We start from the raw sequence: 288,358 nt of genomic DNA on the forward strand, positions 1-288,358 counted from the left end.
AGTAACACTGCTCCTTAGAAGGCGTTCACCAGTGAGCTAACCACATTTGCTGTGGTGGAACTGCAGCAAGTACACCCCTGCGTAAGGGTTAGACAGGGTCTGGCACAGGTAGACAGCATGTGCAGAACACAGCAGTGAGGGTGCAGTGAGCAGTGAGCAGGGCAATGGCAGCACAGGGTACACAGCAATTGCTGCAATTTTGTTTGCTCAGTGGGCAAAGTCTACCTGTACCACACAGCTTTCCAGCAAAAAACTTTGGAAAATAGACTTTCCAAGCTTGTAGCATACAGGATTCATTTCTGTGCAGCTCTCACTTTAAATTCTTACATTCAAAAACAAACAAAACAAAATCATCCTTTGAGTCTCAGACTTCTATAGGTTTCAACCTTTTTTTTTTTTTTTTTAATCTATTTACACTTACAAGCTATGATTACTGTAATCATCATAAATGTTTTCTGGAAATAAGATTTAACGGATTTGTTGTTCATGACACTATGACATAATCACAAAAAAAAAAAATCTGTAAATTCCAAACAACCAGAACTTTGATAAGCTCCCCAGAATCATATGAGATGGTGAAAGGATTCAGAGGAATTATTGGGTACAGCTAATAGAAAGACATATGTACCAACACCCTGAAATAGTTCCAGAAACAACCTTGAGGTTCCAGAGAGGAAGGAGAAAACAGCAGGATTTTCAAGTTTTTCATTTGGAGGAACAGCAGAGCCAAGTCAGAGAGAGAGCACTTGGAGCATTTTCTCTGAAGCAACCATTGGCAGAACTGGTCTGATGGATATCCAAAGGATTAGATTCCATTTGATGTGAAAAGCCACACCACAGAGCAGTGTAACCATCTAGCACTCTCACCACAAGAATAAGAACAAGCTTCCTTAAAACCTGCACAGAACTATTGATGCAGAATTAATCGGTGTACTTGAAAGTAATCTTGAAAGGACCTAAAAAATAAACTTCTATAAAGGAAATTTCTGCTAGTGTTCTTTATTTATTTATTTTACTTCCATATGGACACTAGTCTCACATAGTGAGAAATGCTGAATACATTTGAGGAGTTCCAGTCCTTTTCCTCAAACATGCATCAGCAGCTTTAAATTCCAATTCCAAAGAAGAACACCACCACCAAAAACCCAACAGAATTTAGAAAATTCAGTTTGCCAGTAGTGTTTCAAGTATCTTAAATTCTACTGCAAATGACCGAAGTGATGAGGATGAAAAGGGCAGCCTGTTTATTCCTCTCACAGGAATACCTGAAAATGAATAAGATGATTTATCTTGGATAGAGCTGTTGGAATTCACAACCACATTTAAATCTCTAGAAGGACTTAGATTTCTAGATATACAACTTCAAACAATGAGGTATAGAAGAGCACCCTCATTCGCAGTTCAACTAAAATTAATTCAATTTACATGCATAAAGGCAAATTTCAGAATACTTGCTGGGAGATGTTTTTTTTGCAATACAACAGAATTTAGAAGCCTGTCTCAAAAACAGTGAAGATTTTCATAAATGCATACACAAACAATACTAAGAAAGATAGTCTTACGTAACAAACAATACCAAATCTTTGCGCATCTCAATCATCATTATTCTTGTGTCTTAGAAAATACATTCACTCACTTCCCACTGGGAGAAATTTGAGCCTGGAGCAGAATTTTGGACTGACTGTGGAACACAAGGTAGTAGAAGTGGGATTTTAGCTCAGATTTAATTAAATATAAACAACAAGACAAAGACTGAAAATTTCTGGAAGTTACCAAATTAAAGTTAATGGCCCTTAATAGAAAAATAGGGAGAAACAGAAGCAGAGATGCACTTTTAACTCTACAGCTTATACATGAAAAAGTGGGGAGTTCATCATTTTTCAAGAAGAAGAAAAGGATTACCATTATTATTTCAGAAGATAATGATGTACAAAAGAAATAGGAAATATATTTTCTCCGAAAATCATTTTTAGTGTATTCTTATGCAGTGTGTTTTACCTGCAGTAAACAAATCTTTGTATTTCCAAAATTAAATTTCACAGTGGAACGCACTTATGAGACAACTCATAATATACAGAATAATTCCCATTACCCAATCTTCTTTTTCTGTAGAGGAAAAAAAAGTTGTAGATATTGGGCCGACTTGGCAATATAGATTTGAATTAAGAGATGAAGCATCAAATATACCATACCAAGTAGCACAAAAATTGAAATACTGAAATGAACTCCACAGTAAAGACATGTGATGTGTGTATCTGAGTTTTCAAACTAATTCAGCATCGATCTTAGATCATTTTTCATTCTGTTCTCTCAGATACAATACTAGTCCTCCAGACTACAAAACTGGCTGGATCAAAAGCCATTATTGTAGATCCTCCTTATATCTACAGTAGTTGTACGACAATTCTATCTCCAGGCAAGAACCTAGAAAACAGCCTGCTGTGGTTCACCAATTATCTCCAAGACACACAATTCATCACAACCTAAAAGTGCTCTCTTGTAATCAACCATAAATGTTCTGTCGTATCATTTTTGCACCCCAGGTGGTTATGCTGCTTCCCAGCACACATCAAGACTCTCTAGCTCCTTTGCAGAGATGATCATAACAAACCAGGCCATGCCTTACTTTAGATTTTTATCTCTCACTTTCAGATCATTGAAAATCCACTTAATGTGACAAATGGAATGCAGTCACAGTAAGAGTTTCAAGTGTTCAAATCATGGACCTTGTCAAAAGAAAATATATGGGCAACATAACATACAGAAATAGCAATACCAAAGCATTACTGAGCTTGTTAGATGCTACAGTGAAAGCCAGAAGAATTAAATGAACATTAATTCAGGTTTTGCTGAACACAAACACAGCAGTATCAGCACTTACAACTGAAGGTGATAGATGGTTCTTCAAAGCCTGTAAATATCAACAAGGCCAAATTCTATAATATCTGAGTTGTTAATTTCTAACATAGTCAGTTAGTGCTCTCTGCAGTAGAAACTAGTTTATAGCTACAGTTTAAAGAAACTGCTCAGTGACAATATGGGTGACAGAACTACGTCTTGAGAAATTAAAAAGACTGCATAGGAAATGTACTTATAATTAGATAATAAATAGGATGCAGCATAAAATACATGACAAGCAATACAATTAGGCATTGCTGCAGTAGTTTTTCCTGTTTATATGTTTTATTCCTAGATCCTGTATTACACACTGTCATTCAGACTATTCTGTTGCTGTGTTAACTATCTGTGTTCACACAAACACATAAGCTCTATACGAACTGTAGTGAACTAGGGATCAATAGTCAGTGAAAATGAAAGGAGTATGGAGGAAGAAAGAGTGAGGACCTCTGAACAGCTAATGTACCTGGAAAGCACTTGCTCAAGAAATCAAAGAGAAATCAAGATCTTGATTTTACAAACCATAAAAGATAGTAATAAAGATGTTACCACACTCGTGAAGACAGAACATTCATTCTGAAAAAAACGTTTTAAAGGGGAAAACAGTACCATGCTTGCATCCTTACCACATCTCTACATTACAATAAATCCAACTATATTTCCATACAGATTTATGCAAATTCTCAAAACAACCAATACCACAAAGATGCACGTAAAGGTAGCTGTGTGACTCTAAAGCACAGAGTTTGGAATGCATTTGAAAACCTGCAGGAAAACGAGGAGGAAGATCTGGACAGCTGGCCTGAGCTAAACTTTTTCTTTAACTAATGCTTTCTCCAGGCTACAGTAGAACCATGGATATAATTTCAGGCTACTCTAGTCCTCCTTCATAAATGAGATAATGTTAATAAAGAGGAACTTTGGAAAAAAAATTGGCATTTATTCCCCAGATTATGCAAAATCTGAAAAAGGCAAGTATTTCTGTCACTCCTCCATGTTAATACAATAGCGCTTGACAATTAATTCTAATTGAATTTTATGTCTTTAACAAAGATCATTGATTGCTGGTAAGTTTATTTTCACATCCTTTGTCTTGACCTCTTTCTCTTGGTTGCATAACCTGTCAGAGAATTACTAATAAACATACTGTTTTTGCATGCAAAATATATATTTGATATGAGAGGTACCATCAAAAGGAAGAGATATTTTAAAATCCAAGGCAGTATTTCAGAAACATTTGGAGGAGAAAAATCCACTTTAAAATGTCTTGTCTAGAGTAGGAATTTTAGTACCCATTTTTGCTTAAGGTAACTCCTTTTCACATCTGAATGACTAAGTTCTGAAGATCCACAAAAATCAGTAGATCCAATGCAGACCAGCTACATGAATGGATTTTTCTAACTTGACACACAAAGCTAGTTCTACTGTCTCTGTACAGTTTTGTTCAATCCCATTTTGTCGGTGGATATTTTTGAATGCTACTTGACCACAGGTAGATATACTTTCTTCTAGAAAAGTTAAAGTGTGCCCCAGTTATTGAAACTCAGCATGGCAACATTAAGTTTTAGAACAAAAATATTCCATTGGTACTGAACATATTGTATGACTATCTTCAAAACTTCTGGCTAGTTAGAATGGGAGTAGTGGTTTGTCTTCTAAAATCAAACTTGAATAATCTTAAGTTCTGTTCTTAACTACAAGGCAGAAATTTTAAATTTTAATTCTGCACAGACAGAAAAAGGAATGGAAAAGGGCAGACACCTGAATTTTGACTGCAGAGCACTTAAATGTCACATACAGATTAAAGTGAAAGGCAATAAGTACACAGCCCCTACCAGCATCCAGACCAATGGAGTCATTTACACTCTGTACGCACCCATACAGTATACCTCCCCCTCCTTTGTCCCTCCTCTCTCACAGCTATTACATGCACCAGGTCCTGGTCCAAGTTTTTCCTCTTACCTTTAGCTTCTTCTTGCTATAGATAAACTATGGGAAGTGCTATTGCTATCATGAAGATCCATAATAAGTAACTTCTCAATGCTGTTTCATATTTCAAATAAAAGAGGAAAACACTGCACAGTGCTCCTTAATAGTAGATCTGATCCCAGATACTCAGTGCAAGTCAAATGAATATTTTGAATGCAACTTCCTCTGATCACAACTCTGACCTCCCATGTTAATTCATACATATATCAAACATATATGAGCAAAAAGACACAGCACCAGTGGTGACGCAGCATAGAGCACAAAAAAATAAGGTTAGCTACACCACTAGCACATGATGACAAACAGATAAACATCCTCAAGCACAAAAAGATGAGTAAGAGTCACTAGAGTTTGGAACAAGAGGAAAGAACATAGATTTGTATCTTTTATGAATATACAGATTTTCTGAAAGACAGGTAGCAATTTACTTGTCAAGAGATATGTAAAGTACTCTCGATCTAATTCATTTCATTCATTGTGGACTGGAAAAGAAAAGGTAGTTAACAGCAATGCTGTCATAACTATCACTCCGCTGTTGTTCTCTGGTTTAAAAGCAGAGTGAGGCAGAGATTAGTCAAGAAGTGTGCATTAGTGATCTATCATTTACCACTTGATTCAAAAATGCAGTGATTAGGCATGAGAATTAAACAAAAGTAATTACTAATGTATTTAGAAGCAATGCTCAGGCTCTTAGGTTTTTGCATTGCTAAGCTGAAGACTGATGACTAAAGAAGGGAGATTAATTAAGCGCTAGGATTAAACCCAAGGAAAAAAAAATGCTACTGAGCTGATTCTAACCAGTTGAAATTTCAGCATAACAAGGCAAAAAAAATAATATTATAAACAAAGTGTTACAAGGTAACAACAATAAAATCACATGAAACTCTACCTCCATTTCCATGAATTCCCAACGGACCCTGATCTCTACATATTGAGGCAGAAAAGAGAACACATTTTGGAAGTCACCTTCATCCCAAAGCTTCAGCTAAATTCTTCCCCCTGCTCTGTTCCATTGCAGTCTTAGAACATTTTCAATATATACTTGCACAAAGACTTGGAAGATAAAAAGATATTTTTCTAATAAACATTACAGGTATCCGAAAATCAACAAGTACAAATGCTTCAATTCACCTGCACTTTGCAGAGGCACTGACAGTGACATGACCTAATAAACTGGAGCGCAGAAGCAATACCCTGTCCTTTGGCAATTTATATTAGAAAGCAGCTCATAAAGAAACTATTTTGCAGGTGCAAAATATTTCTGATTAGTCATCTATACACAGAAGAGAAAGTCCAGCAATAAAATATTGAGATTTTCCTCAAATTTACGGGAAAGCAAAGGACCTAAATGGTTCATTTAGTAAACTAAATGGAAACGTATGTTATGACTCCAAGAAAACAGACAAAACAGTAATCTATGGGGAGGAGCATGACAGGTCACAATCCTTACTCCCACTAGATGGCAATATTGGTTTTTTGCAAGCATAGAATATGCTCTCATTGAATGGAAATTGCAGTATTTTTCATGTTTTCTGAAAGCTGCATTTCCTGCAAAAAAATAAAAAAAAAAAAAAAAAATGCAAGCCAGGCTTTATTGATCAGAAGAGTGGGGGGAAAAAAAAAGACTTCATAACACATAGAAGTAAACCAAGATATGCAGTAAGCCATAAATAGAGATTACAGTACTTATGAAATACACTAAATGAATAGTAAATGTAATACGTTTTAAGGCTGGTAGGCTTATAATTAGGCCCATCTCAAATTAAACCTTTAACCCTTTACCACATTATCAGCAGGATACAGCAATTGAAACAGCACATTTAAGTTCTGTGGGAAAGAGCATCTCAGTTTACCCTCAAACCACCTCCTGTGACATTAAACAGGAGCTTAGAGCAGTGTTAAAAGATGCTACAAATCAAAGAGTGCTCCAATTCCACCTCTCACAATGAGAGAATGGGTCACTATGACAATAGGCCCAGAAAGAGCATCCTAATTACTAAAACCAAACCAAACAAACAAAAAAAAAAGCCCACCACACCAGTCCATTGAAACCATCACTCCAACAAAAACAGGCTCTTTCAATAAATAATGAATCCTAAAGCTTAAAAAGGAAAAGGAGTTTTCCATTGCAAACAGGTAAAAAGAGCTAGCCAGATGCCAGTCATACCATTAACATGTATTTTTAACATTGCCCTCTAAAATTTGCAGCAGGAGCAGGGTGCCGACACCGAATACTGATACAAATGTGCAAAGAATGACAGAAGGGCTCCAGCAATAAAGATGGAGGACGCTGTCTAGGGGTTACAAACCCAGGACTTGGCCAAATCAAGTTCAAGGTCAAGTGGACTTGACTTAGTGCTTGAACCTAGGCTAATCAATTGCCATTATGCACAAACTGGAAGTCAAGGATCAACCTGGATTAAGTCTGGAGACAAAGGCCCAGTACAGCAGGAAGTATACGACAGTACTACTGCCAGTTCTGCAGCATCTCATTCAAGAGATCCCTTTCTGCTATGATATGATGCTGACATGTTTTACAGTACAGAAGGCTTACACTCTTACTTCAAGTAAGATACTTGCTTGCAATAACAGATCAATTCTGACTCACAAAAATCAAGCTGTTTTAGAACATGAAGCAAACTTTCATTTCAGTCCTGTTCATAGTTGATTACTATGCTTTACAGGTAATCTCATTTAAGTATTTTGACTCATTCAAACGAAGGCATGATACAAAACCCTTCCTCCAATAGCTGATATTATAAGTACAGTTCTCAGGTACAATATTCCCATTCTTGAATGAGGACTTGAAATAAAGTAAAAGCCTGACAGATCCTTTTAACAGTGCTGGAGAATGAAGTGTTCAGCAACAGTTCTCTTAATTGCTTAATCGCTTTGTTTCTGGAAAATATTTTGTATGTAATCAAAATACTTTAGACTAACAGGTTAACGTGCTCGCATTGATACACAGACTCCTACAAAGGGTAAATGTATAACCAAAATTTTGTTTTATGAATGAGTTTTCCCCATTCCCCTTCTTCAGTTTCTCTCTCCTTACCATATGAGATACACAACACACAAGCAACAAGAAATGATTCTACGGCACCCTAAGAGGGATATAGACAAGGAGCAAAAGTTGCATGCCTCCAACCACATCCATGCTTCCAATCCAGTGTCTGTCCACAAAAACCCACATGCATACACACACAGGTATTTTACAGTGTTAGAAATAAAATTTTAAAAATATCATACACACACCAGCATGTTCCCAAGTATTCTTATAAAACATATAAATTTTCCTGAAGGTAAGGTGTATTTAGGTGAATGAGAAGTGTTTATATCATAGGAAGTCTTCACTTACTATCTTAAATTCCCCATCATCCTCAGAAGATCCCTAAATCCTACATGGATGATTCCCAAGTTATTAAAATACTAATGCCAGAAGACAGCTCCTGAATCTACAGCTGACAGCCCTAGCCAGATACATAACAACAGCGCTGGTATCATCTGCATCACTTCCCATTTTAATACCTCCTTCAGTGGAAGGAAAAATCAGCCCCTTCATTGGGCATCAAATATCTTAAAACAGACACAACTCGAAGACCATATTTATAGCCACACCCAAAAAGTGAATAGCTGTGTCTCCTACTCTGAGTTTTCCATGCTGACACTGCATAAGGAGATCACCCTCCAGTGAAGCACAGAAGCAACAAAGACCATGCTTTGTTAATGCCCTTGAAGTTGAGAATTATCAACACGACCACTGAACCACAGCATGCAACCTGAAACACCAATACTATTCTGGACCGCAATCAGACAGGGTGTGAGATATTCAGAAGTGAGCAAAGGTGACTTGGATGTATTTGTGCAGATAAAAAAAAAAAAAACAACACAAACATTCCCCTGTAATTTCTGAATTTCCTCATTTCCCAAGGAGAAGATTCTGCAGGAGCTGTCAGCACTTCACACAATGAAGCTGTAAGTGATATTGCTTATGCTGCTGCCAAACAGCACTGACCACCAGATGCTGTCCTTTACACATATTTATAATCAGTGCATCTCCAATTAAGCAATCAATACTCTTCTGCTGTTTTCCAGTTGAAAAAAAAAAATAAAATCTATTTTCTTCTCTCCTGAGACTCAACAATAACAACAGACCAAGAGACATTTGAACATTCTGGATTATAACAAACACTAGCCGCAGCCAGATAGTTGCAGAATTTTTAAGTTTTGAGTCAAAATTAATTGTTTGGGCATGCTTGATCCAGACACACCACTCAGACCACTCCAATTTGAGCACATTAATCGTTCTATACTGCCCTAGACTTGTGACCTGTCCTCTTTTCAAACACATGGCAACCATGTAGAACACCCAGTGTCAGCTCACACAGTCATAGCTACTGCATCTTCGTAATACGTTAATAATACACTGCTCTCTTCGTTTGGTGATAAAGGCTTAGAATCAAAACCCAGGCACTTGGTTGTTGTGCCAAATATGTGATAATTCTGTTTTAAAGGCTGAGAACACCCACTATGAATTGACTGAATTTGCCAAAATTAATATTTTATTCTCACAATAGCCATATGCTATTCATTTGTACCTTAGCCTAGAAACAGCCATTATAAATATCAAAATCTCAGTGAAAACATTTTACAGCAAATTAGAACAATTTACTACATCAACACAAAAGGGCAGACAGAATCTCGGAGGCCAGAGAGTCATGAAGCTCAAATTCAGAGAACTCATCAGAAATAAATTATCTGATGCACTCCAAGCCCAGAACAGGCAAAGAGCTTTCAAACACATCAGAAGGAATGTAGGTAAGTCACTTGGATCAACTTGGTCGCAAAGAAAACATTGTTATCGTACAGACTAAGACAGACTGGTCAGGGCACAGATGGAATGCTGCACATCAGGGTCAAGTTTAAAAATCTCTGTGTTGGGCTTTATTGTATTGATACAGAGAAAATGCAAATATTGTCCAGACTCTTAAAAGATCAAGCAAATCCAAACAGTCTTCCTTCCTTCCTTCAGTAAAAGTAAACATTTAAAGTAGAACTTGCCTGAGCTCATAACCAGCAACCTACCCTCCCAGGTTTTCCTTCCCCACTCTTTACGGAAAATTCCAAAGACAGAGTGAGAGACAGCATGCATAGGGTTGGAGGAAGAGTTAAGGAAGCAGAGGGTGAGGAAATAAAGTTTATTCTCTCCAGATGACCCAATTCTGTAAATTCTAACATGCAGTCACTTTTCGAGCTGTGAGAAGTCTAATCCCCTCCATCTGCACCCCTGCAATTAAACCACGCTTCAGCCATGGAGAAGTAGAGAGAATGGTAAAAGCAAGAACTCAAGTGTTACTACTGCTGTACTCAGCAGTAGAACACTTACTAACAACAGCAAGGTCAGGATTTTGTCAGATTCACAAACAAGTAATTAATAAAATTCCAAATCAGGTCCTAAATTATTTGTCAAGAAAAAGTGAGAAACTGATCAGACATTATCCCCCAAGTCTGCTCTTTCTGTAAGAAGGTTTGTTTTATTTGGCTCTAGCTGTAATGAATTGCTAAATGTCATTGTAAAACAAAAAAAAGAATTCATTCATAAATATTCAGTAACATAGTGAACTTACAGTGAACTACACTGGCTGCTGCAGCAAATTTAACTCACGGCACACAGAATTTGAGAAGTCATATAATTAGATCTAATTTATCTGGCTGCTGTTGCATGACAGTACAGCGGATCCTTGCTTTTAGCACTGCATAGCACGTATTCATACCACAGAATGATTGCACAACTCTGAGGAAGGCAGTCCATTAACCTTCAGGACCTGAAGCTGTTACCATAAACAATACTTTTTCTTTTACAGATGGTCTCCAACAGATGCCCCCACTACCTTCACAGTCCCTCACTGCACATCTCACCTATTGTAAAAGGTTAAAGAAAGACTGGTTATGAAGGAGTGCATCTCATTAAGGCAGAGAGCTCCCCTGTAGTGACGTAGCAACTTCCATTCTGTAGGCAACTGCAACCACACGTTACATTCTCCTTTCTAGAGCCCTGACTGCATGTACAGGATTCAGTTTGAATGCAGCACAAAAAAGGACTTTGGGTGTGAAACTTCAGCTGCCTAGGAACACAGAACTAAACTCTGAAGCAGGAAGTGAATCACATCATATACAACTGAAATTAAAGTTTGTTACTTGGTGACTTCCTTCTGGGGCAAGATGATCTTTTAGTCCACAATGCTATGGACTGCCTGGATGTTTGCAGGAAAGAGAGATATACCATTGCAAGATGTGGAGATTCAAACTCCAAAAGCTACACATTTTATGTTTCTACCACATAAGATAAGGCCTGGGTGCCGTAAGTAAGATCTTTTTCCAACAGCAAAACAAAATGGCATAGTAATCACTACTATAAATGAAACACTTCCCATTATTTCAAAAAAAAAAAAAAAAGTATTTCCAACAACCAACTCTCTTAGGCTGTTGCTGAAAAACTGGTTCTGGAAATAACAGGGATGTGCTGCCCACAGGAATGCTAACAACATCTGTTTCAATTACAGGATACTTCACGTCTGCAGCCTGTCAATTTGAGATAGATGCACTGGCTGCTTTTAAAGTAGTTACAGAATGGTTTCAGGGATATCATGCAGCATCTGATGCATGGACTCAGATGTGAATGATCCAAATCATTTATTACAAGTTCTCATATCACTTAATACCTTCACAAATTTTCTTTTTCTAGCTTTCCCATCCATCCCTACAACTTTCCCATCCACCTTTACATGTCAACAGAGCATTCTACAAAACACTCTTCAACCATTACCACAGGCACTTATCCAATCAGAGCCAAGATGTTCTTTCTTCCAGAGGTGTCCTTGGTTCTCATGCTGTTTATCTTGCTCCACAGCTTCTGCTCTGAACAGTTTTTCCTTGTATTCCCACATATTACACCAGAAACTATTGAATAAGATGTTTTTAATCAGTGTTTTTGTTTTGATAGTCTTGAAAGTATTCTTCCTTTTTTAAGTGATGATAAAAACTGAAGTTAGTGATAACAGTGACCCACTACTTACCAGGAATCAAAAGATCATTGTTTCTTCTCACTTAATGACTTTTAACTTTGCATTTCTGTTGCACCAGTAATATTTTGGAAAGACAAGATTCACACTAGGTATAAATCAGTGCAGCCCTAGCAAATTCCAATGGAATTGCACCAGGCTCCACATACCATAAGCCATTCTGCATTGTTGCCAAAAAGAAGGGAGAGGGATTGGCCTACAGCACAGTTTGGCTCATGCTCTCTCTCAAAAAAAGAAAACGTCCATCTACACTCCTTTTCAAACTCAGGCTAAAAAGGCAGTATACAGAACGTTTTAAAAGGCTGAGCCCAGTTTATTCAGCCATGTCTATTAAGGGGTTTCTGAAACTGTAAAAAGAACATTTGATTTATAATTGTAAATGTCAAGAATGGAAATATTTCTTTAACAGTAACAGAGTCTACCTGGAAATAAACTCAAAGCACATGGAAATAGCAGCAATCATGATAAAAATCACTAATGGAAGCAGATTAATGCTTCCTTTTCAGCAGTTACCATTTGAAAGCAGAGCATCTTTAGCAACAATTTTTCCTAGAACAAATTTTCAGCTGTCTTACCCTATTTCATACATTGCCAAAATCCTGGCCCCTATTGAGAGTGCAGATGGCAAGCCTGCGGACTTAGGAAGAGAAAGAGTGGGAAATAAAGAAATGGCTGAGACACAGCTCAGACTTTACATCAGTTTGTTTGTTGATTTTTTTTTTTTTTTAAACACCCTGCCAGAAGAACAGTCGGTTGCACTTCAACAAGAATTTTTATATATATTACTTTTCTTTGTAAATAAAAGTAAATAGAGAAATCATAAAAATAGATAGAGAGATCATTAGATTTAACTAGCAATTTAGTTTAGTTTTCGTTAGGAAAAAACTGAATTCTCCTTCATACATGTAGATTCTGCAAATTGGGTGTAAGTGTGAGGTTAACAACAGGGGTCAGTCAGGCAGAGAGAGGAAGTGTGCAACCACAAACTTAACAAGGCTGAAGGAGTGCTCGCTGTGTGCAGCAACAGTAAAAGAGAATTAGAAAGAGGAGAAAATTTCTCCTTCTGTCAGTTGGCACACTCAATTTATTAAAAGAATATGGAATCGCAGAACATTTTCTCGCAGCTTAGCTCAGGCATCACCTCTGCTTTTGAGCAGACTGCTGTTAGGTGTGCTCTCTCCTAAAAATATAACAAGAAGTGTTAGCATAAAAATCAATTCACTTCTAAAGACCACTCCCCACACACACCAAAGAAGTGCTCAAACAATGCACATCTTCCATTTCAAACTTGGTATCTTTTATACTCCTCCAGGCTTGCAGTGCTGTAAGACATGCTGCCCAACTGCAGAAGAGGAACAGCTAGAAAAATACCTGCAGAGAAGAGGTCACCAAAGGCAGAGCAGCTGTCAGAACACACAGCATTCAGCTCACCTTTGCAGGGCCAGCAGGAAGGTCTAAGCTGAAGGCCACATAATCATCACTGGCAACAGCTCTGCAGGCACACAAGCCCATTTATCTAAGTAAGGGAAGGCAAGGATGCCTTTACACTGATAAGTCATCCTTTATTTGTGACCTCTGCTAACTGCAGGTAATTGCATTTCATGTAAAGTGCCTTTTTTTTTTTTTTTAAACTTAATTTTCAAAAAAACCTGGTCTTTCAATCAAGTTAGAAATCCACATTCTTCTTACTGTGGGAAAATAAATATTTCTCTAATATAAACAACTAATTTACCACTCCTCTATGTAAACTGTCACGCTCACTGACAACAAGATCTGTGACTCTCACCATTGGAGTTAACACTTACTTCAGCAACACAAGATTCACTTGAACAACTTGCATGACTTACATATATGTCTGTATAGGTATTATCAAAAATTACTCAAATGACTCCATATAGACTCAATTAGTAGTGCAATTAATTCAGCATCTCAGTGCAGTAATTTAGACTTCCTATCAAGAAACCCAGATACTTCAGTACATTCTCCGCAAGATACCCTTTCTAAAGAAAGAAGCAACTGGAAGGCGATGCTTTAAAGAGGCCATGGGCACAAAAAATATTTTATCACTTAGTTGGCTCCATCTGTTTGGCCAGTTATGAACAGATGCTCCATATCCTTACAAATGCATTTTACCGTTGACCAAAAATGTCAGTTTTTCAGCAGACAAAACATCAGCATCCACAAGTAGAGACAACCACTTTCAGAACTGTTCCTCTTTAATCCGGAACATGTTGTACAAAAGCAGATGTAACGTACAGCAGACAGAAATATGTGCCACTAAAATAAACGGAGGGTACTTTTCCTTAATCTGAGGAAAAAAGAAAGAACGAAGGCACACAAAAGTGAGGAAGAATCAGAAAGCACCTTCAGGAGAAAAGGGGCCAAGCTGTTTGCCATTGAGTTGCATAGCAGAACAAGGCTGTGCCTATCAACAGTTGGCTTTTGGGTCTAGTTCACTTCACTCAGTGTCTATTTAAACAACATTCATCAGGTCACCTCTCTTCTACGCTTAAAAAATAAATAAATAAATGAGGAAAGGAGATCGATTGCATCAATTCAGTAATCAATTCAAAGTGTCAAAGTGCACTACTGCGTTAACACCTCTATCTTACATGCCTTTTCTTAGAGTAAAAGTGAGCCCACACTTTTGCTATTTCCTTCACAAAAAAACTCCACAATTAAGCAATGTATTTTCCAAATTGTGCAAACACCCATAAGATTAAAAAAAAAAAAAAAAGCAATAATCTGTCAGTTCACCAGACCTCTTCTGAGCTAGAGGCCTTTCATTCTGTCAAAACCCTATGATTTCTGTGAGGATCGTGCATGCCTGAAAAGTCCTGAACTTGCTATCTTTGGTTGAGGTGCACCTATGCAGTAGTCTAGGCTGCGCGTGCTGTTTGGACTGGTCTGGCCAGGGAGCAGGGTTGGAAGCAGTCATCACATCAACCCCTGGGTGCACAAAAGCAGAGCCAGCATAGCTGAGGTGTCCCAAAGGAAGGTGACATTAGCCACCACATCTCTGCTGGGCCACCCAACCTGAGCATATGTGAACCCTTGAGGGACTTGAGACAACTTAAGCTCTGAAATCTTGTGTACCAAGCATTCCTGAACAGCATCGAGATTCATGCCATCTGCTGGTGATGCATGCTTTTTAGCAAATATCAGTGACACAAATCTTAATTGTGCCTTAGTGACTCTGGACTGTACAAGGTGCAAAATTGCTATTGTATGGAGTCACAGTGGTATCAAGATAATCTGACACCATACAGCCACCTGTATTAGCCACTCCACTAACTGGCAGATATAAACAGATACTAAATATTTAGATGTCAAAGACAGGTGAATTCTATATTCAGGATCCAGACAGAGATCCTCAGCATTAAACAACAGCAGAAAATTTTCACCAACAGAGAACTCAGTTAAAACCAAGGAGACTATATCTGGATTCTTCTGCCTGAGATTCCCGCTTTTGCAAAGAAATCCTGCCCATGTCCCATTAAAAGGGCTACAAAACAGCTCAAGAAAGAAAACAAAGGTACTGCACAAAGACTGCAGCAATTGAAGAGATTTCTCTTAGACCTCAGAAGGTTAGGAAAGTGACTGAAAAAATTGCTGAAGTCCAGTTCAGCATTATCTCTTAGCAGTGGATGTTGCCTTTTTCAGTGTTGAGTCAGGCCTTCCGTAAAGAGGACACATACACAAGGAAGCAGTGCTCATAGAAAGAAGATTTATGAGTGCAGACTCTCAGAGCCATCATGAACCTGACAGGAACAGGCAGAGAATACTGCAGCCATGACTCTGGCTGCAAAGGTGTTCCTTCAATACACTTTTTCATTACATTACAAAGACAAATAAGTCCCAGCCACACAACATAACCTGCCAGAGTATTGAGGTGTGTTGGTGTTTATTGCTCTGCCCGCCCTTGCAGCATTATCTCTTGTTTGGGAATAGTGGGTTAGCAGTTCTGACAGTTTCTTTAAGTATTGGAAAAGGAGAGACTGAAGATGGTAACAGAGAACATATAGATTAGGTAAACTCCCCATGCTTCCCAATGTTAGTGGAACAGAAAGTAAAGCAAGATTTGAAAGGATGTGTAGAAGTGATGAGGCATATCTGGCTTAACAGAGGGCAATCCTGGGCCTTCAAGCGAAATTTTGTTTAGTCATTCTTCCTGTGTTAATACCTTCCACTGAAAATTTCAATTTGGAGACTTTCCCAGCTCTGGCTCTGAACTACAAGCCAAATTATCCACATTTTCAGGCTACTGCAGTAACTGGAACCCTACAGACTATGAAACTTCAGTTATTCATGATACCTGTTGCTCTAGCCCCATGTGGCCTGAACAAGCAGGCAGCCCCAGTAGCTACTGTATTTTGAAAGCTAAGAAGAAAGTGAGAGCTACAAAAAATAAAAATAAAAAAAAAAAAAAACAAAAAAACCACCAACAGAAAAAAAACAAGAAGCAATGTTAAAGCTATGACCAGTAGAGATGGAACATTGATCAGAGGTTTGAAACAACTTTCTGTGGTTACTGCATATGTAGCCACAGCAGACCTAACAGTGGCTGAGGTTTCCAGTGGTCAAAAGAAAATACAAAGAGTTTTCACATGGGGACTGCGCATAAAATTACCAGTGCTTCATAGCAGCCACATGAAAAAGTTTAAGTTGTTTAAAAAAATAAATCTGCTGTTAAACTGAAAACGCATTTAGTTAAGCTGTAAAACGCATCTTATTTGTTGTACTTTGTTGTTAAAACCATTTAATAACTAAATTTATGAAGCTTCAGAAATACAACACAATTTCATTTATCCTGCATACCCAGTTACAGTAACAGTGCTGATACTGTAAAGTTCAAATAGAATTAAAGAATGAAAGCTGAGTGAGGTGCCTTCAGCCTCCAGTAAGCCCAGTGCATTGTGGTCTGACTTGATACAACAAAGAGAACTAGCATTTTCTTGTCTACGCTCAGCAGTATGGAGCAGCAGAGAAAGTATTTTAAAAAGGTTTCTTCTAATTCCTAAGCCAAAAACATAAGACTGACAAATAGTTATTACCCACTGTTACCTACTTCTCTTTCTCCTCTTCTCTTGATCCTGCTCACTGTTACACTCTGAAAGATGAGATATGAATTCTTTCTGGAGGGTAAAAACCACTCACTGCCCACAGGCAAGCTGCTGAATATTTTAGAGACAGAAAGCTAAAATTCACAAAGGGCACCACTAACTACATTACAAAACACTAGAGTATCATCTCTTCCTGAACCATCTTACTGACAATTGGCTTAACTGGAAACTAAGAAGTTCGCTGATAAGGAATTTAGTCAAATCTGCTAAGAAAATCTGAGCTGTTGCTGTAACACAGCTGTTAGTAATGGACCTTTATATCTTATTTCCAAAGCTCTCTGATTAAACTCTACATAAGCCTACAGTCTACAGGACTAGGCAGCATATGCAGCTGTGATGAGTCCTCTCAGCCTGGCTTGAAGTTTTTAATTCTGAGATACAAACTCATTTAACGAAGATGGAGTACACATCAGATCTTTTAATAAGCTTTCAGAACGTACATGATCACAGCCTGTGAAGCTGGTTGGACAGTGACCTCACTAAGCAACGGAACAATTTGATGTTGATTTAATTCTGCAAACACCACCCGCAATAATTTGACATGGAAAAATTTACAGCCTTACAGAACTCACTAGGAAAGCTGCACTGCAGGGAAGAAAGGCAGTAGGTTCCACTGAGGTGGAGCTGGGAATCGGGGCTGAGATTCCCACCTGACTGGTCAGCAGCTTCAAAGTTAAACAGAGAGAGGCCAGTGTAAGTAAAGTCCCCGAGTTAACTCCATCCAAGTCAATACAATTCCACTGATAAAGATTGGGCCCTAAAATCTCCTATAAAACAACTGTTTGTATGTAGTACAAGAGATGTGGCCACAAAATTCACACAGTGGTTACTTAACATCATACATGGAGACAAGGGGAAATGGCTTTAAACTGGAAGAGGGTAGATTTAGACTAGATACTAGGTAGAAATTCTTTACTGTGAGTGTGGTGCCAATGGAACGGGTTGCCCAGAGAAGTCATGAGCCCCCTTCCTGGAGGTTTTCTCAAGGCCAGGCTCAATGGGGCTTCGAGCAACCTGGTCTAGTAGGAGGTGTTCCTGCCTATAGCAGGGGGGTTGGAACTACATGATACTAAGTTCCCTCTGACCCAAGCCTTTCTGTGATGAAGCAGACCAGTGGTGTATTTCAAAACATAATCTGTTACTAGTAACAGCTGCTTTCTAAAAGATCTATTTTTCTTTTTAAATGAATGTTTCCTCTTAACTCTGGTTTCTTTGCAATAGATTTGTATCAATTAGCATTCCTATTTCACATTTACTCTATGGGCTGGGAGGCAGTTTTCTCTCTTATTAAATAAGAAACATGCAGAGAGGTGGAATATCTGTCATAGAGCAAGAAAAAAAACGCAATGTGACTGCCATAAAACAAAGGTACAGAGGGTATGAGATGTTCCATCGAAAAGGCACATTAGAAGTCTGAATGGTCTTCAAATCACAGTTCTGAGTATCAATGTGGGTGAAATCAAAAGGGAGTTTGCAGGATGTGGAGAGGGCTTTGTACATATTCTGGTTCATTGGCTCTTCTACAGAACAATCTAATCCTATTCTTAAACACAGAAATAATACCCTGATTGGGATGATTATTTTATTTCTCCAGAATCAAAGACTGCAACAGTTATTGAAATCATTACCAGACTGAAACACTTCAAGGGATACAGATTGTCTTCCCTGTGACTATGGCAACATATGCTGCAGGATAGTATTCACACAGTCTTTAGGCATCTAAATTTGGTTGCCTATACTTTAAACCCAGTTTCCCTATGAAACTTGTTTAGAAATACATGCCACTGTTCTGATTTGTTCTGCAAAATCACCTTTTAACTCACTGCCTCCACAGGAAACAATTTCCCAGTTTAGCTCCCAAAATTGGCTCCATAATGAAGTCTGCCTGAATACTCTTTCCTGCACGATTTTGCTTTATCTTGCATTCCTGTTGCTAGAACAAGTGCTCTTATTTTACACCCTGTAATTGATTAAGGCCTACTTAGCAGAAACATAAGCCAGCAATGGTATTTAGAATATTAAATATCTCAAGAATATTAAAATAGAATAGTATCTTAACATTTTAATCTGAATTTTAAAAATATTAAAATATCTCAACATTTTAATCTAAATTAACAATATTGTGCACATCAGTTCATCTCCCCTCACTTTTGACAGCCCATCAGACAGCAGGTTGAGCACCCCAAATACCCACTGAAGTCAATTCTACAGCCAGGTGTGGAGGTTCTGCTTCTACCACTGAAGTTAGCGCTAATGGCATTGAGCTCCTTTCTCTATGCTAACAACCCTGTTTTGTTTGGCTTTATTTGGCTATTTTCTTTGTCAGAAGCCTAGAGTAAGCATCCTCAAAAGCATAACTATGAATTGACTTTTTCAAATGAATATATTCCCTATAGAAATTTTTCTGAGACCTGGGACACTTCCACCAGTCCCTTGTATTCCAGGAGAGCTGGGACTGCCCCTTGCCATCTCTCTCCTCCTTTCCTTTAGCCACCATCAAGACAATTAGAAGCCAAAAGCAGCTATTAGTAAGAAAGAAGCTTCTTTATTCCTATTACTGCTTTTGCTATCTTTCATCAGCTGCTTACAAGGCTAGGAATACCTGAATCCTCAATTGAGAGAACTAGCTTCAGCATTAGAAAGATAGTGTAGTTTACTAAGGACCAAAATGTTTTCGGCAACTGAAACTAGAAAAAAAGATACTCAAGATCACAGAACTTTGCTAAACATACCTCTTCCAGTAGTCCTAAAGATCTTGGTTTGAATCTTTCTCCTTCACAACAAAGAGAGACTTAGGTTGTAGGTAGCGAACAAGTGATAAAACATCTCTTGTCATTCACATTTAACCAATACATTGCCACTTTTTTTTTTTTTTTTAAAGAGTCAGGAGATGCTTTATTTGCCCAGTGTCAGTAACTATGTTTTTCCATTCATTTTATTCACAAGTTATTGCAACTGATTAAGAAGATACAGAAACCTACAGATAAGGCTTACATGAAAGACCTTATCTTTTAGTCAAGGCCCAAGTTCCTTTGATGGTGTAATAGAATATTTTCCAGTAATTTGCACTTCAATTCCATCAGCTCAAAGCATAAGTTCCATGCTTTTGCTTTAGACTAGCAATAAAAAAGGTGATGCAGAACAACACTTGCATTTTTTTTTTTATACAGGAATGCTCAATGCTTCCACATTCCTCTTCTCTTTCCTTTTCATAAAGGTTAATGCCTCTTGTTAATCTGTATGTGTTTGTACATTCATGACCACAGAACCTGAACACAGCATTGAATCAGAAATGTTAAGAGAGAAGCTTCCTTTGCCATAGCTAACGCACGCCTGAGTTGGTGAGAAAAGCCAGTAAATTAAAGCCATGTTATGCTTCAGTCTAATTGCTATTTTGCTCAGCTATGTTTATTATTTTACTGTATTACAGCATGCCTTATGCAGGCTTGCTTAGTGTCATATAACCTCAAACTGCACTTCAACTGGGATGCTCCACTTCAATTCAGAGTTCTCATTTTCACATCATGTTTTGTAGCAAGATGCTACAAACATCCCACATCCCGACCTCTTAGTAAGAGATCCCTGCACAAAAGGGGGATGTGGCACATGCTAGGTACACAGTCACATCTACCTCTCTGCAGTTCCAGCTTCCTGACTTCTTCCCTTTCTCTGCCTTCTACTGCAGTGCAAAAAACCTACATAATATCAAAGGAAAAGCCATAGTTTTCCCACTCACCAGCACCACCTTCTCTCAGAATAAAGACTCAACATGGAAGACAATCATGCAAAAAAATGAGCTTCCTCTGTAAGTCATCCCATCTGATCCAGTTTCACTCACACTGTTGATACTAAAAATCTCATAACAAATCACGACTACAATACAAATCCTCTTTGCTCTAGGGATGAGACTTGCATAAACTGCAATACAGATGAATTTGAAAATGTCCCTAGAGGAAAATAAAACCCAGTTTCCAGAATGCCTTAGAATTTTTCAGCTATCATCTAAATTCACCTCACCATAATGAAGACATCAAAAACAATGTGTTGTCCAAGGTAGAAAACACAGTCCTAGTATATCAATAATGAAATAGAGAACAATAATCTCTGATCAAAGTCCTTGTATGTATGTATATATATATGTAAAGGAATGTATGTATATATATGTATATAGTAATATATGTGTATATATATATATATATATATATATATAAATAAAGGAATCTGCTAAAAGACAATGGTTGCAAATACTAAAGAAGTTCTGAAGCAGGGATTTTTACTGATCTGCAATAAAAGAAAAGGCATAAAGCAGTCTGCCAGTTGGCCATGAAGTTGTTACACTAGTAAACGATGAGAATTTGTTTCTTCCATTCAACATTATTGTAGTTCAGTATGTTTAGACTGCTATTGGGAGAACAAACTCTGGAAGCTAACTGACACTTCTTATGGACACCAGCTCACATTTCCCCTACTTGATTCTTTCTATAATCAGACCAGCCATAGGAAATGTATCTTTTACCCTTCTTCAATCTCTATCTTGTAGTTTGCCGTCCTACTTTGTCTCTCTTTTCCATGAATCACTGCAGTAAAATCATACAACTAGCTAATCCACTAGTCAGCACGCTACAAATTGCGCTGCTCAAAGCAGAAGCTGAGAGTGACAAAGAAATGGAAAAAGAAAATCAGTCTTAGCCAAATTCTGAGAACAAAGTTCTTGCTGAGTTTCATGCATTTTGATGATTACATGATTTTATTTGCAATGTTTACAAGTACAAGAAAAATCAATGAATGAGTCACAGAGATATAGCTTTTCTTGCTCCAACTGCACTTATTTAGAAAAGGGCAAAGGAAACAGAGTGGACCAACATCACATGGAAGATTAGCTTTAAGATGCGTTTCAACCTGTTTCTTTTTGTTAACCAAGAATCTCAACTTGTTTTTTGGATTTAGCAGTCCTCAAAATACTCTAATAAATCAGGACTTCAAGATCTTCTTACGATAGTTGTTCTCTGTAACCACTGTTAAGATTAGGCTGAATAGGACTTTGAACAATCTGGACTAGTGGGAGGTGTCTCTGCCTATAGAAGAGGGGCTGGAACTACATGATCTTAAAAGTCCCCCTCCAACCCAAACCATTCTATGATTTTGTTTCTTCACAAAAATAAGGGGATGGAAAAGATAGGTAGTGATGTCAGGAAACACTGTTGCAAATGGTTAGGCTACAGAAGCTGATCTACTTCTTGCTGAACACAGGGCTGCTCTAAGATTAAAAAAGGAGTTTCAACAGTGAATCTTGATGTGGCTTACACATCTAGTTATTTTCAAGGTCATACTGTGTACCAGTCAGCACTACTCCAAGCTATATTCATTTCTCTAAGCTTCCCAGGCACACAGCATGCCAGTATATCATCTTTTCCAGGAAAAGATAATTCAGAGAAGGATATCATAGATGCTTCCAGCTTATTCATATCTATACTAACTCCGTACTCCAGGTTAACGTATTTACACAAATTTTGCCAAGCCTAGCAAGTGAGAATTCTTAAACAGTACTGAATTATCAAGCAAATGTTTGTTTTTTCTCTATTACTTTATTACACATGGCTTGCTCTTTTTTCAGCCTGCTAAGTTACCATGCGCAATGATGCCATGGTGATGAAAAAAAAGAAAAAAGTATAAAACACTAAAACAGGTAGATTCTGTTCTTTTTAACTGAAATGCAAATTCCTTGTTTCATACAGGAAACTATACTCAGAACTATTGAGCAAATGAAATCCTTGCAAAGGTGACTTTTGTGAATGAATTGTTGACTTAATGAAAGCTGAGCTTTGTATCTCATATGCGTACAGCCTAAGCAAAGAATGAGACACCAGAAAAAGAGAAAATTCATGTAAAAATAAAGTTAGTTGGGATCAAATTATATCAACATGTGAAGGAACAGAAATGTGAAGTGGTCAGAGAATGATGGTTACATAACCATTACAGATTATATTCAATGAATCATGTCTTTCATTTGGAGGTCAGGCCTATCAGTAATTTGCATGAACACGTTACACAACTGGCAAAGCAAGCAACATGCAGTTCCTCCAACTTATGTCTTTAAAGTGACAAAAATACAAAAAGTATCGTGTGGATAAATCATGAGGAAGGAAGTTCACAGATCACCTAAGCATTGCATAATTTGTGGTTTTACTTCAAATGCTTGGGCTTCAAACAGTTACATGGAAATTTTAGCTTTCAATTGTATAGCTTATTATTAAATTTCAATCTTTTGAGACCCTACCAGGAAGGCCAAAGTTTAAAAATATGACATATGGAAGCCTTATAAGCTAGAAGACAAATTCAAATTACCATAATTACTTGAACCTTCTACTCTTTAAGAAGAATCAGAGGTCCATCACCCAATGTTTTGCATGCCAGTTCAAGATCTCTATAACTAGCACCATGCAAAAAAGTACAGTCGTCTCATGTTCTGTAGGTAGCAAATGATTAGAAACTGATGTATATAGTCATGTCTAATACTGATTTACAATCAACATAGCTACACAGCTGTCAGCACACAAACCACTAACTTCGTACCTCTGTTCCTGCAACCATAGCTGTGGCAAGCAGCATCTGCTACCAAGTTTAGCCTCCTTAAGAAGATTTGAGAATATTGTATCATGTATGTTGAATATTTTATAATATGGATTTCTGAGTAATTGTCCTTTTGATTTGCACACAGCTTGAAAACGTCATTTTTTCAACATCCAACAAGTTACAGAAAATGAATTTTATTTCAGGCATTTGGGATTGCTATTGACAACAGAATGCTTTTTCATCCTGCTATTTATGTTTCCAGAAACCCAGATTTAGCTTAATCTCCACACTTTTTTTTTCCTCCAGCAGCTTGTGTAACTTACCAGTGATACATTCCTCAGCATGGGCTGTCAGTTCTGTACCATACTGCAGTGACGTTTTTAAGTCACTAACAAGATGACCTAATCAGCATCTGTTCTTGCTATGCCCATGAGGTGTCATGGTTTTGTTTTTTTTTTTTGTTTTGTTTTTTTAAAAACCATCTTTTCACATGCAAAATAACATTAAAAAGTTTTAATATAATGGGAGAAAACAAAGAGGTTTTTATAAGAGGCACATAAAAAAAATCAGTGATTTCTAAGTTATCAACATAGTTCACTTAAAAAAAAAAAAAAAGCAACCAAACAGGTGCTTTTACTTCTAATCCCCCTATTTTCATTCTTTTTTAGAAGTCTTGCTGTATTGCAAATTACTACATGTGATTTTTCTATCTTATGAGTAAGAATTCTGGACACGTTTCTTGTCTCAGATAATTATTGGGTCAAAATTAATAGCACATTACCTAAAACTTACAGGATTCATTTTTGTTTCCTTAAGGATTAATGTTTGATATGGATTTTATTTCCAGGAAAAACTACATACTGAAGTTAGAAAGCAAAGGAAAAAGTGTTTCCAAGAACCATGAATATGCTGACATGCAAAACGTACAAGGAACAAACTCAGGAAAAAACACTACAAGGGTATGCAAATGATGGTATGCCAGCTTACGCACAGAAGGCATATCTTTCATAGGACTTACAAGAGTCCACTATCATTGCAAACGTAGTGCAAAAAGAGAGCAAACCAGAGCGTGCAACAAGGAGGTGGCAGGAAAAGGTATACTGCATTGCACATCCTTGTAGGCATGGATAGCCTTTAAAAGGTACAGCATGATCTCCACTGTGACATTATGGCCCACTAGCTGGTATCCATAGGGAGGAAGAGGAAGATAACAACCCACCAACCACCTGTCCCTTCAAGCATTTGGTGCCAATATTTGTAAGAGAGAGCCTTGATTTTAAACTCCCAAAGAAAAAGACAGATTGTTGCTTTACTCTCACCCACTCTCACAAAGCTGCCTCTGTCATTGTTTGAATCTTTGAGAACTAACTAGCAGGGACTCAGGTAAGTCACAGTCAGTACATATTTTATTCATCCTGGAGAAGGTATGTACTGTACTACACCATTAGCACACACCCCAATGTGTGCTAGGCATCTCAGTTGTGCCGTGCAAAGAAAGATTAACTTACTCACACAATTGTTAGTGCATTATATACTCATGAGACAGAGAGGAAAAAAGTTACTGTTGAGTATATACAATTCTGCCTCATTAAGCATTTAATGCAAGAGTAAATTCCATAGCCTCAATATTGTAACCATATACTCCTATAACCAGCAGAGCATAGCAATCACCTCCAATCCATGCAATGCAGTTGTAAGATGACATTCGCATTGAATGTCATGTTCCAAATGGGAATTGGCAAGCATCTTTGCCTCACACAACAATGCCATATGGAGTTACATCTGATACTGCTCGAGCAGAACTCCTTTCCCATCCAGAATACATCAAACAGTGGCACAGATATGCTATGGCATTTAAATAGTAATAATGCGGGTGTGAGGGCTAAATTAAAAATGGGTTGCATATTAGAAACAATTTACGCAATAAGATTAAAAAAAAAGATTCACTGGCTTTTGGCAGCAGAGCTCACAGATATTTTAAGAAAAAAATAATTATATGTCAACTTTCATAGTGGAACAATTACACAACATCAAAGTTATTAGCACAGAGAGAAAAGCTTTTATCACAAGCAGATAAAAGAGGAGCTGAGCACTAGAATTTGTGCATCCAGTCAAGGAGCAGGGCTGGGTTTGCTGTGAGAAACAGCAACTCCATTTCAGTTAGAGTTAAAACAGAACAGATGTGAGTTTTCTGCTTGTGCAGTTCAGGTTGATGTTTTCCACTTGCCTAAAGAACAGCTAAGATGCAGGTACTCCCCCATCAATTTATCTCCACTCCCATCAGCCAGGGTCACTCTCAAAAAAGTTCAGAACTCTGACTTCACTATTTCTAAAGAATCCGTAGTTCATACATCTATGGTGTGCTGTCAGTTTGAGCACAATTCAATTGCTCGATATCAAGAAAACAAAAAGATTACTAGTTCTAACCCACTACAGTTATTTTTCATTTTGCTTGCACCAGGCTGCTTGCCCAATAGATGCCACAGGACCACGTAACCATCAGGCAGTATCACTCACTGCAGCCCACAGTAGAACTCGAGAGTTGTTATGCCAGTGGAATCCTGTTACCAATTGAGTGGGCTGCTGCTATCTCTTGGGAGGTCTGTTTTTCCAGTGAGGGTTTGTGCTCAGGTATACAGCCTTGGGCAACAGAAACAAAAAGCAGATTTCTCCCATAACAATACCTTTACTTTCATGAAGAAATAGGCTACTCCAAGAAACCAGACAAATAAGTTTCTATCCCAGAAACATTCAACTTTAAAAAAAAAAAAAACACTACTACTTTTTTTTTCCCCAGATGATTTAGTTTTTGTATGTGGCACAATAAATACATCAAGACTCCTACAGTGACTAAGTAATTGATGGGTCCGAGTCTAGAGACAGACTCACTGATGACCAGGAACATAGGTTGAGGGAAAACAACAGGATTCCCTGAGTATTTTGCATTTCCTGAAGCATACTGCTAACTTACATTTGCAGCCTCCTTTCTAGAGGTCCTCAAAGGTCAGCGTACTTCTAAAACATCCTATTCCATTAACACAGAAACAGGTCTTAGCTCTTGACACAACATAACCATTTGCCTAATTCTATGTCTGTTCTACAGTATGACTGGTCTTCCAGAAGAGCACGTAAAACCTGCTTCCGTTACATGTTTTCAGAGATCTCATGATAATACACCTGCAAGCCAGCTTCGCTCAAATAAGTTTTCCAAAGCTCCAAAGGAAAAAAAAAATCCTTACCCTTCAAGTTATTTCATAATTATCATTATTGGTATAGCTTCAGGTATTCAAGTCATTTAGACCATCCAGAAAACAAAAATATTGTATTTTGCATTACACAGCATGCCCACGCCTGCCAAACACTGAATTCCTTCAGTAAAGCACAGGACTTCTTCACAGAACATTCACAGGGACCAACCAACCCAATCCCTGAGGTACCAAGGCAGGAAAACAGCTACCCAACTACAACAGTCTACTACCCTTTCAGTGACTTTAGCCACATCAAAGCTCCCAAGTATCTGTCACATTGAACATGCTTCTATTTTTGAAGAAACTATGTGATTTGGGTAGTGTGATTTACTCTTCTTCCCCTGCAGTTTTTGTTTTCTTGTTAATTTGGGGACTGAAGAAATACATAGAAAGTTGCAGTTCTCTCAATTTGTGCTGCTTGTTAACAAGAAATTTTTAATAATACACATCCATAGAACAGAAGAATAGTACAAAACAGTAACCTTTTAAGTGTGTTCTTGTCTGTCTGAATAGCAGCAGAGACACATTCTCTGTACGATGACAGCTTATTATGAACTATGGGCATACCCTAGACTTAAAAAGCATTACAGCATTATTTGTGATCTTGTGAAGGATACCAGCAGCTGATAATTTCTTGTGAAGCAAAATAATGGAACAAGAAACTCCAGTTTCCATGGGAATTTGATTCTGGCATTAAAACCAAAGCATGCTGAGTTCAAGAAGATGCCAATGGATGAAATTTATTAGATGATCAATTTCACATATTTAGGAACTAATCACCTCATAAATGATACATAAAATATAACTAACCATTAAATCCACTTGGCATTTGGGTGATTATCAAGAAACATGCCTCCTCACACAAATTTTAGCCCAACTTCACTTACATGTAGTATTTCTATGAGAGTCAATGCAATCCACCAGTTCCTCAGAGCCTTGGAGCATAAAGTCCTTGTTGCTATATTGCTTTAGACTAGACAATTTTGCTGATTGATGCAGTGATCAGATACGTATATTCAAAAGACAAAATTATATTTAAGTATGCTTGTGTAAGTTCTGCTACTTGAAGAGACCAAATCTGAGCTTGCTGGCTATAGACAATCAGGCATTCCCGAACCTTCACCTGGAGGTTGGTCAAAGCTTCAGAACTCCAATGCTAACAGTAACATGTACAAACTGAGAAAAACAGAACAAGGACTAAAAATTCTAGGTTGTAGCTTTATGTGCCATTTAAAACCTTATTATCCTCAGGCAAGTAGAGAGAGCTTTTGAAAAGTGGCTAATGGTTTCGGATGGCTCATATATCAGGAGCCTCCAGGAGAAATCTAGAAGAGGCTCAGTTGTCAGAATATGACTACTTAATGGCCTTAGTGTTGTCTTAATATAGCGGCCAAAATTTGGTCTAGGCAATCACTAGTACACTTGGTCTTAGAAGTGTCCAGGGACAACACCAGTAACTGATGCCTTCCAGTTCAGCTCTCTTTTGCCTCTAATTGAAGAATACACTTTCCAAAATCTACAGTTTTCCTAATATATACAAATAGCAAAAAGTTAATTCACATTGGTTGCCTTCATTCCAAGTAATTCAACATGAACGGCAAGATTTAAAATATTGGAAAATAAAGTCAAACTATTTTGTCTTTGGTAGTCAGCTAATATATGCAAATAAGTTTTATATGTAGATATATATGCAAATAAGTTTTATTTGTAGATATATATGCAGATAAAGTTTTAAATTTCATCCATGTCTTCAGCACATGTAATAAACATCATTAAATTTAAAAGTATTAATTTTCTTCTGCTGTGTTTCTTTACTCTAACTGCTATGCTACCAGTATATTGACCCACTTCCACAAAACAAATAAACTTTTCAAAATTGCTTAAGTAATTTAGATACCTAGGTCCTATTCTCAAAAAGAAAAATTGGAGCAAACAGGACTTCTGTATCCTTGAACAGTGAACTCCCCTTACAGATAAAAATGATTAAGTTGTCCTAAAATTGTTCTAATTATACTAAAAAGATTTTGTTCTCTCAGCCTTGTTGTTTCCATAAACACTAATATTTCATTTTTTCCTCCCCCTCCCCTCCTTCCACTCCTATCAGGTAGGATAGTAGGCTGTACTACTGCTTGACCTAAAGGCTCAAAGCAAACTTGAGAGTTTCACTAGACTGTGGTTGCATAGACTGTCTCTTTCTCACAGAAAGACACAAAGGAAACCATATCCTCCCAATTCAAAACAATGAACCATAGAAAAATCAGTACAAGAAGGCTAAAAAAAATTAAAAAAAAAAAAATCAGTAGGTAGGTGTATTTAAGAATTATAAAAAAAAAAATATATATATATATATATATATATACACTGATATATATATATATCAGTAGAAGTTGCAGAAATCAAACTCTAGTTTCTGGTTTCTCATACTGCCAAAAATAAAATTATTTCCATTCTCTTGTACTATTTTCATTTCAACACAAGTGAATATTTTGTCTTAGAACAAGCTCTTCGCAAGATAGCAGCATGATGTGCTGCTTATGAAGAACAGAGGTGTAGGGGGAAAAATGTCTGTAGAGAGGGCCAACTGTGCACCCTCCTCTACAACCTGCACACCTTTAAAGGGAAAACAATCACACCCTTATCAAACAGCCTTCCCAACTAAAAACTTAATTGAAAATTTAAGAAAAATCACTGCATTTATTCCACATTATTTATTCACTTAATTTATTCCTCTCTAACTAACCAGCACCTGTTCCCCTTTGTTCTAGCTTCACACAAAATAAAATAATCATAAACGCTTTAGTATCAACACTTTCAGTCACAATGTTTTTCTACAGAAGATGGCCAAGGTCCTGATCACTTCCCAAATGTAAAGCACACTTGTTTGAATAGAAGATTCTCAACAAGCAACAGTAACTGTTAATTGCTTATTAAGAAGATAATGACTGACAAGCAGGTAGGATTAAGCTGTACAAAATCTGTGGTTCTATTTTTGGCTTCCACAGCCTCAGGCAGAATGCTGAGGTACTGTGAATTACATGAATTACGTTAACATGCTCCATGGTCGCTTACTAGGCATGCTTCCTATTATCTAGACAGGATAAGAGTCTAAAGAACATCTGTGCAGACTGAATGAGAGCCAAGACCTCAGTGGATGATCCCACTAACATCAACTTTTTTGTTGAAATTATCCAGACTAGACATGCTGTAAGAAAACTAACAATTTGGGGGCTGACACTACCCAAAAGACATTATTTTAAAAGATAGTTTAGAAATGCCAAGAAAACAAACAAATGGCATTATGTTCACTTTTGGCAGGATGCAAAAGATAAATTATCTGATCGTGTAAAAAAGAAGCTGACTTCCAGTATAAATACATATTCTAATCTCTTAGTGTTATAAAAAGAGAAAATGAATAGGATTTTGGTCATATCCTTAACACCAGAGAATGCTCAGAGATAGGGCCCACATCTGAATTCCAATGCAGCCTCCCCGCTACGTGACTGTAAATGAGACCAGTTACATCACTTCACACTGTTTCCAGTCACAGAATACAACTGGAGATGCCATTATTTGTTATCCCATGGCTGCTTTCTAATTTCAGAATTCAAATCACTGCTCATCACCAAGCACCTCTTGTCAGACTGCTCGTTTCATCAAGTTAGGCTGCAGAGTAGGCATTGCAAGCAAAAATCTTTCAGAAAACGGCAAGACTCGTAAAAGCTCTGGCAGAAAAGATGAAATATAATTCAGTGGAATCTAGAGGAGTCCTTGGAAGAATCAGGAGAATGTTTAGAACCCAGAAAGCCAAAGATCCCCTTGTTAGGAGCAAGTACTAAGAGAGCAAGTATCAACTCTACTATACAGGCTTGCAAGAAAAACGCAGAAGAAGAAAGGGCAAACAAAAGAATCTTTCACCATAAATAATAGTCACATTACACATTGGGATAGACAGATCTGGTGAGCTAGATGATGCTAATCAGATTCCCCATGAATTGCCATCTCCATCTGTGTGTGCAGAAAAATCATACCATCCTTTTCTTCCACCGTGTCTTCATAATATATAACTTAACCATATGAAAATGGTAAATGCCATAGGTACTTTCCTGGGGGTTTATTCCTCATGGGAACAAGAAGGTTCCTCTGACCAACTTCATACCCTAAGCCAATACTGAAAATGACACAGTCGATTCAAGAATTACATTTCTAATACTATAAAGCTAATTCTTCACTGAGCTGGATTTGCAATTTATCCCTTACACTCAGTGGTGGGAGTTCAGGACTGACAATATTCTTATAGATTTGAAACTGGGAATCATGTCCATAACATCTATATCCAACGCTTACATTAATACCCATCTGTTCAGATGGCATGGTGCCTACTTGGAAGTCAGCAGAACTTGTGCTGTAGGGCATAGATGCCATGAACTTATACATTACTTTCACAGCAGTGCTGTGCAGACCATACATACTGCAAAATAGTTCCTTTTTCTCTATATTAACATAGAGGCACTGCTGTCAGAGAAACTCAAGTGTTTCTTTAAAAGACAGACAATTTTTCAAAATTGATTGGAAGGTAACAGAAGGACTTTGCAGGCTTTCTGGCTGTATAACCAAGATGTTATAATTGCAATATAATCAAAAGAGTAAGGCAAAGTGTATAACCAAGATGTTATAATTGCAATATAATCAAAAGAGTAAGGCAAAGCAAACAGGGATCACAAAAGAGAATAAGTAGAAGAGCTTACCCTTGGGTTGAGCTCACTAGAAGATATCAAAGAGGAGGATCTCCAGAAGAGATCCTTCCCCTCTGGTAGCCAGCTCTTAAATAGGTCCAGGAGGGGTGGAGCCTGGCTCCACCCCTTCCGGTAGCACAGGTGAATTGCCTTCACCTGTGCTCCTCTGGCTGACTCATGGCTCACCTCAGGTGATCAATCAGAGGTTCAGGCCGTGACTCAGCAGTTGCCATACACTGGCTTTCAGTTAGATTGTGCTGCTGCAGCTACAATAAAATGATTGTGCAAGAGTAAAATAACATCCACTATTCCCCTCATTCCCACATAAGCGTAAGTGAGAAATGAGTTGCAAAAGTAAAGATGATCCATTTATAAACTATTCCAGAAGAAGGTAAGTTAAGCTCTGATTGCATTATGTTCAGAGCTCTGAACAGAAACTACTGCAATGGCTCCAAGGGTATTCAAAAGATTTTGTAGGTTCTTTCACATCTGATATTATCTCTCTTAATCTGTTAAGAAGCATGCTACATGAAAGAACAAATGTACTTGAGCAGTACATGAGGGACTTCAGCAACATAAGAGGGACTGCTTTTCAAGACAAGTTCTCATCTTAAGCACATGACAGATCATTAGCAAAGTAAAATGGGAAGACCACGACCACCACGGTATACATTAACTGATCCAAACTAGAGGTAAGAATCTGAAGTCATGGACATGAAGAATACATAAGTTAGTTAAGCGGCACACAACACAAACAGGCTGAGGAAGCAAAGGGAGGTTCTGGTTGGAAGCAAGTACCATGGCACGGCAACGTTTGAATTCTGTAACACACTGAAGAAAAAAAAAAATAAAGTAGTAAAATCTGCTAAATACTAAGCACATACTTCATGTAGGAAGTTTAACAGTGAGCAGAAGAAAAACATTTCTGTTCCACATGAAATTCACAGCTCTTGTCAGATATGCACAACAACAGCATCTGTGTGGCATCCTGTGAAATCACTCCTAAATGGCGTTCTGCAGATGAAACAATTTTTTGGCAACAGTCTAAGGTACTTTTGAACCAAACTTCATATCCACTCATATTTCCACACATATTAAAGACTAACTAAAGCACCAACTGCATTGAATGCAACGTGCACCAAATTAAAAAATAATAATAATCAGCAGCTGCATCATAAACAACGTAAAACTATTTCTTTTTTTTAATTGAATTCCTATTTTAAGAGTAACTCTGAGAATATCTGTACATCCATAACTTAAAATACTGCTCCGCATAAGCTACTGCAGTAGTTAATTATTTCGATGTTATACATTTAAATTACTCTTCACACAAATTATACAACAGATTTCCTTAAAATATATATCATTGCAGGCTATTACATGTCAAAATTGGACATCTATGTCACCCATAGCTTGGTCTAGCAGAAAAATCCTTCAACCCACTGGTATGAGTCTGGTTTTCCCTTTCCACAGTCCTCTCCAGGGTTTTGACTTAGATAAATACAATTATACCAGCAGCAATTCTTTGGTATCACATACAACCTTCCTACCAGAACTATCACTGTTCTTCTATCTCCACTCTACCACATTTCACAGCCACATCTCTCACCTCAGCACATTATGTCATGCCTCTCTTTGGGAGGAGTACTTCCAGATCCCTCATCTCAAGTTGCCAGCTAGCTAATCAGACCTGGAGAGAACAGGCAATCCCTACACTAATGGGCTATGCCACAGAATGCAGAACACAGCTGATGCCCATCAGTGTGAGCTGCAGCTGTGGAAGAGCTCACAGGTGTGGAGTTGGGTCAGGTGGGGGTTAAGAATTGATTCTATACTAGGGGGTGGTGAGAACAAAATGGGTTGTTCAGGGCAGTGGACATGGTTCTGAGCCACTAGAGTTCAGGGAGCATTTGGATGATAGCTGGTGCCATGTGGAGCCAGGAGTTAGACTTCATTATCATTGTGGGTCCCTTCCAAAACAGGATATTCTGTGATTCTATGAAACTGTGTCATGCTTCTCCAAAATTTAGATGAAAACGCAAAAGAAAGCACTTCAGGATGCCTTCTAATGAGAAGCATGATCACAGCAGCTCACTGCAGCATTGCTGGATTCAAGAACAGAGGAGAGAGGTACTGACATCTGGGAACAGCAGAGATGAAACAGTACAAGTTAAATTGAAATTTCTCTGTTCTTTTTCAGGTAAGGTACATAGTAAACTTTTGCCCACTTTGAACCAACTGGTCTTTCACTTAATAAAGTGTTCCAGAAAAAAAAAAAAAAAAAAGGTATTTTTAGGAACGTGATAGGAAAGACAAATTTTGGAAAACCAATGCCTCTAAGGTGCCATAGAAAGACACAAGAGAGATGAAGAGAATCAGAGAAAACCTAAGTATCTGTGACAAATAAATAAACAAACAAGTAAACAAAAACCTCTTGCATTCTGGATGGTACTGACCCAGACCACATTCTTGCCTCTACAACTAGGGTTATAAATACTTCCTTACCCTAGAAACAGCTCATAAATATGAAACACCTAATACGTCCAAATGAGCGAAGCAATGCCAACATAACCTGAACAGGTAACACAATGGAAATTACAGCAACAACAGCAAAGTAGCAAAGTCCTACACTGCAGCAAGTGAGAACTTGCTCAAACGCAACAGATGGAGAAATGAAAAATAAATCTACTTACCTTTCAAAGGCCACAGGTAAACAGAAACCTCTACTGAGATACTCTTACCTCTACTACCAACCTTTAAATGAGGTTTGGGATGGTGTGGATCCTGGCTCCACCCCTTCTTGTCACTCAGGAACATTGCATGCACCTGAGCTCCCATGGGTTGGCCCTGCCCTCCCACCAGGTGCTCAATCAATGCTTCAGGCCATGACTCAGCAATTTTGCTACAACATGTAATGCTTCTAGGACACTTGTCAAATATGTCAGCAGACCAAAAAAAAAAAAAAAAAAAATCAGAATCAGAAATACGTTTCATAGTTAAATCTTTTTCTGAGGTTCCTGAAATGACCACCAAAGCCCAGGGATGTGAGATTCATATAATTAGGCAAGGAAGAAGCAAACAACAGTATGCCCTTCATTAATGCCACTGAAAGATACCAATATCTAACAATCTAAGGACGCCTATTATAAACTTAATTTTCTATCCCCTTAGGTTTTCCTATTTGCCACGCACAAAACTGTAACACTCTGTTCCAGAAACAATCTTGTCATCATCATCTTGCCACGTCTTGATATGTTCATGTGAAGAATACTGTTTTTAATCATCTCTTCTTAAGTAGTTAAAAGATTCTTCTTTGTAACTTCCAATATTTATTTTACCATTTTGTCCAAATACTACTTCCCTTTCTTGATAACCAAGCTGGGCTTAGAGCTGGCTGTATTTAAGACACAGTGAATACAGTAAGCCAAGGAATTGCTGTGATCACCCTAAATCAGCATCGCTCTCAGAGCTCAATGACAACTACTAAATTGGTTTAGCTGGCAGCACGCTTTGGTGCACGTTCAAAAAAAGCTTGAGCTCATTACTCTGGATTTAATATACTTTTTGGATCCATAAAAACAAGCAAGATTGAAGTCCTGCTCTTTTTACAATTAAAAGCTTCCAACTTTGGCCAGGATCTTACTCATGAATTTGCCACTTAATCCCTTCTTTTGTTTTCAAACTCCCGTATTTATTCAAGTTATGTAAATTTGACTCTTCTGTGAAACTTGTTTAGATGACAATGACAAAGATCTAAAATTTGCAAACTTTCCTATTCTTGCTCCAGCATGATGTTAGAAGTTCTATTCAAGGCTTAATTTCTTCCAATGGTATTTAATACCATCTTATATGATTAATTATAGATAAAGGGCTTCTTATCGTATTCTAATGCTTAATGCTATTTCATCTAATTAATGAAGTACCCTAATCATCAAGATTTGAGACATTCAAAACCCACAGTTCAGGACAGTAGTTTAGTTTTCTTCATTTGAAGAAACTTGATTACTGAATGCTTCAAGAAGTGAAAGCCAAGGGAAACTCATTCAGGTCTGTTAAGTTTTTGGTAAAATCCTTTGAAAAGTTTCAGCCTCAAAGACTCATAAAATCAGTCTCAATGAATACAGACAGTTCATATACCATTTTGGCTAAAGTCTTCCTTTCTAAAATGTATAATTTTTTATGAAAGTTTCCCTCATTAATTATTTTAACTTGCATTTCAGACCTGAAATAAAAATATTTTTATTTCAGGAAGGGTTTTGTGGGTTTTTTTCTAAAATTTGAAAGGTTATGGCATACTAGGATATATAAATGCATGATTGAGTTTGTTTCTTATATTCTGATTAAGACAAAAATAATTGAATAACAATAATTCTAACTTTCTCTCTTTCCTTGATAAAAAAAATATTGCTGCTGTTCCATCGAGTAGCCCTGAATATTTTCCTTCCAGCTATAAGATACGGTTGGAGCACAGCAGACTTGAAAGCACACTTGTATGAGATGAGATGGAATGTACCTAAAAAACTTCATGGTATAGCTGACTGGTACCAAAAGTGTCAACAGGCTGAAAAACTTTTTGTTAAGTAAGATATTAAGCCCACCTCAAATTATTTTAAGTGTGGAGAACAATCTTCCTAAAAGAAGATGGTCAGCATCAGTTTCTTTAAAATGTACTTATTCAGCTTGCATTCTCCTAGTTAAGATCTATCTCAGAAACATCTTTTTTGGATAATACAGTTATCTCTCATAAACACCCCTTGAAAAGATGGCACAGGTAGTAATGGAGCTATTACTGAAATCTTCATAAGCTGTAGCAGGAACTACTTTTGTTACACAGAAGCATTCTATATCTTGCTGTATATTTTTCCATTAATCATTTACTTATATGAGTCTCCTACTAAAACAACCTTTTAAGTGAAATAATTTCTTTTTAGCAAAATTCGCCATATCAGATTTATTATATTACCACTATTGCATAATATTTTTTTCTTACATTCCAGTCCATTTAAGTTTTTTAATTCTGCACCACTGTGCTGAATCTGCATCACTGAAGCCAGAGAACTTGGTATTGGACTTAAAAGCATTTCACATCTCAACATAAACATGTACATTAGAATGATTGCATAGTAAAGCACACAAGTTACAATATAACACACCCATGACTGTGTAATTTTTCTAAAACTACTTTTTCCAAATTGTGTTAAAGAACTAGTATAGTTAGATGCTATTGTAAAGACTGCAATTGAACTCTGTATGTGTTCATGATAGTATATAATTATTCTCACACCATAATTCAACAAGTCATTATAAATCAACAACCAACACAAATACAGATGGATTCCAACTGAACTTGTATATGACATACACTGACATTGCTCAGAAAATCAGGGTATTAATCAACACTTTCTCTTATCTCTATTAGACATATATGTGCCGCGTACATATTTTGGATGAAGGTGCTTGAAATGTTTAAAAGAATGAATAATTCAATTATATTACAGATTGTATTCATTATATTGGAATAAATCCAGAAAAATGTGTCCAGGATCTGCATTGCAGAATAAAAATGTGCCAGTCTAGGACTTCTTTTCAGAGAGTGACAGTTAAGTGATTGTCATGATTTTTTATAGCAAATTACATGCACCATGTACCTAGACTTCAAAAGAAACCAAACAGTTCAATTCAGCTGACTAATATTTACAGCTGCCTGAAAGGACGTTGTGGCGAGGTGAGGTTCAGCCTCTTTTTCCTAGGTAACAGTGACAGAACAAGAAGGAATGGCCTCAAATTGTGCCATAGGAGGTTCAGGTTTGATGTTATGAAAAATTTCTTCTCAGAAGGAGTGGTGAGAATGGTTGGAATGGGCTGGACCTAAGGAGGTGGTAGAGTCACAACCACTAGATGTTTTCAGGAAAAGGTTAGATGTCGCTATGAGGGATGTGGTTTAGTAGGCATGGGTAATGAGTTCATGTTTGGACTAGATGAGTTTTGTGGTCTTTTCCAACCTTAATGATTCTATGATTCTATATCGTTTCATTCAGTTTTCTTTTCCATCCAAAGTTTTCCAGAGAACATAAAAAATTCCCCAAATGCCAGGAAATATTAAATATTCTTACATGTCAATATCTTTTTCATGATCTACTTATTTCACAGCATCAAAAAGAGCATTTGAAGCAGAAATTTTCTCACTTGGTATGTTAGTTTAAAAGAGCTTTTTCAATGTGCATTTAATATTTGGGTAAATATCAAATGTTAATCAAGGAAGCTGCAATACTCGGATTTGTAATAACAAAGAAGGTACAAACTCTGAAGCCTGCAGCTGTCACGGGATGACTCAAGTGAGCTGTAGTTGTCTTTCCCTGTTTTCTTTAACAGCAAAACAGCAGCACCTTCAGTCTCACTTTGTGCTAACCATGCCATGAAGCAATTAGTGGCTTTAACCTCCCACAGTCAGCAAGCACAATGCTGTCTGTATGTGAACAGAATATGTGCTTGCACTGTAGAGGTCTATTTCTGTGAGGTTATAACTGGAACTGGTTGCAATCTGCTGTGTTGATATAAACCCAAAGTCTTCACTGCAAGTAAATGTAAACACTCTGCTATTCCTTGGCACAAAGCTGTGGACTCCTACTCTGATTCCTTTCCATTGCAACTGACACCCTTAAGGTAGTAGATTGGTTTTTTTAGTTTTGTTTTGTTTTTTAATGAGTCAAATTCAGTAAAATTCATTATTAATCTTAACTGTCATGCTTAGTTTCTTGAAGGGTGCATCCTGTATCTCCGCCTTGAAGCCAGTAGGAATACTTGCAAAGGCTAGTTCTACTCCATACAATTCAACATGAAAAATTAATTATTAACTATTGACTATTGAAACCTTTCTTCTTCGAGGAGATCTGGGAGGGAAACTATAAGCAATATGCTTGAAAGAAAGAGTATATAGACATGATTTATTAGCTAAGTGATGCAATGAACACCCACTTCTGCAATTTATCAGCCATAGGTGTGCAAGCAAACCCCATGCTACAAAGCTTTCCTATCTTTCACCTAACACCCAGATCTTCTTGTTTTTAATAAGAAAAACTGGTATGTGAAATGACAGTAACTGTCACAGTCAAATCTGGACACAGACATGAAAAAGCAAAAGTTAACAGAATCAAAAAAGACTGTTATAATCTTTCATCTGATGCATATCTGGAACATTTGCTTCTCACAGAGAAGCCAGTTCAGAATGGAAATAGTAATCCAGCATTTGCTGCACCAGAAGAACAAGTTCCAAATTATTTTGTTCCTGATCTGCTTAATAGCCACATACAGCCAGGATTTTTGCTTCCAGCTTCACGATTCCTTTCATTTTTATACCTCTGGTAGCTTCTCCTCTGAAATCATGTAATTCTTAACAACTCACTGGAAATTACACACCAAATGCTTTGACAAGAGTGCTACTGCAGATGTGACTTTTCAGAAGAATAAAAAGTCTGATACTCATCATAATTGAAGTTCTCGTTTGTGTTGGCAGGATTAGGATGCTTTCTTTGAAGTGAGGGGGAAATAGCTGAAAATCTCTGCTTACAGAATCCCATAGAAGTTTCAAGGCAGGAAATGAAGAATATTTTAAAAGTTGTTCTGTAATACTGATGTGAGCTATTAGATTTTACCTTCCAGCCCAACAAGTATGTATCTCATGAGTATCTGAACATGCATCAAACCTAGTAACAATGAGTCACTGTAGAATTCTTCAATAAGAGCACTAAAAATGGAGAGTGAAATCCCAATGAAATCCTCTGAAGGTAAGGCAAAACTCCCACTAATCAAAAGAAGTCCATGAAGCTTTGCCACTTACTTTGTGGAAAAAAAGGACTTCACTCAATCCTGCTCTTAAAAAAAAAAAAAAAAAAAAAAAAAAAAAAGAAAGAAAGAAAAGAAAAGAAGGGAAATTTCAAATTAATGGAGTGTCCGTGAAGCTGTATTATTATAGGAAGGTCCTGCCAAAATATTTCAGGACACAACATCATTATTTTTCAATTCCTGCCTCACCAGGAATTTAGAACTTGCCTATACAGATTACCATCCTGAAAATTAAACTTTTTCTTTCTCTGTTCACATACACCACCAGTTCTATGAACTAACTCTTGCACTGTACACACTCTTACAAAGAACTGTGTTCCTCGTAGGCTGGCTTCATAAAAGACCATGAAGAAAGTAAAAATATTTTAAGATGGTATGAGATCACAGCAATAGAGTCTTTGCTGGAACATGGTGAAGCAATAGATGAATTCAAACTGAGAAACAGAAACAGCTTGCAAGCACTACGCTTGGTCTGAGCACAGAAGCAAGCAGGAGAAGAGACAAACTTAATCACTGGAACAGGAGCACATGAAATAACAGATGATGTATGTGGGGTGCCTAACAAATAAATAACTTCCCTTTAAAGGAATACTATGGTATCTGGCTGCTGCATTCTTAGAAGTTGCCTTCCATAGACAAGGTAATCATATGATTCAGTTGAATTCATAGCCAGCTATACACTCACAGTGAGGAAGCCTAAGCATATTACTAGCTAATCTCACTAAATTTATTGAATTGGTGTACCTTCTGAAAGTTAATGTGGTAAATTTATGTTCATTATTTTCACTCTGCACTGCTGCTTGGTAACAAAAGCTGTAATGTCTGTGAACAGTGAAGTCATAACCTAGAATTTTATGTGAAACCAGCAAAAAAAAAAAAAAAAGTCACAATCACAAGCTGGACATCAAGAAATACAATTCAGGATCTTAAAGTCAACAGATGGTGTTAATCTTTCATATGTCAGTGATTGTTGGAGAGGAGAGGAGAGGATTAATATATCAAGAAATTTAGTTACAATTATAGAAGATATTACACTGACAGCCTCAATATAATCCAGAATTTAAAGACTTTTAGCATTCAGTAAACTACTAGAGATCACTGTTTTCAAAAATAGTCTATTATTAACATGCAGTTATGGATTTCCAGCAAGATTAGAAGACTCTTTAAAGTAAAAATAGTTACTTCTGGGTTAAATTTGAAATTAGGTAGAGAGCTACATACAGAAGCTTAAATCAGAGGACAAACGGCCTTCTTCTGCATTTCATTACAGGGACTCATCTCTGTTTTCTGTACTACTTTACCAGAAGATTCGATTAGTCCACTGAAACATAAACACAGTGAATTATTTAAAAGGCATCTCTTTTCAGCTGACATGCCTATTATCACTGTCATGTTTCTACTAAAACTTCTCAAATTAAGAACACAGAAAATCCAAAGACTCAGCTAGAATCTCTAAGAAACTTCCAAGTTGTCACAGTTCTCTCCTGTGCTGGTGATGAACTGCTTTCCAATGTATTAGGTCATAAATACAGATATATTCTGATATTCAAAAGAAAAATATAGGCTTTTATAATATCTGACTGTGCCAATAGAAAACTTTCTTGAGACATTCTCTAGTTTTTAGTGTATCTACCCAAGGAAATATCAAACTGCTGTATGAACAACCAGCTACAGCTATATGCATCCAAGAGGTGAAACATCTTCCTTTTTCAATGCATATGGAACTTGGTAATAAGTTCCAAGAACACACCTAGAGTTGGAAGTGTTTAGAAGCAGACTAAATATGCCAAGGTGTGCAGGACTATGCACAGTGATCACGATCACAGTCTTGCAGTGACTAAATTTGAATGTATTAAATTTAGGGAAAATAATAATTGCAACTTCTGCTCTGTGAGTTTATGTATGACAAGAACAATCACCAGGCAAAGAACATTATCAATGTTCTTTCTATCATCAGCCACAGCAAATGAAGAGGCAGCATCAAACAGTACAAATGTCTGCATCAACACATAATCCAGGAAATACAGGTTTGCCTCCAGCCCCTCAAGAAAGACTTGCTAATGACAGTAATATTTGGAAGCCTGTTGTGAGGCTGACCTCTGACTGAGAAAGGAGGTTATCTAGACATTTGAATTGTATGCAAAAACCCAAAGCTGTTTCAAAAATCAGCATAACCTTCTATCCTGGACATCTGCTGAGTCCATCAAGGACAGTGGAATCATTTTGATAAAAACTAATTTTCTTTATTACTTGTATAACATTAAGATAACAGATCTCTTGCCTTCAGATAGTTATATACCATCTATGAATAACAGTAAAAACTGAAATACTAGACAGCTTGAAATACAGAAGCTCCTCCCCTCCTTCCTAAGGATAAGTAGATGTGCACATACCAACTAGAGATTCCAGTTCATAAGACTAAAAGTATCATGTCAGTGACTTTCACAACCCGAAAAGAATATTGATACTTTCATGAGACTTTGTTCTGATGGGAAACAACCAATGTTGTTTCTTTTCCAGGGTCACCTCATTCTTCTTCCTGATTTCTCTCTCCACCTCTTGTATTTTGTGCACCCCAGTTTCAGATAAATTGATGTTATCTCACAACTGAGGGAAAGGTCAGAACAAAAGATCATCTTCTGAGATAATACAGAAGATCAGATCTTTTGCTTTGTTAATCTATGCTTGGAACACACTAGAGTGATCAGGGACATAAGAGAGCTGAGTACTGAATTATGATAAATTCATCCCTTTCAAGTTAAATCAATTAACATTAGAAAAAAAAACTAACACATCATTCACTCTTTGAGACAGCAGTTTAATTTTATGAAATGCTATTTAAAAAGATTCTATTTGTTTACTTACAGCATAACCAAAATGAGAGCCTGAGGAATTACAATAATAAATAGAAATATGAGGTTTTCATCTCCATTTAGAACAAGGCTGTCTCCTCACAAAGTTCTTGCAAAGTTGTATACCTGACACTAACTAAACTAACTAGCAACAGTTTTCTAGTTTCTTCATTTAATTACTACTCTAAAATGCAATTTGTGATACAAAGTCTGCTGGGAAAGGTGTACCAATAGGGTACATCATTTCTCATTTATAAAGAAAGACAATATCACCAATAAAATTAAATACATAGATATAATTATTAGGCAACAGGGTACAAAGAAAAAGGGGACTAAGTTGTTTTCTTCATTTTATATTTTGAAAAATAAATAGCCATGAATAAATGCCACAAATCATGTCCTAAATGCCAGTGAAAGACATAAATCAATGACAGTGATCAAGCCTCCCTTTACAACTGGTCATTTCTCAAGAATTTGTCAATAAACTTTGTGTTATAAATGAAATAGTTATTGAACATGCAGGTACATGAAAACTAACCTTAGTGAATATCTTCACTGTTGGAAATCAACCTGACTGCATCTGTACTGCTTAGATTACCGTTTAAACTGTACACTAAGAAGTCCCAGAATCCACAGCAGGGCGGAGGCTACTATTGTTTTAACTTCCTGGTTGTATAAAGAAGCTTAATCCTTACCACCATCATAAAAGGAGTGGTTGCACCCTTTATTTCACAGAGATTTAAAACAGCTATCAACAAAACTTACAGTGAAAAGAAAGCAAGAAATGAATGAACTTCATTTGACAGTGTGTTGCAGCACAGAATTTCTTCTGTGCTTACATATGTGTGGAAGAGAAAGATATAGTTGTCGAGGTCGCCACAGATCAGGAATTTTTATTTCTCACACTCTCCTATCATAAAGATCATCTCTGAGATTTAAAGACAGACAAAGTATTTCTAACACATCATTAGGACATGCCCACTGTACTACCTATTGCATAGGTCAGAAAATGGCTTTCATGTCCCATGCCATTAAAATGTGAGAATTTCTCTATTATTAACACTCTACTGCATATTAATCCAAATATCTTTAGTGGACTTGAAGTTAAATGAGGGAAGGATAAGAGATTTACCACCAAACAGTAATGCAGGCTACTCATGTGACACCAGAAACTCATACTAAGCAAAGAATCAGGGCCTTGAAAGCACTCTCCTACGTGCCATCAAGCTGTTCTCATCATGAGCTCCTGGCTAGGAGTATTAATTCCTTCCAGGACCTAATAAATATTTCTCCAGTGTAAATTATGTGAAAACTGCTATGCTTTACAGAAAAAAAAAATGCTTGTGACAGATCAGTATTTTCAAAATAAAAATTACTAAAAAAGTCCTGACCAGCTGGAATGAATAGTGTAGACAAGAGGTCTCCAGTTTGCTGATTTGGCTCTGTCATGAGCTTTGGAATGCAGACCATTAGCCTTGCTTTTTGGAACACTTGTACATCTGAAATAACAAAGCAAGCTACCTTTATACTAGCAACCTTTATATTAGTCTCCAGGTAACCCTGACTGCCAAGGAATTTATAGCTTAGCTTCATAGACAATGGAAACTACACAGTAATGATTTATCAAGCTATCATCCAGGCAAAATGCATCTTTGGTACATTCACCAACACCCACAGATGTTTGACCCATTGCACATGATGACATGTGTGGCATTCTGTGAAATGTGACTCAAAGTACGTCAGTAAAAAAAGACAAGAAATCCTGCACCCCTCTAGGCTACTGACAGCAGAAGCATTCTACAAGCTATTTTCTAACCACAAGCCCCTGAAGCACCTAAACTAGAAAAGCTCTCTATCTGGCTACTCTACAACGAAAGATGAAGTGTAAGAGAACTGGTTTCATGCAAATAAACATTCAACTTGCATATACTGCCTGTATATTTCAACAAAAATAGCACACTATACATCATTTCAAATTTTATGGAACTTGGACCCATGTAGAAACATTGTGCAAATTGACACACCCCAACATTGCATTGGCCAGAGTCAGCAAATGGTGATTGCCATGTTAACATTATTCTATAATTTGGTATACAGGCTTTCTAGACACAGTGTTAGGATGGCGACTTTAAAATGAATGCAGACATGAACAAAGTCGTTATCCTTCCTGGAGGGTGTTAATTGTCGTAATATTTTTCAGCACAATCAAACATGAATTAACAACACATGCACATATTTATTAAGAAAAACATAAAATGCATCATTACTTTGATATTTGGGCCTTCGAAGTCCAAAAACAATCTTCCAGTTTTATGTTGCTGGAAGTCTTGAAATGTTAGAACAGTTCTTGGCATAAATGAAGCAATGGAAAGAGAGTACTAGCATTCTTATGAATCAAAACCATATATAAAATTCTATACAGTGTGCTATTTGGTTTTGAAACTTGCTATACAGAAGATACATATTTATGCTCATTTACAGTTCAAAGTTTTTGCATGGAGTTTATTCTTTGAAAATCAGCCTATTGTATCTTTTTCCAAGGTGTGTGACTTTTTATAAACTAATGTAATTTCTGTAAATAAAAATGCAAAAATAACCCCACATTTTCTCAAGTATTACTCAAGTTCTATCTGTAGGTTTTTTTTACATTACTCATATTCTTGTTTGCTGAAGAGACAAGTTAACTGATGTATGTAACTATATAATGCTAATTGTTCAAACACCTTCAATGTTTGAAAGTGCAAGGTGGCCACTGCAAAAAATAGTTCCAGGAATACCTCGAACAAAAGTAGAAATTATACTTAAAATTTATATATTTTGAGAAGGCTCCAGGGAAACCTTACTGCCATCTTCCAGTACTTGAGGAGGAGCTTATAAGCAGTAAAGAGACCCACCTTTTACATGGTTTGATACTGACAGGACAAGAGGGAATGGCTTTAAACTAAAAGGAAGGGAGATTTAGGTTAGATGTTAGGTGAAAGTTCTTTACTCGGAGGGCAGTGAGGCTGCCCTGAGAGGCTGTGGGTGCCTCATCCCTGGAGGTGTCAAGGCCAGGTTGGATGGGGCCCTGGGCAGTTTGAGCTGATGGGGGGCAGCCCTGCCCACAGCAGGGGGGTTGGAACTGTGTGGGCTTTGAGGCCTCTTTCAACCCAAGCCATCCCATGATTCTACGATTCACTAAAAAAGTGAATTAGAAAAGCAAAATTTAATTAGGTTAATTTTTAAGAAATCACACAATCCCACAAACAGGAGCTCCCAGGGAAAACCTGTGAAGGAGTGTGGAGGTAAGTCTTTATAGGCAGCGTTCAACAATTAGCATAAAGTTGGAGCATAATGATAAAACGTATAGCATCAAAAAAACTTCCAGGAAGTTCTGCAGGCTGTATGTTCTCAAGCGGCCTCTCCCTTCCCTGTCTTCACCCACTTCTTTGCCCACAGTCATAACACTGCTTTTCATTATTCTGGTTCAGTATCAAATCCCAATGCCAGAAAATGTCACTGTCCTCACAGCAACCACGATGCAAGCTGGCTGCTTCCTAACTGCATTTGTTCCCACTTGTGACTTGCAGCGACTGTGTTCCTGCCTGCAGCCACCCATGTGCTTCCTCTCAACAGCTTCCTATGGGATGGGCTCAGCATCCCCTACCAGAGCAAGACTTCCACTCAGTTCCTGCAAGTCCTTATAAAGACAGAAAGCCCAGGGCAGTTAGAGGAAGAGCATCTGTTTGGCAGTGCTCTGATTACACCTTTAAAGCCTGAAGTAGCTTTGTTTTGAGATACTGTAACTATTGACCCCATCCTCTTAATGATTATGTAATTACCAATATAGACCAGATGATTTTTTATATTCCATCAGCTAAATCCCCTGTAAAATGCTAAACATATAATAAACAGAAACCTGCCTGCAAGAAAAACACCCTGTTCAATACAGCTGAATTGCAAGTAAGAAATTTTCATATTTTTATGTCCCAGTAAAGAGAAAGTCAGTTGGCAAATTCACCACGGCACTGAAACAATACAAGCAGCACTCAGCTTATTCCTCTTGCTTCTTATTCAGCCCTTCTGTGCTAAAGATTATAATGCAAAATGAAGGTCAGGGGGCACATAGTATTAAATCAAATCCAGATAGGTTTTATTCCCCATAAACCTCTAGCTACGGATGGGCAACGCTGAAACATGCTATATATTTCACTTCTACCTCTGCACACCTGATTTGCTAACCCTAAGGCATGCAGATGGCATAATTTCTAGAGGATTTTTTCTTACTGTTAATTTACAATGGAATTATTTGACTCAGGGAGAGAAAAAAAGGGATAGTCCAGGAAAAGCTGCAGGTAAACTTACTTGTCTGTGCTAAATAATAAAATACTATTTGGCAGATCAAGTCACTGGCATAGTATTCCTCTAGAAGAAAATCCTTAAGATACCATCGAAGCCTTAAGCAGGTTGAAAACTTACCAGCCTTCCCTACCTCTTATTCCCTTCCCTTCACTCACAAAAAAAAGCAATAGGAAAACTATCATGCTAAGCTAAGGATAAAAACTAAATGAGTACTTAATCAGAAGCATTTATTTTAGAGAAAGGCACACTTTGCCCTGCATGTGTCTCAAACAGCCCTTCTCTGATCCAAAAATTCCTCTTACTTTGGTGATAAAAGTGGGAGTTGCTGCCAGTAGCAACCGTGGCAGATCACTTCTTTTTCCATATCTGCCTGCAAAAGCAGCACTTAAGCTCTGATAGCATCCTAAATCAGGAGAGTTCAGCCTCTTTCTGCTTCATACAGCCAAGCCAAATGATGATTCTGGTTTCAAAGTAGCAACTTCAGAGTAGTTCCAGCAGGGTTTAAAAGAGACAGATGGCATGAAATGCTGATCTAGGGAGAACTGACAACACTAAGCATCTTACAGAGCAAGGCCCGTATATGGTTGTTCTTAATATGGCACTTTGTACTTTGCTACTAGAGACACATAAATATTTTATTTTAGGATTACAAGGGTTGCAAACAAGGTATGCCAACTAATGTCAAACAGAATAGCTTTACAAATTCCAGGAAAGTTACGTGCAACGCTTAGACAACACATACCCAACAACAGGCTTATTAGTGGTTACAGTAAGAAGAGACGAGACATATCCTCAAAATAAATGACCCCACTGGAAAATTCAAAGCACATTGCTATCATTAAGCTAGAACACTTTCTGCAAAGTCATATAACGTAGACTTTTTAAAGTGGGGCTTATGTCTGTGCACAACTTTTGGTATTTAGTTGTTACAAATTTTATTTTCCAGCACTTTAAAATAAGATTCAATCTTGCTTCTGAATAATTCTAATTACTTTTAAAAACAGTTTTGCTGTCAGAAGTTCATTAACAGTAATGACACAATGAACTTAAATATGAGCAACTTCTTTGGGCGATGACAAATGAGTGCCATCTGACACTGCTTACATATCTCCTACACGAGGTATAGTGTTGTCTCTCCAAGTATACGATGATACAAGCCCTTTGATTTCTACTTGAATGCCTTAAAAGTTGGCCTATAATCAAAAACCTCTACTGACTAATCTGTCCTGCTTATGCATGGAAGTGTCAGCACCAACTCCGATGCCTATGCTATAATGCCTTCTCAGCATATCTACAAGATGTACAAGATGTTTAGTTCCACTTCATGGCTCATCATATACAATTATTTGGATTCACAGCATTAACCTTTATTTCCTATTTTTTCTTAAGGAAAACAAATCCTTACACGTTTATGATATCCTACAAAAAAAAACAATACAGGCTCCACAGAATTAGCAGCTGCAAAACTTTTATAGGGAATTTGAGTTACAAAACTATTATTTATTCATTTTCTTGCTCAAACAATGGAATGTCACTCAGTGATCTGTCACTGGCAAGCTTTTAAAATTAAGTACCAGAAATAAATTGCCCGAGGTTAAATAAAATAATCCAGCAAGCAAAACAAAACAAAAGCAAAAGCAAAAAGAGAGCAATCTCAACAAGAAATCCCCTCTCCACCATTATCTAGTTCTAGCCAACACCCACTTCCACACCAAACCAGACACAGAAACGCAGGCATTGTAGTGCGTCCTAGAGGCTAGAAAATCTGGGCTGTTAAGCAGCAGGAATTGGCAAATTCTGGAAGTGCGGAGTTTAGAACAGTGTCTGCCAGATACTTCTCTTTCCCACTCCAAAAAAGCTTCAATTCAATGGCCTGCAGAATTTAGATCTCTGGCAAAAAGGCTGAATTTTTGCATGTATTTAACTGCAGTCATAGTCAATATCTGCACACAATTATTACTGCTAATTCAGTCCATGACAGACTGAGAATCGTGTGTTACCTGCTGTGGTTGCAAAAACATTTCTGCACAGTTCTCAGACCTGACACTGGGCAGTGTGTTTAGACCAGAGAGAAAGAGCAAGAGAAAATGAAGTGGGAAAAAAAAAAAAGGAAACAAATATATACAAGAAAGGTCATGCAGAGCCAGATTTGTTCAGAGTGAAGTTTCAAATGCTCACCGCACAAAATTCAAACCAGATTTTCAAAAATAAAAAATAAACCCCATTAATGTCTGTTATGATGCTTGTGATTAGATATTCAAACAGGCTTGTTTGTTGTCTAACAGCTAATAAACCTTACTAAAAAAAAATCTTGTAATCTAAAAGTGCATTTATTTACATGTAAAACAGTCCAGCAAAAATGTGTGATCCGTATTTTGTAAGCCTTTGTTATTTATTTAAGAAAATCAGATCAAAATCTTACCAAGCCCTATTTTTTCCATGATATGTCACTTTTCATGCAGCTGTGAGGGGATGAGTTTTGGCAGTGAAGTTCATGGTAAGGATGAGATTTTGAGTAGAGGAATTCCTGTTCACTGAAGGTCATGCGTCAGAAATACCCTTTTCTGTATATCAGCCTTTAAAAGGACAACACCTCACTTCCTGGTCTGAGCTGAATATGTTGTGAATTTTCAAAATAACACTGCTGTGCTTTTAGCAGTTCAATTTGTAATGGTCAAAGCTGTAGTTAAAAAAAAAAAAAAAAAAGCAACACAAAACATAACAAAGCCCAACAACAACAAAAGCAGTGCTATTATCCTGTAGCTGTTTACACTCAGCCCGACTGCTTGTGGTTTATTTGCAGAAAATTTCAATAATGGAGAGACTGCTTTATTTCCAGGACCAGGGGAAAAAAATATTTTCCCAATATGATCTGTTCCCATTTATTTTCACACAGGCTCTGTAAGGAGGGAATACGAAGCACTTTTGAGTATCATTTTAACATTCAGTTTATTTGCAAGCCTCTTCATTTCAAACTTGAGCACAAAGAGCAGAAAAAAAAAAAACAAACGATCTCAGACAGAAAGGGGAGCAGTAACTGCATTTTCTGCACCTCTTGCCAAAAGCACTGCAAAGAATGGAAAAAAAACTGTCTCACTTTAAGCCCCAGAACTGGTTAATCAAAGCACCCAGTGATCAAACACACCAGCTAGGGGAAAAAAAAAAAAAAAAAAAAAGGAAAAAGAAAAAAGAAAAAGCTATCGGGTAGTCTACTGATGCAGTATTTATAACTGTTGCCTCTGGCAGCCTCAGACAGCAAACAGTAACTGCCATGCTTTTTCCAATGGTCTGAGTGAAGAAACCTCTCAAAACACACTGAGAAAAGGTGCAATAAACCTCCTTGTGGGCAATTATTGAACAACCAGACTTGCAGGGGCATCTTCCTAACCCCAACTACATTTGGCATGCATTCAGAAGCACAACCACCTGAGGATGAGATTTTGATCAGTGTTGCACATATCAGGATAGCTCCCCCCCCACACTCCATTTTGCAGGTAATGTACCATGCCCTTGGTGGCAAAGATAAATAGAATGCATATAAACAAACTGTATAAATCATATGGTATGGAATAATTTAGGTGCAATCCAATAACCTTGCAAAATATCTTATCAGAAAACTGTTTTATCCAGGTTACACAATCACACTAGAGACTATTCAACATATTAAGACCACAGAGTGCTGCAATGCAGCCTGCGATGGTACGTTTCTCATATGCTTTTGAGCAATATCAATATCTGATGCAATACTGTAGTATTTCCAGACGTTCTTTATTTTTTTAAGGTCACTTGTATGACTTCAGTTTTCTTATTACCGTCTCTCCTTAGTCAGACATTGCTACCCAGAAGCTCCAACAGCTTTGATGTCCCTTTCTGATAGAAAACAAGGGGTGAGAGGAGAAGAGGGAGGTCTGAGCTTTACCCTACCCGTGCAAGAGAAGTATTCCATTCTCCTGTCAGATCCCTAGATACATACACTTGATTTCAAAATCTTTCCAAACAACAGTCCATGAACGCAGTACCTTGCACTGTCTGTTACAGCTTCACCTCTGCAGGACATCACCTCCCATGTGAGACCTTCCCACGAGTCCTTCAACTGCACCCTGCAGAATGCAGACTGAACCAACCAAAACTAGCAGAGGCATCATTGATTATCAATTCAGCACAAATGAAGAGTAAGAGTTGGGGGCAGTGCCCGCCTTCACACATCCTTTATTCCACAGATACTAGTGAAACTAAGGAGACAAACACGGCTCTTTTTGTTCCTCAGGACTCAGGGAAACAGTAGGAGCATTTAGCCCTTGCATTCAAAATCAGCACAAGGTATTTTTAAAGCTGCATAGGCTTCTGGCCTGTTTTTCTGAAGCAGACACTCTGTGAGCCAAAAATATCACACAGTTACTTATTGTATCGGTAAACCAACTGCAAACAGTTCTTTCTCAGTTCTCCATCACAGAATCACTGCAGACCTGGCTGCAGGAAAAGTAGTCATAGCTCCCATATAAAAATGGATTCCTAGTATTCAACTACTTTTGATCCTTTCTATATGGTGATAGGTAAGACTTTGTCTGGTTCAGAGTAGGCACAGTTTGAAACACATTTATTTTAATGCTAAGAATTCTGAGATTTAAAGTGACACTCTGCAAATGTTTCAGAGGAACAGTATTTGTCCTTATCAGTACTGTCCAGGGAAGTCCTGTCCCAGACACTTGGGCTCAAAAGGACGTAATGGAAATTCTGTACTCCGATAAGAAAGGGTCTCAGAAATGTAACTGCGTCCCTTTGCCCCACCATGCGTCTCAGTATTATCACCCTTGAGCTACAGGGAGCAACACTGGGATGTCCTACATGACGATGTCACATAACCATGCAGTATTATTCACTCCAGATTAATGTACATTAAGGAATATATCATATTTCCCAGACTTGTCCTTTTTACTATTTTCTGCTATGATGAAAATCATAAAGGATGATTTCAAGACAAGAAGTAAGGCTCCTCAGACTCGAGAGGAAACTTCCCCCCCTCCGAAGAAGTAACTTCCCTTCTTGCTTGCTAAATTCAGTGCAGCTTCCCTGTGGCCTCCCAGAAGGCATCACCATACACCTAGAGGGGAAAAAAAAATAAACATCTGCCCAAGAAAACAACTCAACCCCTCTCTGCCAAATAGCCAAAGTACAGGATCTGAAATTTGGATACTTTCTGGGTGCTGCAGGTCCACAGGCATGGAGACACTGAGGTTTCTGTGGAGCACAAGGAAGGCTAAAACTTCATCATTAAATGAGCATGGTCAGCTTGACTCTCCTCAGGAAGAATGAGGAAATAGAGGTAGAAGAACCTGTTTGATGAATCTCTGAGCACTAAAGCCTGACGCAGGAGTGTCTGCAGAATTAAACACTATTTCTTTTAAAAGCCTGTCTAATTTTTCCTCCCCTTTGCCTCCAAATATTTTATAATCCATACATTGGAAGGGTCAATTAATGCATTAGTTTTATTCAAGCTACAGAACAGAACAACAGAAAAAATGTAATACAATCAAAATTTCTTTTACTCAAGGTTGACCAAAACTTTTACATAATATTAACACAGATTTAATATTTCAGCCAGAATAAAATGAATCATACTTCATTTCTGTCATGTCACTATGAGCTTCAGTACCAATCAGACTGAGTTTTATTCCCATATACTGCAAAACTCATACATAAAAATGTTAACCGCATGCTCATCATAATAGTAATGAGTTATGAAAAGACTGAATTGATCTGAATAGTGTACAGAGTTTTCTCAGCTCATGCTTATAGAGCATACAGATTTCCTTGTGTAACTTCTCAAAACTACAAAATGAAGAAACAATAGTTGTCCCCTTCATCATGACTAGCAGCAAAGTATGACTGTACCCAACCTTGGTACAAATAATGCCAACAATCACTCCATTCAGAATACAGGTAGCAAGTTAACCTCATATGGACAGTAAAGTATGTACTAATGGGAGAGGAGGAGTCTAATTCAAATATCCTGGACAAGTTCTGAACCTCCTTACAGGCCATCTGAGATGCATATGCATCATGAATGGTTCCACTGAAGTCAAGAAAGGTAAACATGAAGGACTTTGCAATTCACCTGAAAGCAATACAAGCTCCTTCACCAAATGGTCTTGATTGCATATTCAATACATTCAAAGTGATACTCATTTAGAAATCTATTGATGAAAAGTACTACTCAGATCAGGAACTATTTGACTGTAGATTATGGAAATGCATGTAGAAATGTTCCCAAATAAAGGGAGTAAAACTGAAGAGGGTTTTTCCTTTTGCAGGTAAGCATCTGGTATTTTGCTTTACCCTGTGATGCCTCATTTTCTTATCAGTGCTCTCAGCAGCACAGCAGACAAACAACTAAAATGTGAAAGTGATATAGTCCCTGTAGATCAGTTTCTGTCTTCCTCAAGCGCTGCGTAAGTCTATATACATACAGAACACTGATGATGTGCACTGCAAGCATTATAGCCCCCCCAAAAAGCTGACAGCAGTAACATGATTTACTTCAGAGAGTCATCGTAATCTTAGGATGCGATCCTGTCAGAAATGAGAACCATAAGCTTACTGGAAATCAAGCAAGCTGAGCACTTCACTGGAGACACTCAGCATCTTGCAGGTTCAAATCCATACTTTCTGAAAGTCACTTCCTATTTGTCCTTTGTTTACCCTGGCTTATCCTGAACAGTGAGGCTTTCCGACATAGAGATAACTTTGGAAATGACTGCTCTCATATTCTTTGATGATTTCAAAAGGCAGGAAAGAATCTCACCCCTTTCTGAGGGCCATCCAGCTGAAGAAAATCACGTTGCTTTTTTCAGGAATGCTAATAAGAGCCAGTAATAACTCATCTGAGTCGCCTTGGCCTTGACATACCTGACAGAACTCGCTTTTGTTCTCTTTGAATAACATATTTTCCTTCTGTAGCTGCTTTCACACAGTTATCATTCAGCCCTAAAAGGGAGGCTGCCCACAGTGCCCCTTTCCAGTCAGTGTAACCTCTTCCTACAACATGCACTCACAGCCTTAATGTATTATGACACTAGAAGTACAAGCACATTTGGATCAGGCCACTGGGAAACATAGTGGAACAAAGTAGGTCTTCAAATTAAGCTTTTTAATGATTAAATATGTTAACTGTAATTAAAGTTGCTACCAGTCTTTCTCCAGGGGAAAAAGAGAGAAGTAGAGAATGGCATCTAGTTTTCTATATTTCTCATAGTAAAGAAAATCAAGAATGGGTCAGATATATGCGCCCAAACAGATGAGAATAAATTATTTAATCCCTCCCTATCCTCATGAATTACAGTTTTACTGAGCCAAAGCCATTTTTTTTTTCTTTCTGTTTTTAATCAGGCACTACACCCCTGATTTTCTTTGGGTATATCCACTTTGTCTGAACCAGAACGCCGCCCAGGAATTCCGATCAATGCAGGCTGTCAGAATGATTTTTAAATTCTGCCAGGAGCAGAAGTGAGGTACTTCTCAGGTGAGAAAATGCAAACAGAAGCCAACAAAACAGTGACAGCAAGTACCAATGGGAGAGCAAGGTATTAGAGGAATGTGCTATTGGAAATGCACAACTCTTTGGACAGTAGGGTTGAAGGAAAATAGCGCTGAGTCGGAGGCATTGAAGACACAAGACCTGGAATGTGGGATCTGAGCTTGCAGGCTTCTGAGACACAGAGGGGCTCACCTGGGGCCTTCAACTGCACCTCTTACTGGCAACAGAATTTTTGAGCAGATATGCTTTCACGACTGATGGGTTTCTATCCCATATGCTCTCTTTTTTTGCTGTTGAAACATGGCAGCCTTGAGATGAGCATTTAAGGTACTACATTCCTAATTTAAGAAGTGAGGACACAGATGCTGACTTCACATGAAAGTGATGATGAGTGATAGGTTCTCATACTGTCCAGCAGGTTTGCCAACAACATTAATAAAAAAAAATACGCATTCATCTAGCATTCATTCAATTCTACTATTCACCCAAAATATTCCTTCTTAACAAAACTCATGCTCTATCAGTTTTTCTGTTCCAGGAAAGTAAATCTGCTACACCAGGAGAATTTGAAGAGAATTTTTTGTATTTAGGCACCAAGTTTTCTCATATTTGCCTAACAGTGAAAGAAAATCATAGCTTCTCAGCAGCCAAAGGTGCCATGCTAGTATAAGCATTTGGTAAGAAATCAGGCTGTTAATTTACCCTGAAGCCACTGTTCTAATTGTATTTCAGGAGTCACATTTATTTGAAATAAAGCAAACCCAAGAGATGACTAGCACTAGGAGTGCTAATTTCTTGTTGTAGATCACTGACCAGTGTATTGCAAAGTCAGTATCAAATTTTGGATGGCCATCCAGGGATGCATAAGCTGTGAGTTTAAAGTTAATTCTCAGGAACAGACAAAAACTTGAAGCAATCGAAACCACAAGTTCACCACCTTTCTACTCCAATGTCTTCAGCACTACATTATACTACAAAAGTGGTACTCCAGTCACTGGATTCTTTTAGATGATGAACTGGATGAACCTTAACAATTCACATTTTGACATTTATTTCTGCAGCATCTGATTAATACCATTCAAATGAAAAGACTGCAAGTAAAAACCTTCATTATGCATACAAGTCCAGCTGTTACATTTATACTGATAAGGAAGCTCAGTAATAAATACATGAGATCAAGCGACCTAATGGAATGCAACTGAGAAACGATTACAGCAGGTATGCTGCGTTCTTTCCTCTCCTGACTTGAGCTCCAACTAATAACCTTGCAAAGCAACTGTGAGTAACCAAACTATCACCTCCATTTGATTCCCACTGTCTCCCTTTCTCTCAAATTCATAAAACTTCTGTTGCTTAAATCTGCACCAACTTTGTCCCACTGAAGCACAGCATGTTAACCCCAAGACATGTTAATATATCCAGTCCACTGATACAGTGGCTTTTTCAAAATCAAGTAAACCACAGATCAGCAGCCAGTCAGGCAGGCACACCACCCTAACCTCACTGTACCTGCTTCATAAACATGCTTAGGTACTGAACTATTAGGCTCTGCTGCCTCGCACAGCTGCTCCTGGGCATAAAGCAAATGCACTCCTCAGTCTGTCTAAAAAACCTATCACATCTACTGCTAGTGTTCAAGGCAAGTCCTTAAAAATGGAAAATCAAATGTTCGGTTTCTTCAAATGAGTGATCCAAATAGAAGTCTCCTTTCTCAATTTTCAAACAACAAACACTATATTTTGTCTGTTCTCGACTTCTACCATGCTAAATTCAACTGCTGGAATATAAAACATTATGAGTTAGTAGAACAACATACAGAGTTGCTAAGAAAAGCAGCATAAGAAGAATGCTGGATAGATGAAGAAGAAGCTGCAAGACAGAAAGAGAGCTCTAACAAGTATTAATCAGGCTCAGGTGGCATTTCAGGAGCCTAGGTCTCAGCCCCAAGCTCCTCTCAGTAAAAATAAGGATATCAATACATCCACTGCAAAGTTCCAATATGAAAAACATAAAAATGCCTTTGCCATATTTCTGGGTGATATGGAAGAATAGTTTCTTCAACCATTACACTTCCTCTTAGGAATGCTATGAAGATGACTATGCTCAAGATTCTCTAGACTTACATATTTGGCTAATGAATTTCATTACTACCTGAGACAGATAAGATCTATGTAACACTATGTGTTAAATTTAAAGCTGAAAAAGATCTCTTCCAGAACCATTAACACAAATGGCTGGACTATTCATTCTATAAGAAGATTTATACCCAATTATGAGTGAGTGACCATCTCTGCATTCCTCATTACTGACGTCCTCATTTCTCTGAAGAATTATGTGAGTGGAAATAAAGTCAAAAATTACAGAAGAGAGAGGAGATAAGGTTATATCACAAGTACAAGCTGGACAATTTAAGTGGGTAAAAACTTGTCTGACCAGTTCACAGCACTCAAGTTTATGATGAAGTTCTTACACATTATCTCACACCCACAAAGACTTCAGACAATAAAGTAATAAGGACCAGGAACAGTGAACTTTGTGCACTCTGAAAATGAACTCACAAACCTCACCTGATTCCACAGATGCTAAGTAAAACCAAATAATATCAACAGCAGCTATTTTTATTTTGTGATATGCTACGACATTTTGAAACTTTTTTAAAATAAAGCCTGCTACAAAGGTGTTCCCTATTTCTGTAATCCAGTTAATAATAATCCAGCTATTAATAATAATCCAGCCATTACTGAATGGCTTCATATTGTTGACTTTTGTACTTTGCCTCTATCTTGATATACAGGTAAAGAACCTTTATCGATCTTATGTTGTACTTTATCATCCAAAAGTGGGATAATAAGTTACCTGATTTTACAGTGTAAGGTTTGCCAGGAAGGAGCTATGAATTTTCTGTTACTGCACCACCTAACATACTGTGAATGTTAACAAAGAGAAAGCAATAACTCGTACATTCAAAACTGTCACCTACCAAATGTATGCATCCACACTTGGAGAAGGCTTCCATGCTTCATTCCTCTTTTACTGGGGATATCCCTGTCATTGAGTAAATTTCCATGGGTGCATAAATGTCTCTGGGACATCATATTATTTGCATCATAAAGTTGACTTAACTGTGCATAAAGGGGTTCTGCAGACTGCACACTGGTGCTGGGGCACAAAATTTACTTGCTAGTCTGCAAACAGGACACAGGACTGATTCACAGTCCTGGAAGAGCTGCAGACTCATTGGCAGTACTACAAAATACTGGGCCTGCAGTTTGTCTTACTGATGATAGCCATGACTACATCCAAGTCCCAAACAGAGCAAGCCTATACTGTTACAGCGGGAGGTGGCTGCAGGGCTGAGAGCTTTCGCCAAAACTGCACCTGTTTCTCACCATACCTGCATTCAATGTCAATAAGAGATGTATATGTTCTTATCTCAGTCACAGAATCACAGTCTCCCAGGAACAGCATAAAAATCTAAAGTGACATTCTCACATCTCATATCTGATCTTAAATCTGATATTAAAAAGATATAAACTTCAGAATACATTAAGGATCTCTAGAGCTTTGCACTATTAGTAGCACTGATAGAGCAAGAACAGTGCTTGGCTGGAGAGCACGCACTTTTTAAATAAGATGTAATAGTTGGAGTAAGTGAGAAAAGGTCAGTCTGATGTCCACCGTACATTCAAAGGAAGCTAGAGATCAGTTTAATTTTCTTTGTTCAAATATCCAGTTATTCACTATTGATTTACTAATGAAGAACCAGTCAGAAACAACTCCCTAAACATTATCCATTGGAAGAACACAAAAAGACATGTACCAGCTGACCGAACAGATAGGAAATCTCATGAAGGGAACCTGACCATTCTGAAGAGTGTGCTCACAAACAGTTCACAAAGCATTTGCACAGTGACTCACTAACAGTTTTGTTTGGAAAGTGAATGACCTTCAAAAAAGAACCAGGACCCCGCAGTCCTACTAAATGATTCCCCCCAGTCAAAGGGTCTTGTCATAAATGGACAAAGCAGACAAAAGAAATGGTGAGAGTGGGCAAGGAAGGAGCATCTAAAGGCTACAGGAACTTGTGTAGGTCATGGTGTCTTGGGCTGCTAATTCAGCAGGGAATAGTTAAAAATCAGTCTAGCTGAATTTGTATTTTAAAAGCTTTTACATTACCTTTTAAAAAATGCTTATGTAAAGCACCTCCTCAATGTGACCACTAAACCAATACTCTTTTCAATGTAATGAACTTGAATGTAGATACATTAAAGTACTGCATAAGGTCATCAGAAAAAGACAAAAGATAAAATTTTGCTTTTTTAGGTGAGAAGTGTTACGATTTCTACAAAACATTTATGGGATGTTAATAAAAGTCGTCCTTCTTTCATTCCTCTCAGGCTTGACATGGCTCTCAGAATTTGCAGACACAAAGAGTGAAGGAGAGAAGCAAAACTTCATACATCTTATCTCAGCCAAGTGGCATTAATACTTATCATTAACCCTATACATTGCATCTGTATTTGATTATTGCACAGGCAGTGCTCTAACCCACTACTGATAAAGATAAAAAACTCAAATGTAATAATACTTTATTAAGTATGTATAATATGTATATTATATGTAATATTATTACATATTATTTATACTCTATATTTATTAATGTAATGCTTTCATGGAATTATACAGAAAAATTCCCTAAAAGTGTATGATCCCAACACACATAAAGTAATATGGGACACTCAGTAGTGCCTAGAAATTTGGGAACTGTAAGCTAGATCTTAAGGGTTGTCAGTTGTCAGCTCCAGAAGGAGGAAACACCACATCATGCAGATCTTCATGTACGTGGGGTAAAATTGCCACTGTTGCCTCTCCCCTTGAGATTCTGAGTTAGGAACACCAAGTCAAAGTCAGTTAATAAGGCTATGGCAACTTTTAATACTTGTGTGTATTTTCTTACTGTTTCTTTTGGCTTCCTCAGCCTGCCTTCTCTTCACTTGAGCATGGTCTGCAAATTTTTGAAGACAAAAAAATCATAATTCTCCTTTATATTAAAGAAAAAAAAAATAAAAGCCAACCAAAAAAAAAAAGAAAATCAAAAAATACAACAATAAAACAAACCAAACCACCAAACAGGACGGGGGATTTTCTGTGAGAAAAAGTCACTGCTAATTCCAGTAGTCAGTACCTACTAAAATTGCAATTGCAACACTGTTTCCATCACTTAGGAAAGCTCAGTTTTCAGTGAGGGATCACCTTCCTTCCATGCCCCACCCACAGCTAAAACCCAAGAATTTTGCTTGGAGCTCAAAGCTACCACATTACATTTCTTTCTTAAACCACTTCAGAAGTATAACTAACTGGAAATCCAGTGCATCACTTCTGATTGAAGATAACTGCTCAGCCAGCCACCGGTCTGTTCAGTCACTTCCCTGCTGCTTGCCGAGAAGCTCAGAGGGGACAAGCTTGAGAGGGGGACAAGCTTGAGAGCTGAACAGCTGGGCAAAGGCCACAGAGCTCTGGGTACCAAAGATGCTTCTAAGTCGTACTGACATGAGCTTACAGAGTGACAAGAGGGAGTGATGGAGCAATGGGAATAAAAGCAATAAGGGATATCTTTGGAAGCATTTACAAAACAAAACAAAACAAAAAACCTGAAATAAAAGGTAGGACACAGGCCTTAAGGATGTGGTGATAACAATCAGTTGAGGAGAAAACAAGCGAGGTATGAGCTCCAATGTTCTAGAGGTGTAATGGCAATACAGGGTAACAGGGAAGGAAAAGGCAAAAAAACTCAGGCAGAAAAAAAAAAAAAAAAGATTCCTCAATAAATCCAACTTGAATCACATAAGAAAGAAAACAAAGTGAATGCAGCATGTGTGATCTCTAGCCTTTCCTTTTCTAACACATTCTTTTTCATTGTTTTCACAGAACATGGATCAACCTAACTTCAAAATAAAGAGAAGCTGACAAATGCCACAAAGTTTTATATAATGAGTAAATACGGTCCCAGCAAGAAAATTATATTTGCAATAGCTTTCTGTAGGATATTTCATTCATGTAGCCTACTAGCATTGCCAACAACAAAATCTTAGGCAATCTTGTGAAGGTCAGTATCGTTTACTGACCGTTTTGAAACCAGAACAGATAAAGGACGGTGGAGAACTGGCAGCATAAAGTCAGAACAGATGATAAAAAGGAAACTGAAAGAAAACAAGGAAGGAGAAAACACTGCTATCATTCTGGCTTATGTTCCACAAAACAAAGCAATGTCATTACAACCATTTCCTTCACACTCTCTTAGAATACGCACCGTCTTCTCTTCAGAATCATAACACTACCATATCTGCTTCATTGCTGCCACTTTACTCCTTGTCTAAACATACTTGAAATTTTCAATATCTGGCAAAGCCATACACTTTTAATCAGGTTAAAAAGGTCAATGTCCTGAAAAAAATGATAAGTTCTTGCCTTAGTTTCTGCTAGGATAGAATTCATCATATCAGATACTCTGAAGAGAACAACTCTGTCCCAAATGAAACTAAGACAATTCTAAAATGTGCTATGAAACCCTGGTTCCCCATAATAAATTGCCTGACACATATTGATACTGTGAAGAGCTGAAGGATACTCAGTTTGAAACCTAATTTAAGTTTGCCTACCCTAAACGAAGATTAAAGACAAAGAGATACCATGTGAGCTGTTCAAACAAGGCAGATATGAAATTTATTCGGTAACACCTGGCCATTATTGATGCTGTTTTGCTCCCAGATGCAATGAAATTGCCCAACAGGATATCAGAAACCACCAGAATGATTCTGTTGTCTGTAACAATTAAATCAACTCAAGTTAGTTGATACAAAGCAAAAAGGGCTGCCTGCTAAACTCTGATGGAATCAACCTTTGCCTTTTATTTATATTCAAAAAACAAAAGTCTTTATTTATTTATTTTTTACTTCTGTTTTTCAACAATTTAAGCCCTACAGAATTATGTGGGGGAGTGGGGGAAATCCTATTAGAACCATGTAGCATCTCTTTAACACTGTTTCCAACAAAACTAATGTTAGAACTCCTATTAGATTTAACATGAACATGACAACATCACTAGATCTTTCTGCTGTGCTGTTCAGACATGAGATTTTGGCTTCTGTAACTTTTATTAAGTCACAGCAATGAAAATTTAAGATTTTTTAATTCATAGAGATGAATTTATATAAGCGAGAGGACACTGAAATCAACTTTACTAGCAATTCAAGATACTGTGACTAATGATAAGAATGGACAGCAATTCTGCAGATGCTCTTAAATTCTACTCATTCGTCTTTTGTCTTGTACAATATGGTATAAAGTACATAACTATCATTAAACTTACTCAATCTCCAAAATTATGTTTTACAGTTTTAGTTTTACAGTTGCAGTTTCATGCTAATATTGCCAAATATACTTCTAAAATCTTCTGTCTGCCAAATAGGAAAGTGGTCACTTAGAAACACAAGGTTGAAACTTTTGTCAGCCTTCTGTAATGACTGCTTTGCCCCCAGATGGCAGAAACTCCTGCTAACTGCTACAATTTGCATGACTTAAAAGGACAAGAGAAACAGCTCTCTTCTTATGATTTTACTAAGTCTAGTTCCTTGCAAGAGACAAAAGGGTTAGTTTGCTTCCCCCTCAAAATGGCTGTTTTCCAAGCTGTCTTTACACTTCTGATCTTATTCCACATCCAGATAGTTCCAGCCCCACCTTTCCATGTGTATGGAGGGAAAGTCTCTCCTCTCTGACTACAGATTTCCCATTACTGGCATACCGTATCATTTCCAAAACCTCTCAGCATGAACTGGATGGAATAGATCTTTTTTCTGCCTTACAGTCTAGTAAATGGAGTGAGGGAAAGGGGATTAAAACAGTACTGGATAAAGCAGAAATGAATTCAACCATTCAATTCCAATCAGAAATATTTTCACCTACATTTTTTTATACAAAGTATTCACATACATCCCTTCAAAATCTGAAACCCCAATCCCAATTTGTTTAAAGTCTAGTTCAGGGAGTGGAAACTAATTGCACTTAGAGGCCAAGTCGTACAGTTCCAACTTAAATCCTCACTTCAGCAGTATTTAAAGAATTCTGGATGGGGAGGGCAGAGATTTAGTTTTGATGGCTGAGGAAAGCAGAAACCAGGCTTGCATACATAAGATTTTCAGAAGAAGAATAAATCAGTAAGGGTAAAATGAAAGTAAAGGATGTTGTTAAATGGTATTTATTCTCATTTTCCCTTGGAACACAGGCCTAAGTTCAGGAAAGAATTTAAACAGTCTGAATAAAATTCAGTGAGCCCAGTGAATCCACTGAACTTGGTGGGTTACTCACAAGCCATGAAGTTCTGCACAGTGCCTATGGAAATGCTTGGGCTACAGTGATGTGCACTGTCTAAACACTGGTTCGAAAGGAAAACATAGGAACAGTTGTCATCAGATTTGGTCATTTCTAGAAGTCCAGCTTCTAGAAGTGTTGTCCTAGTCAGTACCAGCATTGTTCTTAGAAGCAGTAAGAGGAACTTCAGTCAGTCATAGGGTCAAATCTTGACCTACAAATACAATGATTCAGTGCTAAGTGAAAACCACGTTCGACTACACTCTCTGGGACTTTAAAAACTGACAGCCTGAGCAAAGCAGGCAAAAATAAAAATACTAATAATCCCAAAACAACAAGCAAACAAACAATGACCAATAGGTCAGGGAGCACTGGAAGACCATCCACTAACTAGTCAATTTACCTATACCTGCTCATCATTGTCTCCTATACACACAGCTTTCTGCTGCTACTAAAGAGGCAGCTGGAGTACTTGGAGCAGCAGCCACTACTGATAATCCTTCTCCAGGTTTCTCTCCATGCCACATCTCCTTCTTTCCGCACATTGCCCTTTTCCTCTCCCCACAGCAGTGGCTGCAGAGGCAGTTTTTTGCCCTCCATGACTCCTCAGAAGGCTGGGAAGCACTGCAGGTGAGCAGGAGCTGATGGGAGAGAACATTTCTAGCAAGGAGTAGGAGTAGACTTGTGCAGCTGCAGAAAGGGATTGATATGAGGGAGTGGGTGAGCTGCATGATGACTGTACCACATCCACAGCAATGAGAGAAAAGAGGAGGCTCAAATGGAGACAGGATGGGGGAGAAGGCAAAGCACTTGTACTAAGCACTCTCCAACATTCTCCCTCTGCCCTTCACAACTGCTCACCCTCAGAATTGCTTGAAGTCCATGTGAAGCCCTGCTGGCCACTGCTCACACCACAGCCTCACAGACCTTGCCCACTGCCAGCCTTGTAATGCAGAAACCTATCCAACAGGACAGTATTTTCCCCTCCATTTCAACAAATATTCTTCTGATAATAATGCTTTTCAGCAGCTTGTGAACCATAGCTTAGATGAAATGCAAAGCTTTCACAAACAACATGCAAGGCCTTTCAGCACCACCTGTTCAGCTGGTCAATGAAAATAAAAATGAAAATACACTGCAATCACATGCTGCTAGCCCAATGACAACCTTCAACAGTTACCCATTCAATGACCCATGATAAGATGGTTGTGACCCCACTCTCTGCTCACCAGCTATATGAGATCACCTACTGCCTGAATGAGGTGTCATTTCAGCAACAGAAAAGGCAGAAGGCTACTAAATAAATGAACATACTACTCTCCGCCCCAAGAAACCCATGCCCTGATAAGTCCCTGAGCAGTTTTCCCAGTTAGTTTGGATGAGAAGCAGGAAGGAGATGGCTTTACTTCCCAAGTAAATGGACAGCACACAGGATTGAGGACTCAGATGTGTTTTAATTGTTCCTCTGCTATTCCCTTCTCAATTCCTTATTGCCCTTTCTCTGAAGCGCTGCTAGATTTTCTACTGCATTGAAATACTTGTTCTTCTTATTGCTAGCCATGTCAAAGCCAGACCATGTCTATAGTCTGCTTGCATCTGCTCATTACATCAGTCACACCTTATGAGAGGCAAGCATTATGACATTCAGAGTGGCATTGCCCTAACTTTACAGACCACAGCGTGGAGACACAAGACACAGTCTTTCCAGTTGGAAAACTGCATCAGTAGTATGCTATAAGCATGATAGAAAACCATGTAACTCAGTAGCAAAATGAGTACATAAAACAGTGTCCATTTTTCCCCTTCCATCTCCCATTACTCACCATCAAATTGCTGCTGAGATATTGCATTAATTCATAAGAATCTTGCTTTATGCAATGGTGGCACAGCTGCATGACTAACTTCACATTAATAATATGGAAATATTAATAATATGAAAGAATGCTTTTAAAAGTATATTCAAAAAGATCTTAACAAAGCAACAATGAAGAAGAAATAAAGGAAGAATAGAAGATATTTAAGGCTAGCAAGGAGAAGCTCACTGAAATCTGTGTTTTAATTTTCCACTGACAGTGTTAGGGATTATTTAAAACAGCAGAAAATTGAACTTGATTAATTAACCTAAATACAGCTGTGAAATATTCTGAGTGGAAATACAGGCTTTTCTTGCTAAACGTTGTGACGTTCTGACTGATTAAGTTCTGCTACTCAGCCTGCAAAAGGATTTCTTAGGACAACTCAATAGGGTTTCTCATGTACAGTCAAGCTAATGGCTAAGACCCTTAGATGGAGTCTTTGGCATTGGTCCAGCTACGCTGATTTCATCTATTGCCAACTCTGAAAAGTGGACATGAACTCAGAAGCCATACTACCAGTCATCCAAACCCGTAAATACTGATCATTCTAATTCACAAAAGTATAATCACAGGGCTGGATGTTAAGGGAATCTTCCTTTCTGATTTAAAATCTACAGATAAAAGTGTAGCCACAGCATCAACTCAACTGCGCTGCAAACATATGCTGTGTTTACATATTCAATATGTAAGAAAAATAAATGAAGAAATAATTTGTTATTACACAAATCACCTAACTCAAAAAATACAGTTTTTATTTTTCCAATAAGAACTTTCATGTTGTTTATCGTTCTGAATTTTCTATTTATCAAAGCGTAAGTCCCTCAATAACCTTTTGAAAATGCTTTGTGCCATTCTGTATAACGTTTCATTCACTTACAGGAATAAGTCGGCAACTGAAAGCTTGCTTTGAAACTGCAGTGTAGCCAGCGCTTAAAAAAATCTGCAACACGGATATTTTGATTATGCTATGTCTGTATTGATGCACCACTGGAAAAGCAGCCATCTCCTTCATTATCACTAACCAAACTAAATATTTTCTTGTTGACCCTCCTTTAAAGGAAATGTACGTATTTTGTTTAGAAGCTTCCATCTAGTAAAATATGAACTAGCATGTTAGGCCACAACTTATTTTTTCTGCATATGTATGTTCAGAAAATATAAATATCATAAATAGACAGAAAATATAAAAATCATTCATGCAACCACTGAATACTCTGCAGAAAAAAGGAACTAGAATTTTGCACATTTATCTTACCCATTCCAATACAATAGACGCTCTCATGATTTCAAGCTTTGTGCTTGTTTATCATTAGTGTTTCCACTGTAACCATGGCACCAGGATATAGCACAGGTTTAACACTGAGAAAAATACCCAGTATTTTCCTAAAAAACTCATCTTTCACAAAACACACAAGCACATGAAAACAATGGCAAAATAAATAAACAAATAAATAAATGAAAAGAGAAAAGAAAAAAAAAAAAAACCAAGGTAGACAAGGGGGCAAAACAGAGAAATTATTTCTTTTCAGGGAAAAAAAAAAAAGAGCTAAAACATTATTTCTGTGCGAGTCCTTTTTTCATCTTGGACTTCTGACAAGTCTAGAAATATGTAACAGCATAAGTCATAACCTTGGGCCTAGTGCAGATAAAACAAATACTGAAATTTCCTTACAGAAATGCATGCAGTGTTATGCAAAATTCAGTGCATTAAAGCAATTAGTATATTGGCAAGAGCTGCTCTCAAAATATGAGCATTTTCTCAGAGCTATTTCAACAGTGACAGTCCAATCCTGCAAGATCTGTTGCATCATTCTGAAGGTAAAAAGGGGCGGGAATGCAATTAATTGCATCAAACAGACTCAATAAACTCAACAAGTACATGGTACCCATTCCAACTTTTAGGACTCCTTAAAGGGAAACACTCAGAATGGCATAAAAATATTTTATATTCTCCAACAATGTTTATAGCTTGATATTGGTATTTCAAGCATGAAGGAGGAATGGGCTTCTGTGATAGCTGCTTTTAATTTGCTTGCCACAGAGTTGAGGAAGGGTGCTACAAAAACATCTGCCTTGAATGCCAAGAGCTTAATGAAGGAATTAGTCCTATTACTAAACAGAAAGAAAAAAAAAAACAGACAGAAGCATATCAGATCTTAGTCTTACATTGATTTAGGCCATGTGCATTTTCAATGCCCTGCGACAGCCATTCAACTAACTTAGTTCAGAGAAGACTTATTTTTTGCAAGTTTTAATACAGACACCAGACACTGGTGAAGATAACAATAAATCTATGTATATCACTGTACACTCTATAGAGATGTCAGAGCCACTGGTCTTATTTAAGTTAGTGAAATCAGATGAACAAACAGTGTGATTTTGTAAAAGCCAATTCTCTGGGGTTCCTTAACTATTAACAGTGCAATAAACACACCCAGTATTACAATAACAAAGACACCTTTTGTAAAATTGGAGATTTTGGAAAAGTAAAATACAATACTACAAATGCCTGCACACTCTAGTTCCAACAGTGTTTCAGAGGGGGTGGTGTTCTCTGCGTATTATATGCACTGCACAAGCACAATGATGACTTACAGCACAAAAATAAAATAAAAAAGAAGTAAACGATGCTTTTGATACCATATAATACTGAGCTAACCAATTACGATCCAGTGCCACATACTCAACTCTGTACGCAACACACAACAGCAATCCCTCTCTTGTCTCCTCCCACCCAGTGGATGCTGGACAGCAATGAATCCTGGTGCATTAAAATACAGCATTTATCTGATTCAGTTATTTAGTTCCCCCCAGAACGTGTTTATAATGGGCTTATATAGTTAAATTCCACTATTCACTCAGGGTACGGGTTTGGATGTTTGAACTCACGTCAGAAATTAGAGCCAGGATGTACCCTCACATGCCAGCCCAACAAAATTTAAACCTGGCATCAGTAACCTGCAAGGTCCTTCCAGATTTGGCAACACACTCAGAACGTGTACCACGCACAGAAGGAAAATATATTATTATTCCTTCACTAAAAATCCATGATGACATCCTCATTCCATTGGTCTCAATGATAAAATACCCTGATTTCAGAACCACAACACGATTATCATTCAATCCAGGTAAAAGACATCTGCAATACTGCTGCATTTGTCTTTTCCTGATTCGGCTTTTTTTTTCTCTGCCTATCACTGAGTTTTATGATCCAAGCTTACTAATGTGTAGCTTTTATACAGCACCAGAATAAGCTAGATCTTAATTATCACAATGTAACATGTAGAAGTGGACAATATTTTGAAGTTGTAAACGTAGAAGTTGTAACAGTGAAGTTATTTAGGTCTTAATCAGCATAAAGAGCCTCCCCATTGTTCTGATGTCTCTTTATACCACTGCATCAAGTAAAGGAGCTTCAAAGGATATGTGAAGCTCAGAGCTGTTAACTCTTGCTATTTTCACTTTGCCCCGGGTTCTTCACTTGCCAACAAAACATCACCCTAACCATAACAAATAAACATGCAAAGATGAATGTACACACTTCAGATGGATCGCCAGGCAGGGCACATTTAAAATTAGAAGGCAGTTACTATTGTTTTATACATCTTATCTAAAGAATACACCATTTAACCATTTAGCAGCAGAAATGTGTATATTCCTGTTTCCTGTGCTTCTTCTTGTTTTATTTTCAGCACTAAATCACAGTACCTGAGGCAGTCAGACCAAGGATTTTGTGGCTATTTTGTACTCCCACTGAGGCACGTTCGCCTCTGGGTCTTTGAGATGCAGTAGAAGCTGTTCAGCACATTGTGTATACGGGCAGCATCTGCCTGCTTCGGGCCAAAATCCACCAGAATCCTTTTATCAATTTCAAGCATTTGAAGAAGCACTGCATTAGGTCTACGCATAAGGGTCCAGACCATCTAGGGGAAGGAGGAGCATCAGCACTGATGCAGTGAGCTTTCAAGTGACACGATGGCCCTGAAGTGTCTGGTATCAGAGGTCAGACCTGGGATTTTAAGGCTTGTCATGACCTCATCACGGCTTTGTCTCTTCACACCGAACAAGGTCTAAATGCTGGCTCTGGGTTTTGTCATACTGTATGGATGGATTGCTTGAGGGCTTTGAACAGCAAGATAACTGGACCTGTCTTTATGTAACATAATTTCAGAAGTGATAATTATACAACTCTTAGAGACGCCGTATTTTTCTTTCTTCCCATACCTACAGATCACATGCATTAGATAGACAGTAATCACAACTACCTGGGTATAACAAGGTGCGGAAATAACGAAAAGCCTCCTGAGCCACGGCATGCCCTTGCAACCTAGCTCTGCAATACAGATATTGCACCCAGAGCAATGCCACCAATACATGCATCTCTGCATGGGCAGCGTGGGCACTCACCCAGTCCTCGAAGTGGCGGCTCCCGTTCTGCAGCAGGTCCTCGAACTGTATAGTGCAGTTAGCTACAAAATCGTCGTACCCGATGGGGGCATCGTGGAAAACAGCCATCTCTATCTTCCTGCCGTTGCAAACGTCAGTGACAAATTCATCGTTCCACGCGGGACTGTTGGTCTTTTGCTTAGTGGAGGTCTGCCCAATCCTGGAGTCGTCCACATTGAGGGCTATGTAAGGGTCCAGCAGGAAGGTCTGCGGCCTGGGGCCCACCGCATGCCTCAAGGACCACGCCGTGGGCTTCAGATTCACCGCCTCGCAGATCTTGATCTTCAGCAAGCCATTGAAAACCACCATGGCTGGACGGACGGCAGCACTTTCCCGGGATCAGGCACTGGCACGACGCGCTCGCACAGAGCAGAGGGAGGAGGGCTCGCCAATAAATAGGGGCAGGTCTGGGAGAGGGGGAGCGGGACGCCGTGCGGGTCCCCTCGCGTCGCCGCCGCCGTTACCTTGGATTATTTCGCCTTCGCTCTTGCGACACCCAGTGAATGCATTTATTTTCTCGCCCGTGCTTCTAACGGAAAACAAGGGAGGGGGGCCGCAGGGGAGGGGGAGGCTGCAGGAACCCCCGAAGGCGATCCCGATCCGGGCGGCGCGGACCCCGAGCGAAAGCCTCCTCCCCGCACCTACACCATAATCCCGGCCGGGGCTCCTCGAAGGGGGCAGCGCTGCGACCCGAGGCTCCCGCAGCCGCCAGCCCTGCCCGCCGGCAGCACAACAATACCCGCACACGCGAGGCGGAGGCACCGGCCGCCCCACCAGCCCTGCTACTGCGCGCTCCCCGCTCGCCCAGCGGCCGCCCGGGCACCTTCCAGCAGAGGCAGCGGCGGCCGCCGCCCGTCCCGCGCCTCCTCCTCCTCCTCCTCCGCCGCCGAGGCCGAGGAGCCGGCGCGGCGACCCCCGCGCATGGGGCGGGGGGGCGACGGCAGCGGAGCCGAGCGGGCCGCGCGGCTCTCGGCGGGCTCCGGCTGGGCGGCCGCCGCCCTGGCGATGGGCAGAGCCGCCGCCTCCCTCCCGCCGGCCGCCCCCCGCCCGCGTCCCTCCCTCCCGCCCGGCCGCCTCCCTGCCTGCCTCCTGCTCTCCTCCCTCGCTCGCTGCGCGCAGCCCAGCCCGCCTCCCGCCGCCGCTCCGCCGCTCGTGCAGGAAATGCGCAAAAGACGTCAGTGTGCGAGCGTGTGTGCGTGCGTGTGCGGGGAGCGCGGGCAGCGGGAGCAGGAGGGCGTGCGGAAACTTCGGCGGCGGGAGCTGCGTCCCAGCCGCCTTCCTCACCGCTCTCCGGCCCTCCCGGCCGCGTTTCACCGATTCGCGTCGTATTTTATTTCTTATTCCTTATTACTCTTATTATCGCTGTTGTTATTCCCTCCTCCGCCTTCCTCCCGGGATAAGAGTGGCGTGGAAAAAAACATCCCCGATCGCCTTCCTCCCGGGCTTTAAATAGCCCCTCAGGTTCTACTCCTGCATTCCCCAGGTCGCCGCGCGGCGCTACCACCCGGGCGAGGGACGCTCTCCCCTGAACCCAGATCGCTAGCTCCTCCCCACTACAGAGTCGCCCCTCGGAGCCCTCTGGCCGCGCCCCGGCCCCGCGACGAACAGCGGCTGAGGAGCCCGCCGCCGCCTGACAGCGCCGAACCCCGGGCGGCGCCGCCTCCGCCCGCCGGGCCGCGACGGCAGAGGCACCGTTACGTCAGCGGGGGCCGGGCCGGAGGAAGAGTTTCCCCGCGGTGTGCGAGCTCCGGGAAGTGCCGTGCGCCGCCGGGGGAAGCGGCCTCCCGCTGCCCGACTGGGAGGAACGCGGCTGTGTCCCGGCCCGGCCGCGGTGCTGGGCGAACCCATCCCCTCTATGCTGCCCCTGCCACAGCTTGGCCCCGCCGCCCCCGGCGATAAGGGGAAGCGCCACCGGGAGTAACCGTGGCTGTGCTGGAAAGATACTGAAAGGGGAAATAAATCTCCTAAAAGGGCGTGCTTGCTGTATTAGCGATTTGACTTTGTGCATCTTTGTATTGCCGTGGTGCTGACTTCTGTGTTAAACAATCAGGAAACTTTGCGAGAACTTTTCTCCTCCCCAGAATAATTTTGAGTTGATGATTTCACCTGTTTGGTTTTTGTTTGTTTGCTTTTTTAAGAAAGTCATTGGGAAAGGGAACTGCACAAGATTTGAAGTGACTTTACTATCAGAAGAAAAATGTCAGGCTAGCTTCTGTGTTCAGGAGGGCAGCTGGGGGAATTCGAGGCAGCACGAAGGAAGAACCCAACTGCCAGGACACACTCAAGTAAGTCTGTGACAAACGAGCACCGAGGCTTGTCTCTGCACCTGGTATTCTTGATGTGGCAGCAGTGATCAGGTAACAGTGTGTTTCTGCAGGCAGCGGCTCAGAAGCAGGCGCTGTGTGGAGCTGATGAAACAGTTCTGGCATCTGTTTCCAGACTAGTTCCCAGGTAGAAAATGTGGTACTAATGAAGCTTAAGGGTCACGAGAGCATTCACATAATGAAAGAAAGCTCTTTTTTTTTTTTTTGTGCCAGTTGCTGCTTTATCTGCTAGTAAAAGTAACATCTCCATGTTCATTATCCTGACAGTCCCCGAGTGCCATCTTTTGATACAAAGCCATGATGAGGCCCAATTATAGGAGCCTTCCCTCCCAATTCAGCCTTCCCTGTGCTCCCAGCGGCTGTCATACATCTATCACTTGTTTCTGTAAAGGAGTGTGCTCACAGGCCCCACCAGAAATACCAAGATAACCCCTCCTTCCCTCCCAGCCCTACTCACAACCTAGAGTATATCATACTACGTATTCAGCTGCGTACTCTCAATTGTAGTGCGTGAGGAAGAGCTCTGTAATTAAATCTTTCCTCTGGACGTGTTTGTATAGCAATGTAAACAATATGCTCAATTTCCTTAAATATGGGAAAATGCAGAAGCTGAACTGATACAGTGTTTAATTTTCACTGATTTTTTTTTTTCTTTTTCTTTTTTTTTTTTTGTAAGAGACCTGCAACTATGCATAGTCTGAATGCCCCGGTGGGATGTAAGTAAGCACAGTCTCCATGGTGAGTTCAATAACCCCATGTGTCTGCAAGGTCACACCTGCATATGACAACAGCCTGAATCAATATGGGCTATTAATGCACTATACAGAACAATATCAATAAATCTCATATTTCACTAATTATATATTTAACCTACTGGAAATACATGAGTACTTAGGCTCTGGCATCTGATTTGGCCCATCTAATCTTTTCCATTTTCCAGGCACTGAAACAAGCTAAGGTTTGGTTTCACAAATCTTTTTTAAGGAGATTGCCTTGCATGAATAAGCATTTACCAACTGACTTAGTATTAGTCATGTCTATACTTAAAATGGTTAGGAAAGTGCACATTTCATAAACGTTTTAATTTTTGATATATGAGGGCTGCTCTGAAAGTAACACCTCCTATTTTATTATGTTGGCTTGCATCATCAGAGGTCGCTGATGGTGGTATGAGGCTGAACCTCCCCACCAATATTTCATTATATTTTCATGCCATGTGACGGCAGCAGAGGAGCAGTCTGACAATATGGCGACTGACATGGAAGTGTGGATGGAGCAAGGTGTGGAATTGGGCTCCTCCATGAGGAAAAAATTGCACTCATCAAGGCTTGCTGAACGTTTATGGAGACCAAACAGTGGATGTGAGCACAGTGAGGCAGTAGGTGGTGTGTTTCATCAGTGGTGACAACAACAGTGGGTCACGTCCACTGGTGCATGTAGGCACCATAACAGTCATCACAGTACACAGTTCATGGTGGTGACTGTTGAAAAAGAGGATTTTGTAGCTGAGAATGTGCTTTATCAAGTACTGTTCTTACGCTCTTTGTATTTGTTGTAGTTTCTGTGGAAATAAATAGGAGGTATTACTTTCAGAGTGATCTATGTACATATAAAATGAACTTTGGGAAAACTTGCCTATATCTTTTACATGAAGCTGTTACTAACTTGCCAAAGACCCAGAACAATATTCTTAAAATTCAGTAACTGAAGAACAGTGAACAGCATTACAACACTTTCTGCAAATGCCATCAGAAAAACAAACACAGCAATAGTCTGAAAAATTCTAAGTGACAGAAAATATTCCAACTGCATGTGCCATTTTCCACTTGAAAGAGTTTAAAGTATTTGTTTCTTGATTTTAATTCTGTTGTGGGTTTGAGAGGCTTTGGTTCTTTAAGAACTGAAAGGCAAATGCTATTCCTTCTGTGTCCTTCTGTGTTAAGGACAAGATACAGCGCATGCAAGATTTCTGCTACAGAAGGACAATAGAATGCACTCTACTTGTATTTCTGTGTCCTACTGCAAAAGCTACAGCAGATTAGTGAACTGCATGCAGTCATCTGCAAAGAACAGCCTTTCAGCACTTGCTTTTACTCCTCTAAATCCGTCTCTGCTTTCTCTGTCTGGTTTGCAGTGGCAGCGACACGGAGGGAGTGGGCAAGCTGTAGGCAGCTAGTTACCTTGAGTCAGCCCCTGACCTTTCCATGGCCCGTGAATCCTCCGAGCTCTGTGGAGAAACAGCACTATCTGGTGGAGGGAGTGTGTAAAGTCCTGTCAGCCAAGGGCTGTGCTCATTTATTTGAGCCGCAATTGTAACTGCTTTAGTGGTGGTCTTGCCCAAAGCTGATAGTTTTGCCGCGGTTTCCAGAGATCTTTTCTTTTTCCTTTTCACAGTGAGAATGGCAAGTGAGTATATCCAGCTAAGTTTTTATAAAATTGATGCTTTTCTCAGTTTCTATAGCTTACCTGAAGAAATTTTTCACCCTCTGAGGAATGTTGATGTTTTCTGAATTTTATTATATACAGCAATATGAAAGAGAGAAAAAAATGTTTAGGTTTAATTTTAAAAGAAGTATTATTTTTTTAAAAAGTTATATAAAACAGATGCTAATAGAATAAAATCAAACTTGCGTGCAAGGAGAGATTTTCAGAAATATATTCACGTCAACAAATGAAATAAAACCCAGAACCCAAGTTATAAACTTGTGAAACTTTGGCTCTGAATTGACTCTGAACATAAACACATTCATAGAATCACCGAATATCCCGAGTTGGAAGGGACCCATAAGGATCATTGAGTCCAACTCCTGGCTCAACACAGGACCACCTAAAAATCAGACCCTCGGTCTGAAAAGTATGATGTATGTAAAAGCCTGTAGGAAAAGCATCACATTTGTGAAGAAGTTGGCTAGTATCAATATATACACTATATTTCACTAAACTTAACGTATATTCTTAAGCAAGTGAAATAGTAGAGTGTTAGCATGATTGGTCCCTTCAATGGAATCAAAGATAGGTTATGAATACTGAATATCTTTGGAAGTTAAATTACTATCTAGTTATCTAATTTTTTGACATACAGCCCTGGAAAAAAAAAAAAAAAAAAAAAAAAAAAAAAAGTATCCTTAAGAGCATTTTTATTCCTATCATATTGCAATTGACTTTTAGAGTATACCAGTAACTTTTCTAAATAAGCAGGAAAAAAAAAAAAAACAAACAGTCTCACTGAGTTTGCTTCATCTTCCAACTCAACTCCAGCAGTTTTCCTTGCATGTCCCAGCAATTTCCTGTAATTTATTCTTTCTTGCAAAGCTTGTACCTGAAGAAGTTACTGAAGGTATTCCTTATGTTCTTTGTGAAATGTCATAGCAAAAAAGAGCTTTTCAGTGTGTGATTAAAGCTTTTCAACTTTTTCTCATTTAATTATAATTTTGGTAGCATTCCCAACCACTTCTGAAAGAACATGCTTAAACTCTATCTCTATTTGTTATTTTTTCTTGTTAATAAATCTTTCAGATCATGTCACAGAATCACAGAATTGTAGGGCCTGGAAGGGACGTCTAGAGATCATCAAGTCCAGCTCCCTGGCCTAAATAGACTCCCCAGACCAGATTGCACAGCTAGGCATCCAGGTGGGTCTTGAATGTCTCCAGAGAAGGAGACTCCACCACCCCTCTGGGCAGCCTGTTCCAGTGCTCCATCACCCTTGCTATTAAGAAGTTCTTGCTTAGTGCAGAACTTTATAGATATTAATAAGATCCCCTCTCAGTCTTCCTTTCTCATGGCTGAACAGATCCAGGTCACTCAGCCTTTTTTCATAAGAGAGGTGTTCCAGACCCTTCATCGTCTTCACCATATCTGCCTGCAGCTGATACAGGTTTGCAGGATTTGCTGCATTAGGATACCTAGTTCTGGCAGACATATTGACTTCAACGCAGTGGCCACCAGTTAGTCTGACTTTCAGAATGTACCTGGTTTTCTAGCCAAGACTGAAACCCGTGATATCATGCTGTCTGAACAGTTCTTATCTGATTTAGATTAGAGCTGGCTTGAGCATATCTGCATATGTTACAAAAACATTTCTAGGCTTGTAGACCATATGCTTAGGTCACATTTAGACCAGAGACTTCTGACTCACCGAGTCAGGGCTGTAGATCTGGTTATCCCAAAAAAACACAGCTGTGCCAGTGACTCTCATCATTATGTTTTTATTTTAGTTTATTTTTGCTTGTGGATGGTGACTTTTTATACAAGTACAAAAATCTTTACCACTGTAATAGCTACCTGGTAAAATGCAGTGAAATTTCCATACTGGAAATGTATCCCTAGTATAGGCTTCCACTTGGTCTTCTACCTCCATCATCTCAGCCTTTATGCATACAGCTTTCCTTTTCAGTGGCATCTGCTGTGGGTTTGCAGGATTGCTCTATTCTAGAACTGGAGCTTATGAAGAAATTTGCAAAGGGTAAAACCCAGGTGTGGTTTCAATTTATCAGCTTTCATGTAGAGAATTTACAAGTTTGTTGGGTAGGGAAGCTTGCAGGGTACTGACATTTCTCTGAAATATAATATGAGCTTGTTGACATTCAGACACAATAAGATTGTCTTTGCTGGGAATAGTTTTGGGTCAGAGCAACAAGGCTTTGCACCACCTTGCAGAGAATTTTGGAATAGATCAGACTCCAAGAGAGAATCCTGCCCTACATCAGCCCCTCTATGTACATGAGGAGAGCATTGCAAGAAGTGTTTTTCTAAAGGTACAGCTCATTCTCTGTATCAGAAGAAGATAGAAACATGAGCTTCAGTCTTGCCTGTCTGGGTAATTTTTTCTGTTGCTTTCTGAGCAGCACACAGAAAAACAATCAAGTACCGGTGCTGCTTAAAGGAATGATTTTGTATCATGGAAAAACCAAAAATAAACAAACAAAAGAAGCCCACTGAACTAGCAAGTAGGGAAAAGTGGCAGTCTCTGTCTGCCAGTTAATCACTTTCAAGTGAGGAGCAAGAATAGTCCATTGTTACATGCAATTCTTTACTACATAGAACCATAGAATCACCAAAGATGGGAAAAGCCTCCAAGATCATCCAGTCCAACCATCCACCTATCACCAATATTTCTCACTAAGCTGTGTGCATCAGTACGACATCTAAGCATTTCTTGAACACCTACAAGGATGGACACACCACCTCCCTGGGCAACCTGTTTCAGCACCTGACCACTCTTTCAGAGAAGTTTTTCATAATGACCAACTTGAATCTCCACTGGCGCAACTTGAGGCCATTCCCTCTCATCCTATTGCTGTTACGTGGGAGAAGAGGCTCACTTCACCACACCCTCCCTTCAGGTGGTTGTAGAGAGTGATAAGGTCTCCTATGAGCCTTTTCTTCTCCAGACTGAGCAATCCCAGTTCCCACAGCCACTCATCATAGGGCTTGTGCTTCAGACCCCTCACCATCCTCATAGCCCCTCTCTGAAACAAGAAATCCCCACCCCTGAGGCTAGACACCCACTGTGTTTTGGGATTGGTTGTCACTTATCTGCTTTCTACCTTTTTTATTTCTATCTGTAGAGTACAATAGTTCTACAACAGCTCCTGCTAGAAACTGTTCCCTAGTGGAGGTAGACTTGAAAAGAAACTCTGTATTTGCCTCCAGGAAATATGTTTTTCTTTCTGCTTCCTCATACCCCACAGGAGTGCAAACCATAAAACATCCTGCAGGATACAGAAGAATAGGCAGAAAGGCCTATTGTTCTGCTGAAGTAGATAAAGACAAGTTCACGTAAAGTCTAGGTGCAGCTGTCCCATATACCTTGTTAAATGTTAATGTGTTTGAGTTATGGGTGTTTGGGGGAAGATTCTAACTTCAGGTACACAAATGTTGTAATGAAAAAGCTCCATTAACTATGATGGGGAAACTGCAGGTTTACAGCTATGTAACTGAGATCACAATCTGGAATGAGCAGCATGCACTGGAAATTTTAACTTTAGTACCTCTCTGTACCGAGTGGGGCATCTGCACTGTAATCAAAGGTAATGGCCATTTGAAGAATATCTTGAACAAATATTCAGTATGTGCACTCTGAAAGAAATGTAAAAAATAAGGCAAACTGGAAGTCACAGTAGTTGGATATTTGCTCTTGATTTGGACATTTGGACTGAGTGTTCTATGGGTCCTGAGAAAAGTAGCAGGGCAGATGGACTTTACTCAAGCATTGCTGGGATTTGTCTTACTGTCTCTCAGAACTCTACAGGATTTGGAGTATCTGTTGCTATTACATGTGACTCTCCAAGGTAAATTCATTTCACAGTTGATAAGTTATCGCTAAATAGTAAGTGTGCCCAATATGTTGCTATCATTACCAGCTTCCACTGTTTTTTCTTTTATGATTTTAAATGATACATCAATTCAGTAAAAATATATTCAATACAAAAATAACAGACACTTCAAAAGTAAGTATTATCACCATTTCGCAGAGAGAAGGACTGAGAAAGAGTATGATTAAAGGACTACATTTTTGATATTGCACTGCATTTTGAGTGCTTTAATTGCAAAATATCTGATGAAATATATTAGGTATCTGAAGTTAAGCGGACAGTTGTGAGCATTTAGTGCTAATCACCTGCTTAAAATCAAACGTGAAGTCATTAAAGGAGTCATTAATAAAATCCATATCTCACAATTCCCACAGCCTTCCTCCAGCCTTTTCCCACGGTAGTGAAATCAAGAATTCACGCTTTTAAAATTGATAATGCAAGGCATAATAAAGAAGTGATGTAATGATTTATAGTATTTGGAGTATTGCCATTCAGGACATGTAGGACATGCTTAGCTTTGCTTTCTGCCTTGCATCGTTAGCCAGTTACAATTCTGCCCAGAGCCTTAAAAGGCCAGTATGTGTGTGAAGAACACAATTCTATACATCAGAATTCAGGACTCTCCAGAAGACTTATTCTTACACATGTCTTTGGAGAACTGAAACGTAGTATCTAGCTACATAATTACATAATATTCACCTATTTTAAGTTGCTAAAGCCACACTTTGTTTCCCAGCACAGTGTGTGTACACAGTGACAGTGTAAAATCTTTTAAGACTTAGTTCCTGCTCTAACACACTGCTCATGAGGGAAGGAAGGAGGAAATGCTGGGAGAAAATTACAAGGTGTGGACTGACAGAAACGTATTTTCTCACATGCTGATGCCTACTGAGCCTCTACTGGCAAACACAGACTAGAAAACTGCTGACCACTAAATTATATAAATATATTATGCATATATGTGATTTCAGAGTTCACATGCAGCATAAAAACGTAGAGGATAATCTGATCACAATTACTCCCCCACAGTTTATTTTACTTTTGTTTCTTCTTGTTATGATGTGGATTTAATTGGGAACTTTTCATACTCCATTCTTCTGCATTCAGGTGCCCAAAACATGCACCTCATCATCGGTCCATCTTAAAGCTTTGGTCTGTTTGTCTTAGCTTTTTCTAAACTGGGTGGTGGAAGGTCTCAATAATGAAACTATAACAAAGAATTTCATCCTGAAGCATAATTCCTAATGCAGCACAAGATAAGTAGAAAACAAAGGATGTGATGCTATGAAGCAGTACTTTTCTGCAAAGACAACACATGATCCACTCCCACTGAAGAAAAATGCAACAGATCTGCAGATCAATCCTCAGAGCACACTCCTGAATTTTATACATTCAATTAGGATTTGATGGCTGTTCTGTAAAGGCAAAGAACATTTATGTTTGATCTAGTTAGAAAACAGGTTTTCTTCCTTATGAAAAATCAAGGAAAATGAGACTGGAGTTTTGTTTTCTTGTTTGTTTCAGTGATATGTAAACACCCTCAGAAACATGTCAAAACTTCTAGGTGTTTAGCAGATAACTTCTAAGAGACATTCTTTTGCTTCCTACCATAAATCATAAATACTTCAGGCTTAGGATATAACAAGCATCTGGGAGCAAGAAGAAAAAAAGGAATGTCATAGACTACAAATTTTCAGTATCTGAAAACAATCTAGCTCTCAGCTGAAAATAATCCACCGTGAAATTTAAAGTTTTCATACGAAAAGAAAGTGCGTTTTTTGTTTTGTTTTGTTTTTCATTTTTATCTTAAGGAAAGCAGGCAAGCAGAGTCTCTTTAGAGAGACACGTGAGAATTGACTGCTTTCATCTAAATCTCATACAGTTATGTTGGTTACTTCTAGTTACCTGGACTTAAACATATACAGGGATACTTGCCCTAATGTTAAGTCAAGCAGGTAACTAACTGATCTAAATGAATCAAATGTAGGGATACTGACTCTTACCAACTTCAAGGTAGGACAAGTTGTCCAAATGATTATTTCCAGGTAGTCTGAATACTAATTAATGTGTCCAGATTAGATTTCTTACAATGTTTCTTAGGATAAGTAAATAAAGTAAAAGATTAAACATTAATACAAACGTTGTGTACTTTTAAAATTATTATTATTCCTGTACTGTCAAAATATTTGGATGAAAATGTGTGTCAGGATCATAAGAGCACAGCATTTTTCTAAAAGGCTGTTCAACAATCCTGCCTCTAATATTAACACAACTGAAGGAGTCCTTTGGGAGATTCTCAGTGTCTGTGGTACTAAGGTTCTGTCTGATCCCAGGGAATCTGGTGTCCTTCGCTCATCCTTACTGGGAGTGCGAGAAAATTACTCCATCTAGAGGACTGGATGTGATGCATGAAAAAATAGTATAGAGAAAACACTAATATTCCCATTTGTGAATTACTCTACTTTTCTCACAGGTATCACAGTCCTCAAAACATCTCTATAAGACAAAACATCTTTATAAGGCAAAAATAGTTTATATTAATTCAGTTCATTCAGTCAATCATGTTTCGCTTTTGTTTTCCCCCCATTTATTTGTTTTAATCTGTTTATACTACTATTTACAAATTTTTGTAACTTTTTCAAAGTAAGGAGATTTCTGGTTTGTGCTCTTATGATCTGGTTTGTATTTGGCCTTTTAGCACTAGATTTAGCCAATAAACACAGAAATGTTAGTGCTTTATTACAATTACAAGTATTATATTAAAGGAGCACTGTTCTTTTATGTACCCCTTCCTCCAACATTTAGAAGTAGCTTACGCTTGCTCCAAAATACAGAAAGCTGCTATACACGCTAAGGAGTCATAAGGGAGAGAGGATGGAAAGAGTAAGCAATCAGGTTGAAAAATGCAATATGATTTTATATTTAATAAGCATTTGTTATCAAAGAAATGGCTATTACATGGTATGATCAAGGTAGATTCCAAAATATTTTCCAAGTCTGTGCTGATATTCTTATAACTTTACAAAATTCTTCTGAACTGAAACTTTTCTGTCTTTTCTTGATTTTTTTTTTTTCTAATACATATATATAAGTTTGAATAATATAATTCCAAACATTTCTGATTTATGTGTGGATTAACATAACATTTTTCAGATGTTTCAGTAGCATATTTTGTGCCTGAATCGTTCAATTATGGCAGAGGATGGAGACTCATACCTAGTGTTTTGTTGGTTTTGTGTTTTTGGTTTTTTTTAAGTGGGCTGCAGCCCAGGCTGATACAGGGGTATCCTCATCCTTCAGGTCTCCAGAGCAATAGGTACAAATAACTCAGGCAGTTATTTTTCTCCATTATCCACTGCATCTGTTATTACACTGTGCCTCTAAGAGAGAAAAAGAAGGAAGAAATGCAGAATACAGAGTAGTGGAGCCAGGCCACAGGAAAAAGAGCAAAAGAGGACAAATGGGAATGTCCTTTGACAGCATGTGTATTGACAACTGGCATAGTGCTGGGATATGATTGTGACATTGGGTTATCACCCACCAGCAGTATTTATTACTGTTGTTACAGAACCAGCTGAAGTATAGGCTGTTACTTGTTGTCATTTTATTTGACAATAAGTTGAGAACACAAATGTCTTCATTTTTAGGGGAAGCTGATGTTGAATACCCGCAAACTTACTGAAATACAAAGAGGCAAATCAAACAAGTTAATATGATTTGGTTTCCCATAGTGAACTTTCCTTGTAATCTCATTTCTTGTCACACCACTGTCAGATCTAATAACATAGATGTCAACTTCTACTCTGAGTTATCTTCAGGGTTTGTCTTGCTGATTTCTTCAGCAATAAAATCTTCAATCACAGCCTGTACAAGACCAAGATTCTGCTTATTGGGTTGTGACAGATGTATTCCTGCATCACTCCTGTTTATTCATAACTTTTTAAAGGTTTGCATAGGCTTTTCCCTAAATTAAATATGGCTTGCTCTCATTTATTCCTGTTTGAGTAAACTCATGCTGTTCCTTTTCCCCTTCAGGTTACTACACAGTCCATCTCCATTCTGCCTTAATAAGTCTTTTCCTAAAAAGATGTCAACATCCTTTTCTGATCATTGTCTCTAACATGCAGACAAGTCTCCTTTCCTATGCTGCCCTTAAGCCCTGGGGATGCCCATCCACCCATTCAATGTCCCATTCAATTAAACCCTCCTTTATACACTGCATGTAAATGTGTCCAGTACTGCTCTGCTTCTGTTCTGCCATTTGGCAAACAGCTTGGCAGGGTCCTGCTCCACCACAGCAGCTCCTGTTTGCTGTGATAATGTTAATAGTAAGGAGTGAATCAGTATAAGGTATTTCATAGGAATAGACCTGTGTTCTTTCTGACTAGTTGATATACAAAGACAGCTTCATCTCAAAAATCACACATGAGAAAAGAAAGAAACAAGTGACTTTCAAACTCTTCTGTAGGTGCCCCTCTGTATTTTTCACATCCGTACTTCAGTTAAATGCAATAAAGAATGAGCAAGCTTTCTAACTTTGCCTAAGTTAGCAAACAACACTCCCTCCATTTATAGACGAGTCTCTACCCTTCAGTAAAGGATACAGACCACTGTAAATGTATCTGCAAAGATACTTAACCAGTGCTTCTTCCTACCAGCAGCACAGTCCTCAAGTAATTTTCCTTCCCTTTCAAGGATTTCTCATATCTGTATCGATACATCTCTTCTTATCTGATCTGCCAGTAATTTACCTTGCTTTTGCTACCTATCACAGACATTTCAAAGATGCTTTTTTTAAAGAGTGGGAGTTTCAAAATAATATTTCCTAAATAATACATCTGGATTCCCAGTCTCCTAAATCATAGTTAGACATTCATAAATCTTAAGTATGTAGTAATGATAACAAATCCTTGCATTACCACATATTCAGTGAAATGACTGTAAATTTCTTTACAGAAATGAATGCTTAAGTGGCTGGCTAAAATGAGAACTGAGCAGCTGATGGAATAACACTTCATTTAGGAATGTGAGGAAGTATAATATGCCAAGCGTATCCTAAATTAAGTCTCACAGCATTGCAGAATTACGGCTGCAAAGTCATAGTGTGTATGTAATGAGAGTGGGAAAATACTTGTATATGTGATGGAAGCTCAAGATTTCTCTTTAATATTGTAATGTGTTCACTGGTATTTTATTTACAGAAGCAATTGCTTCTGACTATATATAGTTACTGTAATAGTTATTTTGCAAAAATAGCAACCAAGTTTTATGTGTAAACATTATCCATTCACTGGAATTTCTTGTACTTCTTGTCAGAGAATGACTGATCTGCTGTGGTACAGAATAAAAAAAAAAAGACATGAAATCAATGAAACTCCATTTTTCATTTTCAATATTCCTTCTAAAGCAGAGATTGCTGAATTGCTGTTTCTTAACTCTAACAACATTGCTTTAGATTTAGCAGAGATGAGATATTAAAGTAGCTTATGCTACCTCCAAAGTTTTGGTCTGGTTACAAAATACTGTATGCACTTTGGACTGAACAGGTTTTGTGACGAATTCTTCAGTTATTTAAAAAACAAAAACCAAACAAACAAAAAGCAAAACAACAACAACAACAACAACCCACCTGTCACCAGGATTCCCAATAAAATGATCTTCAAAGTATTTTTAATAAAACTGCAGGCTGCTGTACTAGTAAAAAAGGTTTACACACTTTGCAATCAGAAAGCAAGCTCTGACTTCATCAGGGGAAAGCCATGCTGTGAGCTAGTGTGGTTTTCCAACTGTAGCTGATGGCTGCAGTCATCAGTTTCAGAACTGATGGATACAAAGGGCAAAGTTTTGTGGCCTTCTCAGTTCAGCCCTAGGACCAGACTAATCAATCTCCAGACTTGGAATTCCAGGTATGTGAAAAAGGCCTTGAGTAACTTTACTTTGATGCTTACAGTTATGTGGACTTGGAAACATGCATAAAAATCTCTTGAAATCTTTTGACTTGTAAAGCACCATCTTTGTGCTCATGATGAGGAGACAGACAAGGAAAGGAAATGATGACTAAGAAATGAAGTTCGCTAAGTGATCACTTGTGTCACATGCAGTACTAAGGATACATTTTGCCTACATAAAAACATTCTTGTTTCAAAGTTATCCACAGATTGTTTCATAGGAACTGCATAAGTATGTCTGTATAAATTGTTCTGCCAACAAGTAACAGAAAAAAGCAAACAGATACTGGTACTATCTATGTGCTGGAACTGATGATTTTTTTTCCCACAGGAGTTTTCAGTTACTAAAATCTAAGATTCTTCTATGCTAATATTTGAGCATATCATAGTCATTATTTACCCTCACAGAACATTTTGGGAAACATTATTGGCAGGCCATTTTACTGTTGAGGGACTGATGCACAACAGAAAGAGCAACTTACCAAGGTCGCACAGGACGTCTGTAGTAGAGGAGGAAATTGAATCTGAGATTCAGATTAATGTTCCCTAGACCAAAGCCCTTTTCATACCTTGCTGAAAGCATCTGATCAATTTGCAAGCACTTAACTGCTACTCGAACAGATGGGAATAATGCACACTTTCTGAGGCCACTCTTCTTGGCAACATCATCTCCTGCTTTCAGAAGAAATGGATTTAATCTGTCCATAACGAGTCACATGGCCTTGTGGCTGCTGAAGGTCCTGACCTGGGCGCTTCCACAGAGGCAAAAAAGGAAACTGAGACTGATTTGTCTCTGAGACTTCCTAGTCCCACATAGAGAAAACTGCTAGGCAAATGCATATGGAAAAATACATATGATAAAGTAAACAGGATAGAGAATTTTATGTGGATAATATTTTCCCTATTACTGTATTATATGGGTAGTTCAGAAATGCTGGGTTTTGTTGGTTGGATGGACTAACTTTGGGTGAAATACTTTACTTCTGATTCCGCCAAGTGAAACTGTTTAAAAAAAAAAACTGTTGTAGGCCCCAAAGAACTTCAGAATAATCTTAAGCACACTTATTTACAGAAATCAGAACTGATTTCTACAGACATAGAACTGCCCTCTAGAAATCCCTAAGCTACCTCTTACTTCTGATTCTGAAAAGACCATCTTCTTTGAATTAGATGTGTGTGGAAACTCGTGGACAACAGCCTATACTTCAGTCTAAACATTTTTTCATCCTTGACTTTCCTTCCATGATTTCTTTTCTCATCTCCTTACATATACAGTCTTGATGTATTAACACATAACAGAGATTCAGGAGTAATTCTGCAAAAAAAGTTGCCAGGATTGACTAAGAACCATACTATAGTACGCCATGCAGCTGTGCGATTAACAGGTCAGGTATGGAATACCAAAGGATTTTGAAGATGTAGGATATAGTCCTGGATGTGGTGCTGGACTATCAAAGCTGGTTGCAGTGTATTCTTCAAAGTGGATCTGAGCATGGAGGACTCCCATTCTGCAGTTGTGGTGGTCACATTAGTTTTCTGGATAGGCAGGGCATAGGATGAAATTAGGGCCTGACTAAAGCAATAAGATTACTGTAGTGATGAAAGATAGTGACATAGCTTTGATTTACAGGCAGACATTACAACACCAAATAAAAATAGCAGCGCCTTGTCCAACTGGCAAGTAGAAAGTATGAATACAGTGAAAATTATTTTCTGACAGATCTCAGCTTTTGCTGACTGATGTTATCAGTACCAAAACAAGTGGTTATTTAATACAGATCACCTATTTCACTGCTAGACACACGATAGTGGTCAGAAGTCAGAGGCACAGATGAAGATACCATCACACCATATTTTTGTACAGGCACAGGCAGTCAGATGGTCTTCCTCTCAGAGACAATTCAGTATAAATATAAGACAGGAAGGAACAGAAGAAAACAAAAACAGATGGGGATTGCAAAGGCATTTTGAGATTATATTGGCAAGATCGACTATTACTTCACTAGCCATATTCTTCTAGGACTTGAAGACATAGAAAAATTAAGGAAGTTTTAAAGCAGGACATGTTTTTCACAAATGCTCTCATCCCTGCATTGCTTGCAAGAGGCTTTTTCTAATTAATTGGGGAGTTACTACATTTTTCTTCTGCAAGGTTATACAAACAGGTGCAGACAGATACAAGCAAGCTGTACTCATGCTCTGAGTTTCCCAGATATAAGCTAGCATCTTTCTGGAGGATACAAAGTCATGTTAATGTGGCACTGTACCCAAACCAACATACCCTGACTCTCAGCAGTGCTTATCAGCTGAGGCTCAGTTATCTTACTTCTGGACGGGATCCTTCCTGTGTCTGACAAGCTCAGGGCACAGGCAGAATTCTCATGTTTGTCTGGCTTTCCCTGTGTACAGGCATCACAACATTCTGCTACCTTTTGTTGAGAAATAGCCTGTTAAAAAACACCTTCTCCCTCTTCTCCCTGTTACACTCCTAAGGAAATTTTTGTCAGTTTACCAAGATGATAACAAAACACATGAGCACCTCATGGTTCAGCTCAAACTGTCACCAAAGCAGCACTAGTGGCTGCAAAAGAAGCTAACTCATGAGCTGCCACAACGGTGAGGTGGAAAACAGAAGTATGGATGACACATTCGTGTAGCCTGAGTATAGACCATACGAGCTTCAGCATGTTCCTGCATCATAGCCAAGAACCAAGCTGCACTCTCATACCATAAGTAATCCAGCATCTGTCCCCAGTGGTTGATTTTTGGGAACACTGTGAAGGACTGGATTGCTTTCAGTTCTCCAGGAGGAGAGAGAAAGACCCAAACGCATTGCTTTAGTGGTTCACCTGGCACTTCAGGTGACATGATTTTTACAGCTCACGGAAAAAGAGAATCTGCTGTATTTCTTCCCACTGACTGCTGTTAGGATCCATAATCCATTGCTCCTACACTAAGATGGCAAATTCCAGTGGTTTTGTATTGAACTATGGCAACTGGGGAAAAGATACTGGATTCAAACCCCACTGGTAATGCAGTATACGACACAAGTGCACTCAATTTAGTTTTTACATTTCTGTCAAGTTTAAGAAATTCCACTCAGCCATGCAAGAAAGCTACTGAGAATGGAAAATGAAGGACTCAGCATGAGGGATAAGTAAAACTCAAGTTGCTTCTGAGATGGTAATTTCATTTCCTTGTGGTTATTTCACTATGCTATTCTCACATTTTTCTATGGGATGCCTACCTTTATCAGTAAATATTTGCACAGTGGGCAGAATGAAGGTAACATAGGTAGTTCTAAATACGCTTTTTGGTTTGGCTTCGCAGCCTCAATTATATTCTACAAACACAACCTTAAAAAAAATGCATCAAGCATACATATTTGTAAAACAGCATCTACACTAATACATAGATGGAGGATTTTTCTGTGGATATACCTGGAGTGACTTTTGCAAGCAAGTATAAATGTGTTTCATCCATCCTGCAGACCTCTAGGTAGCCACAACTGCACAAAGCTGCAGCTCATATATTCGCATGTTCTAGTTGTTCAGGTTAAGTGATGCACCAGCTACATGGCTTTTGGCCAGTGCAGAGCATAGATTGATCTTTTGCTTGTAAAAGACTGCATACCCTTACCTAATACTGAAATATCTTTAAGCCCAAGTTTGAAAAAGCATTCTATTTGGGGTAATACAGGAATAGATTGACATTTAAGTCCCTCAGAAACAAGATGGTTAATCAATACTTAAACTTAGTTATATGCCTTAATCTGCTTTTTTACCATTTTGCTATCCTGAATAAACATAAATATGTGCTTTCCTCAGTGGAACTCTAAACCCATTAACACACAGCGGTTCAGACAATGTTTATTTTTGGTGTGAAGTCTAAGTCTTATCACAGAACAATAACACAAAAGTAAGCATTGCATCTGGGGCATGAAAAGCTATTTCACTTTGTAACTAAATCACATTGCATTAGAAGGTACATCTTACACATTTGATAAAATAATTAGCTATGGATTTTATTTAGAATGATCCACATTAGGGAGTTTCAAATGTTATATTCCTAACTTGAATTTACAACTGGCCGGTTCTTTTGAACTGTCCTCTGAAATAATGGGGTAAATGCCTTTTTAGAGGCTTAGAGAAAAGTCAATCTTAATCCTTTGCAGCAGGGGTCACTATAAACAAATCTACAAAACTCTGCCAGCATGAAATACATGTATCAGAACAGATAGAAAAATTACTGGATATAAGTAAGAAAGTGTCACTGCATATGAACATGAAAAAAGAACATTTTTATCCATATAATTTCTCTGAAATTAGCTGTAGAGACTTAGCTTTTCCTTATAAGAGTGGTGACCTAATTTCAGAGTATTAATAGAACAGAAATAAAGTTGACTCCTTGATATGTACTCAGGGATAGGAATTTTAATGCAATGCATCAAAGGAGTCAGATGACACAGGCAGTATTTTTATACAATGCAAAGTTTCACTGTAAGTCTTACAAAATGTAATCAGACCAACTACTTAAATGTGATTTCTAAGCTATTTATAATCACAATCTTTTGTCCTTATCTACATAGTGCACTGAGTTCTTGTATTTCAAGGTTACTTCCCTGTTGGTGTAAGAGCAGCATCTGAGCTGAAACATAACAAATCAGAATTTTACCTATTACAAATGAAGATATTTCAGTTGAATAACTGTCTGAAGTTCTAATGTGACTTATTACATATCACATTAGCCAGTAAGATTACAGAAATTTAGTCGTAGCAATGGATATTTCCCCAGTACGAGACTAAACCACTCTTTGTTTGGCTCTTAATAGGACAAAGCTCCAAGTGAAACAGCTCTGCGCCTGCAAACGCATGCACTCAATTGCCTTTAAACATATAAAAAATCCTATCGAGGTCTACAAGTCAGGTCCTCAACTTGTGTAAATCACAGGCCCTATTTGAATCAGCAGGGCTATGACAGTTTATATCAGCTGCAGATTTGGCACCATAGATATAACTACATGCATAGACATACATGTGCATAATTCTGTGTCTGGGCCCCTGAAAGCTATAGAGGTCAGGTAAACTTCATGAAAAGACAGAGAATGCATTGAACATTACTGTGTTTAAAGTAATTCTAGATGTTAAACATAGATTTATTATGAAGTCAAGATGAAAAATTATGAATTATTTAAGTTCATTACACCTTAGTTCTATTTAAGAAGTTACCATTCCAGGACACAAGGACAGCTGGCTGGTAGTTATGACCACAAGTTACAAATATTTATGATACAAAGCAGAAGACCTTTTAGGGTAATGGAAGAATTAAAGGCAGCTTCAGTGTAACAGCTTACTGCTGCACTCCTGGAGCAATGATTTCAGAAAACCAGAACCCATTAACTTTCACATAAGAGACAGGCTTCACAGGATCACTGCTGAAAGCAGATGAACTTACATACAGTGAGAAAGGAATAAATATGGAGATCACAAGAAAGCATAAGTTCATCTGAAACTTCATGCCAGGATCATGATGTTGACAATTTTTCTAATAGAACAGTGCAGATGTTTGTGGTGTAGTTAAAAAAAAAAAAAAAAAAAGAAAAAAAAAAAGAAAAAAAAAAGAAAGAAACACAGGACCTAGTTAGCAGGAGGTAAAGGAACAGCACGATCTATATAGATCTCATGCTACTGCAGTGGGCTGAGAGAAAGAATATGTATTTACTTACATGTCTTCTGTGGCCACCCGTTCTGTGGTATCTCAGCATCACACACATATGGTCTTTGCTTCCCACTATCCCTGTGAAAACAACTAACCTCACTTCAGAGAGAAAGAAATGATGCGCAGTATCGATGGGGTTCTGATCCGAAGGAAGTAAAGACACTTCTAGCAGTTTCTGAACTCCTATCAGTCAGGAGCAGGGAGATAATCATCCCTCTGTACTCAGCACTGGTGGGGCTGCACCTCCAGCACTGTGTTTACCTTGGGGCCCCTCGCTACAAGAAAAACTTAGAGGCCCTGGAGTGTGTCTGTCCAGAGAAGGGCAGTGAAGCTGTGATGGTCTTGAGTCTTATGAGGATCATCTGAAGGAGCTGTGATTGTTCAGCCTGGAGGAGGCAGGGATGAATGACATTATTGCTCCATACAGCAGCCTGAAAGGAAGTTGAGGTGAGGTGGTTGTCAGCCTCTTCTCCCAGCAAACAGCCATAGGGCATGAGGGAATGGCTTTAAGTTACACCAGGGGAGGTTCAGGTTGGATATTAGGAGTAAAAATATTCTCAGTGTTGAGGTGCTGGAACGGACTGCCCAGGGAGTTGGTGGAGTTGCTGTCCCTGAGGGTGTGTAGATGTACCAAGGAACACGGTTTAGTGGGCAATATTGGTGGTAGCTGGGCAGTTGGACTGGATGATCTTAGAGATCTTTTCCAACCTTAACGATGCTGTGATTCAGGCTCACGACTGTCAGCAGCCCGAACGCTCCCAGGCCGATTCCCTACCCCTACCTGGGCCCCAGTCCCATCCCAAGGAACCGGCCACCAGCGCCGCCTCACGGCGGCGAACCCTAAGTGGTCCCGACGGACAGGACCAGCGCGGCCACCACCCCGCCGGCCGCGGGCACCGCGAGGCGGAGTGGAGGGCGGGGCTCGCAGCCTTCCCGCCCCGCTCGCTGCCCGCTTCCTGCAACGCGGCGTGGCTGCCGCTTCCTGCTCCTCCCCGCGCCGCGGCCGGCTCCGCCGCGGAGGCCCTGGCGGCCCTTTCAAACGCGGCAGCAGGGGTAAAGTTTGGGGACACCGCCCTCCCCACGGGGCGCTGGGCCGCGGGCAGGAGCAGGGCAGGGCTGCCGGCGGCAGCGGAGAGCGGCCTGTGGCCCCGGGGGCCTCGCTGGCCCCGGAAGGTTCTCTTTTGTTCCGCTGTTGGGGTCTCCTGGAGGGGAGATGCTCCCGGCCGGCAACGTATCACGGCGCGGGAGGTGGTTCCGGGGTAGAGAGCTGGGCTCCGAGGGCATAGTGGGTGTTTGGAGCCCGGCCGCGTCTCTGGGCCACGAGCAGTGGTGCGGTGCCGGTGGACGACAGCACCGACTCTGCTCTGCTCGCAGCTCGCTGGTGCTTGGCGTACGGTAACGCGGCATGGTCACACGTTCTGCGGTCGTTGCCAAAGGGAAGAGGTGCACGGCTTCGTTGTCCTTAGGAAATAAGGCAGCCCCTTAAACTAAACCGAACGGGAGTGTTGCTTTATGGCTGCTTTGCTGAGTTGGAGGAAGCCGCTAACACGCTGCCGGCTGCTGTCATGAAGCAGAACAGCCCCCCCTAGCCTTGCTTGGGCCGGTGTCACCTGCTTGTGTGTAGTCTGGTAAGCACATGGAGGTGCTCAGGCATTCCTTCCGAGGCGCCTCTCCCAGTTCAGTGACAGCACTATCTTATGTCCCTCATGTCCCCGGGGTTGAGACGGTCTGGGTGAATTGTGTTTCCTTAGGGTGTAGCCTTGATGTGTTGCCACTGTGGTGATACTTTTTTGCATCTCCTGGCAGTCATACACCTTTTGTGATTAGCACTGATGACTGTTCTCTGTATGTGTGTGCCTTATACGTGTCTGTCTCTGGCTTTAACTTTCCAGGTGGTTCTGGAGCCCCCACAGTGCGCATCTGATCCCTCTCCTAGGTAGCCTTGACTGACTTTGTGCAGGAGAAAAAGTCCTTGGAAATCTGCTGCGCCAGCTCTGCTGTGCAGTACCCCTGGCAGTTCTCCAAGGTTTAGGCCTCAGGAGGATCACTGTAAGTTGAGTTTATGTTTGAAGTACAACACAGTTGTTAAAGGTGACAAAAACCTTGTGGAGCATAGAACAATTTCAGTATAATTCCTTACCACTGGTCTGTGCCTCATTTTCTCCTCTTTGTTGCTGGACTGTATGCTCACATTGTATTTTCATCTTAGTTCTAGCATGCAATGGAGGCGTTTTAAAATGATGAGCAAAACCCAACTGTTAAAGCCTCGATAGGGTTATAAGAGAGGGCTGTTCTACTGATGCTGCTAATAATGGTCTGAAATCCGCTTGTCATGTGGGATTTGTAGTGCTTTTTCTGTCCTGCTCCAGATGCTTGGTGTTATAATAAGCTGTTGGTTGGCTAGGACTGCGTGCTTTACGTTAACATATCAAATGTTATTATCCTTGCATTTTCTTCACCTTACGAAATTGGAGGCAGCAGAGCAGTGATTGAGAAGACTTTTTTGAGAAGACAGATTTCCTTTCTGGAAAGAATATGTTATTTTGAATCAAAGCTTTAGAAGTTTCAGTAGTATTCTTTTTGCTGGAGAAGATCTTTTCACAGGTCCTGGAATAAAATTCCAAGTGTATGTTTGGCTTTTAGTAGTTTTGTTTTGTAAATATTGTACCTTCAGGTAGAAAAAACTTTGGGTTTTAAGATGCAGTGCCTTTGTTGTCTTTGATCTCGGTATAGATCTTCTATCATCTATATTTCTCTTTCTCTTTGTGGTGCTTATGTCACTTTGTGTAGTAAGGCTGTGAGATGTAAGCCTACCGTGATGACGTTTGCTTGATCATGCTTCAAAGGTAGAATATTTTCTACAACTCTTTTCTTTAGGAGATAGGGAAGGTATCACTGTAGAAGGTATCACTGTCTGTTAGGATCAGTGGAGCAATTTCTGATTTTGCAAGTTGTAGCTCTAGCAGTTGAGCTACACAGCCTTGTGGTAATGATGGGTTTTGTTGGCTTTTTTTTTTTTAATAGCCTTTTGGTTTTATTTCTTTAGAGAGACTTTTTCATCTGATTCTAATTGTTAGGAGTTTAAATTATTTTACAAGTAGTTGCTTATGCCACCTGGATTCACATTTGATGAAATTTACATTTAATGGGCTGTATCTTTGCATGAATATAGAGACTGGAAATAATGTCATCCTTTTTAAAGTTTCTGAATGAAACCTGGATTGCCCTTTAACAAAAATACTGTTGGTGAAATGGTTGTTAAGAGCTCTTTTTCTCAGGGAAGAGCATTTTTAATTACCACGAAAATTCTGACAAGCACATAAAATAACTAAAAATAATATGCTAACAAATGTCACTTGGAGGTTTGCTGGCTTTGGCTGCTAGGGAGAACTGCTAGAACCAAGTTGTAGGAGTTTAAAACACTGAATGGCAGGCCAGTGAAATGGTGCATAGTGTGGTTAACTAGTTATGTGCCTTGCTGGATAGTTCCAGAATCCAGGCACTGCAAGCGCCTGCCATAAGGTACAGCAACACTCAACAGAGGCTCAGGTAGGGGGGGAAAAAACATTTGTTCTGACTTCTCTGTCTGGCATAAATTCTGTTCTTCATTTTTCAGGAAGTCAGCCATGTAATTGGCTCTCCTGCTTTTTGGATTTGAGCAAGGAATACATTTCTGTATAAGCTATAGTTTCTTTCCTGAGGCAGAAACAGCCTTCACTTAGCTGGAGGCTACAGAGAGGGAAGTCATTAAGGCAGTTTTGCCTCTGAGGTCAGTCTAACCAGAGAATATAATAATAGACAAGAGGCTAACTTTGTGCTGTCTTGATTCCAATGTGCTGTGGGGTGAATGAAGCCCTTCCTAACTCACTCTGCATTTGGGACAGAAATTTTTTTTCACTTGTCTTGGGAAGTCTACTTCATGGGACACAGGGAATCACATCCAAGTAGTAATGGAGAACAAAGCAGGCAATGGCTTGGGAGTGCTTTGTTGTCTAGTCTGTGCAGTGAACATTTTAGGTACCCTTGTGAAGCATATCTGTTTGTTTCTTGAGTCTTCTTGCCTTGCTTCACCTACAAAAAGAAAGCTTAAGCTTAAAAAGAAAATAATAAAATTGTTCATCATCATCAGTGGCATTTAGACTCATTGCTTTCTCGTCTTCCCTGCCTCCCTCTGCAGTGAATCACAGAAGGACAGTTTTTCTTAGTCATTAACTGTGGGTGTTAGCACACTCTAGTGCAGGCAGCTCAGGAGTAAAATTTAGCAGACAGCTGTCTGACAATTTGGAATCACAAGTATGTTTGTGGACTTAAAAAGATGATTCTATGCAAATAAAAAGAATATATGTAGCAAGGACAAGATTATTTTTCTAGGACTATAGCTAGTTTGGTGTATACATTTATTAGAAGAGGAGTTGGTTTTGATTAGACCCCACCTCACCTTGAAGTATCCCAACTTTTTCCTTGGTGATCCCCATGCTTTGATGGTCTAGGGTATTCAGCTTTTACTTTGAGCTGTAGAGTTGTATAATTCCATTTTAGCTTCTGAGCATAGCTTGTCTATTTCACAGAGTTATTTAGAAATGTGTTGTACTTAATATTCACAACTTATGGTAGTCCAAATTAGTTTTAAGTGTATGTACAAACACCTTCAGGAACAAGTTATGGTAGAAAATCTAGTAGATAAACTAAACTTTTACTATTTGATTAAATATTATGAATCTATCTGAGTTCTATCTCAGTACCTGTATTTAAGAACTGGCACGTTACTGATTGGTGGAGCAGAGGACAGGTTCTGTGCTGATCTGATCTGGCCACATGTACTTGATATTTCTCCAGTTTTGTGAAGGACTGCATTAAACGGGGAGAAAACAGTCAAAATACTTTGTGAATGAAAAATTCAGGGGATCAAAGGAAAAGGAAAAATAAACATTGAATTGTTACGTAGAAACTTAGCCGTATTGCGTATCACTTTCTATTCTATTTCATGCTTTCTTATGCCCCCCCTTTTTTTTTTTTATATATTTGCTGTATTTTTTCTGCTTCATTTGGTGTGCTGGATAAAGACTTAAGCATGCAGGAGCAAATACTAATCTGTTTATGAAGAACATGGAAAATGTCTGGCTTTGGGGAAAAAAAAAAAAAAAAAAAAAAAAGGAGCTCATCTCCTATTCTTTTGCTCACACCAAGAGTCAAAGACTTAACTGACAGGAAGTAGAGCTAAAACTTTAGCTTTGCCCTGGTTCTTGCTTAGTATAGAATACAAATATTGAGATGCTTAGACACCCGACTCTTGGACACTTGAGGTGATAAGGAAATACTAGCAGAAAAAAAAAAAAGGTAATCCAAATGAGTTTTTCCTTTTACTGAGGCTTTTGAGCAAGCTCAAAACTGTTAAGGTAATGTGCTGAGTGACCAAAACTTGCAGGGAAGTTAAAAGAGCAGTGTTATCTAAGGGGAATACTCACCTCAGATTTGTTCCTTTTTCCTCCCTGTGGTGAAGGAGTGATCATGAAGAAGCTGTTTTGACTGCTTAGAAGCTGGTTACTACCTTCAAAAATTGCCTGGAACACCACAAAATACTAGTTGGATTAGCTGAAGGAGCTTGACTGATAGTGATATATTTAATGTAGTGTATTCTAGTGAATACCAGTTTGAAAATGGAAAGAACTGTAAAACTTGACCATTCTGAAACGTGTTCTGTGCCTGTAAAATCAGAAATCCATCTGACTAATGTGTTTCTTAATTCTTGAAATCTCAGTTTTGCAAACATCAGTAATGTTTTTGATTCTCCCTTTCACAGATTAAAATACAGTATAGAATGGAAACATTATTTTCATGCCCCTGAGGCAACAGGAAGAAATGTACAATTAATTCAGGCCTGTGATTAATAACTGTTTAGCTGTGAAGAGCAAAGAAAAAGGGAGAGCAGAGTGTCTGGGTGAAGTTGCCAGTTGTTTCAGGACTCCAAGTGAAGAAAAGTCAGCAGAAAGCTAATAAGGTAATAAAGTAATTTTTTGTGCATTCAGAGGAGATTTGTCTTCCTGTGATATACCTGTGTTTTGACCATTCACACAATAGCACTTCAGTCAATGAAACAGCACAGGAGAGTTGACCTGTTGTTGTCTCTGATGTTTACTACGTATTTGTATGTTGCAAGCAAGGTAATTATTAGCTTGTGCTAATTGATACAGGTCTCCAATAGTTCTTCTGCTATGGTGCTGACAACTGTCACTTAAGTAACTTAACTCTGGAACCGCTTTACGAAGAATACAAGGAACTTTTGTTTTTAATATGCACACAAGCAACAGCTAGTCTTTAAAGATGAAATTCAAGATCTAAATGGAAAATGTCCTTGTAATACTGTTCACATCAAAACCATATGCTAGCTTACATTATTGGATCTTATTTTTATTGTTTCTTAGAAGACTGATGGAGGCAGGACTGGCACAGTACATAACACACAGTAATACGTCTGAGAACCAGTATTCATTTTGCTAGGGTAGCTTTGCATGCAGCTGGAATAATTATCTCCAATTGAGAAAAATAATTTAGTGCTGGTTTGTTTATTGGCTTAGTTGAAATCATTGTTGGATGTCTGCTGCGTGGCCTGAATTCTTGGATACTATGAAATGTGAACTTACTCTGGAAGAGATTTTTGATTGGTGAAGATGTTGTAGGGACGCACTTGGCAGGGAATTAAAGGGCTGAATAAGAGGCTAACTTCAACCAAATGTTTGATTTCTCTCTTCTCTGCTCTGTTTCAGATGACATCTCTACCAAGGAGGGTGAAATCTGAAGCCAAAGCCCTTACATCAGAAGTTGATGAACTACCCTCATTTCTTAATTCGTAAGATTACTGCTTTCTTAGATTGGGGGTTTGTTGGTTTTATGTGTGTGTGTGTGTTGTTTATGCACTATCTATATATTTTCTTTGGTATTATTTTTTTGCATATATGTTTACAACAGTTTTCTTCAAAGGTTTGTACTAAGCTTGAGTGGTAGAATAAGAATAACACTCAGTTTCTGGGAGGTTGGATAAAATTAATTCATAAAGTTTCTGTTCAGTTGTAAAACACAAATTACTTTTTCTGTTTTGTGTTTACAGTGATGATAGGGTAAAACTGAATTGAAACTGTTTAGACCAATTGTCCAAACAGAATCAAACGTGTATGCATGCTGGTGACCAGCTTCAGGAAAACCTGATGAACTGTTCCAGCCACTGACTCTGCAACAGAAGCGCAGACCTGTGTTCTTTGAGTCTGCCTCCTTTCTGTTCACTTTTCCTGTTCACTTTCTTTAATGTCAGAAAGCACCCAGGCAGGCTTTCTTATGTACTTTCTATTCATCTAACTAACAGTATTGTTTACTTGTTTATTTTTCCAGGAGCTCTGAATCAGAGGAGGAAGAAGAGGAATGGGAGCCAAAAAGCAAAACTGCCAAGAGAGCTCAGTTGCCAAAGAAAAACGAGGTAAAACCTAAAAGAATTGCTGCTCCACGGTCAGGAGTGGCTGGGAAAAAAGTCAAGAAGATAGCAATAAAAAAGGAAATGGTGAGTGTCTATCTGCACGCAAGAGAAATTTAATGCCTGTGGAGGGCAAATAACATAATCTGAATTTTTTTTCAACTCTGGTTCAGTTGATTGCGGACTGAGTGATTGGATCATCAAATGTGTATGACAAACATGGCTTTCTTACATATTTGTATTCCAAATCTAAAGGCCTGTCCTTTAAAATTTTGGCCACTGGTTATTGACTTGATCTCTATGAAGTTCTCTTTCTACAACAGAAATAAATAAAACCCCCTATTCTTTCTATAACAAAGCCTAAACATTCTAATGTCTCTTTGTCTCTGGTTTCTGTCTTGCACCTTTGATATCTTCTATGTTTTTACCAGCTCAGTGCCACAATAAAAAGAAGGCATGTACTTAAGTTTCTTTGCATGGTTGTTCAACTCAGTAAGAATAGAAGTTATAATAAATATAAGATACGCTGCTATCAGAAATTTGTTTCTATTGTCAAAGTTTAATATGAAGAGTTAGATTAGGTCATCACACAAGCTAGTCCTTCTAGTTTATATTAACGTTACTGAATGTTTTGACGTATGTGGCATATTGAGAAACACGTTCTCGGACCCTAAGAATCTCTCAGGAATTAATGTGTGGCTTGTTTAAGGCAAAATAGTATCTTAGCAGACCAAACCATAGTTCCAGTCCCCTGTTTTGCACCCTGTATTCTGTTGGAAGTTTGCTTCCTTGCCATGCTATTCCCAGTCTTGTTCAGATTAGTGGAAGTAAGCTCTGTAGGTCAATATCTCCTGAAGGAGAGCCCTGAATAAATCTTGCCCAGATAGTTAAATTTGATCTTGCAAATTGAGGCTCTGTTTGGCATGGTTTTCCTTTCATTTCTTTCACACAAGGAATATTTCGTGTCACTTGATGTCTATCTTGGCATTTCCCTACCAGACAGAGACATCACTGGAGAAAATATCTGGTTTCAAATTTTTTGTGATTTTAATTGAAATGTTGTTGAGCTCGCTTACATCAGTCAGTGCTTAATACAGTTTCACATCTTCTTGGTAGGATGTATCGTTTCCTATTGCTCCTGCAGAAGATAACAAGGTACAACTTCAAAAGCCTAAGGAAGAAAATGTAGGCAGTAAATTGAACACTTTAAAGCAAATGCCTGTACTGCCCAAAAAGCCTGAAGTAAGTCCATTCCAAGGAACGAATGTAAAAAGTTCAGAGAGTGATGAAAAACCTTCAACGAGTGCTCCTGTAGTAGAAAATCAAGTGAAACATGAGAAATCTGAGGAGGATTTTGCATTTGATGAACCACCTTTAAAAAAGATGAAATCGGCTACATCTCCTGAAGGAAAGCCAGTAAAGAGTCTAGGAGGCAATAAAGTGAAAGAAGAATTTGAAATGAACTGGGATATTGTACAGGTATAAGATCTTTTCCTTTTTTGAAGTGTCAGTGTTACAATTTCCTACATAATTTGGTTTTGCAATCTAACATACAATTTGAATCCTCTTGGAATCACTTGGAACGAGTCATTGTGCTGTGAAGTACTCACTTAACCTCTGATTAGATTGGCATAATACGTGTATAAATATTGGTAGATAACTTAGAAGTTCAAACTTTAACATTTTTCTAACATCTATGGCTTATGCAGTCCTTAGTACAAAGCTTGCTTGTAATAGGTTCCTGCATATTTTTTCCTTATTTGCACGTGTGGTTTGTTGTGCTGATTTTTTTTTTTTGTTGTTGTTCATTTCTTTTTGGGTAGATGTGGTCAACTGAACCTCCTACAGGAATGCATGCTGAAAGAGTTGGGTTTTCAGAACTTTAGCAGCACTATTGTAAAGGTTCACCTGATTGTGTATATCAATTTGCATTACCACGGAGGAGGAATTAGTAGAATTCATAGACTCCTTAAGGCTGGAAAAGACCTCTAAGATAATCAAGTTGAACTGCCAACCCCTCACCACCATGCCTGCTAAACCATGTCCCTAAGTGCTACATATACATATTTCTTGAACACCTCTAGGGACTGTGACTTGACCACTTTACTGGGCAGCCTGTTCCAATGTCTCAACTCACTTTCTGAGCAGAAGTTTTTCCTAGTATTCAACTCAACTTCCCCTGGTGTAACTTAAGGCCATTACCTCTCATCCTATTAGTAGTTACCTGGGAGAAGAGGCCAGCCCCCACCTTGTTACAACCACCTTTCAGGCAATTGTAGAGAGCAGTAAGGTCTCTCCTGAACCTCCTCTTCTCCAGACTGAAAAATCACAGTTCCCTCAGCTGCTTCCCTTGGAACAACAGTGACATCAAGGGAGATATCATCTTTGCTTTTGTAGGATGCTAACTTTGGAGCCATTCAAATAATGACAGCTCTCATTCTCGGAGACTGGCTATTGCTATGGAATGTTTTAATATGAGCTGCATGGGAATAGATTGGGTTTATCCTATTCATCATACTCAGTACTACCTGCATAAAAAGGTAGAAAATTTGATTCATCTTGAAACCTGTAGTAATATTGTGCTAGTTTCTAACTATTGGCAAAATGGAATCTTTGGATTTCTTTTGCTTTGTTTAACTGTGAGATTGGCTTAAAAGGAACTGTTTCAGAATTTTTGAGTTGGATGGTTTGTTTCTTAATGATTTTTTTTTAATTTATTTATTTTTCTTTTAAATTCTTTAATTTCTTTAAAGAATTCTAAAAATTTGAATTTCTTTAAATTTCCAAGAGAGACTCCTTTTTACTTTTTCCTTCCCTTTTTTTTGTAGTTACAAGGCTTTGGAACCACTGATTGCTACATGTCTGATTTTGACATGGTTGTTGGATGCGTGGGAAACCTGGAAACCCGTTTTAGAGATGACAGTAGATGCTGCTGGTCAACATATTATTCTGGATTAGGCTTAGAACTTGATTAAGAGGCTCTTTAAAGTAACATACTGCCTTTCTGAAATGTTTTTTAATTCATTTTACTTTTTTTTGCTTGTGGCAGGTTTTGTCAGATAGAACAAATGTTGAGCCATGGGTATGTGCAAACTTAATTCGCCTCTTTAAAGAAGAAAATACAATTCCTTTTATTGTTCGGTATCGAAAAGAGCTCATCAGTAACCTGGAGGCTGATGCCTTGCGAGAAGTGCAGCAAACATTAGAAGAGCTGCGGTAAGTAAGCTAATGGAAGGGGGTATCTGGAGAAGGAGGTGAGTAGGAAGCAGCCTGCTGCTGCTTCTGTATCCCCTTCTTTTGACATTTTGTACACGCTGCAATTATGAAGAAATTAGTAAAGAAGAAATTTTAAAGCTGAGTTAACTATGCTTGGTGCCTTGTCTTTTTTTTTTTTTTTTTTCACTCTTAAGTAACAAGAAATTTAACATCATTTATTGTCAAAGAAAAAATAAGATATTAATCTGTCTGGAATTTTAGTAGCGTACAGATCCTGGAAATATGTGGTCCAACTAGATATAAACTGTGCCCCTTGAAAACTGCTAAGAATCCCTCAAGTCCCTGCCTGGAACAGCAAAGCTTCTAGTCATGGGTACTACTTGAGGTTGTAGTATACAGGAGAGTTGGTTAAACCATCCTGGACCATTGCATTTGCATATACTCATACTCTGTGGATATCCTCTGGGAAAAGTTTTTTTCCAAAGAGGGAACGTGGCCTGAGGTAGTCTGAAGAAGTTACTTAAATCATAACAAAATACCTTTACTGTCTGCAGTAAGATAATGTCACAGGTACCTTACAAAACATTTAAGAGCTTAGAATGTGGTACCTTGCACTTCATGCTGCAGAACTATCTTGATACAAACTACAGCTATTAGTGCTCATTGATATTGGATTTATCTTTGAATTTTCCTTTTTTGGCTTTAAAGCCACTAATTTTGGAAAAAAAAAAAAAAAAAAAAATTGATAACATTGATGATTATGACTATTATTTGATTAATTTTCTTAAGGCCACCGCAATATATTTTTGATAATATTTTGAATTAATTAAAGAGAGAGAATAATAGGAACTCTTTTTTTTTTTTTTGAGTTGTCAAGTTTTGAAGATTAGTGTGAGATTCAATCTTGAGTGTTTTCTGAGTGCCTTATCAGTGTGCTAGATAAGAGTCATAATTAAAAGGCACTTTAATCCACTGTGAAGTGTGGCTGATAATATAAATCTCTTGTATTTTAGTACTGTTGCTAAGAAGACACATACAGTGATACAGAAGTTGAAGAAAGAAGGGAAACTATCAGGATGCCTGTTTACATCATTATTAAATTGCAGAACTTTGGAAGAATTGGACCATGTGGTCAGTATGCTAGTCTTTTTTTAGTTTAAATGTATTCTTATACTAAATAGCACATCAAGTAAATGCCAATAGTGTGATTTAAATACTTCTTTGCCTTTTAGTAACTGTGTTAGTTTTGCTTTGTTTTAAGACTACGCCTTATAAAACGGGGAGTAAAGGCACCAAAGCCCAGAGGGCCAAGCAGCTGGGATTAGAACCTGCAGCTCTTTCTCTTCTGCAGAGTCCTATGGAACTCAATCTCTTCTCTTATATTAGACCCAGTACCAAAGGTAAGCTCTTTGCTTCTATGAGCAGCAATATCCTAAACTTTTAGTAGTTTATATGATGAGAATTATGTAATTGTATATAGGTTATTAGTAGTTCTACAACTACTTTAAATTCCAGAGATCTTAGAATCATAGAATGTTGGAAGAAACATTTAAAGGCCATCTAGTACAACTCTCCTGCAGTGAGCAGGGAAGTGCACAGCTGGATCAAGTTGCCCAGGGCTGGATCCAGCCTCACTTTGAAGTCTCCAGGGACGGGGCATCAAACACATCTCTGAGCAGCCTGTCCAAGTGCCTCACTATTCTCACTGTAAAAGACTTTTGTACCTTCTAGCAAGATACAATAGAACTTACATTTACTGCCATAGCTCCCCACCCTTTCCTGTCTTTTTACATTATAAATAGTATTTTCTCTTGTAATGCAAGAGTCAAAAGTCTGGGAGGTGTAATAGTCCAAGTCTGTATTTACTGTTAAGAGAGTGAAAGGTTACTTCATACCTGAGACATCTCTGTGGTTCTGCTTATGTTTGAATGTCAACTGAAGTTTTAACTCTGGTTGTGTAATGAAGAGACTTATGCTCATACTGTTTACTAAATTTAATTTAATCTCTCAGAGTATATTTTAATAACAGCAGATCTTGGTGACTTGGAATGAGCAGGAGAAATGTAGCCGTTGTATGGCATGGCAGTAGGGGTTACAGAAGATTTTTAATCTCTGAAGTTTGAGCAGGAACTCAAACAATGTGCTGCTTACATAGACTGCAGAATTGTTTCCTTGTGAATGCAGTTACAGGTGAATCTGTAGGGGGCAATCTCTGACAATAAAACATGGAAATTGTTACAACCCTCTGTGTGGTGTTAAAGTGAAATTGTTTTTCTTTTCCGTCCTCTGATACTTGCTTTTTGAATTTGAACGTAAAAGTGGTGAACTTCCTTGTGAGGCTGATGCTGACTCTTACGGCTTCAGCTGTTTATTTATAAAATGTTTACAACTTTGCATTGAAAAATCAATTACCAACTATTCTGAGTATTTACTTACTATTTAGTTTTCAAATAAAACATGTCATTATTCCATAAAGTGGTATATTGCAACCACATATTTGGCTATTCTGGACTTCTCAAGAGCCAAAATAAAATCTTCACTTTGAAAGTTCAAATGAATTATTTAGAAGTACTTTAGATGAGAGTGCTGTTCATTGCAGCATTTCAAATTTTTTTTTTTTTTTTTTAAGTCAGTGTACTTATTTTCACTTCTGTGTTAAAAATAGTGTAGTTGGGTTTATATAATCCTTTTGAGCAGTGCATCAGAAACTGTATGTATGTATATACACACAAAAATGGGATCACTTTTATCAACTTGAAAACTAGTTTGACAGCCTATATGCAAGCTTGAGATCAGAGGGAATCTTTGTTAAAGAGATGAGTGCTTTGTTGTGCAGAAAGGTTTTCAGCAAATCTTTTTAAGTTATGTTAAAAAAAAAAAAAAAAGTGGTCTAAAGAAGACAAATATTCAATTTTATCCATCTGCTGTAACCCAACAGCGAAAAGGGTGCCTTCAACTTCCTACTGGTTAAGAATTCAGTAGAAGTATTAGTTATCAGCTATGCAAATTTTTTTTTAAATGACTCAAAAGTATCTCTTTCGAGATACTCTTGGCTACCAGAAAGCAATTACAAACCGTGCTTTGTGGGAGATAGTTAATCCAGCCCCTGCCAAAGTAGGATTTGTGCTTTTTTTTTTTCTGACGCATTTGTTACTGACCACTGTTAGGAATAGGATTATATAGATTGATTTTTTTAATATACAAAATTTTATTTTTTATTCTTTTATTTTGTTCTGGTGAAGAACAATTGCAGTGTGAGGTGGAATAATGTGTTATTTTGGTCTTCAGAAGTGGGGGATGGTTCTGTGTGCTTCAATGATTCTGCTGTTGGGTCCCTGTAATAATTTGTCTGCAGAGACGTTTTGTAACTTCACTCTTTGAACAGTGTTTTGTGGGAGAAAGTGAGGGTACCTGGACCTGAGAACTGTCACTGTACAAGCTCCTGCTATGAACTGAAGGAAGTATAAAACTATTACACAGGGAAAGGACAGAATTACCTGCAAGGATCTGGGGCTATTTGCATATCAAGAGCAAAATGTGTAACCTTCTACGATTGTCTCATCTATTGTCTCATCTCATCTACGAATTGTCTCTTCTATGATTGTCTCATTACAATCACACAAATTATACTTCACTATTCAGTTTTACTAATGGAAATATTTAATCTGTATCCTAAATGTAAAAATCTGTTAGTATCAAACAAAATTATTACTTGTAATGTCATTTCAGTTTGTGAGGCTGCATGAGACTGTTTATATTTATATGCTTTGGCAGGGGGGTTGGACTGGATGATCTCTGGAGGTCCCTTCCAACCCCTACAATTCTGTGATTCTGTGATTCTGTGATTAAAAATATAGCAGTTTCAGATGCCTTGGAAAAGAAGCTCCATTTAAAAAAAAAAAAAATAAAAAAAAATCAGTGAACAAGTATTCTTCATCAAAACCTCTGTAAATCTGATTGATAACTTGCATGAATGTTTTTCAGCTTGTATGTATTTTCCTAGTGCTTCTATGTTTGTGTATTTTTCTTAGTTTTTTTGTTTTTTTTTTTTATAATTGCTGACTGTTTTTTTCCCCTTCGAAGGGCTTGCAAATATTCAGGAAGTAGAGGCTGGAGTTCAGCATATTCTAGCAGATATCTTTGCGAAGGATAAAGATACACTGGATTTTATCAGGAGATTGTAAGTTTAAATTTCACTTTATAAACTTTCTAGGTTACATGGTAAAATTCGGTCTCCTAGCATGCTGATTCAGTTTTTCTAATAACGTAAGGTTACATTATATCTATACAGTATATATCTATATATCTTTTTATATTGTAAATGACTACTGTAACGTTTTTTCAACTTCCCAAAACTTTCTAGAATAAGTTGACCACACTGAAGTGCAGATGGTGGCTTTTGATTGTCTATTCCTTTCATGTGAAGACAGCGTTCAGCTTTTTTGGATGTCTCTTTGAATTTCTTCTCTTAGTGTGTTCCAAGTCAGTATATGTCATGTCAGCCTCAGCATTAAAGTCTGCAAGTGATTACAGAGTTGACGTAGTTTATAATAGTGCAAACTTTGGTTTTTATTTAATACAAACACTAACGACTCTTTACAAGTTTCGTGGTAAAGTAACTTAATGACATTTGTTTCTTTCATTCAGATGCCAGCAAAGATACATTTGTATCCAGTCAGCATTGGCAAAAGTGTCATCCAAAAATAGCAATGAAAAAGATATTGATAAATTTCAAATATACCATGAGTTTTCTTGTAATATAAAGAACATTCAACATCATCAGGTACTCCTACAAACTATTTTCTTCTTATAATTGTAGCTGTAGCATGGGTGACTTTGCTTTCAGATTTTGTTGCTTGAAACTGATTTAAATGATTCTTGATTATTTTTTTTTCCCTTTCCAGTTACCAAAGGCAATAGAGTTTCAAATTCTTCAAACACAGGTCTGAGATGTTAATCTTTTCATTAAGAAACAGGACAGAGGTCCATGTCTTGAGTATGTCTGTTGTCTAACTAATTCTTATTGAATGAATATTTATAATGGCTTAGGTATTGGAATTTCTACACTGGTGTGATTTATTTTCAGCACGCTCACCCTCCCTTCCAGTAGTGATGAGTATGTGGCAAGTGTTATCAGGAGAGGTATAAAGGCGGAGTGATAATTTATCATCTGTAAAATCTGAAAATAGGGTGTTACATGGTATTAGAAGCTGCTTGGTTAAAGCGTAAGTATTTGAAGCAAGCATTTGGTACTAAGCCTATCAGATTAAGCTGGTGAAAAGTGCCAAGGGAGGATCCAGAAAACTGAACTCAGAGGTGATCTACAAAAGCAGTTCTTGTCAACAGCAACATAATGTAAAAGTAAAACAGTCCAAACAGGCTCAGTGGAACAGTGCACTGCCCCTGAAAACAAGTGTGTTCTGCATATCATCAGCATTCTCTCCTCTGATACATCCTTAAGTTATCCTGTGCCCCAAGCCCCAATCTATGTGGCTAGGAAAAGTAATGGGCCACAGAGTAAGCTTACTGGCTGAAGATCAACTGATTTTTTGTAAGGCTGCCCCAGTAACTGCACTTCAAAGGTTGTAGCGGGCTGCACTCAATACAGCTGTCAAGGCCTTTGCTCTAATTCATCATAAATCACAGAGTGATTTGTCTTCTGGTTTGGTCATGGTTGTGTATGTAGCTTTAAAACAACCAAAGAACAATGTCAGCTGCTTCTAACCAGACATATCCTTTGCCTGCCTTATTGCACTGCAGAATATCTATTGTTTAGTCTTTTTTTCTTTCCTTGCCATTTCAAAGCAGTGACATATTTGAATTAATAAAGTATTTTCTTGTGTGTATTGAAATGAATTTATCATGAAAAACATTTCACAACATGTGTGAGCTAACTTCATACACGCTTCCCTGGACATCCCAATATGTATGCTCTTAAGTGAGAAAAAAGTTGCGTCTTGTTTGGTTGTTCTTCTGTTGAATGGATACTTCAGCAACCAAAAACTATATAGTTTTTCCTTCACTGAGAGCTTTAAATGTTCAATCTTTATATGCAGGGTGTACTGGCCATACAAGTGTTTTCTGATACGAATTACTTCTTGGACAAGGCATCCTTTTCTTCCACCAGTGAGGAAAACTGTTGCTCAGATGGAGACAGGACTCAAAACCAGATTTCTCAAACCTGATTGGCACTCTGACCCTGTGGCTGTATTGTTTATCATCCAGGATGTGTACTGATCTTGTGGTTTTGATGTTAAGATTAATTCAGTATGTTTTGGTTTATTTCTCCTTTTGTCTCTCAGTAACCTTAATGCCTCTGTGCCAGTTTCTACTCTCTAGTAAAGAAATAACCACTGTTCTTGCTGCTGCTGCTCCTGGATGATTCTGTAGTCCTACTTGCAGTCTTTTGTTTCCTGCATATTACTGTTATTGCCTATCCTAATGTATTGATTACTTTTCTGGCATGAATCTTTAAGTCAGTTGTTTGCAGTTCACTGAGGCCCTGGGTATCTCAGGGCTTGCTTATGCTAGATAAATAAAAGAAAAAAAGCATGTGTGCACTTTGTGTTTTAAGTAGCTTGTTTTCTGAAAATATTTTGTTCTATTTCTTGTTGATTTTTTGCTTCCTTATTTGTTTTCCAGTTCATTTCTTTAACTTCTATGTTTTGGTGATAAAATAAGGAAAGAAAAACAGAAAAACAGGGGTGGCATTTTTTTCTAATCTGCCATTTCTTCCTTTAGCCTATACTGTAGTATTGCAGTTCTTGAAATCTTTCTCGTAACTTTCAGTTTCTTTATTACCCAGCCTTATTACCTTGCTAATACAAGTGATCGTTTTTTCTTTTTTTCTCTGTTTTGAACCTTCCTTTTTTAATGCCTATATCTTTAGCATCTCCTTCACTGAAGTCTTCTCTGCATTCAGAAAGTTGTGTTAAATGGTGGTTTTTTGAATATACTTTGGGAAATGTGTGGGTTTAATCAACTGAAGAAGTACTCTAGTTTGGTTCAGGACCAAAAAATGAAAGAAAGAAAATGTAGAGAGGCTTGAAACTTGAAGAAGACTTTGTTGTTTGTTTGTTGTTTTTTTTTTAATTTATAAAAAAAAAAAAAAATCCTAATCCTACAGGACTGTGTGTTAAATATCTCTAGAGTTCCTGTGGTAAAAGGCAGTAGACTAGTGTCACCCATAAGAGGATAGACTGTCTTTATGACGAAGTATTCGAAGCCATGAGAATGCCTTTAAAACTATATTAAAAGGTAGAATGGTGTGCAATAAGCTGTACTTGGGTTCTGTGGTTGTACAGCTGTGTGCATCTGTAATTGCATGTGTAGTAGTTTAGTGTTTTCTTTGTTTATTGAAAGGCATAATTCTATGTGTTGAGACATACTGTGAAATAATTGGGAGAGATGGAGCCAAGATTCTGATTGAAAAAGTTAAAATACTGAACCTGAAATAAGAAAACTTGTTTGTATAATGAGTCCAACTCCAGGTTTTGACACAGCTGGATGGCTGTGGGTAATTACAGCTGGAAGGTTTTGCTCTCAGGAAGTTTAGCCATGGTTCCTTCCACTGGCAACAGAGAACCCAAATGGGCTCTTTGAGGATCTGCAAATGCTGCCAGGACTAAGGAAAAAGTTCTTCAGGAGTGTATTTGATTTTGTCAGCTGTTGTGCATGCCTTGAAGTTGCTTTCCTCTATTTGGAAAAGTCTGAATTTGTGGGAGGAAAAGAATTTATTCATGAAGTATAATGTTTGAGGCAAGTGCTCTATTTTCAATCTCATACTCAAAAAGGAATTGGAAATTAATGTCCTTGGCAAAATATACAAAACTTAGTGTGTGTAAGTAAATCTGGGACAGAGGAGAGCTGTGAATAGAAAGGGTTTTGCATTTTTCTGATAAACAAAATTAGATTTGATGCATTTTGCAACTAGATCCACTTTCTGTTCTTGCTTTGAAGTGTGTATTTTTCCACCATTAACTCGTCCTCTGGATCTGTTCCAGTGTGGATTAAAAGCAGTCTGTTTTCCAGAACTGAAAGGTTACTTTTGTCTAGAATAGTTCTTATGAATGTTAATTAAATAACAATAATAAATACCCTTGTTATCTTAAGAGGAGAAATTGACTAATTGCTTTCTGAATTGAGCACTTCCTAGATGATAGTCCTTCTCTGAACACATGACTTCAAAGAGGAGAGTCAGATTAGCTTTTTTATTATGAGATTAAAAATGTAAGAAAGCGTTGGTGCTGTGCAGTTGTTTTAAGTTCAGGTGACTGGCACATTCTACAGACAGTGCCCATAGACAGCATGTGATGCAAATCTTGACCCTGCTAACAGCACGGTGAATGATGACATTATAATTCTATCAGATGCATTCTTTGTCCTGAGCATCACTTTGATTTCGTTTTAGCTTGACATTTAGCTTTCTCGCTTTTTTTAAAATAAAATCAGAATAAACGTGAAAGCATTTGATTTGTTAAAATGTGTCTTTGTAATCTCTACATGAAAACATTTGCTTTGGCAGTCAAGGTACCAGATGCTATAATATTTCACATGCAATCTTTATTATTAGCTTTGTTGTTCAATGATATGTCAGGCCTGGTATGTCACAGGAGCAGTAAGGCTGAGGAATATAAATTGGTACTATGTCCTGGAGTCATTTAAAACCATTGTATTTAACATATGTGACATGTCTGAGTTAGCTAGTGATTGAATTAAAGTTCATGATTGACACGGACTGCTCTGTTGTGACAGTGCTTTGGGCCTCCTACGTACAGCAACATGTGTAGTAATACAGGAATGTCAACTTGTAGCAGATTTCTTATTTTTATTTTTGCACTTTTTAAAGTACTTTAGAAGGGAAAATGAGCTCTAAAAATGTATTTTGTTTGTAGCTGCTTCTGTTAATTTGTTTCTGAAATGGGCAGTGAATTTCCCTGCAAAATGCTAAAAGGTCTGCTTTAGGTGGCTACTCCTCATCTTCAGAACGAGGGTAGACTAGGAGATACCCACTGGGATCCACCACTTGGTTGTCATCCTGGTTTTAAATGGTTACTCCCATTTGAAATAAAAATCTGTATACAGTTACCACTTCTACAGTGAGATTTATGCTTACACCATGAAGATGCAGTTGTGTTACACAAGACTGCCAGAAATATGTGCATATGCTGAAAGGCTGGAGCCTTAATATAGAGAACATACCTACAATATTTTCAGTTGTTCATGAGCAAAGCATGAATAACTGAAATTAATCCTCTATCAAATGAGGCTGAGCCTTTTTTTGTTTCAAGTTTTGATTCATAATTACTTTTAAATTTGTGATGCTCTCGGGAAGTAGAATGAAGCCTGAATCATAGAACTAACTTTTTTCTTCTTATTCTGATTGTAATCGCTTTTTCAACTCAATTTTGAGTTTTAATTTGTCTTATGAATTTATCTGACCAATTCAGTTCATGCTGACTTGTGCTTTTAAGTGTTTAAGATAAAACTGGATCTTGGGATTGCAGACTCAGGGAAAAAGGCATGCTTTGTTATGCCACAGCATGATTTAATCTGTGTTTAAATTGTGGATGTTATCTGTACAACCTAGTACTTGGTGAACTGATTTACTGTACCACCATCATGATTTGCTACAGAATGTCAAGCAAGCGCGTACACAAATGTTGATAAGTTTATCTTTTGGATATTTTGTGTGTCATCTGTCTCTGCCATTTATGTTTGCACTCAGATTCTGGCCATTAACCGAGGGGAAAATCTGAAGATCCTGACAGTGAAGGTCAACATTCCTGACGGGGTGAAGAATGAATTCTGTTGGTGGTGCGTCAATGAAAGGTCTGCATGGATACATATTCTTACAGAATTTTTATTTTTTTTTTTTACTGTAGACGCCTACATGCTGAAATGTACCTCACATGTCTTCTTACATTAAGGGACTGATTTAAACAACTGCTTATTAGATGAAACTAACATATGGATAATTCTTATTCTACATTTCCCACTGCTGTGGCACTACACCAAAAAAAAAAAAAAAAAAAAAAAAAAAAATTGTGCCTTTGGCATTATTTGGGGAATTCTGGCACCATTCTTCAAGCAATTGAATTTTTAAAAAACAAAGACATGATGAAATGTGAATGTATTTTTAATTTGCAATATGCATTACATCCAGTACTCTTTACTGAAAGGAATTTGAAGAATCCACTCTAGAACATACTTCTAACTTCTGAAAAATAACTTCATACGCATGATTATAATGAATAAAGACTGCCTCAAATTTTGAATTAGTAAAGAAAGCAACTGAATTCTGTGTATGTGAGGAACTGCATTCATTGATCTGGTTTAAAAAAATAAGAAAATCTATTGGATTTAACTGACAACCTAAAAGTGGCTGACTTCAATCCGTAGTTCTCACATACTTTGTGACTTGATTCTTGCTTTCTGATCTCTGGCTATTTCAGAAAACCAGGCTCTAAATTCTGGGAGATTGTTTTGTTTTTTTTTTTTCTTGCTTATTTTTTCTGACAAGTACTTTTTTATGTTTGTAGTGAAGCACATTTAGTGGTGTACAATTTTTTAATGAAGTTTTGGTTGAATATGCATAGTTTTAGGCAATATCTCTGATACTCATTTTCTTGGAAACTGCACTTTACCTTGATGCTTTCCACTGAAGAATATTGTTGTCCAAACTCTGCATCTTCCTTGCACGTATGAAATGCAGATTTATCTTTGTTAACTGAGATATGGAGCATTGTTATGAGGATGTTATAGAAACCTTTAAGTTTGCGTCTTAAAATTCAATTACCAAACAGAGGAAACAAGATAGGGGTGGGAGAGGGGAGGTATGAAGGCTTTTTAATATCTAAAAGCAAGTACTTTCATTCTACAGTAAGTCCAAGAAAAGGATGTGGCTAAAAAAAATATATACCCTTCCACTGTGGGGGAAAAAAAAAAAATTGTTCTTCCAACATGGAAACCTCTGAAAGACTTAGTTCCACTTTGCCAGATAACATAATATGATCTAGTACTAACAGGAAGTTATTTTTTGTTAAAGTATGAGGATTAATAAACACACATAAGTATCATTTTAGATTTAATATATTCAATGGAATTCCATATTCCTCACACTGTATGTTCTGTAGGCAGAAGATGACCATCATTCTTGGTTTTACTGCATCTGTGAGCTACAGATAATGGAACAGCTTGTCACTGCCACACAAATTAAAGTGGGATGTAAATTGGGATATTTTTAGTTGGTTACACTTTTGTGAGTCATTCTGAGATAAAAAGAATATTGACCTTGGAAATGGAACTACTTATTAGTACTTAACATTCATGTAGCTATTCATGTAGCTCTTTACTGAAAGGAATTTGAAGAATCCACCCTAGAACATACTTCTAACTTCTGAAAAATAACTTCATATGCATGATTATAATGAATAAAGACTGCCTCAAATTTTAAATTAGTGAAGAAAGCAACTGAATTCTGTGTATGTAGCTATGCATGCTCAAATTTTTTACTATTTAAGGCAGTTTCTCCAGCACTAGAAAACTTTAGAAGGAATGATTTTAGATATTGGTGTGTTAACATCTGTGACAGATTCAACTTTTTCATTAGATTGACAACTGTTACAAAATAGATATTTCCTACTTAATGTGCCTTCTGCTTTACAACATGGAGGTGGCAGTCCAAGATTTGCATTACTTTCAGTGTGTTCACTTATTGGTTAGAGCAGAAGGTCAAGACATTTGTTTGTGATAAAGAGTTCAAAGCTTTACCACGGTACTCACTCATTTTCAGAAGTTCGCCGACATAGTCAGGTGTAGAAGCATGAACACCACCTTTGACCAATGTTTTAGACTGTAGACTGTATCATATATTGTTTTTTGAATTAGTAGTAAATACACTGACCTTTTCTTGTTCTTCTGAGGCTTTTTTAGTATTGAATACCACCAGAACGAAAGATGGTTTTGAAAGACTAAAATTCCTTACCTCTGCATTCAGCTCTGCGCAGACATTTTCTATATAAACTATATTTTCTTCACAAATTTTAGGACATTTAATTTATGCCTGTAGTACCATCTAAGTTTTCTTGAAATTTGAGATTGCACTGAATATTCAGGAGTACCCTTATATCAGACCTTGTGGGATGAACTTCTCCCAGAAAACAGCGTCTCTCAGTTGACAGCGTATGTCAATTAATACTAGAACTGCACTGATCCTGAAGGTTCACATGTGAAGTGGGAGGTGGGTAAATGAGCAATGAGAAGCTGCTTTATCTGGATTTGAGCGTAAAGGTGTGGATTGACCCCTTGGAAATGAAGTTCAGGATCTGGCAATGTTTTTGTTCCATTTCTAGACAGAATTCTCAGATGCTGTGTAAAGCCCATGTTACAGGCTTTACATGAGATCACTGATTTCATACAAGTTTCATATGATATCTTGGAGGAAAACAAAGCTCTGCTTTCTGTGCTTCAGGCTTAAAAGCCTGACTGTGCTCTTCCTAGAATAGTTGCTAATTAACGTTAGTAGTCCTTAACATGCTCTCCATTAATTTTGTTAATGTATAGTTTCACCCTTTGAGGTGTATCAGTAGTCTGAGCCATTTATGTTTATGGTGATCCTTGTTGGAAGCACATGTGCACATAGAGGTGATGAGTTGAGTAAGTTATCATTTATATGGAGCTTTGCTAAATAGGGCTTCATTTAAAGGGCTTTTGTCAGTTCTTGATTAAATAATTGAGGAAAATCTGCAGTTACAGGAAAGCTTAAGTATTATATGCACATGCTTGTACAGTTATGAGAGCGGATTTTCTTCTTCCTTTATGCAGTACTGGAATGATTGAAATACAGTATTTGCTATGAATTGAAATTACTGCTGGGCTATTTTTTAATTTGTAGCAGTTTAGGATTTTAATAGAAATTGCCCATCATTTTTTGTTGTGTATGTAGGTAATGAAAACATCTGCTGTGATAACCTATTTACAGATAAAATACAAGCTGGCTAGCAATAATGCATAGAAGAGAAGGGCTAAAGAACTACCAGTTTCAAAATTGGTGGTTATTTGCTCTGAGGATATCTTTTGGGGGGGAATGTAGTTATGTTTACCACCTGTATGAATTTTATGTTTATTGAAATGGATGGCAATAAAGGAATAAAGCCTTTGACAATTTTACATATGTATGGAAAGAGTTGCTAGTAGCAAAAAAGTTTTTGCAAAAACTATTAGCAAAGTGATAAGGTCATGTGGCTAAACACTCAAAACTCTGAAAGCTGTAAAGCTAAATGGCAAGCCTAATTCTGCTCCTATGGCTGTGTGTTGATACAGTGTTGACTTCATCACACATTTCTCAGCTGTTACATAGACTTAGAAGAGAAAAGCTATCTTGGGAAATTGTGGAATTCCATTAAATAGCTGAAGAACTGCCTGGGTAGGACCAGTCAGTTTAGCAGTCTTAGTATTTCTGAGTGAGTGCAGGTAAACTAAATAGAGTCAAAAGTCAAGTTCAGTCCTGTTTTTTCTTTATAAAATGCATCCAGGCATTTAAAAATGTATTTCTAATCCTTTTGCAGTTAGAGACCCAGGCATGTGAAAAATACAGTAGGGGAAGGAAACTCTGAATGTTAGCTTTGAAGCTGAGGTGTACTTCAGGTCGAAATTTAAAGAAATGGTCATTGTTGTTATGAATACTGTGCAAATTCTCTCTAAAAAACTGTGTACTCTGAAGAGTTTGGTTTAGAAAATGATGGGAAATGATCTTAGTTCTGTTGGATATTTCTTATTGAGAATTCATTTCCTAATTGTTTGGGGTGGTTTTTTATTTGTTTGTTTTTTAAAATGGGACTGCTGCCAAATGGGTAGATTTCATTGGACTTGAATAGAGTACTCAGCACATTCAAAATTGTATTAGAATTGGATTTTATTAATTGATATTATTTTAGCACTTGAATTTCTATCTGGACACAGTTGCCTTGTATCAAGAGCTCTGATGATGTTCAAAAAAGATGTTTCAGCATTTTTTTTATTGTATGAAGGTTCAGTAAGTAACAGTGTTAATTATAATATTAGTTAAAGTTTCTTATTCAATTGAGACAGTTTGGCTTCTCAAAGTGAAGAGTAATTTTTTAATTATTTGTTTAAAATTGTAAAATATTATTGCATTTTAACATAAATAAGAAAAAGACAGGCCTCCTACGTTGTCTGACAGTAGAAAAGAACTAGATATGATTCTAGTCACATTTAAAACTATGACTTCATTGCCTAATTATTGTAGTAATTTTACAGTTTATAGAACACTGCATTTAACCACTCAATTTAATAGACTTTTGAAAATCCCCTTTTTATCTGAGTTTTCATGTGTGTGCTTAAAGCATTTTTTTATTTCTGTTTTTCTATTCTTATACAGATGGAGACCAAAACAATTTTTAAAACCAGAGTTAATGAGGATACTACGAAACTCAGTAGAGGATGCATACAAACGCCTCATATATCCTCTTCTTTGTAGAGAATTCAGGTAATTCCAGAATGAATGCGTATTTTCATACTACTGAATTCTTAACTGTTCTCTTTAACTTGTTATTAGAATCTTTTATACATTTGAAAATATTGGAAAGTTTTTGCTCTCTGTATTTTCAGAACTGTGTAGTCTTGGTTCTGTTGATTAAGTATGTGACCTTTATTGGTTTAGACTAGGATAAGGAAATCATTTCTGTTAAGACATTTTGAATGTTTTGCATGTTTCCATCTTTATTTAATGAAGTATAGTATGGAGTTATATGACCATGGTAGAATTATATAATTATTCTCATATTAACATCTAAGTTTTACATTCCTGAATTTGCACAGGATCCCTTCATATTAAAGCAGTGTCAGTCACACTGTTCAGACACCATTTCTTTTACTTGTTTAAAAGAAATGAAGGAAGTAGTTACTGTGGCTGAAAGCGTTCCTCATGTTTGCCATCTGAAGTTTGTGGTAGATGTACTAGTACGTGTTAGTGCTATTTATTTATTCATTTTAAATTGTAATTGTCTCTAGAGAAGTCAGTGTTATTTCTGGTGATACTGTAGTAATGATGTCATTAGACATCGTCACTTGTAAGACCTATTTTGTTGTTCTAAACCGAAAGGAAGCTCAAAGCTTAGAGTCTAAGTAACTCTAGGTAAGGTATTTTCATGGCGAAGTGTAAGAGTTTACTGCATAATTGAAATGATTGAATATGTCAGAAAGTTTACTTTCCAGAATTGTCTTCAAATGAGATGTTGGACTTGATTTGTATTTGAAGTTTTCCTTACGGCTAGAGATTTGACTGTCAGACCACTTACCAGACTATTCTCATGAGAAGGAGAAAGGTCACGCCTCCTGTGTTTCATAATTAGAGCATGAGATGGGAAGAGTAACAAGGTCTGTTCTTCCTCTGAGGATGTAGCTGGCCAGAAGCACATTCCTGCTACATCTTACCCGTCCATATTACAACTGTTTTTTTTTTTTTCCACCCTTCTGAATTAATCATAGCATGTGAGATGAAATGAACTCTGTTCATTCCTGAGTAAGAATAGGCCTTCTCTTTCCCCAAAATCACCTGACAAGAATATTGTCAGATTGGCTAACAGTACTGATCGTGTGATACTTATTTTTTTTGAATGCAAGAGAAACTGCCCAGGCAGTGTGTTTGATTTGGGAGAGGCTTCCTGATACGTGATCTTTAAGTTTTAAAGTCTGTTTTGAAGCAGTTCAATTGGAGTTTATTAAAGAGACCTTATTTCTGAGATCATAAATGTTGAAACTTGTGTTGGTTATTCAGCATAATAAGTACCTGAAATCCTCAGTCACATTCTGATATGTAGTTCTTCCCTCCCAGCCTGGCTATGCTCTTCTATTTTGGTTCAAATTAGAGCAGTTTTCCTGGCATTTGCTTCTCAGGAGCATTGTTGGATGAATGTTCTATATTCTTCCCAGGACTGTCAGCTAATGTTTTGAACAGCAGACGTTTGTCATGGCTTTTGGATTTTTCACTGCAGTATGCTGTGTTTGGTCTTTTTTTTTTTCTTTCTTTTTTTTTTTTTTTTTGCAAGTGAAATTGCTTCACATCTTTTTGTTTAGTCATTCCATGGTGAGCCTGTGTTTTGTGTAGTGTTTTTTTTCTTGTGTGTGTGAATTTCACAATTTTTTGAAGTGCTGAGTTGACTCGTTTTTGTGACCTTAGTATCTCTAGCTGCTTGAGGGAAGGCACTACCTATTGTTTGGCCAAGGTAAGGAACATCTCATGGCCAGTGTGTGCAAGTATTGGCTTCTGTCAAATGGGTGTGAAAGTATTTGTCATTCCTAGCCTTGTCCACATTCAGACTCTATTAAAGCAAATAAAACCAAACTCACCTGAAAGGTAAGTCTGATATCATAAAATAAATAGTCAAACTGTGACATAATGGTTCTTTTCTCATATTTTGCTTCATGATTCCTATCACAGGATTCTCATGGCTTAACACATTTAACTTTTTATTCAGATCTTAACAAGAGGTATTGTGTGTAACATTATGAGGGCTACTGCAGCAGTAGGTTATTTTGTATTTAAATGAACAGAAAATCTTGTAACAAGAACATCTTATTTCCTACTACTTTCTAGATGAAGTGTATAAGGCATAAATTTAAAGAATACAAATCTTGCTGTTTGTTCCTGAGTGGTTGCCTGTTTATATTTTACTTGCTGTGATAGTTCAGTATGATTGGCAGTGTCTGACTAGAAAAAGCTGAAGCTGCTCCCACAGAGGAGAATGCATGGAACCTGCCAGTAGTATTCCTGGTGCATAACCACTTAACCCTTATCCTTCTTTCATTCCCTTCCCCCACACCGGGAGCTGATTTTTAGGACTCTTGCAAAGGGCTGCTAAAATACTCAATACCTACTTTCAGCATTAATATCTGCAATCCACCCCATACTGTTCTTTCTCTTTTCTTTTTATTGTCATTAAACATTGGAACAGAAAGTTTCCAAGAATGTATTGAAATTTCTAGTGCATGTAGTGATCAGAAGGATAAAACTTGCCAGCAGGAGTTACCTTATTTATTGTTTAATTTCCTTTCTTCCACTCTGTCAGATACCATAATTTCTTATATCTGGTATAATAATGTCCAGTGTTGCTTTTGGCACTTTGAAATACATTTTATTTTGTTGCAGTCCTTCATGGAAGGATTCCATAAGGATTTGATGCAAGTGATGTGGCATGGACATTTCTTAATGGATAATCCTTTCCTAATTTTCCATGCTTTTTTGAAGCGAGTGCTTTCTCTCCTCTGTCTTCAGGGACACAAACATTTCTCTGTATATCTTGTTTCACACCTGAAGCTAGTTTGCAGACATTTTTCCAGGGAAGGGGTAACCTCTTAGACTGTGTATAGAAGTGGGGACTTCTAAATCTCAGTTTAAAGACACACTCATCAGACTTTGAATATAGAAGCAAATAGGTCACAATTAGGTTATTTGCTTTTATTACAGTGTAACTATTAGTGATATACAATCTGAGTGCTTTTTAGAGTTCAAAGAAGGAACTTGAAATTCTGGCTGTCAGTACTTTTTTAGTAAATTAGCAACTGCAGCTTTTAAAAAATATTTTTTTACAGAATTGCTTTTTGATTGTTTGAAGAGGAGGGCTGCTATCCTCTTCTGTGTTATATCTCTGCCTCATTAATGAGAATTGTCACAAATTGGAAAAACATGAGTCTGGGCATCTTGCCATTTGGAAGAAACTAATGGTACAGTGAAAAACAGCAAGATATTACATTGTTTGAGGTAGTTTAATATTTGTTCAAGGATCAAATGACTATTCCAACTTTAAAATGAAGGGCCAATACTTGCAACAGTAGATCATGTCATTGACACAAGTGTTGAGTGAGAGACAGTTAGAGGGAAAAGGAACATCTATATTTGAAATTAAAAAATACAGGATATTATGTAATAGAAAGGACATACATTATGTTCCCCCTACGCACCTGGCACTTTCAGTAACATTTCCTGTTACTATAAAAGTTTTGGTATATCCATTTATCCATGCCAATTTTAAATGCCATTTCCATAAGGTGCACATAACTAATAGCATGTGTTTAGGGGCAATTTTAATTCCGGCACAAGGCTCCCTTCGCAGATAGACTGACGTGAATTTGCAGTGTGGGAGGACTCAGCCTTGTGGGCTGTAGGGAGCCCATATCTGTGGGATAGATGGAGAGATGGAATTCAGCCTGTCTCTGTACAAAGTCTCTAGTTCAAAAGCATCAAATCTTCTGTTGTTTACAGACAAATTTTAACTTTGTTTCTGCACACGTGCAATCTGAACCTTAGTTGTGCATGTATGTAGAAGATCCATGCAGTTTTGAGGGAGGCTTAAGTATTTGCTTTTTTTGTTGCTGGTCTTTCACAAAATACATCAAGTATTTATGGTAATTTTATGGGCAAGAATTCAACTGGCACCTCCACTAATATCCCTGGACTCCCTCTGGAAAAGAGTGGTTCTGTGGTTTGGGCTATTTAACACTTATATATGAGTGGTATGGACTGTATTGCATTACAGAAGGACGCTGCAAGACTGAATGGCAGGAAATGAAATGGCAACTGAAACGACAGTAAAGTGACATTCGAGTAATTCTCTTTTTACATATAAAATGATCAACTCTGAACTGCCCTGACAGTCTTTGGCACTGTGGAAGGTATTTCCATGTAGTTGCTAAGCATTCAAAAGATAAGATTATTTAGTTGCAGGGTAAAGTCAGGACAGAATAATTGGTATAGTTTGCCAATATTTGGAATTCTGATCCCCTCATCTCAGAAAAAATAATGAATAGCTATCTCTTTGTATTTTTATTAGGTCTGGAAATCTCCCAGTGAATGGAAGGTATTGAAGATAGAAAGGTGTAATTTTTTATTTTTTTTCAAGTAATTTTTCAGTATCAAGTAAGTGATGACTCAGCTTAGTAAAGAGAAGACTTACTGAGGTGGAGTGCGAAGAATGGCGCAGAATTTTCAAGGATAACTTTCACTCTTCTGGTATCTAGGCCAACCTTAAAAATTAAACAGACCAAGCCTCCAACAAAAAAGTCAGCTCTTTGCAGTTTGTGATAGACCTGCAGACCTTGCTGCTAAAGCACTTTGAGAACACAAGATGTGTGTGGGTTGATAGAGTAACTGGACAAGAGATTTGTTGTCGGCTGCTAAAGAAACGAGCAATGTCAAGCTCAGAAATACTGAGATGAAAATAGTTGGAGGCTAGAATAAAATTTGGGAGCATTGTGTAACTTTAACCATACTGCTTTGAGTAATATCTATGTTAATTTGGTATAGTCGATATGTAGAGAGTTTGTTTTTTTTTTTTAATAAAAGGGGACGCATTTTGCTATTGCACAGTTCCTTAGCAAATGCTCTCACAGTGATGTGAGAAAGAGAACAGCTGATTAACTTTAACAGGAAGCCATGAAACTGAAGTACCACTTGTCTGTGTGTTCCAAAGCCAGTTCTTGTGTGTTGCAGTCAATATGTTCGCTTATTTTCTCATTTTCTTTTCCATGGTTGCTCTGACTTTCAAAATGGTCACAATGGGCTGGCCATGGCCTGTGTATTGTGAAGTGCTCCCAGGATTGTAGAATTTACTGCTGACAGCAGCATGACTTTCTGAACTCAAATGCAGGAATGAATGAGAGTTGCAGAGAGAGAGCATTACCACAGACTAGCAAGAGGACCTCTAGTCTGCAAGTGACAGCCAGTGCAGAGTTTCCAGATCCATCTCTGCCACTGTGGAGTGGTACAGTGCTGAGCTGTGTGTTTGCTGGATCCTGGGGATGCTTAAATCAGACTCAAGGTTCTCGGCTAGGTTTTCTGTTACTCTGAACAGCTTCATATTGAGTCATGTCAAATGGCCTTTGTGAGTTATTTGGACTCTTTGTAACCTGCTTGTCTGGCATTGGTTGACCTGAACAATTTCAGTCACTTGTTTTTACAGGGTTTGGTTTACTGCAATGCAGGTATTTTCTCTGTAGAAAATGCACTTAGAGCTTACTTTTTTCAGTAATGGGTGGAAAGAAAAGCTTATTAAGGGCCTTGGCAACCCTTAAAGTTCTGTGAAGGCTTTTGCTTGTCTAAATTCTTGTAGTTATTGTCACTGTAATACAGATGAAAATGGTAATGACTGCCTGCAAAATAGGAACAATCTACTACGTAATGAATATTTGTGTCCTTGTTGCTTTTTCAGTTTGGCTTTTTATATTTAAGGTGCCATACAGTGTCAAAAATGCTTGTTCTTAACAGTCATTCTCTCAGTGTCCACTTCTGACGAATATCATGCATCTTAGAATCATAGAATCATAGAATCACCAAGGTTGGAAAAGACCTAAAAGATCACCCAGTCCAACCAAATCCAAGTCCAATCTTCTGTACCTTCATTCAACAAGGCTGTGATTTGTCTCATGTAGTGCTGTGCATGTATTCTTGAAGTCATCAAAATCAAATTGTTGGTGCACCAACTCTTCTTTCTGTTGAAGAACACGGAGAATTAACTCTGTCAACTTCCTGCTTTGGTTTTGAGGAAACAGGATAACCTCACAGACGTGTCAAATCTGCATGATTCTCCAGTACCTGTCAAAGAACTTAATTTGTAGATGAAGCTGTGTGGCTCAAGAATTGTAATGTGTTAGTCCTTCCAGGTTCCCTCTGGTATCTCCTGGACTAAATGATTGTCCTGTTTTTGCTGGGTCATGATTTTTCTCAAGAAGTGGGAAGTTACTCTAAGTTCAGTCCATGCCTTCCTCAAATCTCTGCAAGTAGATATCAGCTCTTCAGGAAGCTATCCTCCAGTCAAAACTGAGGTTTGAATTTTAGTTTGTGTATACACACTTCTAATAGGAATTTCTGTTGTTATTCTTTCTTATTTTCTTATACAGTCCTCTCAATCTGGTTCTAACTGACCCCTATAAAAAAGAAAGTGTAAAAAATATGACTGAAAGTGTAATGTTTAATTAGAGAGCATGAAAGCAGAAGTGGAAAAATTTATGACTTTGGAACTATTGAAAGTGCATAAAGGAAATTTGAAGTAAGAATGACTTCTGCTTTCATCCTTCTAAGATCAAAGTTGACATCTGATGCAGAAAAGGAATCTGTGATGATGTTTGGAAGAAATCTCCGGCAGTTGCTTCTGACCAGCCCTGTGCGAGGTCGTACTTTGATGGGAGTAGATCCTGGATACAAACATGGCTGCAAGTTGGCTATTATTTCACCAACCAGTGAGTTTCAATACAAATTTTTGTTATTATTAGGTTTGGAAGGACTGTTTAAAAAAGCATGTATTCAATTATGGGAAAGCGTAGTTTCAAAAAGCTATGAGTACTGCTCCAAAAGTAATGCCTCCTATTTGTTTATGTTGGCCCATAGCATCAGAGGTGGATGTTGATAACATGACAGCAGAGACTGCACCTTCCTGCCAATATCCCATTCCATTTTGTTGCCATGTGACAGGTGGCAGCAGAGGCAGTCTGACAGAATAGCATCTGTCTTGGTGGTGTGTACGAAGCAAGGAGGTAGAATTGAATTCCTCTATGCAAAAAAAAATATATATATTCATTGACAATTGCTGAATGTTTCTGGAGACTAAGTAGTGGATATGAGTACAGTGAAGCAGTGAGTGGTGCATTTCAGCAGTGGCGACAGTGATGTGAACGATGAGTCACATTCCAGATGGCCATGCAGATTTTCACAAGTGCGGTATATAGACTCTTGTTCATAGCTGCTGCAGATGCATAGCTAATGATGGTGACTGTTTTGAAGAAGTGTTTTGTAGCTGAGAATTTGCTTTATGAAATAGCATTATTGTGCTCTGTTGTAGTTTTTGTAGAAATAAATAGAAGGCATTACTTTCAGAGTAACCTACGTTCATTTTATCAAATGTATGTTTGCTTGTTTCTTAAGCTTTTAGTAATTTCCACACATTCTGTCTTAGAAATTCCTTTCTTCAGATAGAAGGTTAAATTTTTTGCACATACATTCTAGTGTCTCTTGTGATATTATTACTCCTCAATAAAATAGAATTTCAAATTCCCTCAGCCTTCTTGAATATGGATTCAAATAACTGTGCCTCTCAATAGTATGTAAGAGCACCTGGCATTTTTATTGTTAACAAAGAGTTTGGATTTAAGTGCTTGCTATAACTTAGCTTTTTCCTGGGTAGCATCTTGAACATCTGGACATTTCATCAGACTTTTTGATTAGGGTTATGTGTTAACATGAGAAGGCAGAAATGTTTTTTTACTTGCAGAACTTATATTATTCAGTTTCTAGATAGATAAAAATCATAGCCTTTCCAGTGCATCCTAGTCTGATCTGGGGTCCATGCTTTTTTAGATGCTGTGAGGAATCTTTTTTCTTTTGTCTCTGACTTTTGGCTGAGAATATACATACCCAGTGAGGGAATGAGAGAAGATATGCTCTTATTGTGTCTTAAAATGGCAATGAAATGGAGGTAAATAGTTTTTAGCTTGCATTATACCGTTAGCTATCGGTATTGTTTAATACAGGCTTATTTCCAAATTTGTTATGGGAATATGGCAGGAGTGAGCAGTGAGCCTTGAAGTTCTAGAGCTCCTGTATTTCTAGTCCTTAAAATGGATTCCTAATTTTCATCTTTCTTTGGTGGATCTCTTTTAAAACAAGTAAATAAAAATTAGTAGACTATAGCACTACATTTTTTTTGCAGTGAATTTTGTTCTCTTTGATAATATTAAGAGTATAAAGTATTATATAATTTGCTGCTCATTATTTCTTATTTGGATATGTCCTCAGGGAAATACAAAGTGTATCAACTTGTCTAGCTTTGGCAGTCTACCATACTTTTCATCTAATCAGAAACAAAAATAGAAGATGTCATTTTAAAACGCTTTATTTGTAAATCATCAAATTCACTTCAGTAATTGAGGAGGAAATAGCCTTGGAATGTCTTTTTAAAAAAAGTATTCAATAGCTTTTTGTTGTTGTTGTTCTAGGTCAGATACTCCATACCGATATTGTATACTTGCATTCTGGTCAAGGATTTCGTGAAGCTGAGAAGATAAAGAGACTTCTGCTGCAGTTCAGGTATGTTGAGGAAACTTATTATTCTTACTTAATGTAATGAAAAATCTTTGCTGCATCGATACTGGCCTTTGGGTAGAATCAAAATACTATGGATTTTAATGGAATTATCCTTCTCTGTAGGTTAGAGCTTATTTTTTCTTACTGTATTCATGCTTTTTACCCTTTGTGTATGATAGAAGGATATGAAATGAAGCAACAAGTATGACTAAGATTGCATGCTATTAATGTATTTCCATAAAACTCTGTCATTCTATTTATGTTTAGGATTAGAAATTAACATTAAGGAACAAATTTAGACATGCTGTCTTCCCTTCTTCCTGCCCTGAACCCACTCATTGATCCTTTCCTATTCCAAAAGCCAGATACAATTTTTGAAAGAAGTTTGTTAAGCAAAGGAAATCGTACCCAGATCAATCTCCAGATGGAATAGCAAATGGGGAACACAATTAAAAGGTTATTGTATTTACATGCTTTGGGAACCCCAATGGGTAGACATCTTGTCCAGTGAATCAGCTGCTGAACTGCCAGGATATATGAGCCAATTTGTTTTTAAGCATTGGATTGGCTTTAAACATCATGATTTGGTGACTAGTTGGCTGTACTGGGGCATTCCAAGACATAATCTGTAACTAAGATTCTGATTGCTTGGGCACCTACGTTTTCATGATTTATAGTAGATGAAGGAAATATCAAGTGAGTTGATCTGAGGACTGTAAATACGTGACCTTTCTTCTATAAATATCAATATTATTATTTTTTAACTCTTCAATTTCATTACAAATGAGTGACATTTTTGACTCGTCTTTTTAAGTTGTATTGAAAAGCTTTTAAGCAAAATGTGGTATTATTAGGAATGTTTTTATTAAATGCAGTTATTCTATTATGTAAAGTAAGGTGTATAGGTCATTGTACATTGAGCATTGTGTGAAAAAGTCTAAAAGAATAGTTGAAGAAAGTTTTTTTTTCTACTCCATTCAAAGCTGTAGCACTGTTGTGATTGGCAATGGCACGGCTTGCAGAGAAACAGAAGCTTACTTTGCTGATTTAATTATGAAGAAATACTTTGCACCGCTGGATGTTGTTTACTGGTAAGATTACTTTGCTTTTTATGATGTTCAGCTGTTCAACCTCTTTTAACCTAACAGCTGTTTTTAAGTGTAATGTTTGTTAAGTTATTTTTTTGGTTACTTTATCTGCGTTTAAGTCATGCTTGATCCATCCTTTTAGCCAAAGGAAAAGAAGTGTAGCTCTTTGGAGCATGAAGGTAGATTAAGTCTGCAAGAGACTCACTGACTCACAGTTTTTCTCTTTCTGAAGTTCATACTGTTGCTGTTATCACGCTCAAGTCTGTGAGAATTGCTGCTCAAGGATCATATATTTGTTTCTTGATAAATCAAGTTAAACCTTGTGTTGTCTGACTGTTGTATGGAATATTTACTAATCCCCATGATATTAATTTGTCTGTAATTAAGAACCCTATGTACAGCTAGCAGAAAGTAGTGAAGGTATTTATCTTCTTTAATTTTAAAACATCATCCATTAGTTTGTCAAATTCTAACTATTCTACCTTTTATTTGTATGGAACTATATTGCTTTTTTCCATGCAGAATTGCGTCTGCTGCTTAAGAGACAGGGATTTTCTGATGTTGTTAGGCAGTGTTTCTGTTGTCATGGGTTTGGTGGGCTTTTTTTTGGGGGGAAGGGAGGCCAGGGGGGGGGGGCATATGGGTTTTTTTCTGCAAAGGATGGAGACTGTTCAAACTTCTGAGAAATTATGCATCTGCTTCCAACTCTAAAACGGTGAATTTTTATAGTCAGTAGAAAATGAAAAGCACTTCTTACTGTGTGTTTTCTGGCAAATGTTTATGTTAGTTTTGTTCACTTTATGTAGTTTAAACATCAATTATGTTAACATAAGCATTTTGTCTGAAGGCAGTAATGATCTGATATCATATACAAAATGAAAATGACTGTTTAGCCTATACAAGAAAAATATATTTCTGCTATTCTGTGGCAGATCATTTTCACATTCTTTTCTTGGGTTGCTTTAATATTTTTAATATTGTAAAGCAAGATTATAGAATCTGCAAGATAACAAAGTATTGATTGGGGCAGGAGCAATAGCAGAAGTGAATAAAAGCTTTAGGAATCAGTATAAATGCTCTGAGGCAGAAGTCATGCAGGTTACCAAGTTAGTTACTTTTTGTATTAGTATCTGATCATTTTCTATCTTTCATTTTTTCCAAAACTTTTGGTGATATTTGTAGAAAAAAATACAAGGACTGCTGCAAAAGTAATGCCTATTATTTTGTTATGTTGGCCCACAATATCAGAGATGGATGTTAATGGTGTGCGTGGCAGTAGAGGTTGAACTTTCCCACCGATATTTTATTACATATAGTTGCTGTGTGACAAATAGCAGCGAAGAGATGTGTGACAGAATGACATCTGACATAGAAGTGCGTATGGTTGTGTGTAATTGAATTCCGTGTGGAAAAAATGGCATCCGTTGATATTCACTGGCACTTGCAGAATGTTTCTGAAGACCAAACAGTGGATGTGAGCACTGTCAGGTAGTGTGTGGTACATTTCTGCACTGGCAACAGCAGCATGAAAGACAAGCCGTGTTCTGGATGGTCACACCACAAAACGAGGAACATCTTGATCAGTTCATCTGCATGAATTGGCAGATTATGTCCAGGGAGTTGTGTACAGAGCTGAAAGCTGGCTGCAGTGTGTTGGAAACAATGGTGGCAATGTTGAGATCTTGCAAAGTTTGCATCAGGTGGATCCCACAAATGCTCACACAGTAGGAGTAGAAAGAACACTGTATGCAAGTTCATCAGGGCCTATTGAACGAATACAAAGCTGAAGGTGATAGTTACCTGGATCACATCATTACTGGTGATGAGATGTGGTGTTGCCACTGCAAGCTGGAGTCAAAATGGTAGTCTATGTTGTGGTGACCTGTGAATTCCACATTAAAAATAAATAAATAAATACAGCCCTCAGAAGGTAAAGTAATGTGCACACTTCTGGGATAGGAAAGAGATGATCCTTCTAGATTTCCAGACATGTCACCATCTCTGACTGCTACATTACAATGTGGATTCGGCTGAAGGCTCAGACTTCTAGTGTCAGCCTAAAGAAAACCTCTTTTTTCTGCAACCAGGCCCTATACCAGTCTGAGGAATATGGAGCATATTATCATTTTTGGCTTGGCTGTCCTATCACACCAGTTGTGTAGTCTGGATTTAGTGCCTTCTAGCTTTCATGTATTTCGGACGATGAAAAGTAGATAAATCTCTGCTGGAGCAGATTTATATGAGCATGACGTGCAGGTCCTTGTTTATTGCTGGCAAAAATACATATCTAATATTGTTGATTATGTTGAAAAACTTGTTCTATCAAACAGTGTTATTTTACTCTGTATCTGTTGTAGTTTTCATGGAATTAAATAGAAAGCATTACTTCTGGAGCAATCAAAGTATATAAATGCAATCTTCACCTCCAAGATTTCCTGGGAGTGAAAATTAGCAGAATGAAAACAGTTTTTGCTTTTGTTCTGTGTTTATATTTTTATAGTAGTAGTCGTTTCCTTGTTTTGCTCCTTTGTGATGAGAAGCTGGTCCTTATGTCAGGTTCTGTATGTAGAACACTGAGATACTGCTTAGAAAATACAAAGTCAAAAAATGTGAGGTTATTGTTGTTCTGTGGTATACTATATGGGATGCTTGCTTCTGTTGACCTATATGGAGTCATACTGTTTGTGTGTGCCTGTATGTATTTAAGTTTATTGAAGTTGCCTATATTTATTTAAGTTTATTCTATGATTCTACAAAGTAAGCTGGATCTGCAGTCTTAGTGTTTAGTTTAACTGTTTAGACAGTTTATTTCTTGAGGATTGTGATTCCCATGTTGCTATTTCTGCTAAACTAGTTTACATGCATCTCGTTGCCTTACCAGTACCACAGTTGCCCAGAGATGCTTCTGAATCTTGCAAAGTTCCTTTGCTTTCTGGCTCTAGAAAGTCATCTTTTGATTATGTTGTTTCCTCATATGCGTTTTTTCACCATAGGGGAAAAGTAAGAGCATTGTACGTAGCCTGAACATAGTTCAGTTTAATTCAGTGGAAACCCACTGTATGCTTTTGGATCAAGTGAATTTAAGTACATTATAGTTCATTATTAAGGGAGTGCTTAGGCAATTTTAAATGAAAAATGAAATTACAAATCAATTGAGTGTTTGTACAGAAAAATAACACAAACAGGCAAAAAAAAAAAACCAAAAACTCACTGTACTGAAACTTACAGAATGCATCAATTACATCTTACATGATACCTTTGGCAAAGCATTGTACATCTTGGTAAGGCACTGAACTGTGTGAAGGTGGAAATGCTTGCCTGACAAAACTGTACTCTTAGTTGTTCTGTACAAGTTTCAGAGAATTGCCAATGGTATTTACATTTACAGTCCTTTTCTTGAAGAAATCCAAATGTAAAATGACCAGACTTTGTTGTTTTATAGTGTCTTAAAACCAAAGCCCCAGTCAGCTTCATAAGCTATTGCTCAGAAATGACATCCAGAAAAATAGAGTGGTATTGCAGACTTTGGCTTCTCTGGCAAATAACGCCAGTTGAATACTTAGTGACTGCATGTATGTGCATTACATGCAGAAATATGCTGAATTTCTCTCTAGGGGTCAAGCCCTGTGCAATTGTTTCAGAGTTGTGCATGAAGATATCCTTGACTTCAGAATTTAACTCCAATGAGCGTATAACCACAAACCTCAACTAAAACACACAGTTAAAGAGGTGAAGTAGGGGCAATAATTAGGTTAACTGATTCTCACTTTAGAATATTTCAGTTGCATTGATATCAAAGGAGATTTCCCAAACAGTTTTGTTTATAGGACCCAGTTTTTCTCAACTATTTTGTTTGATGACTAGTTTATATTTTTCTAGTGCTAGTAAATAGACAAAATGCAGTCTGTTAGAGTACCAGGTTCTCAGCAATGGCAATTATTAATGAAGTTTTTACTGAAGCTTTCCAGAGAGAACACAAATGAGTTAAGATAATGATAGGAATATAAGGCATGTAGCACACTTTTTCTTGCAGCCTTAAAACCTGTCTGGACTCAGTTTGACAGTTTTTGATTTAAAACAAATATTTTTCACTATTTTTATAACCAACACACTTTCAGTACCTGCATCCAACCTAAATAACTTCAGGATTCTTTTGCAAGTGCAGTTTTCCTTTTAGAGTCAATGTTTATTGACTTAGATTAGAACTGGACTAGAGCCCAGAGACTGTCATATCTAGTCTTCAGGTTTTTTGTTACAAATCAGTTTTCGTTACAAGGTTCAATAAATATTCTTGATTATTTCTGTTAGTTCTATTGTGAGTCTGCCAAAGATACATTGTATTATAACCAAAACAGATGTTCTCTTTTAGACAAGTGTATTTGTTTCAGCAGGACCAGAAATGCAAATGAGACAGCAGTGTGTTCAGCATTTACATTACAGACTATAAACTTTTAGGATTTCATTGACCATTTTGGATTAAATAAAAATCTAGAAAAAAAGTCACCAATCTTATTCCATATTTAGATCACTGCAACTGTTTTTCTTTAATTACTGCCTGTTCTTGGAAATGAAAACTGTTTGAACGACAGGTGAATACCAAAACTGGGTGCCATGAGCAGCTCAGTCATCGTATTTGGAAAAATGAGGTCACAGTTTTTCATTCTGCCTCTGTGGTTGCATTGTCACAATATAAGCACTCCTAGTCCAGCTTTTCCTCCATGCTTGTTTTATTAATGCACACTTAAATTGTATTATTCCATCTCATTTTTGGAAAATAAAGTAAGTTTGTTAGGTATCAGGCACTGCTGCTAGGCAAATGTATTTTTATAGGGTTGTTTTCTAGGTGGCTTGGTGGTGTTCTTTTTCTGTTATGCTTAGATTTAACTTGATTTGAAATCTTTTTCTACTGCTTTCAGCAAAATCTTTTCTTGCTCTTGAGGCTTTATAAGTGGTGTAATTAATAATTTACTGCTGTTTAAGTTCAAACACTTCTGTACTGTGACAAATAGGGGAAAGTCTGTAATGTCTTGTAAAGTTCTCGTTTGGTTTTCTTTAATGTTTAAATTGTCTGCTATAGAATACTTAGTAAAGTTCTGCTAAGGTAGAATAGGACTGTTTAATACCTTTTGAAGTTGGACCTTGGTGGCAAGAAATTGATTTAGAAATGTTTGTTCTATGGGATTTCAGGTCCACTTGTATTTTATAGGTGTCTGCACATGCTTTAAATATCCTTTTCAATTTAAATGTGTGTTTTATGTTGTTGAATATCTACATTATGCTCTCTCAGCTTTAACAAATGCCACTTTCAAGTTCCGTGCCTCTACATTTCTAATGTTACACTAGCTTAATTCCCATTACTTTTCTGCTTCATAGCACTCGCAGTTTGAAAGGGACCTAACATTCGGGTTCACATTATGATAATTAGGTTTCAAAGCAGTGTGGGGGGATTAAGATGTCTGAAGTCTAGTTGCCGAATAAAGTTCAGAACTACTTGTAAAACTTGTTTAAGTGGTTAACAGAAGTGGTTTTATTTATTCAGTGCTCATGCAGCATTAATCCGTATTTCATCGGGTACCCACGGTGCTGTAACTCTAGATATGACCTTGGGACTTAATTTACCCCATCTCAGTTTTCCTTATTAATGTGCCATGAAAGAGGTACATGAAAGATAGACAACATCAAAGCACCTTTTCAAATAAAGTGGTTGATATGAATCCTCTGGTATTTAACACTGTCTGTCAAATGTTTCAGCTGGTTTGCATCCTTTTACAAGCTATTGCTTGCTGCATTAATGCAGTTGTTTCAAGTCTGTCGAGAGTACAAAGGAGGTAGGAATATGGGAAACTTTATTCCTATTTCTTTTTTATTATCTTTTAAGTTGTTTTTGATGACATATGCTTGCACTTACACACCTTAGGTCAGTAGAAACCCAATTCAAAACGTAGAAAACTGTCGGGAGAGATATTGTGAAAGGAATACATATTTCACAGAATCTGCAGACATCTGAAATATGCACTGAAGACCTTTTGTTCTGCTTTCGCTTATTGCAGACTGTAGTGGAGTCCTAAACAACAAAGAAATACTGTGAGGAAGAAATAAGTTTAAAATGTGTGTGAAAACACAATCAGTGAAAATATTTTAAATCACGCTTTCCAACCAAACTGTGCTCTGCCTCTTATCTAAAATTAGTATATTTGTGATTATTTACCACAACAGTTGGACATAACAAATGTGTATGCTTCAAATTAAAATTTTTTTGCGTATCTTTATATTTCAGACTGTTGTAAATAAGATATTCAGTCTACATAGAGACTTTCTCCTCCTGTTATTCTTGATTATCATTATTTTAGCTAGTAATTAGTCTGATATTCAGCATAATGTGAATGGAATAAGTGTCTCCATTCAAATTAGCACTTGATGTTTGTTCATGATCCATCCACAGTCTGGTATCAAAGATGAGTTGAGACTGTAGTATTTAGAGAAGAGATTTTCAGAAGTCATCTTGGATTTGAAAGCAATCCAAAAAAGCAAAGGTTGTCCTGTCTACATTACTTGTTTTAAAAGTTTACTGTAGAAATCATTGCGGTCTGTACTCTTTTCTTCTTTTCTTTTATTTTCCTTATCTCAGAGGAGAAGAAAAAAAAACAAACGCGTAAGCAATAATGAAACATAATGGGACAGGTGAAATAGGAGATGATAATTTGAAGTATGATTTTTGAAGTTGTTTAAATAAACTTTATAAGTTTAAATAAACTTCATAACTATATTTTTATATCACTTGAGAGATAATTATGGAATTCTATCTGCTGAATTCTATTATAGGCAAACAGATTTGCAGTTTTTTAACTTAAAAACAAAGTCTAGTTGGAAGTACGTCTGTGTGATTAAGGAAATTATGAATGCCTTAAGTATAGAAAGAGTAAGATATATAGGGTGACTGGACTTCAACAGTGCGAAGGTGGGGAAGTGGTGGTGGGCAGGAAGTAAATGTAAATAATGGAAGAAATCTAAATCTTGAGGAAAAAGTCAGTTTTTCCAGACCAGTAGATCATGTTGTTTGACTTAGATCTTGAACAGTATGTGGGAAAAGAGTTGGGGGAAGGTAAGAGGAAATTCATATGACTTCCCTTCTTTCTTTTCTCTTTCTGAGAGAAAATCTCACCAACAGTAATGTCATGTTTAAGAAGTTACATATTTTGAATGTGTGAATGTCTTCAGACCTTCTAAAGACACTAAAGAAAAAAGCAGAAAATTAACTTTTATGTAATTAGGGAAGATTTTGAGACAAAAAGCTATTAAGCTTGTGACAAAATGTTTATGAATAGTTTTGTGTGCTATTCAATTGGAAACGTGCTGATCTCAAATCCGCTCTTGCAAATTACATAGCAAGCATTCAAAATACATAGAGACATAGGAAGAAATTGTAAACATAAAAGGTTATTCAGAGAAGATGTGCAAAGGATATGCAATAAGCAAATGCTGCTATTTCTGCCATAAGCAGTTACTGAGGCACGAAGTCTTGTGTTCAAGCCTACTTCCAAGGCCCAGAAATGATAGATTAAAAGAAAAATGAATAACTACATCTTATATGTGCTAGATTGTGACAGTAAAATAAACTAGCTCATTTGCATGTGTGGTATTTTTGAGGTGGTAGTCTATCTAGTGGGTTTCTGTTTCAGACTGAAATGTTTTAGGTTATTGTTTAATATGATTACAGCCTTTGAAAGTCTGTGCTATTTGGTCAATGCCATAAAGTTTGATTTAAAAGATATTTCCTTGAAGGGCTCCTTTGATTCTTGAAAGGGTTGTTGAACCTTGGGGTGGCTCTTGGCTCACCAGCTCCTGAGAGTGTAACCCTACTAACAGGAGACTAGCTTCCTTCCTTCTCCACCGTGGACCTTTTTGGAAGATAGCTGTGAGCCATAGGATGAAAACAACTGGAAGTAATAAAAAATAGAAAGACTCAAAAATTTGGATTTGAAATAGGTGAAATCATGTTTAAGAAATTCTGCCTCTCGTTGGTATTCGGGGGCTATTCTGTTATTCTCTGTCTTAGAAATGCCGGAAATACACGTGTACTTTAAGTCACTGTCATTAAATAGCTGTGACAACTGGTGAATTTTCTACTAGTATAAATGCTAGGAAAACTCATTTAGGCTCTTCACTATGTAAAAAGACTCCAGGAGGAATTACTTGTGGAAACCTGTCAGGAGAGAATTTAAGTACAAGCATCAAAATATAAAGAATGATTAATATTGATAGCGTCCAGATTAAAATGATATAAATACAAGACGTATTCCTTGATTTGTGAGGTACTAAGCCAGAGTATTATGGCACAGTCTGACCTGGTTGCATGTTTGGGTGGTGTTTTGTCTTTAAGCAGAACTTCTGTTGGAACAGAAGGGGAAAGTAAGCATTTTTCCATTTGTGTGAGATTGCCAGTAATGTGTTTTTAGTTAAGTTGAGATTCTGCCAAACTTCATACCTATTCATTTGTGAAACCACGTTTGGTGTTCTGCATTTCAGTTCTTTTGGGGCTTCCTTTATTGTAATATACAGATTTATTTATTTAAGCTTATGTCGTGCTATTATCATTGATGCTGATAGCAGAAGCTTAAGTTAGGTGTTCAGGTTACATTAGGCTGCCTAGTGCTCTACATGATATACCTTAATTTCAGTGGCTTTAAACTGTCAGTTATCTTTGGGATTAAATTCTTCATTCTAGATTTCTGTTAGAGTGTATCTGTGCAGATTTAATATATTTTTTTATAGAACAATTGGGAATCTTGAAGAAAATTGAGTGCGCAGTGCACATATATACAAATACTGTCATTTAATGGGGAAGAGAGTTTCTTTATTTTCTGAAGCATCAGTGGTATTCATCTGTTACATCCCAAGTTTGGAGAAAAAACTCTGTCTCTCCTTCTGACAGTCTGTTTTGAGGTTTGTTTTGAATAGTAAACCTAATGAATCAGACATCTGTACAGCTACTAACAAGCTCCCCCTGGTGCTACAAGATCAGCTATTAAAAGCCTCAATAAAAAAAGAAAATTACTTGAATTTTAAGGACATCTGCAAAATATTCTTCAGTGACTTTTCAGGTCTGATAGACTGAAAATTGTCTGGGAAGAAGAAAAGTAAATACAATGCCTTGGTTAGTAAAGCTAGAGCTCTTTTACTCTGTAGTTATATAAATTCTCATTTTTATCCCTCATTTCAGATTATTTGTTCATGGAGTCTGTTGGCAGTGCAGAGCTGCTTGCTACTACTATGTCACACGTGAAGCTGGTGTACTATTGTTCAGTGCTGAAACGGAGTTGTGCTAGTCTAGGCTCATTTTTCATATCAAGAAAGTGTATGGCAGTCTTAAAAGCTTCATGAATGATGCTGAAAGAAGCCACAGCAACAGGAGATGCTTCAGCACACTTGTGATGTTTTCAGGACTTGAGAGACAAAGAATATAGACGTGCTGTGTCTCAAAGGGCCTTTGAGTAGCTTATTTCAGCTTGAAAAAGGATTAGATTTAGATGACTGCGGTGTCAGACATTTGTAACTGAAGGTGCCTATTGAGAGTAATTCCCTTCTATAACTGGATTCCAGTGGTTATGTCAATGATGAGTAAGTGGAGGAAGTAAGAAGTGATCCATTTGTCATGGTGTGTGATATGAAGACAAGAAATATGTCTGAAAAGAGACATCAAAAACCACAAGCTTCTGTGAAGCACCTCCTTCAGTTTCTCACTGGAGCAACGAGGACAACTGGCACTGGGTAGGGAAAGGGAAGAGGAAGGTTCTTTCTCCTGTTCTTTTCAGTTTTGGTATAAGCATGCTGCTTTGATGGCATCAGGTAGAGATGAAAATTGTGAGCTTCTAAGCCATTGTGTATATTATTTATTTTCCGTTCCTTTAAGAAGTCCTGAAAGCAAGTGTACAACTGAGACAGAAGTAATGGTTTCATTTTAATCCTGCTTGTAATTACAAGTAAGATTACAACTTCCAATTGTGTGGTGTTATATAAAATAACATCAAATGCTATTCAGGCAGCTTAGTTTTCTGTGGAGCTTTCCAAATATAAAACTGGGTGGGAGAGAGAGAGATGTCCATCGAGATGCAGCTAATAGCTATTGCTAATTTTAAATCAGTGTTACATAAAAATTATCTCTCAAACTTATATAATTTTTATATTTCATTGCTCATTTTTGTATTTCATTATGTTGTATCATTTTTATATTTCTTTTTTGGCAGACAAGGCAACATGCCCACTGCCTTTTCAGCCCTTTTATTGGAGTGTGCTGGAAGTATCAGTTGAATAAAATACATTTTGACATTTGAACTTGACATCAGTGTTTCAGAAAAACAATTCAGACATACAGCTTCCCTGGATGATTCTCTTGTCACTACTGTGATTTTGTACTGTAAATATGTTTTGGAAGTGGACATTCAGTAAAAGCAGTGATGTCTTTATTACTTCTTCCTGGCCTATTTCTACCTCATAATGTATAATTGCACCTCAAAGTTTGCTGTGTTTTTATTCAAATTATTTTCTGGAGATTAGTTTGTCATTTTAAAGTAAATCGTAGTGGATATTCCTAAGTTTCCTCTCAGTGATTCTCTCCCTGAAGATTTAACATTTTCTTCCTGTAAAAATAAATAGAAAGAGACATTGTCAATTCAGATGTTGTAAAACAAAATAATTCTGAAATCATGATATAGTATCCTTTTAATATATCCTCTTTCTTCGGGTACCAACAGCACCACTGCTGAGTCCTATGAGCAGGGCAAGTCAGAGGAAATCAGTTTTCCTCTCACTGGATTCTTTTTGGTAAACCTGTTGCTGTGGGTTGGCTTCCAACAGGAACAATGTTTTCTGAGATGAGAATTAAAATAAGAAAAAATAGTTCTTCCATTGCTTAGTAAGAAGAAACTGGTGACATCTAATTTGGAGCACAGTCTTACATTTTATCATGTGTAAGATATTTCTTTTAGCTTTTTGTGAATTAGATTCAAATTAGATGCTGTTCATGACTTGTGTAAGTACATCTAATTTACTATGCAGTGTAATAAGGGCAAAATGGATTAGTTTCTAGCTGAACTGAAATATCAGTATCATAGGCAAAAAAAAGAATGATTTTGCTTAATTCTAGATTGTGATAAAAATATATAATCATTACAGTAAGATTAGGATGAAACAGTTCGTTTACGTACTTTTCTACTCTACAGAGGGTGAAACTCTTAAAAACAGGTCTGAATTTGAAAATTTGGTATGAGTTAAGTTTATGTCTACTTGTTATTTATTTATGAATAACAATGGATTTGTGAGTTAGCTTTGACTGGATTTTGTGACAAAATGTCATTTTGCAGTTTCTCCTTTACTACACCACAGTTGATGTAATTAAACTGCATAAATCACTGTGGTGCTGGTGCGGTTGCAAGCCCTTCTGACTTTCAGGGGAAAGCCCGACTTAGTGCTTGTGAAATGCTGATTCTGGTTCTCTGGGTCTGATGAAACCCAAATCCGGCCCCCTCTGGTGTGAGGTGTTTGTAACTTCAAACTTCTGTTTGTATTGTGCAGGAGAATGTTTCAGCTTGAACAGAATGCTGAACACATCTGCCTTTAGGTAACTTTAGAAACAGATTTCCAAATATGTATTTCAGAGGCATTTGGGATTAGTGGTATTTAGGATTAGGTTGTTCTCAGTTTTTAGGGGGGAGAAATAAATTGAAGGCAGGTGGTAATTGGACCCTTAATATTAAAATCTGCATTTTAACAGAATTAAAAGCTGAATTAGTTGAACTTGTATTTGTGCTCAGACTTGGCAGCATATCCTTCCTCTGGGGGTAGATACTTGATGTTTGTTGCCTTGTGCTTTTCCATCTGGCACTAGTGGTGGAGGAGGAGCTTTTTACACCATCTCTGCAGTGGGTGTAGGAAGTGCTCCCAGTCTTGAAACAGCCTTGCTAGAAAAAGCCTTGGCATGACCCAGCATGGATCGTAGCACATGACTGTGCTTTTGAGTGGTGGCAGCCTCGTGCCCTCTTGGCTGACGGCTGCTGAGGCAGTGATCACCCGGCCTGTGTTGCAGGGGCAGGCCAAGGAGGAGGCTTGGCTCTTCCACCCGCCGCGCTAGCCAGCAGAACGAGCGGGTGCCTGAGGGCATGAGATGATTGGCTGCGTTGCAGGGTGCTGTGCGTTCCATGCTGGCATATTTTCTCTGTAACCCCCTGTAGGAGTTGCCCACTGCAGCCTCTGGCTCTGCACTGCCATTGAGTCTCACGTGAACTCTTGTTCTCATCTGGACGACTACTGTTGTGACATTGTATTCTCTTCTTCTGCACCCATGACATCCATGCTATTGTTGTTTTTAAATAACAGGTCTTGTGACCTGGCGGCCCCTTCGGCCTCGAGGCGCAGCTGACGCTGCAGCTGATGGAGGGCGGCCTGCAGCGCCTCCCGCTGGGCGTGAAGCTGCTCCCGCGCCGCGCGCTCCGCCGCAAAGTCGGCCGCAAAGATGTCCGCCTGCGGGGCAGCAATGGGCTGAGCACAGAGAGCCGCCACAGGGACCACAAAGAAGGGCCACAAAGAACCCCTGACCCCAAAGGACGGCCCTAAAGACCCCAAAGGACGGCCCTAAAGACCCCCTGACCCCAAAGAATGGCCCTAAAGAACCCTGACCCCAAAGAATGGCCCTAAAGACCCCAAAGGACGGCCCTAAAGAACCCTGACCCTAAAGAATGGCCCTAAAGACCCCAAAGAATGGCCCTAAAGACCATAGAAATAGTTAGTCATTATCTACAAGAGTCTTTACACTCAATATTAAGTGGGCTTTTTACTGCAAGGATCAGAAGTACAAATATTTCTATTCATTTCTGAACAATTTCCAAAGAATTATAGGTTTTGTTTCTTGTTTATGGCATCTGAGGAAGCTTGAATTTTTCCAGCGCAGTGCTGTTTACTTTCTAAGGCTCCATTTGTTTGTCAGGCTAAGCCAGCTTTTCTGAAATCTAAAGAATCACTGCAAGGCCCTGTTTCTTCATTGCTTGTTTATCTTGATGGATCCAGACATGAGACTCCAATGACTGAGCCACTGCACTCAGAGTCCGTGTGCATGGCCTACGTGACATAGTACCTGAAATTCTGCTGGTGTTCCTAGGAGTGGGTTCAGATCATGTTCTCTTCCAACAGAATGCTTTCCCAAAGACCCTCCCATGAAGTTGCCGTCTGGCTTTGCCACATGCTCTCCGGATATGAATGGGGAGGAAAGTTTTGAAACAATTTGCTCTCATTTTGAAGTGATGTGTGTGATTCCCCTTCTCCTTCTTACTCTTCTCCCAGGCAACAAACAGGACCCAAGGAAATGGCCGCAAGCTGTACCAGGGGAGGTTTAGATTAGACATAAGAAAAACTATTTCTCTCAGAGAGTGGTTAGGCACTGGAATGGGCTGCCCAGGGAGGTGGTGCAGTCACTGTCCCTGGTAATGTTCAAGAGGCATCTAGATGAGGAGCTACGAGATATGGTTTAGTAGCTTCTGGTAGCAATTAATGGGAGGACGGTTGGACTAGATGATCTTGTAGGTCTTTTCCAACCTTTCTGATTCTGAGCTTTCTGATGTGGACTTTTCTGTTAGAGAAAACAACCTAGTTGTATTTGAAAAAGATTTGATTTTCATTGGTGCATTTGTTTAGAGTTGTGTAATTGTCACCTACAAGTCCTTATGTGTTTCTAAGAAATTTTTTTCCTCTTAAAAAATGGGCCTCAAGAAGGATTAATGTGATTAAAAAGATGTAGTTCCAAGATTTCTTTAAACAAAATATTTATACTTGGACTCATAATAGAGTCACGTTAATGTATTAACATAAATCTACACTGTTTTAAACAGATTTTTACTGCTAGAATTGCAGGTGATTGACTACCTGGATACTGTGGGATATATCTATGAGTAGAAGAACACTTTGCAAATGGTGGTGTAAAAAATAGGACATCAAATAATTATGTTGTGTTCTTATGATTCAGATATAAGACCAGCTCTTCCGCAGTAAGAAATCTGTCTTATCCTATGCTTTCGTATTTGGATAACTAAATAGAAAAAAAAATTTTTACTTGACTTTTTTTCCAGTTTAAAAGTAATTAGTTAGAAATGAAGCATAAGGAATTTCAGTGTAGAAGAGGAAGTTTTTTTAAAGTGTTTGTAAGTGGATGAAAAATGTGTTTTAAATGAAGTGGTCTTTGAGCATATGTTTATGCCAGTTCTAGTGATACTGCTCATGGAAAGTCTCCAGTGTGGATCTGTCACAACCTGAGGGAACAAATTATTCCCTCTTTAAAGGGGGGGGGGGGGGAGGGGGGGAATAAAAGGCACCGTGCGGGGGGGTGGGTGGGAACAAGTGTAGCACTGCCTAACTGAACTTTTATTTTACTGATTTGTTTGTTTGTTTATTTGTTTGTTTTTTAACTGAGTCAGCTTTTTTTCTTTGGTTTGATTCTTATTAAAGGAATTTATGTTTTCATGAATTGCATGCTTATTCAGAATTTGTTTCACAACTGTGGGTGTCTGGGGGTTCTTGTTTTGTTTTTCCACTGATACGTGAGGCTTTGTAAAGAAAAATAAGAAGGTATTACTCTTTTAAATGATTAAGCAGTGGACAACAGGAGCTCACTTTCTTCTGGAGACACACTTGATTCAGATTCACATCACTTACTGTAGGTGCCCAGTGGTTGCATATTTTATCAGTGAAATAACAATATTTAAACCCATGACAATGAGGAGCACTAGAGAAGACATGAAAGAACCCTAGAGGCTCCGAAGGAGAAAAATGTATAGTTTAATAAATAAAGCATCAGATCTACTCATGATGCTCTATAGACACTTAGGTTGTCGTTGTCTTTAAATCTATGGCTGAGGAAAGTGACTGTAAGGAAAGATTAATTTTAAACAGAACATCTTGCTTTTGAAAGAAGGTGAGCTATTAAAAAAAAAAAAGATGCTAAGAAGCTTCTTCTGATTACAGGCAAATTGTATATTTTTTGAACTATCAGAATATGCTAGTTTTTCTGAATTTTACATGAGGAAAGATACTTTCTGAAGAATCAGAGTAACCTCTTTTTGTGTGTATGCATTTCTCTTGACTTTCTTTCTTATCTGCTGTGATATTTTCTTTATTATAATGCTGTTATTGCTGTTATTCCTTTACAGGTGTGTAATAGTAGATTTTGCTGGAAGTACTAAAATAGCACCTTACTTTACAGTCTTTCTTCCAGTAAAGAAAATTATTCCGTTGATGGACAAAGTGGAACACTTTTTTTATCAATGTCAGCTTTGAATTTTCATAAAATAAAAGTGTAAAAGCCAACATTTTTCCCACATTAAAAGAGAAAGAAAGAAAGAAAAATGGGGACTTCAAACATTGTAAGAACATTGTGATGATTAAGTTTGCAGAAATTACTTTTGAGGCAGCAGTATATAATTTTAACAAGGTCTTCTTAAAGCACCATTTACTCTATATAACATTTGTCTCAAGAGTGTTGAGTTAGAGAATAAACATATCTGGCCATATCTGCTGTGAGCTGGAGCAGACAGTTTTCTAGGTGAATTCCAAATAGAAGAAAAGTAAGAAAAAACATCAATGCCAGAAAAGTTATATAGTAATAGTTACACTTTTTCTTTATGATACAATACATCAAAGATGCTTTCTTGCCAGCAATCATTCTTAGTTTATTCCAAGTTTGTGGGAAATCTTGGTACCTCAGAGCTCAGTGTGCTGTGCTGGGGACTGTCTGTAATTTGGAAATATTTAAAATAGTGTTGTCAGATACAGCCTAGTTCTTAATAGGGTTGGGGAGGGGAGCAGTGTGAGAAGAGCGGTTACCTCTCAGCAGTCTGTATGGTATTGCACAGCCTTTGCAGGGGGTGTGCAGTCGTAGCAAACCATACAGCTTCCCATGGTCAGTCTGCACATGGGAGAGGGTAACTTGCTAAGGAGACATACAAGATCAGAGATGTCATAAGGGAAAAGGAATCAGGCCAAAGATACAGGTCAGAATTGTGATTTAGGTTGGATGTCGGGGGAAATTCTTTACAGAGAGAGTGGTGAGGTGCTGGAACAGGCTGCCTAGAGAGGTTGTGGATGCCCCATCCCTGGAGGTGTTCAGGCCCAGACTAGATTGAGCCCTGGTCTAGTATTGAACGTGGAGGTTGGTGGCCCTGCATGTGGCAGAGGGGTTGGAGATTCATGATCCTTGAGGTCCCTTCCAACCCTGGCCATTCTGTGATTCTGTGATCTTCCTTCAGAGATCATCCGTATCTTGAATGACTGGTGTCCCATACTAGAACGATGCTGTGGATAGGACAGTGCATGCATGCAGCAGAGAAACATCTTAGAAATCAGGTAGACATCAATTTTCCCAATTAGAAAACTTGATGACATCACGAAATACAAATAGTACCAAGTTTATAGTTATTTCGTTATTGGCAGAAATCACTTTTTAAATTAAATAATTCAGCCTTTTACTTGTTCCTTTAGACTGCAGTTCTCTGTGAGATTTATAATGCTGTGTGAATGTATAACTGATGCATTCCAGGATTTGCACCGTTTGCTGTTTCTCAGAGCAGCCAGGCTGGCTCCTACATCTGCAGGATCCTGCTCTGCTGCAGACAGACTGCGTGACCCACCAGCTCTCCCCACGTGCTGCTGCAGGGCTTTACGCTCGGCTGAGCCAATCTGGGGCTGCTGGCAGGGCAGTGCTGCCAGTGGGCTCCTTATCGGTGCCTCAAGCTCCCTCTGGGCTGCTGCAGGCTCTGGCCCAGCTGGGCTTGCAGGACCTGATAGGGGAAAGGGTTGAAAAGGCTTGTTGTGCACTTTGGTTTGGGATGATTTTGCTACGCTTTGTGGGGAGCAGTGTAATCTTCTTTTTGGGAACGCATCTAGGCCATATTGTTTTAAAAGTCTGTGAACATATCTAACATGAGCATTTTGCATTGCTAGTGTTTCTCTTCTTTTTGAAGACATACTTACATATATCAGTTGTGTTTTTTACTTCCTTGCTCCCACTTCAACCCCTGAGGGTAGAATGAAATTAGGTAAAATCCTCAATGCTTGTTTTGCTGAGGACATTGGGATAATTCTGTTGTTTAAAACTGACTGAGCTTTGGCAGGAGTGATCTCAAAATTTTTGGGTGTATTCATTAGGAACAACCAGTTCTCACGTCTATTTTGTTTCTTTAATTGGAGTTTCATTTCCCCTATCAATACTGAAACCTTTCCTATTGTCTTTCCTTTGTTCTCATATTGATGTTAATTGGCTATAAAAAGGAAAGATTTTTAAGAGATGTAAAAGTATTTACTGTTACTGATTCTAGATTGACTTAAATGCTGTCATACTGTAATCACATGAAAGGTGTTTTTTTTTAATTCAACTTGTCTTACATTAAGGTAGTGCAGCATTCTATAATACCTACACTGCAGTGATTCCTTTCCATAGCATTGCTGCAACAGGGAGAGGAGCTGCAGTTGATTCTGTCTCTTGTACTACAGTGTCTAAAGGAAAAGTAAATGACCCAACTGCTTTTTAGTTGGATGATTAACTTGGAAGTAGATTTTGAACATGTAGTTCAGATTTTAAAGTTCTCTGCAGGAGCAGAAGGATGCTTCTGCTCCAGCTGTTTTATGAGCAATGACAGAACCTGTTTTCTGAAACTGTCAATAAAAACGGTGGGGGCAGTCGCAGGTAGCTGTCACTTTCAGTCTCAAGATGTGCCACACTAGGTCGCTCACTTTTCACTATGGGCATGGGACATGTATTTCTTCTGGGGATGAATCCGTAGCACCAGTTTTGTTCTGATAACAGCATCTGGCACTAGATTGATTTAACAGGCTATGAGGTTTGCTCTTTTCAGATATGCACTTGTACGGCAGCTTCTGTACAGCTCTGACATGGCCACACGCTGCTGTTGTTTTTTCTGCCTCCTAGCAGCACGTGTGAAGCTAAAGCTCTTTGACACCTGCCATTTGGACCCTTTTCTTACTGAAAAATGTCATCGTTTTCAGACAAGATGAAGACAGATATCTGATCATTCTTCCCTTCACAGAGATGTGCAGAGGGCATGGTTTGTAGACAAACGAATAAAGGGTTTCAGGCCATAACTATACAGTTAGTTTTATTAGTTTAGTACGCTAAGTAGTTTCTGTTTGATTTAGGGGCTTACAGAACAACAGCTAATATGGAAAAAATTAAAGCATGATAACTCATGGTTACATCTTGCAGTGGTTCTACAACCTATTTTATTGCACGGGTAAAGTATAGCAATTGTTCCACTGTTTTAACTCAAGATATTTCTCACCAGTGGATTTTGTGGACAGACAGGAATGATGGTAGATAAAGATTAAAATGAGAACATTTTGAACTCTTCTAGTCAATGAAGTGTTTCATGTAGGACAGTTTCTCTGTGTTCATCTAAGTCAGAAAGCTAACAGAGTGGGACTACATATTCCAAAGTAATTACTATTTTAAAGAAGAAGCTTTTAAATCCTGTGCCACATTTGCTTCCCTCATGTTGTTGAAACCTGCTTTGTGCTCATGAAGAGGCAAGGCAGTCGCATGGTATGTCTCAGTGTAGTCATTCTTTTTTTTTTGAAATAGCCTTTTGTCTTTGAGTACATGCAGAATATATAAAATCAACTTGCTGTCCTCTTCTCCACTCCAAAGAGTGTAAAATTGCACTTGATAGTCCTAATATTTTCCAGCTTACAAGAAAGTAGGTAGTACTTGAAAATAATGATTTCAGTAACTGCATTTTTGAATATAATTCAATCTTTCCAGTATTGGTCACACATTTCACCTGTTCTTTATGATCTGACTGTTGCTCTTCAACCAGACTGCGTAGTTAAACTGGCTTTGATTTCTGGTATTCCTTTTAACTTCTCTATTGTTCTGTTCAATAGGTTCTAAAAATCTGAGCTATCTACTAAGAATGCCATTGACCTGCCTGGTGCAGGTCAGGTAATACACGTAATACCATGTATTAAGAGAAGAAAAATTGGTTTTGTTAACTTTGATGTGGTGATGGCTGCCTTGAAATTCTGGCACTTCAGAAGCTGGTGTATCAGCTGATTATTGCCCCTGCCATAGTTCAGAAAGCTTTTGGAAAAGTAGGGTTAGTGACTGAAAGTCATACCGTTGTCCTGTGTTTGAATTTGCTGCATGACTATCTTGATTTGAAACAGTATAATTTTTATTCCAGGAAGTAGATTGAGTTGGTCAAGTTGAGATTGCTTTCTTCTTTGCATGCTGCAGTTTCTGGTAAACTTGGCAAAAGACTGAGCAAGTTCTTTCTTTTTGGATAGAAACATATATAGACTTTTTTTTTTTTTGTAGTTAATTTGGAAGACTGTGAGCAGTTTCAACTAATATTTTCTATGGGGAATTACAGAACGTGACTGGGTAAAAATGTGGGATCTGTATCACTCATAACCATGTGGGCTGTTTGAGGGCAGCTTGTGCCCTATGGAGCTCCTTGGTGGGACCTCTTCTTTAAAACTTGTCATTCCTCTCCCCAGAGCTGATTGATTGACAGTCCCTGTAAGCTCTTCTGAGACTGCAATACTTCATGCCTAGAGGCATTCAAGGCCAGGCTGGATCTCTGCTCAGACTGATCTAGTAGTTGGTGACCCTGCGCGTAGCAGGGGGGTTGAAACTGGATGATCATTCTGGTCCTTTTCAACCCAGACCATTCTGTGATTCTATGACTGATTATTGCATGGTGGACTTCCATATAAATGTAATGTAGTATTCTTTTCTAGCAGACCTTTCATCATTGGATTTCTTCCTCCCCCGTATAATTCTTATCAGTTATTTGAAGAAGTCACGCAATAATCTTTTATTCCTTCCTTCCTCAAGCAGAACCTTTGGTTTTGTCGACACAGGTTTATGAAGAATAGATTTCTTAGGTAATTTGTTTAAAATTTTGTTAGGTTAGTTAACCACAGTCATAATTAAACTTTGATTGTGAGGGCAGTTGTATTTTGGTGCAGATAATCTTATTATAATCAAACAAGAAAACTTGCACCCGTTTTGAGGTCAGTGTACCCTTTGCTTTTAGGTTGACCACAACATTCTTCCAAATAGTAACACTGGTCAATTCTTTGTGATGTGTCCATTTCTCGAAATGTTATTTTAAAGGCTTTTAGTTGTAAATCAGGGTTTTGGAGATTGTGGAAAATTGTTTAAAGTTACTTTTATGTTTGTTATTAATCTGGCATTGCATTTGATTGTGAGAAATTGACTTCAATTTAATACAGCAGTCCAAAATACTGGTAATGTTAATGAAAATGTCAGGAACTGTATATGTCTTTAACTCAAGAAACCTGTGGACTGGGGTGTGTGTGTGTGTAAGGGTTTGTGTATGTCTTTCCTTAATTGCACCTCAGATTTTTACAGTTTTCAAAAGGCTTTCATTAAAAACTTACCAAAAAACTCCCAAGTTTCTTTAAAAATATTTAAAAAGTACTGTTATACACATGTACATGAAGTTGCAAGATTTAACTTTTAATATATTTGTTAAATATATTCTTTATTATTATGCATTTTTGTAGGTATTTAATATCTTGTCATTTTTTAGTTATTTGATCTTTTAGTTTTCCTGGGGAAAAAAAAAATTAAGAGATTAGAAATGTGCACAATTTGAACGACTCTTCATATCAACTACGTAATGCTTATTTAGGCTCAGTGAGAAGATTATTTGTCCTAGTATCTTAGACATACTTAAAGCATTTGAATACAGCTTGTGTGGTGTGATTTCTGGCGTAAAGCTGAGGGACCACCAGGTGGTGCTAATGGAATACACTTTATGTTGCATTAGTGGTACATGAAATGTCTGAAATAGAGCATAAATGAGACCAGCACGATGTACAAACATTTATTATCTATTTAACAAAACTACTTTACCATGGCTAAATTGAAATATTGCATAGCAGCTTTGTTTTGGACTCTTCTTATTAAAAATAATAATAATGAATTGCATTATAGGTGGAAGAGACCATCTTTTTTCTTTTTTTTTTTTTTTTAATAAAGAGAGCACTACATGAAACTTGCTTATCGATGTATTATGATTATAGCCTGTTATGATCACTTGCTTATTCTTCTACCACACAATGACTTTCAGTAGCAAAACTTTTGTTAATACTGTTTTAACTGCTGTCATTTTACTCAGTACGAGAATTGTCCTTCTAAGGAAAGTACAGAAATTAGGCTCATTTATGTTTTAATTTTCCTTGGAAAGGGGAAATAATTTTTCATTAGATTATTTGGCTTGAAGATTTGGAGAAAAAAATATAGATATATGCTTATTTTTGAATACATGTTTACCTACAGATTTTAGGTGCCATTTTTAACAACTCTTACTGGGGTCCTGAGTACTGCTGGCTCTTGTTAAATTGCATCCTTTAAAAAAGAAAAGAAAAAAAAAGTTGGTGTGTAAAGAACTGCGTGGAGCACAGTAAATTTATGTGGCCCACTAATTTGAGCAGGTTTGGTTTTGGCTTAAAGTGCTCTGACATTAAAAAAAAACATGTTCTTTGAAAGCAGAGCATTTTACAACATTAAATTACTGTAAAATTGTCCTAGATAGCACTGAATTGTTAAATAAAGAAGAATAAAAACAGTCCCCCAGATTATTTCCGCACCAAAGTGTCACTCTCACCCAGTCAAAAAAACAAAATCCAGGAAAACTGCAAACGCGAATCCCCAAACCTGTTTTGCTTGTAATCCTGTACTGTGGCGAAGCTCCATGCTCGAGCGCTGTGTGTGCCAGTGTCACATTAGCAACCACCTCGCTGTAGCTAAAAACAGTGAGTAAAACCTCTCAACAGCCGCTAATATGTCCATAGGATCTTGCTTTGCTACGGTTGCTTGACCCAGAGAATGGTTTCTTTGGCATTTGTGGCCCTGTGCATTTACTGTGGGTAACGACTTCAATGTATTTAACATCTGGATTTCGCTGTCCTTGGGCAGCAGTGCGGGTCTGTTCCCCCTCCTATTTCAAGTCTGCTCCACCAAATAGTTTGTGGAATAGTCGTGTGCATATACAAAGCCATCTCACAGTGGCTGTCAAATATCCTGTGTATGCGTCTTCTGAAAGTGTTTTTTGTATGTTGTTTTCCTGCTTGAGATATGTTTCTTTTCTTTTCTTGGCTTTCCCCCCACCCCTTTGCCCTGTGAATAAGTTTTCTTGCACTTGAGAAAAGGAAATGTGCTCTTTTCGACTGTTTTTTCTCTCTCATCCTGAACTGAATTTTATTTACTGTAGTAAGGAGCTCTAGTTCTACCTACTTTAAAATTTGGCACAGTGATTTCCTTTTACTACTGCAGAATCTGAGTATTACCACATTCCTCATTTCTGAACATTGTCTATGCAGCATTAATGAGAATCAATAAAATGTTAAGTGTCCTGAAGTCCCCCATCCAAATCTTTTGTGTTGTTTTTTTTTTTTTATTGTTAACAGACAAAGTACTGAGGGCTATCAGGCAGTGTTCTGTGCAGCAATACAGTTTATAGTACAGCATTGCTTAGCTAATAGTAATTTAAAAATAGCGTGGAAAATAATGAATGTGAATAGCAATTTTTATTGGAAGGCAGTACCAGTAGAAAAGACGCTACGTTTAGAAGTTGCTCAAGAGGTTAACTTTTGGACCTGTTGGAATAAAAAGATTGAATAGAGGTTAGTTAAAGCTGTTGGAAGTATGTGCTAATGTGTGTGGGTTTTTGGAAGCAATTTCTCTTTTACGAAGAAAGGGAGAACTCGCCAGATGCTGCCTTTATAATGTGTGAACAGGTTAAGAAATACATTCTGTTGCGTTGTTCTTTAAACTACCAGTTTCTCAGGAAAATCAGTTTATGGCTTCTGTCAACATCTTCATTTTTCAGCAGTCGTGTTTTTGTGATCTCAGACTGTGTTCTGCAACTAGTTTTGCTGGTGGCTGTCAGTTCTTTCTGTTGGAGGACATATGCCATTTATATTGTAGTTATGCTTCCAATGCTGAATCTTCTAAGTCTTGGTTCCATTTGCTGTGTCCAGCCTGCTGCCCATTGGGTCCAGGCAGTTTTTTGTTAAACCAGTTGTTCAAGAGGTTCTGAAATTACAGGAATGCCGAAGAGCATGGGATTTTATTCTCTGTGTTTTTGAATGATCCAATCTGTTTGTCATATTGAATAGTTTTTGAGATTCCAGTAACTACAAAGTCAGTGTGTCAGCAAAAAAATCCAGCCTAGATTGAGTAGCAAATAATACAGCGTTACAGTATGCAGCAACCATAAGAAATGTATGTCACTTTTATCTTTGCATTTTATATTATTTAAAGCTTAACATGCTTGTAACACCGATAGGGATGTGTCTTATCTCCCTACTATTCTCCAGCTTTTTCTAAAGGAGGGCGTTTCTAAATTGCAGTTTTTTTATTCCTACATTTGATGTACTAAAAGTTCTTTAAAGAAAAATTTATAGCCTCGTTTAAAGTAAAACACTATAAAGCAAAGTTCTGAATTTATTGAAAGGTCAGCTGCTTAAGGATTGAGGTTTCCCTTCTTACAGCAATGATAAAGTTATTATAATGGGTGAAATAATAAAAGTAAAAGCAGTTCTGAAACTAATAGTAACTCTTTCGGTGTAGATGTTGTACCATGTTTTAATTATCAACCTGAAATTCGAGTTCTGTTGAAGTTTTGTGAAGAAATATGCTGTTTATTCAGTGGTGTCAAAATTTCCCTGCTGCAAATAAACTTAGACCGCGAATATTTGAGTGCAGTTTTCTCTTGAGTGAAACTGAGCACTCCAGGGTTTTTTAATTGCATGCTGCGATTTGAATCGCTGAGTTTATCGTTCCTGAATGAGCTTGAGGTGTGCTGCTGATACACAAACTGTAGCTGAGATTGCTACAGTTAGTAGCAAAAGATATTCCGTCTGCAGTTTTCTTTTGGGATGACATTAAGAGCGTGGAGAAGACAGAATTAAATGCTTACTGAGGAGCAAACTGCAGTTCAGCAGCTCGGTCTGTGCAGAGGTGAGGCTTTGTCCTGAGCATGTCAGGCAGTTAGCATTAGACAGGGTGTGCACGCACATGACTTTCATTCACACAATCAATGAACAGATATTAAACTTCCTATCCTTGGTGTTTTTAATGAAATTATCAGGTAGGTTTTTGTTTGCTTATTTTGTGTCTGGAAGCCTGTTTGTCTGCTGACTTCTGGTTACGCATTTTTTTATGTTATGAAAATGTTACAGAGATTGATATTTGTAATACAAAACTGAAAAATACCGAATGCTGTGGGCTAGGGATGGGTGTTTTGGCTTAGAGATGTTTTCCTTTGCACTATCTTACTTATGTAGGTATTCATTTCATTGAAAAACTGTTAAAGCTGTGAGGCTTTTAAAAAAAATGAACATGTTAAATTAGGTAAACAGTAGGTCTTTCAGGTGCGTTGTTCTCAGTTGTTGTTTGATTGTTCACCATTTTATTTTGCAGCATTGTCAGTGAAGCAGGAGCGTCTATCTACAGCGTGAGTCCAGAAGCATCCAAGGAAATGCCAGACCTCGACCCTAACTTAAGAAGTGCAGGTATTGTGCATTTTTCAGCGTGAAGCTCAATTCTCAGACTGTACTGCTTATAATATAATGTTTAATAACAGTCTAAGTATATTTTAAAAAAAAAAGTATGCTTTCTTTTTGAACTTAAGTTCTTAGATCACTTCACATCTCAGATCCTAGGTGTTCAAATCAGTGACATCATTGTCTAGCAAGGCCTGCAGTGTGAAGGCTCCATTGGACGCAGTCCCATACCAAAATGGTAAAGGAGAGTTTTGAGGGATTAAATATGGCTGATGTATTGTGTAAACTTTCACATGTTCGTGCCCACACGAGCAAGTTCTTCTCTCTTTTTCCTTGTAGGTAAACAAGTATCTGTGATAATTAAACGTTTTATGGCCTAGAAAAACTTGAGAGTAGAGAACAGATTATTTTAAGATTTTGTCATCTTGAAGGATGATCATGTCTCTTTCTTTGCATTTGTTGTGACTACTTTCCAGGACTTCATGCAATGGAATATAGTACTCCAGAAATACTATTTAGTTCTTATATTTTTTATACCATTCAGCATGAATATTACTCAGGTAATGCAGTGTAATTTCTTAGAAATATGCAAGTGTCAGTGTTACCGTTTTCAGATTTTTCTTAAGGAATGGTCTTCAAAGATGAAATTCCTGGCAACTTAAGTGCTGTCTGAACTACTTGTGGAGTTATTGGGAAACATCTGTAAGGACAGGTCTATGGTTATTTTGTATTACTTCACTTGTATATTTTTGCTCATGTGTCTTCTTGTGCTTGTTTTTATTCATTTTTTGCTTTTCCTACAATTTGCTATCATACTCAATCCAGTAAAGCACAGTTAAAATTGCAGTAGAGCTCTTAGATAAATCTCCAAATGATGATGTTCTTAATCTTTTTTAGTAAGCTTTTGGCCAGGAAATTGTTAGGAATGCATCAAAATTGGTCATCAGAAAACAGCTCTGAAGTTATGTGGTATATGAGGGTAAAACTTTCCAGGATTTCCCATGTTCCTCTTTACTCTCATTTCCACAAAAGGAAAAGGGAATTTGTGTTAATTCAATGTTTTAAGAGAAAGCTTTTGCAAGGATTTTGTTTTGAACCTCTGCATCAGCCATTCCCTTCCCAAGACAGACCTCAAGCCTTTTTCTGCTTGACTCATTCCTTCCCGCTTGCAAACTGGTTCCACTCTCATCGTTTTGTCCCTGGGCCAAAGAGATTTTGCTTGTGTCATGGTATGACCTGAGCAAACATTAGGCATGTGACATTTATATGTTTGTGACAGATGCCACTAACTTTCCCGTGGGCTGAAGTTTTTTCTGTTGTTATTTGAGTTGATATAAATGTACAGAGGAACACTCAGAAGGGGAAAGTCTAATTATTAACAGTTTACTTTTCCAAATATAGGCAGTTTTCTTTTTTTACTGAAGTTAGTTTCTGAAATGTTCAGACACTTTTATTTTGTGTTGCCTGACAAAATACAGTAAATGAAAATCAAATTTGTAATACATGATTGATTTCAGTATTAATTATCTAGAATTCATCATTTCTTCGTTATTACTATGAGGTTGCTTCAGGCATAACTTGAACATTATTGCATTTGAAAAGTTTGAAAAGAATCAACTCTTTTAATCTGCCACAGCAGTACCACAGAATGGGTACCAATTAAAATAGGATACTGTAGAAAGAAAACAAAATAATTGCATAGATCAGTGGATGCCAGCTTTTTTGGAAATGACAGTGAGAAATGTATTTTTTACAGCAGAATCTTTCTGGAAGTTTTAGACTTCTGACATTTTTCTAGATGTCTTTTGGTGCCAATTTGTAATTAGCTGAACTGAAGTTGAAGACACTTTTTTTTTTTTTTTTAGCTAAACAGAAAAATGTGACAACATTAGAGGGAAATAGTAACTGCCGTTGTCTTTCTTTGCAAGTGTTTTTAATAGCTTTAACTTTTGTGCTTTTGATTTTTCCTTTGTTTAATTTGCACCAAATGGAAAAGTGACATGGTGTCACAGCTGACTTGTTTTTTATTTTAATTGTTGTGTTACATCATGTCAAGTTCTGTGCTTACATGATAGCATTTAATACACAAAAAGAAGCTGACAGCTGCATGATGAAGTGTGACATTTATAGTTAAAATAAAAGGTACAACTGATGTGAGATATCTTAACACAGTTTGCCACTTTAACATTTCTCTCAATGCAAACTTAAGGGTTTTTTTTAGTTACACAGGTAGGCTTATTTTTGCCAGGTACATGGATATAAAATATTAAACATACAATATTAGAACTTTCAAATCTTGTGAAATCTGACATTTGCAGTTTAGCAACTGTAATTCCATATATTATTTCATATATTTACAGATAGAAATAGAACACATAAATCCTACTTTTGAATAAATAAATCTATTATCCTAATAACTCCTTGGCTAAGTATATAGGGGGGAAAACGCATTTATTGGGAGTGCTAATTGGATATATTAGTTAAGTCAAGAATTCTACTGGTTATTTTTATTCTCTTTGAGCTGCCTTTGAAGATTGTGGAATGAGTGGGTGCCTAAAATAAATAGGAAAGGTAAACTAATTATACATACTTAAACTAGAGTGGAAATTCTTTATAGTCATTCATACAGTGCTTTTTACCACTGTTGTGGTTAGTTAAAAAAAAAAAAAAAAAAAAAAAAAAAAGCTCACTTCATAAACAAAAAAGCTTGTATTCATGTTGCAGTCGATGGAGGAGGATTTGTCCAGTTTTAGAAACGTCATCCACAGGTGGGTACCTCTTTCTGGCCTTAGGCATTATGAGCTGTGACATTAATTCTTTATGTTGAACCAGGTTCTCTTATAGTCTTTATAGCACTAAATGTGAATATTTCATGAAACCGTAGAAGCTTCTGTACTTCAGGTTCATTTCCTGTGAAATTGTGTAGAGGGGGATTCAACTAAGTAGATAGTAAAGAACTTGATGAAATCTAGTTATTTCTATTTTAGTAATGTGAGAAGGTATATATGACCATTTGATAGTCATTCTAGGATTAATGAGCACAACAGCTATTTTTTTTCAGCCCTACAGAAATAGGAGATAAGAGCTTGTAGGACAGAGAAGTAAAAAAAATTTCCTACTTGGTAGGCTGAGGAAGTTCAGCTGCAGCAGTTGAGGAGGTAGCTTGTCTAAAAGCTTGTCTACCTGGGGTGCAATGGCTGGGAGTTTTGGATGAACTGGCAATCGAATTGCCACTTGAGAGTGAAGAGGGTAACAGGCTTCCTTGTATTCTCCATCCCTGAAGCTTTAGAATAGACTGAGAGGCTCTCTGGTTGAGATTTGCTCGAGCTTTTCTTACTGGAAGGCTGAATGCTAGTTTCCTTTTGAAGTATCTGTAGGAACCACATTCGGTGAACTTGTGTAACAGTGTAAATATATCAGTTATTATTCACTCCATCACCATTGGTTCAGAAGACTGTCTTTGCATGAGTGAAAGAAAAAAGCTAAACTCCATGCCACTTTCAGATGTGCTTTGTGGCAGTCAGTATCACCTTGGTTTTGGTTGGTGTCACTGAGCCTGTGAGCGATGGAATTTGGATCTTCCAAAACTTGGTATTTTGTTTTACTTTCATCCTTTTCTGTGTAATTTTGCCCAGGGGTTTATTTTGATGTGCAGAATCTGTAATGCTGAGAAAGTTAGGTTTCTTAGGAAAAGAAATGAAATGAATCCATGTGGCTGTCATTGTGTAGATGCCACCAGACTTTTTAATATACTTTTTTTTTTCTTCCACTTCTGTAATTCCTTTTTATTGCAGAATTTTTGGTTGAATAAGGTTCACTAGACCAAATGGGGATGATGATGGGGATGATGATGGGGAGAGACACTGTAAGTTGTACAGGAGATATATGTACGTGTGGCCCTTCTCAGCATTGAAGGGTTGATGTGCGGAAAGACAGAATTTATGTCCTTCCCAGAGACCTGAAAAATTTCTTGAGCTGTATCTTAAATAGTGTTTTGTTATTGTTCTTGGTGCAAAGTGATGCACCATTGTTTGGCATATATTCAAATCAGAATTTTTGTTTTCTGCTCTATAAAAAGACAGTTGATCCGTTGGAATACTCACCTCTGACCTGATGACCTGATGTTGGAGAATTGCTATGAGGTAATTGTGTATCCCCAATCAGATACACATTCAGTAACATTAAGTGAGGAATTATTTCATTAAATTGATGAATTACCTTTCATTTTTACATGGCCATTCTAACAAGCAAGCAAGCTTCTTTCACTCTTTAAAAAGGAAATTAAAAAATATGTTCACTGCACAGATTCATGAAAGTCATGCATAACAAGCATAAGTACTAGACTTATTTAAATGTGGAATGACGTGGGAATGGGCATGTCTTTTCAGACATTGTATTTGTATTAACTCTTCTTAGAAGTAATCTTGTGTGAAGCCTCATTTACTTCCATAATTGAATATGATCAAATGCATTTGGATTTTAATTTGCCCTTCTCTGCTCAGCTGCTGAAACAAAAGTTACATACTTTGCGTAAGGTAACATTGTGTAGTGCTCATTTTCCCCCAGCCACGTCACCCAGTTAGAAAAATAATGAGTGTAGGTAAAGTGATGCATAAGATTACTTTTTGAAAAGATTTGGTGTAGTGAGAGGGCCAGAATGTGTGTCATGTGGCATGCACAGGTATGATCTCGTACAGAAACTGTGTTGTTTCTAAAGGATGATTTCTGAGGATAAAGAGTCTAGGAGAGCAAAAGGTCACACAGCACAGCTTGCCTTAGCGTTGTCAAATCCCATCTGCTTGTCTTCTCTCCACAGGGCAGAATACATTGGATTATTGTACACTCAAAGTTCAGCAAACCACTTGCACTTTTCTTTGCAAAAGAAAGCCTTACAGGCTTTTGGGGCTTGTTAGGACTTTGAGACTGTCACGCCTACAGGGTTTTATTCCCTTGGGTGCTGTTAAAGATAGAGACATGCAGTTCAGAGCTGTCATCATGGCCAGCAGACAGAAGGTAAAGATCAGAAAAAATATAATTTCTTTTGACTTTATCTTAAGGAAAGTAAAACAGTTTGATGATTAGATGTGTGGGACATCGTGCCTTGTTGTCTTCTTGAGCTAATTTCTTCATCTTCTTAAAAGAGCACTACTCGCCCTTGGCAACCCAAGAGAGAAGGTCATTTCTCAAAAACTTTATTGGACAGAAATCTTATGGTTAAACTGTTCATGCTGCTTTCTGAGTGGAAGCTTACTTCTACAGCTTTCTGTAGATGAAGATCTGCAAGTTTTCAGAAAGAGTTAGAAGAAAGAAAAGTAAGCTCTGAATTTTGTGTGCATTAAAGACATTTTACTTCTGCTACAAAGTCATACCTGTGTAGTTGGGTTGCATGCAATTCCAGGTGAAGAGAAAGAAATTATGTTTTGTATTACATGAGCTGCATTCTACATTTAAAAATGAGTTTATTGTGCTGTTGAAAGTCAGAAGGTGCAATGGTTGGAAACAGGATGGTTGATGAACAGCATCAGGAGGGAGGGAGGGCTTGTTCCTTCTCTCCATCAGGACTGCTCTTACAAGTGAGCAGAAGCTGGTCTGAAAGTGGGAGCTGGATTCTACTGTTTAAGCAACAGTCCATAAATACAGGTTGTCTGAAAATGATGGGGCTTCTTAAAGTTGTTCATGAACACGTGTACAAGCATCAGGGTTCTTTTTGAGAAATAGGGAAATGGATTTGAGTTAAGCAGAACAGTAGTAATATAGTGCTAGTTCTGAATGAATTGTTACACAGCTGTCAGAGATGTTTGTCAGTCTTGTTATTCTTGTTATTCTAGACAGGAATCTAACATGTTTCCAATCTATGCATACTTGATGGCATACATGAGATGTATTTGTATCAACATCCTTCTAATCTGCACTGTTTCATCTGAGGCAGTAGAACGTAGCAGTGGAGTTGGAGGAGTTTGGTCTTCTGAAATCCAGACCCTCTGCAATTCCTCTAGACTCCTGCCATGAAAAAATGGGTGGTTATCCTGAGCTTGATGAAAACTCTCCTATTTCACTGTATTGAATAAGTATTTTCACCAAGCTAAGAAAGGTTTATGCATGTAGCTATTAACTGAGTGCCATTCTCTGAATGGGTTTTAAAGTCTGCAACTGATATGTAATCTTTGCATATTTTGTGGAAAGATGTGACATTCACCTTCCTCTCATGTGCTTATCTGGATCTGAGTTCAGCTGATGGACTTTGTCTTCTTCTATTTGTCTTCTATGTAGAGTATTATTTGCTGCACTTACGATCAATCTGAAAATATGCCACCAGTCCTACCTAAGAACAATCTCCTGAAGTAGAGCATTAGTCCAGGCTCTGGTAGAGGCAGTTGCCATGAGTGTTAGATTTGAAAATAGTTTGTTTCCCTCCCTGTGCATGTAGATCTATGCATATGTATTATGTACATGTATTATATGTACTTTCCTTAAAAGGCCTTGTTACCCCCTTGAAGCATTGAGCCAAGGGAGTGACAAATACAAGGCTGCTCTCTAATTGGAGAAGATTTTTGCTTTGCTTTTAGTGCAGCAGTATAATTCACAAAAACTGCTGCTGTTTTTTAACTATAGGCATAGAAAAGGACATTTTGGTCACTTCAGAAATGTTTATTTTCGTTGCTGGCATAAATAAATAACTCTTGTAAGGTATGGAACTTCAACTAGTTTTCACATTTTGTAGTCACAATAATCAGTGCCACGGTGATGCAGTTAAAATTAGGACCAGAGATCTGAATGTGAAAAGTGTACTGACAGTTTTTACCTCTTAAGCTGAGCAGATGGGAAATAGTTTTCTGAATTCAAACCATCCTGCAAGACTAACTGATTTCTAGGGCAGAACAATCACATCATGCTTCAGTTAAATGGTTATGTATCTCCCACCTAAGATTGAATTTGGAGAAAATATACAAAACAAAGCAAAACTATTAACCCCATGATATAGGCTGAGATATAAAAAGCATTAATACTAAAGAAAAGTGGGTTTTTGGGGTGTTTCTAAGAAGGAAATAGTGACTTAAAAATCTGCATTGCAATACTCACTTACTGAGGGTTTTCTCTTAATTCTCTTATTTCTTCCTTGCTTTTTGTATTTGAGCAGTCTCTTTTAAAGATTTTTGTAGTAAGTAAATAGAACATTGTCATTCATTATTTCATTAATCTTAAGCAAATAACAGATTATCAGTTTTATGGAGTTAAAAGTAAACTAAAATGTAACCTTTTTAAAACAAAAACCTGCTCACTTGCCACAGAAGAATTTTGGATGAAATGCAGCTGTTGAGCAGTTGCTTAAAATAAATTGCATACTTTAAACCCACCAAGAAGATATATGAGGATTCAAAACTGTGTCACAAATCCTGACCTACTGAGAAAGAATGCTTAATGAAAAGACTACTGTACATTTCACTGTATCCTTTGCAAGGAGGGTGAAATTCAGGTCAACAGGATAGAAAGCTTCCAGGACTCAGGAAACCCAAACGATCGATCACTGAGTAAACATTATTGCAGATACTTATGGAGAGTAATTGATCTTGAACACAATAATAAGCTTTTATGAAAGGATTTAAATAAGTCGTAATGTTTCCATATCTACCCTCATATGATATATTGGCAGTAATTACATGTGCATTTATGAGTTAGTCTTTGATTACATTAATACATTATTTTTATTTAATTGACATTTTCTGTTTCACCCAGACTTTTAAGGTGTAAAGGTTAAGTTAAAAATGGGAAGGGGATTTGTTTAGTTTGAAGCACTTGTAGTTGCATGTCTCAATCGAAACAAAATACAGGAATTATAATAATAACACAAAAAAATGTCATTTATGACAAAATTGAAGTTGTAGCTTGTGGCTGCAATCTATTTATTAAAACTAATGATAATGTAACATGACCCATTACCTTCATATCTTCATTGTTTCAAAACACAGATGAGTGTTCCCACTCTTGAGGTAGAAAAATTATCACGGCTGCTGCTGGGGGCACATTCTTTTCTTTATTCTTTAGGTAAAACCTATATGTATGGGTGTTAAAGAGATGCCGCCATAAAACTTGGGACTTGGTGTCCAAAATTATTTTGCTGCTTGTCATAGCAAGCAGCACTTGAATTCCACTGTAACTAAAGAGATTTGAGGTTTTTTTTCTCTTTCCACCCATGGTCATTCCTGGCTCATTTTCACTCCCTGTCCACAGGCATTATGCTTTTGCTTCATGGCATGGCTCTTGCATATAGCACTACTACAATATGTGATTGCCTGGACCACAAAAATTGGCATGCTGCCCCAAAAGTAGGTGCAATACTTAAGATTATTTATAATCTATTTCGTTATGTAATTGACAAGCTTTCTTGCTGCTCTTGAACCTTTATAAGAGTACGCATACAACTTTGGCCATAATTGTTAGTTGACATCTATTCCACTACTCAGGGGAAGCAGGTACCCCAATTTATAAGTCTTATCAGTCTTTGACAGCGAACGCTGCTTTCTAATCTCTGTGAAAAATGATATTGCTGATTGTAAAAACAAAGTTTAAATACGTAATTGTGTTTGTGAGGACAGTGTAGTCTTAATTTTAGATTTTTTTTTAGTTGGGGATGATGAGAGACTTACTGTTTTTAGATAGGGGTATCCAGATAATGAAGTATTTTTGCAAGCTCAGAAGGGCACATCTTCTCATTAGCTATCAGTAAACAAAACATTTTAATATAATCCTGTTTTTTCTGTAAAGATGAGCCTGGGACTTAAATGAGTCATGCAAGTAGCTCTTACTTTTCACCCACCGCACTGTCATCACTGACAGGCAAAAAGACATAACTATCTTTGTGTCTTGTCAAATAACCAAAGGATGGTGTGAACTGAGACCACCAAACAGTTAAATTACCTTTTTTTTTTTTCTCTTTTTTCTTTTTTTTTTTCCCCAAAACAACAGAGAAGGTCCTAATGACATTGCAGGATTTTGGTAAATATGCTTTCTGCAACCTTCTTCTTCTTTCTGTTTGGAGGTGAAGTTCATCTGCATTGAAATCAGAGGACCACCTAGGCAATCTTGTCCCCTCTAGCTTTGAAATTTTATATGAATTTACTGCATGGCAGCACAATATGTTGCTGTCATTCCAAATATTGCAATGCTGTTTTTTTCTTAATTGACAACTTGAAGAAGCTTTGCGTCCATCTGGTATGCAGTTTTTGTGGTTTTCTCCAAGAAGCCTATGTATCCACAATATTAATACCCTTTAATATTGAATAACTTCTTTCTCCATTTTATCATATTTTGCAAATTGTGGTTCACTGATTACTTTGAAAAATCCTGTTTTCTGTTCTTGCCCTACATGCAGTCATGAAGTTTTTGAATTTTTGGAGCAAAATTGAAACATACCTTAATAGTGGAAGTGAGAATGTACCGCCTATTTCATTGTCATTATTCTAAAAATTCATGATTTGTAGCCATTCCTGAAATGTATTTCAAACATACAAAAATGTCTTTAATAAATATTGAAGTGTAATGAATATTAGTGTAATATTTCAGTATGAAAAATGCTCAAAATGTAGTGATGTAAGACCGTCAGGTTTTACTACCTATGATTTTGCAGTCTGGTCTGTAGGGAGCAGACCTTGCATATCTGCAGACCCCTCATGATTTCAGTAAGACTGTGCTTGTATTGCAGGAATCTAGATCATGGATGAAACAGTCAGAGTGGAGCCTTATTGCCACCTGAAAAGATACGCCTATTGAAGCATTCTATTTCTGTAAGAAAAGGTGGCTTTGCCTATACAGGGGACAGCAGATTTTCATCTTAATTCAGTGTAGAAGTGAATTGGTTCCTAGAGATGGCGTACTCTTATTGTTTTCCCTGTTCTGCTTTTTTTCCTTTTGAATTTGAAATGTTCTGGAATAAAATAGTGCAGTGGAAACTGCAGGTCAGCATCTCACTGGCACATGTAGTAACTGCATCCCTTAAACCATACAACTGACTGCTAATCTTCGATGTTGTAACAATTTCCTGTATCATCCAGGCAAGCACTTAACTATCTGTGTGACTTTATACATGTGAAGAGTTTCTCTGGTTTGGGTGGGAATTCTGCCATGCATCTGTGCGGAAGGGCTTGTCTGGGTCAAGACCCACATCTCTGCTGGAAACTTCATTGGGATACAATGACACTGTCAACCTAACTTAAGAAAAGTGGTATCTAAATTTTCCTTTTATCTGAAGGTTCTTTAGAGAAGTTTATATTTGGAAATGTCCTAAAAGATGTAATGAAAGGACATACGGGCAGTGACAGATGTTTGCACTCAGCTTGTCTAAAATGCAATTTTTGAAATGATTTTTGTATGAAGTAAAAAAAAAAAAAAAAATTCTGTAAAAACTTCTGTAAAAACTTATTTGGATATTGATTTTATGACAACTTTTTGGTAAACAAAATGTTTGGTGCATGCATTTGGCTAGGAAAAATCTTTTGAATGTTCTGGATCCACACTGCTTTCAAGGGTGTTGTGCTCCATTTTTGTTTGTTAGGGGACTGGTGATAGGTACCTCTAGTGTTTCAAAGTAATTAATGCAGTACTTACAGGAAAGCATTTCTGTAGTAAGCTATACTTGTGTGAGCTATAATCAGTGTACTTGCACTGGTTGACCTTTTCTGATTTTTGACAAGAAGGCATATGTGATAGCCTTTGAATGCAGAACCTCTCTCTTGGAGGAGCACATGTATCAGATGTCACCAGTATAGTGCTCTCTGAGCTGAGCTAGCAAACTGCCATTGTCAGCATGTTAAAATTGATAATAGAAGGTATGAAAAAGTCTTGCATGACCGAGCAGTGAACTTTGTGCTAACTGTACATTTACCAGTGCAAATCCTTAAAACTGAAATCTCTAATGCTGTACTCAAACGATAAGTTTTGTGGTTATGGTTCGAGGAGCTTGCATAACTAATAAGCATTAGGTATACTGTTTGGGCTTCAAGTATCAAAGTTTAGTCGAGTTCTTTTACAAAATGCTGTCAAGTCTTTAACAATCTGCAGTAGCGGTAGCTGTCATTTAAATTAGGGCCTCCAAGCTGATTAAAGGGTTGAGGCACTTTTCATACAAGGAACAGATGAGAGCTGTGACCCTTCATCCTAGTGAAGAGAAGGCTTGGAGGGATGTCACTGATTTGTGGAAATACCTGTGAGGGAATGAAGAACAAGGCAAACTTTTAATAGTTCCCACTGACAGGACAAAAGGACAGGCATATCGAAACAGAAGATTCCACCTGAACACACACACACACACACACACACACAAAAAAAAGAAAAAGAAAGTTATCAAACTCAGGAAAGAAGTCTATTTATTTACTGTGTGTGAGTGTATAGAGTGGCAAAAGCTGCCCGGAGACTATAGAGCCTCCATCCATGGAGAAGCTCAAAACCCAATTTGACACAGTCTTGGGCAATCTTCTCTAGCTTACTTTGCGTGAAAACAAGAAGTGTGATGAAACAACCTCAAAAGATCCTGTTGAATGTAAACAATTCTATGTAAAGCTTCTCTATCTCTTATATTTACTTTATACCTAGCTGTAGAAAGCCATCTAAAGCTTTATATGTATGAAATATTTTACTTAACAATATGTGTATAATTGTATGTCATTTAATTGTATGCTAATGTATATATGTGTATATAAATGCATAAAATTATCTCCACTTGGTTGTTTTTTTTTTTTTTTTTAATGATTACGTAGGTATTTTTGGCCAAATTACCAATTGCATATATATATTTATTCCTGATTCTTGTCTGTTCTCCCTCTGACCCACTGTTCATTTTCTTAAAAATGAATTTAGAGGTAAAATAAATTTTAGAAATCGCCTCTTGAAGTGCGGGGTTCCTTCTGGAGAGAGTTTTCAAAGCAGTGCAGTCATCTTCTGTCCTATTTTTCTCACTCTTATAAGTACATGTGGAGGGTAAAGCAGTTTTGGCAACAAGACCTGGCCTTTGAAAACTTAGTTAAGAAAAGCTGTGCTCCAGTGAAACTCAGTTTTCCTCTGAGTTTATGAAATTTTTTAGATCTCTGGGCTAGGTTTGCTTTGTGCACTTCATTTTCTGCTTTTTTTTTTTTTTTTTTTTTTTTTTTGTAGTTGTTTAGAGTGTTCTTCTTTGTTTGTTTTTCAGTATTAAGAGTAACTCCAGGTTCTAGTATTGTTTGTTAATGTTTTCTTTGATATAAAAATGAATTTTGGGAGGGGAAGCTTATAAGTGTAATGCTGAACAGTAGAACTTACCTCTTTCAGTGTTTGTAGGAGGGAGCACAGTTGTAAATATGAATGTAGCTCAGTATCAGCAGAATTGGACAAAGGTTGAGAATTTGAAGTTTGAAATTTGTAAATAGGTATTTTCTCTAACATTGTGATAAGTAGTAATCATTAAAGTAGACTTGAAAATTTCAGGTTTGTTTCAAGTATTAGGATGTAGAAAAACAGAAATTTTTCCCCTGTGCTCTTCCATGGCAATAATGTTGGAAATAGCTTTATTTTTTCCTACCTGGTTATGGCAATGACAATCTGTATATTGATGTGTTTTGGTATGCAGATTTGATTAAAAGATAGCAAAGGAGTCAACTACCTGAGAACTTTCTCTGAAGTGGATATTGAATTTTGTGGTTGAATTATATAAAAAGTTTCAACTCTAAATGTGCAGGTTAACTTAGAAAATACAGTGTTTGAGAAATTGTGGATAGCTACTCCATTCATTTTTTTAGTGCATATTTGTTGCTACATATCTTTGATTTAACAATAAAGAGTGTAATTTAAATTGTTAAATGTTTATAAATGTTAGTATTGAGACAAGGGAGAAATTTACTGTACACAGTTCTGTTTAACTTTGTGGCCTGAGTATTGGATATGATGTTGTATTACAGTATGAAATCTTCTTAAGGTCTTTGTTTGAATTATTCAATTAAAAAAGTTTGATTAACACACTCTTTATTTCCTGTGTCTAACAGTGGAAAATAATTTTATTTTATTATTGATAATTTCCAGATTAAAAAAAAATCAAATACATAGAACATGGAAAAAATAGCAAAAACTGTTGTATGCTTGTGATTTTCTGTTTAAACAATTGTTGTTTTCTGATTCTATTTTTCAGTTTCCATAGCTAGACGCGTACAAGACCCACTAGCTGAGCTAGTGAAAATTGAGCCCAAACACATAGGAGTTGGAATGTATCAGGTAAGATAATACATATCATTTAAGTAATCCATCATGATAGAAGGCAAAACCAAAATGCTTTTTTATAATCAAGTGCCAACTAGTTACGTCTCCTTTAAGGGATATTTGTAGAATTCGTGAAGTGGTAATAAAATGCTTTTGAAAAAGTCAAAGAATGCGTCTTCTCTAATCTCCAGTTTTAACGATTGTGATTGAGACTCAGAAACTGCTGTAGCCAGATTTATAGTCTATTAAAAACATCAAATCAGACAGGTAATTTGATATGTAAAACCTTCTTTTTTCCCCATTGTTACAGCAATGGGGTTTTAGCTCTTTGTGTAAAATACAATAGGATATTGATCCCTCATTTAGAAGCCCTTAATTTGTGCTATTTGATACATTTCTCTGAAGTTTATAATAAAAACTTTTGTTTTGAAGTTTTGCATTTACTAAAGTTGATCTGGAAAAAGTTTGGCAACTCATTTATTTTCCTACATCTTTGTAGGTTATTTCTTGGAAGTATCATCTACCTTCAGAGTATATTTACCAAGGGAATATCGTTCAGAAGTGGTACATAGGACATTGTCATTTTCTAGTACATTAGCATCGATGCTGGGAAACATTTATTCACATACTTTATTCCAAGCAAACAGAGAAGTTTAAAAAAAAAATAAAATAGAAACTTTAGTATGTGCTTATCTCTATTTTTGAGAGTAGAGAATGTAAGTAAATTTGAAAGACTGAAATGGGAGTCAAAAAGGAAAGTACTCTAACTTTTTTTGGATCGGTGTGTGAGTGTTAATGGGGTGGGCTACAATTAAGAGACTAGAATCATTTACTGTCACATGACAGGTTTTGAAGAGATGTGTATCATGGATTATTGTACTATTTGGCTTTTTTTAGAGGGAACCAAGGTCAACATTTTGGTTGGTAAAAGTAGTACTCAGTGCTGTTTTTGCAAGCTGTACTTACATTGCCAGAGACTACGTTTCATGTTCTCATGTTCCTTGCTAACTGTGGAACTTAGCAGTAAAATTAGCTTATGTCATAATCTTTCACTATGAAATATACCACAGCTTATGAGGAAGGTTAGATATAAAGGTTGAAATACTGAAGTGTTCTTTGACTTAGGTATCCAGATTTCAGTAAAAGTAGGTTTTAATGGTGGCAGCCAAAATTGGGGTGGTCTTCTGGCAAAAAGAAGATTCAGTCTGAAGCATACTTGTTTTGTTTTTCACTTGTGGAGATAGCTTGCTTTAATTTTTAAAGTAGCAGTATTAACAAATCATACAGATTATCCTTGGTCTTGGTTTTAAGGTAGAATAAAGTTCTTCTTTTAAAACAAAACAAAAAAAAACTTGAAATGTGATGTCCTAATATAAGCCCTTTGAGTAAAAATTCATTATTTTTAACAATTTTTTAAAGTCAATTCAAAAATTAAAAACTGTTATCTTTGAATTATATACTGTGGTTTCCTCAGTGCTCCTAATTTTCATTACTTGGCTAGAAGGCATTGATTTAGACGTACGCTATCTACTGTGACCCATGTGCAACTTGTACAAGCATACACTGAAAAAAAAGGCATAGAGTTGGTGGTAATTGTGTGTTTTGGGGAGCATTATTGCAATAACCATATTGTAGTGGCTCTTTACTGCTGAAGCCTGTGTGATTTACTTGAGACTGATTTACTTGAGACTGTAATGGTACTGGTAAGTGCCATTTTTCTGGCTCTTTCTGGAAGATTCTCGATCCACTGGTGATGTTTTACTAATAAACATCTAACTATGTTATTTTTTCCATGTCCAAAATTGTTATATGAAAAGTTTTGAAGAAATATAAAAGCTTGGTAAGGGTAAAATCCCTGAAGTTGCTCTTCCCCACCTGGCTGCACTTTTAAGTCTTGTCATAGTTTTGTTAAGTCCCCTGAGAAGGACATAACCTCATCAAGATTTTTAAGTGTCACCCCAGAAGCCATAGCATATTTGCTCAAAGGCAGAAAACAAACAAGTAAAAAGAAGGTGTGAGGATAAGAGGAACTGAACTATTATGACTTGCTCTCCTTCAAGAGAACGGTTGATTACATCTCAGAAGCCAGGCATCAAAGAAGTGATTTTATCCTATGGACAATCCCAGATTAACAGCTGATAGACTCCTCCAGATAAAGAGTACATTAGGTACAGAATTTGGTATTATACAAGAGATTTTATTGTACTTTAATTTATAACCTGATTGCTACCTATAATTTTTTATTAATTTTTTTGATGAAATATGAGAAGTGCAGTCTAGATAAAAAATATAACTGGAGTTACTTTATCAGCCCACTGTAACTGTAAATCTAGTATTTGCATATGACATCTCTTTTCTTAAAGATTGTGAAGTTGATAAATCAAAATTGGACAAATTTAGACTTGGCCTTTCTTGTCCTGAAGGATGGACAGTGCGTAGTCCTGTGCTCAGTCAGCTCATTACTCCTCAGAGAGAGGCAACTGAGGTTAACTGCTGTGAAAGCCTTGTAGCAAATCAGAAATGTGATTTCGTGAGAGATGGTTGCACACTTACTGTACATGAACCAAAATGTTGGCTCCCTGAAGTAGTGGTCGTGGTCTTTTTTTTTTTTTTTTTTTTTTTTTTTTTACATACTTCCACCAAATGGATATGACCTTTCTATCAGCTTAACACAGAGGCCCCAAACTACTCTACTGTTTGAAAGATAGTAGCCAAGAGACAAGAATTTTGCCATCTTTTCTGGGAGTTTGTTCTCAAGTAAGAGATAGATTATGAAGAACCTAGCTGACATAGGCTGTAGCTTTTACAGTGAGATATTCACAAACTGTGGCACAGGATAGGTGTGTATGGTCAACTGAGTCACCCTCTTTTGTAAGTGCTGTGTGAAGGAGCCAAGCCTTTTGTAGTCACTGCTTCCATGTCATTTTGGATCCCTCCCACCTCCTGTCCTCTTGGTACTGTTAGTGCCTCTTCACATGCATGTGTGTTCATGGATGTTTTCTTCTCTTGCTAGCAGAAGCTTTCCGAGCAAATTTTCGTGTTTGGGTATGAATACTTCAATCTGAGTTTCCAGGTAGCAGCAGATCTCTGGAAATTGAGCCTGGTTAGCTGTGATTTGTGTTTTCTTCCTTTAGATGTCCAACAAGAATTGAATACATGACCAGCTGATTTTATTCTCCTTTCAAGTTATGAATCTGAGTTTGAAACTGCTGCAAAAGCTTGGTTTGTCAGGAAAAAAATAAACAGACCCCTGATCTCTTAACAAGTACTTTTTTAAACCAAGAGAAGGAATCACCTGATTTATTACAGTTTCTCTCAGTCCAAAATTCCAGTTGCCTAGAGGTCCTTGTCTTCTTTCATCTTTATCTCAATAGGAAAATCGTTCTTTCAGACAGGAACCTAGCCAAAATTAATTTATCACCTTCGGGCCATATTAGTATGATTTCTTCTGTAGTCAAGCACAAGGATGATGCCCAGGCCCTGCCTGATGCAGTATGTGTTTGCCTTGTCACCTCCCAGTTTCAGTTCAAAGCTTAATTCCTATGTGTGAAGCAGGTAGTGGCTCAAGTACTATATTGTACTGCAAGCTGAATTTTGGCTGTTGAATCACCGCAGCAATTTTTATGTGCTTGGATGGTGTAGATAAGAGCTGAGAAGAAAGCTGCTTCACAAAGGCTGTGGTTAGGGATTTCAATTCTAGACAAAAGAAAACGGATTAAAAAGTAGAATCCTAGAGGGAAACAAAACAAAAACAAACTACAGCACCAAAATCCTTCCTCTCAAATTGAAAACTAACTTAAATTTTGGTAGGAGAATAAACCAGCACTGGGATAAGCACAGTGTTCACTGTTCTCTTAAAAACAAAGTAACTCCAGGTAAAGGGGGAATTAAATTAGTAAAGCTTTTAAAAGTCAAAATAAGAATGTGTATGAATGTGTATTACAAGGAAGGGAAAAAGAATGCTAAGAGATTAGGTTAAGTTTGGCTTGTCCTTTGCTTTTGATTTGACATGCAAAATTCTTGGATGCTGGAAAAACAGTAACCTCAACAGGGAAAACAGTCGTGGCAGTGGAGCTCATCTAGGAATACAATATATGGTATGTGTTGAAGGATAAAAGTGTTTGACAAGCTATAATTATTAACAAATGCGTTATATCTCTGATTTTGAATTGCAAAGTCATATTTGGTCTTTATAGTGCAAAACCCTCATCGTGATATATTTTTGACTGTGGTAGCATAATTATTATTTAACGCATTTGGAGAATTAACATTCCAAAAGAATGTAAGGTATAATATATGCAGCTTTCTAACCTCCAAAGTGCATTGAGTCCAGATGTAGCTGGAACATTTTTTGTCAAAGAAATAGAATTTATGACTGATAAATCTTCAGCAGTGGCTCTCAGGAAGGAAAAAAAAAAAAAAGTTGAGCCAATTCTTGCTTTGGTCTCTTTACATTTCTGAAGAGAATTTCATAACGCCTAATTTGAATAAATAATAATACGAGTTAAAACTCTAGAACTCTTTTTTGTACCTCTCATTTTATTCTTTCTTGAAATTCTGCTTGTTATTGAAGTGTATCAGTTTTAGTATTTCATTACCTGTGTGACATTTTATTATTTCAGGTGAAATTTGACAGTCATTGAATTGTGGTGTTTTTTTTTTTTTTTTTTTTTTTTTTTTTTAACCCTAGAGGATGGACGTGTTACATTAAATGGCAATGTGATTTAAGAAATACTTTTAATCAGATATGCATTTTATTTAATAGGCTTGGTTGCATCTTAATTATGGTGTGCTGTAGGTGTAAACACAGCCCATTAGTTAACAGGGAGGTATCCAACTGAAGTAATACCTCAGATTCTGTTGGAAGGAAGAGATTTTGTTCCTTTCTCATATGAGACTGTGTAGAACACTTTCTCTCCCATTGTTATCTTGTTGCAGCGGGACCCTTAGTAATTTAGGATGCAGCTTTTTTGCAGACTGTCCCTGCATCTTTCTTTGCCAGCTCCCACATGATGCAAAACTGGTGGGCAGTGCTGCAAGAACATTACTGGCCTGTCTTGCATGCAGCTTAAACTGAGGCAGCCCTTTCATTTTATTTCATTCTTTAATTTTCTTCTCTCCAAATATGGCATTGCATCTGTCATGTTTTTTTTAACCTGCAGTTGTTGTCTGTGGTGACAGATTAGGTATTAAAAAATTGAAGCGTTAACCTAATTTTTGACAGTGGCATCATTTTAAATTTTATTACTGTTCTGCACGCCTATCATGAAAAATATTTACTTGAGGCAATGTATTTATTAAGTGTAATTAATGTTTAAGGTTTAATAATTTTGGAGATACCTGAGAGACAAACTGTAGCAAAACATTAAAAATGCAGAACTCAAAGAAACTTAAAGGGTATCTCTTAAATCCAGCAGTAAAATCAAATACAATTTGGTCAGCCTGATGCAACTGTGGGGTGAACAACTCTCTGCATTATTTCCATGGGCTGTCTTTTCTGCCGGAAATTCTGGCTTGTCTGCAATGAAAGGGACATTTGTCAGGCTATTCTTACAAAACTCTAGCAAAGATAACTTGTTAGCTTTATTTAAGTTATTTTGAGGCTTAAACAAACTTTATCATTAGATGAATTTCTTTAGTATTGAACTCAATATTTTGGGTAAATTAAGCATTGTTGTATTGTCTCTAAAAGTACAAACTTGGAAATTTCATATTTAAACAAGAAACTGATAGCAAAAAGAAAGCTGTGAAGTATCTGATAAGTACAAACAAGCATCTTCATTGTCTTAATGCTGGCCATCACAAGAAAAAATTGGTGTACAGTTTAAGAAAAACTTCACCGTCATTTTTTGTTAAAATTATACAAAATTTTGATGATGAAAAACAGGAGGCATGCTTACTGATATCTGATTTTGAATATCAATCCTGTGCGTCTTATGCTTTCATGAGGGCTGTTCTGAAAATAACACCTTCTATATGATTATGTTGGCCCACAACATCAGAGGTGGATGTTGGTGGTGTGGTGGCAGAGGCTGAACCTTCCCAACAATATTTTGTTACATCTAGTTGCTGTGCAACAGAGGGGAACAATCTGACAAAATGGCATCTAATGTGGAAGTGCGTATGAAGCAAAGGTGTGTTACTGAGTTTCCTCTATTCAGACATTCATTGACACTTGCAGAACGTTTGTGGAGACCAGACAGTGGATATGAGCATAGTGAAGGGGTGGGTGGTGAATTTCAGCAGTGCAGATTTTTCTAATTGTAGCATGTAGGCTCTTGTTCATTGCTGATGCAGATGCACAGCTAATGGTGGGGACTGTGTTGAAAGCAGTGTTTTATAGCTGGGAATGTCAAATAGCATTATTGTGCTCTTTGTATCTGTTGTAGTTTCCATGGAAATTAATAGGAGGCCTTACTTGTGGAGCAGTCTACATTTTAAATAATGTGGACCAAACTACTGGAGATGGCTGTTCCTTCAATCAGATATGTACATTTTTCATTTCAGTATTTAAGAACTTTATTTCCTTTTTCTATTTTTTGGATTAATTGACCCATAGGGTATATGAATTGTTAGGTGTATTACTTGGATCGCATAGGAGAATCACTTATAAGTGATGTGAGAATATGACGATTTATGACGTGCAAGAGAGCGGACTTCTTAATCTCTGAGGCGTGATTGTCAAAACAACCTTAAAATTGAACTTGCCTTATTAAGCTTATCAAAACAAATTTGTGTTGGTTTGCAACTTAATTTTTTTGTGTTTAAGAAAACAGGGTATCTTATTTATTAGGTGAACAGTGCTTTTTATATTCTGTGATTCACGTAGCTCCTGTGGAAAACTCAGTTCAGCAGGAATGTTATTTGATGATTGGAACTATAGATTTCAGGTTTCAACAGTAAGCTGAACAGCCTGTCTACAAAATGCTTCAGCATTCTTTCTTTATTACTACACTGAATTTAGGCATGCAGCTAGGCACAGAACTGGATCTGCTATGATATATTTTTTTGTAAGTTTGCTTATGATTTTTTGTACTTTAACTGAAATGTCTGCATAAAGAAAACTTTGCTTAAACAGTCGTTGTCTATGTATGCCAGTGTGTTTAGTTCTAGGTATATTACTTATTATTGGCAATCTGATTATTGTGATGTTATTGTTATCACACCTTTTGGGCATCTTGTGTCAACTGGTTAACTGGAAATGTACTTCAAGTTGGAAAACAAACCATGAAATTTGTTGTAGATTGGATTCTGCCTGTAACTGTAGAGTATCGTAGGAGAAAGTGGCTAATTCTGATAAACAGTGTAGACTAGAGGATATGTTGCCATTATTTAAAGAAAAAGAAAAAAAAGCACAGATTTGCCCAGTTAATTCCTCTATTAGGCCTCATCTCTGAACAAATTCATTGTGACTTTAAAGATGGGCAAGTGGGATAGTATTGCACAAGAATGCTCTTAGCTCAACTTTTCACTAAAGGAAAATTTAATCTCTCTCCTGAACCCCTAGGCTCCAGTAAAGAGGACTATTCTCACAATTTCTTATTTTTTTTCTAAAGAATTGCTCTGAAATTTGAGGAAAGGGTGGGGGGTACTCTTCCAATTTTTGAAGTGTACAAAAAACTTTGAGTGCGGTGGTTTTCCTCATAAAATCTCATTAAAGGCAGGCAAAGGAATGTCAGTGGGGAAGAGGTGTGCAAAGTAAATGGATGGGTATACACGTCTGTGCTCAGTTCAGGAATTCTAATGCACAGGAAATTACGGAATCTTTTTGCTAGGATTAGTTATCCAACCTTCAGCTAAGTTTTGCAGACCATCAATTTGCTGGCTGCAAAATCTCTTAATTATAGCGTGGTAGTGGTAAAGTATTAGCTCTGTTAGGAAACTAAGCAAAAATCATACACGTTCTTGCCCAACACCACTTTGAGGGCGAATAATGTGCTTTTCATTTTGAAGAGTAAATTTCTGTGAACTAAGCCATCTAACACCTATGGGAAGAAAATCTCTGAAGACAGCTTTGTCAAAAAAGAGGCGGGCAGTCTTTAATGGTTTTTGGATGTTTCTTCATCTCGGTGAAGTTGGTTCCTCTCTTTTAAAAAAAAAAAAAAAAGAAAGAAAGAAAAGAAAAAAAGAAAAGTTAATACCTGGCAGATTTGCATAACTTAAACCAATTTTCAGAGACTTTTTCTGATGCTTGGGTATGGTTTATACCTCTGATAACTTGGCAGTCTCTTTGCTTGTGGCTACCTGTTCTCTGCCGGGCAAATAGCACAGCAATAATACAGTAATCTTTAGATAATCTGTTGTATCTGGTTATAATGAGGAAAAAAATATATGTAGGAAAAAAAAGATGGCATTTGTTATTAATGATTTTGTAAATACTGGCATCCCCTAGGACACATTCCAGCTCAGCGAGGTGCGATACTGTCCCTTTAAGGAAATGAAGTAAAATTGTGCTTGTGTATTTACAAAGAGTGCAGGAGCACAGCAGTATCATTGCATCTGCACATGTCACTCATGAAGCTGCCAATGGATTGCATCTATTTTTCACTGCTGTCACAAAAATGCGTAGTAGAAAGCATGTGAAAACTGTCAGAGATGTTTCCGTGAAAGCAGGTAAATTTTAGACTTTAATAATACCCATCTTGCATTGCTCCTATTTAATATTATGACTGCATATGTGTATTTTTCATAGCTTTTGAGATTTTAACAAAAGCAGCAGGAAAGTTTTGGAAAAGATGTTGCTATATGGAGGGGGAATAACCTAAGCCTGCTGATAGGAAACAGCTGTTTGACAGGTTTGTCCTCACTTGTCAGTTTCTTTCTGATTGCTTAATTACTGATTCTAGTAGCAGAAGCTTATTAGGAAGTTTTTTGTCACCAAATGAAAACAGACTGGTGAAAAATTTCTCAGATCATTTGCACTCTTGTTATTAAAAGTACACAGCCTATAGTTTCCTGTAAAATAGGTGAGAAAGTTGTTTACTTCCACGAAGGAAGCAGATATGAGCTCCTGTGCAAAATTCCTCAGGTACAGTGTATGCTCTGTGCTAGGCTGTTTAATATTTCAGATGGAATTGCCTTTCCGTAAGTGTACTTGGGCAGAGCTAGTTCAAATACAGGCTAGATCAGTTATGAGCCAACAGGGTAGATTTAGACTCCTGCAAGACTATATTGTGATGCCAGAAGCCAAGTGGAAAGAGGAGCAAAATGTGAATTGCAAGTCTGGGATTCAGAAATTGTCTCACCGTGGCTCATCAGTTTGGAAACAATTATCTAACAGCTGAAACAAAACAGAGCAATAAAGCCTATCTTTTTTTCAAAAGTGTATTGACTGATCAGTTTCCTAAATATGTGAGAAGATACTGTGTTTTTTGTTTACATTTAAAGTGTTTAGTTACCTTGGGTAAAAAACATACAATTTTATCAAAGAAGAATTTTGCAGCTCCTTTCATCTAGGTTTGCTTTAAATTTTCATAATATCTTTACAATTTCTGAAACATTCTTGAAAATACTATAGTAAAATAATAGCTAGTGCACTGGAAATTACTACTGACATTATCTATATCCCTGATGTAATATTTGTCATATACATAGAACTTGCAATTTGACTCCAAACATTAATCTTTTGTGTGAAGTAATTTTATCCTTTAAAAGTTCTAGTCAGATTTGAATTTAAATATTTAAATTATAAAATTTATTAAACTATGACTGTAGTGAAAGCATCTTCCTGTTGCTGAAAGGCAAGTAAAAGTGGCAGTTGATGTGAATCGCTTGCTTTGAATGTGCGTGTGTGGTAAACTTAAACATTTTGAATGTAGCTTTTCTTCGTTAGTGGAATTCCATAGTTACTGTTTGCTGTGAATGGTTGCATTGCATCTGTTGTTTTGGTTGTATGAATTAACAGTATATTCACTTGACGCATGGAAAAATAATAATATTATCATAGTTTGAGTGTTTCGAATGTAGTTCATGGCATAGCAGCTGTTGACTTGATATTAAAAAAAAAAAAAAAAAAAAAAAACACCTGAAATCAGCAATAAATTAATATTTGCTTTCAGAAGGACACCAAAAATGACCTTTGGAATTTTGATGAATTTAAATTTTTAAACTGTTGCTTAATATGTGTGGTTTCTGTGATTAAATATCTAAACTAAGAACTCGTATGTTTCATACTGAAATACATTAAAAAAATCTTTCTTTGATCAAATACGACATTATGGAATGCTGCAAGAACTCTTTCCTAGTTTCATTTAGCTACTGATTTATTTTTTCACATTAACTGATTATTAGAAAAATTCAGTTACTGATAAAAATCCTACATTAGGGTTGAAGTTATAATGTGGTACTAATACATGTATTTGTATGCATATTGGATCTGTGACCAAATTATTCCATTTTGCCTTTAAATTAATATGAATTCAAATTAGTGTAAAATAATTCAGTTTTGGTGTTCCTCAGAATAATCCTGTGACCGTTATTATCATTCAGCTGTTATCACTGAAAATTGTACTTTTCTCTGAGATGTAAAATGCAAGTTGCTCTTTTTTTAAAAAATTTGTTGCTTTTTAGATTTTATCTTGCTAATAACACTTTTTTAACAAACAGTTTTGGAAAAAAAGTCATCGCTTCAGAAACTAAACTCATGTTTTTCTAGACGGTGATTAATATCTGTGACCTTTATTTTTGGATCATGAACATAAATATACACTTTTTTCTATGTCAGTCATTGTCTAAGATTTCATCTTTGTTCTGCTTTCCATTACATACCATGAATTATATGAAATTAATTTAATCACTACTCCAAACAGAAATTAAATGTGTCCTAATCCAGAGTTACGTTGTTTGCTTTTACAACTGTAAGTCATAAGTAATTAATTTTCCTTGGAAAATTAATTCGCTTACCATTCCCAGTAGCATCATATGTTGACACAGGGTTATAGATAGTTTAATATTTTTGTTCAGCATGTTGGCCTCAACTTTGGAAGACCTTAAATCAAAACAAATTCAAATTTACTCAACTGTACATAATTCAGGGTTATTTAAAGTGAATGTTGTCTTTATTGCTGTCAGCCAGCTGATGATGATGATTCTAAAATTATGTTCAGTCTTCCAAAATCTGAAAGTCTATGGACAAATGTGTGTTATTTCCTCAAAAAAAAAAGTAAATAAACAGTTTCACTCCAGAATGTGAATAACATGGCCACTGGAATACCATCAGTAGTTGAATACATGAACTCCTCAGAGGACATAACATCTCAGCAATATGTTATGTTCTGCAAACTAGATGGCTAGAAGGCAGTTTTTTCAAGCATACCTTCTGCTGCTAGAGACTTTAGCAAGGGGATTAATTATTCCAGTTGCACCAGGCAATCTCTACTCTGACTGAATTGGGAGCATGGCTCCATTTTGCCACAAGCCATGGTCCAGCAGCAGGGCAGCCACGTCGTGGTGCAGAGGCAGAATGGGGCTGCTTGAGCTGCTGGGCCTGCCCAAGGGTCTCTGAGTAGCGCAGGCCAGGAGTTTTCCGGAATGAGAGAGGCAGCTTTTAAGTCTGATCTATTAAGTTTGCCAGGAGGAATTCTGTTTGTGTGCGTGCACAACTCCATAAAACATGGTGTTTATTACTTCGGTTTATTTTTATTTATTTATGTCTCCCGGGTGAAACTCCAGTGACAGCAGTGTTGCAGTTCAAACAAGCAAGGCTCATTTTATAAGTGTACCTTTGTGGGTTGGTGGCTGCATTTTACTTGAATGCAGGGGTTCATATGTATGGCATTTAATTTGGAATTTGGGGGGTGAAAAATAAAAATTGGCATTCAATTCCAGTATGGAGTTATTACTAGATCAGGCATAAAAATATTATTGCATTAGCAATCAAAGGAAGTAATAAACTATGAGTAAATTAACAATATACAGTAATGCAGCAGACTTGTGTAAAGTAGAGCAAATGAAAGAAAATATTCTTTCAGGTTCTTTTTTTCACCAAACCATTTTTTTTTTTTTTTTTTTTTAATCAAGGTAGGCAATAGAGGATGTACAGAAAAGATGTATGCTGATAGAATGACGTCCTATTACTAGCGCAAGCAGAGGTGAATTCACCTTTGTGTGTGTGGATACTGTGGTATTACACATCTCTTGTGTATGTGCAAGTTACGCATCATCAGTTGATGTGTTCGCAGAACTCTCCATTAAATTCAGTATCTGTTAATTTGAAATTCAATTATTTTTTAGTTTCTTACTCCTAAATTAGACAACTGGTGCCATTCTATATCTGTTAGTTAACACATCTTAGTAGGTATCGATGCTGGTTGATTATTATAGCTTAAATAGTTTCAAAAGTTTCACAGTGATATTTAAAAACAGAAAATCTCCAGTGAGTGTAGCGCTGTTTGGCCTTGTACTTCTCATGTGTAATGGAAGTTGCATCTTGCTCTCTGCTCTGAGCTGTTCATTACCCAGGCCATCAATTTTAACAAAGTGCAATTTTTACTGAGCCTGCAAGGTATTGTTCATTTCTTCATTTTCACCTTTTCTCTGATACAATGCACCTTTCATTTCAGGAAAAGGAGAAGTAAGCTCTGTCCTTTCCTCATCCTTCCTTGCTGGAGCTTGTGGTGGTCACACACAGCAATAGTCTCAGCATACCTTGACCCAGTTTATCAGCATTCTTACTACACTTACCCTTCTGTGTTTCTATTGTCTATGAAATGAACACAGAAAATGTTTTGGGAGCCAGTCAAAAGATCTTGCTGTTCTTACCAATTTCTTGGCAGTTCCAGTTTGTATTTCTTTCAGAAATATTCCCCTTTATTTCATGGTGACAGTGATTGTCTAAATTTGCAAGAAAAATTAAGTCAAAATAATTATGGTTTAAAAAAAAAAAACTGCAGAAACTATTTCAGGAATAATTTATGTTTTGAGCTTGACTGTAGTTTTGGATTAGATAATTCAGTGCTGGCACTAATTCTGAAACAAATGCTGCTATGAAGTACAATAGGAAAAAACCCAAGAAGCAAGAAAAGTATCTCTTAATGTAAGTGCCTGGCTCTTTGGAGGCCACCAAGAAGTCTACAGTGATTGACATGCATTCTGGCAAAGCTTTTTTTTTCCTGCAGCAGTGCTGAAGTCAGTCAAAGTGTATAGACAAAGCTGAGTGAATACCAGTTTCCCCAGTACAGGGGCTATTTTTTCAGGAAGTCTAACTCAAACCAGATGTTTTGCTTAGACCTAGAGTTTGTTGCTGCCAAGCATCTCATCAGAGGTCAGAGTTCTGGGCTCAGGGCCCTGCTAGAATTCTTTCACAAATTGCTATTCGGTGAGGTTTTAATCCTAATGGAAAGAATAATGTGCTTGTAAAATCTGCAGTTATTACAAACACAGTATACATATTGTGGACTTCAAATGACTACATATTTCATTCCCATAAACAGGGAATGCAGATGAATGCAGTGTGTAATAGTTTTAGACATTCAAACTTAAACCAAGTATATAGTTTATACTGCTGTTAACCATTTGCATTCTTAACACTCCTGTAAAATGAATAGTAATCTTAACTAACAATTGGCAGCTCCTGACAAAATAAAAAAAAAAAAACCCTCCAGGACGTTTTGACTTGTAAGCTGCTTCCTGAAGTAAATAGGAAATCCTTATGCTTTTGAGAATATTCAAAAACTACTCTGCTTACTAAGGCAGTAGGCTTGGCACCGTTTTTCTTTTTCCTCCTTTCCCTTTATTTTCTATCTCAATTTTTAAATAGGCTTGGTAGCAACATTATCTGGCTGAGTTAATCTTACTTTGACTGTTTATTTATACTAATTATTAGTCCCTGAAAACTGGAGTAGACATTATATGCTGCAGCTTATTTGGAAGCAAATGCTGGCAATGCAAACTGATGAGAATGAAAATTCTCCATATATTTCTTGTTTTCTTGCCACAAGCCTTACTGATAAGCTTCTGTTTTGATTCTACTGAAGTGAAGCTGGAGTGTAACAAAAGCCTTCTCGGGTAACTTTTGTGCGGTACTGCAACCTACAGCTAGAGAAATGCAGCTTGATCTAATATAAGGATTAAGGATTTAGATATCACAAGATGTTGGTATGCTATAGAAGACGGTGCTATAGTGTGAGACAAGTTGATGTGACTAATATCTCAGTACACCAAGGTTGCAGTGATGAGTTGTTTGAATGTAATGCTGTGCAACATCTTAGCTTTCTGTGAATGCTGCTGAAGATTCATATCTTTAGTTTTAAACTTTCATTACTCATTCAACTTTTAATTCCTATAGGTTGAATTATTTAATACAGCTGTGCTAATATATCTTGTTACTATTTCTGAATTTAATGTCACTTCATAAGTTTTGTTTTCCTTTTACTGAGAAACATAACCTGAGTGCTGTTGCTCAGAAGAGTTAATGTTATACCATTTGCACAGCAGTCATTGCCAGTGATAGTCACACTGGGAAGGAGGCAAATATATGTGAAGCAGAATGTCTACACTAATACTGTAAACTGTACGACATACTGCGGTGTTCATCTGCTTTGCAGTATATTCACTTATTTATATGTTTATGTTAAGAACTGTGTAATGAATGCTGATTTTATAGTATGGATGTTCTGACCTTTCTTAGGGTAGGAATACCTGATATTCAGGAGGCCTTCCTTATTAGATGAATCTCTTTCCCATGATTGAATGTAGAAGTTTGTGAAATACATCAGTGATTACATCAGTCTATTACATGAGAAAGTGGATGAAGCTGGCATTTAGGTAGCAAATTAATTTTCAGAGTCCATATTTTTCAGAGAATAGGAAAAATAACTTTGTTCCTGCTATGTCCTTTAAAAAAGAGAATGTATCCAAAGTGTTATTACTAAGTTTACGTTCCATTACAGTACATGCTAGTGTAAATAATATTTTGCCCTTGTATATTGAATAAAAACACATATGTGCTTGATGAGAAAACTTGTTCCTTCAGTGGACAGGACATGAATTTTTAACTTCATTCTGTTAGAATTTGTGTTTTGATTAACTGAAAATATTTGTTTAATAAGCACACACAATAGCATAGACATGCTGCTTTTGTTGCAAGTTAGATGTCCATGGTTCAAGCAGCTGCCTCAAGGTGAGAAAGTGAACATTAAATGGATTGAAATAAATACATACATCCTAATCATTCAGATGCAATAAAAAAAAAGTGGAGTCAAGCTATAGCCTAGTAAGAGAAGCTTTTTCATATTAATGAGTTTCCATTTGCCAATAATTCTGTCATTTGTAACTTGAATCATTCATCACCCCTGCAAATGGTTCTTTCAAGACATTATTTGCAATTTTGTCTTGTGTTTTTGTCCTTGATGTTGTGAAAATGACCGTCTACTGTTACAGGAATGAAAAGAGATCTCATTCAAACATCTTTTGTGTTTCCACTTTCAGTGAAAAATGTTTTTTAAACCTGCAGCTGGTTATTTCTGCAGGAGTTCCCACTTATATTCAGGTTTGATTGACATTTTGAAATGGCAGCTTTTCATGAAAAGCTGTTAACTTGTAGAATTTGGTTATGGTACTAAGACAGACTGACTTTGTTCTACTGTTGGGGCCTGTCCAATCTAAACAGAGCCCTGCATCTGAATTTAATAGTGCTACTCAACATAGAGAGTGCAAGGGTTTTTTTCATTTTCTTTTTAACACTGGTGCTTCTGATATGTTTTTGAACCTGACCTGATAGGTACTCATCCTCATATCTTTTCTGTGAGTAATTGCATTAATTGGCATTCCCTTTCTTTTTCTTTCTTGAGCTATCAGGTTTTGTCAGGTTGCACTTCCAGTTCAAGTGTTGGAATATATTTTCATTTGACATGATGAAAATAAATGGAAAATGGATTTTATGAATTTAAAGATCCCACAGCCTGTATGAATTTAGATAAAAGTGGCTATCTGCAGGTTTTGTTACTTCTAATTTTTGAAGTGTTGGGGGTGAGGGCAAACTTATGGTATTAACAAATCTTCTGAACAATGACTACTAATTTAATTTCCAATTGAAAATGAGGAAACAGTGCATAACATAATTATTCTCCCCTTGTCTTTACCAGGTTGGTCTTTATATTATGCCAGAATGTTGACAGTGGAATTAGAGACATTATGCAAGATCAGTTACCCTCTGCATCTATTTCCAAACTTCTGAAGACAGATATAGGAATACCCATATGCATTAGCTGAGAGGAGAAGTATTTTTAACTTCAAAACAGATGACTATTTATTTAAAGGAACTGGGGAAAAAGAATAAGGCCTAGAAATTTGAACATCCTGGTATCCATTGCTTGTGTTTACTGTTTTTTTAATTGAGTGCAAGAAGTAAAACCTTGCAATTATTTGGGTTTTTCCACAGATTAACTGTACAGTCCATAATTTTATGACTTGTAAGAGAGTATTTGAATCTCATAAGTAGGTGAGTAATAGTATCATTCATTTTATAGATGTTTTCAGAAAAAAAATAAAACAAGAACAAACAGCTGTTACAATTTCTGAATTATCTCTACTCATAGCTGACTAATTACTTTTTATAAAATCTCTACAGATTTGCACCTGACATAAATTGATGTCCTTATGCAACCCTATATTAGTGAAGTAATTACTTTTTGAGGAGTGTGTGCATTTTTTTCTTTGGGAGTTCTGCATGTCATCTCATCTTCCTAGTCAAAGAGGTATTTCTCATATGTTGATTTGAACTTCAAATCAGCAGCCAGATATTTTGGTGCTAGGATCATGTCTGTGTGGCATCAGGGTGAAAGTCTCGGAATAAACAAAAAGTTAAATAAAAACAGACAAGTCTTAAGGATCTAAACAGATATTTCCCCATGACTCGTTTGAAGGTTTGTACCTCTTAGGTTGTTAGAGGTATGTTGGAGGTACAATTCTAAAAGTAAATATGAAAGTGTAATTATTGCTGTGAATTGTTAGTTACATTTTATAATCTGTTTAGAATGCTGAGGTTGGGGTCATCTAAAATGTCCTGCCTATGCTGTCTCTGCAAATATCTCCCAAGCCAGTTGCAGTATAGCACTGGGAACAGACACATTTTTGCTAGTATTGAATAACATGTGCCTTCCTGCTGTGAAATAAAATGTGATTTTTGTGGTCCTTTTCTTTAAAGTCATCTGAACTAAATGAAAGTGAATGTTTTCTCAGATGCCTTTACTGTAGTTTCTAGATTTTAGAATAAATTTTTGAGTACCAACTAGAAGCTTACTGTAGGTGAACCAGTACTTAGTTTTATCTCAGAATTTTGAATGAATGCTTTTGAGCTTGATGTGAGCTTTGAAAGTAAAAGCCAGTGTCCTATGATTACCACCCAGACTTTACTCTTAGACATGCTGCTGCTATTCCTCCAAGCAAAAGAAAGATACATGGGTACAAGCTTTTCAGTATACCCGTAAGGTCCCTGTGAAATACTAGACCAATTGAATTAAATGGCAAACTGCCCACTGACTTTAAATGGAGCCAGGATTTTGCCCTTTAACTCTATCAAGCCCTAAGGGCAAGCAGGTTTCATTCTTAAACAGACCAAGCGTGGCAGCATTTCAAGGGAAAGTTGAGCCCTTGCAAACGTAGAATGCAGAGGACAGTGTGGGACCTTGTACTGCACTAGCATATTCAAGAAGTAAATGGCTATTGTACTGTTGAAAACAGTGCAATATAGTTAAAATTTTGATATGCTGTTCCCCATGTTATTTTTTTAATCTGAAAATAGACTTTTTTGTCTTTTTTACTTGTAAATGACCGGTCTTCACTTAAAATGCATAGGAGGATGTAGACAGCAGGAGAGACTGATCAGTGTGCTGCTGCTTCACAGTGTTCAATTTTTCCCATTTCTACTTCAGCAATAGGACTAAACATTTAATATTGCTACTTTGCTTTTATTATATAGTCACTTTTTTTTTTTTTAAAGAATCTGTTGAGACAATGTTCATCAATAAATTAAGGTCTGAAACATTAGAATGGTTTGCAGTCACAGAAATCTTGAGAGTATAAAATGAAACTTTAAAGAAAAGCGTTCATTTTAACCAGGCAAACATGTATTTAGGATCTTCAGACTCACTTGCTTTAGAACAGGTGTTATCCTCATTGACAGTGGTGTACGTAGTGTTTATTATTATTACAGAGCAAAATAAATGTTCTTGGAGACTGGTTATTTCTGTCTAGATATTCTTTTCCGCACTCTTTATTGTTGATGCGTAGTTCTCCTTTATTTTGTTTTAACTGGGTTGATGGATGCAACTATGTATGAAAGAGCTGTAGGGGTGAGAAGTTGAGGACATGGTTTTTATTTTGTCCTCTGAAATTTTTATCTTTTCAGTTACAGATCCCGTTTTCTCCTGAATGATGATGAAATGCAGGCCATGGCCTGTAGTTGCACAGTGGAGATACTGTCCTTCACTTTTCATCCTTTAGTTTCCCTTACACTTCTGCAAGTCTGTAGAGGGAATTATTTTGTGCATATTTTTCCTTGTTCCATCACCCTGTGTATTGTGCCCAAATGCATGCATGGGGAGTAATTTCTGAAGCTGTAGCTCAGTTCTGCCTTTCTGTTCTTCTACAGCTTGTGTTTCCTTGTGCCTGCTTTCATGCTCATACAGCTGCTCACATATTCTTACTCCTTTACAAGAAACAGTTAAGTTTTTGTAATATAGGAAGTCAGAGTGAGTGTTCCTACCAGGTAATGCTTCTCAGGTTTAGCCTTCATTGCCATTCTCCTTCCAGCCGCTGTAAACTGGTGATGTGAGAGATCTTTTTGACAGATCTGTATGAGTACTTTTCAGTTTACCAGTTCTGGCAATGCAATCCAGTTGCTGTTACCCTTTCTCTTTAGTACTCATTGGATTATATCTGCAGAGTGCTGGCTTTGGGCAGGTGTGAGCCTGGTGGGTTACTGCTAGGTCCTTCATCATCTAACTGCCCTGCAGGTTTTTTGCTCAAGATGTCCATTCTAAAGAAGCTGAAGTACTTGATAAACATGATCAGGTCAACATATTTACTTTTACTCTGGTGTAATACTTAGTGCTTTTGTTCTTTTACTGGAAGATTTTTGAAATTTGCTTTGAAGAAGCCATAATTCCTTCTCTACTCAGTCCAGCACTTGGGTGTCCAGAACCTTTGTAACTTTTTACAGACGTGTGTATTAAATTAATAAGTTTCATGTTCAGCAGTAAGCTGAATGCATGTTGCCAGAAGCTTTTGCTACGTAGGTGTTACGTGGCAACCTTTCAAGCATTAGTTATCCCTATTAAACAATACATTGTTCTGTTGTCTCTCTGGCAGTATCTAATGAAAGGAGATCTAGAGAATTGACAGAACGTTAAGAAATTATTGATAAAGAATAATAAAAATATCATTCTTAATACAGTTGCTCAAGTATTTTTCTTCAGTTTTCACGTGTGTTTTAAACTACCTAAGGTTGCTAGGTAATAACCAACAGGATTTTCAGATATTGCTATTGAGTGCTTTCCATAGATGAGAAAAAAAAAATCCACTTTCCATTGATGAAGAGAACAAAGATGATGTGAAGGACCATCAATTCAGTTTTAAGTTTTAAGTGTTATCTTAGTGTATATGTCTGGCTACAATGAGTCTTTTTAGTAATATTTTTCATAGTTTCCTATTTCAAATATTTGCTATCCCCAGTGGTAGAGTACAACAACTGGAGACTTCAAACTGAAGGCAAACCCAGCTTTGGCCTGGCTGCTCTGTAGCAGAGCAGAACTTGCTGGCATACCTTTTGACTGGGTTGTCAAATATCTGTTTCTATGCAGCTTTTGGTGTTTCTTTCCTCTGCATGTTCAGAGAACTGTATCTTGTTTACCACTTATAGGTAATGGAAAAAAGTTATTTTGAACTTATGTCCCTGTAGAATCCTCCTCAGTTCTGATTTGCCTCTTCTGCATCTCTCTGTTTTTCTAATGCACTACAATGATTTTCTGATCACTGTGCTGTAGATAGTCTTTACAGCATAACATGTTGACTGCATCTATATATTAATAATAAATGCATTTTTCCAGGAAAAGCTGTTCTCTTAGCTTTTCAAAGGGCACATTAGTCCTGTCTTCTCAGAAAGTGTAAGGTGGCCAGGTTCCCATCCTTTTGTCTCTGCTAGTGCAACTCTCTACAGTGGTAGTAAAACCATGTTGCATCAATGTTATTTGTATATGCTTTGATGAAGTAATATTATGGAGATCTAAATATTTTAGCCATAGATTTTTCTTGATTACCTGTACTCCTTTGTCTACAAGGGTTGCTCTGAAAATAATGAAATAATTTGATTATGTTGGCCCACAACATCAGAGCTGCATGTTGGTTGTAGAGGTTGAACCTTCCCACCAATATTCCATTATGTTTTGTTGCTGTGTGACAGATGGCAGCAGAGAGGCAGCCTGACAGAATGGCATCTGATGTGGAACTGTGTACAAAGCAAAGGTGCAGAGCTGGTTTCTTCTTGAGGAAAAAATGGCACTTGCTGACATTCACTGATGCTTGCTGAATGTTTATGGAGACTGGACAGTGGATGTGAGCACAGTGAAACAGTGGGTGGTGCGTTTCAGCAGTGGTGACAGCAACAGTAGATTACCTCTGCTGGTGCAGATTTTTACAAATGTGGCATGCAGGCTCTTGTTCACTGTGGGTGAAAATGCACAGCTGATGGTAGTGACTGTGTTGAAAACTAGTGTTACATAGCTGGAAGTGTGCTATATCAAACAGTGTTATTGTACTTTTTGTATCTGTTGTAGTTTCCATGGTAATTAATAGGAGGCATTACGTTCAGTGCGACCTACTTTTAGTATGCTGTTAGAAGTACCTCTGAATAGAACTGTTAAGGAGCACAGATATTCTGCTGAATGTGAATAAGAAGGATAACCGCCCCAGAATTTTCCTGAGGTACATGCAAAATAGGATGTCTGTGCTTTCTTTTCTTAGCATTCCTTCCCTCTGTGCACACATCACTAGACTGTCTTTCTTTTTTATCGCATCCTGATATCTGATCTGTTGTTACTAGGTACTATATAATTTCCCAGCTCTATTTACTCAGCCAGTGTCCTTCGTTCATAATCTTTTCCGAAAAGCCAGTGCCCCAGGTAAATGGCATGTTTTAATGCGTTGTGGAGTTTAATTTTGAGGGCTTTGGGAAGAAGTTAGCTAAGAGCTAAGGTTTCTGTTTTTTTGAAAGTCTGCATCCTGATTTTTAGAAATGTTTTATTTTTTGAGGGGAGAGGATGTGCTGTTATGCCTTTTTTTTTCCCTTCATTTACAAAATATGAGTTCAGTTTTTCACATCTAAAATACTGTGTGCATTTGCTATCTTGAAAGCTCATCATCTGCTGATTTAGCGAAGTGGTGAATAAAATATATCTCAGTTGGTTTGCCTTTGGAGAAAACCTGTGTGCAACTCATGATCTGTACGGTTTGACGGCAAACTATAGTTATTTTATTGTGCCAGATGAAATACAACTCTCAGCTCGGGCATTAGAGGAAACCAGCCTTTTTCACATCTCTCCTGGAGAAAGGAAAGATATAGAGCCACATGTACCGCAGACTACTGACTGGATGTTTGTTTACTGTGACATCTTCTGCTTTTTTTGTTGTTGTTTTTAAGTTTATTAACAAGTTGAGTAAACAAGGACACACATTTTTCTAATAAATATGCCTCAGAGGAAATGGAAACTGTGGTAATTCAACTTTTTTTTTTTGGTGAACTGTTATCAATGTATATTAGAAATGTGAAAGGATATCTTTGAGACTTTGAATGAAGTCATAGGAATGATGATCCCGTAACAACTAGTTGCCTTTCTAATTTGGACAGGATGGAAAGTGCAAAACAAAATTGTGTAAATAATTTTTCAGCCTCTTCCTACCACTTTGAAATAAAAACAGAGGCATGTATGTATTCAGCTATTAACTTTTTTTTCCACTTAATGAAAAGGAATTTATTTTAAGTAAACTGCTGAGCATAAGAAACAGTAATCAGTCTGGGAACCATTTGGATGCTGGTTTCCCTGTTCTCTTTCTGAAGCATACATGCAATAATAAAAATCTCCTCCTTTTAAATCCTCTCTAAATAGCCCAGCATGGGCCATTTTTAACTTTTCTACCTGTTTTACGAAATCAGTATGTTAAGAATAAAATTACCTTGGACAATTTTGGAGGTATTCATCCTGTTTGGTTATGCATGTAAGCTGGTCTCATTGAGGATTTTAGCAGATAGTTGGCATCATCAGGGCTTGGGATCAGCTTTTAGGGTTGTAAATTCACATTCTTAGTATTTAATTAAATTGCTATTAAATAGCAGTTCTCACTGAGATCTTAAATCTTTAGTCTAATGATATAGCCTAATTTCATCTAAGTCTTGATACCTGTCTGGAAACAATTTATAAAACAGAGCAGCCTAATTTTGACCTCTAGGTTGGGCATATAGACCCTTCCCCAGGACCAAAATATAATGGATTCAGTTGCAGCATTTTTCTCTCCAGCTGTAATAACTAAGACAAGTGCTCAATGGGAAATGACTTTTAGGTCCTAAAACTGAGAATTCTTTATTAAAAAAAAAAATAGTTTCCCATCAATGGATGCATACCACAACTCAAAGCAAAGATGAAAAAAACATTTGTAAGCTGCCCCTGAATCATACAATTAGAGAACATAATGCTGAGTGCATGAACATAATAAAATTTGGGGAGTATAGTATGTATGTTACTGGGTAATTATGCTTAGGTTGCAGACAGGAAATGAAGAATTGAATTCTCATTGACTACATTTCATTGACTTTCTGTATGGCTTAAGGGAAATTACTAAGTTTTTATGTCTTTAGTTTTTCATGTGTAAAACTGGGACTATTCTTATGTACCTATATCTTAGTGTGAAGGTGAAAGATTCTGCATTGTTTTTGCATGTATCTGACAGGGGATGTTATTGCTGTTGTGTTTTCATGATATTCTAGCAAAATCAGAACTGTTACTCTAGGTCAAAGCAATCTTTGACCAAAGAACTGGTACGCCAATACCAAAAGTTACTACTTGCTATCTCCATAGTACCAGCTATCTCTTTTGTCTCCCTGAATGTTTGGGAGGATAGATTACTTCTAATGTTTTATGAAAGGACTTTAGTTGTTGAGAATGCATCCTTCTTTTGCGATGGATGATAGAATTTGGGCCATGGCTGGTGACAAGGACTTGCCAGGCTAAGTTGTCTACCTCCTCCCATCATAAGTGTGTTAAATTCACTTCTTTTGCCAGCCTAGCCAGGCACATGCTGCAGACCTCCCTGCAGGACTTTCACTTGAGCTTTTTTGCCAAGCTTTGTGTAGTCCAGAAGTTTGGTCATAGCTGACTGAAGGAGTCTCAGTTGTCTGATTTCTGATCAGAGCAGTTTCTACCTCATGTGATGGAAAGTCAGAAGCTTCATGCTTCTGTTGATTCTTGTTCAGAATAGTGACTGTCTTTTGGTATTCTTAAATACAAATTCTGTACAGAAAGGAATATACAATAAAGTTTTTTTTTCATTTGAAAATTCTGGATTCTTGCACAGTAATAAGGCACACATTGAAGGTACTTTTCTGATTTGCTTGGAGCCATCTAATACCTCATCCCTTAACTGTCAATCCTGCAAATCACAGATAAAACTGATATTGAAGTTGTGCCGTTAATAACCACATCAGTTGATAACTTCAGTGGAACAGGTTTGATTCTGTATTGCTCTCCTCATCATAAAGTAGTGGTGTGCTTTTGGAATACTGGGAGGTGGACACGTGTGATACTAAATCAAAAGTAGTTTTGGTTCTTTTCGATCTTGATGATATTCTGGTCTCTCAGCTTGCAGTTCTAAAAGTTTGTTCAAATAGAGATTTCTATTCTCCCTTCCTTTTACACTTGAGCAAAAAAAAACCTGAGGCAGTCCCGGAATGCAGAACAGTTGCCTCTTTGATAATTTCCTTTCCTTTAATAATTGAAGCTAATACATATGCTTTTAAAATTATAGTTTTTAAGAGTTTCAAAGCCATAACCCTTACATTTTCTAATACCTTTTTTATTTTAATATTTCATGATTACTTTTAACCTTGTGTAAAATTAATTGTTGAACACTAAATAAATTAAATAAATTAATAAAAAAATGAAGAAAGATTTTTTTGAAGGGAAAAAGATGAGTTTTTAAGATGTGATTTTTATCTCTGTTCTCAAATTAAATATATTTAAATATGTTCACAATAAATATATTCATATTCAGACATTAGAGGTTTAAACTTTGTGACCTTTAAGTCAATAATAATAATGCAGCAATGATGTTTATCTTCAAATCTTCCACTAGAGAATACCTATGTTTGATTAATTTGTTACTCTACAGAATTTTATATTATTTTCCACTTTGATAGTTATATTTAAAAACTGTAATTTTATGTTTGCAAAAAGCCTTTTGAAGGAATTTCCAGACCTTGAATTAAAAAAAGAAAAAAGGGGTTATGGTACAAGTCTACAAAGCAATATCTATCTGACAGAAATACTGGAAATCTAATGCTCTTTGATTGTGCTTTTTCCTCATACCTGCTGAAAACTTCTGTTCAAAAAAGAAAAAAAAAAAGCATTACAAAAGGAGTCAATTGTGTTATCTCAACGTACAGTATAATAAATGCTTTTGTTTGCTGTTGTTAATACCATTCATCTAGTTTGATCTCAGTTTTTTATATTATGCTAAGTACTTCATTGGTAATTATCACATGCTATCAACAGCAGTGGTGGGTCTGAAGTGCTGCTTCATTTTGAGAATGGGAAAAACATTGATATTCTCGTTCACTTGTAAAAAGTTGTCACAGCGTAATTTTTGTTGCTGAAAAGTTACTGCAGTTAGTTTATTATTCAGTCCTGTCAACTTTTCAATATGCAAACATTTTTCTTGTGTTATATGCATAATAGGAAAAGAACTGAATACACATTTTAATGCAAAGTTTGTTAATCTTAGTGCAGGGCCGGCACAAGTTTCCTATATCATGGAGGGGGTTTTGTACTTTTGCTTTAAATATAACTTTGCTGTCATACGTAGTAAGTGGTGCTGAAATTGGTTTCAGTTATCAAAGATGTGAATGACACAATGGGTGCTTATGTACTGCGCCTGTTGAATCCATAAACACTGGTGCTGAACAAACTTCTGTTTTTTTCACATTTCCTGATTTTTCTGTCAGCTTTGTCTTTCATGGGTCATTCAATAAACACTGCTCTGGTTGACTCTTTTGTGATGCCATATGTCAATCAAAATCAAGTGCCTGCTTCTTAGCAAGGAGGGAAAATAAGCTTGCTTTATTTAAGTTTGCCTGTGCTTTCTGCAGAACAGTGCCTTGCATTTTGTTTCATTCCTAGTGTATTTTTGCCTTGAGCTATGCAGTGGAAGAGTTTGGAATTGAAGAGAGGAGTGTTCAATGAAAGCAAAGGAGGAGATAAAGAAAATTGAGAGAGAAGTGAAGAACAGGATTTGAAGCTGTTCTTTAAGGATATTTAATTTGAACAGATCTGTTTAAAAAAGAAAAGGGGTTGAGGTGAGAGGGATGAAAGGGTCTCATGAGTGTTTTCACATAAGATAAAAATATTTCTTTTTACTTAATCATGTCATAACTAATCCTGTTGGTATGAGATTAGAAAACCTCTGAAAGTCATTGTTTGGCATACATACTTTTTTTTTTCTAGTGAGAGAATGGATTGCTGATATGAATACCATGTTAATCACCACACAGAGCAGTTGCTAAGTGTGTGTACATTAACACTGGGAAAGCCAGTGAGCATGAGAAGTTCTTTATATTAGAACTGCAGAATGCAATAAAATGTGCATCAACTGTGTATACCCTTAAATGGATTTGTTTGCTTTTTTTTTTTGCTGTAGTTGATAGTGTTGTAAGTATCACATTTCTTATGAGAGTCAAGTAGGAGGAATTGCAGTATGGCTTCTGCGGAGGCCTTCTGTTTGTACAGACTTTTGTCAAGCTCTTAACATCTTCTGGGGTCTCACTTTGCCCTGAATGAGACCGGTTGGAATTTTATATCCTATTGCTGCTGTTCTTCACCCTTTGGGTGCAGAGGGATGGTCACTGGCTTCAGACTAAACAGAATTCGCGTATTCCTCTGGAAAGACACCGTTCCTTCTCCCTCTGAAAAAGGAATAGAAGCTGAGTGTAAATTTTATTTTTATTTTTACTTTTTTCTGTTTTCCTCTTTTATACTTTGCCACTTTCCAGAACAATCCCTGAATGACACTTGCATTTCAGAAGTCTGAAATCACCTGTGAAGCTCCTGATGTTCCCTGCTTTGTCTTCCTCTAGTATTGCTGATAATCTCCATAGGAGCTTCAACCCTAGGATGTTTTGTACAGAAATGGGAATGTACATTTTCTTCCTAGACTTCTGGAATATCACTTTTACTGCATCTGTTAGAGTGCAAGAAGAAGTAAATAGAAGATGAATTTCAGCAGCATGCAAGTGATTTGAAGCACTGATGTGATCAAGTGTGCATTTTTGTTTTCTTTTTCAGTGTTGAATCTTAACAGACATTGTTTTTGTTTTATCATTTTCTTTGAAAACAGAAATCTATTTCTCTCGGGGTATTTCAGTAATAGTAATGTGCCATTAAAATAAACAGAATTCAGATTTTTGAAAACAAGAAATGAATCAGAGTTAAGTACCTAAGATAACAATATATCTTATAACAATATAACATTTGGAGAAGCCACAGTCTTCAAAAGAAATTCTTTAAGTTAGGACCTTTTATCAAACATCAGAGGAGTAAGCTTGTTTTCTTAAGAATCTTAACTGAAAGGGATTTTCCAGAGGATGCTAGAAATTAAAACCCTAGTCTGAATTTTCCAGTATTTCTACCTGACAAAGGTGAAAAAGGTACACTTTTAATTTTCTTCTAATTCTGCCCATGAAAACTACTCATCATTAGACTATTTTCATTGCGTTAGTCCTGCTATACTTAAGAGCTTGTCTTGAACACGTTTTGCTTCTAGCTTTCACAAGCATTTGAAGTGCAACTGATTGTATATTAGCCACAGCACTAGCAGGGAATGTTTTTCCCTTCTAAAAATTTTAAGCAAAACACATTTCTATGGATTGACTCTCTATAACATGATATAGTTCTGAACTTTGCTTAGCATGTGTTGTCTCACCTAATTTCTCATTCAGTAAATGTCATTCAGGCTGCAAGATTATACTTCTTTTTAAAGAAAGTATGTATGTTTTTAAGGGCAATGTTGGCTAGTCTCACATGCCAATATTAAAATTCGTGGGTACAGAAGTTAATGGTAGGTACCAACAAAATAATGTTTTATGAGCTGCTAGAAGTGTTTCAGAACTTAAGGGGGGAAAAAAAAAGCATTTACTTCTTTGCTCATTGAAGGCTGACTTGGATTCAAAGGACAAGTGAGGTATAATTTGATCAGAAATGTTGGCCGTGTTACTGTTCCTCCTGGCCTGAATCCATAACCTGATGCCTGTTACACAGGATCGTGAGCTCTTCCCCTCCCTGCTACTTCGTGGGCAGCAGCATTAGGTCATGTCTGTGCTGAGCCTGTGGGCACTGGGGAGTGGCTGATTCCTTTCCAACTGGGCTGGAAGGTGGCTGGCTTGACTCCGGGGTATTGTAAATTAATAATGAAGTGTGGGCTAGTCTTGTTGATTTCTACTAATTTAATAAATATAAAATATATGTATTTAAAAGTCACTGTGTTTTGCAGTAGAATTTTAAACTATTTCTTTCACACAAAACACAATCCTTATTTATTTCCTGAAAGTATGATTTTTATAACAGCGTTGGAAAAGGTTACCGAGTGCACTGGTTATGTACATTGTTTGTTTGATGCTACTGTCACAAAAAGCTGCAGGTTAGGGTTGTTCTAATCTAGCTATGGTACTCTGAGAGTTTGGTCAGGGTATTTGTCCACCATCCATTCTCATACAGATGCAGCACATCTCCAGACTACATGCGAACAGTATCCCTTCATAAATTTCTGGTGCTGATGACACACATACTTTTATAGGGACTATATTGCTAGAGATCTCTACAACAGGTTTTTGAAAAATGGCACTCAATTGGTGTTGTAGCACCATCTCAAGGTTTTTAGTAGCATTAATTATTTCCAGTGAGTGCACATAGCTCTTCAGAGTGAGCAAGACAGCAATCATTGCTGGGTAATTCCTTAGAAAACAAATACTAAAATACTGTTACAGTGTCTGATATTTCTAAGCACAGATTACTTTCTTTAGTTGAGAGGGTCACAGTTTTTATTTGAAGCAAGTGAGTAGCATGGCTTCTAGTAGTGTCTGAATAATATGATATCACCCTAGTGCATATAAATAGTATACAGAAGTATATAATATCAAACCTCTGATACTGGAGAAGGCTAATAAATTTTCTGGAAGACAGAAAGATGCTTAAACCTTTCTAAGGTATAATCTGTTAGCAGTAGAAAGTCTTTACAAAGATATTAGGATCATAAAGTAATGCTTTTAACTACTTTCAGAAACTGTGCTTATAACGCTACCCTTTGCTTCATATCAACATAAAGAGGGATGTAGAAACTTCTCCATCACAGCAAAAGGAAGCTGTGAAGGTCTTGAAAGGCAAATTTGTTGTCTGGAGAGTTTTCTGTCATTTGCAACTTGATTTCATTCTCTAGCTTGAATATATTTTACATCTGAGAGGTATTGGTAGCTTTGAGACATGTTTACTAAGACAGCTGCACTGTCTTATGTTTATCTTGATCTGTCACACTTACCTTTCAGCTTTTTCCTCATTTGTGCCTTGACGTAGGTGCTGGGATATGCATTCCAAGTGGTATTTCTGTCAGATATTGGTACTAAAGAGTTTGTGCATGCCCTGCTTTGTTGTGCTTATTTGCTCCTTCGATATTTGTCTGTTTTTAGTGTGACTGTCAAGCGCCAATGAAGGTTAAAAGATGCAAATAATCTTTGAGAGACCTGAGAATTCCTTGTTAGGAGCAGGAGTTCTTGGCCAAAGAAATATCGGTTACATTTTTCTTATTTTTTATTTTTGCCGAATTGTTTGCATTCTGTTACTTGAATTTTACACAAAGTACTGTATCCACAGTCTTAAATTTTCTGATAAATGCCACTTTCACTTACGAACCTGAGGAATCACGAGCACTGATCTTTCTTTCATTAGCATAAGTATTTCCAAATGCTTTATTTTGGGTTATAATATACCATTTCCCACTTTATTTGTAGTATAGTTGACCGATTTGTTTCTGAGTTCACTGTTAGCAGAAATGGAAATAATGCTCTTGCTGAATGAAGTCTCTTATGAAGAACTGCTTAGAAAGATTTGGCCAAATCTATATATTTCCTTACCTTCTTTGCTGTACTCCAGTCTACTAAGTATTGCGGAGATGATGATGAATGTCTCAATTTTGATTTGAATGGCTGTATATTTCTGCTACTGAAGAATAATCATCATTTTAAGGAGTGAGACTGAAAGCCATGGAAACAGCATTCTACCCAATTGTTGTCACAGACTTGCTGTTTTTTATTCTAATTAATTTTTAAACAAACAAATTATATATTTTTATATATAATATATTTATATATATATATATATATATATTAAAAGAGTGATCAAGAATTGTGAATTTGTGAATCAGCTTCCAAGTGCCTTGGATTGAGTCAGTGTCCTTTCTCAAAAGCAGAAGGATGTTTTGAGTACTGTGCATTTTTAACTCTTTTTGCCTTCCTCCATCATAAAGAAAAATGTTAAATATATTTACATTACTAAATTTAACTTTGTGCTTCTTCATGGAAAATCAAATTCTGTATATTGCAGCTGTACTTGTCAAAGAACAGAAAATTCAGGTGTTCCTAAACAATTTTGGTATTTTATTCTCATGCCCATCTGTTAGTCTGGTATTACTGTTCTGTTTACGTAAATACATCGGTGTGTGTGAGTGTGTGAGCTGGAATCCTCTAGTTCTAGTACATACCCAACTGATGACAAAAGGAAGGAATATATAGAACGTAATTACTAAGAGAAGCTGCATCTTCAGAAAGACATAAGTATAGAAATATAAGACGATGGGGTTTTTTTTGTTGGTTTTCTTGTGTTTGTTTCAGGACATTTTATGTATGTTGCAATAAAATGTCATAGTAAGTGGTATCATAATAAAACACATTCGCATTTTCTTGGAATGAAGGTCTAAGAGATACACTGGCATAAGTTTTAGGCTCTGTATAGGTATTAACTAATCACTCATTAATGAACTACCAATATTAGTAAATGGAAGTTGATACTGTTGGCATGTTAAATTTAATTACGAAAACTTTAAAAGATCTGAATAGCTTTTAGCAGTTTAAACAAAGTAGTGGATGAAGTGTTTGGTGCCTTGGCTCAATTCCAGTCTGGTGTCCTAAATGAATGCATCACAAAACCACAACAGATCAACTCAGATTTACATGAGTGACGTATAAGAGCCCTGAAGCTAAGCCAACATAGTGATTGAATTAGCTCCTGCATTCAGAGAGGCTTCTCCCTCCAGGTTAGACTTCTAAGCACTGATGGATATGTGTGGGGAGCTAGAAGTTACAGATTGAAGTATGCCTGTGCTGGGAAGGGAAAGAAATCTTAGAGCTTCAGAACTTTTATCTTTTATCTTTGACAAGTGTGATAGATTTTCTTTTTCTTTTTCTTTTTTTTTTTCTTTTTTTTTTTTTTTTCTTTTTGAGGGGGTGGAGCAAAAGAGGAAGCGTTATTAACAGTAATGGAAAAAATTGAAGAATTTCCTTTAGTGGTGCTTCTGTCAAGGGACTGCCAATCTCCCTAGAAATCTGTTTAAAATCTGAAACACATCATTGCTGCGGGGTTGATATGTACCTAATGTATTATCCACACTTAGTTTGTTATTCTAGTGCCTGTACTGTAGTATGATGCTAATATATAGGACAATTTCACAAATGTGTATGTGGGTGAAAAAGAGCAGCATTTATGATCTTTTCTCCAAATACCTTATTTTGAAAACAGTCTTATTTTTAATAACTCAAAGTGAGGTTATACATAAATGTCAGATTAAAGACAGTGAATGAACAGAAAGATTACTCCTTTAAAGAGACCATTATGTGTTTAGTGTATTTTTGCTTTTTATGTAATTTGGATAAATAGTTATTAAACAAGAAAGAAAAGCTGATATGAGGAGAGACTTATTCTAGGGATTGTTATTATGACAGAAGTGTGGCAAGAAAAAACATTAAAGACATTTTAAAAAAAAGGCATTCTACTGTTTGATTTTAACAGGTACCATCACGTAAGTTATTGATAAGTTCCAGCAAGGATTGCATTAACGTTACATAAGTAAGAACTTTAAACAATAGTATGCTTCAATATTTCAGTAACCTGATATCTCCACTTTTGTTTCTCAGCATGATGTATCACAGACCTTGCTCAAAGCAACTCTGGACAGTGTGGTTGAAGAGTGTGTCAGCTTTGTAGGAGTTGATATTAACATCTGCTCAGAAATACTATTAAGGTGAGTCAAACATTTTCCTATTCCAGTAATTACATGGCTCCGGATCACAGAGTCTCTGTTTAGTCTGCCATCTGACTTCAACTCAGCTGAAGCAAATGGGTCTTGTGTTAAATTTCCAATTACAAGAAAATGACACAGTAACACAGTATTTCACTGTCCTTGGAATTCAGTTTTTAAGGGTATGTGTGATTCTCCAAATAAAACTATACCTTGGAGGAGAACAGGTTAAAAAAATTTGAACCAACACTGCAATTTAGAAAAACTTGAATATAACCAATGTGTATTTCTGCAGTAAGAAAGGATTTTTCAACTGTACCTTCTGTCCATTCAAAGGTATTTTTGTATGTATTAAGCAAAGAAGGATATAAAAAATCTAGTGGGCAAAGGAGAAAGGGAAGAATTTAAGGGGAAATTTTCTGCAAGTGGATTCCTTTTTTTAATGTGATTTTTTTTTTTTTAGTAATTTTTCCATAATTATTTGGAAAAATATTCTGAATATTATTTCTCTGGGTTAGAAATCAATCTTGTTCTCTCCTTATTTCTCTCCTAATAATGCTTTCCTACGCATCAAGTGCACTTGTTGCTAGATATTACACTTAGAAAGGGTGACAACATTACAGTACCTGCATGACTTTTGAGTGTTTTACTTGAAAGACTTAAGAACATCAAGTGCTTTGACAGTGAAAATAAGCTGTGTTTCCTAATGTTTCTATGAAATTTTTGGAATAAATTCTATGCCTTTAGAATATTTTGTCTATGGTTAAAGAGGTGTCTCAGTTTTTGCTGACTTTGGATTTCTTTTTGTACTTGTGCTTAAAAATGAGAATAGCAGATTTTTTTTCTTTTATTCTCACTCCCCATTTCAGCTATTTCTGCCAAGTTTGTTTTCTCTAGAATCAGTTTTATTCCACAAACAGGTCTCTTAAAGCAATGATATCTCATATTCGGAGCCATGTGGGCATCTGGGTGACATTTTCTTCTCCAGAAATAAATGCCCAACACAGTTTTTATCTCTTTCTGTGATTGTTGTACTCTGGATATAACTTTGTGTGTATGTACATATAGAAGAGATGCAACAAACACACTGCTTCCTGAAGGAATATGGCTTATTGCAGTTACACTGTACAGGTATGTTCTCTGCCAGATCTAAGTTGCCCTCAGAACAACTCATGAAGTCAGTTCCCAGCTGGTCTTATATTTCAAGAGCAGCTGAGAGAAAAGGAACAAGCTGTGTGGATCTGTGAAATCGTGTAAGGAAGGCAAGCTGCTCTCAGTTACTCTCTTTCTGGGTAGCAGACACCAGTGCCTCATGTTGGGGCAAGGTGTTGCAGTATCACTGGAAGATAATAGCTGAGAGGGGGCTACTCTCACAGGAGTAATTCGTCTGTCCTGAACCTTCCTCCCACGTAGTTTCCTGAAGAGGGCAGCTGGGGGCAGGCCATAAGACATGACAAATCAAATTGGTATTACAGAAATAGCCCACAGATCATAAATTATGAGTTCCTGGCTTACTAGTTAGGCATGTGCAGAACCCTATTGCTGTACGAAGTTTTGTTGACTGCATAGGATTCCTTCCACAGAATTCAGAGAAAAGAACCTTTTTCAGACTGTTCCTTTGCTCTAGGAGTCTCTTTACAACATTCTTAGCTGTGTTTCATTTTTGTAGGTTTTTCAAACCAAATTTTCTGCAGTCATGTGTGTACTTGAAATGGATTAGACTTGTATTAATGACTATTCAATGGTGAAAATGTATTTTGTAAACTTTACTCTCAGACATATTGCAGGATTGAATGCCACCAGAGCTAGAAATATTATTGAATGGCGAGAGAAGAATGGACCATTTATAAATCGAGAACAGCTCAAGGAAGTTAAAGGTTTGGGTCCCAAAACTTTCCAACAGTGTGCTGGCTTCATCAGATTCAATCAAGATTATATAAAGACTTTCTGCAGGTAAAAATGATGTTAGCCATCATGACAACATTTTCCAAAATGTTATGGGAAGACTCCTTTACCTTCTGTTTTGTATTCAGATTTGAAACTTGAGGAATACTGGGTCTTCACACTTTGAAAGAAATAAATTAAATTCTTTAAGTCAGTTGTCGAACATAGCTTTTGCATTGCATCACCATGGTTTATTAGTCTAGTTCTCTAAGTTAGAGTCTCTATAAGAATACAAGTTTAATGGCAAATTCTTCAACTGAATCAACAGAAAAAACTTTACATGTGGCAGTGTCATTATCTATGAGGTATTAAAATCTTACAGCCCAGTGCTTCATATTTAACTTAGAGATTGTTAAATCCATTTCAGTGTGGTGAAGATTGATACTCTGCAGAACACATTGGTAGTAAACTAGAGTGGATTTTTGGAGAGTTTCAATTCCAGTGCCTGGAGAGAGAAAGTTAAATAAGCTGTCTGGGCTAGGCTCTGCTGTGCCTATGAGGCATGATGTGACTTCTTGCTTTCTCAAATATGTAAGAAGCCCATTACTAACTCCAGTTTGTCAACACTGAGTCATACTTTTCCTTTCCGTCTCACTTCCCATTTCTGTATCAAGCCTTTTCCTCCTGCAACCGTTCATTCTGCTTTTTTTCTTCATCCAAAATGCTTCCTTGCCGTAACAGAAAACGCCCATTGTAGGACAGCATCTCTTTTCCTTCTCCTGTCTTTCCCATTTCTCTATCCAATATAAAGAACTAAGAAGGGACAGCGTGATAGCACTATCCCCACCCTTTTGCTGCTTTCTCATCTCCACAGAAATATTTTCCAGGGAAGCACATGTTATTCTTTTTCCAACCCTGTTCTCAGAAGCAATACTGTATTCCCAGTTGCTGCTGGCCAAACTGAACATGTGTAACTTCCAAGCAGGAGGTAGGCACATTAGGACTGGCATACCGCCCGAGTGGAAGGGATACAGATTGGTTGCCCATCTGGCAAGAAAGCGCATGCTGCAGGCCATGCAGGCCATTCTGGCGCACTAATCACCAGAAGACCAAAGAACTTATTTTTGAGGCTGCAAATGATCTATAGGCCTTATGTTGAACAGATCTGTTCTAGTGAATGTGGCAGTACAATAGAGGAAAAGAAGGCTGATGCCATGTTGGTGTTTTTTTTTCTGAAGTTCACTAAGGAAATGTTTAACAACACCATTTTTTTTTCCTTTCTTGAGCACACTTCTGATGTTAGTCTGATTCCATAAAACTTGAAAACACTGTATAACTTGAAAAATCTGGTATAGCTTCAGAGTTTGAGGCCAGAATAAAGCTCTAAAGGCATTGCCTGCGCAACAGTCCATATGGGCCCATATTGCAAGATCAAAAGTTTCTGAAATGGACTTTGGGAGGATTTTATTTTTGTCCTCTCCAGTCATGTTGATGTCTATAGAGTGCTGCATGAGTTAGTTTTTGTACTTTGTACTTGCAAGTTAGCAAATAGAATCACAGAATCCTTGGAGTTGGAAGGGACCTTTAAAGGTCATCTAGTCCACTTCTGCAATAAACAGGGACACCTACAGCTGGATCAGGTTGCTCAGAGCTCCTCCAGCCTGGCCTTGAATGTCTCCAGGAACAGGACTTCCACCACCTCTCTGGGCAACCTGTTCCAGTGCATCACCACCCTCGCTGTAAAAGATTTTTTTTCCTAATATCCAACCTAAATCTACCCTCATCTAAGTTTGAAACCATTTCCCCTTGTTCTGTCACCACAGACCCTGCTAAAGAGAGTCTGTCCCTTCTTTCTTTTGGCTCCCTTTGAGGTATTGAAGGGCCACTATATAGTTAGCAGTTTTTCAATAGTCATTATTTAAAATACTGATATTGAAAGAAAAAGCTATGCCTACATTTCTGCGTATGTTCCATGTTAGAGTGTGAAGTGTGAATGCTATCTGTAACAGGTCTTTTTCTTTCCTCTCCTCTGTTGCAGCATTGCTGTTATATATAGTCCTCCTGCCATTGTGGGCAAATCTGTCCACAGGGCTCCATGAGACTTTGGAACCTTTATTATCCTGCCAGTTAAAGAAAAACAGATCAACTCAAATGTAGCTGAATCTAACCAACTAGGAGTCAAGATTGTAATCACTGTTTTAAGGAAGGCTGTATTAGGACACTTTTGCAAAACCAGAATATAGTAGTTTTGTAGAGAAGGATATTCAACAATCTTGAAGCCTAACTACTTGAGCATTTCAGAGCAAACCAAAAGTTAAAGCATCTTACAGAGAGCATTACCCAGATGTCCGTTAAACACTGATAAGCTTGGGACATCTCTCCAGAAAGTCTGCTCCAGGGTTTGACCACCCTCATAGTAAATAAATGTTTCCTAATGTCTGGTATGAGCCTCCTCTGGCACAGCTTTGTACCATTCCCATCTTGCCATTGGTTCCCAGGAGCAGAGATTCCCTCCTGCTTCCTTTCTCAGGGAACTGTAGAGAATAGCAGTTTAATAGCAGTCTAAGCCTCCTTTCTCCAGACTGGATGGCCCAAGTGTTGTAATTACCTCACAAAACACAACTTCCAACCTTTCTTCTAGCTTTGATAACTTCTTAGGGATGCTTTCACAGACTTTAACATCCTTTTTATGCTGTGGATCCCAGAAGTGCACACAGTACCCAAAGTGAGGCCACACTGGCACTAGGCGTAGAACAACAGGATCACCTCTTTTGACTAGCTGGCAATGCTGTATTTATTGCATCTCAAGACATGGTTTGCCCTCTTGGCTGCCTGGGCATGCTGCAGGCTCATGTTATGCTTACTGTTGACCAGCACCCCAAGATCTCTTTCTGTAGAGCAGCTCTCCAGCCACTTGTTTTCCAGTCTACATATGTGATTGGTGTTATTCCATCCGAAGTACAGAATATAACATTTACCTTTGTGGTACTTATTTCTAAATTCTGAAATAGTGGTAGGTTTGGCCCTTAGGTTTTTACTGGTTTAAGGTTTTCATATTTGAAATTTTTCATGTTTAAACCTGACCCATACTTGAGCATACGTTTTCAGAAGCTTAAATGTAGAGAGTGAAGTAATGTTATTCAAGGACTTTATTTAAACATTGTGACTTTGTTCTGCAGTTCAGTTACCTAAAGACACTGTGAACAAGATATTTTGTTGTAGTTTTTTCTAATTGTATCCCTTTTATTTTAAATGGCAATCTAAGAGCTGACAATTTATCGTGAAAGTTTTCCTCACATGATCTTTATCAAGTAGGTAAATACAATTGTACCTGTTTTACAAACAGAAGATACTATCCAGTTTGCAGACTAAACAGTAGGTTGTATATTGTGGAATTTTACACTATCAGCACTTTCATTTTCTCATTTTCTCATTTGCTTTAATATTACAAATTGTTGGTTTTTTTTTTTACTTCATACGTTACTTTTTTTGTAATCTTGGCATTGCACAGACTTTCTGATGAAACACAGTGTGTTTATTCTATATTAAATTAATTTATGCATAAAACTATATGATGGATTTTTATGCTGTAATGTTGTAAAGATTCATCCACAACGACCATTTAGGAGTGATATACTTTTTGATGAGAATGAACATCAGATAAAAATCTGATTAGCAATTTTAATGCTTAAGAACTGTGCTAGGACCTTGTTCAGCTTGAATGACATGCCCATTTTTTCTATTTCTGACAGTAATAAGAAAACTCAGCTTGGAAGTCATGCACTTTTCACTAAAGCAGGTACACAACTCACCAGTGAGAAGCAAGGTAAAAAGAAGAGCAAGCCGACACCAAGTGCCTCATACCAACCCAATCCTTTGGACCAAACTTGTATCCATCCAGAGTCTTACAGCATTGCAATGAGGTAAGCAGTGGAAAAGTTTTTGAACCATCCATATAAAAAAAATGCAATTACTGTTTTGCTTTTTTTTCTGATAACAGCCTTTTCAGTCTTTTGAGGCAGGAATATTTATCTTTTTAGGTAAAAGATTTGCATGCAAATTTTTAGTTGGTTAGCAGGTTTTTTTTTCTTTTAGTTTTCACACTTGTTTTTCAATATGGAAACCAGTAAGTTTTCTGAGTAAGTTTGCCAGATGTTTCACTCATTACTCTTACTTCGTATCACCATTTTCCGCCTTACTGAGACTACTTTTTTCAATTTCCTTTTGTTTGGCAGCTTTTCTTATGCCAAATATTAGCATTACTACTTTTAATTCACAAAGTGTGGAAACCAATCATTTGTTCCGACTGATTTTAGTCTTTACCCTTGCCCTCAAATCCTATCTAAAGAATTTTGGGGGGATAACTTTTTTCATGTAGGAATACTTCCCATTTTTTCCATGCATTTAAACTTACCCGGCAATACCACTGACTTTATTAGGAAAAAATGTTTCCCTTCAGCAAATGCATGTACAACTAGGTTTGATCACTTCATTGCTGAATTTACACAAATACTGGAGAATGTTTTCTGGTATCTTTGAATGCCCAAGTAGCAAGATATTCTACCGAATCTGATGAAACTTGAAGCATTTAGATGTTTTTGATGCATATGCAGTTTCACTGTTGGCCTCAAGTTTGTTAGTAAGACATCTAATTTCAGAGAAATCAGTGGATTATTTTAAAACATTGTAATATAGTGTACTAGCTCATTTTATGCTCTGAGCAAATTAGTAGAAAGCATCTAATTCATCTTGTGCTGCATTATTGATTGTGCTTCATATATTACTTTGCTCAGGATCTTAAATAAAAAATAATTGTATTTGTTCTTAAAAAATAATCTCATGGAAACACTGTGCAAATTTTCAGGTAGTGGTAGTTTAATACTTCTGTATCGTTAACAACTGCTTTTATTTCATGACTTGAGGTCAGCATGTGCCAAACAAACTTCCTTCTCCATGAATTTTGACCACAATTTGTTTATGCATGATTGTGCACATGAATGCATGGGCATATATAAGCACGCTTCATTATTACGAAGTTCTACAATTAAATTCTGATGTTGCGAGATCTGATTAAGATGTCTATATTAAGTTTCCAAATACATGAATGTCATGGTGGTTTTAGTATGTGACCTTCAGCTAAAAGAAGAGAATGTTTTTTCTGTAGGTCATACAAAGTAATTAGGAACCCATGTGTGCCTCTCTTCAGGGAGGTACTGCAGCTGGTGAATGCTAGTATAAGATTTGATCTTTCCTATCATCAGTCCTGGTTGAAATTAGACTCAGCTTGTCCTCTTGAGAAAACATTATTTCCTACCATAAACCAGCACATATTTATTTTTGTAAGTGATTTGCGGTGAACAGGTTCTTTTCTTAAGGCATGCTGGAGATAATTTCATCAGCAGTTAAATGCTTTCAGAGTTCTCATGATATCTGAGAATATTACTCCTGGAGAAACATCATTCTGCTACCTGTTCATAACAAAACAATCTCTAAGCCCCAATGAGAGATGCTGAGTTTCTGAGTTCATGAAGCTCAAGTTTCTTATCCTTGCTTTTCTAGAATACTTTCAGTACTTTCCCTACAGTGCATGCTTTGTTAGCTCTCTAGAAGAGGTAATTGCATATAAATTTCCTCTACATAGGTGAACATTCTTTCCTTCTGCTGGGCATTTTTGTTCCTGTCCACTCCATGCCACATATCCTTCTCTTTTGGCCATGATTCTTGGGCCAGTGTGAAGCTGACTACCAGTGTCCCTACTCTTTTGACAATGTATAGGTCATTTTGGATTCTTATTTTGCTCCTTCTTTCTCCATTTTTCTAATGCATCACCATTTGTTACTATTTCTCTGTCCTATCCATAGCTGACTAAACAAAATAAAAAAAATTAAAAAACAAGATCCTGATATCAGGGATCCTACAATTAGGATTTAGAGTGTGAGAAACCTTAGTCATCCTTACTTCAGAATTTGATGTAGATAAATAAGCAAACACTAATGCTGATCTACCACATTGTATTTCATTCAATTTAAATGTCAAGTAGTCAGGATTTGTTTCATTTGGCTTTCCAGCTCTAGCACAACAATATAATCGAAAAAAGTGTTCATAGTGTTACCAGCTTCACTTAAGGGTTGGTTGATGTGGAATGACTACTTCAGGGCAGAAAACTGTAGTCAGTTAGTGGTAAAATATTATAGGGTTTTATCTAGTACTATGCCATCACAGAAGCTAAATTAACACAGGTTAATTTATATCTGAAATAGTGAATAGTATTGCTGTATGGGGTAGTTCACATATTCACGTATAACTGAAATTCTGGAGACAGTTTTAGTAGGTGGTTGGAGTTGCAGGCTTATGCGAGGGCTGACACCTATTGTCCTGCCAACATTGCTTAGAGATACATTGGAGTTTCTTAGAATAAGCTCCCTGTCAAACTTAGTGGGCTTTGAGAGCTGCAAAGCCGTTAGAGAAGTATGATGTGGCTACAGACCAATGCTATGTTTCATTTCTCTTTGTCTAGTGCAGTTTCTCAAAAGTAGGATTCCAGCTGTGCCACTGTCTGCTCTTTGTTTCTTACCAAACACTTTGCCTTCCTTGACTGAATTTTCAGGTGAAATATTTAAATCCAAGTGCACGTTGTGTAGGTATTATACCATAAAGTTTCATTACACAAAAAAAGTCAACTGATAACAAAACAAGTATAAAAATATAATAACATTTGTTAATGAAACACCTTAAGTAATAAGCATAGCATCTGTTCCTGTAATAGAATCAGTCTTTTCTATTTCCTTTGGACTTTTTCTGTTATCTTACTTCTTACATTTAAATAAAAACGTCTCAGAGTGTTTTCTATGAATGTAGTCTATGTTCAATGTTATTTTTCTTTCAATAGAAAAATGTTTTTCTTGAAAGTTTATGAAATATGAAGGTGGTAACCTGGCATAGCTTGATCCCCCAAAGTAATGCAGGGAAGGTAGGGGGGAAATATTTCTAATATTTTTATTTTGCAAATAGCCATTTGAAAAGAATAGCTCTGCAGCAAACTGGCAGAGCAAAACAAAACAACAACAACAAAAAAAGCAAACCAAGCAATATAGTATAAAAAATGGACACTGGTGACATAAGGTCTAAATATGAAGCAGATATCATACTATCCTGCCCTCAGTCATCTAACATAACTTAGTAACGATTGTGTTTTAAATGACTTCTCAAAAAAACCCAAGTCTGAAAGAATTCTTAAGATGAGAGTACTAAACTAACTCTTCTATGGTTTAAAACCTAATTTAAATCTACTGTTCATGAGAATCATTGAGACTGTTAGAAGTGGGTTCAAATCAGAGCTCAATACAAATGTTTTTAAACAAAATCCATTTCATTTTACCTGTGTTTTTTTGCTGCTTTTAAAGTGTCATTTTCTCTTCTGCTCTTTGCACAATTTGTCAGTTGCCGTGTCATGATCACAGGTGCATCTGTGCTAACAAAAGGAGAATTTTTCTGATGAATATGCTGGACAGATTTAATTCAAGGCATCAAAATACAGTATCTGTTACCACAGAAATCAAAATGGGTGGAATTGATGTTGCGTAAATTAATCATAAAGGCTTCCTCGAGTAATGTCTACCACATTTTACCATAAGAAAGACTTTCATCAAAATTTTATTGGATTAAAAGTTTTCATGGGAAATTGCACTTATTTTTAAGCAAAATAAGCCATCAATTTTTATACACTGCTTCTGTCCAAATGACCCGGAGGCAGTAGTCCACATTACAGATTTGTGACACGCAAAATTATCAGTTTTTAAAACAATGTTTTTGAGGGGTAGAAGTTCACCAAAATTTGAAACCACTAATTTTCTTTTTCAGAAGTATTTTGTAGCTTGAAAGCCAAAGCCATTAAAAAAAAAATGGTTAAAAGAATTGCTCCCAAGTGGTGAATTTGGTTGCCAAGTTTTAGACTGGAGCCAATTTTAATGGCTGAATTAGAAACCCCTGAAAAAGTTTTTTTTTTGTTTTTTTTTTTTTATATAATGGAAACACTGATGTAATCTTTACTACAGTGGCACAAATAGTGCTGGTATGGTTGATTTATGGCACTTAGACAATTTAACTTAAATTCTGTACAATTTCTATAAAATAACTGGAAAAACATCCTCCTGGTGATTTTACACACTCTATAGATGACCAAAACATTTTTGCTATGGTTTCCACACTGTCAAAGCTTGACTGTGTCACGTGCAGTGATCAAGCTTTATTATGAATCATAATTTCCTGAACATTAAAGAAAAAAAATTCTTTTAAAATACTTTGTATGCAGCATATTTTCCTGCAAAGCAGAGCTGTTTTAAATCTCTGAAAAGTCTATATGTGAAAAACAGTTTGTAGAGGCAGAATCTTCTACACACAATTAATACAACATGTAGAACATATCCAGTTTCTTGGTACAAAATGTAAAAGAACTGCTAGGAAAACTGAGGAAACATTTAGGCAGTCCCAAGAAGTTACAACCAGGTTATGCTTATAAACCAAAATGCTGGGAAGAAATGGCAGTGTCATTCCTTTGTTGTATCAGTCTGTTGGGTGCAGTTAGTCTCATATGACTGGATCTTACCATTTACTGAATTTATAGAAATGTCATAAAAATACTCTCTGCTAAAAGTTGGCAATGAGAACGTATATTGACATCTCACATATCGAAGCATCTGGCAGACAGGTTGTATTCCAGTCAGTCTGACTTACAAATATTGGTAAACCATTTCTAACAGATCTAAAGTTATGATTTACCATAACACAGATGGGTGTCTTCTTTGGCTGGCCAACATTTCACGACCTTGCCTGGTAGGAGACAGTACTGCTTGCTGTGGATGGTTCTGCCTCAAGAACAGGTTTTGACAGACAGTAAGAGCAGTCTTGCTGTTTGTTTCTGTGTTGATAGTGCTTGTTGATATCCCCAAAAGGACTTCAAAATCCCAAGAATATTCAGCAAAGCTTGTATTCATGTGTTTATTCTTCACCAAAATAAATATTTGGAGTTACACACTTTGCTGAAATGACCATCATGTTGATAATGATTTATATTTCATCGTTGCTCACTATGGATCAGTTTTCAAAAGTTTCTGGTGTTTGTGCCACTCTGGTACATGGGTGGATTCAGCAAATAATCCATTACATCTCTGTTCTGTTGAGAACTTGCACCAGGTAGCTGCACTTGCTAGCTTTGAAGCCAAGTACGGACAGTTAAGAAAATGCAGAATCAGTACTATTGATTGAAGAGACCAACAAAAGATAGGTCTTCCTCTTCAGCCCATTATACAATGGCATGTTTGTCTTTTGACAGCAATTCCAGATCCCTGCCAGCCTGGCTCAGTTCTGTCCTTCAGGAAAATAGAAATCAGGGATGTGATGGATCACTTACTTGGTGTGGTGTTTGAGCAACAGAAATCGACTGACAGTAAAGCACTGTAAAAGTGCTTTATTTCAAAATCATCATTGTCTGCCTCAATTAGAGTGTACACAGATAGAGTAGTTTTTTTTGTTGTTTGTCTGTTTTTAAGAAAGTTAGAAAAACTTATGGTCAGTAAATTAAATGATTTTGGTTATTTCCAGTAGGAAATGTCTGCCCCTAATTAAGAACCCTTGCAGATTGAGGGGCATTAAGTCCAATAGGTATTCATATTTGTCATTGTGGAACATCTGCTCATTTTCAAGTCTATCAGTAGCTGGATTTTTGAGGACATTTTTTGAAATATCGTCTTGGTTAATGAAATAGCAGAAAAAAGGCTTTCAGTGCTAATTGCCATTATATGATTAAAATGCACAAATAAAAAGAACTTTAATGGAATTATCTCATGTATCTTGTACTGTTTGTTTGTTTTTTGTTGTTTTTTTTTTTTTTTGTGGATAACTGATGGAATTTCACTGTTCAGTATCTCAGGTTACATTTCAGTTATGTGATATATTGGTAGTTATGAGAACAGCTAACAACAGTATGCCTAGCAGCATTGTTGCAAAGTGGCCATGCTGTAATCTAATGGTCTCGGAATTTCTTCTCAGTTAGAAGCTCATTGTTTCCTGATGCATCCTTTCAAAATGTAAACTGAGCGCTTGGTGGTCTTCTGCATGCACTCAGATCATACATAAAGTTAATAAATTATTCATTTGAGGAAAAACACTGGTTAAATATCCTTATATGACTAAACCGTATAGAAAGTTCTGAATAGATTCGAAACCTTAACTTTGTGTCCAGCAACTGTGTAATTGCAGAATAACGCACAGATAGTGTTTGATTTATAATCCCCATCACCATTTGAAATGTTGAGGACCTGCATGACTAGTGAAAACAAGAACAGTCCAACATCTGCATTATACAAATAATGCTTTTGTATTTCAAAACATTACTAAAACATCAATGCCTGCATAATTTAAGTTTGCTACTGTCATGAATGTACGTTTTACTTAACAAAGCACATGCTAATGCAAAGTTGTTTTGTTTTCAGAGTGATTATGTTGCATTACCATTAATTCATGTGTGCACTGTGACAAGATGTAATGGCATATCATGTTGCTTTAATGTAATGAATCCAGTACTCCCAGCTCTTAAGTCGTGTTGCTGGAAATGATTACATAAAACAGAACGACTGTGACTAAAACCCTTGCAAAGCTTTAGAACTCCTGCATATTGTAAGAAGCTTTTTTTGTTTCATTTGGGGGGGGGGGGGTCTGAGGTGACTTAAAATTGTTCTGAAAACTTCCCTTAATATACTACCATTTTACTCTTTTTAGACTTTATTTATATTCCACTGAAATTTGCATTATCTTTTTGGGCATTGCAAGGTCTGTGCTATAATTTCGTGCAGATGTGTATGTTAAGTGAACATGATGTGCTTATTTGTTACATTTATGCTACTTTTCTTTCTTTATCTAGGTAAGATGGATGAAATTATGTATTAAATAAAAACCATCAGTGATTTAGCCATGACCATTCTCTGTAGGTCCTGTAAGTCTGCAAACAAGCATTTTAAATTAACAGGATTGCAAAGGTTTCTAAGTATCATCTAAATCTCAAAACTCCAAAACTCTAAATCCATAAAATAGCTAAATCCCATTCTGTTCTGAATGACAGTCCTGGAAGACTTTTCTCTGACTGGCTGTTCCTTGAGCAGAAAGTTCACCATACACTCACATTCATTTGAGGAAATAAGGATAGTACAACTTGTAAGAATGACTTCACTTCTGAGAAAGCATCTTGTCTTTCACATTTCCATTTTTGTTAACTTTTCTTTAGGTTTAATCTTTCTGGTAGATAAACATAGCACTTGAACTGCTGCAGCATGTAATTTAGTTCACTTATGTAGCCAGGAAAATGCTTAAAGGGCTTACATTTTTACACAGACCATTCGTGTTCTTATGGTTATACAACTGGAACTGTCATTTACAAATTGGGTAGGATTTTTTTTTTTAAGGCTGTAGTGAGATAGTTTACCATTACAAAGATCAAAATAAGGAAATTAAGGGAAACCTCTTTTTTCCACAGTAGCCATGTCACAGTCTGTCTTGTTGCTGACTATATCCTCTTATATTTTTTTGACTTTAAGTAACTTTCAAAGGAAGTTGGGTTGCTTTTTTAAATAAGGAGACTGTATTTGTAGCAATGACATTTATGGTTAGAAATGATCAGTATAATGCACCAGTGTTCTGCCTTAGACTTATGCTTCGTATTGATTCTTAGTCTGTGCCCTCAAGCTGTGTTTGAGTGAAAATGATACATTAAATATGTAATTAGATTCAACAGTATTTTTAAAAGATTTTATCTGTAATCCATAAAAAATTACTTTTAATTGGAAATACTTTAGTGCGTAATTGTTCTTACTAAACTGACAAAGATGAAAATATCCAAAATAAATCTGTGTTGCTTGTATTATGGTTTTTTTTCGTTTGTGTATCTGTTGCCTTGTTGCAGTGATCTGCTATGCATATATGCAGCATATAATTTTGAAATATTTTCGAGCAAATGCTGAACTTGAGTGATTCAGGTGAGGGCAGTAGCACTTTTTTACATCCTTAGAGCTGAGCGAATATTTAAGCTGCTTTTGGCTGGAGACAAATTTTAATTCTGAGTAGTAACCATGTTAATAAGTTATTTAAATAACTACAATTGATAACAAAGGGCCCAGAGGCACTATCCTAGCTCAAATAAAAAATCCTGTATAATATCAGATAAATGCTTTCTAGGAGCTGGAGAAGAAGAGGTAGGAGTGAAGGAGGCAAATAACTTTCATGAATAGTAATTGAGGGATCAGGCATCTGGGCTGTGTCCTGTTTTGTGCTGGTTTTCTTTCCAGTAGCCTGCACGTAATATAGTGCACATTTATCCACACATTTGAAAGTTTTGTACATAAGGTGTTTTACACATTGGTGACTGTTCCATGTGGTTGTACTTACTAACAGTGGAACCCACACTGTTACCGATTTACAGCATGGATTTGCTCATATGAAACTCTAATGGTGAAAAAATGTTACTTGGAGGTACGCATGCTGCGTATCCATTTGAAGTGAGATAAAGCAAAGTACATGAATGTCAGCAAACTTGTTTATGGGAGCACTGGCTAAAGCATATGTTATGTAGAAGGCTGAATCATGAGGCTGGTTGGGTTTGTCATGCTACATCTGACATCACTCACAGCTCAGACAGCTGCTGCCTGTCACTAGTGGCCAGAGTGGGTGGCATTGTCCGTCTATCAATGGTAGCAGTCTGCAGCTCTGAGTAGCTTTGTGAGGATTGCCTTCCCTGGGCCTACACGTGGTTCCAGCAATATTGCTGTCATGACATTGCAACTGATAGAAGATGTTTTCATAAAATTCTGGTATTTTTGTAAATAGGCTTTTATTGGAAAAATATTTGTGTGGTAGTGTTGTTAGCGTACAAAAAATTAAAAAATTCTTTTTGATATTAAACAATTTTATTTGTATTGATATTAAGTTTGTTTCTAAACCACCTCAATTTACTTAAAAACAAAGCAAAAAAACCCCCCAAAACCTTCAGTGATGTCAAAGTTGTAATCTGGTCATTTAAAATTCAGTGAGTTCTGAGAAAAGTCTCGTCTACTGAATTTCTTTTCTTCATATGCAGCCATAGGGATGATCTCTAGAGACCATGAAAGTTAATGTGAAAAATTGTTTCTATCATTGTTAAGTACAAATGTATGCGTTTCTGCTAACACTACCTTACGCTTGAATCACTATGATTGTATTTGAGTTCAGTAAAGGAGTGGAGTATTGACAGCCAGTTTTAGACTGCTGTCTTTCTATAGATGAAATCATTGGGCATTTTGGAATGAAGATTTGCTCTTAGGCACAAAGATGTACCATGATTTACTGACAAATCTGATATTGCATTAATTATGTTCCTTTGATTTCTGCTCTCTCAAAAGTAAGTCTGACATATTTCAGTGCATATAACATTTAATGAATTACTACCTGGAATCCTGTCAGTTGAGTTACTCAGGTAAATAAATAAATAAAAGTTTAGTTTCCTGCCAAAAGCAATATCAGCGTCTGGTTCTGCATAAAATACAGCAAGCACTCTTAAAAAGCTAAAGTATCAGGCTGAGTACCAGGAAGCTTGCTTTCTTTTGGAGACTGAATGCCTCCCACTGCTCCCAAGTGCAGGGCATGCACCTACTGATCAACACTTCTTTTTCTCATTGTAGTTTACACCCGTTATGATGCAGGATAATAGTAGGAAGTAGGGATCTTGTCTAGCAATTTGTAAGGGGAACTTTCACTCAAAGTCTGGAAAATGGGAAAAATTATTCTACCTATCTCCTGTGGAGAACATGCCAAAAAAATCTACAACTCTCAAACATCAAGAGCATGATAAAGCAGGGTGGGAGAGATTTATTCATGGAACTTTGAGTTGTGGAGCTTGGTGCCTGGACAGATCGTTGGAATGTTAACTGAGAAAGACAAACTGCAATACTTAGTCCAGTGTAAATGTGACTTGTATGAGCTGTGCCATATCTTTGGCTTATATATATTAAACACTTATTTTCCATGTTTAAGTGTTTCACCAAAATAAGGATGTTTACTCAGTGATAAATAGAAATTATGTTATGCTATCACTTTTGAAAATAGGAATAGAGTTTGCATGTGTGTCTTTGTCACTGTTTATCTGCTTCTTAGCATATGTTCCAATATTGTTGAACAAAAATTTCAATAATTGTCCTGGGATTTTTTTCAACTTTTTTTTTTTTTTCAAGAGATCTCAGATCAATGCTTTTTGTTCAAGTATTTCTTTGTAGTCTTTTTAGATGTCACTCTTCTCTCAATATACAATTTATTTATGTATGCAACAATTACAAAAGATGAGAATGTTTGTGTTGTATAAGTTCAGTTCCTACTGAAGGATGTTACAAATCTCTCTGCATCTCTGTTTGAATTTCACAGATTTTTATCCTTCATTGGAGGAAACACAAATGAAATAGGAAAATCAGATATGCAGCAAAAAGTAAATGCAGTAATTCAAAAGGAAGGACTGGAAGGGACAGCCAAAAGGCTAAATACAACAGTGCACACGTTGCAGCTAATCATTGATGGTCTGACTCAGCCTGAAGGCTTTGACATCCGAACAGGTAAACTCTTGTTTAGAGGGCCATAATCTCTTTTCAGTTGCTCATCTTACCAGCTTTAAATCAGCATGTTTTCATCTTCTAAAGTCAGAGACAGACTTTCATGAATGGGTACCTCTCTTTTTTTCTTAGATAGAGAAAAGACTGTATCATAATCAGATGTTTTTTTCCATATCCAGTAAGTAAGGAGTGTGAATCCTGTCTCAAATCATGGCCTTTTCAGACATAGGAAGAGGGAGTTGTATGGCTGTTAACAAATGAAATAGTTTCAATATGTTGACTCTATACTGATTAAATCTGTGTTGGTTTTCCATCACGGGAAGAATGCTGCTGAAATAGTAGTAATAAAGGTCTGTGGAACAGTAGTTTAGTAGAGTGTAGTTCTGCTTTTATTACACTAGTTCTTGGAGACGAGAGTAATTGGAGCACACAGCTTGTGACAGAATTTAGGTTAAAACTTTGTGGTACTGCTGAATAGTTTGAAGTGGTGGGGAACGAAAGATAAAGTAGGCAGTAAAGTAAAAAATCTGGAGATGCTGTTTACTGAAGCTTATGGTAGCAAGAGATTAAGAAAAGACAGCAAAGATGCAGGTTTGTAATAACAAATAACAAACCTGTGCTTAAAAAAGTAACATTGTTGTCTACATTTTGGCTTCATGAATAGTTTCCTTGTAGGTTTTAGAAATATTTCCAACTAGTGGTCTTGAAAATGAGTATTTCATGTCTCCATTCATTCTGGTGTTTTTGCATCTCAGTCTAAATCGTGATAGGATGAAGTGTAAACATATGAAGAAATCTGTTAGTGAATAAATGAATTAATTAGTGAAGAAATGAATCACACCAAACAGGACTTAGGCAGACTGAATAGTTTGTATTCTACCCCAATTAAAAAAAAATATATATATATCTTGATTTAATATTTAATTCTGATGTTGTTCCCAACAGTGGAGATGTGGCATAAGAAAATTACAGAGAAAGAGTTCTCCTCTCTATCCTTTTAAATGTTGCTTATTTTTTCTGAATGATATTAGTACAAAGGAAAATTGCAAGATTCTGGGGATGAAACTGAAAAGATAGAACATTTTATCATATTCTGAAAGTCTTTTTCTTCTCAAAGTTTTACAAAGAATTTCTTGCAAGAAAATCTTTTTAATGTTAAAGTTGAACTAATCTGGTAACTGTGATAAATCTGACAGAGTGGGGGAAAAAATTCAGTCAATGAAAAGAATTCCCATATTTCCTCTGAAGGTTATGGTCATTGTCCTGAGTAGCTGTCAAATTGTTGGAGTTTTTTTGTTTGTTTGAAGTGCTACTGGTGATGTAATGTGAAAAAGAATTGTTCAATTTTGGGCAATTAGGTGCATTCATTCTTTGGAAACATTCATGTCATTCAAAACCTATCGATGCCATGACAAGATTCTATATTAAGTTGGGGTCTGATCCACAGCCTGCCAAAGCACCTTTTAGCTATACATTTGTTCAGATTATATTTGCCTTAAAAAAATAAAATAGAGGAAAATATTTGGAATCAATATTTGGTGGTGTACTCTGTGGAAAATCTTAGCGCTACTGTAAAAGGTAAAACAGCAGGAGGAAAAGAGAAGTTTTTAAGATGGCTCAGAGGGTTTTTTTGTGGGAGCAGGAAGTGGTAAGAAAGTAATGACAATTTAACAAAATCTATCTGTGCCTGTAACTGTAGAATGTGAACTTAATATATTAGGTTGTTACCTATTGAAAACACATCTGATTTTTAAGTTGTCGCATTAGACTCTGTGATGTCATGGTGCAGGAGAACAGCATGCCTAAGAACAGTGCATTCTTGATTTTTCTGCATAGTATGTGATGAAGACTGAGTATTCACCTTATTGTATGCAAATCTGTGACCTGAATAGAATGATGTATGTAATTTATGCAGCTCAAGTAAAAGTCACCTTGAGTCTTTTCTTACTAGCTCCAAGAACATTAAAGGAGTTTTTCAATCATTTGCTAATATATTACATACTTCTACTACATACATACTGTATGATAGTTTCATACCACTGAGTTCATTGTACTTATTATTCTATTTATCACAGCCCTTTAAGGTGACTAATAACATTGAAGAAGTTGTTTTTCTTCATTTTAAAATCTGTGTCTTTGTTTTTATAAGTGAGGCAGTACTTGGTGCTTGAGATCTACTTTGGCATGATTTCTTAATTAGAAACTTTTAACTGGAAACAAATCTTAATACAAAGTTCTTCTCCAGTGTCTTATTTTTGTTTCTTGTTTCTTATAACAGATTTTGATAAACCTGACTTCAAGAGGAGCATTGTCTGCTTTGAAGACTTAAGTGTTGGTACTGTTCTGACTGGAAAAGTTGAAAATGCAACACCATTTGGAGTTTTTGTTGATATTGGTGTGGGAAAAGCAGGTTTGATTCCAGTGCGAAACATAACAGAATCTAAACTTTCTAAAGTGAAGAAGAGAAGAAGCCTTGGGTTAGGTCCTGGAGAAAGAGTGGAAGTTAAAGTGCTTAATGTCGATATTCCTCGATTAAGGATAACATTGGATCTTATTCGTGTTTTATGAGAGGGTGTTTTTTTTTTTTTTTTATGATTGAGTTTTCATTTTAAGTGTTAACAGGGTTCTAGATATTCAAACATTTGAGAATGTTGAAAGTGAAACAGTTTTTCCCCATTTCTTGAATCCTTTCTGTTAATAATTTCTAGAGCAGTTTATTGGGTTACCTCCAAGAAACCTGGTTATTTTGTCTGCAGAACAAACGAAATTGCAGTGTGTTGTCAGACACATCTCTTACATGTTCTGTCTGTGCAAGATTTGCTGTCTTAATTATTGGTCAGTACTATACCAGCAGACATCTACTGTTCCCCTTCAAAAAACAGTGATATAATTTCCGTGTTTTCTGGAAGAGACTCAGAAAAAGGGTTACCTAGTTGTAGAAAAAAGTGATCTTATTAGGTTAGATGGTGATGATATCGATTCAAAAGTTGACTGAAGAAAAGAACATCTGCTAATACTATTGACGGTTCAGAAATATTCCATTTTACTTGAGCAACAATGTTAGGAGGTCTGTTTTCCTCTCTTATAATTGCTTGTTCAGTTATTGTATTGATTAACACACTTGGATATACCTTAGGGTTTAAGAAACGTTGCTCAAAGATGTTATGTTGTACTATACATGTACAAAATAAAAACATTTCTGTCCACCTTTTCTCAGTGTACTTGTTCTAAAAGTGTTTTAACAGTCCTTTCTTGTTCTTTCTGACATGTTATATTATTAATATTTCAATTTAAGAATGCACTTTTTGAGGATGCAGTTGTCAAAATGTCTTCCCTTAGGTTTTGTCTTCCCATGAATTGAGCCTTCTGGGTTATTTTCAGTATAATCAATGGAAATAGAATATTCTTGAGACTTGGAGTATAGGATCAGACTTGTCTGGGGAAAAAAAAAAAAAAAGCATAATAAAAATCTCATAAGTGATAGGAAGATTCTCTCTAGCTGTCAGAAATATCATTTGTGTAGAGGTTAGATGTGAGAGTCCACAGTACATTAAGACAATCAGTCAAACCATCTACTCTTTACACCATGTTGATTTTGTGGCAGATATCTTAAGAACTGGATTTAAGTAATAGAGAAGTAGCCTAAGCAGTTCTCTCAAATGGAAAAAGGCTAAATGAGCTGAGAACATTTCCTGTGGGGCAAGTTTCTTTGGTAGACATCTGAATTTCTTTTTCTTCACAGACAGGGTAGTTTCTTCCATTGTAGTTGATGTTCTAATTAGCAGGATCATGTAAGGAAACTAGCAGGGTCTGTCTGTACTGCAGGTGAAAAAGGAAGTGGTGCTTCCTGATCCCTCTTTCATGATGAACAAGAAGCAACCACTGAAAACGAAAAAGGTAATTTTTTTTTTTTTTTTTTAATTATTATAAGTCTTGAAGAAGCAAGAACTACTGGAAATTCTGTAGAATTTACTTACAGGTTGGTCCCTTAAGATACAAAGAAAGAAGGCATTCTGAATCAGTAGCAGAAAAACAGATAGTCTCCACAATTTAGAAATCTTTTAAGTACGGTCAGTAAGATCGGGAGATTTTTGCCTTCATTTTATTTATAATATTTTAAATTTCATATTAAAAATCTGTTCATTCTTGGAAGCTGGATGTATGCCTTAGTGAAATCAGGCTAATATGGCTAGATGGTTCAGTTTTTCGTAGGGACTTCTTGCCTGTATCTCTGAACACGTTATAAGCTTACAGTGTCCTGCTTTTCTAAGATAGTTCTATTAGTCTGTCTTGAACTCTTTTCATGTGACATTCATTGCTGTCTGTCAGAATTTATTTTTCTGAGTGGAGAACAATTTTTCAATATTTGCCCTCACAGAAAGTAATGATTCTCAGAAAGATATGATTCTCCTTAATAAACTCTGCTATCTGTAGATGTTTGCAAAGCTTGTCTAGATTTCTGTATTAATAACAGTGCACGTTGTTTCTGTCTAATAGTGCCTGGCTCATGAGGTTAGGCTGCTCCCTAGGAGAACTCAGAATCTTAGTCTCTGTGGCATCAAAGACACTACTGGAAAAAGTCTCTCTAAATTTTTGAATCGCACCAAAATGGGAAGTTTGGCTACTAACATCCTAAGTGTCTGCAGCTATGCAAATTTAATCCAATCATTTATCAGTTAATTCAATATATCAGTTAATTCAATATATTGCTTCCCACAAAAATATTTCATAAGTTTGGGGTTTTTTTTCTTTACCCAAACATGGCCTTTTTAAAATCTTCATGAGATTCTACCAAGGATGAATGTGTGTTTAAATGGCCCTTCCAGTTTTTGTCAGTTTATGTCTGGAAATATTAAAATTCTACCTTCTCAATCCGTTTTACTTTTGAATTCTTATGGCTTTCAAACATCTGACAGCAATGCAACAAGAGTATGTTTTTTTGTATTCAATTTTATCTTTAGTTTCTGACCAAAGAAAAGGTTTACTTGCTGTTTTCTTCCCTTTTAGATACACAGTGCTTTTCCCTGTGCAGCTCAGTCTTTGGAACAAGTTTCTGTATCCCTTAGTGATGATGTTCCCAGGATTCAAAACAAAAAATCACTGCTTCAACTTAATCTTACGCAAAAATTTCCAGGTATGGTTTCTCAGGTGAAGAATTAAGCACAATTTTATTTCTCCTTGAGCTGGAGATTCCAAGGCATTTACACGCTGTCTCACCTCTCCACGAGAAAAAAACAGCCTGTTCCCTTAGCTGACAGTCTACTTTTTTTTTAGTCCCTCTCTCAATCTAATAGTGGAATTTTGCAATCTCCTTCCTCTGATATACAGAACCAAAAGAAGAGCTTCTAAAGATATTCTATACTTTAAATGTTGTTCAGAGGAGAAGAATTCTACCAAACAAGATGCCACTTGTATGCTGAGCTGTAGTAATGCAAATCAAGAGTTTAAAAGAAGTCATTTGTTTTGGTTTTATTCCTGCCCCAGGCAGTTTTAGACAGCATATATCAATTTTCCAGGAACTTGTCAAACTCAGGAATGATTTAGTATGCTGTTAAACATAATAAAATCAATAAGAAAACAAATAGAATTTCCATGAGGAGCAGACAGTTGGAGAAGCTTGCCCATATGGCACATAGACATGCTGGAATTTGGGGCTTTGTGGGGTACTTCCATTAGAAAAATTGCATACCGAGTGAAGGTAATGCATAATTCAGGAGAATAAATAATCTAGCAGTTTTGTGGTAGTTTGCCTTCAACTTGGTGTCTGTATTTATTTAACAACAAATGTACTCAGAAATTTTATGCCTGGAAGCTACAAAACAAATGAATTATATTTGCTTAATTTCAGAGCTTTATGCATAAGGAGCCTCACCTCTGAAGCGAGTGTGGAGTTCTTGGTTCAAACTGAATAGTAATTTTGCTTTCCTAGTCTTCCGGAGGGTAATTTGTATAGCCAACTGGCTTCATTTAAGAACTTCCAACTTCAAGAGTATCAGTCCCATTAAAGTAGTGGTAGGATCCTGTTGGTTATGCCAGTCCCCATTATTCTCTGTCACTCCCTTCTGTTCAAGGGTTCCTCAACAGCTATGAGGGCATTGGAGTGCCTGTTGGTGTATGTAACAGCTAACCAAGTCAGTAATTCCATCCTTCCCCTTTAGGGACCACCTACAAGTTTCAGAGCACTTCTGTTCACTGGTCCAAACTGCTCTTCACCATCCTCACATATAGAAGCTATAAATGTTTAGTGGTGGTCAATTTTGAGAAATCCTTGTGAATCCATATGCCACAAAGCTTCATGAAAGACTAAATACATTTCCTACAACAGAAACTAACTGACTAGCTTTAAGAGAAACTCTTTTCCAGTTGAGCTTCTAAGTGAGATTGTCACACTATCCTGGCTGTGTGGGTACCTCTGGTCAAGAGGTGGCTGAAGAGTGCTGCTTGTTCAGAGGTGTTTCTAAAAACTAAGTTGCTTCCATCTAATCTTGTAATTTTCACTGGTCGGCTATAGTTCCAGCTAGACATGAATCACTCATAACAGATCAACCTGTTCTCATAAACTTTTTCTGCACTTCATAGCAACTTCCACAGAGCTACAGTTGAACAGCAAATCTAAAAAAGCCCATGTGACACTATTGCATCTCAGTCTTACTACAGCTTGGAGATTGACTGTCAATTTTTTTTAGGCTGGAAAGAACCAGTGCTGGAACAATGCTTTTTTGTGAGCTTGTATAGCATGCCTTGTTGCTGGTAATCAATCTGCCGGGGTTCTTGATGTTCCTATGGCCGTTGGGTCTCTCCTAGTTCCATCAACAGTTCTTAGAGATTTACGACTCCTTAGAAATGAGAGAGGACTGGTAGCCATACCCAGAGCAGGACAACCCTCATCCTACTGATAAATGTAAGTATAACCAGAAGTTCTGAGTAAAGCACTCGAGCCTGCTCATTTCATGGGCTCTTTGTGCCTGTTTAGGAGCCAACCAGCTCTTGAAATAGTCATGCTTACTCCATGTTTTGCTTGTTAGTGCTTTTACATTACTTGTATTCTTCTAGAGTTGAAGGCTATTAAAGCATGAACAACATGTCAGTCCAAGCAATGTCATGAAAGATTTTTTTTTTCTCTGTTTTCATCTGGTTCTTGTCCTCCAGGGACAACAAAGAATAGAAAGCTTAGTAAGTTGAGCAGCCATATGCTATTCTTAGCTTTGTTAAATATTGTTGAGTTCAGACTCTTTTTGTAAAGATGCTGTCTGTCTTTAACAAGTAATCAGAAGACTTCCACTTCAGAAAAGTTAATGTAGGTGCTTTTTTCTCATTATCTTACAAACCCATTTACCCTACTATGCCTGAGTGTTATAAAATGTGTTTTCAATATTCAGTTAGCTAAGCTGGAATTTCTCATTCTTGTATCTCATCAGTCATGTTTCTACTAAATACCATGTCTTCATTGGTGGTTAAGTAATGATTATTTATTTATTTATTTATTTATTGCACTGACTCATGATGAGGTATGTGAAATGGTGTCATAAGAAGTAATATGGGGGTCACTTGAAAGTCTGCATACAAATGAAATCTTAGGAAAGTACATTTTCACCTCAAAATTAAACGTATGCAATAGCTTGGCAGAGAGGAAACTGTCACACCATAGGCTGCATATTGGCAGTGTGAATGCTGTTTTCATGTGATGAAGAGAAAGAGGGACAGGAAAGAGGAAATGGAAGGAAATGGAGGGATTGGGGAAGAACATCTTGGAGATGTAAATGAACTTATAGGAATGAAGTTATGATGTTGAAGAAGGTATTAATGTGATGGCAGTATTGTGGTAATGGATTCTGAGCCCAGTTGTCTATTACTCTTTGTTCCTCATACGAAGGTAAAAAGGATGCATATAATAACTCACCATAGTTGAAGAAGTTTGTCTGTCACATAGCAATGCATGTTGCTACTAACAAGTAGCATAGAATCATTTGACTTTGAGTGAGGGAGCCACAAATTATGTGCTGTTGGCTGGTTTGTTTCTCATTTCCTCGTGTTGCTGTTTCTGATTAGTTTATTGCAAATAGATCAGTCTTTACTCATTACTTCTGATGGCAGGCGTGCAGCTGTCATGTAACATGTGTGTCATCCATTGACAGAAGGGACTGTGGAATGTTCCTGCAATAGTGGGCAGCAGCCACCAGAACTTTTACCTGTTTGCACCTGGTGGGAAAAGTCCTTGAAAGTAGTTTGTCACAGTTTCCTTGGAGCTCTTGAAGCTAGTGTGCTGTTATCGTCAGTGCACGATGATAGGCACAGAATAGGTCAGAAGATGAAAATAGAAGAAAATCCAGCTATATGTCTGCTGTTTAGATTGGTGGCATTTTTTGTAAGAGCATATGAAATCAGTTGTTTGGGATCTGCTCTATTTTGTAACCTTTTTTTGTTAGCACGTGGTTGTTAGCCTCTAAAGGAAAATCTTTGTATCTCACAAAAACCATATGTCCTGGTGTGCTCTATGGTTGAGACAGGTTACTCAGTTTTAAATTAGAGCATGTTGTCTTGTATGTAACGTGTTGTTTAGAATTAGTCCAAAGCAGCCTGAGCACATCAACCTTCTGTTTTCTCAGACGCACAAGGGATTGATAATTTAAGAGCTAAAAGAATTATCTTCCTATGTTTGCTGTTTACAGTCTCTTAGTTTATTGTGTGTGGTGACTTTCTGTGGGCATTGTTTGTGGAAGGAAAGGTTGAGCTGTAAAGCTTATATGAAAAATAAATATATTCAAAATGATTTAACTGGCAACTGTCTGCCTGGCAGGCTCTGTCACAATTTCTTTCCCACATTTCATAATGTTAAGCTTCTCACTTGGATCAAATTGCAGTAGTGTGTTTCTTGGGAGACCAATGTCACTTTGTGTTTTCCTTCCATTGCTTGCAGACTTTACTGTGCCAGAGACAATCTGGCCCTGGTTAAGGCAAAACAACAATAAAAATCCCTCCTATGGAGTCGAGCTTTGACTCATCTCTGAAACCAAGACTGGCCACAGTCAAAACCCTCTGAAACAGTCCTGCTTCTTTTCCTGTTGTGAGAGGAATGGCTTCAAATCAGTTCTTTCTTATTGAACAGAATGTTTTTCTATGCTACTTTTACTGTTGTTGTTTTTTTTTTAATTCTTTGCATTCAGGTATGTACTCAAATATAAGATAGAGCACTGCAGAGCTCTATTTCCAAATGTCATTTTCAGCGTATGTTCTTTGTCCTTTACCTGTTATTCCTATCTGAGTTCATTGTGAGAAATACTAGAACATTTGCCTAATAATCAGAGCAATAATTATGATGTTAACTGAATTACCAGATCACAGTCACATGGGAAGGCTTAACTGCAGACTGTCTCAGCTCACAGAGGGCGTGTTGAGAAAATAGATTTTAAAATATAACATAATAAAGGAATTGTACTTAAATTGACAAATCAGCTATCTGAAAGCTGGGAGGTGTTTAAGGTTGTCCTTTAGTGAGCCCATCCTCTGAACTAAATGAGGCATGGATTCCACTGGAAAAAATGTTGTATGATTATGCTGTTTAAGTCAAGGCAGTAGAACAGTGTAAATCTAACTTGTAATTCTAGGAAGTAAAAAATAAATGCAAATGGTATTTCCTAGCCACTAAGTGCTTGACTTTGCAGCCTAAAGGAAGGTCTTCGGAGGCATTTTAATGTCCTTTCCTGACTTATTTAGAGACCAAAGGAATAAAAACTAATTAGAAGCAGAAGGTAGGAAGACAGTCTTGAATACAGGTTCCTTTGGACTCAATGTCATTCCATCACAAGCATCCCACCACAAAATCTTTTCAGTAAGTCTACTGAGTTCCTTTTTAAAACCACTTTGGCAATTTTATTTGGCAAAAGCTATTCTGCAATTAAGAAAAAAGCGGGGACCCCAACACAACTTCAGTGAAACTTCAGTGAGTTTTTGTTGCATCTGAATGGCACTGTGAGTGTTCAGATGAGGTTTACATTAAGGTGGTGTGTTTCAGTATGGCCAAAGCTGTGTTTCAGACATATCAGCCTCTTGTCAAAGTACTGTTAGATACAACATTTATGTTGCTACTCAGCATTTGAAACAGAAGCTTTTTTGGCTATTGTAAAACAAAGAACACTGGATTTGGAGGCAGATGTGGTTAACTTTCCATTGTGTGTAAATCAATTACAGCATTCCAGGAGCTTTTGTGTATCTTGATGATTATAGAAAGTGCAAATGTAGCTGAAAAATGGGTGTGCAATATACTCATCACAGACCAGAAGTATAGATATGTACGACATCTCTGTTCCATTATTTCATTTCTGTTTCTAAGCTATCTTCATAGGCAAATCTATTTTGTCTGTTTCTGGCTTATTGCTATCTAGATAGACATAAATATGTCTAGGAATGGTCATGCCATAAACAAACTATCCAGAGGTTTTTAAAAGATGCATTTTAGTGGTTTTGAAAATGGGATTGTTTTGGTCATCAGATCTTCACTCTGCAGATCAGCAGTTCAACATGCAATGCAATATTTGTTCAAATTTCATTTGGCTGAGGTTTTGCATTTTGGCTGTTGTTTTGCTTTCTGAAGTTAGAACTGCTTATGGCAGTTACTTATATAAAGAGTTAATTAAATGAATTTGCACCTTCGCAACATCTGTTTCAATCTGTGGGTGACTTCTACAGTTTTCTATTGTACTCCCAGTGGCGTTAACACTTGTGAAATTCTGGTATTGCATACTTCTCCTATTAGCACCCTAAGAGAACAAGACTCATCTCACCCAGAAAAGTAAAAAAGAAAAAGAAAAAAAAGAGAAAGGCAAGGCACACACAAGTGTACTCTTATTGAAGTGTGTTGTGTTCTCATTGTGTCCCACAGAACCACCCATGTTATTTTTTCGTTTGAACTCAGATAAATGGTACTTCACAGCAACAATTCTTGAAGGAGCTTATACCAAACTGTGTATGAAAGGTGTTTAGGAAGTGAAATGTTATCAATGGAACAGAGACTGACTGTTCATCTCGCCTGGTATATATTGCTTTGTCTAACAACTTGCCCCAGCAGACTCACAATTGGGATCCCTCTGAAGACCCTCCCAGCTGCAGGAGCTGATTGACGCAGTCTGTAGGCAGATGTGCTTGCCAGACTCCAATAAAGATGGGGCCTTGGGAAAATATAAGGCAATTATTGGTGGGCAACAATCCACTAATCAGACAATTTCAAAATTAATCCCATAGTCCCTTACTGTATTAGCTTTCCTCCTTGTTTGTATTTATACAGCAAATTCATGACTTCAGTGAATACTCTCCCTTCCAGCCCAATTATGTCTCTCTGAGGATATTAAATTAAAAACAGAAGAAATATTGAAAGTGGCTTGCAATTAGTTTCTTTAAAAGGTAGTGTGGCACTTGCAGGCTACAGTTCTTAATATGATGCTTGATAATAAAAGTAAACAGGATTTTTTTCATCATGAAATCAAGGCAAGTTTCCTGATGTGCCTTGTTATAAAGTGGCCTATATATAATGAAGGAAAAAAGTGATTTGATTTTGGAGTTAAATTATGTTTTCATAAAATTCTTCTAGAGTAACTGACAAGTCCACTGTGTCTCCAAATAACATAAATAGATTTGATTTTGTGCGTTTTGATTTATCTTTCCCTTCCTTTATTTTGATCACTTTATAACACAAAATTGCATTGTGTCTTTTATTGTAACCCACCCTTTAAATGAAGACTGATCGGAAGTGAACATTTCTTTCACATGAAATTGAAATATAAACCTATCTTCAAGACTGTTTAAACATGAGTCTGCAGTCCTTGTTCACATGCATAAAAGCTCTTTTAAAATTTGAAATTCCTATTGAGTTCTTGCAGGGGCCACAGAGCCATTTCTGCAAGTCTGAACCTGATTGTAGGATTTCCATTCCTATTATCAAAAAGGGGCAACCAATGAAAGACATCATTTTATTGAAATCATTTTGCATTTTTGCGCTGCAATTTGCTGTCAGCCAGTGTAAGAGAATTGTGCATTTGTACTGTTTCCCACATGGTAGGAAGCACATAATATTATTTTTATTTATTACTTTATTACCCAGGTGTAAATTCAGTTTACACATGGTTTGAAAAGTAGATGGTGCCATGCTAGCAGCTGTAAAACCTGTAGAAATATTTCAAAGTTAAAAAATGCTTGTTGCTGCAATTAGACTTGAGATACTTAGGCACTTTCTGGGTTTTTCTGGTGAGTTCTGTCCATTTTTCTGTGGCTCAGATGTCCCACTGTATACCACCTTGAAGGGATGCTCTGGGGAAGAAAAAAAAAAAAAAAAAAAGGTGACTAAAAGTTGACTTGAAAGTTTTATTGTATTTTCTTGAGGGTATAATGGTATAATTTTTCAGTAAAAAGAATAAATCATTCTATAAGTGGCGGCAGAGTTGGTTAAATCTCATCTTTTTAGGAAATGTGTCTGTGAGGAGTTGGTGAAAATATACATTTATGAACATCCAGCCCCATCTTCTACTTTGAACAAGACAAAATTCAGATGAGCTGTGAATATCTGACCTTCCTATGGTCACTCATAAGTTTGGTCCAAATCACAGACATGGAAGACGTATGAGGCAAGAATTACACCCTAACTATTTTCTGTTTGTTCTAATGGTTTCACCAACTTTCTTTCTGGAGCTATGGGGTCACTTGTAATGGAAAATGGCTAATGTGACATGCTTGTATCAATAGATAAGTTTACACAGAATGAAGGTCAGGAGACATAAGTGTAGAAGTTTTTGTGCTTCTTTCATTGCATGGGCATGTAGTAATGAGCCTGCAACAAGGCCAAACTGCCTTTCCTAGTGTGAACAACATCCAGAATGAAGCTACCAGTTGGCCTTGTTTTCATTTGATTTATTGCAGGAGTTGTTAACACCCCATACATAGTTCTTTGAATAACATAAAACAAGAAGGATCAGCAACAACACAAACCAGGGAGCTTTCCATCTTCATTACAAGCTAATTAAGTTGTTGATTGCCAAAGGATTAACACCTCCATATGTAACAAAAGATGCTTCTTGTGAGTAGGAATCTCTATAAGGTACCAACTGGTGTGGCATATTACAATCTAGTAATGGAAAGTGTGAGGGGAAAAAAAAAAAAATAAAAGATAAAATAGTTCTCCAGATTTTCTCCCACCAACTCTTTATCAAGGAATTTGAATAAGCTGCACCTAAACAAGGAAACATCTTGTAAATTTTATCAATTGAGCAAATAAATTTCACTTGAAATGATAAAGAAAGTGCTTTTAAATTGCAGTGCTGGCTAAGAAAGTAATGATTGGCAAAGTAAGGCTACAGCTCTGTGATGCTGGCAGGGCTTTGTCCTTCAGCAAACTGGCTGAGTCTGGAGATCCCAGAGCCTGAAATCCATTCACAGAGCTTGATATTGTTTTATGAAATGAGGGCAGCTCTTCAATTCACCCTTGCATAGAGGGATCCTTCTTAGAAATGGATGCAGTTCAGTTTACCCACTCACACTGCTGTTCAGTCCACTGATTGTGCAGCTATTTGTGGGCATTCTTTTGCTCTCTTTTATGTGAGCAGGTGGATTCAGACCTCTGGTTTTGCGTATGCCACCAACTAGTGATAGCTTTCAGCTCCAGTTGACCTGGGTTAAGTGAAATCTTGTGGCCAAAAAGTCAGTTGGTGTTACCGTTGCTTGAAGTTATTTGTTGTTCTTTAGTGGTTGCTCATTCTAAAGCCACAGCAATTAGATTTGTATGGCACAATAAACAAAAATAGAAAGCACGTTCATATGGACAGTGTAAAGATTAAAGCTCTTGCACTTTCAGCTGCACACTGAATGTCTCACGTTTTTATATGCTTTTAAATAGGAGAGCTGCGTAACATGACCCTCTAGTTGAAAGGATGCAGAATCGCTATACTCCCATCTGGATTATTACATTCAATTTAGGCCACATGAACTCCTGTGCTGAAGGTGTACATCTAAGAAAATGGCTGTGAATTGAGCGTGACTTGCATAAAAGAGCAAGTTGCACCTATTCTCTCTTGAAAAACATCTGCTTTTAGTTAAAATCACAGTTGGCGTGCCAGCAAGCCTTGGGGCCCCCATCTTCTTTTTTGTATCACCCCACATTCACATGCTTAATATAGTAGTAATTTTATTATGGAGCTGTGGTCAAGTCTCTGTGGCTAAGGTTGCAACCATGTTCCTTTATAAGCTCTGCTTTTTGTCTGCCCCACTAGAGCTTTCACTGGGAATATTGACTTGAAAATTGGCAACATTCACTCTGCACTTCATATCCATAGATCTACATTCTCAGGCATGTTTAATTGTCATGCTGTCTGGTTTACTACTCTTTCAACTTTAATGTTAATTATGAGGCTACACTGAAAGTTAAGCCTTTCTTGGTGTCTTTTAATTACTATAAAGCCCTAGGCAGCTGGGTAACTGACCAGTGCATATTACACAGCTCAGAAGAGCTGCACTGTTTTCTTGATTGCGTACCTCAGTTGCATTGATATGGCTTATTTGTAGGCTGAAAGCTCTTTGACATATTGCTGAATTTGTTGGAAGTATGTATGTATGTTGGAAGTCCCAGTTTCCAGCTATTTGTCTCCCACGACATCCTTACAACAAAGCTGAGGAAGTGTGGAATAGATGAGTGGACAGTGAGGTGGGTTGAGAACTGGATGACTGGCAGAGTGCAGAGGGTTGTCATTGGCAGTGCGGAGTCCAGTTGGAGACCTGTAAACTAGTGGTGTTCCTTAGGAGTCAGTGCTGGGTCCAATCTTGTTCAACATCTTTATCAATGACCTTGATGAGGGGATAGTGGCCCTCAGCAAGTTTGCTGATGATATGAAGTTGGGAGGATTGGCTGACACACCTGAAGGCTGTGCTGCCATTCAGCGAGATCTGGACAGGCTGGAGAGCTCGGCAGTAAGAAACCAGATGAGGTTTAACAAAAGCAAGTGTAGAGTGTTGCATCTGGGGAGGAATAATTGCATGCACCAGTACAGGTTGGGGGATGAGCTGCTGGAGAGGAGCTCTGCAGGGACCTGGGTGTCCTGGTGGACGACAGGTTGGCCATGAGCCAGCAGTGTGCCCTTGTGGCCAAGAGGGCCAATGGCATACTGGGGTGCATTAAAAAGAGCGTGGCCAGCAGGTCAAAGGAGGTGATCCTCCCCCTCTACTCTGCCCTGGTGAGGCCTCATCTGGAGTACTGCGTCCAGTTCTGCGCTCCCCAGTACAAAAAAGACAGGGATCTCTTGGAAAGAGTCCAACGGAGGGCCACAAAGCAGAGGGCCTGGAGCATCTCCGCTATGAAGAATGGCTGAGTGAACTGGGTCTGTTCAGCCTTGAGAAAAGAAGACTGAGAGGGGACCTGATCCAGATCTATAAATATCTAAGGTGTGTGGGGCAGAGTGGCGAGGCCAGACTGTTTTCAACAGAGTGTGGAGACAGGACAAGGGGAAACGGCCAGAAACTGCAGCACAGGAAGCTCTGCACAAATGTGCACAAGAACTTCTTTACAGTGAGGGTGACGGAGCACTGGAACAGGCTGCCCAGGGAGGTTGTGGAGTCTCCTTCTCTGGAGATGTTCAAGACCTGCCTACTTGTGTGAGCTGGTGTAAAGAACCTGCTTTGGCAGGGGGGTTGGACACGATGATCTCTGGAGGTCCCTTCCAACCCCTACAATTCTGTGATTCTGTGATGTTCCTGATAATACATGACAATAAACATACTAACAATTCACAGATATAGCCTAGCTTCAGTTGAAACTGATGGCAGAATTTCCATCAACGTATCCAAGATTGGGGTGCAGTTGTCGCTCTTGTCTTGTAAATGGCTGTGTGTGCAAATTCATCCCTACAACCTCAGATAAACCAGTGGTGTTTCCCAAATATAGCTGCCCTACTCTTTTCAAAATTGAAATCACCATTTTTGATGAGATAATGAAAGTCTGCACATATGAGTGTAGAGTGTATGTCTGTAGCAGAGTTGACTGGTTATAGCTGGCAAAATTTGTTTTCAAAATGATGCTGAATTTGAAGGAGTGTAATGCAAATAACTCCTCATTTACTTTTTTTTTCATTGACTTTTTCCTATCACTTCCAAAATGCAAAATCAAGCCTTGCTCACCAGATCTGAGTGATGGTAGAAGATCTGCAAGCAGCCATGTGACTTTGGTACTTTAGTCTATGTTCAAAAGTGAATTCAAATTAAAAGCGAGGTGCCAAACTATCAAAGTAAAATGCAGTAGTTGTTATTCCACAGGAAGATGTTTTTACTGTTCACTTTGATCCAGTTTCATGTAAATTCTGAATAAATACTCTTGACTGTGTGTAAGAAAGCTGTCAAGAATCCTGTATCTGGAAGTGACTTAATGGCATCCTGACCTCTAAATGATGTTTTCAGATTCAGCCTTCTATGTGTATGTTTCGATATTTAAAACAAAATGGGATTTTCACTGTCCTCTATGTTGTCTTCCAAGTTTAATCTAAGTTCTTTAAATACATAGGTTCTTCAACCAGAGGGATTTAAATTGGTGAAAAAGCCAAAACCATCTGCAGGAAATTTCTGTTTTGATAGCGGTCAGAAAATGAAAAGAAAAAATAGAGAAGACAGTCTGCCACAATGAGGACCTATTAAAAATAGAGCTAAGAGTATAATAGTATGAATAATAAAAGGAGGCAAGCCTAGAAAGAAACTCAGGTGTGGAGTGGGAGATGTTTTCAGGCAAAGCAAAATAGACATGAATGCCCTCTGGAATGTTAGTTGCTCTGTAATCACTTATTTTGGAAAAAAATGAGAATCGTCTTTTATAACAATGTGTAGATTTTTCTTCTCTAGCACTGAACTGTTCAGCATACTCATCATTTTGTGCAATATATTTATTCTTAAAGTGCAGTATCTCTGTCTTTAAATTCACATACAGCTGGGAAAAATCATGCCCATTCCTTTAAAAGAAAGTCTAAAGTTCTGCTATAAGATAAGGAAGCCAGGTCTGTGCAAAGCTGATATCTCATCAACATGGTGCTGACTCTGCCAGAAGTACCAGTCCAGAGAGACATCTATCTTACAGGTGTATGGCAATATACACGTTCAGAGAAACATAGTGCAGACCTACAGTAACTGTAGTTCATAGCTTTAAACAGATTGTGGTATTGCTAGTCACAAGCTACACGCTTGCATGAGAAATTTGGGAAGTGCAAGGGCTGTAGCTGTAGTATTTAAGACAAATCTCTCTTTTCAAAGAAAGACTTGTAGGAGAATACTGAAATTATCCATCCATAGTTAAATGAACGTCATTGAATCCTGGAAGTCTGGAATTTCCTTCAGAATTTCAGTGCTGGTATAGCTCACACCTCAGATCTGAGAGGTAATATGAAATATTATAATATTACTAGCAACATATTGATTGAGCTGGTGCATTCTCTGTCAGATGATATTGGTGTGCTTTGTTCACTGAATATAGGAAGACACGTGAACATGTTCATTGACAACAAAATAATCTGCAAAGCTGGAAATTGGGATATCTGTATTGCGTACCCACTATAAAGAGTTGTCACTGGACTATGTTCTACGGAGAGAGTTTGAGATGGACAAAGCTCTGTAAAGTTCAGGGGTTTAGGAGGCTGCACAGTGCAATCTGCCTTGTCAGTTTCATTTGTATGTATTGCAGTTGTAAACTGAGTGATGCATATTCTAAAATGCATGTAAGTAAGTGACTTGGTTTGCTAAATCCATGCAATATATATCAGCTTAAAAAATCACTCACGTTATATATAAATGCTAATAATGAAATCCCCCAGCAGTCAAAAGAATTAGCCCATATTTGAGTGAAACACCAAGGCAGGTCCTGTTATTTTTATGAAACTGTGAATAATATAAGTATCCAATTGATAAAATTTTATTAAAGCTGACAGCCCTTAAGTGATCTAAGTGGTAAATATTGAAATGAAGTTTCAACAACACTGCGGTACCAAGGGAGGCCTAAGGCAGTAATAAGGATTAAACAATGATTTAATGTTGTTCCTTGGGGGCAAGGATTGTTGTTTTAATGGAGAGCAAAAGCTCACTTCCTTCTAAATAATTAAACTGTGATTTGAGAAATTGATCTAAGGTAGTTGTAGTGGTTTGTTAAGTCCGAAAGAGATAAATGAAGGCAAAGTATCCTGGGGCAAGAGGAAGTCAGGGGAGAGTAGTGAAGAGAGAGTTTTGCAGGATAGATTCATGACAAGTGTCCCTCGGGAAGGGGAAAGCTGGCAATGAGCATATTTTATCTTTTATTTGTAATGTAAACAGACTTGTGCTGCCTGAGGCAGGGTAATAGCTAATGAGCAGGGGGTTTCCATAGGGTGCAGATTTTATTAGCGCAGCTTATAAAAAACAGAGCTAAATTAAAAATGTGGTGTCTCCTAGATAATCTGATAATCAGCGATGCTACAGGGAGCACCTCTACCTAAGCAGAGTGAGTGTATTAGCATATGCATGCAAAATTTCTGAAAAATTTGTTCAGCAATTTTTGTGAGCTGTATGACTTTCCCATCTTCGTAGCAGAGTATGGATTTCACATAACAGGAATGAGTATTTGGGGCTACCTTTGGAATGTAATGTGTTTCAAATCTGTCATTTTTATATAAGCAGTGGGAAACTTGGCCAGAGAACTCCTCGTTATATGTCTCTTGGATGATTGTTACAAATGAGATGACAGCTAGGATGGTGATAGAGATGGGATATTGATGGAAAAGGAGTGAGAGAAAACTCTGCCTAATTAGATAATTGCTGAAGGTAATTTCCCAGGGGTTAATCCAATATACAGTCCCGAATAGTTCTAGAGTACTGACACAGAGCTTCCGAACTGTGCTGAACAGTTTCCAGCTAATCACTCCTCTCAGCTGGTATGCATGTTACATGGTCTAGAAACAGAATTAAATTGAGCTAACGTCCAATAAAATGATAGCATTCCCTCTACTTACTGTAAAAGACTGTCTCTGAGCTCAAACTGTGACTTCAGTTACAGATACAAATGAGCAGGGTATATGTTGTGTGGTCAGAATAATGTTGTACTTGGGCTATATTGCATGAAAAGAGGAATGAGTTGAAATATCAGAAGCCCCACTGTCCATAAAATCTATGACTGCCACTGCCAGCACTGTCATTTTTCTCTGCATCCAAAGACAAAGCTCAGGAGACTGCAAGTTTCGAGGCAAACTGTATGCAGCATGACTAGTAGAACTTGAATTTTGTGTATTGCTGTAGTTTCCATTAATATGAGAAAGGGATATTCTAAAATTGTGCATCTTTCGTGGGCTTTGGAACAGAATGAATGAGGTTCACTGAAATTGAAAATTAATAGGACTACCCCTGTAATAACTCACTGCAGATTTAAGACTAGTAGTTTTAGACTAAGGTTATACTCGTAATTAAATGAAATGGAATTAAATGAAATGGAATAAAAAAACATGCAACTATATATGAAGTGGCACAACAGGGAACTCTCTAGCCTAATCTCCCTGCTCAGAGCAGCCACAACTATAACTGGTTGCTGAGGTATTCTAGTAACTGAAAAGAGCTTAAGTTTCTGAAATTCTGAGTACTTCCTATGTCGTTATGTCACATTGCCATAGCCCATTCCCAATGAAGACATAATGTGAGTAAATGCAGGTTATCACCTGATGGGATAGAATGGAGTATCATTTCCCCTCAGCCAACAAGGGAAATGATAGAAGAATTGCTTGTTTGTTTTTACTTGCAATTTAATATCCACTTGAAACATCAGTGTTTCTAAAATGTGGAACTAACCAAAGGAAAATAAATAAGGGCTGTATGTTCTCAGAAGTAATTTATTTTGCCCACAAGATGTACTTCTGCCACCAGGTATTCATCCACAGCCTTATTACAGATTCTGGCACTAATTGATAGTAAAGAACAGTAATACAAGTTGAATAATAAATAAAGCAAGCACTGTTGGTAATCTGAATCTTGGTAGATTGTTGCTTGTTCAGCTGTTTTGGAATAGGACAAATGGAAGAATTGTTCAAAATGAATCAGTAAAGCAGTTTACAATTGAAAAGAAAATACATTACAATCTGCTAGAAAGCCAAGAACTATATATTGCACTAGACCTATGCAGTGCTCTGGCTAGATTTGGAAGTTTACCCAAAGTGAGACCCGAAATATCTACTCTGTGGAGACCAACATCTTGCATTTGATCTTCTGTGAGGATACAGACCATTTTCTTTCTAGTAGCCACAGAGATCACAGCATGGCATTTCATGATAGGGATGCTTATTCAAGGAGAATTATGTTGTTTTAAGGTGATCAGCTGATAATCACTTCTTCACTGCTAATATGGATGTAAATAATTGCTGGTGTTTGCTTACTGACTGGCATGGCAATAGGCAGTTCAATTCCTGCCACCGTGATCCATGAAGAACTATTCTGCGAAGTCAGTTGCCTTTGTGGGCTTCATTTTACTGTATCTGCAGCAGTGGTAAGAACATCTCCTCTTTCTTATTGTTTCTAACCTGACTGCTTCTAGATGATCCCTTCTTCGGTTGAAAAACTACCCCATTCTTCGCATTTGAAAAGGGACTGAAGTAAGAGCCTAAAAGCTCTTAAAGAGCTCTGTCACTGTTGGCTTGAAACGCATTCTGGTCAGCTTTCTTCCAACAGCTTTTTTCTTTTTCTTTTTCTTTTTTTTTTTTGGTGGCAAACATTGTTTTGTCTTGATTGAAATATAGCAAAGTCTTTGACATCATGAAATGGCAAAAAATGTCACAGTTCATCATGCTACAAAGTATAAACAATCATCAAACAGGTGAAAAATACATTAAAGAAGAATAAAACTTCAAACAGGTTTTAAGCAGTTCACTTTTATGTTTTAATAGCTCTTTAGGAGCCTGTAAATAGAAAGTCAATTGGATTTCAGACTTGTTTCCATAGTTATATTACACACAGGGAGTATTCAATAAAACAAATCTTTTATTTAGTTCCTGACAGGTAATTAAAATGTGCCTCTGCATTTTCTTGTCTGTTACAGTAGGAACTAACGTCAAAGACTTCTAGAGTTAACAGGTATTTATGAATATGTTGCAAATTAATTTTGTCTTCTGAGCTGCAAAGCTAGTGCTAACTGGAAATCTTTTGTCAGTGGAATGTTTGAATCCTGTTTGGCATTCTAATTTGCCCTTAGCTTTAAGGATCTTGAATCCCGTTTACAAATTTTTCAAATTAGTAGACTGTGGGGGAAATGTGTAGAAAATAACTAGAAATACGTATTTTGTTTCGTTTTTAAAAAGAAGATGCTGTGTCAACATTCCTACAGATGTTAGTGGGGAAGTGTTCTTGTGGGCTGGATAAATATTAAATTACTGAAATTTTTTATTAGTTGACAAAAGAGTTGTTTTTGTTTCAGGCATCTGAAATTTTCCTAAATACTGTTCTACAAAGGACAATTCAATGCTGCAGTCTCAGAAGTTTTAGATAACAATATCTGTGAATGTAAAGTAAAAACCCCGTTGCTGATGTGCCACCTGAATTGGTCTGGCTAAGTCAGACACTTTCAGTCTTTGTATTCTTATAGGACTGTACATGATGGCACCACATGGTAGGATTTTACTGCTGAGGATTGTATAAAGATTAAGCTGCTTTTTACCAGACTTATGTTTTTTTTCTGGTATACCATTATAGTCTTCATATTTTAAGTTCTTGGTATATGGCATAGTGACCCGTAAACCTATCAGCCTTAGAAATAACTGTCTCAAATCAACTGTTTGAAGCAATCCTATAACTGATGAAAGGGTTAAGTGGATCACATAATGCCTGAATTAGAAAATGACTCGTTCTATAGAGGAAACTGCCTCTATGCTATTCTTTGTATCTCCCAGGTGCCCAGACTGTTGTTTCTGAAAGGGTTTTGTCAATTATACTAACAGTTTTATAATAATTAATGTTGAAAGCAGCTTTTCTCTGTTCTGAATTGTCTACATCTACCTTTTTATTCTGTCTGCAGTTCCCTCACTGTATTAATAACTAACTGGCTCATTCTTTGTGCAATACTAAGCATTAGCTGCATTCATTATATTTTTCTAAAACTATTGTAATATTTCTTCCACTGGGCACGCTTGAGGCAGGTGTATTGAGTGGATCTTTGTTATTTTCACTTTCCTAAGACTATGAAATATTCCACAGCTGTGAATCAACTTGATGCCACTGTGGAATGGTTTGAAGGACACCAAGAAGAAAGGCTGGGCTCAGCAGAGTATAGGTAGTGCTCCTGAATTAAATGGAGTCAGGAGTGATGGAGCTTCCAAACATTAGATTGGAAAGCTATATGATGAGACTATTGCCTTCTAGATGGCCATGCCAGAAAGGAGCAGGTGTGTCCAAAGGGAAGGAAATCACCTTGGCAAGAATTGCCAGCTTGGGCTCTTGTGTTGGCTACTAGGGATGTTGGATTAGGTGAATAAGTATGGCTATTACTTCGCACATGGATGTATCTCTGCCTCTTTTCTGAGGCTTGACACTCAGCAATAGGTTTATGTTTTATGAGTATTAAAATATCATAGCTGTAGTAATAACTTCTACAATTTCTGATATAATTCCCCCATCCTCACCTCTTCTTTTATGTTGGACTTAGAACAGTTAACATCTTTATTGTCCTTTAAAAATGAGCTTGGAGAAATTATTGTAAGAAGTGGTGTAATCTCAACAGAATGATAAGATTTGCAGTATTACTGACGGGCTCAGTTAGACCAATAAAATTCTAGAAAACAGCTTAAGCTGCAGGATTTTACAGGGATTTATGAGTTCTTGGCACAAGTATGAGTAACTGTTTCCATGAATGTTCATTTTATCAAAAAGAAAAATTACAGAGTTCTATAGCACAAGATGTGTGCTCTGGTGGAATAAGTCCTTGTTTCTGGATTACTCTTGACTCTATCTGTTGTCAGACTTAATCACGCTGAGCAGTTCATATGCTCGTTTACCATAATATTGTATATATAGCATGCATAAATACTGCTCTTTTCTTATTAAGCCTGATAGCTGCTTTAAAACTGTCTTTTATCAATTGCTCTTACATTTCTAACCCACTTATTGCATTTGCAGACACTGCAACAAATTTATGTGTTTTATAAACCTAACAGAATGCCTTGTGTATTGATTGATGGAAAATCAGTTGTTCAGTTGCCAGGCAATGAATGATTTTCCAACACAGCTGTTCCAGCTGTGCTACAGATGCTATTTTTTCTCAAGTATCGTAGATGGTGTGGTAAGCTATTGAATATGATCCCTAATTGTAAAGATCTCTGAGAAATCTGAAACGTCAGCAGTTAATGACCTTTTGGTCACCATCTTCAGCTACATGTTTTGTTTTTACCTAGTAAGCTTGCAATTAGCATTGCCACTTGGATGTTACTTCAGTCTATTTTGCAAGAAGTTGGTTTGAACTCTGTTAAAAAAGTAAATGTTTGTTACAGAAAATTACAGGTCATTACAAAATGCTGCAGTCACTAGCACATTCTGATGACAGCAAGCCTTTTTTCCTGGAATGCATTTCATATTCTAGTGTTTTATTTCAAACCTTGCTCAGCTTTATGACTGATAAGGAATAGAGGAAAGTATAACTCAACTGAAAATTTGCAGACCTTCCTTTGATCTAGAGAAGCAGACATTGGTTGCTTGACATTCTTTTAGATGACCTTCATAATTTAGTAGCAGACTGCAATTTGGCTCTGCTATCTATTTTCACAGCAGCATAAAATATTAAAGTCAAAGAGTATCAATAATTCATACTCTTATGCTGTTGTGGATATCAATGAGAGGATTATTTCTATTTGCTAAAATGAAAAGTGCAACTTTGCTTAAGATACAAAACTCATGTTTCATAGAAAGAGGAGCAGTAGTTGGTAGCTGTCCTGTCTTTTGTATTTTAGCCTCCTGTTTAGCAGGCTGAAGTGTTCACTTGCTAAAACAGACAGACTTGTTGCTAATTTGTGTTCTTTTCCCCTCTCTCCTTCTAGTAAGTATTTTTCACAGCTTTTTCCCTGTTATGAAATCTGATTGTTTCTATAGAGCCACTTACTACCGGTGTTAACAGCACGTCTGGTTAAAGAGGGGAGGAAACCAAAAAAAGGACATGGACTATAAGTCAATGAAGGGGCTTCCTAAACTTGCTTTTGCCACTGTCCTATGGATTGAAGATGGATAAATCACTTTGGGTGTTCTGCCAACTCTGTCTCCAGCACGTAATGAGAAGCTCCTCAGGAAGAAGTGTTTTACAGTGTCAAGTCTCAAGGGCTTCTGATTTCAGTGAGTTGAAGTGCTGAAGTAATTTGAGTAGGAAATTAAAAAGCAATTTGTTTCCTCTCCTGCTTCTGAAGCGTGGCATTTTTCTTGATGTTTTCTCCTTCAAAATTAACTTGATGCCTCCTTTGTCTAGTCTTGTCTTTTAGTGAATATATTTCTAGACGATATAAAATGCAAGATGACTTAGTAGTCTGGTGGACTTCCATGCAGTAATTTTTATGAATTGTCACATGCCCTGTGCGTTAAGGCAGTATCTTACAATCAATTTCTTTAGAACTGATATTCTTCCCAAGTAGCAATAAAAAGCCCTCCCTTTTTCAATTGTCATTGATACATTTCAAAGACAGTTTACTGGCATTGTGTTATTTGTAGAATAAATTCATGTTTTCCTTCAGAAAAATTTTTTAGTATCTTCTCTTACAGGAAAAAGGCAAGAGAACAAGAGTCACCTCTGTTCCTTTTTCTGTGGTAAGTTGCTCAGCTTTTCAACAAAGACCTGTCTAGCAAATATAGGATGCAATTACAGGAGACGTCCCAAACCAAATTCACATGGTGGCTGCTAGTTTTTACATAAACAAGAATGAATATCCCTCTAAATTACGTTCCTCCCTTTTCCTGTATTGCTGGTAAGGAGTGCCTGTGTTATTTTAGCAATTCTGTTGTAGTCAAGTAGACTGCATATTGTTGTACTCACTGCACAAGAAACTAGAACAGATGTGCTTTCTTGCTGTGCTTGTGTGATGAGTATCAGGGTAAACACTGAGTCAAAAGACCGAGGCTGTCTTCATATAAGCATGTGAATGCTAATGTCAGTCATACAATAGGTGACTTTACCTTTTAAATTCCAACTAATTTCATGAATTGTAGGTAATCTGTAGGAATCAAGCTTGAGAAGTCTGTTTTGGCAACCGTGGAGCAAATGGAGCAGCCCAGTTCTGGCCTAGAAAAGAGCCTGGAAGGAATTGACTTTAGCACTTTGATTCGGAAATGGTGCTGCAAGGAAATAAGATAAAATGAGATCTTTTCTAATGCTGCACACCTCATTAGCACAGGAAGAGTATTACAAAGCGTCTGCATCAGGGATTCTTTGAACACTAACCCTGTGGATTATCTGATTATTCAAAGAAAATCAGATTGTTTTAAGGGAATAAGGTAAGATTTCTGATATATTTACTCAATTTTTCGTCTTATGCAACTCTCCTTGAACATTTCTGTAATTTGCTGTGAGTGGAGACACTAGTCAATTTGTTTTCTTCCTGCTGAAAGTACTGATATTGCTTTTCGTGGGGAACTAGCAAAAAGCTGTTCTCTAGCACTAAGAAAAGAGGTAGTCACTGTGATCACTTCAGCTGCAGAAATGTGTGAGGGACAGGTCATACAAATTCAGTTAAATTCCTATATCAAATATGAAATCTTATTATGTTTATACAGTGTATGAAAGTGCTCTCTAATATATCTGCTGCCCTGTGAGTATGTGCAGACTATGACCAAGTTCTCTTCACATCTGGACATAGTCTAGGTCAGTAGATTTCCATTCGGGCATACATAGCATTCTTAGTATTTTCAAGCTATTTGTCATTTTCATCTTCTTTTCCAGTATTATGCATTAAGACCTGTTTGGAATGTTGTTTCTTGCTTTCTGTTGGTCCACAGTGATGAGAACGTCACTTTCGCTATAAATGATGGGAAGTAAGCCCTCACTAGTCTTACTAAATATTTTTCTGCTTGGTTGACCTAGACATATTAACCTGCTTAGTTACATACCTGGTAACTCTTTTTTCCCCATTTAGTCCTTTTTCGAGGCACTGTCCTCTTGTTTTCAATCATATATGAAAGACCTAGTTCTTTTTTCTGAGTTCTAAGGTTGTGATGAATATTATTAAAAAACATGATTTTCCTCCCTTTTCATTAGGCAACTTGGATCATACTATATGAAAGACCTATCATTACCCTCATTCACCACTGCATCAACTTTGTGTTGAACTTTATGAGCGTCACAGAGATTCTAGAAATAAATGTCATAAAGCTTGTATAAGACATAGAACTTTAACTTTTATTTTCAAGAAGGGCTTCCATTTCTCCTTTTAAATTGAACTACATCAATTCCAAATATAACATGCTAGTTTTCCTTTCTCCCCCACCAAAATAAGCAGAGGATTCGAACTACCTTCAACTCCCACTCCTCCTGTTCCTTTTGGGATTTGTGGCATTGGAGATATGTGATGATTGCTGAGGAAATTGCCCTAAGTGATATTGGAGTAATTCCCCTTCATTTCAGTAATAAAGGTTGCATATGTTTTATGAGAATAGCACCCCTGCAGTACAGAGAGCTACTGTGATCCATCACTTTAAATCAAGAAATCATTTGACACATTTATTTCCTGAGCAGGAAGTGTTCTGTCAGATCAGTTGGAAACCCTGAGATCTGTACACGTAAAGATGAAAGTCAAAATAGCAGACATTGTTATTTTACTGGGCCAGTTCTGCTTTCACTGGGAGGCCATTCTACCAATGAAATGCTGAAGAAGAACCTCCTTTCCTTCCAGCATATATACGTCTGAATAAATTTATTAAAATACAGATAGGATTCGTAGTTCGTCATTGTTAGTGGACTGCCTATCTGATAAACGATACAGTAAAATCTAATCCAAAGTAGAAGTACTTCTCAAAAATAATATGAATTCTATAGAAGTGTTTTTAGAAAAAAAAAAAAAAAAGAAACAAAAGCCAAGAGAGTTTCCTGTGGTATTATAATGAAAGAGTTGTAAAGTATATTTTGCATGTTTAAAGCATGATTTACTCATAAATGTATTCATAGCAAAGCCAAAACTGGGCAATTTAGAAAACACTGTTATGCAGGAAGATGTAAAGATGGGTAATTGAGCTTTCCTTGAAAGTGTGCATGCACAATAAATATGCTGTCTATGCTGTTTAGATTGTATGTGTTGAAGTAGTGTCCAGCCTGATTACCAACTGTATGTGCGCTCAAGCTAGTCACATATTCTCAAGCTGGTCAACTTTGGTTTAAACATTACTAATATAAATACTATGCTGAGATGTATAAGCCTTGCATGCCAGCTGCATTTTTATTGGCCGTCTGCAACTTCAAAGGCTTTCCTGCTCTGAAGTCCAGACAGGTACTGCTGACTGCCCCAAACTCTCCTTTGCTGACTTATTGATTCTCAACATGGCTTTACCTGTAAGCCTGTGGATTTCTTTTCAGTGTAAAATCATCCTGAAAGTACATTCCTGTTGACCTGCTGAAGATTTTTAAAATGCTTATGTCGTTAATAAATACGCATCGCTTTTTCCCCCCTTCTCCAACTCTGACTGTTGTTTCACCTGTCAAAGAGATCTATTTAAGTAGCAGATGCCTGAAGTATTTTGACAGGGTGTTTGTTTCTGCTTCCAGCATTAAACTCATGTGATGACAAGCAGACAGTAAAAAGAGATTTGCCCCAAATGTGCTAGAGCCCCATTTTTCCTCTTCCCTCTCCCACTTGAAAATTATCTTTAATGTTATTACTTTGGCACGTGCCTGCTGAAAAGATTTCCCTCCCTGCTCACAAATGGAGGATCTCAATCTTCCCTCTTTTTTAACAGATATTCTGTGTCAAGGTTCTTTGTACGAGCAGAAAGAAATATTGGGCTCTGAGTATCATTGAAGATGAGATCTCCTCATCTCCTTGGACATGTTACTCCAAATAGCTAAGGAGGAATCACTGAGATACCTGCTTTCCTCCTGGAAATCAAGGACATCAGGTAGGTTTTGAAATTCACTTGAAAGATTCATCTGTATTTATTAAAATCACTGTTACACTGAGGTATACTGAGGTTCTGATTTCAGATATTCAGCATAATGAATAATGAATGCTATTTCAGACCACTTCACTGAATCCCAGTATTTTAATAAGATCAAAATTTAATATTCTGCTGGTAGTCTTGAAATAAGTGAGCTCACTGCATCTTTAAGTTATCGTTTAGAAATGACTTTTTCTTAATTGTATCTTTGCCATACAACCAGCGTTTTGTTATAAAACTGGTTTCTGTGGAGTTCCTTATGGGTCAACAGCATCTCAAGATCAGAGTTTTATATGTTCAATCATGACTACGTGTCTGCAACAGTTTGGAGTCTTCTAGCTCATTCCAGTCATGCAGTGAAACAGGGTTTAGAGATGCCTCAGGCTATTTGTGGCACCAGAAGGACAAAGGCCCCGTGCATCTTGAATAATCCCTCCATTTTCACATGTTAAGGCAAATGTCACTATATGGCGACAAAATTTCCTTTCTCCTATGGACAGATGGTATCTGGAACACTACACCGGTGTGCAGTTCTGCCACTTAGACTGCAAGCTCTCTGTAGCGAGGTCTGTCTCTTATTATAGCAAAGCAAGCAGTCACATGGGGTCCTGATCTGGGATGAGGACTTTAGATGCTCTTATAAAGTGGTATAGTAAAGACCAGTTTGTTGAAACTGAAAAATACATTAAGCATCCAACTGAATTTCCTCATTGTTCCCTGTTCTTACAAATAAAATCTTGGCGCAGCAGCAGCATGTCTGCTTTTCTGAAGTTCTTGTCTTAAATTCTTGGATAAGCAATGAAGGGTTACACGAGTACAAAGAACATCTTTACTATATGTTTTAGATGAACCTTCCCCTGCCTGATTAAGTGTCAGTGCTCTAGCTGAACTATAAGATGCTGAAATTCGCTTCAGCCCCAATATGTTTAAGGTACATTTTCAGGCATGCGTGGAAACTGGCATGCCTGCGGATAAAATCAATTCAAAATCAGTGTGTCAGCATGGCAGAGGGATTTTGGTGCAGGCTACCTGTCTGAGCAGCCAGGCAGGAAAGGCCTTTGAAGTTGCAGACTGCCAATAAAAATGCAGCTGGCATGCTAGGTTTAAAGGGCTCCGCTGCTGAGCTTTTACACTGCTGTTACTTAGGCAAAGGCTGAAAGTTTTCAGAACGTGCCTCTGAGTCCTGTTCCATGGTAAACTTGTACCTACCATGTGATCAAATCCCATCTCCTTCGTTTCCTTGTCATTGAAAACAAACTGCAAGAAGCACTCCAGATAATTATGATGCAGGCAAGTACAAGTGCCCTGGGTACAGTCTTGCCCCCAGACAGAGATATCTAGATCCTGCAGCAGTCCAAGGCTCCCTCTCTCAGGACAGAGCTCCAGAAGGTCTGTGTTCAGGCTAGATGGCCACTGAGAAATTTCTTCTCAGAAAGATTAGTGATGCATTGGCACAGGCTACCCAGGGAAGCAGTAGAGTCACAAGTTCCTGCAGGTGTTCAAGAAATGTGTAGACATGGCACTGAGGGACGTGGTTAGTGTGCATGGTGGGGATGGGTTGACAGTTGAACTAGCTGATCTTAGTGGTCATTCCAACATTTATGGTTCTGTAAAATGGTGAGGTGAAGCCTCTGCTGACAATTCAGCAGTGAGGTCACCCATCTCACAGGCTGACACAAGGTTCATGTGAGCATTTTGGTTTCTTTGGCCATGGTAAGCCAGCCACCCATTCCCTTCCTGCAGCGTGGCTCTGCAGTATGGTGATGTAACGTGCCACATAAGGTAAAATATGCATAAAATTGATGTGTCTGGGACACAAATAAAATTGAAAATAGCCTATGTTTTCCAGAATTATCCATGTTTGTTGGCTCTTGAAGAAGAAAATGGTTTAGACACATTAGATACAATAGATTTAATTTTGCCTTTCTACATACTGGAATGTGATGTGTCTATTCCTAATCCTGGAAAGACTTTATATGTTGTTTTTCTGGCTTATAAAGGTCTTTCGGGGAATCTCGAGTGGTCCTGATTTTGCTGTAGATACATTTAAGAGTGGAAGATGGGAGGAGAAGCAGGAGAGGGGACATAAAACTATTCTTTTGTTGTAATAGGATCCTGTTTGGAAATGGTTGACAACCACTGCAATTGGATTTTACAGGGAAATTGGAATTATCACACTAAAAAAGAACCCATTTTTATCATTCACGAGTCCTGAAATAGCATGTCATGGGTGTAAGTGCTGAGCATTGCTTGTGCTTGGCCTCAGGTTAAGCTAATTTAGAGGAATGATAGATAAAATTTTATTGCTGGCATTTGTTTCTTTTCCTTCCTTTTTTTTTTTTTTTTTTTGGACAGCTGTTAGCAGCTGTTTTGTGGTTTGGAGTGTTAGAAATAGCCCAAGCAAAGCTAGATGGGTGAGCAGAATACAGGTGGAGCAGCAGTCTAAGGCACAGGGGCATAGCCATTTCCTCACAGATGCTTGTACAGGGGTAGCACAGCCGGTTTATTCTCTGATAATTTATGTTTTTATCCAACTACAGAGCACATAATAAAAAGCCCTCAAATGTATGCAGATGTTCTCTTTTTGCATTTTTCATTCCAGTTTCAAAATCCCTGTGTTTCCCATGCATCTTTTCTGAGAAAAGATGCCTGTTCTAAAAACTGTCACTGCTTCTGCATTTCACAGCAGAAAGCAGCTTCAGCTTTGCACAATAGTATCGGTCAGAAAAATCTTCTTATCCTGTGTTAAAATCTTACCTGCTTAGTGTCTAGTTTTGAGCAAAATAAAGAAATAAGGAAAAAAAAAATGAAGTGCTGCTGTTTACAAGTTGTATGTTTTGCTTGCCTGATAAAACCTTGCTGTTCTAAATAAGTGCATCAAACGTTCATTGGATTAGGAGTGTAGAAAAGCAAATGTGTTCAAATCTTAAACACATCATAATTTTAAGCGTCCACAAGTGTTTAAAAAGTGTTGGTAGGAATGAGTGCATATATCCATTCACTAGTTAAATATCATAACCTGTTTCTTTTCTAAACACATGCACAAGGGAACAGAACACATTTAAAATGTTAAACACATTGACATGTTTACAATGTGTTGCAGGAAAGTGTTTAACTTCTTGTTCTCTAAAGCTAAACACTTTGGAATTAGAGGGTTTACTAATTCTGCATTTATTCAATATGACTGTCACTTACTGACACTTATTGGATAAAGTTTGAATGCATTTGGAGAAGACCAAGAAATGAATAGGAGAGTGAGGAACACCTTGACTTTTGATCCATAAGGAGAGAGCATGTTTGTTAACAGTCTGTGGCATATTGTAGTTTATGTGTAAGTCCCAGTGAGCAAATAATTAAAAAAGAATTGATCCCAGATTTATGAACTGCCCCATGTCTGGTTCATGTACATATTAGTACTGATCATTAGTTCAAATTAGAGGCCAAATTAGAATTCGTTTACAGGGGCCATTTAAAATAAACCTTTAAAAATAAAATCGAGTTTTAAGTAAAGCACTGATTGGCCTCCCAGACAATGGAATTAACCCCAGGAATCCTAGTTCAGTGAAGCAGGCACTGCAGTCTGGGCAAGGATGAGTGGTAGGTACACTGGCAATCCTTTCAGGTGCAGTTTTTAAATGCAAATGGTACTGGCCTGATCTTAGTTCCTAATCCAGTTCTGAGGCTTTATGCAGTTTAATTTCCCATTATCAGGAAACTAGGGACTCTCAATCCCAACCAAAACTGTAGGAGGGCGACAGGGGCAGCTGGAGCTGGCCCACTTGGTGGAGATCCGCAGAGCTGTTGTTGTGCTCCGCTCTTGATGCTGTGCAGGAGCTGGAGCTGCTGGATGTTCATTTGTCAGACCTCAGCGGGTTCCGTCTCTCTGCAGTGTTGCTGTGTGTTTACCTGCACATATTCCAGATGTAAAACAAACCCACAAAATATCTGGGTGAAGCTGTGAAGCTCTTAAAATCCATCAGAAATTGAAACTCTCCAGAGATGTGGAGACAGCTGAAGGCAGCTTTACCAGCACTTCTCTGGAGCTGTAGGAAGCAGGTGCCCTGCTAAGGGAATGCAATTATAAGATGCCCTTATTTCTGTCATTCCTCTTGTTTTTCCTAGGTTTAATCTAACTTGGACAACGGAGACTGACTATTACTCTACACAGTACACATTTGGGAAGTACTGCATTCCACTGTACCCCTCCTCCCAGCATGTGAATTATGTGTTTTAAATTGTGATTATGAAAACAAAAGCGAAAAATCCATGTAAGTGATCTAAGATTAAGAGCTACATTTAGGAAGTTAAGGCTACATTTAAAATGAGTGATGGGTGTACTCACATGGGGGGCTGATCCAACCTTAATGCATGGTTTTCTTCCTGTACGTGCAGGGTGTATCCCTGGTAAGAAGTAAGATAACTTGGATGAAATAAAAAATGTATAGGATTATAGAGGTGTACCTGAAGTGAGAAGCCATAGATTCCAAAGGCAGCAGAAAGTAAAGGATACTGGAATAAGCTCAGCATAGCACATGGCTGATGACAAAATGCATGCAGCACAAAAAGAACTCTTTATAGGAGTGATGGGCAATGTTGCAGCAAAACAGAATTCTTACCTGAAAGCAAAAGAGACTGTTTCAAATCTTCTGTTGAACACTGAGACATGAGTCAATATTGCCCTTGTTTAATACTGGGAGAAATGAGACTTATCTTTAAGACAAAAGCTAGTCTCACATGGCAGTCTTGTTTAGGTAATAGAGATGAGAGTTAGATAACAGTTTGGGAAACTACATTTTATAAAAAAGAGAAGCAGGAGAACATTTTAGGTGTTGAACATGTGTCCAAGGTTTTCTTTTACAGAACAGGTTCCATCAATGCAATATTACAGAAAATGGTTTCTTCATCAGCCCTCTGGACTGTGTTGGACACTGAGATGTTATCTGAGACTTGAGGATTTCCTTTTCTTTGTAAAAGAGGGAACACTGCAGTGTTCCTGATGATAATATGAACTGGGTATTAGATAAGTTGGGCAATATCTATGCCTCCAGTTGGTATATGCTATATATTTTTTTAAAATTACATTAAAAATAGGAGATTTGGTGTGTATGCGTAACCAGAAAAAGAAAGTCAAAGGACTCAAGTACATGATGTGCAGTTGCACAATTTTCTATCATCTCTTTTCTTCATGAGGTTCTTTTTAGCTCATTGAATAAAAAAATAAGGGAAAATTTTTGTGTTCCTAAAGATTTGTGCTAGATAAATGCTACATACATAGATAAACAAATATCTGTTACTTGTTCAGTTTCAAGTAAGAGGAGGACTGGTGTTATACCAGCAGAAGATGAGGCTTTCAGTTTTTCTTTGCAGTCAAATTTTTGGCAAGCTGTTGGCTAGGTAGCATACTACTGGAACCCGTTAGAAAGTGAAGGAAGAGCTCTTAGCTCTGTATGGAATTTTGCTTAAAAGCAGTAGGATGGTAATTCCTAAGGTGTTACTGAAAAATATATAAAAGACATATGAAGGTCTTTTAGGGATTGGAAAACCTCAGAGAAAGGCCAGAAATGCTTTTTACTGGCCTCATATAGTAGTCACATGGAAGAAGTTCAGGTCTGCCTCTTGTGCCAAAAATACAAGCCAAGTGAACTGAACTAGTCTATGTTGATGGTAAAGGAAAAACTGGCCCTTGAAGCAGAGTGGATGGGTTTGTTTGCTTTGGCTAAGAGTAACTATATATGTGTATCCTAGAATATAATTCTCTCATTTATGTGATGGCTTTACTAGAATACACTTCTGATCAGAGGACTGTGTATACTAGTTGCATTTTTCAATGAATATAGTAGATATAGCATAATCAGACTGAATCTCACTTTGGTCATCGCTTAAGTGTGTACTCCACATTATTAAGCATTATATAAGCATTATATAATATGATTATATATTATATATATATAAATATATTTAAATATATATTATATAATATAAGCATTACTCCACATTATACCAGTCTCTATACCACTATACCACCATTGTACCAGTCTCCAGGCTGGTACAAAGAGGTGCCAAAATAATAAATTATTTACTATAAAGAACTGCAGAATCAGATTCTGGTGTGTGTATCTACCACTGCAGAAGTGCAGAGTGGAGCCTGTGAGACAGGCGGTTGTCTCCACTGACATTTAAGAAGAAAAAAAAAAAGGTATATATACAAAGTGTTTGAAGTAAATGCTAGTGTCAGTGATAGAATCATAAAATGGCTTGGATTGGAAGGGACATCCAGGATCATCAAGCTCCAACAATATACTGTATAGTGACATCTTGTGATTTAAGAACCTTGAATTGACACTTTTTTGAAAAGCAATGCCCACTATGGCTCCAAAATACTATTCCCAGCACCCAGAGGGAGGAAAGCAAGGGTTGGTATAGTAGGGTCAGGAACGTGAGCAGAAAGAGATGGAATGTGGTACATGTTGGGTGACATGGACTCTTGTGCGCTGTTTCTGTTCCATTTGTATTTGACTATAAGCATTCCCTGGTTGATGGCTGGACTTGCTCTCTCTGGAGACATTTAGATGAACACTAATGTTTACTTACTCAGGGTGCGTACTGGTGCTGAGTTGGCACTGGGCAAGTTTCATCTTTTCATCCTGCTAGAGTTTGCATTGCTGTTCCTGGTGCCTGGTGGCTCTGAATGACTCCAGTTTAGGGAACTGGTTGAACCACACGACCTGTGTATTAGCTTCATACTCTATTCAGGTACTTTGTTGGCAATGAAGCAACAGCAGGTGCAAATCAAGATAAAGAAGCATATGGGAAATTTCTGGTTCAGTGGAAGATTTTCTTGCAGAAAATGTGTCAGTGACACTGCTAATTAAGGTGTTACTCTCATCTCATGCAGTGTTTGTCTGTATCCTATAAGGTAAGGACATGAGTTTGAAGGAAACCTTATCTAAACATATGGGCATAATTGTGTATAGCAAAGAGGTTATTTACATTTATTGATACAGATTGATATGACTGTAGTTTAAAGCCAGTGTGGAATTGCAAACTTCCTGGCTGCCAGCAGAATCTGTTTCAGAGGAAGTAAGAGCCTTGTGAATTTTCTTGTTCTCGGGAAAATGAAAACACTACTGGAAATTGAAATGGAAACACTTTTGTTTCAGGATTACAGTAATCAGTAATTTCTCAAGTTTTGTGAATTTTCTGAAGCTATGTGTGATCTTTCTGTTGGCAAAGCCATTTGTGTGAATGACCAGGGAAACGAGAATATGTCAGCTGGAAGTGAATTCCTCATAGAAATGTGGAAAGTCAGCCATAACATTCTCTTTCCAGTCAAAACCATAAGGGTAGATCTACGGGACATTAAAAGACCACATATTCAATGCAGCGGTGTGGATCAAACATAGGAACAGAGTTCCTTGAAATCCTAAGGCCAGAGGAAAATTCCATTGCAATTGATATAAAAGTGCATGAACAGTGTGAACAAAGCTAATTTTAAAGTTTGTGAATTAAATTTACTTTTGCATGAAGACTTTTTAATCTTCAGAGGCTGTTTCTGCAGTTGCTAAAGTCCTAAAAGTAGGGAAAAAAAATTTTTTTTTTTTGCATTTATCTTTAAGAAAATCAAAAAAGAAAAAAAATGTGAAAAGGTTGAACAAAAAGAAAAAAAAAAAAAAAAAAAAAAAAAAAAAAAAGAAAAAAAGGGGGGTGGGGGAGGAATATCTTAAAATAAGTTTTGAAGATTTTAAAGATAAGACTAAGAAATGTTATTTTCAGTCTGTAAGTAAGAATATTCCTTCAGTATTTGAGTGAATTCCTTTCTCTCTTTTCCTAGTCTTCAGCCATTTCTTTCTATTGTTTGTAACCATTTTGGTCATCAAATGATCCAAATAATTTGATAAAACTGTCGTTCTCATCATTTCTTTGCAATATCAATTTTCTGCTGCCCACACATTAAAACAGCAGAGATTTTATGTTTACTAGGGGTTTATTAATGAAAATTTGAATATTATCTGTGTTAGCGCTGACTTCTTGAACCAGTGAATGGCAGCTCCTCATCAACACCTTATTTCTGAAAGCCGTTTGCCATTTACCATGCATAGTGCTAATTAGGGTATTTGTAGCGCTGGTTCAAATCCTTTGCAAAATTTCACAGAACTTTTATCAATCACATTTATAATGCTAATAAAAAGTGAAAGCATGCTTCATGAGCAGGCCTTATTTACTGTAATTTTGTTAACTTTAACATTATTTTGCTTAGGTTTAATGTCCTATGTGTTGAATATCAGCCTACATGACCTCCTGAAACTTTATTGCGCTGCGAAGTCTGGAGCCAAGCTCTCATTGGCCAACACTCTGATAGATTTAAGAGGTGCAGTTTGTTCAGGACAGAAGGTTTAAAAATATTTATTTCTAGCTGTTGTTGTTTGACTCAGATATATTCTATTAGAGGGACGTATCCATCACCTACCAGTTAAATATTTGGCTAAACACTTGCTTGAGAAGTATTCCCTCATCCTTGCATCCTTCTTTTTGAGTACTAAACAAGAAAAAAAGATAATAAATACCTTCTCTTAGTCTTGTATACAGTGTCAGCACATTTACTTTTTTTTTTTTCTCTCTACAGAAAGCAAGGATACATGGACTAATTTTTTGTTTATAAACAAAAGGCCTTCATCTTTATTCTTCTGGCTGAAATCTGTCTATCTCATACGATTCCTGAAGTCTTTATTTTCTTTTACATATATGTTTTGTTAAGAGTCATAACTAAATTAGAATGAATTGCTATCCATTCTTTCTTATTGTTATTTATCTATAAATTTTTATTCTCTAATTATCACCTTTGGTTTGCCATTGACTGAATGCATGCACTGTTTAGCTGAAGTTGTTTTCTTTTCAGGGGAAATACTGACTTCTAGGGAAATTGGATAATTGTCCATTCAAAAGAGATGAGAAAGAAAAAGAAAAGGATAAAGCAGGATATGACGGGGGAACTTAGGAAACCTGATTTCACTTCCTTGCTCTGCTCCAGGTGTCCTCTATTACATGGGCACGTAACACTGATCCTCTTCACCTTCCTTCCTGCAGGATGGGTATAACATGCTGTCTCCAGAGAGATGTCTTGTGGAAAAAGTCTTCAGTGACTATGAAGTGCTTTGGCAATGCACTGAGGGGAAACAAGTAAACACATTAAACACCTGAAGGAGCCACATCCATGCTATTCTCTAGTCCTGACTCATTCACAGTAAGGATCAGTCTCCCCACACATAATCAAAACTCTCTCCAGTCTGGTGATCATGTGCTGGAGGCAATGGGTGGGGATTTTGGTGCTGCCTTCATACTGCACCCTCTCTGAGGGTCTGATTTCATTCTTAGAGTCTGTCCTTTGGAGATGGTTACTGTTTACTCCCTGCAATCTTCCAAAAGGTTTCTTGGAAGCTGCAGATTACTTATTTCCACCACCACACACTGCAGTTTCTGTGTTCTATTTGTGTTTTCTTGGTGCCACTTCTTTTTAGGCTTCTTATTCTACCTTTTTTTCCACCCACATGCTGTTAATAAAGGGGTCAGAACACGTTCTTGTCACCGCTTGCTGCCGTGGGCAGCAGCTCTACTGTAGTGCTGGATCTGTGTCATTGAGTGATGAGATTTGTGAGCTGCTGGATCTTCTTGCCATCTTAGGTTCAAGCAGTCACTTCTCTAAGAGCTGTAAACACTGCATGAGTTTGTAGCTGTGCACATATTCATTGCACCTGTCTTCTGGATTAGCTGCATTTTACCTACAGGCTACTTTGGTGTGAGTAATAATTGTAGGGATGGACAGATCCTGGTTCAAAATTATTTCTGATGTTTAAGGAAGGTGGTTTACCTGCAGGTACGGGTGTGTTTGTAGATCTAGTTCATTGTGCGTTTTCCCAGATGGATCTGTGGGCAAAACTGTGACTATGATGCATAGTGGTGTGTGAGTAAAGGGAGCATTGCTCCTGGATACCTTTTATTGAGAAACCACAGTGCACCAGAGGATAGTCACTTCCTTAATCAGTTTTCTACCCATACACATTAGTTGGACTCTTATGGATTTAAACCCTCCGTTTACAGTCCTCTTTGGACTAAGTGTCTTTCCTCTCTATTTATGGCACAGCAGGACATTCATAATCTCAAGTTACATATTTTTCCCTGCTACACCACTGGTGTGGGTATGATTTACACTCATCCAACAATTTATAGCTGTTCTCTTATTGGCATGAGTTCAGCTCACAGCTAATCAGCGCATCAGATTCAAGCACAATTTTGAAGCATCTGCAATATAGAGATAAGCAAACCAGCAATGGGTCATTATAGCAGTAGCCTATTATTGTGAATGTGGCATGTAACAAATAAGAAAAAGTGTGACTCATTTTAATAGGGAATAAAAGACAAAGTGTATACAAACTTCTTGCAACGTAAATTCCTTTTTAACTGCTCATCATGCTCTTATATAATCTCAGGTAACTCGACCTCCTTAATTGCCACATTTACAGTAGACATTTGATACTGGACTGATTGAAAATGTATTTCTAATGGATTTTCCCTAGAGATATTTCTATAAATCTAGTGAGAACCTTTTCATTGCTTTTTGTATTACTTGTAAAAATGTTCTTCCACTGAGCAGTCAGTTTTAACACATGCTCATCTGTTTAACTTGTTGGTTTTTTGTTGCTTTTTTTTACTTTGATTTCCATGCTGGACTTTGTGTTCTTCAGAATTTCTTGTAATATTAAAAATACAAGGAGCTGGTTCCAAAAGGCTTCTGTTGCTGAGCCTGAGTTTTATCTTTCCATAGTCAGTGGAGCCCTCAGCCAACCAGGACGCTTTTATGTAACAGACATCCTGAATAAACAAATAAAATAAAATAATGAAATAATGAAGGGGAAAAAAAAGAAGAAGAGGTAGAAAAATAAAGGAAAAGAATAAGAATATTTGCAATTCTGAAGTCTGTTATGTCTCAAAAACAGTCAACTCAGTTGGTGCAAACACCAGCACTGCCTCCTGATTCCCTGTGTTAGTGGCTGCATCTGGCAGCTGTCTCGATGGGAGCCTGATGGGAATCTATGCGGATTGCAATTCTGAAAAGAGACAAAGCCCTACAGAGGGGAGGAGGCTTTTGATACCAGAAATGTTGAGATACCAAGATGGCCTCTATCTGTTATGGGCTAAGTCTACACAGAGCCAATGTCTGCTCTCAACTTGCCTGGTGGAAAAAGAGAACATTTAACCAGTTTCTCTGATAGAACTCCCACAGGCTTACATATGTGGCACAATTGTGCTGTTTAGACCAGACTTTGGCTCAGCTGCCAGCAGCAAAGAGTTTGTATTGAACCTTCTACATAGACAAATTAATTTAGCTAAGTAGCACACTGCTTCCTAAGAGAGTGAGAGAGAATAATAAAAACAAGTTTATATATCTAACCATGAGTATTGTAAGAAAAGTTCACAGAGTGTTTTTGTTAATGTGTGAATCTTGCTGTGTATATTAATTTATTATAGAATAAGTAATAGAAAATGAAAGGTAAGTGTTGGAACAATTTTTGTTGGTCTTATATTCACATAAAATAATTTTACAGTATGGAGCCAAATAGATTGTGACTCTTTTTTTTTTAATAAATGTCTTTCCTTCATTATAAGTCAACTAAAGTTGTTCTATGAAGCATTTATACACTACTTCATACTTGCAGAGTTATTGGAGAAGAAAAGACTCTTTAACATAAAGCATAATTGCACATTGATCTTAAGATAAATATCTTCCTTCAAATAGAACTGTCCTGCAATGAGAGCTCCTTCAAATTTATTAAGGCAGCTAGAGGGATACTTGTAACAAGATGCTGGGATGAAGCCTGCAGCTCAGATCTGTCTATGAAAAGTATTTCCCCCCCTTCTAGTAGTTCATCTTTGATTCAGGTTGCTACAAATACAAAAGCCTATTTCTAAAAAAAGTGTGAATAATTTGCTGGAAATGTGCAGAGCATCTTTAGTCCCCTCTGGGCGAAGCTGCTCACAGCTCACTATGGTTATGAAAAATCATCACTGTGTGGCAAATGGCTATTGCAACAACAAAATGTGGCTCTGAGATACTCCTTAGCCGTAACAGTACTTTCAGTCTTCGTTTGCATATCTGTAAATGAAATCTATTCTCTCCATAAAACTTAAAGGAAGATTTTGTTAACTTTTTCAATGAATGTCAGAACAATTAATAAAATTCCCAGAGGGTGGAAGAAAATGCTGAGGTATTTTTTAAGTGAAAAGGAAGTAAAATACATGCAGAACGATCTCTATCTGCTGATCAGGTTGCTGGCTGCTTAGGATCTAATGTAGTATTTTCACTGCAGCATTCACTGTAACATCCATAAGAAATCCACTTAATGTCTTACATTAAGAACAGCCAAACAGACATCAACAGCAAGCTCCCTTCTTTGTTTCAATATTAAGTGAAAAATTGAAGGTTCACTGAATGGAGTGAAATTATCAGAGTACCTTCCCCCTTTTAAATGAGATTTGTGATCATATTTTCCATTTTCTTCAGCCTTAGATTGATGGATTATCTTTGCTTGCCTAGGACTATATGCTAGGTATTTTCTTTCCCACTGACCACGTCATCTGGTGCTTTTATGCAGCTCTGCTGTGCCTTGCTTACACACTGAATAAACAAATTTCTTTTGCATTTTCACTCTGCTCTCTTATTTCCCGTGCTATCTTTGTCTTTGAATGGGCCTCTAAGCTCCATTAGAGCTCTACAGTGGATCTACCCATACCAGCCTGGCACTGCATTGTAGCATTGCCACATGATGGGTGTTTTGCACTAATGATAAACTTCTTGTATTTTTCCAACCATGTTCCCAAGGGATGTGCAGGCAAGAAATGCCTCGTGATAGTGCCTTTTGCTCAGGACTGTCTGCTTTCAAAAGACTTGTCTTGGTTTTGTAGAGCCCAGCAAGTAGGAAGAAAGGAGCCCCTAAACACAAAATGAAGTTTCAAAAACTCAGGAGTGGAAAAATTCCTTGGATTGCAGCCATTTTTGAAAGGAAGAATATGGGTCAGTGTTCATGCTTCATGATAGATTGGATAGATACTGTGTGTTAAGAGGAAGTATGCTTATAAAGGATTTTCCATAGTTACAAGCTAAGCTTAAAAAGTAAAATTATTCTACCCTACAGCAGTATAAATTCAGCTGCTTGAAGAAACCCTAAACCAGTGGCACTGGTCACATGAGTTGCCTAGTTATGTTCTGTCTTTCTAAATGATTAAAAAATGCCAAAGAAGGCGAGACTGTCAGGTTATTTAGGGGAAAGTCATTATCTGAGCAATTTTTCCCCTTGCTCCCGAGGCTCCTTCCTGTCTCTGTGCTAATAATGTTTTTATATTTTACAAACTGATTATGACAGATGGCTCCAATGTGTGGTTTCATGTGCCCATGGTAGATGTGAGCATGCGCACGCTCACAGCCATTGGAACATACCAGGAAATGTGATTTTTGCATTGCCAGCATCACTTGGGTAAGAAACTCCAAACCAAGAGAGTGACAATTGAGTATTATTTTTATGGCTGTATCATACCACTGGTGAATGAGATTAACAGGGAAGGCATTAGTACAGGAAACTAAAGGCTATAAATTCTCAGTGAGCAAAAAGACCCTACAAGGACCAGCTAGCCTAACTGGCCCACGCTGACTCACAAATTGTTATATGTTTCTTTAGGGACTTACAAGAGCCTGACAGATCCCTCCCATTTCAAGCCAGACAGGGTGTGTTATCAAGGAAGACGTTACCAAAAAGAGGAGAATAATTGGCAATTGAAGGAGTAAATGCCAGAGTTCTGCCCTTGACTGCTGCAAACTGCTGTGTGGTGGTGTCTGCTAATCTGCAAGATTTCAATCACATCTGAACAAGTGAGTCAGGTTTATGACTTGAACTGGGAAGTAGCTGATAACCTCCTCAGTCCCCCTGGTTCATCAGTGGCAGTGGGGCTTCTCCTTTTGAGCATGATGGGGGCAGTGAGAGAACTGAAACTTATGTTGAATAGAGTGAAAAAAACCTGACAGCTAGCATGGCCTGTAGGCTGTAGGTCTTTCAGTAGTTTTGTGGACTGAGTGGTGATTTTCCTAAACTTCAGAGCTGAATTTTTGGCTGCTTCAAGTTTTGTAAAATAGTAATTCTGAAATGAAAATAGCTTACAGTAACACAACCTCCCCTGAGTTTGTGATTTTTTTCAAGCTGCTTCTATGTTTTATATATGTGATTTTTCTTTAGTACTGTTTTAGCTATTTTGGTAATGGTATTAGGAAGCAGAAAAGAGTCAGAAAAAGTCCCATGAGTTCTAAAAATTTTGCACCGCTTCCCATCCCAGAAATACCAAATACATATCATGCTAATCTTAGTCTTTAGCAGGAATCAACACACCTGCAGTGTATGACAGTTCTCTTGTTGCTGAGGAAAGCTCCTTTCTACTCCTATGTGCTCTTAACCTATCAAAATATTTTTAGAATATTTGATATGAACATTTTCTGTATGAGATGAACAGATGAAATTATATTTATTCAAAACCAATTAAAAATGGCCTTCTTCATAAAATAAAACTGATAGTTTTAAAGCACTTTTTCTTTTTCCCAAGCTATTTTTTTCACAAGTCTTGGGCAGTCACTTTCTACACAAGATTTTCATCTTAAAAATAACTCTGTCTTAACTCTGACAGAAACATCCTTTATCATGAAACAGACCTCTTCAGGAAGGAAAGGAGTGTTTTTGGAAAATGTTTCCTGGAAAAAGCTGATCAGTATAAAAGGGAAATGGTTGGCAACATCTGTGTAAATTCTGAGGAAAACCTGAAATAATTCAAGTGTGTGAAATATTTTCAGAAATAGACGAGCATGTTATTTTCCTCAACCACATGTACTTCTTGTGCTCTCCCCTGGGGGATTTGTTTGTCTTTTTGTTTTCACCTTGGACGATATGAGAAGGAAATCAAGAGGAGAAAGTAAGTTATAAATTGAAAATATAAGCATACGCGACCTTCTTTGTCTGTGTTTTCTTCAGTTAACTTTACTGATCTTAATCAGTGTTGTGTTATGGCCCCCTGTAATCCTCCAGTGTTCATGTAATCCTATAGCTTTGTTTTGTTTTTCCTAGAACTGTAAGCAGCGGATATGACAACTGCAGTTTTTTGTGTGCCTGGACACTTCCGTCATCGCAGCTGGGTCTCACACTTGGGTTGTAGCTGGAAGGTTCTCTCTTTGATCCCTGCCTGTGGGGAGGATGTGAAGCTGATGGAGCTGGATGGTGAACGGTGGAAGGATTTATGTTCTTCCTGAGGGGTGGAGCACCTACTTGCTCTGTGATTTGGTGGACAGGACTGTGGCCCTTCAGATCTTTTGAAATGTCCGCTGTAGGGAATTGGAGGGATGGGAAAAGATGAATGAAAAGGAAGACCCTGAGAGCCTCAACAGTATTGATGTCATTTTTGCTATGGTCTCCGGAAATCCACAGACCTAGGAAAGAAGACATTGTCTCCTTCCTAGCTACAGCCTGCCCTGCAAACCTGAGTAAGATTTTGATTTTTTCCCTGTGCTCTTCTCCATGCTCTGTTTTAATTGCACACCCTTTAAGAGAGGGACACTGCACATATGGAAATGTTTCACCGCAGTGGTTGTGTTTCCTCTTACATGATGCTGTCATACAGTAACAAGAGGTACCCCCAAACCTGGTAACGTATCTGTGCTTGTGTTTCAAAAGTGGAATCGTGGCTGTTGATGGACTGTAAACATATGAAGGATATAGCTAGTTGTCCCTTTTAGTGCTTCTGAGTTCTCATCCAGAGAGGCCTGGCATTTGACTTTGCTGTTCTGATTGTGGTTTATATTTTATCATCCAATTCTGCTCTTTCATACAGGAATTGAATATTACCCAAAGATATATTTTTAAATAAATACCATAATCATGAGGTTCTGGTTTCTATCACACCCTTGAAGGGACATCTCCTATCCTGACAGACAGGAAGAGTTTATTCTGGATTTGTAAATCAGAACAGGCTTACCAGGAGAGAAATGAAAACAAATGTTTGTTATACAGAATAGTTATTTTGGTGTCTCACCAGTAGCATTAGAGTACCAACAGATGTTCCACAAGTGATTTGAGCCTACACAGGTAAAGACAAAGAAACTGTGTGGGTTATGATAAGACTGGGGTTTCTAGTTTTGGATTACGTTATGAGAGACCAACATGAACTACACCCATCTGAAAATACCTCGCATTTGCTATTTTCTTGGGTTGAAAATCATTTCCTGAGGGAGATGCTTGAGTCTTAATGTTGTCTTTTATAGAGAAAGCAGATTTTTTTATTTTATTTTTTGTAACTGAAGGAGAATGTATATAGATACATAGATATATGGATTTGTGGCTTTTTTTTTTTTTTTTCAGGAAGAGCAATACTTACAGCTAGAAATAAGCCATTGCTGGCTACCAGATTTGGAAAGCCAGTTGTATTGTGAATCATTTTTGATGTGCATTATTGGATCTTTGACTATAGAAAGGCCAGGCTAGGTCTAAGGAGGGGCAATGATTGGCTTTGGAAGAAAGAGATAACCCTGGGCAGATGAATTAGTCCAGGCTGCAAGGCTGCACCACTCCTCAGACCTGTGTTTGCCTGGTAGGATTACTGCCCAGTTCTTTGCTGTGGGCCAGACATGCTATGAACATATGATCAGGGCATTAACCAAGGTGTGCATTTTCAAATTTTCTTTTATCTAATTACCTTTATTTCTTGAGTGGTAATTCCTGCTGCATATTAAGATGTGTTGTAACTAACACCACAGAGTGGGCTGGGAACTTTACCAGGAGGAGAACTGAGTGTGACAGGACCTCCTGCCCGTCCGACTCCCTCTGCAGTCCAATGTTTGGTCTAAAGCCCAGAAAGCTGACAGCTTTCAGGCCCACAGTTCATTCCAGTTAGAAGTGACAGAAATGTTGTGTAGAAAATGGCATGGTAGGGAGCTGCTTATTTTTACATAGCATCTTCAATAAGGTCTTTTGTAGAGCTAAAAGACCTGAATCTGACCCTACACAATACTTTCTCTTATATGTAACCTAAGAGGGAAGTGGGATACTGAACATTATTTTAAAGGAATCTGGCCCTTAGCCTTTGATTTTATTCCAGAGCAGAAGTAGCAGTGTTTTTAGCTCCCACATTACTAGTGCATATATCATTCTAGACGGCACCAGCTTTGTTTAAAGATGCTTTTGACATAGGATTGAGATATTGAGTGTGCTGATGTTTGGCTTTGTTTTCTTACCAGTATACCTGCAGATCTTTCATGGCTCTAGTCTTCTGTTGATGCATATGTTTCTGGTCTACAGACAGACTTTCACAGCATCATTAACTGCAGTATGCTCTTTAACAAAAAGCCATGGGAAACACCTGCCTTCTGTGGTTGCCAAGTTCTTCTCTCTGCGTTGTGCTTATCTTCTATATATGCATATATATATAGAAGTACATACATAGAAGAACATATATATATACATACAGACACATGCATATATATGTAAACAGATTCTGGCAGCTGTGTGAAATAGTACATCAGCTAATACATTTAAAGTCTCTACTGTCAGTAATTTCATATAGTGAATTTATATAAATTTGTTGTTTTCAATGATATTTAAAAATATCTTCATGCATTTTTATGAGCAATGGGAGATTTCTGGAGTACTGCATCCAGGCCTGAAGCCCCCAGTACAAGAAAGACGCAGAGATCTTGGAATGAGTCCAGAGGAGAACCACTAAGAAGAAAGGTTGAGGGAACTGGGCTTGTTTAGCTTAGAAAAGAGAAGGCCCTGGGGAAACCTCATTGTGACCTTCCAATACTTGAATGGAGCATATAAACAGAAGGGGGAACGGCTTTTAAAAGGATGGATAGTGACAGGACAAGGGGGGATGGTTTTACACTGAGACAAGTGAGGTTTAGGTTAGATATTAGGAGGAAGTTTTTCACTCAGAGGGTGGTGAAGCAAAGGAACAGGTTGCCCAAGGAGGTTGTGGATGCCCCATCCCTGGAGGCATTCAAGGCCAGGCTGGATGTGGCTCTGAGCAGCCCAGTCTGGTGGTTGGCAATCCTGCACGTAGCAGGGGGTTGAAGCTAGATGGTCATTGAGGTTCTTTTCAATCCAGGCCACTCTATGATTATTGTGGTCCTTTTCAACCCAGGCCATTTTATGATTCTAAGATTCTATGATTAATGGATAATTGCCTATGCTGGATATGTGCATTGATTTCTATTTTTAGGTACAATTTTAAAGAATTTTAAGTTAATATTTATTTTTTTTAAATGACCAGAATATTTACTTCCATTATGTAGAACCTAGCTATAAATTTGTAGGAGTAAGATAAGACTTCAATAATGACAAATTAACAAATTTTTTGCATCAATTAACTGTTTTTGTCTTGAAGTACCTAATGCTACTGTGTTAATGTCTGATTTCTACTTGATGTTACAGAATTGGAGATAAATATGGGAAAATGCAGAACTGAGCTTGTTAAAACCTGGGTAAGGTAAGCTCTAGTGAATTCTCATAGATCAAAAAAAGGTGCTTTTGTGAATTGCTTTTTAAAATGAATGCTCTGAGTGAAGATGGAGAACAAGCTCCCAGTTTCCTAGTCCCAGTGCAAGAAAAAAAAGCCATACTTCATAACATAGAGAGCTCTAAAAACACCAGCTCTATTATTCATTGAAGCTCTTGATGCCCAACAGCTAAGTTGATGTATAACTTGTGTGCTACTAAAATATGCTGCCATGGGAGATCATGTGCATGGTTGAAAGTCATGCAGGAACTTCTTTGTTGATAAAGAAAAAAATATATAATATTTATTTTTTAAAATATTCCTTCTCTGAGCTGGAGTAGAAAAGTCATCTCAGAGACAGGGACCAGAATGGAAGAATGCAAGAATACAAGGCAGGGAGGTATTACGTGGGCACTGAAAATTACCAGTTTGTAGAGAAAGGGCTTCCTGTGTTTCATTATTATGGCTTTCCAACCAACACTGACATTCCTCTGTCAGTACAGGCTGGTGACCCCCAGGGAGCAACTCCTCCAGATGACTGTTTGCATTCACTTGTAACACGTTCCCTATCCAACTGTTCCAAGATGCTTTCCAGTTTGAATACAACCCCAAATCAGCCATTTAGAAGAAGATTTTTCAGAATAAATACACTGTGAGAACAAGCACAGACTTGTAAAATTCCTCTCCTTCTTGAGAGCATTCACATGAATGAGAAAAAATAGCATAATCTGAGATCTCAGAGGAGTTATTTAGGTTTTCAAACATGTCTCATGCTGTTAAGCATTGGACACTTCGAGAGGTGGCATGGAAGTAACATCTCTGAGTTAAAGCTGAGCAACATCACAGAAAAGCTAGTGTCAAGGATAAAATATTAATAACACAGGATTGTGTCAACCAGTGTGTTGTGAGCTGTGATTACAGGGCTGTTAAAAGCCAGCTGTGAAGGTCCTGCAAAAGCACTCCCTTGGGTGAGGACAGACAGCTCACCAATGAAGCTACAAGCTGTCAGCAGGCATAGTTAATGGAAGGGGTTGTGAGGGTGCAGCTTCCCCCACAGATCAGGTAGTGACATTTCAGAGCCATTTCATCAGGGGAGGGGAGTGAGACGTACGAGGCAATGATCTTAGAGCATTGTGATAGCATTCCCTAAAGGGAGAGGGAAAATAAATTAGATCAGTGATCTCCCTGAGCAGAGCTGCCAGTTGTTCACATCTCTGAAGGGAGCGTGCAAGTCAAGGTGACAACGCTGAAGGAAAAAGGCGAACTCATTTGTCCAGATGTACAAATTTATTACTTTTATTGTACTAGCACTCTGGGCCCCTGTTATAGGAGGTCAGGACTTGACAAGTACTGATTAAACAGTCCCTTCCTGCAGCAAAGCTACAGCAAACAGAGCAGATAGCCAGGCTTGGATGTGTTGCTTTCCTTGAGGTGGTGCATTTGGAAGTGTCAGATCCGTTGGTCCCTGCTGCTGCCTCCCAGGAAGCAGGGGTTGAAAGGAGAGAGTTCCTAAAGTTTTCAAGGGTGTCCTAGGCCTTAAAAAAGAGTTTTATTCTTGGCTAGCATGGGTGCACCTCATTACCCTGCAGATATAACATATTATAAATGTAATCCGAACTTGTGCTTTTAAATGTAGTGTAAGCTACTAATCACTTAAAAATCAATATTTTTCCCCCTTTATAATGAGTCTGAGCTTTTTATTTGTATGTGGATGGAGTTTTGCCAAAAGGATTATGTCAAGTGGTTTCGTTCAGCAACATGAAAACTTGTGTGCTTGTCTCTGCAGGTAAGGAGAGTGAAAAATCAGGCGGTTGCAAGAATGTAAGTAATAGCTCCATTTGTGTATGTGATTTTTTCCATGGAGCAAGTTGGTACATAAATCTTTGAAAACGTGACTCAAAATGAGACAAATTTTTCCTAGCCTCAATGTCAAAGTCTGTCTTAAAATATAAGAATGACTTTATGAGACTGCTGTACATTTCTGTTACAAATTTATGTGCAGTAATCAATAATTGATTGGGAAATTTCTTTGGGTGATTTTAGTAAATTGTTTCTGACTTTAAGCTCTCTTGATGAGAAAATCATAAAATAGTTTGCATTTAACTTGCAACCTAAACACCCCTTGGCTTCAGCAGGCTGTGGACCAGGAAAGGAATGACTGGGCATTTGTGCTGTGCTGTGGTTGGGATTCTGCCTACTGAGCAATGTCGCCTACGTCTCCTTGCAGCCACATCCTGCAAGTGTGGCTTGCCTTGTAAGGAGGCTGTTTAAGCTCTAGCTTGAACTAAGAATTTACAAAGCCTTGGCACAAATATGGATTGGTTCTCCGATGTCCTCTGTCTACCTAGCTACCTAGCAAGTGTGAGCACTGCTGTTCACCATAAATTGGGACAAAGTTCAAAGCCATAGGACAAATGTGTTAGAGTACCCAATCTGTCTATGATTATACAGAATTAACAGTAGGGACTGATGTCTCCCATGTGGTTCTAGTGTCTGGATTTTAGTGCTGCAGCTTGCAGTGGAGGTGATGTGAAGTGTGTAATGGTGTAACATGTAGCTTGGGGTCACTGCTAAAGGGGAGAGGTGATGTAGTTTGGGAAACTTTCCTCCTCAGTCTTGGCCCCAAGATGTGGATACAGTTGCCTGTCTGACTTGGGTCATCTCCCTAGCAGCAACATCTGTGTTTTCCTTCAGTGAGTTAATATTTTATTCCTGGAAGGCAGCAATAGGTGGCAGAGCTTTTTCTCAATACAAGGCATTCATTGCTGCTCTAAGTTTTGTCAGGCCTAATAATTGAGCTGGTTCAGCCTTTTATCAGAATATCAGCAGTCTGAGACAAGGAATCAGTTTAACAACTTGCAACAGAACTAATATTAGCACTTATCCTACTGATAGTGTGGAGCCTTTGATTGACCTTGCCACTGCCAACAGCTTTTCCAACTCATGGGTGACAGCCTCTCTTCTCTGTGCCCCAAAATTATAGATGTGTTCCTTTAGCAGGGAAAAGAAAGTATTAATTCCTAGTCATACCATGGAGCCAACAAAGATCAGCAACCTCAGCTGCAGCCACAGGCAGAGAGAGGAAGGCTGCATTATTTTAGTAAAATGTTTCTTTGACGGGTTGTTTTTAAAGGAGATAGATGACAGTGAGGGAGCTGAAAGAGAAAGACTATCCATTAAAGAAGATCAAGCATGACCCCAAGCAGAAGCCATTTTTGGGGGGAATTAACTGCTTTTTAGATTTGATTAATTACTTGACACAAGAAATTGGACATTTAACAGCACTAGTATGGCTGTGGGAATGAACTCACTGGGAGCCACTGAAGCAAAGCTAAAGCTAAAGAGTAACGATCAGACAGGCCAACTATTTGAGATTTTTGTACTTTCATATCTGTGTGCATGGAACCAGTGCTGCTGTGTGTCTGACAGCTTCTGAATGTGAAGCTTTTGTGTTCAGGATGGTACAGCAGCACAACCTACAGTATAAGATCAAATGTAGTCACAGGCAGAAGTGTGTTGTGATCACATGTTTGAGTAGGACACGTATTCTGGACTCAATATATGTTGGATTAGATGATCTTAGAGGCTTTTTCTCACCTTAATGATTCTATGAATCCATATTTGACAACAAGAGAAAGAAAATGTGAGTGACTAACAGTTTCATAAGGAAACTTATAAGCCAGTGCTGGCTCCTCTCCTCTGGCTGGCCCTTGGTGACCCAGCTCCTCCAGGCAGGTTTGGGAATGCTCAAAAACACTCTTCCGCCTTCCCATGAGGCTTAGATTGAAAAGGCAAGACTGGAAGCTGCTAGTACTCATAATTCTCTGTTCACATGTGTGATCTGGAGGCAAGACTGGTTATCAGCACCAAGAGACGAAAAAAAATATAGAAGAGAGAGAAGGGACTTCGTGCTCGCAGTAAAGCTAGGAGACTTCTAAGTGTTCCTTAAGCATAGGAGGGAGGGAGTTGGGGATTAGATGTGTGGGAGTGTGTTAATGGAGGCATTTCTTCACTGGTCTCATCCAACAAGACTCTCAAGACTCATACAGTTGAATAGCAAGACTGTTCTTTTGTTGGTGGTGAATGATACAGATCACTAGGTAGCTTTTTTCTTCTTTTTTTCTTCTTTTTTTTTTTTTAATTATTTGCAAGCTGTCTTACCTCAGATAGAAATAAACTGCCAGACTACTGAAATTAAAATTGCCAAGCTTTCATTTTATTGCATATGCTTTAGCAAAATATGTGTTATTCTTCCTGGGTGTTTTAGCAAGATTTCCTGTTTGCTGTGGAAAAGGTCCTGACAGTATTCCTTGAAGTGTATTATTTCTGCCAAGTCATTCTCCAAACTATACAAGACAAGTTCAGTCCCCCCTGAGCAGCAGTCCCGTAGATCCAACGTTCACATGTTGTTCAAATGAATGGAAACGCCCTCCCCCCCCAACTTATTTTGCTGATTAACTGAATCAATTAATAAACATAGAAAGTTGACTGACTAAGTTAAAGAGCAGCAGAGAAGACAATCTGCAGTTTCCTTTTCTTTCACTAGAGAAATCTGTATTTCCCTCAAGAGCCCTTTTTAAAGGCTTTCAAACTAAAGCTCGAGAGACTGAAGTGCTATCAATTAATCACACACTGATTTTCTCATGTAAGATGCCACAGCTCTCGGGGCTGATGTTTGAAATCCTGGGCTACTTTCACGGAAGCACCTGTCTGCTGCTGTTTAATTTTTTCATGTATTTTGTTCCCTGTGTTCTCAAACTATAGATCAACCATCATCTGAATTATTACTCTGGCATCGGTGTTACTGAAGGGGACATCTAAAAGGGAGGTGGGGATTGCTGAGAAGAAAGAGCTCATCTGTCTCTCACAGTTGTAAGGACATATATTCAAAACAGAATCTCTTTTTAAGTTAAAACTGCTACTGTAACAGACCTAACTACCTAGGTTAGGAAATGACTTTTATGTAAAAGCTTTTTCATTTGAGGAAAAATATTTGGATTTAGTAAACAAAAGCACCTATTTCAATCACAGATCTTCTGTTTTAAGAGGACTTTGGGGTTTGTTTGCCTTTTTCTTTGATACGCTTCTAGCAGACTTATTTAAAGCATACTTCAGACAGTTCTATTGTACATACATTTCTGAAAGCTTTGAGCTTGCACTATCTCTTTTCCTTTAACCAATTAATTACGTATTCTCTCCTGAAGTCACCAACAACTCTTTTCTCCAGGTCAGCATCTTGATGTTTTGCAAATGTGCAAAAACTGATTAAAAAAACTAAACAACCAAACAAACGTTTTAAAAAAATCCCACACTTTTTCAACATTGGGTGTTGACTAGGATTGAACAAAAATAAGATATAATGTAATGTAATTTCAATCTTTTGATTAACATGTAAAATGTGAGAAGTGTGCTATGAATTATTTCTTTATATTATCAGACACATGACATTAGGACAGGAAGGTCATAACTTCAGACAGAGACACATGGGACAGCGGGAGATTTCCACAGCTCATTTAAAATAAGTTCATAGTTTTCTGGCATCTCTAGACTTCTGAGTCTTGTTGCTAAGGAAAAATAAAATTTGAAGACAAGAGAGGTTTGAAATCTGTTGTTGCTTTCTGTTTTTGTGTTTTTTTTTTTTTCTTTTTACTATTTCCAGCTCTCCTGTGTGACATTCTGTTTTATTAACAGTTTACCTATGAAGTTGTTATGCATCATCTACTTACTGAAGAAGTAATGTTCATGCAGATGTGCAGCTTTTATTCAGTGTTGATTTTTGAAACTTTTTAGGCATTTCTTCATTATTGATATCTCCTTCCTGTTCAGCGCATGTGCTCAATGTGCTGTAAGTGCAGCCATTGTGGTTTCTTCTCTGGGAGAAGGGAGACAATGTTACTGATAGTAAACACCTAACATGAGCCATTTGCATTTGATGATTTCCAGAGGCCCTATGTAATCACCCCCTTTTTTAGGGTGACATTACTAGTGTAAGCCACAGCTGCTGCTTGGGCAGCTGTGTGGTGTGGGTTGGTGCTAAACAGGGTTAGCTGTTCTTTTAAAATGTCAGGAAATGTCTGCCTACCTGTGGGCTACATGTTACTTCTTTTCCTCAGTGGTGAGACTGCAGCAGGAACTGGCGGACAAAATTTAGGAATAACAGCTGGTACAGCCAAATCACTCCAAGGAAACAGAGGAAAAGCCTTTTTTTCATTTGTGGAATTTCTTGATAGGAAGCCACATCGGTATGTGTGCCACAGAAACAGCAACAGTCCAGCATTAAAAAAATTAGGTAGTTGATATGGAGATTCTTCCTGAGGAGTGGGAAGTAAAAGGGAAAGTGAGAGCTATTTCACAGAAACACTGCTCCTAGAGGCATGCATATCATATGCACAGGAGCTACCTTCTGTAAAAGCAAGGAAAAAATGCCATTCGAAAGAAACGCAGCTTTGTGGGCATCTTGCATGCAAATACATCTGTGCGCACATCTGTGCTGGGATACAGAGATACAGATCATTAACATCTCTTTTCTGAAGGTGATCCAAAGTATCAATCACCTCAATTACTGCAGTATAACCTGTCTTACAATGAAACAAAAGTGAGACGTGAAAATAAAGGTTACCTACTTTTAAATGTTTATAGAAGATAAAGGTTTAACCACAAGTCTTTCATCAAATGGAAGACAGTAGGAAAAAAAGTTTAGAAAATGCCCTTTGGCTGCTCTTTACTGTGTGGTGAAACCTCACAGTATCTCACCTCATATACTATATGGGCCCTAAAAGCAGCTGGAAATGTTTAGAAATATGTCTATTTTGGTACATGGCTGCCTCTCTATCTGTTATATCCAGCAGTGTTTCAGGGAAGAGAGATATTGCCTAAATGAAAAGCCCAGACCAAAGTGTGAGATGGTAAATGGCGCTCGAGGGTATACAGCAGTCTAAACGGTGCCCTCTGTTAAAAGAATCAGCCACCTGACTGCTCATTAGTTAGCAGTAAATAATGAGAAATAGCTTGAGGCAGGAGCTCAGAAGAGCAGATGTCCCAAAATATTCACCCAGTCTGTGGTGTCATGAGATCTGTAGTGTCATAAGGTAAAATACACTTAATCCCTCTTTTGAGTGAAGTAAAGCATTTTACAGTCCTTGTGGAGTCTAGTAATTTTCTGTAATCTTTTCAGTGAGGATATCAAAAAAGGAAAAGCAAGGTCCACGATAATGGGCAATGATTGTGTGCTTTCCCTTTTCTTGTCACACTGCACACCCAAAAGGCACTTAGCAATTGGTGTTCAGCCCTGGAAATTCCCTCATCAGAATGCTTTCCCTCCTCCCTCTCAACAGGTGATGCAGTTTGAATTAGAATGATGCTAAAAATGAGTGACTCAGAAAGCTCACAGTGTTTTAGTGGGAAACACCAATTTCCCAAAGCAGAATTATTCTGAAAGAGGGGCAGAATCTGGACAGAGAGGCTGGGCACTAGAAAGGATGTGGGAAAAGCCCAATCATGTTTAACAGCAGTGGTTCCATTGCAAAGATCTTCAGAAAATTAATTAATTAAATGTAATTTAAAAAAAAAAAAAATCCATATTTATTTTTTAAAAAGCTTGTATCTTTTTCTGTAAAGTATTTTAAACTTTAGAGATCCCTTAGAGAATTTTTCAGTAAGGCTGTTTTCTTTGCTAAATTCTAAGCTGCTTTATATTTTGTGTGCTATCTGTGGCCAGAAGATATTTGTTGTCAGGTTTTAATAAGCATTTCAGTAACAATGAAATTTCAATCCCATTAAGTTTTATTGTGACTTGGACTTCTTGGTGACTACATTTTCCCTTTTCTGATTACTTCTCCACCTCCTCCTCTTTTCTTTCTTTTTTCTTTTTTTTTTTTTTTTTTTTTTTTTTTTTCTGTTGGCCAGGCTTTGGGTACAGCTCCCAGGCTTTCTGAATTGAGAATTTAGGAGAGATCAGCAAAAGTCAGTGTTCATACTCCATATCTAGCTAGGTACAGCATCCCCTGCTCTGGTGAGTAGGACATGCATTGTGTCGTGATCTCATCTGGCTTCTCCATGTCTGCTTGACCCTTTGGCAATGGAACAGAGTGCAGCCTCAGGCTCTAATAGGTCTCACCCTCTCTCCTACCAGGTGTCATCTCCTATCGTTCCCTTGCTAGAGCTCACAGCAGTAACTGTGCCACTCTCCCTTTGATGCGTACAGGCAGACAGTTCGGGGAAGGCATGCAGCCAGGTCAGGCATCTCTGTGCAGAAGCATACCCCAGGCAGACTCTGACACTGTGGTTGTTACATGCTTCTCAAAGTTATTCACTTCTGTAAACACTGCCTGTGGGTAGACTGAGAGCCATGCATTTTCTTCTATGCCCCATTCACAGTAGGATTCTTGCCTCCTTCTTTCACTAGTTTTCTTCTGCTTGTAGCTTATTTACTGTACTTTGGATGCTCATTGTCTTAACACACCAACATGAACTATGTCAAATCCTGTTTATGGAAAATCTTGAACGTTTTTTTCTCTTGTCTGAAACATCAAACAGGAACTGCTTGGAGGCTACCTAAAACCTGTCGAAATAAGAAAGCATGCAGAAAGGAGGACTGATGCTATCTCTGAGGATGCTATGCCAGGAAGGGTTAAATTCATCTGTGTAGCTTGCTGGACTGGATCAAGTCCGCTCTTGCCCTTGGCCTCTTCTCCTCTGCTGATGCTGTCTCGGGTCCTGCGCGTGTTCAAGAGATGTCTGCCCAGAAGTCCAAACTCAAAGGTAAATTGGATTGCCACTAACCGGCGTCTGAATGGCACCAGAGCAGAGAAGACTGCTATGTGGCTGTTCTGTGGATTTTATTCTGTGAGATCATTTATCTAGCACTTTTTATGACCATTAAGCTTTCATATACTTTGTTTCTCTCTCTGTCATATATTCACACATAGAGAAATTTAAAAAGAAAATGCAAATGGGAAGAGAAGCAGGAAATACAACCTCAGTAAACTCTCCATAAAATCCACAAATTAAGGGCAAGTACAACATGAAAGTGTATTAGTCAGAGAGCTATAAATTTCAGCAAATTGATTGTCAAAGATAATCAAAAACATACTATAATATATAATAAGTTGAAATAAATACCACAAACCAACCTCAGGCTGTAAATGTTTAAGATTAGTCCTTCATGCCATATATACCTGAGGTACAAATAAGGAAAGAAGGAAGGCTTAAAAGAAAAATAACATAAATGGAGGGAAAAGGGGTTGTGTCTTAAAAATGAAAATGTGATCCTCTGTGTTACACTCAGAAATTGATTGCACCAAATAGCTTGAAAGATTTTCATGGCATAGACATATGTACCACTTGGCCTCTCTTTCTGGAGCTGAATCCACAGAGAAGCTGTGTGTCAGTCCTCAAAGAACGTGTCCTAATCACTAAGGTGAAGTGAGAAATGCGGAGGGTGGCTATGATGGAAGGTTTGCCTTCAGCAGCTGGTGTGACTTGACTGTGATATGGCTGTGTGTTGTATTAGGCCCAGACCTGGGTAACCCTGTCCACCCGCAGCATGTCTGAGGCATTCAGATAGGGATGATCACTGTCCCAAGATGGGAGACCTCCTGGAGCCAGCACACAGTTTGCAGTGATGCCTAGAACCTGCTAAACACTGCTAGTCTGAAGAGTTTCCCATCCCTTGTCAAATTGCTGTGTGCTGTATTTTAGAACAAAACATTTATTATAACTTTCAAAGTCAACATATGGACCTACTAGCCTAAAGCTAGCAAGAGCCTGTGTTTAATCAAATAGTGTACAATCGTTTCTATTTGTAATTCAAAATGATCTGACTGGGATTGCCAGTGCTCAGGCTAGAAGCCAGTTTATTCTTAATTTAGTATTTATTCAGTACCAGTTGCCTAGGGTACCTTCATGTCTGCATTATTAACATAATATAGGTCTATGGTTTCCAGTATCATAGATGTGGAATTTCTTTTCTCAGATCCTGAGCAATCTGAATATAATCCTCCAGTGGGAAGCTATTTAAAAGTCATGACACTAGGCCTTCTATTTGAAATCTTTTTGCTTAAAACATGGAAAGTGTGATGTCATAACCTCCCACATGACGTCTAAGCCAGGGTGTCTGCATTACTGAGTACAGTTCTGGCTCAGCCAGCATTTCATTACACTAAACGGGAGATAGTGGCCAGTTTAGATGTGGCCCTGGGCAGTCTGATCTAGTGGTTGGCAACCCTGCCCATGGCACAGAGTTGGAGCTTGATGATCTTTTAAGATCCCTTCCAACCTTAGCCATTCTGTGATTCTATGGATCGTACTGGCAAACTCGTGCAGATGGTTGGCAGCAGGTGCAAGTTCTGAAGGTGCCATCCCTGGGGCCACATGAAGATCTCCCAGCCAACCTGCTGGAAGCCATAGCAGGTCTTGGATGCTGGCAATGCCATGATGACCAACAGACACAAATCTGCTGCCACAAAGGCCACTTGTGCTGACTATAGGCACTGACTGCACAACGTTTCCTAACACCTGCTTGAAAACGTTAGGTGGCTTTCATTCACATGGAGCCTATGCTGCGTGAAATTTCCTTCTGTCTGTAACTTTTGGCAAGGCCCTTCAGATGAAGATAGACTTGAGAAGTGCCCTGAAGCTGCCCGAAACCTGATATTTCCTTCCTGGCAGGATTAGAGTTGCACTGTCAATAGCATGTCAGTGCAAAATGGAAGCAGCAGTGTTTACAAGATTAACAAATGGACTTCAAGTTAAACATGGGACAATTTGTGAGACAGTGCTGACTGCTCAACATTAAGATTACTTACAGGTGAACTTTCTTTTTTTTTTTTTTTTTCTGGACTGACTTATTCTAACATCATGTCATTTTTAATTTGCTTTTCTTGGGAAAATATGCTCACATCTCAATCCTGTTAGCCTTCTTAGTGTTAACATTTTCCCAAAGCTCCAATCACCAAATCACAAGTATAGCTTTGCTCCCTTCAAACCAGTTACTCCAGCTGGGGATACAAGATTATATTATGCCTATGGTATGTGTCATATTGTAAGAGGCCCTGGGCTTGCATGTGAGAGCACCACCAGCACTGAGACTAAATGCCACAGGCTTGTTTGTATAATATCCGCAAGTATGTCTGCAAGTATGTATACATGGATTTCAAGCAGTTGATTGTTCAGCAGATGAACTGATTGAAGCAGTTGAACAATCCCAGCACTCACACCAAAGATTCTCATGTTTCAGGGTTGCTGTTGGGGTACAGAGACCTTTATGCATGTACGTTGGAACGAGTGGATCCCCTCTTCTTACGATCACCACAGTTTGGGATGAAGCACACTAAAAACATGACATTTTTAGCAGCTGTGATGGATGGAAGTACATCACTTGTTTCAACAAGTAACAAATATGGAGCTGGAGGAGAAGCAGTGCAGTATCCAAAACTGAAATGAATGCTGTTAATTTTCAGCAACCTAACATGGTTCTTACAACAGGATCACAATATCTGTATGTCAGTTACTTTGAAAAAAAGAAAAAGTTTTGCTGCCAAGGTTTTATGAGAAAGAAACTACATTAGTGTTTTGGTTTGGTTCTGCAATGTTTATCACTTCTTTCCTTTCAATATGTACTACTAAATTTAAAAAGCTGATCTACCAGCATGTAATGTTTCTTCAAAACACGATATAGTGTCTAGAAAACCAAACTGTCAGACATGCTTGTCATGTACACATATTTTGTTATTAAATGTGTTCAGGCATGAGTTTTGGCAGAACTTCTTCACAACTATCCTGAACTTTTCTTGACACCTTTTATGGCACGTAATGTATCTGCAACTCAGGGCTTGGTAAGCCCTTAACTCTTTAATTATGAGCCTAGAAACTCCCTTCCTAATTGTTGTCCTATGATCTAATTCTCATGCCAAAGCCCAGAAATTCATGCTGCAGGTGCTTTGTTTGGCTTTGTTTGGCTGCCTTTTGATAATTTTTGCTTTTCACAATGCCAGGAGTGTAGTTCTGCATTCTTGTGTCAGGACAATCCTTGAGTGGTTTGCAGTCAATTGCCGGCTGACAGGAGTGATATTAAGCATCTGTCACTTTTTGTTGCATCTTTTCCTCTGGCTAGGAATGGTGTTAGTTCTCATCCAGTGCATGTTACTTGGACTACGTTTAACTAGATTTTCTCCTGTAAAGGATTAGGGTTTGCTATTGCCATTTGGGTAGCATCAGGTTGCCAGAAATCTCTTCATTTAAAAGTAGACTTTTGTAAGCACTGTATAAAATAAAAGAACAAGATTTATATAGTTGAAATGTCTAATGCTACTTGAATCCCCTTCTACCCTTATGAGTAAGCTGAAGTGGAAGATGGCTCAGCATCATGCCAAAGGCCATAGCGGATAACAGTTCTGCAAAACAAAAAGACGTAATGAATCCATAGCTTCCATACAATCACTTTGAAAACATAATTTCCTTCTATTAGACCAGTTTTAAAGAAAATCACGTAATAAGGAATTCTGCTCTCTTCTTTATGGCCTGAAGGAGAAAGATTGTCTGATGATTTAATTAATTTAATAAAAGAGGCATTACCTGCACAGTTGTTTTTGTGAAATTTTTATAGAGACCATAAATCACATGTGCATTTTATTAAAAATTAACAGCATGCAAAGGTACAATATTCTACAAAACCCTAGAAGACACTTCCACCTTCATAAAGCGCTAGGAATTCCTCTCCATTCGTGCCTTTATACACACAATTTTGTTATATATGTACAAATATGTTGTGAGCATGAGTATATTCAAACAAGGCTATTTTGCTCTCTCAGACTCTAAACTGAGATTAAGCACTTTCTTGCTAAATATATTTCTTTTTATATCTCAGCAATGTGTGCAAAGCTTACTAAAAAAAGCTTGCTATACCTTTTTGACTGTGGAGCTGCTAACAAAACCCTGTCAACCTACAGCATCCTTTCAGAGCACATACAAATGGCACAAGGTGTTAAGAGATGCAGGCCACGAGGCCAAGAAATTTAATGATGGATTTATTATTGAAAAGTGTATGCACTTTTCTGAAATACTAACCAAAATTCAAGGCCCTCTTAAAAATGCTGTTTAAAGAACAGAGTTCAAAAATGAAATAGTCCATGCAACGTCCAGAGAGGATTCTGAAGGACCCTTCCTGGGTAAGAAGTTGTGGATAAGTTCCAGATCAAGTTTCTCTGTGTAAATAAGAAGCATCTAAACTGTGTAGATGTTCTCTATGTTCATATACAGGAAGAGAGAGAGTTTAAACTTCGTCAAATTTCCAGACCAAACAAACTCAAACTTTTGGGTCAGTTCATACTTGGATTTGAATTTAATAATTTGGACTGATGTCTATAATTGCATTGTTTTTGCAATAGAAGCTTGTTTATAGCTGTATTTTTCCAGGCTGTAGTGCTGATAAAATCTGATGAAACTTTCTGAATTTCAAGATCAGATCAGCACCACCTGGAATCTTGTTTAAAAAAAGGAAAGTATTTTCCTACCTCTTCTCGTGCAGCTGAGTAATTACTTTAAGTCTGATGTCTTTGTGTTAAATGGCATTGCTTCAAACTCTGTGCATGTCAAACAGAAGAAAGCTGGGAGAGTTTGAAAGGTTATCATCGTTTCTCTTAGAATTCCTGTGTACTGAAACCCTTCAGAGATGGCTGCCTACTGCAAATCACTGTTTGACAGCTTCACTCAACTTCAAGTCTCGTCAATTCACGGGTCAATCTGACAGCTCTCAGGCAATAAAGTAAACAAGGGATTTGGAGCATCAGAGAAGGAATGCTTAAAATTATTTCTAATATTTCTCCTATTCATAACATGTCACCAAGCTGGTGAAATTATGAAGGCAGCAAGTCTCAGCTTCTTATGCATCCCAGCTGGTGTTCACAAGGTGAGTGAAGGCTTTGGGGAGCACTGGCAACTGGTTTCCACGAGGGATCATCCAGATTCTTTCCAATGACTTTATTTACAGTAATAATGAGAGGCATTGTTCTGATGGCCGGGTTTCCAGGTACTTTCTGTATTAGTTTCACTTGGAGGGCAATTCAGTTTTGGTGGAAATAGTGCAGTTGTACTTTAAGACCGAGTATGACCACATTGTGGGTTTTCTGTGTAATAATGTCGTTAAAGGATCCTTCTCTCAAAGGAGGCAGGAAGCCTGCGGAGCAGACACGTTGGTTGCACAAACACTCACATGCAGAACTCCAGCAGCGCAGGAACCTGCTGAGGGCTGATCACTGCGTGAACCTGACCACTTCAGTACCTGTTTATGGGCTCACAACATATCTGCACAAGAACCAACAGGTATGTTTCCTGAAGCCCTGCCTTTGTGGGAATTACCTGAAACCCCTTACGAAGTCTTGTTCCCACAGAATGCTGAACCCAAATTGAGATAATCTGGCTATATTAATAGATTATCTCCTCTTGAATACTTAAAATGACTCAATTTTTAAGAATGTAACCTATCAGACTTTTTCATTCTTGCTTTCGTTGTGTTGGCATGGCTTTTTTTTAATTGTCCTGTGTAGGCTCAGTATTCCCATCAGGGAGTAATCTGTTAATATATATAATGTCTGTTATTATAGGTGTAGGTATACATAACACCTAAGTTTTGCTGTTCTAATAAAGAATGGCTTAAAACGAAAAGTAGAAAATCTTTGCCAATTTTTAGACTACTGTGACTGTTGCTTGCACATCTATTTCAAGAAATCCTGCTGCTAACACACCTAGAGCTGACCCCTTTGTTAACTGTGTGGCGTGCTCATGACAATAAATTACCTGTTGTCATTACTGAAAATGACTGATGGTCTGTTACCCATTTCAGGACATTATTTAAGACTCATTTTTCTGAAAGAGGAACTATATTACCTTTTGATGTAGTGGTTATTTTTCTTTATTCTTTTTTTCTTTTTTTAATATTTCCATTAACGGTTGCTATTCTATGTTGTTATGAGAGGTTTGAAAAACAGAGGCTTTCTAATTACAGCAGTTGCTGCATAGCAAAATTTCAATTACAGCTAAACTGCCTTTTGATTCTTTTTCTAAAAAGGACAAACAACTGGACACTCAACTCTCAGAAATATCTGCAGTTCTGTTTTAAAAGAATGTACCCTAATGCAGACAAGCTGTAACATTTAGGAGGAGTGCTAAAGATCCTCATTTTCTGTAGTATTACAACTCCATTAATCCACGTGTTAAACTGAGATCTGAACAAATGCTCTTCAGCAGCTACTTGCACTTGCTAAAAGATTAAAGGCTCTGAACTATGTGAAGAAAAGAAATCTTTATAGATTGCTAGCTAATGGCTGTTTTCTTTGCTGTTGGAATCAGTGAATTGAATTGTAATGGACTGGGTTGACTCCACATATGGAAATTACAAAGAACAGGATCATTTTTTAAAAGATTAAAATTTCCATCCTTTTATGATTCAGCTGCACACTTCAAAATGCTGAACTACAAAAGTGTGTTTAAAAGTCTGATGAGTTTTTAAAGCATAATACTGCTTATTTATGTATCTGCTCTGTACTTTCTATTAGCAGTTTGCTAGTTTCTAAAAACACAGTTGATCTGGCATCACATGTATATACCACTATATAACAGCAACTTATGTTGCCCCACAGCAGTGCAGAATAATTGGGGTCTTCAGCATCCAGTGCATATGAACAGTCAGCCAAGGACCCACATTAAATTCATCGTGACCAATGTGCAAGTAGAAGCTGATTAGAGGACTAACACTGCAGGCGGGTGTTCTTGGGGCTTGCCCAGTCTAAGCTGCATTCTCAGATTTACATCTCTTGCTGATTCTGCCACGACAAACTCAGACACATCACAGCTACTCAGACGAACAGGCAGGAGGGCAAAGAAAGTTTCCCCTTTCTGAAACTGCTATTACTGCACAAAGCTAGACAGAGAGTGATGGGAGCTAATCACCGAAACACGAACAGACAGGACTAGCTTGTCATAATAAGAAGCTATCAAATCACAGCTCTGTTAAACTTTTCAATGTTTTATCATGAGCAGCTGTCAAACTCTTGTAATTTCATGATTAATACACTCAGAGAGATTTCCTCCTTTATTCTGTTGCCGGTGGCTTTTTTTTTTTTGAACTGGAAGTGGGATTGGCAATATTTATTTAAAGTGAGCTTTGACTCTGTGTGTGTATGTATCTAAATGTGCAAAAAAGCACTGAGAGGAGGAAATAGTTCTAGGCACTGGCTCTGTGCAGAGGAAGGAACCGCTCCATGCATCCTCCCTTTCATCGTGCCCCTGGGCTGGTGAAGAAGCAGGGCTGAAAGGACTATTAAAGACTTGTGCTAAGGTAGATCAACATAACTCAATGCCTGAGGTGTTTCTCCCAGCAGTAGTGAATAATACCGCTAGAAAGAACTGGGGTTAAGAAACGAAAAAAAAAGGATGAAAATGAGTTATCACTGATTTGTATATGGTTGAACTTGGGGGTGACAGAGATCATTCAATCACTGCAAGTTCTATTAGTGTTTTCACATGAAGGCTTTTCCTTGGAACAGCTGTGGCTGCTGATGATGCAGTGTTACAAATCACATGAATCAATCGAGGTGAAACAAGATGGCAATAAATTCCTTAAAACTATGGCCATAGAGAAACGTATGAGCTGCCTCTGAGGGGCACCCAGTGTCCAAAGTGTGAGAAACATTGAATATGGCTGTGCGGAAAATCTCTGGTTTTTATGTCTGCATCCTTCACTTAAACTGAAAATAGCAATACTCATAGCATACTCAAAAAGCAGTGCTGAACAGCAGGTATTACAGACTGTAACAACCACAGGGCTGCGCCTTGCTGCAGCGTGTGCCTGCCTGGGCAGGATTCCTGTCTTTTGGGAGACATCTCAGTTCAGCCTGTGGTCTGGGACTTTCTGCAGTTTTGGATTTGCTTGCTTAAGACTGTTGGTGTTTGCTTTAAGTTCTTTTTTTTTTTTTAATTATTAAAATATAATTTTAAAAACCTTTGAAGAAAAGAGAACTACTGCCAAAGACTATTTCTTCTGGAGTTTCTAAAATGTTTTCTGAGGAGGACTCCTTTATGACAATATAATTAAGCCAAAAGACATGACAGCTAGTCATCTCAGGGTTATTATTGTATGCCTAAGGTGGCATCACAGGCATGAGGCTTGAAGGGTGAGTGGCTTTAATCACCCAGTAATCCCCTTGATATGCACTGTCTGGAGAAAATTAGCAAAAAGGAATTTGGGAACAGTATTACGAGGAACAGACAAACTGGTGAATGCACTAGGCATGAACGTTAATATGGTTCTAGCATCACTGACAGATACTCAAAAACTCTATTTGAGTAAAATTTTTCTCATTAAAGACACCTGAAGGAATAATTTTTAATGAGAAGTAAAATCTTGGAAGCAAATATTTACTTGTACTTCCTTTTTCCCTTTAATATTTGTCTTAAATACTTTCAGTATAGATCATTTGGATTTTAAACTGGATGAGTTTATCTGTGCAATAGAGCTGGATAAAAACTTTAATGACAAACAATACAGTGGTGCTGCTGCATGCACATCCATGGCAGTAAAGTCCTATAGGAAAAGCCATTATGTGGCATTCGTTAAATATAGGTGCCTTTGCCTGGTGCTCTGCTCCCAAGAGAGGCAGTTCTTTGGAAGAAGAGTGCATTCATACTATGTGTGAAGTTCGGTGGAGAACTCCCCACGTTTATTTCAGCCAGCAGATCTGGGAATTAAAACACAGTTTATTAGATACTAGATTGCCAAGCTACTTAGTTGATCTATTGATCTACCAAAATATTTTGATTAATATTAAATGAAGGATGTAAAACTTGGATATTTTCACATGAAATGTACTATGGAAGACATGGTTTCTCCCCCAGAAAAGATAAGTGTGCGCATTTTTGTATGTTTAGTGGCATATTAGCACAAAAGAAATTGAATGCTGGTAACTTGTTCTTCATGTTTACAGGTTTGAAAATGTTAGTTTTTCTTTCACTTCCCTTATGTACACTAATACACCCAAATAAGAATCAAAATGTAAATATGAGAGACGACAGTATTTGCTATGACTCAAAATGTAGTTTCTCTCTGCTGCAAAGAAAAGAATGTTCTGCTGAATTTGAACTTAGGTCACATTTGATATCTTTGTTCTGTGTTAAGAAAAGATTTACCCTTTATTTGAAGCCGTACTCCAATTTTCATTTGGATAATCAAGGTTCTCCTGTCTGTTTGCTTGAGTAAACATGGGCTGAACAATGTGAATCCTTCCTGTGGTGGATGCATGGGGGCTTGTGGGTATTTGGTTTTGTTGAAGAGGGATAGAATATGTAAACCTAAACATTAAAATTGATGAGAAATGGGGCTTGTATTTTGTTTTGCCTTTCAAGAAAATTTATAGACATGAAGTATAGCAGGGAAGTTGTCTCTTGTTCCCCTCAAAGGAAAGAAAGAAAAGTCTTCATACCAAACAGAAAATGTGTTCTTTGGGCAACACTTGAAAGATTAGATGTCAAAACCAAATAAAGGGTTAAAAAGAAATCTGCTAAAGTTTCCCTAGGGACAGGATAGCCTAGTTTTTAAAAAAAGTCATTGTTATGGTAGTAATAGGATATGCCTTAATCTTGTTCTTAAGACTTATTTTCTTTACTGCAGGTTGAGATAGTTTTTCTCCACTGCGTTCCATGCAGTTGTTCTGGAAAGGAATAGCAAAGCTGTGCAAGGCTTCACGATGAACAAACTTCCTCCTGTAAAGGCAAGACCCTGCCAAAATAAATAGGGACTGCAGCAAATGGTACAGATGGTCATTTATTTCAAGTGCGGGTGTATGTTTTATGTGTTATGAATACACATGCATAGAGTATATATGTATGTTCATGCGTTTATATGAATTTGTGTACATAATATTTTTAAAAATATAAGTCCTGGAGACTCTGAAATCAGTGCAAGCATTCCAGGAAACTGCACTCAGCCCGCCCACAAATTTTTATTGTAGAATCTAGAGATGAAAACTAACGTGCTAGGGTACAAAAGCTTATTTCTTAATAATGATAAAGTTACTGAAATCAACGCAAGCTATTGATGCCTGAAGCAGCCAGATGAAAATAGTATGGTCTAGTGATTAGAAGGTTTTAATAGGAAATAATACTTTTCTTGTCACCAGGCTACGTTGGCAGAATGAGTGCAGCAGCTGGAGCGCATATGCAGAGTGTTTACTGGAGCAACTCTTACACTTTCAGACAGAAGGAAATCCTGTGTAGGATTGGAAAGTGCAGAGAGTTGTCACCAGGGAATAGGCTGTCTGTGTGTCTCCATGAAATAAAAGCTGTGCGGACCACAGACCCTGCAGTGGGCACTTCCTGCCCCATTTTCCACAGCGGTTCAAGATTGCTTTTCCTTTTTTCTTTTCTTTTTTTTTTTTAATACTGGAAGATATCAAATCTAGCGGTATTATCAACAGAAATGCCGAGGAAGCTCAGGATTTACTTTGTATCAAACTTCAAAAATCTTATTAAGGGCTTTTTTTGTTGATGCTATATATTTTTCTTCAGCAAAACTAAAACCTGGAAATGTTGCCATCATTCAGGTCATATAGATTGATCTTTCTGGGCTAATAAGACATCCGATATTACTTGAAGTTGGGCTGGGAGCTTTTTTTTTCCATATCTGTGTAGGTTTCTAACTTCTGTGAATGCATTTAGAGGAGTAGCACACCGCAGCAAATGATGCCCCGGCACAAGGGGCATCTGATTGTTTGCTGATGTGATAGAAATGGCCGGTATTTACTAATGAATAGGAAAACACTTTCATTATCCAAATAACTTAAAAAATCTTATATTAATGATGTGTTTATGTGACAGATTTGTGGGAGGGATTTCAAATATAATCACCATCAATCTGACTGCAGCCAAAATAAATTTTATGAAAAGTAAAACAAACTGTTGCACAGACAAAGTAGGCCTTCGGGGGCTCATGCAATAATCTGTGTTTTCTTATTTAGCTGTGTATAATATTTCTGTTCATTTCTCATCGAGATAGGATCTTGGTGTATATAACATTGCTGTTAAAGCTTGGGTGAGTCAACATATGCCACTTGTCATGGAGGGAAAAAAGAAATGAAAGAAGGAAATGCATATTTAATTTAATTTTTTTTTTTTTTTTTTCAAATAAACAAGCCATGTCCAGGTAACCGTGTTAGGCATTGAACAATTGCAAAGGTTAGCATTAAACATAGGAGCTTTAATTCCAAAATGGTGACTTTTCACAGAAATATGTGACCACTTTGAGGTGTACATTCTGAAAACCCAGATGCTGCTGTCACTATCAATAAAACTGTTGCAAACTTCCAACTTTTGGTGAAGTTATTGCATATGCTCTTTCCTTTACTGAATGAAATGTCAAATATAATCAGATGTAAAAGGAAGGTTGGGCCTTGCTTTCAGGAGCATGTAAGCAGTGCTTGGGGGTGAGCAAAGAAGTCAGTAGCCCTACGTAGCCATGGTAAGTTTGGGCACTGGTGGATGCTGGGAATGCTTCTGTGGGCTGAGTGATGATCAGAGCAGCTGATCAGAGCAGCTGGCTTCCAATAGACCTATTCCATTAACTAGTAACATGGACAAGGAAACTCCCACATTTCTTCTTGGTGTTACAGTAAAAATACAATGATAATTTTGGATTGTTTTCTTGACATTGTTCTGCAAGTATGTTTTAACAACTCTTTTGCCTTTGAAAATACTTTTGAGTTGAGCTGTAGGCATGTCACAATCTTTCATTCACAAATTCCAATGCGCTATATACAGCTGCCAAAAAATCTGCTTTTGTATCATTGTCCAGCTTCTCTTTTCTCATTATTGGTTTCTAGTTAGTGCAGTGGGAATATGTGGCTGTCATTCAAATAGATGAAAATCTTTGGCATTGAAAATATATGCAGTGGTGTCTGTTTTTTAAAGGAAATATGCCCCTTCCTACAATTGCTTGGTTTCTTGATCAGATAAAACCTATCTTGTGCTAACGTTTAAATAAAATACACTGCATTCTGACCCAACAATAACAAAGTCAAATCCACTCAATGCAAAGTTTCATAAGCTCTTAAAATATATTCAGACAGTGTGATGATATTAATAGGGAGGCAGATATCAGGTTTCAGCCGACAAAGCAAACCACACAGTGGAAAATAAGAAGTACTATGCTTACTGATTTCAGAATAAAACGGAAGACAAAAGCCCCATCAGAAATTATACCTATAGTCTAATGGCATACATTTATACAGGGACTTGTACTGAAATATCTCAAATATGTTTCACAGAGAGAGACATTTTTATCTTATCTCCACATCAAGGTGGTTGAGGTAAAGAGGGTTAGCAATTTGGACTCAGATTTCAGAAAAAGTGTTTTCCAAGGTATGTTTCAACTAAGACTCCGTAAGAAATTATGTAGTACCCCAATAGTTGCCAGTTTGTCAGGCCATGGCATGATCTGCACCAGAGGGGATGTATGATTCTTTCTGGATCTCAGTAAAAAAAGTATACATCTACAAATTAATTAATACAAATTAATGTAATTAAATTGCTTTAAAGATTATAAAAATAGGAAGAAAAATGTAGGTAGAGTGTAAATTTTATGATTGTTTGGATGCTGGGAACCCTGCTTGCATGCAACATGAGACAGAGCTCAGGGGGACAGTCACAGCACAATTTGCAGAGAGGTTCAGTCTCCCTCCCATAAACATAGAGCCTTTTATTTAGTATAACAAACAAAATTGTATTGCCTGTCTGATAGACAGGAGTGTTTTTTTTCTCCCTGTCCACCAGAGCACATACAGTAGCCGGTACTCAGGAGCTACATCCAGGAACATACTTGTTCAGGCTCTTACAGCATATTGTCTGACACTATCACATTTGTACAGTGTACACATACACATACTGTACAGTGTAACACAGGACTGTACAGTGAGACTTCCAATACAGAAGAAAAATTCAGCAGATGTTTTGCATACCCATTTTCATTTGTGTGAGGAATAATCAGGGTTTTATTAAATAAAGATCGTCAGTATATGAGCAGAGAAACTCCTAACAGAAGGCAAACCAGTCTTTATTTCTGTGTTAAATTTGAAAAGTTTACATAGTAGTATGTATTGCCAGAAATGCCTGCTTGCTACAGTCTCTTTTTTAGGATTATTAATAATTATTATGTTATAAACTTATCTACCAAGGCTTGAGTATTGTTACATTCACTATAATTGTATGTCCATGATAGGTCTTGGGCTAACTCATGGAAACAGTGAAAAAAGAATCACAGGCAGCTTAAATACTAAGGAATGTTTGATTCTGCTTGGATAGCATAGACAACATTGGTACAGAGAGTGAGCTGATTTATATACTAGTTCATTTATTATTGAATTCTTTGTGCAAAAGCCAAAATATTTCTTAAAGTGTTTAAGCTCATTTAACTCTTGGCTTCTGTGGGTGATCAAAATGTTGTCTTCAGCTGCTTTGTTGAACGACTAGGAAGAAGTTCTTCCTAGGAGTGCCTAGGATCCATTGCAGGTTATAAAACCTGGATGCCCAAATTTATCACAGAAATAGACTCTGAAACGAATTTCACTCTTGGCATTGCTGTGTACCTGAGACCCCATGAAAGAAGAACTTAGAAAACTGTGTAGGCAAGTTGTCCTTGTGTCTTGATTTTTTTCTGTTAATGGGCTTAAGTGCTGGTGCTACTATGTAAACAGGAATTGAAACACAGGTTGTCTAAATGCATTGCATTTGAAAAATTGATTGAATTTGGTTCACTGTCAAGGATTAAATAGCCACACTGCTTGATATTGAACAACTGTGCACAGTTGAACCATGCTTTTTCTTCTGAGCTATGCCAGATTGCACTGTAGAACGTTATTTTGTTAATGCAGAGGTTCGTTGTTTGTATACAAACTTTTCTTCAATGCAGTAGAATACAGTAAGTACTGCTGATGGGTTGTGACTATCACATCATCTCTGCCTCTGACCAGAACTATCTCTAGAACACTGTGTACTGCACCACAGAGGCAAAGCAATTGGTCTGACTTGTTGGGGCTGACATTCTGGATGAGAGAATTTTGTGCCCACAAATGGCTGATGTTCTCTGTCTTATCAGCTGCTAAGAAAAATACATTTACGGATGTCATCAGCCAATGATGATTATATGGGTTTCATCAGATTCACTGATCAGTCATTGCATGCCTTAGCAAGTTGTTAGTGGCACAAAGTGCTCTGGACTGTTAATCTCTGGTTAACATAAAGCAGTGTCCTTGCCATTTACTGCTTAAGGTTTCCTAAATTGTTAACGTGTTTCAACACATGTACCAAGGAATAAGCAAACAAAAGTGCCAACTTCTACATCAGATCTCTTATTCTTCCATGAACTCTTTGTTGGTGAAAGGAATAAAAGATAACTTTCTCCGGTATGTTTATTTCTGCAAGCAATGTTTCTTCAGCATCCTCTTTTTCTGTTTAACCATGGAGGAATTTTCCATCTATTGGTACTAGCTATGGCTCAATTAACTTTGGAGGAGCCTGTATTCAGCACAAGTGATGCTCCGGGGATATTGGGTTTAGGTGATCTCAGTGTTATGCTAAGATAATCATGTTCTTCCATAGTACTGATTCTGTCCCTACCAGGAGGGCTAGATATCTTCTGTTCTTTCCTCTTTGTTCTTTCCTGGTTTACTGAGGCACTTAACTTACATGAGGTTTTATTCTTTACCTCCTCTCTACCTTGCTCAGTCTGGATAATTCTTCCTTTTTGTTATATTCACCATTATTTCTTTTTTTGGCTTACAGAACAGAGAGGTTTATGATTGTTTTACATAAGCTGGCCAAATCTTTGATACTGGTTGAGTAATATTTAATTTGGCTAATTTGTATGCTCTAAGGGTTTGTGAGAAAGTAATGAGGCTTCAGTCTTTACAGATTACTCATACTAGCTATAGCCCATGTCAATAAAATTCAAGAAAAGACAAGCTGAAATCTATGGAGATATAGTCTGCAAGAAGTTTACAGCTGAGAAATACTGGTTTAAGAACTACAAGAACAGTGGCTTACTGTAAGTGAATTAAACAGACATTTGAAGTTCAAGGTCCAGGAAAACAAAAGTAACCACCACCCCAAAAACCCTTTTAGATGGGAGCAAAGGCAACTCACTGTAACATAATTTCTGAAAAATATGTATGTGGTATTTTGCAAAAAAAAAAAAAACAACAAAACCTGGTATAGTGTATTTTAAAAATCTCTAGATAATAGAAATTCATTTCTTAACTGCATAGTGGCAATAAGAATTGGTGCGTTGTTCAACCTTCAGTGCACTGTATAAACTTTAGCTAATATTCCCTATTTCTATGCCTTTTTCACAGCTATCCTGTGAATTAAAGACAAGCATATATCTTCTCAATGGAGTTTTTGTGTTGCTAGGTACTTATACAGAGAAGTCACCCTTCCATCCAGTGGAAGACTCTGCCTAAAGGAAACAGCCAGTACTGTTCATCCTCAAGAAGTCACAAGACTGATGTAAGAAAATAGGAATGAGAAAACGCATTAACTAACAATTGAGAGAAGAACTTGGTTAATACTTTATTTTACAGAGGTGAGATACAGGTTAAACATTAGTGAACTTCTACATACGTAGAATAAATCATGTATTTTTAATCAGGCCTACTAAATGAGAGGGAAGTATCGTAAGAGAAGCTCTAAATTTGGATCAAAATAGAAAATGTAGTGAATGATACACTAATCAATATGAAATAACAATTTTAGAAACTATGTATCTTATTTTTCTACAAGAATTTATGAGTTCTGTCTTTCATTTTTGCTACATATTTAATGCCTACTGAAGAGTTAAATGGCAAAAATAATTTCATTTTATATCCGCTCGGTTGCTACTCTTCAAGATTTTACAAGACCCAGCTTATTTTGTTGGAAATATTAGTAGTCCTTTCATTAATGCTGTAAGAAAAGAGTTGCAGAACATTTGTTCATAGGCATAATTTTTGATGTATAGTTCCAGATGTGAGTAAGGAAGCTGTATTGTATGTTCTGAGGTTTTCCTATTGAGCATTTCTGAAATTTCAGAAATGAGCACTGAGTAGGTCTAAAAGATTCAGTATGGGGTGCATGAGAGATGTTTTTGACACAATAGGGTCAGAAAAGTTAAAGACACGTTCTTTGCTGGCAATTTTGGCAGAAATACTAAAACACAATGTGGGAACTGCAAACCTTATGACATTCAGTAAAACGTGAAAGGCTTCAAGTCTGTAATATATGATTTGATGTCATGTATATGGGTTGGTAGCTTTTGCACAATATATAACAAATCTCACTTTCTGTCTGAAGTTTGAAAAGACTTTCCCAGTGTAAATAACTCATGACTGAAGTGCAGTGTGAATTTAAAACCTCCTACTGTCCAAGTGTAAAAAAGCTCATTCCGTGATGTTGCACATAATTCATTCTGTATTCTTAGTTATATGGCTCCATATAATGGGATAAACCATTATGAGAAATGAAATTCTGGCATCAGAATGAAAGATTTATGAAGACTGCTTCCCTACTAAAAAAATAGGGAATCAATTACCCAGCCATGTCACTGGAACTTGATGTTCAGTCACAGTTCCCCATTGCTGGATCTTTTGTTTGCTGCTCTTGTGTGGGATGCAATATAAAATGGTTAGACCTTTCTGCTTTTGCTAGTTGAGCTCCCCTGGCTTCCACCGTTGGAATGCTGGATTGTATCCTGGGAGGCAGCACCAATGTATTTCACAATTAGTTCAGAAAAAGGTCTGCAAGCCTTTCTTTGTAACAGAGTTTATGTTGTACTAAACTGTGTTTGCTGTTAGGGGTGTGGGAAGATGTAATATGTCGAGTCCATTGTACTTAAGGCACCTGTTTGACCAGCATAGGGACTGTCGGCAGTAGAGAAGTAATCTAAACATGCAGAAAGGCAAAAGCACCTATGAGCAGCTGTACTGGATCTGGCCAAATCTAGATCTGCATCTGGAAGCAGACAGTGCAGGAAAGAGTGTAAGAATTAGGTAAACCCAGAGAAAATTCAGTTCTGATATCATTTTAAGAATGATGCACCAAAGCTCAATGTGAACCCTTGTCAGAAGAGCAGTGATGAAATGTCTGGGGCATCTAACCTATGTGTAGCAGCTGAGAGAACTGGCACTGTTCAACCTGAAAAACTATTGAGTTGTTATTATCTCTACTGTTATACTTAGGTTACTAACTAAATGCTAGCTTTGACCATGATTATGATCTTTCATCCCTCCATCCCATCCCACCTTTCTCTGTATTTATCCACTTTCCTCCTCATCTGGTGTCTTAAAGCTCCAGCTCTTTATCTCCCTGCCTTCATCTCTAAGTGATGTGAGTCTTTGCCTTGTCTCTGTGAAGTCTGTCCCTTGTTCTCAGCTCTTCCTTGTTTTTTCATGGGGATCTGCTTGTATATGTGCTGGGAACTTATGTGCCTGCTAATCTGGGTGTCATCAATGCCTGCTATTTTTATGCACTGTCCTGTCTTCTACTCGTCTTTCTGGCACTTTCACACTCGAGTATACCTCTGTTTTCTATACTTCCAATCTTAGCTTACCTATTACAGGTCTCTCCACCACAGTCATTTCATATACTCCAATATTCCTTCTGACCTGAAGCCTGCTTCCATAGTTTGCTGAAGTCTTTATGCATAATTTGCTCAAGCTTGCATCCATATTCATGCTTTATGTACTTTTGTTTCCCCCCTTCTATTATGTCAAATAGATTTTTGAACATATTTAAGAATTTGCTTTGGCATCCCCAGGGTCTTATTTCAGGTGAAATAACAAGGAATTAGCAAATATTAACCTTTCTATTTCAGCCACAATTTGAAGTCTTTATTAGTCATTAGTCATTTCTTTTCAAAGCTGAAGAATCAGAATTCATTTCTCTTCTTTTCTAAATATCATTCCATACTCTTCCCTCTTCTTGTTTTTCTTTCTTCTGCTCTGCTGATTTCTGAGCTGTAGGAAGTAAAAGTGTGCACAACATGCAAGATACAGGTGGGCCAAGGGATTGAGCCACAGCTTGATATTGTGTCGCTGCATTGTTCTCTGTTTATTTCTTAGTCATTCTAAAAATTCCATTTACTTGTTTTGCCCATATTGAGCAACACTGTCTGATGGATGTATCCACAAAAACTCCAGAATCATTTCCTGTGTTGTGGTGAGTAATCAACAGCCATAAATGTAGATGTTTTTTTCCTTCTTCATAGATTCATTTGCATTTATTCTTACTGAATTTGTTTTACGCACTTCTTTTGCAATTCTTTGCAATCTTGACTTGATGAATATTTTGCTGTCATCGCCAAGCCTCATAACTTTATTACTTACTTCAGTAAATCAATCAGATAACACAGGGTCCAGCTCATTTAGTTTTTCAAATAATCTGAATAGATCTGTGCTGCATTGCTTTCATCTGCCAAAGGGACCTAGGCTGACCTCCCATTAAACTGTATGTGTGCAACTCTTTGCTAGCATTCCAAACAGGTTTCTTCTGAGTTGCATGATAAACAAGTCAGACTTCCTGATCAACACTTTCCCAAGCTGCTATTCTGCCTCCTCAAAAACAAACAAACAGCAAAGAAAACCAGTCATGTCTTGCATCTTTCTTGGATTGTACTGACAGAGATTCAAGCAGTATAAGTCGTATAAGTGACAGTTGTTTGAGAATTTCTTGTCTGAGTTTCTTTAGTACTTCTGAGTGAAAGTCACCTCCCCCTGACAATTTGTTTCTGTTTTAGTGATTTATTCTACAACTTTTTCTCCTGACATTTCAGTTTGAGACAGTTCTTCCAGCTCCCCCTTGAAAAGGAGGAATGCTCAATAAGTTACTCAGTAATGCATTAGAATCAAGTAGCTACTTTTCTATAACTCTATCTTCTGCAAGTGCTTCAATTGGGCTGTGATCTTTTATCAGCCCTAGGGGCTCTCTGGCAGACTTTCTGCTTGTGATGTTTTTGAGGAAGATTTTTATGTTTTTTTTTTTTTTTCTTCCTGTAGAAAGTTATTTTTCACAGTCACTTCTGTCTTTTTTTACTCTAGTTTTATTTCTGACTCAGTTTATACAGTTTTCTATTTTTCTTTATTGTAGATGATCACTTTTTGAATCATGCCTTTTCATTCCTAATATTCCTCTGTACTCTGATGTTTAATTCTGCCAACTTTTATTTTAGTTGCCTCAAAATCTCTTAATGGTCACATACGATTTGCTAAGTGTCTAGAATGTAATCTGTAGACATTTCTGTACCACTTGTATGTAACTTTTTTTTCCCCTTTTCTAACCCACCAGTTAAGTTTTGCTGGGGTAGATTTTCAGTCTGGGAATTTAAGTATGCCAAGAAAGTAGATTATGAATACATCATGATCACTATTTTCAAAAGTTGCATTTTAAGTCTGAATCTCTGCTGGGTTCAGAAATCAATCTATCAACAGTCTCTTTAATTTGGAAGCTCTCTGGCAAGTTTCCTCAAGAATTGCAGCCTCCATAAGCATAGTTACTGCATGAAGTGACTGTTTCTCATCTATGTGTGATTTCTGTGTTTTCTACCTCTCAGATTGCTCTGATCACATTCAGCATGTCACCATCAACCTCTTGATGAGGTTGTCCCATTTTATTTTACCAAGCTTTGGAGATGTCTTGCTGGTAGGGTTTAAACCCAAACATCCTAGGTCAGACTTCTAACATTTGTACGGAAAGAAGGAAATATTTACTAATACTGTGCTCTTGTCACCTGTTCTGTGTGCTGTTGAGATGTCATTGTTTCCTATCAGAATGCTATTGATTCGTGACTTAGTTTGTGTTTTTTTTCAAAGGTTAGCAACTTTTTATAACTTTCCCAGGATAGGATGAGTAATTCCAATATATGCTCTTTCCACAGTCTTTCATTTTAGAACTCCCCTGAAATCTTTCTAGCTTCAAATACCCACTCTGTGGTTTTGTTCGGTGTTGACAAAGACTTTCCTCTATAGATCTGTTCCAAGGGGTCCTAGGCTACTAATTAATGTTTTTCATTTTTAATCCCTTTTTTCTGATCACTCAGAGGGAGACAGAGAGATACTAGTTAGCCAAAATGCTGTTTTATAGAACTTTTCAATAACTTGTACCAGTTGCTTAGGCCAGTGCGTGTCTTCTGTTAAACAAATATACACCTCAACTGTTAGGGTGGAAGTTGCTCTCTCCTGGAATGGAGAAAGTTAGATCAGAGCTGGAGAAAAGACTATTGGCCGGAATTTTGTTTCTCAGACAACAGATTTGTTCAGAGATATCTCTGTTATGTCCACAGAAAAATGCATTCATTTATGTAATCACACCATAAATTCCATATAAATTGTATGAATGAAGGCAGATATCTAAATTAAGTGTCACAGTTATCAGTGGTTCTGAGTACCCTCTGAGCTGGAAATAATTTAAGACAAATAGTAGAAAATAGTGAGAAGACAGTGAAGTTGGGAAATACATTTCTCAGGAAAGTATATATTTAACTCAAAGCTGGTAGACAGTGCCTCTGTAAAACAAGAATTCACCTTTCGGCAAAGTCCCCTGGGATTTGCTTCCCAAGACTGTGTTTTGCAGTTCTAAGTTGTAAGAAAGAATAATACTTGATGTGAGATCAAGGGTGTACAAATGAAATGGTTCTTTAACAAAAAAGATTCAGAAAGATGTATGAAACCTGCAAATTTTCAGACCATTTGAAATGTTGATAATGAGATGAAAGACACTTTTCTGGCTGAAAATGAAACTTTGTATATTTTCATCACAGTGACTCTAGAGGTCAATAGAAATCTGTGAGCTCAGTATTTCACTGACTGTTCTAGCAGCTAATGAAGGCTGAATTAGACCAAGAATTGGGGTTGTGTATGTCATTATTCTAGGGCTCATGTTCAGTAAATGACCAAAACCATCTGCAAAGTATTTCTGAAGGGAATGAGCAACATATCGCTGAATATTGCACTGAAGGAGAAACTGAGAATTCATTTCCAGGCTCAACCTGGCTTGCTGCTTCCTTGTAATAAGAGACCATTTCTACATCAGCAGCTTATAAATAAAGTCTTCTCATTGAATGTGGAAAATATTGCACACACTGTGTAATGTATATTTTAAATAAAAAAGTCTCCCTTGTTGGATTGGCAGCTTGAGGCTGCTCCATTAGCTCAACAGCAGACCTTGTGGGCCCCTTGGCCTCATCCCACCAACTCTAGCTTCGCTAGGGAAGTTAATTTAGAATTTGGCATGGGCACAAATTTATTTAAGGCAATGTTTGTTAGGTTCTAGCTGGTGGATGGAAAATATTGTATTTGGTGCCCAAATTATGACCTCCTGTGTGGAACTCCAGCTTAAACTTAGAACTAAGAGTAGGAGAAAATAAAAAGTGTAGGCATAGATGTACTTCATGAGTTTCAGCTACAATGGTTTCAGCTAGCTTAAATGCTCAGCAGCAGAACACAAGAAAAAAAGCCTCATCCTAAAAGATTCAATGTGTCCCTGGTCCCTAAAATTCCTTATCACTAAGAAACTTCTAACAGAGTTTACTAAGTGAAAGAGATTAGCAGAACAAGATTTTAGTGGATCTAAGTTGCTAAAAAAATAATCTCTATTTCCCCTTCAGTCAGAATTTGCTGTCAGGTACTTTCAAGGACTTTTCTTTGAGCAAATGCAATTTTTTTTTTTTTCTTTCTTAAAAATTTCTTTTTATTAAGGAGAAATTCACTGTGTTTCTGCACTGCTAGTTCTGTCTACCCTTCAGCAGTTTTGCTCTAGCTCTTCATTTCGTAGATGACTAACATTGTCTCTCCTCATCTTTCTCACCCTATTCCTTCTTCCAGCTCTCATAAACACTGTCATTACCTTGGTTTCTGTGGCCCACATAGGCTTTAACCAGACTAACAGTGTTAAAGAACCACGATGCCATTGCTGGGGAAGCAAAGGAACTTTAATAATAAGCTTCTTCTGTGAGAAAAGGAAACCTTTCTCAGAAAGAACAAATAAATTCAAAACAAATCGCCCTTTGTTTTGAAATTTCTTCTGTTTATTTTCAGCTCAATACTGTATTTTTTCCATGTTGCTAATGTTTTCAGGTGTCATACTTATTTTTTATGGTTGTTATGACTTTAACATTCATCAAAACTGAATAACTAAAATCGATTTGGTTTAGACATAGCAATAGTATGAGTCATGTCAGTAAATTTGTTCAACCATTTACTGAAGTCTGGAATCTTATATTCATTTGCAATACGTACATACTTGAGAGGAATGTTGCTTAATGGCTGCCCTCACAAAGACATTCCTTTGTGTCCTTCTCCATTTGTAACTTATTCCTGCTGCTGCCACACACTTGTGACTTTCCTCCCCTCTATTTTTGTCTTCTACAAAGACTTGATGCAAGAGTTCACATGGAAAGCTCCATTTGAGAAGAGGCAATGTGAGCAGTAACCAAGTAACTCTTCATCCTCTTAAAGCAGGAAGCAGGTTGGAGAAAAATAAGGCTAATGTTCTAGTTAGCAAGTCAGAAAAATGAACATATTTAAATTTTCTTGAAAGAAATGCAAGCTGTATAGGCTTTACTGATTTGCTACAGGAAGCCATAGGGGTCAGAGTTATGGAAGCCAAACTGGCACTATGTCTTACATTACTCCAGAATATGAGTCTTCGTTTTAGAAAACTAAGAACAACATAGGCTTAGAA

The 288,358-nt window shown here is 37.5% G+C and overlaps 2 protein-coding genes across 4 annotated transcripts in view; one reads left to right on the plus strand and one right to left on the minus strand.

Annotated features, from left to right (window-relative positions):
• Positions 1-69,594, minus strand: part of PRKCE (protein kinase C epsilon) — a 271,611-nt gene extending 202,017 nt beyond the window's left edge. The window contains exon 1 of the mRNA XM_042887118.1: positions 68,846-69,594. Coding sequence (XP_042743052.1) covers positions 68,846-69,193 — 348 coding nt within the window. The 5' untranslated portion in view covers positions 69,194-69,594. The remainder of the gene's footprint in view (positions 1-68,845) is intronic.
• Positions 69,595-90,162: 20,568 nt separating this feature from the next.
• Positions 90,163-213,119, plus strand: SRBD1 (S1 RNA binding domain 1). 3 transcript variants are annotated; one of them, XM_042894067.1, is made up of 23 exons: positions 90,163-90,244; positions 91,084-91,240; positions 94,992-95,189; positions 95,956-96,038; positions 96,575-96,740; positions 97,770-98,132; positions 99,703-99,869; positions 100,883-101,000; positions 101,131-101,269; positions 103,953-104,049; positions 104,517-104,652; positions 109,597-109,700; positions 114,271-114,378; positions 120,967-121,124; positions 122,877-122,967; positions 123,948-124,055; positions 148,564-148,655; positions 161,797-161,879; positions 193,300-193,406; positions 195,180-195,356; positions 199,040-199,210; positions 209,727-209,911; positions 212,187-213,119. In XM_042894067.1, the coding sequence occupies exons 4-23, from the start codon at positions 95,956-95,958 to the stop codon at positions 212,474-212,476; spliced, it is 2,943 nt and encodes a 980-aa protein (XP_042750001.1). In that variant the 5' UTR covers positions 90,163-90,244; positions 91,084-91,240; positions 94,992-95,189; the 3' UTR covers positions 212,477-213,119. The 3 variants fall into 3 exon arrangements, with proteins under 3 accessions (XP_042750001.1, XP_042750018.1, XP_042750010.1); XM_042894076.1 differs by lacking the exon at positions 90,163-90,244 and adding an exon at positions 90,728-90,819; XM_042894084.1 differs by lacking the exon at positions 195,180-195,356.
• Positions 213,120-288,358: the final 75,239 nt, after the last annotated feature.

The sequence above is a fragment of the Lagopus leucura genome, unplaced genomic scaffold, assembly GCF_019238085.1.
Source record: "Lagopus leucura isolate 7727_CA_CO unplaced genomic scaffold, USGS_WTPT01 Super-Scaffold_73, whole genome shotgun sequence".
NCBI lineage: Eukaryota > Metazoa > Chordata > Aves > Galliformes > Phasianidae > Lagopus > Lagopus leucura.

Excerpts from the sequence above, each read along its gene's own strand:
- SRBD1 (XM_042894067.1), top strand. The coding sequence starts at position 95,956 with ATGACATCTCTACCAAGGAGGGTGAAATCTGAAGCCAAAGCCCTTACA. Across the intron at positions 96,741-97,769 it reads TAGCAATAAAAAAGGAAATG|GATGTATCGTTTCCTATTGC; the intron begins GTGAGTGTCTAT and ends TCTTCTTGGTAG. Across the intron at positions 99,870-100,882 it reads CAAACATTAGAAGAGCTGCG|TACTGTTGCTAAGAAGACAC; the intron begins GTAAGTAAGCTA and ends CTTGTATTTTAG.